Here is a 270,706-nt window from a genome sequence, read left to right on the forward strand (position 1 = left end):
TCTTCAATGTTTGGGCATATATTTGAAAGGCAAACTCTCATTTCCTCATCAATACTGTGAGGTTAGTGGGCAATGGGGGAAGGTCACGTGAGAAGCCAGACCCGGGATCTTTTTTTTTTAACAAATAGGTTGACTTGACATTTATAGCGTGCCTTTTATTTTTATTTATTTATTTATTTATTTTACAGAAACAGAGAGTCAGAGAGAGGGAAAGATAGGGACAGACAGACAGGAACAGAGAGAGATGAAAAGCATCAATCATCAGTTTTTTGTTGTGACACCCCAGTTGTTCACTGACAGCTTTCTCACATGTGCCCTGACTGTAGGTCTTCAGCAGACGAAGTAACCTCTTGCTTGAGCCAGTGACCCTGGGTTCAAGCTGGTGGGCTTTTGCTCAAACCAGATGAGCCTGTGCTCAAGCTGGCAACCTCGGGGGTCTTGAACCTGGGTCCTCTGCATCCCAGTCTGACACTCTATTCACTGCGCCACCACCTGGTCAGGCCAGACCCGGGAACTTTGGCTAGAACTGCCACACTCATGCGCACCAAAGGAAACTTCCCAGAAGTCCTTTGGAAAAGAGTGACTGTCTGCCAGCTAATGCAATTTTGCCACGTCATATCAACTTGCCTCCACCCTTTAAATATCCCCCATGCTGTTTCCTCCATGCGACTTCTCTGGCCCCTGTTCCCCAGACCAGAGAACCTCATTGGGTGGGAGATACTGTACTAAATAAAGCTTTTGCTATTCCACACTTTGTGGCTACGCCCTTCTTTCTTCTTCAGCGGGGAAAAATACCTTACATTTGGTGCCGAAACCCGGGAAGAGTTGCAGTCCACAAGGACCGCTCCTCTCCCCTTCCCCTCCGAGAAAGAACCAGGACCTCCAGCTTTCCACCCACTTTGGCACACAGTGTAGTAAGTCCCCTGCCTTCAGCCTCCCCTCAGTTCTTTCCACTGAGACTCCCTGTTCATAACTGCAGCTGCATCAGGGACCTCTTATCTGTTCAGAGTGTGTGTGTGTGTGCCCGTGGATGTGTCCCAGTCACATCCACTTTACCTAACTGTCTGGTGGCCAGAGCTTGAGTTGCGGGATGCCAATTCTCATCTCTGATCACTCCAAGAACTGAGGGTGGCCATAGAGGCACAGGAATCTAAACTTGACTCAAAAACACTCCTGGAGTGCCTTATCCAAAATCACTCCCTCCCTAAAGAAGAAGAAACTGTTCTTCTCTACTGTGGCCAGGCCACAGAACCCACTGGATAATTGAACCAGGTGGCCTCCTGAAGGGACTTTCGGTTTTAACACCCTCACCAATTTAACTATCGCCAAAAGAACTGGGAACTGGTAGAGATCCCTTACATTCAGAGCTTCTAGTATTTGCGCTCCCATCCTAATCTCTGTGCCGCCTGCATGGCGCAGGCCCTATTTGGCCAGAGAAACCTCACCTAAACACTCCACTCCTGATCTTTCCTCCTTAGCTGACTCCCCACTCTCGTCCCCTCCTGCATGGGTCCCTCTGTCCTATCTGGCTCCTCCCCACCTTTCACGGGATCCTGTTTCTCATTCACCTGCAAATACCAGTCCCTCCTTCTTTCCTGCTGGCCAAGGGCCCCTCGCTTCTCCACTGTGCTCTTAAGCCCCTCCTCTGTCAGCCACCCTCCCAGGCTACTGGCCCTCACTCAGGTTTGCAGGGCTCCTGACCCCACGGCTCAACTCCAGTCTTCTTGCATGAAGGCCTGGCCTTATCCTGCCTCTGGCTCCAGCAATTTTGGCCAGATCTGGATGCCAGGCTCCCCAGAAGCCCTCCTTCTCTTATTCTCAATCCCCAAGCCCCTATCCAAGACCTATGAACATGGCATTTAAAATCGCGGCTAGTAGGAAAAGGCTGAGGCTGTTTGCCAGGCCTGCATGCAGCAGAAGGTAATGCTCCAAAACCAGATTCTTGTGGCAGCCCTGAGGCCAGCAGAGCAATAGGGGCAAGGTATAAGACCGTGATGGCGATCCTTTTTATAAAAACCGCCCACTTTTGCAGTGCTGGTCAACCTGGCCCCTCCCGCCCACTAGTGGGCATTCCAATTTTCATGGTGATCCAATTGCGGCTCTGTTTGGTTGCTCCACTACTGCCCACCATGGAAGTTGGAATGCCCATTAGTGGGCGGGAGGGACCAGGTTGACCAGCGCTGCAAAAGTGGGCATTTTTTTTAAAGGTTCACCATCGCAGGTATAGGAGGTGCCCGACCCAAGTCCGAACCACAAAGAGGAACCCCACCAGGAGCTTGCTTTAAATGTGGCAAGCAGGGCCACTGGGCCTGGCAGTGTTCTTGCCTGCGGCTGCCCACTAAACCCTGCCCTCACTGTAAGCAGCCTGGTCACTGGCGGAGCGATTGCCCCATTTGGACAACAGGCTTTTCCTCAACGCCTCTACGTGAAGGACAAGCCATCCAAATGGGAGGCCAAGCCAACCAGGTGGGCCCATCGCTTGAACTCCGAGGCCTCATGGACAACTGACGTGGCCTGGACTGGAGACCCCCATCACCCTCACCAAGGCCTGGGTAATGCTGCAACTAGCAGGACTGCATCCACGAAGTTTCTCGAGTCATGGTCAAACAGATGTTCCACATGACTCCCCTCAAAGCCACCACCTTCCAACCTCCCCTCCCCACGGTGCCCCTAACCAGCAGGAAGTAGGCAGATGAACAGCAGCGCCCCTATCTAACATAAAAGGTTGGAATGTGAGGTCGGTGGGCAATGGGGGAAGGTCACGTGAGAAGCCAGACCCAGGAACTTTGGCTAGAACCGCCCACACCCATGCGCACCAAAGGAAACTTCCCAGGAGTCCTTTGAAAAAGAGCGACTGTCTGTCAGCCAATGCAATTTCACCACATCATATTAACTTGACCACCCTAGACGACCCTTTAAATTTCCCCCACGCGGTTTCCTCCATGCGACTTCTCTGTCCCCTGTCCCCTGGACCAGAGAACCTCACTGGGCGGGATGCACTGTACTAAATAAAGCTTTTGCTATTCCACTACGTGGCTACACCCTTCCTTCTTCCTTGGCGGGAAAAAATACCTTACAAATACATTGAAGAATTCTTCTCTTTTTACTCTTAATTGTGTTGAGGGTATAAAATCCTAATACACATAAATAGTATGTTGAAAATTGTAGTAAAATGTTCAAGGCTTTTTTAAATATTGCCACTTATTCTTCTTTTACAGGAATTCAAAAGGCTTCAAGAGGCAATTCCTTATGTTTAATAATCAATCCACGATCAGTGGATATAGCTGCCAGTTCTTCTTCTGTTAATGTTAAACCAAAATCACTTGAAGCTTCCATGAGCGGGTTTCTAATCCAATCGTATTGTTCAGTGTTAAGTGATGGAAAATGCTATAAAATAAATTCTGCCCGTCAGCCTTCAAGTCCTATTTTATTTACACTTAACTTTTGCTCACTTCCAGAATCGGATTCTTCAATATCACGCTTCTTTTTGAGAAATCTATCCATTTTATTTGGGTGTATTTATCTAAAAATAATATAATGATGTGTTAATAATAAATACCTGTATAATAATGACGTGTTAACAAAAAGAGCAGTATTTCCGTAATGAAATGGTGTAATATAGTAACTATATTTATTTTTACATCTGGGCACATGCTGCGAACCAGTGCAGCTAGTAATTCTAGGTCCCGAGTGGGAATGGTGTGGAATTAAGAAAATACAGGGTGGAGAGGGCCCTGAAATTGCTGCTGGCAAGAACTAAGCGTGCCCCAAAACCACATCTTGCTTTATTTATAGGGCAAAGTGGGCCATTAGCAAATCAATGAGTCCTTTGATCATGTTTCCAAGGCAACCTAAGAATTTTGCCAAGTGCAGAAAACCCCCACCATACATATCATCTTAACTTTACACCAAACAAAGGATAGAAGAAACTTGCTTCCAGTCTTTCTGGGGAACATGGGGGGGGTAGTGTAAACAATCCAGCACCACAGCTTAACAGCCTTTTGTAACCTAATCAGGCAAGTGAGGTGGGGGGTTGGGCAGACTGTCAGCTTACAGCCAATTCCCCGCACCTTTGTACCCCAAAAATCTGAAATCCAAAAACCCTGTTGGTTTTTTGGTCCCCAACAGGCACATATTTCTTTGGAATACCATAGGGTGCACCTGGAAATCTTCTAGGGTGCACCAGTGTGCCCTGGCGCACACTTTGAGAACTACTGCCTTAGTTGTTCATTGATTGCTTTCTCATATGTGCCTTGACCAGGGGGCTCCAGCTGAGCTGGTGACCCCTGGCTCAAGCCAGCAATCTTGGGCTTCAAGCTAGTGACCATGAGGTCATATCTATGATACCACACTTAAGCCAATGACCATGGGGTCATATCTGTGATCCCATGCTCAAGCTGGCAACCCACTCTCAAACTGGTGAGCCTGCACTCAAGCCAGAGACCTCACAGTTTTGAACCTGAGTCCTCAGCATCCCAGGCCGACACTCTATCCACTGCGCCACTGCCTGGTCAGGTTGTTTCCCCTTCTTTTTGTCTTTCTTTCTCTCTCTGGGTTCCCTATCTCCCTCCCTCTGGGCCTCTGTCCTCTTCTCTCTAGGTCTCTGTCCCTATCTCCATAGGTCTAAATATTTGTGCCTCTCCTTTACCCAGGTTTCAATTGGACAATTAAAAATTAACCCAATTAAGAAATGAAGGAAGGCCTGACCAGGTGGTGGTGCAGTGGATAGAGACGCATACTGGGACACGGAAGACCCAGGTTCGAGACCCCCAAGGCCGCCAGCTTGAGTGCGTGCTCATCTGGTTTGAGCAAGGCTCACCAGCTTGAGCTCAAGATTGCTGGCTCGAGCAAGGAGTCACTCGGTCTGCTGTAGCCCCCCGGTCAAGGCACATATGAGAAAGCAATCAATGAACAACTAAGGTGCCACAACAAAGAATTGATGCTTCTCATCTCTCGCCTTTCCTGTCTGTCTGTCCCTATCTGTCCCTCTCTCTGACTCTCGTCTCTGTCACAAAAAAAAAAAAAAAAAAAAAAGAAATGAGGGAAGAACTTGAGTCGAAATTTTTCCAAAGAAGATGTGCAAATGGCCAATAACCACATTCAAAGATGCTCAATGCCATTAGTCGCAGGGAAACATAAACATAAAGTACAATGAAATACTATTCAAAAACTGGGAGGCCCAGCTGTGGCCAGATAGCTCAGCTGGTTAGAGTGTTATCCTGATATGCCAAGGTTGTGGGTTCAAAGCCTGGTCAGGACACATACAAGAATCAACCAAAGAATGCATGAATAAGTGGAACAACAAACTGATTTCTGTCTCTCTCCTTCCCTCTCTCTCTCTTCCTCTCTCTCTAAAATCAATCAATAAAAAAATTTAGAAAAGTATAACACACAGAAGTCTGAGTTGTAATCAAGTTTCCAGCTTGGGTCTTTGTGCGCTGTGTGACCCAGAGCACAGTCCCTTCCCTGAACCTCGGTGTTGGAATGAAGACTGGTTGGTAACTCCACCATTCTTTCATAGTCAGAGGCCAATGGGATGATGAGTTTCAGTCCTTGGCATGCAGATCTTGTCCCATAAATGTGAGTGGAACAGCGTGTGGGTGTCCCATTTGATCCACTAGAAATTTGATTGCTGAAAAGGACCCAGCCCCTGTCCTTTCCTCTGGCCCCAGCCCAGCCTCCTCCCTGCCTCTGTCTCCTCACACCAGCCCGTTCCCTCCGGGCCTTCCTTTGCTCACAGCCCTGCCAGGGCTCCCTAGTGCTCCAGGACAGAGCCCAGCCTGGCATGAGCTACACTTGGCCACATTTTCCCTTGTATGTCTTGCATCACTTGTCACCTTTACAGTGTGGATTCAAGCACTCATCACAGCCTGACTCACACCTCCATCCCCTTGGCCATGCAGGTCCCTCTCCCAGGGTTCTCTCTCATTCTCTCCTTCCCCACTTTTCTAGTGAACTCAATGTCATGCCACAGTCACCAGCCAGCTCATGCCCTTTGACCCAGCCACTCCATGTCTAGGAATTTAGTCTTCAGATAACACTCACAAATGAGCTCCAAGAACTAAGATCAAGGGTTAATCTTAGCAGAGGGGCTGTAACCTAGGTGTTCATCAGGAGGGGACTTTCAGATGGACCCCAGGAGGGAGCTGTTAGATAAACAAATGTAATGGATGCACACAATTACAGACAGACCATCCCCCCTCAAGGTGTTGCAAAGTGAAAAATGCAGGGTGTAAAACCAAGTGTGCTCTGTGCTCTGCCTCTCCCTCCCTCACTGTGTGACCTTGGGAAAATTACCTTACCTCTCTGAACCCCCAATTCTTCATTTATAACACGAGATATTCATGATCTCAAAGGTTACAGTGAAGATTAAATAACAAAACACATTCTGGCTGGTTAACTCAGTAGGACAGAATGTCCATCTGGCATATGGATGTCCCGGGTTTGATTCCTGATCAGGGCACAGAAGAGAAGCAATCATCTGCTTCTCCCCACTCTCCCTCCTCCTTCTCCCTCTCTTCCCCTTCCACAGCTAGTGGCTTTATTGGTTTGAATGCAGGCCCCGGGCACTGAGGATAGCTTGGTTGATTTGAGCATCAGCCCATGACAGGGTTGCTGGGTGGATCTTGGTCGAGGCACATGCAGGAGTCTATCTCACTATCTTTCCTCCTCTCACTTAAAAAAAATAAAAACACATGAGGGAAACCATCTATATACAGTAGTATATAGTAAGCATTCAAAAAATGTTAGCTTTCAACATTAGGGCAGAGGTTGTCAAACTTTTTCTGTAAAGTGCCAGATAGTAAATATTTTTGACTTTGTAGACCATGTGGCCTCTGTTGCAACCACTCAGCTCTGTTGTAACTGTGAGCAGCCATAGACAGTGCATCAATGAATGGACACAGCTGTGTTTCATAAAACTTTATTTAATAAGACATATAGCTGGGGAAAAAAGACAGATGGCCATGGACCATAGGTACCCAACCCCTGCATTAGAACTAAAAAAGAGGCAAATATTTTCATAGGCTTTGTATGCCCCTTCAACCTCTGCGCCCTTCTCTTTCACAGTCCTTATGAGACTGCATTGTGGTGTCAGTTTTTCTTCCTCTTCAGGGCTCCAATTCTCTCCACCCCCAGACATTTAACTCTCCCCAGCGCAGGGGCCTTATCTGAGCAACTGGGGTCTCCAGAATCCAGCTTCCATCTTTGTTATAGGAGCACAACAGAAATATTTGTTGAACTCCTTCCTTCCTTCCTTCCTTCCTTCCTTCCTTCCTTCCTTCCTTCCTTCCTTCCTTCCTTCCTTCCTTCCTCCCTCCCTCCCTCCCTCCCTCCCTCCCTCCCTCCTTTCCTTTCCTTTCCTTTTCCTTCCTTCCTTCCTTCCTTCCTTCCTTCCTTCCTCCCTCCCTCCCTCCCTCCCTCCCTCCCTCCCTCCTTTCCTTTCCTTTCCTTTTCCTTCCTTCCTTCCTTCCTTCCTTCCTTCCTTCCTTCCTTCCTTCCTTCCTTCCTTCCTTCCTTCCTTCTTCTCTCCTTCCTTCCTTCTTTCCTTCTCTGAGAGACAACATGTACCACCTGTATTTCAGGAATTGTTCTAGACACTGAGGTTATACTAGTGACCAACACAAACACAAACCCCCAGAGCTTATGTTCAAAGGGGAAGATAGGCCCCAAATAAAAGAAACACAAAATATATAACCTATTAGATGGCCTGATGGACCCAACAGAAATAGATAAATCCTGAAAAGAGGATGAGAAGTGAAGGCAGTGCTGATTTCCATGGTTCTGTCAAGGGAAGCCCTACTGAGAAGGTAAAGTCTAGAACAGAGGTCCCCAAACTTTTTACACAGGGGGCCAGTTCACTGTCCCTCAGACCACTGGAGGGCCAGACTATAAAAAAAAATATGCACACTGCACATATCTTATTTTAAAGTAAAAAAACAAAACAGGAACAAATACAATATTTAAAATAAAGAACAAGTAAATTTAAATCAACAAACTGACCAGTATTTCAATGGGAACTATGCTCCTCTCACTGACCACCAATGAAAGAGGTGCCCCTTACGGAAGTGCAGTGGGGGCGGATAAATGGCCTCAGGGGGCCGCATGCGGCCCATGGGCCTTAGTTTGGTCTAGAAGAACATGAAGGAACCAGTCACAGGGGTATCTCAGGGAAGAGCCTTCTGGGCTGAGGGAACAGCAAATGCAAAGCCTCTGGATGGGAACATGCCTGGCATTTTCAAGGAATGGCAAAGAAGCCAGAGAGACAGCAACTGAGCGCATGCGAAGAAGAGTCGAAGATCTGAAACAGGGTCAGAGGGGTGACCGGGTGGATTGTGCAGGCCTTATAGGCCATCTGGTGAACACTTTGCTTTTAATCTGAATGAGGTGGGAGACTGGAGAGATGTCTTTATTGGCTTAGGCTGCCATATCAAAGTACCACAGACTGGACGGCTTAAACAACAGGAATCTATTTCTCATGGTCTGGAGGCTGGGAAGTCCACGATTAAGGTGCCTCTTAGGTTTCATTTCTTTAACCCTGCCAGTAAGTCTGTTTCAGGGCTTGCAGCAGATGACCAACCGCAAAGGAATGTCTGACGTCACAAGCTGAAAAGTCCTGGCAAACTTCCATAAAAGACAATCCTTTGTCCAGCAGCCAATTAAATGATGCCCATGACCCTTCTCACTCCCCCTCCCCCAAACTCTTAAAACCCAGTCCCAGGCTATGCCTGGCTCAGGACTCTCCCTTACGAGTCAGCCATACAGGATTCCTCTCTTCCTTTCAATAAAGCCTGTTACTCTGGTCTTTTCAGACTCCCATGGATTCTAACATTTGGTGCCGAAACCCGGGACAGGGTACCGGACGCCTGGATGATCCCCTTCACCAACCAAACTTACTACCAGGGAAGCAGTGGGCAGCAGCTCATCCCGGGCTTACTCCCTGATTCTGTTTGGCTGTGTGAACGTAGGTTGATTGTCCGGCTACCCGACCCTGTCTTGAATCCCCTCCCGAACCAGAAGTAAGGAATTTCTGCTCTTTCCCAATCTCCGGTAGGCTCCTCTCCTTCCCTTGCCCTCACTCTACTCTCTGAGGTTCACAGTTTTGGAGGCTTCTACTCCAAGCAGCCTTCTTCTACGGACTTCCTCAAAAGTCTAGGCGCCTAGCCAGGTTGCTTTCTATTACTCCGGACCTGAAGTCTCTGGTGACGATTGGTTTCCTCACATCTCACACACTCTACTCAGAATAATTGAAAAGTTTGAGGACCCTCTTCTTTTTCTTTATTCTCAGCCTAACATGGGCTCCTCCCAATCTCAGACCTCAGAGACTACTCCTTCAGGATGCCTCTTAAAAGATCTCATTAAACTCGGCCTCGAGGACGGCGTGCCTCAATATAAACACTACTTTCAATTACAGTACACTCAAAGATCTCAATAATCTCTGCCACCAGACTGGGAAAGCCTTAGAAATTCTTTATGTGCAGGCTTCCTTCTACCTTCACTCCCGTCCTTAATCTCTGTGCCGCCTGTTCTAAACGCAGGCCATTTTTGGCCAGAGAAACCTCTCCTAAAACTTCCACTCCTAATCTCTCCTTCACTGAGGACTCCCAACTCTCTCCCTCTCCTGCCTGACTCCCGGGGGCACCCCTCTCTCGGGACCCCTCTCTGGTCCCTTTGCAGATCTCTTCCACTTGAGTTTCTTCCCTCCAGAAAGCCCCCTCCCTTCGCGAATCTTGTTTCTCATTCACTTGCAAATAAATGCCTTTCTCTTCTCCATCCACTCCCCCCTCCTTAGAGGCTGCAGCAGCAGTGCCTTTCTTCTCCTCGCCCCAACCCCCTCCCCACAGGCAACTATGCCCTTCTCCCCCTCGTCCCCTCCCCTCTCCTCAGAGCTCTAATCTTTCTAACTCCTCTGACCACATGGCACCACCACCAGCACTTTAACCTCCTCCTCCTGCAGATTCTGACCCTCCTTCTTTCCATCCAGCTGTTCATGCTGTCCATCCGTCTGCTTCCTCTCTTCCTCCCCTCTACGCTGACACCTCCCTACCATCTCGAAAAACTTAAAAAAGAAGAGTTGTCTATTAAACTGTGTGAGTAAGTAATCTGTTTTGTCTCTTTGTCTGTGTGTGTTTCTAAGGCCTTAAACTAATAATTACCTGCCTCTTAAATTAAGGCTTACTTATTCCCATGAACTCTCCCTGCAATACCCCCATCCTTCCTGTTTGAAAACCTTCAGGGGCTTATCGCCTCATACAATACTTACACCTAATCAATGAGGTGGTAGTTCCCCTCCATCCAGTAGTCCCTAATCTCTACAGGTTATTGTCACACATTCCCTCAAACACCACTCACTTCACGGTCATAGACCTCAAGAATGCCTTCTTTACCATTCCTCTACACCCTGACTCTTACTTTCTGTTTGCTTTTTTTTTTTGACTGACCTGGACACTAATGCAGCCCAGCAGCTTACGTGGACTGTCTTACCCCAGGGGTTCAGAGACAGCCCACACCTGTTTGAACAGGCACTAGCTCAAGATTTAGCAGCATGCAACCTCAAAACTAGTTCTTTCTTACAATATGTAAATACCTACTCCTCTGCAACCCCTCCCTGCCTGCCTCAAGGAGACACACTGCCATCCTTCTTAACTTCCTCGCCACAAAGGGATATCATGTCTTCTCTGCAACTTCACTCAGTCCATAGTCTATCTGGGCATCACCTTAACCCCCACCACCTGAGGTCTCACCATAGATTGAACTCAGACCCTCCGCAGTTTCCAACCACCTATCACCGCAGATCAAATCCTTTCTTTCCTCGGTCTAATAGGCTTCTTTAGACACTGGATTTCCAATTTTGCTCTCTTAGTCAAGCCCCTCAGTGAGATCTTCTGAGCATGGTTTTTAAGGTCTATAATGGCCAAGGGAGTAACAGAAAAGGCAAATGAGGCCCAAAAGAGGTCAGGAAATACCAACTTTTGGTATACATTCTTAAAGGCTCCAGCGCCCTAAAGGGCTTCCTAGGATTCCATCAAGGCCCTGCTTCAAGAGTGGAAAGAAAGGTTATTGAACTGAAGCCTGCGAGGCTTCTCGACCCCACCAAGGGACACATTTTTGCTGTGGAAAGAGGGACATGAGAAGGTAAGTTGCTCCCTTGCTCCATGGAGAGTTCAGTCTCTTCTAGCCCTGCTCCAGCTACCTGTGACCTGACCTTGCCCAGCATGCTGGGAATTGCCACTGAAGGCCCGAGGATATCATTCACAAGCCTAAGGTATTTCTTCCAAGTAGCAGATAAACTGATCTCATTTCTTGTAAACACAAGGGCCATCTACTATGCCTTGCCTGAATATTTGACTTTTATTTATCCCTCGAAGATCTCTACTGTGGGTATTGACAGTCTGATTTTGTTGCTTTCTCCTTTATTCCTCTTGTCTCAATGCCCCTTGCCTATTGTAGGCCGGGTCCTGCTGCTAATTCCAGCTAGAAGCAGTGGTCACTAGGACTTAAACTCTAACTGCAAAGTATAGAAATGTAACCACCCTTTCCCTAAGTACTTACAGGTTTTATAGGTTACTCATCAAACTGTTCAAAGACTGTCCAAGAGGTGCTTACAGTAGTACATCACCCAAGAACTGACTTTCATGTGGACAGGTCCACACACTGAGATCCTGACAACTCCCACTGCTGCTAAAGTAGAAAAACGGCATGCCTTACTCCAACCACAACTGGAAGCTGGTTGGTCTATGTATGGTGAATATATGAAAAAACTAAGGACTCTTTTAATCAGACTTTGGAAAAGAGAAACTAGGGTAAAAAGAAAGTCAACCTAATTGTCACTAAAGGTTAAAGATTTTTAAATCAAGAGTTCTGACTAGAAAGGAATTGTATGGTTTTGATAATAGAAGGCATAAGGTATGGAAATACTTTTGAAAGAAAACGGAAAAAGCAAGTTGTTATGAAGGCCAGTTATTTCTGGATAAGATAGTTCATGAAAGCTGAGGGTTTATGTAAGTTGTAGAAGGTTTGTGCAGGTTGTAGGGGATTTGTACAGAGAAAAAAAGAATTTGAACAATCAGAAAACTGGTTTTTGAAGAATGTTTAATTAGTCACCCTAGCTAACAATCCTCTACTCTCCCCACTTATTGGGGTGGCTCTTTCCTCCATCCTGACCATCTGGAGCTCAGAAACAGAGAAACAAAACCGACCCCTTGCCTATTCACCTCTCAGCTTGCCTCACCCAATCAGGGGCTTTCTACTTGTGTGGGAGCAACACCTATATGTGTCTCCCTACTAATTGGACAAAAACCTGTATCCTAATCTATCTCACCCCAAATATCAACCTAGTCCCACCCCATGAGCCTATTCCAGTTTTTAGTACACTACCCATCAATCTAAGGACCAAATGAGCTATACAGGTAATTCCTCTTCTTGTTGCTTTAAAATTTTTTATAGAAACAGGTCTAGAGGCAGGAGGACTGGCCACTGCCCTGTTTTATTCCCACTCTCTCTCTCTCTAAAGTCCAACGAATTTGTAAAAAACAAACCGAGTCATGGAATCAGTGGTTTCGCACAAACTGGGTGTCTTGACTATTGCCTTTCATTGGTCCACTCACTCTCTTATTTACTTTTCTAACTTTTGGACCCTGCCTCTTATGTTTGTTCACTAGTTTCTTACAGAACAGCATGCAGACCTTCGCCAATCAGAAAATTGGAAAAATCTACCTAACCCTACACACCAACCCTGAAACCTGCCCTCACAAAACAAAAAAATCTGGAACCCTATAAATACACCCCTACCTGACAAGAAGCCATCACTGCATCTCTCTACCCCTCACTGAGAGTAATCCTTAGAGAGGCCATAACCCCTCACCGCCCCTACTCAGCAGGAAGAAGTTACAAAAGATGATGACCTCTGTCCCTTTTCCCTTGAGGCCTCTCTAGGAACCAGTCTCTTTCTTTTTTATATATATCAAATAGTCGGGAATCTTAGGTTTCATTTCTTTAACCCTGCCAGTAAGTCTGTTTCAGGGCTTGCGGCAGATGACCAACCACAAAGGAATGTCTGACGTCACAAACCGAAAAGTCCTGGCAAACTTCCATAAAAGACAATCCTTTGTCCAGCAGCCAATTAAATGATGCCCATGACCCTTCTCACTCCCCCTCCCCCAAATCCTTAAAACCCTGTCCCAGGCTGTGCCTGGCTCAGGACTCTCCCTTATGAATCCACCCGGTAGGGTTCCTCTCTTCCTTTCAATAAAGCCTGTTACTCTAGTCTTTTTGGACTCCCATGGATTCTAACAGTGCCATAAGATTTTTTTTTTTTTTTGTATTTTTCTGAAGCTGGAAATGGGGAGGCAGTCAGACAGACTCCCGCCTGCGCCCGACCGGGATCCACCCGGCACGCCCACAAGGGGGCGATGCTCTGCCTATCTGGGGTGTTGCTCTGTTGCAACCAGAGCCACTCTAGCACCTGAGGCAGAGGCCATGGAGCCATCCTCAGTGCCCGGGCCAACTTTGCTCCAATGGAGCCTTGGCTGCAGGAGGGAAAGAGAGAGACAGAGAGGAAGGAGAAGGGGAGGGGTGGAGAAGCAGATGGGCGCTTCTCCTGTGTGCCCTGGCCAGGAATCGAACCCGGGACTTCCACACTCCAGGCCGATGCTCTACCACTGAGCCAACCGGCCAGGGCCTAGTGCCATAAGATTAATTTCCCAAAGAGAGCTCTCTTCCTGGCTTGCAGCAACTTTTCCCTCTGTCCTCTGGTCTCTCTTTCTCTTCTTAGTAGGACAATAATCCTATCATGGGGGCCCACTCTCATAACCTCATTTAAAATTAATTACTCCCAATGACCCCACCTCTCAATGCCATCACAATGGGGTTAGGGATTCAGCAGATGGGTTTTGGAGGAATACAAACATAGAGTGTGATGGGAGAGGTTGCGGCAGATGAGAGATGAGATCTGAATGAGGTTTTAACAAATTCCTCTGGCTACTGGGTCAGGAATAGACTATGGATGAAAGCAGAGAGCCCAGCAGGGAACAAGAGATGAATCAGGAGATGAGGGGGCCCTGGACCAGGGTAGAGGCAAAGGGGTAATCAGGAGTCGCAGAATGTGGGACATAGTTTGAAGGTAGAGACTATGGAAAGTCCGAGATCAGGATGCCAGCCTGGGTGGGGAAGGGCCCTCTTCTGAGTTGCAGACTTCTACCATGTCCATGGCAGAAGCATTGAGGGAGCTCTGTGGGGGGTCTGTCTTCATAAGACCACCAATCTTAATGACCTCCCAAAGGTCCCGCCTCATAATATCCTCCTAATATCTTGGGGATTAGGAGTTCAACATTTGAATTTGGGGGTTGGGACACACACATTCAGACCATAGCAACAACCCAAATGGTCTCCAGACATAGCAAGTGTTCTCTGAGTGACATGGTTGCTTCCTGATGAGAATCACTGATCTAATGTGATTAGAAAAAATTTCACAATCCCTGTACTAGAATGTTTTTACCAGCCCTCTTGTAATCGCCCCAAACGGGAGACCTCACAAATATCTATCCACAGTTGGATGAATAAGTAGTGTTTTTTTGTTTGTTTTTTTTGTTTTATTCAGTGAGAGTAGGGAAGGCAGAGACAGACTCCCACATGTGCCCCAGCCAGGATCCACCAGGCCAGCCCACCAGCCAGGGGGTGATGTTCTGCCCATCTGGGGCATTGCTGTGTTGCTCAGCAACCAAGCTCTTAACGCCTGTTAAGAGACCATGGTGCCATCCTCAGTGCCAGGGGCCAACTCGCTCCAACTGAGCCATGGCTGTAGGAGGGTGAAGAGGAAGAAGGAAAGAGAGAAGCGAGAGGGGAAGGGGAGGAGCAGATGGGTGCTTCTCCTGTATGCCCTGACCAGGAATTGAACCCAGGACATCCACACTGGGTGCTGCTCTACCACGGAGCTAATTGGCCAGGGCAAAAAGTAGTGTTATATTTTTTCATCTGTTAATGGCCTGATTATTCTCGGCTTTCTGGGATATATCATCTCAGTCACAGCCCTTGTAGCATGCAGAGCCATTGACAAAGGAAAATGAATTGTGTGGCTCTGTCTCAATAAAACTTTATTTATACAAACAGGCAATAGGCTGGGTACGCCTGCACTCTGGCAGTTATTTGCGGACCCTCACCAAACAAGATGAGAACACACAATCCATGTCAAAGAACCACATGGATACATTCTGGTAGAACAGAAAGAACTAATCTGTGGCGCTAGAAGTGGGAATAGTGACACTTGGGACGAGAACCCCTCTTCTTCTTTTTTTTTTGTATTTTTCCTAAGTTAGAAGCCGGGAGGTAGTCAGATAGACTCCGGCATGCACCCGACCAGGATCCACCCGACATGCCCACCTGGGGGCGATGTTCTGCCCATCTGGGGTGTTGCTCTATTGCAAGTGGAGTCCTTCTAGTGCCTGAGGCGGGGGCCATGGGGTCCTCCTCAGTGCCCGGGCCAACTTTGCTCCAATGGAGCCTTGGCTGCTGGAGGGGAAGAGAGAGACAGAAAGGAGAGGGGGAAGGGTGGAGAAGCAGATGGGCATTTCTTCTGTGTGCCCTGGATGGAAATACAGTAAAACCCAGGACTTCCACACACCGGGTGATGCTCTACCACTGAGCCAACCGGCCAGGGCCGGGAACCCCTCTTCTATGTGCATGTTTTTGTCAGTAAAGCTGGCAAGGGTGTTGGCAGTGACAGCTGGAGACCTGGCACACACCAGAGGTCCCCAATCTCTGGCTGGGAGCGGGTCTGGTGGCTTCTCAGTCTCACAGCTGTTGGAGCTTCTCAAAGCCACTGATGGAATGAATTTGACACGGCAGAAAAATTCTCAGATTCTTACAAGAACCACGCCTCAAGATTCTACTCCCTCTTAATCTCGCTGGCTTCAAACCAGGAAATGAGCAGGGGAAAAAAAACAGATTAGACAGCTCTGAGATGCCAAGGGAAATGCCACAAATGCCAGGTGATGAAATTCACGTTCGTTTCTCATAGGAGAGCATTGTGAATACCTCTCCTTCAGGCTATGACTGGAGTGTCCCCTGCACAGAGACACCACCGGATCTGAGGGAGCAGCTGCTCACGTGACCATTTCCTATTTCCCCTTCTCTGCTTTGTGTTTTTTCTTAGCATGTGTTAGGGGTTAAATTGTGTGCCCCCCAAAAGGATATGTTCAAGTCCTAACTTCTAGGACCTCAGAATGTGACATGACTTGGATATAGGGTCATTGCAGGAGTAGGTTAAGATGAACTCATACTGGAGTATTGTGGGCCCCTAATCTGATCAGACTGGTGTTCTCATAAGAACACCATGTGGAGGTCGTGGGTTCGAAACCCTGGGTTTGTTTGGTCAAGGCACATATGGGAGTTGATGCTTCTTGCTCCTCCCCCTTCTCTCTCTCTCTCCTCTCTAAAATGAATAAAGTCTTAAAAAAGATTACATAAAAAAGAAAGAACACCATGTGAAGACACAGAAATGTGGAGGCTTAATGCTGTGTGACAACAAAGGTAGAGATTGTGATGTAGCTGTAAGCGAGGACACATTGCCAGCAACCATCAGAGCTAGACAGAGGCAGGGAAGGCTCTCTGCTACCGGTCTTAGAGGAAGCGTGGTCCTCCTGACACCTTGATCTCGGGCTTCTGGCTTCCAGAGCTGTGGGGCAATGCATCTCTGTTTTCCTGAGCCTGTTTCTATATTGGCAAAATTGAGAAGTACGGTTATGTATTTTGTAGACCACCCCTCAATTTGGGTTTGTTTGATGTTTTCCTTATGATTAGATTGAGGCAAAGCTTTGGGCAGAGACAAGATGGAAGGGATGCTGTGTCCTTCTCCATGAATGACATCAGGAGGTCTGTGATGTCAGGAGGGCTCGTTACTTGTCAGATCAGCTTTGACAACTTGCATAAGATACTGTTTTTCTAGTATCTCCTCTATAAACTTACTATTTTTTACATTGGGTTTATTTGATGTTAAGCATTATTTATCATTTTTTTACCAATACATACCATTTTTTTACCTGGGCATGTATCATGTGCCAGACCCTGTTGTGGTGACTAAGATGAGTAACACTTTCCCCTTGGGAGGTCACACTCTCACTAGGAAGACTGATAGTAGAAACTCACAGTTGAGAGAGACTGATAGATGATCATAGTGTCACAGGGTACTGCAGGGGCTTAGAGAGTGTGTACTGCTCTGTCTGAGGGTATCAGAGAAGTCTTCCCGGAAGAGGGGATATTTGAGTTGGGTGTTGAAGGATGAATAAGAGTTGACCAGGGAGAGACAAGGGAGGGAATTCTGCGTAAAGGGAGCTGTGCTCATGCAGAGAAAAAAGAGACCATTTCCAATGCTAAATGGAAGGGCTGGGATATTGTCCTAGAAACAATGGCAAGGCTGTGAGCAGGGGATGGGCAGGATCAGCTCTGAGTATAAAAAGAACCTCTGGGCCATATGGGGGACAGGCCAGAGGGGAGAACTTGAAGGTTTGAGAGGAGGCTGGGAGAAGGATCCAGAGGGGAGAGGATGAGGCCTCAGGACGGAGAGCAGGGCTTGGGGCAGAGATGGGGATGGAGAGTGGTGGTGGGGTCATAGGAGGGCCCATCTCTGGGGAATGAGCAGTAACAATGGTGTCCCTGCTATCTAACTTAGATAACTGGATACCCTGAGAAATCATTTACTAAGAGGGAAAATACAGATCTTGGAGCAGGTTTGGCAGGGAAAGTAATGAACCCTGTCTTAGTATAAGTGCCTGGCACCTTTGGGAGAGATTTCTTTCCAGGATGGCTGGCTCCAAGATGGGTGTGGAGTTTAAAGAGTTAATCTCTCTGCTATTTGGAAAAGAAAGGACTTGGCTAGAGTGTTCTCTCTTGCTTCTTCTATTTCTCTGGGAATAAACATATGTCAGATAATATAGATAAGAAAGTACCTAGCATTCAGTAAATGGTAGTTATATGTGTATTTTTTAAAATGTAATGAGTACGTACCAAGCACCAGGCAATTATTACTATGGCTCATGGTTTTTTCTCATTCTCTTCTTGCTTTCCTTTCTCCCAGTGGGAGGGCAGTTGTTTGGCACAATGACACGGTAGGAAAAGCAGTACCTACTGCAAAAGACAGGTTGGTTTCCCCATAGCTACTTCTAGAACTTTCTGCAATGATGGAAATGTTGCCTATCTGTGTTGCTGACATTGCAGCCACAGACCTCAGATGGTTACTGAGCACTTGAAATATGGCTAGCCAGACTGAGGAATTAAATTTTCTTTCTTTCTTTTATTTATTTATTCATTTACTTATTATTTATTTTTATTTTTAAAATTAATTTTAATGGGGTGACATTGATAAATCAGGGTACATATGTTCAGAGAAAACATCTCTAGGTTATTTTGACATTTGATTATGCTGCATTCCCATCACCCAAAGTCCAATTGTCTTCCGTCACCTTCTAACTGGTTTTCTTTGTGCCCCTCCCCGCCCCAGCCCTCTCCCTCTCCTCTCCCCCACCCCGTAATCTATCTTCCTTCCTTCCTTCCTTCCTTCCTTCCTTCCTTCCTTCCTTCCTTCCTTCCTTCCTTCCTTCCTTTCCTTTCCTTTCCTTTCCTTTCCTTTCCTTTCCTTTCCTTTCCTCTTTCTTTCTTTCTTTCTTTCTTTCTTTCTTTCTTTCTTTCTTTCTTTCTTTCTTTCTTTCTTTCTTCTTTCTTTTTTTCTCTTTCTCCCTCCCTCCCTCTCTCCCCCTTTCTTTCTTTTTTAAAGATTTTATTTATTGATTTTACAGAGAGAAGAGAGAGGGGGGGCATGGAGAGAGAAGTATCAACTCATAGTTGCTTCACTTTAGTTGTTCACTAATTGCTTGTTGTATATGTCTTGACCAGGCAAGCTCAGGGTTTTGAACCAGCAACCTCAGCATTCCAGATCGATGTTTTCTTTATCCACTGCACCACCACAGGTCACACTGAATTTTAATCTTTTTTTGTGTGTGTGTGACAGAAACAGAGGGAGTCAGAGAGAGGGACAGATAGGGACAGACAGGAAGGGAGAGAGATGAGAAGCATCAATTCTTTGTTGCGGTACCTTAGTTGTTCATTGATTGCTTTCTCATATGTGCCTTGACCGGAGGGGCTCCAGCAGACCGAGTGACCCCTTGCTCAAGCCAGTGACCTTGGGCTCAAACCAGATGAGCCCGCGCTCAAGCTGGCAACCTCGGAGTGTCGAACCTGGGTCCTCGGCCTCTCAGTTCGATGCTTTATCCACTGTGCCATCACCTGGTCATGCTGAATTTTCAATCTTATTTAAATTTATTTAAACTTAAATGTACTCATGTAACTAATGGGTACCATGTTGGGCAGACAGTCCCCAGGAAGTATAAAAAGTTACGCTGTCCTCCCCAAAAGCACAGAGCCTCAAGGACTGCTGAGGTGGGGAGAGGGGGGGAAAATAGGAGGAAGAGAATAATTTAAAAAGGGGAGGGCAAGTTGGGGATTTTCTACGTGGATGATGGTAGTGTGAATTGACTTAGCCGAATAAAGAAAGGCACACATTCTTCCTGGAACTCAGTCACAAAAAGACAAACAACTCAGTTCAAATATGGGCCAAGGATCTAAACAGACACTTCATAAAGGAGAAGAAACAAATGGCCAATCAGCACACACAGAAAGTGTCATTAGTCATCAGGGAAGTGCAAGTTGAAACCGAAATGAGATACAATACATGCCACAATGGCTAATATTAAAATGACTGACGATGCTCCATGTTGACAAGGCTGCGGAGCAACCAGAACAGCGGTGGGGATGTGAAAGGCAGGCAGGATAATGTCCCCCAAAGATAACTGCGCCCTAATCTCCAGGACTGTGAACTTGACCTCACATAGCCAAAGGGACTTTGCAGATGTGATTAAATTAAGAATCTTGAGTTGGGGAGATTATCCTGGACTATCTGGTAAGTCTTAAATGTCATGCCAAAGCTCTTTATTTTTATTTTTTTTTTATCTATTGATTTTTAAAAAGAGAGAGGAAGGGGAAAAGAAAGAGGAACATCAATTTGTTGTTCCACTTACGTATGCGTTCACTGGTTGATTCTTGCAGGTGCTCTGACTGGAATTGAACTTGCAACCTTGGCATATAAGGACAAAGCTCTAACTGACTGAGCTACCTGGACAGGACCACAAAGATCTTTATATGAGGAAGGCAAAAGGTTCAGCGTCAGAGAACATGTAATGATGGAAGTAGAGGTTGGTGATGAGGCCATGAGCCAAGGAATGAAGGCAGCCTCAAGAAGCTGCAAAAGGGATAAAAATTTCTGCTGCCACCTTGATGTTAGCCCCATTAATATCCATTTCAGACATCTGACCTCCAGAAATATAAGATGATAAATTTGTGCCTGACCAGTTGTGGCACAGTGCATAGAGCATCGACCTGGGACACTGAGGTACCAAGTTCAAAACCCCGAGGTGGCCAGCTTGAGCATGGGTTCATCAGGTTGAGCATAAGATCATCTACATGACCCCAAGGTCACTGGCTTGAGCCCACAGGTCGCTGGCTTGAGCAAGGGGTCATTGGCTCAGCCTGAGCCCCTGGGTCAAGGCACATATGAGAAGCAATCAATGAACAACTAAAGTATTGCAACTATGAGTTGATGCTTCTCATGTCTCTCCCTTTCTGTCTGTCTGTCTTTTCCTCTCTAAAAAGAGATATTGTGCTATTTTAAGCCACCAACATTGTGGTAAGTTGTTACAGCAGCCATAGAAAACCATTACAGCCATCTTGAAAAGATCTGGCATTAAAAAAACAATATTAAACCTCCTACTCTATGACTAAGAAATTTTACTCTTAGGTATTTTCTCAAGAGAAATAAAAACACAAGCCCACAAAAGACTGTTACAAGAATACTGATAGCAGCTTTATTCATAATAGCCTCAAACTGGAAATTCGCCAGGTTTCCATCACCAGGAGAATGGGTAAACAAATGAACACATCCATACAATGGAATACCACACGACAATAGAAGGGAACAAAATTCTGGCTCATATAACATGGGCGGAAATCAAAAGCATTACAGGGATGAAGGAAACCAGATACAAGAGATCACCTACTCTAGGATTTTGTTTGTAAAAAAATCCAGAGCAGACCAAAGTAATTTAGGTGATATCAATCAGAATAGTAAGCTGCCTAAGGTGAGATTGGGGGTGGGTGGTGGGTGATAATGACAGGGAGGGAACAAAACTTTCTGGGGTAGGGAAATGCTCTTTATTTTTTTATTTTTTAAAATTTTATTTATTGAGTTTTAGAGAGAGTAGAGAGGAAGAGAGGAAGAGTGGGGAAGAAAGCATCAACCCATAGTAGTTGCTTCCTGTGCGTGCCTTGACCAGGCAATCCCAGGGTTTCAAACTGGTGACCTCAGCATTCCAGGTTGATACTTTATCCACTGTGCCACCACAGGTCAGGCTGCTCTCTATTTATAATTTTTTTTATGAAGTGAGAAGAAGGGAGGCAGAGAGACAAACTCCCTCATGTGCCTGACCAGGATCCACCTGGCATACCCACTAGGGGGTGATGCTCTGCCCATCTGAGGTGTTGCTCTGTTGTAATTGGAGCCATTCTAGTGCCTGAGGTGGAGGCCATGGAGCCATCCTCAGCACCCAGGCCAATTTTGCTTCAATGGAGCCTTGGCTGCAGGAGGGGAAGAGAGAGACAGAGAGAAAGGAGAGGGGGAGGGGTGGAGAAGCAGATGGGTGCTTCTCCTGTGTGCCCTGGCCGGGAATCAAACCCAAGACTCCTGCATGCCAGGCCAACGCTCTACCACTGGGCCAACCGGACAGGGCCCACACTTGGTTTTTTATATCTCCATATGCTTGAAACTTTCAATAAAGTATTAGGGAACAGTACACGTATTCTAAGGTCCTACCTAGTACAACTACCCTAGGGAAAAGCAATTGGCCTGTGTTCACAAGAAGGTATACATGAGAACATTCATTCCCCCCACACCCATTTCTTTGTAACAGCAAAACATTGGAAACAATCTTAATGTCCATCAATCTCACAGACTGTGGATTATTTAAAATAAACTATGACATATTCATGGTATGAAATTCTGTGCAGTCATATGAAAATTTTTAAGTTTATTTATTGATTTTAGAGAAAGAGAGAGAGAAACATCGATTTGTTGTTCCACTTATTTATGCATTTATTGATTGCTTCTTGTATGTGCTCTGACCAGGGATTGAACCCTCAACCTTGGCATAACGAGACAATGCTCTAACCAACTGAGTTACCCTACCAGGGCGTTGGTTTTGTTTTGAGTGAGAAAGATATGAATGTATGACACAGAGCAATCATAAGACATATTACTGAGTGCAGTGCCACTCGAGAGGCACTTCCAACAGGAACTTCTAAGAGGATGAGGAGATTTCAGGAGGGATGGGTCAGCATTTGCCAAAACTCACAAATCTGTTCATTACAAAGGGTGGATTTTATCTCATCTACAAAAGTTATATATGTATCTATTGTATAACTATGTGTTTGTATATTAGTTATACCTTGGCCCTGGCCAGGTAACTCAGTTGGTTAAAGCGTCATCCCGACATGCGAAGGTTGCGTGTTGGATTCCTGGTTAGGGCATATACAAGAATCAACCAATGACTGCATGACTGACCAGAACAATAAAATCGATGTTTCTCTCTGTCTGTCTGTCTCCCTCACTAGCTATCTAAAAAATTCAATAAAAAATAAGTTACAGTATATCTCAATAAGCCTGACTTTAAAAAACAAACTGGCCTCTGACCAGGCGGTTGCACAGTGGATAGAACATTGGACTGGGATGTGGAGGACCCAGATTCGAGACCCCGAGGTCGCCAGCTTGGGTGCAGGCTCATCTCGTTTGAGCAAGGCTTGCTAGCTTGGACCCACGGTCGCTGGCTCGAACAAGGGGTTACTCGGGCTGCTGAAGGCCCACGGTCAAGGCACATATGAGAAAGCAATCAATGAACAACTAAGGTGTTGCAACGAAAAACTGATGATTGATGCTTCTCATCTCTCTCCTTTCCTGTCTGACTGTCCCTATCTATCCCTCTCTCTGACTCTCTCTCTTTCTCTATAAAAACAAACAAACAAACAAACAAACAAACAAAAAACTGGTCTCCTATTCAGTGGACAAAACACCCTTCCAGAGCATGGAGGTGGCAAGTTCGACCCCTGGGTCAGGGCACATACAAGAAGCAATTAATGAGTGCACAACTAAATGGAACAACTAAGTGAAATGATGAGTTGATGCTACTCTCTCCCTCTCTCTCTCTCTCTCTCTCCCTCTCTCTCTCTCTCTCTTTCTCTTTCCCTTCCTCTCTCTCTCTCTCTTTCTTCCTCTCTCTGTCCCTCAAATAAAAAAATAGTCTGAGGAGCCTGCAGGTTTTATCAGATGCTGAAGGGATCCGTGACAAGGTAAGAACTATTAGGTGTGGCAGGCGGGCCCATGGGGCTGGGCATGGGCATTGCATGGGCACATCTGTCTCACCTGCCGAGATTCCAATAGAAGGGGAAGGAAGGCCATTCAAGGAGAGGGCCCTGCCTGGGCTCAGGCTGAGGCTCAGAGGTGGGTCCTGGGACAGGTGTGCCAACCACAGGGCTGGAATGCAGAGCACCTGCAAGGGAGTGGCAGGGAGGAAGAGGCAGGAGGCAGGTTGAAACCAGATGGGGACTCTCAGCATAGACAGTTTCTACCCTGTCACCATGCTGTTATCATATATACCTGCCATATATTCGTTAATTATACACCTGCCTTATCTGCCCTCCCAGCCTGCGTTCTATTCAGGTGGGCAGACGGTTCTGGTAGGCCTGTGGGACACCGGCCTCTAGCTGGGCTCAGAGGAACTGGAGGCGAACCGACCCTGGCCCCTACGCTTGAGGAGGTCCCAAGCCAGCAGGGGAAACCAACAGGTGAGCAGGCGTTGCCCCCACCTGGGTGAGAGGCTGTAGTGGAGGGTTCACTGGCACCAGCAGAGCTTCCTACTAGAAATCATGGAAAGCTTCCTGAAGTAGGAGGCATTGAGGGAAGACTTTCCCAATGTCCTGAGGCCAATTTCAAAAATAATCATGAGCCTTACCAGGTTCAGTGGCACTTACCAAGTTCACTGTGCCCAGTGGCACAGTGAATAGAGCATTGGCCTGGGATGCTGAGGACCCAGGTTTGAAATTCTGAGGTCGCTGACTTGAGTGCAGGCTCACCAGCTTGAGGGTAGGGTCGCCGGCTTAAGCATGGGATCATAGACATGACCCCATGGTCACTGGCTTGAGCCCAAAGTCTTTGGCTTGAAGCCCAAGGTCATTGGCTTGAGCCCAAGATCACTGACTTGAGCTAGGGGTCACTTGCTCTGCTGGAACCCCCCAGTCAAGGCAATATGAGAAAGCAATCAATAAACAACTAAGGAGCCGCAACAAAAAATTGGTGCTTCTCATCTCTCTCCCTTCCTGTCTGTCTGTCCCTATCTGTCCATCTCTCTGTCTCTGTCACTAAAAAAAAGATCATGATAGAGCCCTGGGTGGGTAGCTTAGTTGGTTAGAGTGTCATCATCATATGACAAGGTTGTTAGTTGGATCCCAGGTTAGGACACATACAACAATAAACCAATGAGGCCCTGGCCAGTGGCTCAGTGGATAGAGCATTGGCCTGGCATATGGACACCCCTGGTTTGATTCCCAGTCAGGGCACACAGAAGAAGCAACCATCTGCTTTTCTTCTCTCCCTCTCCCCTTCTCTCCCTCTTTCCCTTCCGCAGCCAGGGGCTCGATTTGTTTGAGTGTGGCTCCAGGTGCTGAGGATAGCTCAGTTGGTCCAAGTGCATCAGCCCCAGGCACTAAAAATAGCTCAGTACTTGAGCACTGGTTTTAGATGGGATTGCCAGGTGGATCCCAGTCAGGGCACATGTGGGAGTCTGCCTCATTAGTTCCCCTTCTCTTAACTAAAACAAACAAACAACAACAAAAAAAGAGACCCAAGTAATGAATGTACAACTAAGTGGACAACAAACTTCTGCTTCTCTCTCAATAATTTTTTTAATTAAAAATAATCATGATTGTAATAGCTGCCAATAGTTATTAAGTGTTTGCAATGTGCCAAAATCACTGTACCAAGCACAGGACAGGAAGCAATTGATTTAACCCTCCAACAACTTTATATGGTAGCTACTTTAATCATCATCCCCCTTCTACAGGTTAGGAAAATTGAGGCATAAACTCTGTTCCCCACTCCCAAAACGCTCCTGCTCTGGTTGGGGAGACAGTCAAGGACAGAGTCTCAATCTAGTGAACTTGTGCTTTCATGGTGGGAACTGAGCCGAAGGAGTGAATTCCAGCTGGGGAGGGCGCAGCAGGTGGGGGAGGACCTTGGAGAAGAGAGGACTCCCTGAGATGGGTCCTTCTGCAGGGCGCGGGGTTAGGCTCATACAGTCGCATCATATTTTCAGTTCTTATCTATCATTTGTTCTCTCCCTATTTTGCTTTCTTTTTTCATTTGTCCTTTAATTCTTGGCTTAGTCTTGTTTCCTCCTCAGCACCCCATGGACAGACCCAACAGTGGCACACTTGGGTAGGGATAAACCCCTGCAGATCAGACAGGGTTGCTTTGTGGAACTTTATCTTCTAACTTGATGTGAAAGATATAAATTATAATCTTCCAAGTGTGTTCTAGACATGTTTTTTTTTTTTTTCCCTTCTGTATTTTTCTGAAGCCAGGAACGGGGAGAGACAGACAGACTCCTGCATGCACCCGACCGGGATCCACCCGGCACGCCCACCAGGGGGCGACGCTCTGCCCACCAGGGGGCGATGCTCTGCCCCTCTGGGGCGTTGCTCTGTTGTGACCAGAGCCACTCTAGCGCCTGGGGCAGAGGCTGAGGAGCCATCCCCAGCGCCCGGGCCATCTTTGCTCCAGTGGAGCCTTGGCTGCGGGAGGGGAAGAGAGAGACAGAGAGGAAGGAAAGGAGGAGGGGTGGAGAAGCAAATGGGCGCTTCTCCTGTGTGCCCTGGCCGGGAATCAAACCCGGGACTTCTGCACGCCAGGCTGATGCTCTACCACTGAGCCAACCGGCCAGGGCCTAGACCTGGTTTGTTTTTTTTGTTTGCTTGTTTTTTTGTATTTTTCCGAAGCTGGAAACGGGGAGAGACAGTCAGACAGACTCCCGCATGCGCCCGACCGGGATCCACCCGGCACGCCCACCAGGGGCGAAGCTCTGCCCACCAGGGGACGATGCTCTGCCCCTCCGGGGTGTCGCTCTGCCGCGACCAGAGCCACTCTAGCGCCTGGGGCAGAGGCCAAGGAGCCATCCCCAGCGCCCGGGCCATCTTTGCTCCAATGGAGCCTTGGCTGCGGGAGGGGAAGAGAGAGACAGAGAGGAAGGGGGGGGGTGGAGAAGCAAATGGGCGCTTCTCCTATGTGCCCTGGCCGGGAATCGAACCCGGGTCCCCCGCACGCCAGACCGCTGAGCCAACCGGCCAGGGCCTAGACCTGGTTTTATTTCTTCATTTTCCCCTTAACATTATGTTTTAAGGATCTCTCCATGTTCCCTCATGTAACCGGTTTCTTGCTTCTAGAACACCATGGAATCCACTTCCTGTTACTTGTCCTCTCTTCCCACAACAGACCCCATGGAGCTCTCCCCATTTCCACCCCATGCTGTCCTGGGCAACTTTAGACGTGTCGCTGTATTTCACTTGAGTCAATCTTTCTTGTAGTTCCTACTAGAAAATGGGATTGCTGGGACCCAGGATACATGAGTAGTTAATGTCACAAAGATTCTGCCCATTATTGGAGGTGGATGTTGAGGTCCTAGCAGCATTTCACCAGGCAGAGAAGGGTGGGGAGAGGAACAGCTCACCCCAAGGGCTGAGAAAGTCCATAGTGCGTCCTGGGGTCAGAGAATTATAGGTGAACTTCCTCAACGGGGCAGGACCTTTCACAAAACAGCCATGTAATATACTTGACGGGATTGGTTTCTTTTTCTTTCTTTTTTTTTTTTTACCTAAAAAGGAAATTAGTAATGTTGTGGGTGGCACTTTGGCAATATCTATTAAAATCTTAACTGCGTTATACTCTTTGGCTCAGTAATATCCTCATGTGCACATGAGGAAGTAGGAAGAAGGGTGTTCACTGGGCTCATTTGTAAAGGAGAAAAATAGAAACCACTAGAAATGCCATCAGTAGGAGAGTGGTCAAAGGAACTATAGGCTGTGACTATAGAAAACTATGTAGGTGTGAAAAAGATTACAGTGAACTTAAATGTAGGGGCATGGAAAGCTCCCTGACATTGTTTAGTAAGAAAAGTAAATCACAGACAGTTTTACTTCAAAAAGAAAATAATGTTTTAAAAATAGCTTGGGTGGCCTTTTCATCCTTCTTGATTATAAGGTAACAACTAGCAACTGTCACTTTAGAAATGCCAACAGCAAGCAAAAGTAATGAGGAATTAAAATTTCTCTGTCATTCTACCAGCTTGAGCAGAATTTCCTGAGGGTTTATTTCATTCACTGGACAGAGACTGAAGGAGCACTCACCGTGTGCAAGGAACTGTCCTAGGTGCTGGGCAGTAAGTGAAACAGAATCCCAACCCTCTCTAGGGCTGATATTCTGAGGTCAGAGACACACAGTAAATAACAAACATAGTAAGTAAATGATATACTACATTGAAAGGTTAGAAGTGCTATAAAAAACAGAAACAGGAGTTAGTGAAGGGTATGGGGGGGTGTTCCTGGGGGCTGGTTGTGATATTCAACAAAATGGTCAGAGATGGCCTCGTTGCCAAGGTGACATGTAAGTAAAGACCTGAATGAATGGAAGGAGAAAGCCATGGGGATGTCTGGAAGGAAAAGCTTCCTTGATTTTCAGGCAGAGGAAACAAACCATAACCCATGCAAAAGTCCTGAGGTAGGAGCATGCCAGGTGTATTCAAGGAACAGGAGGGTGGTGTGATGGAGCAGAGTGAGGGGGAGACAGTCGGAAGTGAGGTCAAGGAGGGGACATAGGGGGCCGTATCCTGCTGGGTCTTGTACACATGGTGAGGACTTTGCTTTTATTCTGAATGATATGGGATGGGGATCAAGGGAAGGCTCTGAGCAGAGGAGGGTCATGAGCTAATTTGCAGAGCAGACTGGGGAAGGTGAGGAGCAGAAGCAGGGAGACCAGAGAGGAAGTGACTGCAATGGTCAAGGCAGGAAACAATGGGAGGATTGATTAGACCAGAGTGGCAACAAGATTCTGGATACTAAAAAAAAAAAAAAGATTCTGGATACTTTTTATTTTTTTGTATTTTCCAAAGTGAGAAGCGGGGAGGCAGTCAGGCAGACTCTCACATGCACCCAACCAGGATTCACCTGGCATGCCCACCAGGGGATGATGCTCTGCCCATGTGGGGCGTTGCTCCGTTGCAATTGGAGCCACTCTAGCACCTGAGGCAGAGGCTATGGAGCTATCCTCAGCGCCCGGGCCAACTTTGCTCCAATGAAGCCTTGGCTGCAAGAGGGGAAGAAAGAGATAGAGAGAAAGAGGGGGGAAGGGTGGAGAAGCAGATAGGCACTTCTCCTGTGTGCCCTGTCTGGGAATCAAACCCAGGACTTCCACAAGCCAGGTCAATGCTCTACTGCTGAGCCAAACGGCCAGGGCCTGGATACTTTTTGAAAGTCAAGTTGACCTTCCATTTATCTATTTATGCAATAATTGATTCTCCCATCTATCTGCTCACTTATTTATTCATTGTATGTACCCTCCATTTATTCATTCATTCAGCCATCTATTCCCTCATTCACTCACTTACTCATTTATTCCATCAGTTATATATGTATTCTTTCATTTACTTAGTTATCAGCATCAATTGCATTATGCTCCTTTCACTTTGATATCACTTATCAGGGAGCCTTCCCTGATAACCTTTCTAGAATAACACTCATGCCCCCTTCTGTCTCTCACCCTCCTTTCCTTTTTATTTACAGTACTTATCCTAACTTGACATTGTTATGCTCTATAATTATGCATTTGCTTGTTCATTCTGTGTCTACCTCCAGAATGCATATGTTCCTTCAGCAAGTGTTTGTTGAGTACATGCTGTGTGCTAGGCTCTGTTGTAGGCACTGAAAATATAGCAGGGGGAAAAACAGATAAAATTTTCACCTATGCCTGACCAGGCAGTGGTGCAGTGGATAGAGCGTTGGCCTGGGACTCTGAGGACCCAGACTGAGAAGAATTGAAACCCCGAGGTTGACCGCTTGAGCATGGGCTCATCTGGCTTGAGTGTGGGCTTGCCAGCTTAAGTGCAGAGACGCCAGCTTAAGCATAGGATTATAGACATGACCCCATGGTGGCTGGCTTGAGCCCAAATGTCACTGGCTTGAACCCAAGGTCACTGCTTCAGCAAGGGGTCACTGGCTCATCTGGAATCCTCCCAGTCAAGGCACATATGAGAAAGCAATCAATGAACAACTAAGGCATTGCAACTATGAGTTGATGCTTTCTCATCTCTCTCCCTTCCTATCTTTCCCTCTCTCTCTTTCTCTCTCTCTCTCTCTCTCTCATTAAAAAAATTCACCTGTGAGAAGGAGGCATTCTAGCTGGGGGCTTCAGACAATAAACAATAAGTATAATAAGTAAGTTACTGGCAGGCTGGAGGATGCTGAGTGCTGTGGTAAAAGAAAATGCAGAGCAGGGGAGGGGTATCAGTAGTCCAGTGGGGAGGTGCTTAGAGAAGGCCTCATGGAAGAGGAGAAATTTATTTTTTGTTTGTTTGTTTTTTATATTATTTTTTTAATATTTTATTTATTGATTTTTAGAGAGAGGAGAGAGAGAGAGAGAGAAGGGGGAGGAGCAGGAAGTATCAACTCCCATATGTGCCAAGCCCAAGGTTTCGAACCGGCAACCCCAGTGTTCCAGGTCAATGCTTTTTTTTTATTTTATTTTTTTTATTTATTTATTCATTTTTAGAGAGGAGAGAGAGAGAGAGACAGAGAGAGGAGAGAGAGAGACAGAGAGAGAGAAGGGGGGAGGAGCTGGAAGCATCGACTCCCATATATGCCTTGACCAGGCAAGCCCAGGGTTTCGAACCGGTGATCTCAGCATTTCCAGGTCGATGCTTTATCCACTGTGCCACCACAGGTCAGGCCCAGGTCAACGCTTTATCCCACTGCGCCACCACAGGTCAGGCCAAAGAAGGAGAAATTTGAACGAAGATTGGAAGAAGATGAATAGTGGTTAACTAAGGGAAGAGCATTCCAGTAGAGAGCATGGCATGTACAAAGGCCCTGAGGCTGGGACATGCCTGATGTGTCTGAGAAACTTCCAGGAGGCCAGTGTGGCTGGAACAGAGTAATCAAGAGGGAGAGGTTGGGAAAGTGAAGGTAGACAGGAGACAAAGGATGAGGACTTTGCTTTAACTCTGAGCTAGCCTAGAGCCAGGGGTAGACTTCACTTAGGCATGAACAGGTTTCCTTTGCCTGTTGTGTAGGAGTAGATTATATATGAGTTTTGTGAGGGCTGGGATTGTCTTTGTTCCTTCCATCTCTCCAGCCTTGGGAATGGGACCACTTACTGTTTGTGTAAATAAAGTTTTATTGAAACATAACCATACTCATTCACTTACATATTGTCTATGGCTGCTTACCTGCTATGAAGTCAAGTAAAGAGAGTAGTTACAACAGAGAGCATCTGATCTTCAAAGCTGAATTTTTTTTATTTTTTTTTTACAGAAACAGAGAGAGAGTCAGAGAGAGGGATAGACAGGGACAGACAGACAGGAACAGAGAGATGAGAGGCATCAATCATTAGTTTTTCATTGTGCATTGCAACACCTTAATTGTTCATTGATTGCTCTCCCATATGTGCCTTAACCACGGGCCTTCAGCAGACCAAATAACCCCTTGCTGGAGCCAGTGACCTTGGGCTCAAGCTGGTGAGCTTTTTGCTCAAACCAGATGAGCCCGCGCTCAAGCTGGTGACCTCGGGGTCTTGAACCTGGTCCTCTGCATCCCAGTCTGACGTTCTATCCACTGCGCCACCGCCTGGTCAGGCAAAGCTGAAATATTTACTGTTTGGCCTTTTACAGAAAATCTTTGCTGACCTCTGGTCTGGAACAAGGCCTGGCACATATTAGGCACTCAATAAATATTTTTCATTGCAGAATGGAGCCCGTCACTCATCTGTAATGCACAGGAGATTACAGCTTGCTCTTGTCTCAGAGCTAGTTGCAGCTCCTAGTCACATACATGCAAGAAAACAACAGCCCAAAGACCAAAACTAAAATGCTGGAGCCATTCAAATCTTTGCCACAGAGAAAATACCAAGGCAGAATTACAGTCAGGACCCACAAGGACACTTAGCCTGCTCTTTGTCCCTCTTGTTTTCTCTATTAAAACTTGAACCTGCCCTGGCTGGTTGGCTTAGCGGTAGAGTCCCGCTGCAGGGGGACTGGCGTGCAGGAGTCCCGGGTTTGATTCCCGGCCAGGGCATACAGGAGAGGCGCCCATTTGCTTCTCCATCCCTCCCCCTCTCCTTCCTCTCTGTCTCTCTCTTCCCCTCCCGCAGTGAGGCTCCATTGAAGCAAAGATGGCCCGGGCGCTGGGGATGGCTCTGTGGCCTCTGCCTCAGGTGCTAGAATGGCTCTGGACGCAACAGAGCGACGCCCCAGAGTGACAGAGCGTCGCCCCCTGGTGGGCATGCTGGGTGGATCCCGGTCAGGCGCATGCGGGAGTCTGTCTGACTGCCTCCCCGTTTCCAGCTTCGGAAAAATGAAAAAAAAACAACAAAAAAAACCTTGAACCTTCTTCACGGCCCCACCAGGCACAGAAGCCACGCCTTTCATTTTTTTCTCATTCAAAAAATATCCCCAAACTCTCTTCCACAGAGAAGCCCCTCCCTGGCTCTTCCATCTCCTCCCCTCTAAGCTCCAAAGTTTTATTTATTTTTATTTTTTTGTATTTTTCTGAAGTGAGAAGCAAGGAGGCAGAGAGACAGACTCCCGCATGTGCCTGACCGGTATCCACCCAGCACACCTACTAGGGTGTGATGCTCTGCCCATCTGGGCCGTTGCTCCATTGCAACTGGAGCCATTCTAGTGCCTGAGGCGGAGGCCATGGAGCCATCCTCAGCACCTGGGTCAACTTTGTTCCAGTGGAGCCTTGGTTGCAGGAAGGGAAGAGAGAGACAGAGAGAAAGGAGAGGGGGAAGGGTAGAGAAGCATATTGTCACTTCTGCTGTGTGCCCTGGCCGGGAATTGAACCTGGGACTTCTGCACACCAGGCCAATGCTCTACCGCTGAGCCAACCAGCCAGAGCCTCAAAGTTTTATTTTTGTACATGAACTTGGCTCCCTGCTGGCTTTCTCCTCACATCTGTGCTGCCCATTACTCAGATTCTGCAGAACAAGGTAGTTATGACTCTCGAATAACAAGTGCTGTGCCAACTAGTGGGAATCCCTCTCTTTCTCTGGAATCTCTGAATTCTTTCATATTCCCATTTCCTTTCCATTGACACATATCCATTCCGATTTTCCATCTACTTCCATTTCTGAGTTTCTGAGCTTATGCTGCATTCTCAGGACCCACAGAGGGATCAGACCTGGTCCCTGAAAGATAGGGGTTCACAATTTAATGGAGACAGTTCTAGTGCCTGGGGGGAGGGAATGGATGCATGGTGGGGATATCTTGACTCTTGCGAGTGAATTTGAGGCTTTACCCTGAAGATCCTCCCTCAGGGTAAAGAGTGCTGCCCTCTGACTTTGTTTCAGGGGGTCAGCTGTTGTGGTGGTTTCATACTGTGATCCAGGACAGAAGCAGATTGCCTGGATTCTAATTCAGACTGATATTTCTAGCTGTGCAAACTTGGGCAGCTTGCCCTCGATGTACTCATCTATAAACTGGATATGGCACTAATCCCTACCATTTAGAGTTATTAGGAGGATTATGGAATTTAATACATATAGAGAGCTTAGAACTCTGCCTAGTGCCTAGTAAGCACTCAATAAACATTCGCAATGACTAAAGTGATTAGAATAGAGGTCCAGTCCATAGAACAGCCTAACAAAGGAAGCTTAATATTATCATTCAGTGAAGTCATCAATAATCCCAGAGACTGAGCAGAATTAATGATGTCTTCAGTTTAGACCCATGGTGGGAATGATGACATCACTACTTGCCAGGTAAATTTAACCCTAAATAGGGTTGATGACATCACAAGTTATCAGGCAGAATATGGTTAGAACGTGGGTTGTCAGAGATTTCTTTCCTGTTGAAATGTCAGCTGTATCTCAGTCCATACTCTTCCCTGGTGCCTTTGGGCACATAGAATTTTTGTTGGTCCAAGGCTCAGTTTTCCATCAGTCAAATTGGGATAACAAAAGTACCAATCTCATAAGATTGTTGAGAGAAACCAACAAGTAAGTTAATACACATTAAGGACACAATGTCCAGCACACAGCCAGCACTCAATAAACAGAAGCTCCTGTTATTCTCACTGCAGGAGACTTCTATGTTACTCTGCCAGAGTAACAGGGCCCCTTGGCTCGATCTTGGTTAAGAGCCCAGCCTCAGGGGTCTGACCTACTGTAGTCGGAGCCCAGATCTGCCACCAGGAGCAGCCAGGAGACCTTGGGTACATTGCTGGGCTATAAGGTTGGGTAATGACAGTGCCAACCTCATAGGGCTGGCATGAGGGTGCATTGAGATAATGACAGTCAAGTTTCCAGTACATTATCAGGCCTTATAAACATAATCTGTGTTATCACTGAAGGTACCTTCAGAATAGTCCTCCCCTCCCTGGAACTCAGTTTCCCGTTCTGCAAAGAAGTGGGCAGTGCCATGGCAATGTCAATCTTCTTGTCCACAAGGACCTGACTTTGCCATTGCCAAGCAAATGCACTGGGTGTGTCCACCTTTCAGCCAAATCCAGCCCCTCCTTCTGTCTCTTAGTTTTCACCTCTTACCTGTCAACCCTTTCCTTTCTCTGGCTTTCTCTTGTTCTAAACTTTCTCCCCCTTTCTCTCTTGTTTATCTCCTGCATGCTATCAGAAGGCTGTTTGCAACACAATAACAATGGTAATAATAATCATTATCTGTTTATTTAGTCTTTCCCAATGCACCCAGGCTTTGTGCGCATATTGACTCTTTTCTCTTTGCATGCATTGACTTATTTAATTCACATAGTACAAAGACTTGTTAGGATCGATTCAACACTTATTGAGTGCCTGTTGTATGCGGGCCCTGAAGATCCAGGATTAAGCAAAACAAAGATTCTTGCTTTCATGGAACATATATTCTAGTGGGGATACAGATGATAAACATATAAAAAATTCATGAATCATGAGCTAAAACAAAGCAGGGTCATGGGAAAAGAGAGTGATGTGGAGAATTGTTTCATGTGAATGGTCAGTCAGGTAAGGCCCCCTGAAGGAGGTAACATTGGAGCAGACCTGGTGATGGGAGAGGAATGTAGCTATGCAAAACCTGAGGGAAGAACATTATAAAAAATTCATGAATCATGAGCTAAAACAAAGCAGGGTCATGGGAAAAGAGAGTGATGTGGAGAATTGTTTCATGTGAATGGTCAGTCAGGTAAGGCCCCCTGAAGGAGGTAACATTGGAGCAGACCTGGTGATGGGAGAGGAATGTAGCTATGCAAAACCTGAGGGAAGAACATTCCTGGTGGAAGGAAGAGCAAGTGCGAAGGCCTGAGGCAGCAGCATGCCTGGGGCATGTTTGAGGAATTGTGGAAAGGCCAGAAGGCCAGTGTGGCTAGAGCTGAGTGAAAGGGAGATGAGATCACACAGGGCATCAGGAATGCAGGGGGTGGTAGTGGTGGTGGTGTGGGGGGTAGGGGATCAGTGGGGACAAGGCACATCATGCAGGGCCTTGTGGGCCATGGTGTGGACATCCGCTTTTAGTCTGACATGGACCCATGAAATGTTCTAAGTGGGGGGGGGGCAGTAGACAGCCTGTGTTTAGCAGGTTGTCAGAGTAGTGGTGGAGAGGTCATCATGCCCATTTTACTGTTGTAAAGTACTGTTCCACTGGGTTTACATAGAGACACCAAGTCCAAATGAATTTTTAAGCAGTTTTATTAAAAGGAGATTTATTAATAAGCCAGCTGCATATGACAAACACGGGGTATATCTGACCCAAATAGTGCCCTCTCGAATATAGTCTTGAAGCAGGTTATATACCCTTGATCACACACAGGTTGGCAGGAAAAGGAGGGGGGGCATGACATAATCATTATCAAGCTTATAACATCTGTCTATAGGATTCATAAAAAACATTCCTACATATTAAAATTTATAAAGTAACACAATAGCGAAAAATGTTGTTTTATATGTTAAAAGACATTCCCAAATCTTTTAGTGTTTATCTGCCATCCCTTTGTTTAGAGGTATATACATTAATCACACGTTTTCAGGATGGGAGGGGGAGCTTACATGGTATCAGGGGATAAGTTTTTGTTAATGGCCTATTAAAGAAAAAGAGAAGGGGAGAGGAAAGGGCCTGCTTAATCCCCCCCCCCCACCTGGCTAGCTATTTACCTTTTTCCTCACAGGTGTGGGGGAAGGGAGGGAATCCAAGTCTCCCTTCTCCTTTTCATTTACAGTGCTATCAGCCATCCTGACCTTGTGTAAATCACATACAAGTATAAAAAAATTATATTTTCAAAATCTCTCTGTATGCCTAGCTTAAATTATAAAATGCCCTTTAAGCTTTCTAGTAAAAAAAAAGGGGGGGGTTCCTATACAGTATGTCTCTGCAAGCCAGGAAACTCCCATATCCTCTCCCCTCACTCTCTACAGAAAAGAGAGGGCAAGAAACTTGACTCTTTCTCCTAAAATATTAATATTAATTTTTCCATTCTTTGGTACCTTACCACATTACAGATACACAAATAAATGGAACCCAAAAAAAGGCCAGCAACTATCCCAAACCCACACAGCTGTTAAACAGCAGAGTCAGGCTGGCTGGGGCTTGATTGACATGCAGCTTTCAGTTCCCACCCCAGCTGCTCTCCCCTCCTGGAGCCTCAGTGTACACTTGTAAAATGGGAACACAGCTCAAAGGCCAGTGACGCAGGGCTCACTAACAGGCGCGCTTCAGAAGTGGTCACCACCTTGGGGTTCAGCAGAACCTTTTCTTTGTGACTTTGGGAAGTCGCTTGCCTCTCCCGACTCTCAGTTTTCCCATCTGTAAATTGGGAAGCATTAACCAAAGTTTGGGTGTAGCATGGTGGTTAAGAGCAGAAATTCTGGAGTCAGATTTAGTGGGATAGGAGTTCTTGCTCTGCCACTTGCCAGCTTTGTGACTTTCGGCAATTAACACCCTCTTTCTAAGCTTCGGTTTACCTCATCTGGAAGATGGAGATCTTAATAGCATTGATTCGAAAGGGTAGTTGTAAGCATTAAATGAGATCATGCAGGTAAAGCGCTTAGCATAGCTCCTGGCATACACAGGGCGCTCAATAAATAAGCATTATTACTGACGGTATCGCCCACACCTCCCCGGTGGGTGAGAGCCTGGGAGAGTGCCTGGTACGCGGTCGGTGTTCGACAAAAGTGAATTCTCTCTCTCGTCTCTCCTGCCCGCCAGCTCCCCGGGGACCCAGGCATTCCGGCCTCCAGCCGCCCCCCCCCCCCCCAACGCGGGCCCTCACAAAGGACCCCATTCATTCTTCGCGTACAAAGCAGCCCATTCACCAGGGTCCCTTGGGCCTCCCGCCCCCCGCCGCCCCCCGCGCCTCACCACTGGTCGCACCTTCTGCCCGTAAGACTTTGGGTCCCGCCCACAACCGTGCCGCCTAGCTCCGAGCTCAGAAGCGGTTCTTTTCCCACGGCTGGCACACTCCGACAACTTCTGATTGGCCTCGCCCGCCATCGGCTTCTCTTGATTGGCGGCGCGTCCCCTCCATGGGCGGGGCCGTAGCTTGCCGCAGCAGGCACCGATTCGTCTCTGCTGTGCTAGTGTAGGCGGGGCTTTCCCGACAGACCCGCCCCTCTTTCTCCTCAGGCCGAAGCCTCGGGACGGCCCTGGAAGCCGGTGAGTGCCTGGGGCTCGCTGCCCGCCGGAGGCGGCAGAGCGGGACTGGGCCTGGGGAGGCTGGGGCCTCGAGGCTGCGAACGGGGCCCCGGAGGCCTGCGCGAACCGCAGGGCAGGAGCGGTGACGGGGACACTCACCTTGGGTGCTCGGCGGGACAGCGGCGGGGGTGGGGCGGGGAGCCCATCCTCCCCCCAACTCGAGTTCCTACTGTGTGCAAAGCCGGGTCGGGATCCTCGCTGGCGACCCCAGGCCTATTCCGCAGATGGGGAAACTGAGGCTCGCTTTGGGACCTTGGACGCTTTTAATATCTGAGTCATCGCCTTCAGTCCCTCGCCCCCAGATGACAGGGTCTGTGTTTTCACTTGTAAAAACTGCGGACCAGAGACAGCGGTCAGGACTGGCAGAGGCAGAGGGGTTGGGCACCTACAATATACTTGGGTGCTTTTATTTTTGTAGCCAAATAATGTCCTTTCTATTAACTCAAAGTGGGCTATATTGTACCCATTTTACAGGGAGGGGGAAACGGAGGCCGGACAGAGTCGGTGAGTGCGGGGGGGGGGGGGGACGGAGTTGCGGATAACATTTCGGACACTAACTCTGTGCTGGGTCCCTTAACCGTTTTCATCTCATAGTCCACTGAGGAAGGCTGCAGTCCCTGTGGCTTACATGGGGAAACCGGTTCAAGAGAATTTTCAAGTGAGAGGAGAAAATGGACATTTTGGGGGACCTAATACTACACGTTCTCCCCCAAACCCTTCTTCATAATGGCAGAAAACGATCCGGGCTTGAACCCAGGTCTCCCTCTTACTGACTGTATGACCTTGAGCGCATTATTTCGCCTCTCCATGCCTCGGCATCCCCGTCGGAGAACTGGAGATGCTCATTGTTCTTTGAGACCGTTCTATGGGTTCAAACTCGGAGAGCTGTTCTAACAGCAGGAAACATCAAGCACATAGTAGGTGCACTTACCACTACTTAGTCCTTTTTTTCACCCACGAGGAGACCAAAGATCCGGAGGCCAAAATAACGTTTTGTCATCCTCTTTGGTGCTCCTAGTGTCCTCTGTAGGTTGTGCTGTCCCATTTCCAGGTTTGGAGACACTGAAGCTCAGAGAGATTAAATGATGTCATGAGGCATTGCTTATTTAAGCCCTGGGCTGGGCTCTTTTTCCCACATCGTTTTATTTATTTCACTAGCCGCAATTCACAGAAAGTTGAGGCCTAAGCATGAGCAGGATTTGAACTCTGCTGTCCTCAGCCCTCTCCGCCGCGGCGCCTGACCTTTACCCGCCAGGAGGAGGGGCCCCTGGCGCCGCCACTGCCGCCGCCGCCCACCTGACTCCCAGCCCATCCCCGCCTCCCCCCACCCCCAGGTCCGGGCCCGGCGGCTTCAGGACCCGCCCCCTTCCCGAGCCGGGCAGGTGCTAGGTGTCATCAGAGCCAGGCTCCCCCTGGTGAAGCGACGTGGCCCCGCCCCGCGCTGGACCGCGGAGGTAGCCGCACCTGGGAGCTCTGAAGAGGCTCGGGGATTCCCGTTCCCCCCTCCCCATCTTCCCTCTTCCTGTACCGGCCGGTGCCGCCAGGTAGTACCGAGGATCTGCGGGGTAAGGAGGCGGCCACCCAGGCGCTTGAGTTTCCGGGAAATGTGGATTGGGAGCTCGGATTCCTGGATCCGAGGAGAGGGGTTGGGGGCCGGGAATCCCAGTCTGAGTAAGGATGGCTCTGGCAGCCCGGGACTCCTAGGTCTTAATGGAAGGCACTCGGGCCAGGATTCTGGGCCTTGGGGCCGGGTCTCCTGGGTCTGTTGGAGCAGGGGCTCGGGGTCCGGAATCCTGGGTTTGCAGGAGGGGGCTGGGGGCCTGGTTTCTGGTTCGGAGGAAGGGGTCTGGGAGTCTGGAGTAGTCTAGACTCCTGGTTCTGATGAGGCGGGGCCTGAGGGTCCAGACTTCTGGGCTGGAGGGAGGTCGAGGCTCGGAGCCCAGGTTTCTGGGTCTGGGGGCGGAGGAGGCCCCTGGACACTAGAACTCTGCTCAGGTCAGAGGGCTGGATGCCAGGGGCCCCAACCCTTGCCCCAGGGGCGGATCCCTGGCTTCTTTTCCTTTCCTAACCCAGCAGTCTGTACCCCTCCCAGGGCAGGTGCTTTCACCTGGTGACAGTAATGAGCTCTGGCAGAGGCGTTCCTGCCTGCTAAAGAGGGTGGGGCTGCCAGAGGGGCTCAGAGCTGAGGCCTGCAGTCCAGCCTGGTCAGGGCTGTTGTCAGTCCTCAGAGTCGGTCTCCAGGCGTCCCCACCTCTAGCCTGGCTGCAGTGAGGTGAGGGGGCCTGAACTCACGGAGCTAAGGAGGAGGGGGCTGAGAGTTTGACTACCTTGGTCTTGGAAGATTAGGGTGCTCAGGGTCCCGGACTCTTTGCTCTAGGAAGGGAAAATACAGGTCTGGGTGATTGCAAAAACTCCCAAACTCTTCCTGGTCAAAGGCCGAGGGCTGGAGAGGAAGTGGGTGGGGCCGGGTAGGGTGAAGGTGGGGGTAAAGTCCCAGGGATGGGGCTGGGTTCTGGGTGGATCAGGACCACACAGGAGGTCTGGGGTGAGCCTTGGCAATTTGGGGCGTGGGAGGTGGAGAAAGGGCATCTGACATCCTCTCACTGCTGGTAGGACCCTGCCGTTCGAGTGCAGGGGCCCAGAGTTTGAGGCCTGAGAGCATCAGGAGTGAGCAGGCATCCTAGCAGGTCAGGACTGCTGGTGCTGGGTATGGGTATATGAGGAGAGGGTCTGTCCTAGAGGCAGTGGGGTGTGTGGCCTGGGGCCAGGTTTTAGGTGGGAATGGCTCTGCAGGAAAGACAGCCTAATGGGACCAGATCTGGGGATGCCTTAAGAGGAGCTGGGAGTTTGGAGGGACTTCCCCAGGGGTACGTTGGAAGTAGGGGAGCCTCCAGGGCAGAGGCAGAAGCACCAAGGTGGGGGAGACAGAAATATGGGGGTGTTCCTGTGATTGGTGTGGAGGGGCAGTGGTATGGATATCTGAGGCAGTAGAAAAGATTAGATGCTCCTCAACCTGGCTGGTTAATTCAGTTGGTTGGAGCATCGTCCCGGAACACCAAGGTTGTGAGTTCGATCCCCAGTCAGGGCCCATACAGAAAGCAACCAGTGAACACACAACTAAGTGGAACAACAAATGAATGCTTCCCTCTCTCTCCCTTCCTCTCTCTGTCTCTCTATAATCAATCAATTAAGAAAGAAAGAGAGAAAGAAAGAATAGAGCTTCTTCTTCAGGAAGAGGGTGTAATGAGGGACAGGGAGAATATTTTTCCTGATGGTGCTTAGACTGTTCTGGAGTTGCTGTGGTCTGTTCACTACAGGTCTGTGGCCCTTTGAAGGCGGGGAGGGGCCTAGCACGGTTTAGCTCCCCCAGTGCCTCCATTATGGCTCACAGCTCACACTGGGTTGTGGCAGTCTGAGATTAGAACTGGATCGCTCCAGACCAGGTGCTCCTTGACGCAAGGTCTGACTCATCTCAGGGCCCCTGGGCTCCACGGCCTCAGGGAAGGTAGGAGTGAATGAATGGGGCCCATCTCTCCATTATATAGAGAAGGAAGCCAGGTCACAGGAGAGGAAGACACTTCTGAGGAAGGAGATTTGAGTCTGTTCTGTAGGCTACCAGTGGTAGTCTGGGTACCTGAATGACAGACATCAGATTGACACCCTTCTAGGGCTCTCATCTAAGAGGTCATATTCCTCATCATGACCTAATGTGGCTCCCTTTGTCCCCAGTCTTACCTTATCTACCACTGTCTGGCCCTCCATCACTAGACCCCAGCCTCCCTGGCCTCTTCCAGTGCCACAGACATTCAGGTACACTCCTGCCTCAGGGCCTTTGGACTAACTTTTCTCTCAGCCTGGAAGGCTTTTCCTCCTGACATTCCCATGGCTTGCTTCCTTCATTTCTTTTAGGTATTTTTTCAAATGCCACATCAGAGAGGCTTTCTCTGGCCACTCCAATTAAAACTGTAACATCCCTCAACCCTCACATCCACTGTTCCCTGCCTTATTTTTCTCCTTGGCATTTCTCATTATTTAACATACTATATAATTATTTATCTTTTTATCTGTCTCCTGGGATTACAGCAACACTATTTGCAAGCCAAATGTATAATTTAAAATTTCCTAGTAGCCACATTAAAAAATTTGAAGTAAAAATTAATGTTAACGATATATTTTATTTAACTCAGTACGTCCAAAATGTTATTGTAACATGTCATTAAGGAGAAACCTGGTACATATCTTATACTTAGAACTCCATCTTCATTTGGATTCTTCATTTCAGGTGCCAGTAGCCACATGGGATTATTTGTATTTAAATTTAATTAAAAGTTGAATACAATTAAAAACTTATTTCCTCAGTCCCACTTGTCATATTTTAAGTGTCCAGTAGCCACATTGTGCAGCGACTCCCCATTGGATAATATAGGGCTAGAATGCAAACACCTTATGGAGGCAGGGGTCTTTTTCTGTCTTGTTCATTGCTATGTGCCTTGAACAGTGCCTTGCTTATTACATAAATATTTATATTAAACAAATAAATGGATAAAGGAGTGAATGAAAGAAATGAGTAAAGAGATCTATGGACCTGTTTTGCAGAAGTGTAAAAAGAGGTCTGGTGAAGCCTGACCAGTTGTGGCACAGTGGATAGAGTGTCGACCTGGGACACTGAGGTCCCAGGTTCGAAACCCAAAGGTTCCTGGCTTGAGTGCAAGCTCACCGGCTTGAGTGCAGGGTCCCCGGCTTGAGTGTAGGATCATAGGCATGACCCCTGGTTGCTGTCTTAAGCAACCATGGTTACTGGCTCTACTGGAGCTGGAGTACCCAGCTCAAGGCACGGGTAAGAAGCAATTACTGAGGCCTTGGCTGGTTGGCTCAGTGGTAGAGCGTTGGCCCAGCATGTGGAAGTCCCGGGTTTGATTCCCAGCCAGGGCACACAGGAGAAGTACCCATCTGCTTCTCCACCCCTCCCCCTCTCCTTTCCCCCTGTCTCTTTCTTCCCCTCCCATAGCCAAGGCTCCATTGGAGCAAAGTTGGCCCGGGCACTGAGGATGGCTCCATAGCCTCTGCCTCAGGCGCTAGAACGGCTCTAGTTGCAGTGGAGCAACACTCCAGATGGGCAGAGCATCGCCCTCTTGTGGGCATGCCAGGTGGATCCTGGTCAGGTTCATGCGTAAGCCTGACTCTCTGCTTCCTCTCTTCTCACTTCAGAAAAATACAAAAAAAAAAAAAAAAAAAGAAGAAGAAGCCTGACCTGTGGTAGCGCAGTGGATAAAGCGTCAACCTGGAAACGCTGAGGTTGCCAGTTCAAAACCCTGGGCTTGCGCGGTCAAGGCACATATAGGAGTTGATGCTTCCTGCTCCTCCCCACTTCTCTCTCTCTCTCTCTCTCTCTCTCCCCCCTCTCTATAATGAATAAATAAAATCTTAAAAAAAAAAAAAAAAGAAGAAGAAGAAGCAATTACTGAACAACTAAAATGCCACTGCTATGATGCTTCTTGTCTCTTTCCTTTCTGATCTGTCTCTTAAACAAAAAGAAAAGATAGCCTGACCAGGCAGTGGCGCAGTGGATAGAGCGTCGGACTGGGATGCGGAAGGACCCAGGTTCGAGACCCCGAGGTCACCAGCTTGAGCGTGGGCTCATCTGGCTTGAGCAAAAAAAAAAAAAAAAGCTCACCAGTTTCGACCCAAGGTCACTGGCTCGAGCAAGGGGTTACTTGGTCTGCTGAAGGCCCGCAGTCAAGGCACATATGAGAAAGCAATCAATGAACAACTAAGGAGTCTCAACGAAAAACTGATGATTGATGCTTCTCATCTCTCTTCGTTCCTGTCTGTCTGTCCCTGTCTATCTCTCTCTCTGTCCCTGTAAAATAAATAAATAAATAAAAAATAAAAAATAAAAAAATTAGAAAAAAAAGAAAAGATAAAAAGGAGGTCTGGTGAAGAAAGTGGGGCCTGCCTGCCTGCCTGGGGGATTCGGGGTGGGTGTGGAGCCCTCTTGACCTCTCTTCTCTTCTCTTCTCTTCCCTGCAGACCATGGCAGCGGTGACCATGACAGTGCCTGGGCGGAAGGTGACCCCTAGGCCGGGCCCCGTGCCCGAGGCTGCCCAGCCGTTCTTGTTCGCACCCCACGGCCCGGGTGTGGGTGTCGGGCCTGGCGGCTCGGGCACCTCCCCGCAGGTGGAGTGGACCGCACGGCGCATGGTGTGGGTGCCTTCCGAGCTGCATGGGTTCGAGGCGGCAGCGCTGCTGGACGAGGGCGAGGAGGAGGCAGAGGTGGAGCTGGCGGAGAGCGGGCGACGGCTGCGGTTGCCGCGGGACCAGATCCAGCGCATGAACCCGCCCAAGTTCAGCAAGGCTGAGGACATGGCAGAGCTGACGTGTCTCAACGAGGCCTCGGTGCTGCACAACCTCCGCGAGCGGTACTACTCCGGCCTCATCTACGTGAGTGGCCTCCTGCCCGGAGGGTATTGTTCAGGACGGAGGGCATTGTGCGGGACGGGGAGCTGGGTGTCAGCACCCTCACTTGAATTAACCTGAGGTTGTTGATAATCTTTTTTTGTGTGTGGCAGAGAGAGGGACAGACAGACCGGAAGAGAGAGAGATGAGAACATCAATTCTTCGTTGTGGCTCCTTAGTTGTTCATTGATTGTTTTCTCATATGTACCTTGACCGGGGGGGCTACAGCAGACTGAGTGATCCCTTGCTCGAGCCAGCGACCTTGGGCTCAAGCTGGTGAGCCTTGCTCAAACCAGATGAGCCCGCACTCAAGCTGGTGACCTTGGGGTCTCGAACCTGGGTCCTCCACATCCCTGTCTGGCGCTCTATCCACTGTGCCACTGCCTGGTGAGGCTGTTGATAATCTTTATCCCATGTCGTGTGACTATTTCCGTAGTTAGTTGCCAAATGATAAATTGTTGGATTACCAGGACTGCTTCGGACCCTATTGGGGGTGCCCCATAGTATTATACGGTAGATGTACCTTATTATTTTCCTAAAGTAGAAAAAATTCTGAATTCTCAACCTTAACGCGTCCGTCGTGCTTTGAGAAAGGGCTGTGTGTCTGTAATAATGATTAGTGAGAACCACAGAGTATGGAAAACCACATGCCAGGCTCTGTGCTAGATGCCTTCCGTCTCTTAATTCATTGCCGCTTACCTTACACAGGTGGAGTCTATTATTATCCTCATTTTGTCTAAAAGGAAACTGAAGCCCAGAGAGATTTAATAATAATACAAACTAACATTTATTAAGCATATACTAGGCACTCTTAAACATATTGTCTTATCGGGGTGGGTGAAAAGAATGATCATAGCAGATTATAATTAAACAATACATTACTTCAAGGACATAAAAACTAATGAGAACACAGCTTACATAAAAAATACTCTATATTGTCTCAATACATCTTTACAATTATAAAGCATTTTATAGACAAAGACACCGACGCACAGAAAGGTCAGATTCCTTGACCAAGTTCATCCAGTTGGACAAGGCAGACAGGCAGTCCAGCTCCAGGCTCTACCGTACTGCCCAGGCCTCTGAGGAGGAAGACGGGATTGACGATAGTGAGGTTGACTGTGGTAGGCATTTACTTACTATCTCTTCACGTTATATAATCTTTGCAGCAAACAGATGGAATAGGGCAGCGATTCTTAACCTGCCTTCATGTTAAGATCACCTGGGGAATGTTTGTTTTTTTGGGTTTTTTTTTTATTTTGTTTTTTTTTTCTTCTTTTCCAAGTGAGAGGAGGGGAGATAGACTCCCACATGCGCCCTGACCAGGATCCACCCAGCAACTCCATCTGGGGCTGATGCTCTGCCCATCTTGGGCCATGCTCCCAACCAAGCTATTTTTAGCACCTGAGGGGGAGGCTCCACAAACCCATCCTTAGCACCAGGGCCGAGACACTTGAACCAATCTAGCCATGGCTGCAGGAGGGGAAGAGAGAGAGAGAAGGGGGAGTGGAAGGGGTGGAGAAGCAGAAGGTCGCTTTTCCTGTGTGCCCTGAATGGGAATTGAACCTGGGACGTCCACACACAAGGTCGATGCTCTAACATTGAACCTACTGGCTAGGGCCAGGATCACCTAGGGAATGTTTTTTGAAAATACCAACATGAGTCCCACTCCAACCCATTTAAATCAGGCTCTCTGGGAGTGTGACAGGGTATTTGGTATTTTTAATAAGCTTCCAGGGTGGTTCTAATGGGCAGCCAAAGCATTATTAAGAGCAGACAGGGTTAGAGAAATTGACAAGGAATGTCGACAATAATAATGAAAAATAATAGTGGGTGGCCAGCAAATATTTATTGAGCACTTACGATGTGCCAAGTACTGTTCTAAGTGCTGCTTGTGGGTTATCAGCTCGCCTCTAGGCCAGAGACTGTTGTTATCACCTGATGTTTAGGAATGTTAAGTAATCCAGGTCACAGGTCACATAGACAAGAAGGAGTCCTACCAGGATTTGAACACAGGCAGCTGGCCCTAGAGTTGTGTTCTAAACATCAGCTCAGAGGGCTGGGGTCTCACTGCCTTGCTCCTTTAAATTGGCCCCACAGGAAAAATCATAAAAATACCTAGCTAAAAACCTAAAAGTCAAAGTGCTGGTTTTATAGTTTATTAGAAACTACAAAACCTCAATGAGAGTGATAAAAAAATTTTTTCAGTAAATGATATGATATATTAAAAATAAATAAACAGGCCCCAATATCCACCCTGTTAAGGGCCACAAAGCCCAAGATGAGATTATTTTGATGAATTCTGGCTCCTGTTTGGGAAGGAAACAGGCTGTAAGAGGGTCAGTGGCTGGCTCACGGCACCTTAGCTTGTGGTGGCCGACGTGAGATTTGAATTGAGGGCTGTCCCACTCTGGATGGGGTTGGCACCTTCTCCAGGCTGCAGTGGCCCCTTCTGATTCCCCACTCACCTTTCTAAGCCCTGGGAAAGAGGCCTCTGCCCAAGCCTCTCCCCTGCGTCTCACCAAAGGCAGGAAGATCAGAGGGACACCCAGAATATCCAGCTACCCCTTGCCTTTTATTTATTTATTTTTTTAGTGTGTGTGTGAGAGAGAGACAGGGACAGACAGTCAGAAAAGGAGAGAGATGAGAAGCATAAATACATATTTGCAGAACCTTAGTTGTTCATTGATTGCTTTCTCATATGTACCTTGACCAGGGGACTCCAGCCTAGCCAGTGACCCCTTGCTCAAGCCAGCAACCATGGGATCATGTCTATGATCCTACACTCAAGCCAGATGAACATGCGCTCAAGCTGGCAACCTCGGGGTTTTGAACCTGGGTCTTCAGTGTCCCAGGCCAATGCTCTATCCACTGTGCCACCACCTGGTCAGGCACCCTTTGCCTTTTTAAAAAAATTTATTTTCCATAGAAAGAGAGAGAGAGAGAGGAAGGGAAAGAGAGAAGAAGGAAGAGAGAGGGGGGGAGAGAGAGAAGCATCAGCTCATTGTTTCACTTTTTTGTTCCATTTAGTTGTGCACTCATTGACTGCTTCTCATAGATGTCCTGAGTGGGCCATGACCTCTGGCGTGCCAGGTCGACGCTAGACCAGGGCCATCCTTTCTCTTTTAACAAATGCTCTGAATACTCACAGCAACCAGGTAGCAGCAAGGTATCTGCTATCATCCACATTTTTCAGGTGGGAAAACTGAGCCTCAGAGAGGGGCCAGGCCTTGGACAAGGACCCAGAGCTAGGAACCAGCTAACTGGGGATTATGAACCCAAGTCGTCTACTCCAGCCCTCACGTCCTATCTGCTGCAGTAGGAAGAGAATTGGGAAAGTTCAGGGGGGAAAATGGTGAGGCCTGAACTTAGGCTGTGGCCTGGGAACTAGAGAATTGGAGTCTGACAAATAGAAGTGAGGTGGAAGATTCCAGAAATTCAGATGGGAAGTGAATCAGGCCTTAATTATAATCATTAGCACTTATTGAGGGCCTGATTTCTCAATGGGTGCTGTTCTAAACTTCTTTACACTATGAACTTGTGGACCCTCCTCTTCATAAGGCTGTGAGATAGGGATCATCACCTCCTTTTCCCAGCTTGGAGAGGAGAAGCATTGGCCCAGCAGAAGTTAACAGCTAATGTGATATTCACACTTAGTGTTCAGGGGCCGATGCTGGGCTCTGTACATGCAACACGAGCTTGTGGATGACTCCCAGCGTCCCTGTGTGGTAGTGCTGTTCCATCCCCATTTGATGAAGAACTGAGACTCAGAAAGGGTGAGGTGTCTGCTGAAGCCACCCAGCTAGAAGATGTTAGAAGTGCAGCTCAAGCTGTGCCCTGCTTGTTAAGCACAGGCCTGTGCTTAATACATATTTGTTGACTGGCCACTGGTGATGGGAAGGTAGTGTTGCCTCATGGAAAGTGGGGCTTCCAGTACTGCCAGAAACCCAGTTTCTGCCTCTAACAAGCTATTTGGCCTTGAGTCACTCGGGGTCACTGTCCTTCACTGGCACTGTTGGGGCAGACAGGGCACCATTTGTTGAGCACTGTAAGCCCCTCGCTCTGTGGGACACTGGGAGATGCATCATGAGCCTTTGCTTTTGGAATCCTTCCAGCTGCATTTTCCAGGGATGGAGACTGGGGCTCAGAGAGGGCACATCCCTTGGGTAAAGTCACACAGCTAGAAACCCAGGCTGAGGTGACTTTGAAGTCTGAGAGAGACCTTAGCTCCCAGGTGGGATGGGTAAGTGAGAGTCTGGGCACCCATATTTAGAGTGCCTTTATGGGCCCCGCCTCAGGCTGGCTGGTTTTTATTCATTACCTGCCTTAATCCCCACAGCCTCTGTAATGAAGTGGGAGTGTCAGCCCCAGTTTCTCCAGGAGGAAACCAAGACCAGGGAGAGTCCAGGGCTGAGAAGAGGTGGAGGCGGGAGTTAGACCCCATGGGTCTGCCTTCAGAGTCCTCAGTGCTGGGACAGCCACTCAAGACCCTTCCAGCCAGGGTTCCCCAGCTATGCTCCAGGGACTCGGGTATCCCCAGACCTCCCTGGGTGCACCAGCCTTTGCCCTTTGCCCCCTGGCCTTGGCAGCCAGCTCAGGTTCCTGTTGGGGTGTCGCCCAGGCAACAGGGTGTGGCTGGCAGGATGGGGCTAGGGTGGAAAGGTGGCATGGGGAGTGGGTTTGTCTGCCAGCCAAGAGTGGGGGCCGGGGCGCCAGCAGCCATGAGATACCCTCCCAGGGAATGTGGTCTGGCCGCCCCGCCCACTGAGAGGGCTCAGCTCCCGGGAGCACCCAGCAAACCGGTTGCTCTGCTCTGGGCTGGCCACCTATCCTCCCACCGTTAAAAGGTTGGCACCTAGGAGACAGGCAGCCTCTGGTAGCCACACCCTGCTCCATTGGAGAAGCACAGGCTGTCAGGGAGTTTAAAGCATTTCTGCTGCTAACCAACTAAGTAACCAGCTAGCCAGCTAACTAGTTGGCTAAGTAGCAAACTGGTATAATAGTTAACTAGCTAAGCCACTAAATAGCTACCTCTCGCCTGACCTGTGGTGGTGCAGTGGATAAAGCGTCAACCTGGAAATGCTGAGGTCGCCAGTTCGAAACCCTGGGCTTACCTGGTCAAGGCACATATGGGAGTTGATGCTTCCAGCTCCTCCCCCCCGTCTCTCTCTCTCTCTCTCTCTCTCTGTCTCTCTCTCTCTCCTCTCTAAAATGAATTAAAAAAAAATTGAAAATAGTTAACTCTCTGGCTAGTTGAGCTTGTTAATTGCATCTAGTTTAGCTAATTGGCAATCTGGGTTAGTTTAGCTAGGAAACCAGCTAGCTCTCTCATTGTCTAACTATATCTGCCCTGAGTGCCTGTTGTCTACCCAGTGCTCTGGATGAAATGGAACAGTTCTTAAACTGTCCCAGCATCCTGAACCCAGGCCTAACGGGTGTGTAGACAAATTCAGGAAGTCTGTAAACTTGGATGCAAAAAAAAAAAAAATACACCTTAATCCATACACTGGAACCTGAAATTTAGCATTTCCTCTAATAAGAGTAGATCATAAGTTTGAGAGCTAGTGGTATAATAGACAATCTACAATATACCTGGTTTATACAACAATGTATTTACATGTCATGTTTTTATATTCACATTATATATTTGTACTTAAACATAGGCTATACTTATTTGGTTATATAAGCTAACTGGTGTAAGCAGGACCTGTGAGTCTGTTATTAATAGAGACCACAGAATATTCCTGTTGTGTTTCAGTTGCTCTTGACACGGTGAGCACCTGTCCTGAGAAAGTCTGTGTGTACTCAAGCAAGTACGTAAAAATATTCCTCTTCCGTCCCATTCAGTGGTCACAGTTCTCGCCTTGTTTCCTGTCACTTGATAATGTTTGGAGATCATTCTGTACCCATATGCTGAGAGCGTTTATAGGAATCCATCGTACAAATATGTATTGAGGTGATTTCCAGTCTTTGCTGTTATAAAGAATGCAGCAGTAGCCTGACCAGGCAGTGGCACAGTGGATAGATAGAGTGTTGGACTGGGACACGGAGGACCCAAGTTTGAAACCCTGAGGCCGCCTGCTTGAGCACAGGTTCATCTGGTTTGAGCGCGGGGACACCAGCTTAAGCCCAAGGTCGCTGGCTTAAGCAAGGGGTCACTCCATCTGCTGTAGCCCCATGGTCAAGGCACGTATGAGAAAGCAATCAATGAGCAATTAAGAAACCGCAATGAAGAATTGATGCTTCTTATCTCTCTTCCTTCCTGCCTGTCTGTGCCTATCTGTCCCTCTCTCTGTCTCTGTCACAAAAATAAATAAATAAGTAAAAAATAGAATGCTGCAGTGGGTGAACGTGCACACTCTCCTTCCATGCATGTGTGAATCCAGGTGGTGACAGGCTGTGACCCAAGTCTGGCTGGCTGCAAAGCCACACTCTCTCTCAGGGTGAATCCTCACCCACGCAGCACTTTTGTGCAATTTGGAAAGATTCTCTGCTACCGTGTTTGTAACAGATGTTCAAATCGACATGGTCACAGTGTGAGCGGCAGCCCCTTTGAAGGATGTCCTTGTGCAGCTGAGGCCCTCTTCCCTCTTGTCCACTGCAGACGTACTCTGGCCTTTTCTGCGTGGTCATCAACCCATACAAGCAGCTCCCCATCTACACGGAGGCGATTGTGGAGATGTACCGGGGCAAGAAGCGCCACGAGGTGCCGCCCCACGTGTACGCGGTGACTGAGGGGGCCTACCGAAGCATGCTGCAGGGTGAGTGCCTGGCTGGCGCTGGGGAGCTGTCCCTTCTGTGGGGGCTGGGCTGGGGGTCGGGGGTTGGGGATCGGGATCAGATGACAGGCTCTGGGAGGCTTCTGTGTGGGGCAGGAGGGAACACAGATGAAGGACTGAGTGGGCGAGGCTCTGGCTCCATCCAGTCAGGCCCCTTTTTTATCTGCCTCTGTGTTCACCCCTTTTCTCCACAGGTACCATTTTGGGGCCAGTTGGTGCCAGGCTTCTGCCAAAAGTCTCTTGAGACAGTGATTCTTAGAGTGTTCATTCATTCAACATTTACATTGTTGACACAGTCTATGTTGTCGTGGGGTCAATAGCAGCCTCTTACATGATGGGCAAATGAGGGTGCTGTGCACAGCCAGGCAACTTGCATGCTGCACAGGGGTGTCTGTTAAAAGGGCTGCCATCGGCCCTGGCTGGTTAGCTCAGTTGGTTAAGAGCGTTGTCTTGAAATGACAGGGTTGCAGGTTCAATCCTGGTCAGGGCACACATGGGAAGGAACCAATGAATGTATGACTGAGTGGAACAACAAATGAATGCTTCCCTTCCCTCCACTCCTCTCTCTCTCTTCCTCTCTCTGTCTCTCTAAGAGTCAATCAATAAATTTAAAAATAATATTAAATCCTGGCTGGATAGCTCATTTGGTTGGACCGTTGGAGTGTCGTTCCAGAGCACAGGTGTTGCTGGTTTGCTTCTCCTGTCAGGGAACATATAGAAGCAGCTTGATGTTCCTGTCTCTCTCTCCCTGCCTATTTCATTTTTTTTTTTAGGTGAGAGGAGGGGAGATAGCAAGGCAGACTCCCACAAACACTACGACTGGGATTCGCCCAGCAACCCTTTCTGGGGTCGATGCTCGAGTACTGAGCTATTTTTACTGCCTGATGCTGATGTATTCCAAAGGAGCCATCCTCAGCGCCTGGGGCCACGCTCAAACCAATCAAGCCACTGATTGCAGGAGGAGAAGAGGGAGAGAAGGAAGGAGGAAAGGGAGAGAAGCAGATGATTGCTTCTCCTGTGTTCCCTCATTGGGAATCAAACATATACTGGGACATCCATATACTGTGCCGATGCTCTATCCACTGAGCCACCAGCCAGGGCCTCAAAACATTAAAATAAAAAAATTGTTTCTAATGATGGGTGCTGCCATTCACACCATGATGAGTAAATCAGTCCCAACAAAATTACATAGTTCGCATATAATGTGCTCATTATTTATTTTTATATATATATGTATTCAATATTTTAAAATTTATATCTTTCTATCAAATTACATATAATAGTATTCAGCAGCATATTTATATTGTATGTGGTATACTTACATCATTTAATATATGCTATGTTTCTAAGGTGTATTATAATAATATATGAAATCGGATAATGCAGTGGTTCTCAGAGTGTAGTCCCCTCACCAGCAGGACCCACTGCACCTGGAAACTTGTCAGAAATTCAGACTTGGGTCCCAGACCTGCTGTGCCAGACACTCTGCAAGGGAGGCTCAGCAGTTAGTATTTTCACACGACCCCCCGCATCCTTCTGGAGATCCTGATTCAGGCTCACCGGTATAATAGACAGTCTATAATATACCTGCTTTATGCAATAACATTTTTTTTTAATTTTATTTATTGGTTGATTTTAGAGAGAGAGAAAGACTGATTTGTTGTTCCACTTAATTATTCATTCATTGGTTGCTTCTTGTATGGGGATCGAACCCACAACCTTAGCGTATTGGGGGGACACTCCAACCAACTGAGCTACCCGGCCAAGGCCCCAATGGGACATATTTTGTTATCATGTTTCTATATTCACATTATAAATGTCTACTTAATCATAGGTGACATTTATTTGGTTATATAATCTAATTTGTTATACATATATATATTTTAACAATCCCAGTTATTATGTCTTAGGAACAAATGCACAATAAAATAAAGTGAGTGCCTGTTCCGCACCAAGCGCTTTTCATGGATTAACATATTCAACCTCACAGCAACCCCATGAAGCAGGGGAGCTCATCTCCCTGGCTTCTTGATGGGGAAACTGATGGAGTCATTGCCCATGGTCCCACTGATGGGGGGGTAGCTGAGGTGAGATTTTAACCCAGAGTCCCCAATTGCTGCCTTGCTGGGGCCCAGGATCTCACTCTAATTCTTTGGATCTCATATGGTAGCATGTGGTAGGGGCTCAAACTCAAGTTTGTTGAATAAATTACATGTTGTTCAGTTGGAGTTCATTGTCTTCTTAGGTGAGGAAACCGAGGCTCAGAGAGGGAGCGCTGCTCTCCCAGGGTCACACAGCAAGTGAGACTGAGTTGGGTGGGGTATTAGAATCCAGGGGGGGGGGGTCACACATCAACACCCAAGCTTTCTCTTGTCCCGTGGGAATGATTTTGAAAAGGGAGTGACCCTCATAAGAGGCACAGTCCTGCAGCAGAGACCTTCCCAGGTGACATGTTCCCCTCTATCCCCTACAGATCGTGAAGATCAGTCTATTCTCTGCACGTGAGTAATCCTGAAAGGCTTCCTGATGGAGGGGGAGCCCCAGATGGATGTGGCTTTCTTTGCAATGGGTGGCGCTTACCTGGAATCACTCCTGGCTTCTCTTGCTTCCCCTTGTTTCCTCACCCCCTATAGTGGGGAGTCCGGAGCTGGGAAGACAGAAAACACCAAGAAGGTCATCCAGTACCTCGCCCATGTGGCATCATCACCAAAGGGCAGGAAGGAGCCGGGCGTACCGGTAAGTGACCTGCCTTGGGACACAGTCTAGACCCTGTCACCAGCAATGCCCCCTCCATCTCAGGCTCTGCTTTCCCCACCACTCCCTCCCTTGTGAGGGGTCATAGTTACGAGTCTATTCCTGGCTTCCCATGCTTCTTGTGCACCTATTATATGCCTCATATAGTACGGGGGGGGGGGGGGAGCAGGTGAACAAAAAGTGCAAGGGCCAGTTTTTGGCCTTTTTGGCCTTTGGAATAACAGTAGGCACGTAGTAAGTGCTTACATTCCAGAGCACCTACTATGGGTCAGGCCTAATTTGGGTACCTGCAATGCTTGGTAGTCTTTGTAAGTGAGCATTTGTATAGTGCTTGTCCCTTTGCTCACATTAATTTAACACACCAGTGAGGTGGGTGTTTTCCTGTATCACAGATGAGAAACCAAAGGTACGGCTGGGGTGCATCGGTTTTGGAGGTTGCACACCCAGCAAGGGCTAGTGAGGGTTCCAACCCAGGTGGGTGGCCCCGCCAGGCCACCCCACTGCACATGCCCAGTTTCCCCTCGTCTCTCCCCTGCCCTGCCCACCGAGACCACTGGCTCACCCGTGTGTCTGTCCATGTTTCATGTGCCGTGTCCTGGTCCGTGTCCTGGTCCATGTCTCGTGTCCTGTGACTTCCTCAGGCCTCCACCAGCACCATGTCTTATGTGAGTAGCAGGGAATCATCTCAAGTCACACTGCCCTAACACCACCCAAGTCACCCTACCCCATGGTCTTCCTGGCAGACAGGGCCCAAGGCTGTGTGTCAGGGAGCCACACTGTTGCTTAAGGTGGTCCTACTAGGTGAATGCTAGGTCCTGCACTGTCATTTAATGCAAATCTACTACATATATAAGGGCCCCCAATGTTGTTTATGGCAACCCTACTGTGTACATATACCCAGGGCCCATGCTGTCAATTAGTGTGGTCCTATTATGTGTGTATAGACCCAGTCTACACTGCTACTTAATGTTAGCTCTACTGCGTATGTGCAGACTGGCCATAGATACCAATATAAAATAACTCAGAGACCAAAAGTACTATTTCTTGCTAGGCTGTTAAATGTTCATGGATAGGCTCGTAGACATTACGCAACCCAGAGACCCACACTGCCTTTTATTGCAGGCTCCCAGCTTAGGCTAGTCTCTGAGGGCTCGCAGGGAAATTGAAGAAATAGTCCATGCTCTAGAGAGCCTGGCTCGGAAGGGGGAAAAGGAAATTGCTATTTTTTGAGCACCTACTATGTTCTCAACTCTGACATTAAGATAGCTGTGGGAAAGTTCCAAGTAAGGTCCCTACCCATGAGGAAGGAAACTACCATTTCTTGAATGCCTACAATGTGCCAGTTTGAAGCATTTTAAATAGACAGTATAGATTTCTCCTTAATTAATTCCACAAGTAATACATGAGGACATATTTACTATAACAACAACAAAAATCAGATAAAGTGAAATTTCTTCTTCCTCTCAACCCCCCTTTTTTGGAGTGATTTACACTGTTGACAGTTTGGTGTGTATCCTGTAAGCTATTTCTCTAAATGTTTACAGACATGTATATATACCTATAGAGACGGGAATCTTGTTTGGTGTTGTTGTTTTCTCAGTTTCTTTTTTTTTTTGCATTTTTCTGAAGCTGGAAACGGGGAGAGACAGTCAGACAGACTCCCGCATGCGCCCGACCGGGATCTACCCGGCACGCCCACCATGGGGCGAAGCTCTGCCCACCAGGGGGCGATGCTCTGCCCATCCTAGGTGTCGCCATGTTGCGACCAGAGCCACTCTAGCGCCTGAGGCAGAGGCCACAGAGCTATCCCCAGCGCCCGGGCCATCTTTGCTCCAGTGGAGCCTTGGCTGCGGGAGGGGAAGAGAGAGACAGAGAGGAAGGCGAGGCGGAGGGGTGGAGAAGCAAATGGGTGCTTCTCCTGTGTGCCCTGGCCGGGAATCGAACCCGGGTCCTCCGCATGCTAGGCCAACGTCAGTTTCTTTTTTATCAGTGGGGTCACATTGTAGGCTTCTCCTGTGTGCCCTGGCTGGGAATCGAACCCGGGTCCTCCGCATGCTAGGCCGACGTCAGTTTCTTTTTTATCAGTGGGGTCACATTGTAGGTCTGCAGTTGTTTTTTTAGTTTTGCTTTGTTTTCACTCAGCAATGTATCATGGAGATGTTTCCTTGTTCCCCTCACAATAGACTGACAGGCACCACGCGGATACAGGGAAGTAGGCGCACACTCCACTACACAAAGATCTCTCACACACACAGTCAGCCAGCTATGACACAGACCCCAACTTCCTGCCCTGGTTCTCAGTGAGGTGCCATCTCCCTCCCATCCCCCCTCAGGGTGAGCTGGAACGGCAGCTTCTTCAGGCCAACCCCATCCTGGAGGCCTTTGGCAATGCCAAGACAGTGAAGAATGACAACTCCTCCAGATTTGTGAGTGCTGGGGAGGTTGGCACCTGGCTGCCTGTTAGCAAAATGGCAGCTGGGCATGGACGGGGGTGGTAGGGGGAGGCCAGATATGTGGGTCTGCTGAGGGAGGAGGGGCGGGGGGGCTGGAGGCCTGCATCCTGAGGAGAATAGTCAAAGGGGCCTGGACCTTGGGTTCCCCAGGGAGCCCTCCAGTGGAACCCCATGATTGGGGTTCAGGTGAAGGGAGAGAGAAAGGCAAGAGGCAGTCCTGGTGCTGGGAGGGGTAAGTGTGGGTGAGAGCTGCTCTTCAAACCCCTGGGAGGAAGAGGACCCTCAGCTAAGCCCTTTGTCTCCCTATTTCCCAGGGCAAATTCATCCGCATCAACTTTGATGTTGCTGGGTATATTGTGGGTGCCAACATCGAGACCTGTATCCTTCATGGTCCAGAGGGCCCCTGGAGGGGGCGAGGGGAGGCTGAGGAAGGAGGCTCTTGGAAATGTCCCACTTACAGGGAACAGGCGTTCACACGCACAGGGGACCCTGGCTCCCTGCTGTTCAGAAACTGTGCCTCAGTTTCTTCCTCTGTAGCAGGGAAATAATCACAGAGCCTCCAGAAGGGATAGAGACAGCATCTCTACATGCAGGGGGGAGGGCAGGGGCTTCGCTGCTTTTATGAGAAGGCCAGCACAGCCTTGCTAGGGGGTGGCAGTCAGGGTCCCCAGGACCCCCCCCCCCCCCAGGTGCAGATTCACTTGGAAGACTCAGAGGCCTCAGCATATAGTCAGTCTCATGCCGTGATTCATCACAGTGAAAGGACAGGGCACCGTCAGCAAAGGCGAGGCGTGTGGGGTGAAGTCCGAGGCCGTCCGGCGTAGCTCCCAGAGCCCTCTCCCAGTAAAGTCATACAGGACACGCTAATTCCCCCAGCAATGAGATGTGACAGCTCATGGTGTGTCCCAGCAAAGCTCATCAGAGACTCGGCACCCAGGCTTTCTACTGGGGGCTGGTTACCAGGCAGCAACCCCTACCGGGAACACCGATATCTCGGACTCCCCAGGGGAAAGCAAGGGTTCAGTAGAAAGCAGGTCATTTTGTACAGTTTGGGCTGAGGGAGTCCCTCCCAACACCCAGGTTCCCAGATGCCAGCCCAGGGCAGCCCTGCGAGCAGGCAGTCTCCAGCCTCTGTGTCCTCCCCGCTCTGCACAGGTGCTCTGCGGGTACACAGGAATTGACAAGATCAAACGCCCAAGCTCCTGGGGAGCAGAACGAACCAATCACGCTAACCTGGGCTCTGGTCCAGTTCTGCCGCTTTGAGGCAGTTGGGACCTTGGGCATGTGATGAGACCTCTTTGTGCCTCAGTTTCCCTTTCTGTAGCAGGGAAGGGATCACAGAACCTGTGCTAGAAGGGTTTAGAGGACAATGTGGGTCAAATTCTTAGCACAGTGCCCACAATAGTAAGGATGCAATAATGAGCTCTGCATATTAGAAGTTAATGATTGGAGTAAGTGAACAATGTCCTTATTGATGTTAACATTATTGACTATTCATAATAGTCATATTCATAATAACTATTCATCAATAATGTTAATAATATTAATAAGAAACCATATCCCTGCCCCCTCCAGGGGTGACTGATAAGCTCACGTCTTCCGTAATTGGGGAAATGTTGGGAGGCCTGGTGTCCCCCGCAGCCACCAGCTCCTGCTTCGCACAGTCCCTGAGGCCCACTGCTTCCCTGCACATGTGGGGCTCTGAGCTCATTGCCCATCCCGCCCCCTCCAACCCGCCTGTGCCACCGGGCCTATCACCGGCCCGCCGACTGGTGCTCCCGGGCAGGTGCCACCCACAGGCCAATCAGACCCCTCAGCCCTTACGTCTGATGGGGTGAGGGCTTAGGTGAGAAGTCTAGGTTTTGACTTGGGCAGTTGGGAATTTGCTGGTGCCATTCATGGAGACAGCCAGTACTGAGGGTAGAGCAGATGAGGGTGGTGACAAAGGAGAAATCAAGTGTCATTTCGGAGATACTGGGTTTGAGGGACACCTTAAGCACTCACTCAGGAAACCTGACACACCCGACATGTCTGGAGTGTTTCCGATGCACCATCCTGAGAGCTCTCCATGTGTCATCTTGGCTCTTCCTCTCCCCGAGCCCGCAAGGCAGGCGCCCTCTTCATCCCATTTAGCAAGAGGAAACCAAGGCTCAGGGCTGTGGGCGCCCAGGGTCCCACAGGTTGTGTGTGCCTCTCCCACCCCACCCTGACTCGCGGGACCTCTCCCTCCGTACCTCCCCGTTTGCCCAGCGGGCTAGTAACCCCAGCGCTAAGTCAGTGGACCTTGGTTTGCAGCCGGTCTTGGGCAAGGCTCTGCGTTACGACTGTCCTGCACTCTAGATGCTCCGTGGTCCATGAGCGTGGGTCATGCAGGGGAAGACGAGTTATTGGGGGTTTTATTCACTCTAAGGTGTGTCACCAATTTTTAGTAAGAACGAGTCATGTGAGTCCCTTCCTAGAATGGAGGAGCCAATAGCCCCAATATCCATACAAGGGAAACTGAGGCTGAGACAGTAATGATGGCAGGAGATATTCTTCCTATAACACATTCACCTTCACAGCAACTCACTGATGGGTGTTATGAGCAAGTCCCTTGCACAGATGAGGAAACTTAGGTACAAGTGCTTAAGTAACATGCTCAAGGCCACTCATCTAGCTAGTGGCAGGGTCCCTGGCCTGAGCTGTGAAGGACTCCACTGTGTTATGGGATAGCAGGGAGTTAAGAACGGATCTAGGGGGCCAGGGGTCCCCACCCTCCCCTTTTCTGTGGTGCCTTGACTCGCCTCCACCCAGACCTGCTGGAGAAGTCGCGGGCCATCCGTCAGGCCAAGGATGAGTGCAGCTTCCACATCTTCTACCAGCTGCTGGGCGGTGCGGGAGAGCAGCTCAAGGGTCAGTGTTGTTGCTCAGGGAATGGGTGGGGGCCATGTGGGCCCCTGGCTTCTCTAGGCCCCGGGAGAGGAAATGGGAGACACTGGTGAGCGTCAGGATAGTGGATTCTGTCTCCTCCTGGGTCCCACTGCCCCTGGTTTCTGCTGCGTCACAACTTTTGCCAACAGACTCCGGCTACCCCCCTGGCCCATGCTGCTTGGCAAATTCTGCTGCCCTCTAGTCCTGCTGCCTCCTGGGTCTTTTTATTATTATTATTATTATTATTATTATTATTATTATTTTGTGACAGAGACAGAGAGGGACAGATAGGGGCAGACAGACAGGAAGGGAGAGAGATGAGAAGCATCAATTCTTCTTTGTGGTGCCTTAGTTTTCATTGAATGCTTTCTTATATATGCCTTGACCAGGGGGCTCCAGCAGAATGAGTGACCCCTTGCTCAAGCCGGCAACCTTGGGGTTTCGAACCTGGGACTTCTGGGTCCCAGTTCAACGCCCTATCCACTGTGCCACCGCCTGGTCAGGCGCCTCCTGGGTCCCGATCACACTGGCCATGTGGCTACGTAGCTCTTATTCACACTCACTTCTCTTCTGCTCACTCCAGCGGGTGTGACTCCAGCTTTGCCGTGGCTCCCGCTGCCTCGTGGGTCCCCGTGGTCCTGGTCTGTGTGGCTTCGTGGCTCCCCTCCACTCTGGCTGCTGTCTGAGCTGCTGCTTGTCTCCTGCACACGCTCCTCCTGCCTGCTGGCTATGGACCGCGGTCCCGCTGCCCTGTGGCTCTCATTCTGGCTCCTGCCACTCCATAGCTTGGGCTTCCTCCTGGCCCCTCTCCACCCGGGCTCCCACTCACAGTGGCTTCTGAGCCCACATGCCCTTTGCTGCTGGCCCCTGCTGGCCCATGGCATCTGCTAACTCAGGCACCCTTGGGCCCATGGCATCTGCCCGCCAGTGGCTCCTGCCTGCTCCAGGCAGTCCCAGGACTCAAGAACCCTTGTGGAAGGAGGGAAGATTAAACGCCTAGTATACCCTAAGCACCACTCCACACCCAGCCCTTCCGCTGAACCCATGCGGAGAGGATCCTCACTCCTTTAGCAGAGGAGACTGCGGTTCCCGTGGGAAGGGACTCATCTGGGGTAGCCTTGGAGGAAGCCAGGGTGTGAGTCCGACTCCACAGCTCGCCCTTGACCTTGGCCTCCACTCATTACCCCTGCAGCCGACCTTCTCCTGGAGCCATTCTCGCACTACCGCTTCCTCACCAACGGGCCGGCATCCTCTCCGGGCCAGGAGCGGGAGCTCTTCCAGGAGACACTGGAGTCGCTGCGGGTGCTGGGATTCACCCATGAGGAAATCACCTGTGAGTGAGCGCAGCGCCCCACGAAGTGTGGGGGTGGGCTCTGTGTGGGCAGGTGCGGGAGTGAGCTAGTCATTCATTCTTCAGTGTGTTTGCTCAAGCATTCATTGAGCAAGTACTGTGTGTGGACCCTATGCAGGGGGACCACAGCAGGAAATGAGAGCGATAAGCATTCCTGCCTCAGGGAGACGGACTGAATAAGAATTACGATCCAGAGAAACGGAATTCTGTGGTCTGTGAGAAGGCGATGGGTGCCAGAGAGGATGTGGAATAAGGAACAGAGAGGGGAGGAAGGTACAGTGTTGAGTAAGGAGTCAGGAGGGGCCCACGGAGATGGTGATGTTTGTGCAAAAGCCTGGGGGAGCTCAGGGAGTGGGCACTGATGCCACCGGGAGAAGAACATTCCAGGCAAGGGAACAGCCAGTGCAAAGGCCCCGAGGCAGGAAAGGCATGACAGGTTTGAGGAATTGTCACTTCTGTCTAGTATGTGACCATGGGGAGCAGGGGACAGAGCTGCAGAGGCAGGCAGGGGCACTGGGGACCACAGAGTTGGGAGCAGGGCAGGGGCAGCACTTGGCCATGTGAAGGAAGGACTGGATATCAGGAGGAGGCTGAGACGAGGGTGCAGCGTAGGCTGGGCGGCCCTGGTGTGAAATACTCAGATCATCCCTGTGTTGTGCTGGTTTGCGCCTGATCTTGTCACCAAACAGTATGTTTTTTTTGTTTTTTTTGTTTTGTTTTTTTTTTGTATTTTTCTGAAGCTGGAAACGGGGAGAGACAGTCAGACAGACTCCCACATGCGCCCGACCGGGATCCACCTGGCATGCCCACCAGGGGGCGACGCTCTGCCCACCAGGGGGCGATGCTCTGCCCCTCCGGGCCCTCGCTCTGCTGTGACCAGAGCCACTCCAGCGCCTGGGGCAGAGGCCAAGGAGCCATCCCCAGCGCCCGGGCCATCTCTGCTCCAATGGAGCCTCGGCTGCGGGAGGGGAAGAGAGAGACAGAGAGGAAGGAGAGGGGGAGGGGTGGAGAAGCAGATGGGCGCTTCTCCTGTGTGCCCTGGCCGGGAATCGAACCCAGGACTTCTGCACACCAGGCCGACGCTCTACCACTGAGCCAACCGGCCAGGGCCAAACAGTATGTTTTGACTACAGTCCTGTCACAGTATGGTATTCGTTGACTAGGGCCACCATATCAAAGCACCACACACTGAGCCCCTCACACAGTGGAAATTGATTGTGTCCCAATTCTAGAGGTGAGAAGTCTGAGCTCAAGGTGTTGGCAGGGTTGGTCAGTCCTGGAAGAATCCGTCCTCTTGGTTTCTGGTGGTTTCCTGGCAACCTTCCCAGTTCCTTGGCTTGGAGAAGCATCACCTGATCTCTGCCTTTATGTTCACACAGCGTTCTCCCTGTATCACACCTGGATGTGCAATTCCCACTTGTCACAGCACACCTGTCCTACAGGATTAGGGGCCCACCAGCACGCCCTCATCTGAACTGAAATAATTACATCTGCCGTGACCTGGTACTCAAATAAGGTCACATTCTGAGGGGTCTTGGGGTTTAGGACTTCATCCTGGGGCACGATTCTACCTGTAACAAGAACACAGAGGTTGACCTCAGTCTTTTTTTATTTGTTTTGCTGTTTGGGTTAACTGTGATTTTTCCCCCTGATCCTGTGGAGAATTACCTCAGTTTCCAGGGCTGAGCAGGGTGGGGCCGTCTCATTCTCCTCTGGTCCCTGGCCCTGCGGGAGGCCCTGGGAGCTACTGCAGGTGGCTCCAGAGCCCAACTGGGAGGGCTGCAAACTATGTGCCAGCTTGGCCGTCCACCCGGCTGCAAACAGGCCGCCTCCTGGAGTGTACTGACACAGGGTCCCAGACCACCCCTGCTGGCTTTCCCAATCGCGTTGCGCAACTCCCCCACCTGCCTGCCTCCACCCCCCCTCGGGCAGCTGGCAAACAGATAAACAGATTCAGATGGTGGGGACCAGGGCCTCCCAGCCTGGGGCCTCAGGTTCCCCTGGCCTCCTGACACGTGTCACCTCAAATAACCCTCCCGGCACAACCTATGGCATGTAGTGACATGTGAATATGGCCAAGTCTCCTAAATTACCCGCTCTCCTCCAGCCCTTATTTCCCTCTGTTAAGCTTCCTGCATCTCCTTCTAGAAGAATATTTTAGACATTATTTTTTCTATAAAGACAGTCACTCTCTACTGCATGGCTGATGCTCAGCTGTCCTGGTGATTCAGATATTAGAATATTTCTCACTGACTTAAAGTCTCCTGCACAGTGGTTGTTCCAGGGGGCCCCGCCTCCTGACCTCCCTCCCAGGACCACCTGAGATGGGCCAACAGCAAGGCCCCACGCTGGATCCTGCGGGCACTGGGGTTAGTCAGCTCGTCACCCAGTGCTTGGGAACTTTGTTCCCCATTCTTCCCACCAAACAATATATTTTGGCCACCATTCTGCCATAGTGTGTATAGGTGAACTTCAGTCTTTTTTGTGGCTGTGTGTTTCCAGCATTTAGATGAACTTTGAGTCTTTTATCCAAATACTCTTCCTTGCAGATGGACATTTAGGATGATGACATCCTACGTTATTGCAATGACCCCAGAAATGCCGTGAATATCCTTGTACGTAGATCTCTCTGCTCATGTGTGAACAGAGCTGTAAGCTCAACTCTTAGGAAAGAAATGGTGGCTCCAAGGAGAGGTGCAGTTTTTGTTTTTATCCAGATTAAAAATGTAATAGCATTATTATTTTATATTTTTTAGAGACAGAGAGAGGGACAGACAGGAACAGACAGACTGGTAGGGAGAGAAATAAGAAGCATCAGTTCTTCATTGCAGCTCCTTAGTTGATCATTGATTGCTTTCTCATATGTGCCTTGATGGAGGGGATTCAGTAGAGCGAGTGACCCCTTACTCAAGCCAGTGACCTTGGGCTCAAGCCAGTGACCATGGGATCATGTGTATGATCCCACGCTCAAGCCAGCGACCTTGGGGTTTTGAACCCGGATCCTCTGTGTCCCAGTCTGACGCTCTATCCACTGCACCACTGCCTGATCAGCCTAAAAATGTAACAGCATTATTGAGATACAATTATCAAACCATTCACCTATTTAGAGTGTACAATTCAGTAGCTTTTAGTATATTCACAGAGTTGTGTATCCTCACCACCATCTATTTTAGAGCATTTTCAGTGGCCTGAGAGCCTAACTGGTGGCTTCCACAACCCGCCCGCAGCCTTTCATCAGCTTCCTGTCTCTGGATCCGCCCATCCTGGACCTTTTATATAAATGGAGTCATGTGACACAAGGCCCTTTGTGGCTGGCATGTTTCAAGGTTCATCCATGAGGTAGCATGTATTAGGGCTTCATTCCTTTTTATTGCTGAATAGTTTTGATTTTTATCTTTTTATTATGAAAAAAATTTCAAATATGTATGCACATAGAGGGTAGAAGGTAATGACCCCCTGGGCACCTACCATCAGATTCAACAATTACCCACTCATGACTTTGGGTTTCACCACTGCCTCAGGTACCCCGCCCCCCTCCGTGAATTTTGATTGTAGAGAATCAACCTCATCGCCGTCCAGAAGGTGGCGCTCCTTTCCCATTTCCCCAAGCCTCTGTTTCTTCCACCCGCACGCTAGGCTGCACAACCTTTGTGAGCTTTCTAGCTTTCGCTGGTGTGGTGGGTGGATGGAGTCTTATTATAGTTGATTTTGTGTTTCACTTACAAGGAGTTGAGCCAGCGGATCACCTTTTCATAAACACTTATTTTGAGAAAAGGAGACAGAGGTCCAGGGAGGTGGAGCGTCTGATGTAGACTCAGCCCAACTCATCAGGAGGTAGTTGGACCCCTGGGTGTGACTCACAGACCTGCCCCGGATCCTCCCCGCATGGGCAGGTGGGCACCTCTGAGTTGCCCTTGGGAATCCCGGGGCAGCAGAGTGCTGAGGGCCAGTCCAGGCAGGACCTCCCTTGTCGCCTGCACTGGCGCATTAAACGCCACCCTGAGAGGTTGAGCGGGTAGCCTGGCCTGCAGCAAGGCGGGCTCCCATTCACATGAGGCAATGGGTGTCGTTGGCCCCAGGGCTCCGCAGGCGGCGGCTGGCTTGGATCGGCTGGTCAGAAGTCACCAGCGAGAGCTAACTGCCAACTGCTCAGGCGTCAGATTCATCTGGGTGCTTGGCACCAAGGCAGGTTCCTGAGCCAACTGAAAAAGCCATTTTAAAGGCCACGGTGGGGAGGGGGGATTGTTGGGGGTGAACTCAGTCTGGGCTGGGTCTGAGCAGACATTAAGGACAGAATGTTCATTCAGTTTGTCAGGGGAGATGGTGCCATTGAGTCTGTAAGATGATGTCCTTATTTATTTATCTTTGAGGGGCCTCTCCCCGCTCAGACCCTCTGCTGTCCCCATCCACCTAGCCCTCAGGCTCTAGATGGGCAGAACCAGAGACTGCTGAGCCTAGCCCCTCTTGTTAAGCAGTCAGGGAAACTGAGGCCTGGGAGGCCACCTGCTCACCCAAGGTCACAGCAAACACCTGCCATTCTCTAATGTGTCCTCTGTTAGTTGACTCTGCCAGTTACATATGAATTCATTAATATATGAATTCATTAATATATGAATTTGCCTGACCGGTGGTGGCACAGTGGATAGAGCACTGACCTGGGATGTTGAGGTCCCAGGTTAGAAACCCCGAGGTTGCTGGCTTGAGCTCAGGCTCATCTGGCTTGAGCAAGGGGTCACTGGCTCAGCTGCCCACCCCACCCTGTCAAGGCACATATGAGAAGCAATCAATGAACAACTAAAAAGTGCCGCACCTATGAGTTGATGCTTCTCACCTCTCTCCCTTCCTGTCTGTCTGTCTGTCTCTTGCTTAAACAAACAAACAAATAAAAATCAATTTACCTAACACGTAAGGGAATCTGTGGGTCTGGGTGGAGCCAGCAGTGACCAGGACAGAATGAGCCCATGACCTGTGGAGCACTCAGACCCAGGGAGCTGCAAATCACACCAGTGGATTAAGTTGAGCCTGTGGAAAAGTGACTTCATGTGGCGGAGTTCTGACAGCCTGGGGGAAGGGGAAGGGTCAGGAAGACACGAGCTTGGCTGCGCCCTTATAGTCGAGCAGGAATTGACCAGGTGTAGGTGGTGCAGGAAAGGCATGGTGGGGGACAGAACGGCCTGGAGGCAAGAAGGAAAGAGTGTCTCCTGCTGGAGCAGCTGAGAGGCTGATGTGGCTGGTTGGAGTCAGAGAGGGGACCCCTAGCTGGAGGGCATGGTAGGGTCAGAAACAGGGCGCCGAAGACCCTGATAAAGGGTTAGATTGCATCCCACAGGCAGTGGGGACTGTGCAAGAAATTCTCCCCTGGAAACTGTCAAGCTAATGTTCATTCACGAAAACATTTTAGATTGCTTACTTACGCAGAGTACACAGTTAGGAGAGGGGTAAGGAACAGACATTTTCCACAAGGAGTTATGATTTCAGGGGAGACAGAGAGGATAAATTAATATTTGTTGCCTGACCTGTGGTGGTGCAGTGGTTAAAGCGTCAACTTGGAACACTGAGGTCGCCGGTTCAAAACCCTGGGCTTGCCCGGTCAATGCACATATGGGAGTTGATGCTTCCTGCTCTTCCCCCTTTCTCTCCACCCCCCCTCTAGAATGAATAAATAAAATCTTAAAAAATAAATAAAAATGATCTCTTAAAAATATTTTAATATTTGTTGCACACCCAGCATGTACTTGCAAACTATACCAAAAAAGTTTTTTTGAAGTAGTATTTATGTACCATAAAATTTGCCATGGTAAAGTGTAAAATTTAGTTTGTAGTGGAGTCACAAGTCTGTGCAATCACCACTACAATCTCACTATCTGATTCCAAAAACCATGTACTTTTTTAACAGTGATTTTTTTTCTGTGCTAGGTCTCACATTTCAAAAAGCATGAAACTCAAAAAGAGTAAAGGGTATATAATCATTTACGTGTCTCCAGCTCCCAGGAGGCCATCTCTGTGAGCAGTTTCTTATGTGTCCTTCAGAGCAAGGACTCTCAAAACAATCAAGCCAATCGTACCCCCTTTTGTTTTCAGGGGGACTTTTTTTTTTTTTTTTTTTTTTTTAGTGACAGAGACAGAGAGAGGGATAGACAGGGACAGACAGACAGGAAAGGAGAGAGATGAGAAGCATCAATTCTTTGTTGCGGCTCCTTAGTTGTTCATTGATTACTTTCTCATATGTGCCTTGACCGGGAGGCTACAGCAGAGCGAGTGACCCCTTGCTCAAGCCAGCGAGCTTGGGCTTGAAGCCAGTGACCCTGCACTCAAGCCAGATGAGCCCGTGCTCAAGCTGGCAACCTTAGGGTTTCGAACCTGGGTCCACAGTGTCCCAGGCCAATGCTCTATCCACTGCGCCACCGCCTGGTCAGGCTTCAGGATTTTGTTTTGTTTTTTAAAAAAACCTTTTTAGTTTGAATAATTTCAGATTTACAGAAAAGTTGCAGAAAAAATAAGAATACAGGAAATTGTCACATGCTCTTCTCCAGAGCCCTCAATTGCTACATTTGCTTTATCCTCTCTTATCTTTCTAATTATTTTTTCCTGAGCTGCTTGAGAATAAGGGTTTAGATGAGGTGCCCTTTATCCTTTGTATTAGTTTTCTATGGCCTCTGTCACAAATGACCCTAAATTCAGTAGTTTAAAACAATACACATTAATTCTCTTACAGTTCTGAAGTTGGAATTCCAAGATCAGTCTTACTGGGCTAAAATCAGGGTGTCACCAGGACTGGTCCCTTCTGGAGGTTGGAGGGAAAAATCCGTTTTCTTGCCTTTTCCAGCTGCCAGAGGCTGCCCACAGTCCTTGGCTTATGGCCCCTTCCACTGTCTTCAAAGAGCATAACTCTAACCTCTGCTCACATGGCTTCTCCCATTTTTAAGGACCCTTATGATTCATTCAGAGCCTACCTAGATAATCTAGGACAGGGGTCCCCAAACTACGGCCCACGGGCTGCATGTGGCCCCCTGAGGCCATTTATCTGGCCCCCGCCGCACTTCCGGAAGGGGCATCTCTTTCATTGGTGGTCAGTGAGAGGAGCATAGTCCCCATTGAAATACTGGTCAGTTTGTTGATTTAAATTTACTTGTTCTTTATTTTAAATATTGCATTTGTTCCCATTTTGTATTTTTACTTTAAAATAAGATATGTGCACTGTGCATAGGGATTTGTTCATAGTTATTTTTATAGTCCAGCCCTCCAACGGTCTGAGGGACAGTGAGCTGGCCCCCTGTGTAAAAAGTTTGGGGACCCCTGATCTAGGATAATTTCCCATCTCACAACCCTTAATTTAATTACATCAGTGAAGTCCATTTGCTCTGCGAGGTAACCTTCACAGGTCCAGGGAATTCGGATGTGAGCATCTTTTTTTTTTTTTTTTTTTGTATTTTTCTGAAGCTGGAAACGGGGAGAGACAGTCAGACAGACTCCCGCATGCGCCCGACCGGGATCCACCCGGCACGCCCACCAGGGGCGAAGCTCTGCCCACCAGGGGGGGATGCTCTGCCCATCCTGGCGTCGCTATGTTGCGACCAGAGCCACTCTAGTGCCTGAGGCAGAGGCCACAGAGCCATCCCCAGCGCCTGGGCCATCTTTGCTCCAATGGAGCCTTAGCTGCGGGAGGGGAAGAGAGAGACAGAGAGGAAGGAGAGGGGGAGGGGTGGAGAAGCAGATGGGCGCCTCTCCTGTGTGCCCTGGTCAGGAATCGAACCTAGGACTTCTGTACGCCAGGCCGACACTCTACCACTGAGCAAACCGGCCAGGGCCGGATGTGAGCATCTTTAGTGGGCCATTGTTCAGCTACCACCCCCTGAATCTGTCTGTGTATTTCCTGACAACATTCTATGCCACAATCATAGCACAGTATTTTCATCATGAATTCAACATTGCCGTGATTAATAATACTATTATCTAATCCAAAAACCATGTTATCCCAATAATGTTCTTTATAACAAAATTTTTTTCATAGACCTTATGCCAATTTTCCCAATAATGTCCTTTGCAGCAAAAAAATAAAATAAAAGTTACACACACACACACACACACACACACACACACTTCCTCACTCTGGGATCGCACACTGCCATCCCATCTTACTCTGTCCTTCTGGAACTGTTCCTGAGTCTGTCTTTATCGTTCATGACCTTGACACTTTGGAAGATTACAGACCAGTTGTTTGTCTCAAACTTGGGTGTGTTTCCTCGCGATTAGATTCAGGTTATGCATTTTTGGCAGGAATATCCGTGATAGTACACCCTCCCAATTCTTTCATCACTCCTTTTTTCTAAGTAAACTGCAAAGAAGTGTAGCACAGATGCCAAAAAAATGTGCATGGGCCGTAAGCATCTTGCTTGGGACTTCTGCAAAGTGAACACCCCTTATAACATGCACCTTGATGCCCCCTAACCCATCACCAGCACCCCCCTGAATTCTGGCATCTAACAGCACTAAGTTGTGCCGCCTGTTCTTTAATTTGGTACAAATAGACCCCTACAGTACCCACACTTCCCGTGTCTGGCTTCTTCCCCGCAGCCCTGGGTTTGTGAAATCATCCGTGTTCCCTGAGTGGCCAGCAGGGGGCGTCTGAGGGGGGGGCTGTCACCTGGGTGCCTTCTCTTTGTAAAGAGACATAGTCTCTATAGAGCAGGATGTGTCTGATTTGCGCGCTTTTCTGTATGTGTGCTCTCTAGGTACTTGTTTGCGTTTGAATTTTATGCTAAAAGAGGGTGGAAAAGGGAAACAGATCTTTGGGTCAGACCACCCGGGTTTGAATCTCAGGTCTGCCACTTAAAAGCTGGGCAGTCCTAGGCAAGTTCCTTACCCGATGTGCCTCGGTTTCCCCATCTTGCAAATGGAGATTGTACTTAGTTTCTCATCTGTAAAATGCTGTTGCAGATCTTGCCTCCTTGAGTTGTTATGAAGGTTAAATGAGGTGGTTTTTTTGTTCGTTTTTGAAACAAGACCTGGCACGGAGAAAGTTAAAAACAGAAACAAAAACCCAGTGCCCATTTCAATCCATAAATCCTGAAACGTGTCCCAGATCTGACAGCTGGTGGCTGCCGAGGTGGCTGGGTGCCTGCCATGGTCCGCGCATCAGCGGGAGAGCAGCAGACGGAGACCCAGTCTGGCGCAGGCGCATTCCACGCCCGGCAGCTTTGCTGTTGGAAGCCAGAGGGTTCTGAAATGCTGACCAAATCTAAATAAAACTCTGAACAAAACCAGCAGCGATCTTTCCTCGGATTACACACAGTGGCTGCCCTCCTGGAAAATTCACTGTGTGTTAAAATCAAATACTTTTGTGTTTATACGGAAAGCAGTTGGGATTAGTGTCAGGTCATTATCAACCATTATTTCACAGATGTGACTGTCCATTGGGGCATTTAGGAGTTACACAGGATATAGGCAATCCTCTGCTTCCCATTCCCAACTACCCACTCCCTGTGACATCCAGAAACACCCCTCACGTTGCCTCAGTGACCGCCCCCATCTTTACATCAACCAAACCCTACACATTCCTGAGATGTACATTGGGGCAGCATTGCCCACTTTTGACACACTTTCTAGAAGCTCTGCAAAGACAAGCAAATCAGGTGCTCTTAGACTTAGCATGGGATTATCTCCTGATAAGCCCATGTTAAGTTGAAAATGTCATGAATAAAAAATGCATTTAACACATCTAAGCTACTGAACACCATAGCTTAGTTAGCCTAGCTAATCTTAAATGTGCTCAAAACACATTAGCCTACAGTTGGGCAAAATCATCTAACATAAAGCCTGTTTTATAATAGTGTCCACTACCTCCTGTAATTTATGTAGTTATGGCTTGTTGCCTTTGTGTTGAGCAATTATTTGAGTTTTATCTCAAGAGTGATTGCCTTCTTCCTGGCCAGGTAGCTCAGTTGGTTAGAGTGTTGTCCCAGTGTGCCACAGTGTGGATTCCATCCCCAGTCAGGTCACATGGAAGAATCAACCATGAATACATAAATAAATGGAACAACAAATTAATGTTTCTCTATCTCTCTCCCCCTTCCTCTCTCTCTAAAATATCAATTTCAAGATTTTATTTATTGAGTTTACAGATAGAAGAGGGCCAGTAGCGAGAACTATCAACTCATAGTTGCTTCACTTTAGTTGTCCATTGCTTGCTTGTTATATGTGCTTTGACCAGGCAAGCCCAGGGATTTGAACCAGCAACCTCAGTGTTCCAGGGTGACGCTCTATCCTCCGCCACCACAGCCCAGGCTAAAATAGTAATTTAAAAAAGGGGGGGTGATCACCTTCCTCTTCTCATCAGAATTAGGAGACATAGATGGGACATGAAAACACAAAATACGCTATCCAAAAAACTTAGGCAACGCAACACACTGTAGAGTATTGGCTGTTTACCCTGGTGATCACATGACTGGCTGGGAGTTGGCTCGTGGGAAAAAATCAAAATTCAAAATTTGGAGTATGGTTTCTACTGCAGGTGAGTCAGTTTCACACCAATGTAGATTTGAAAAATCACAGTTCAAACCCTTGTAAGTTGGGGACCATCTGCACACCATCATTCACAGTTTCTGCATTTGTGGATTCCCCTATGCACATTTATTTATAATCCCCAAACCGATACTCCTGGTGCGTTTGTGGTCATCATGGTCCTTCACAGAGGGGTGAAAACTCCTAAGTTGCCCAGGGCACACTCACTGAGGTCCAGCGGGCGATGCTCTGCCTTCTTGCTTCCTCCGCTCTCATATTGTAAACCAGTGTCCTTTTGTGGTCTATTGAGTGTTTAGCGTTTTTGTACTTCTTGTGTCATTGGTGGTGGTGGTGAGTTCACTGTCTATAATGTCTTCCAGGCATAGTGTGGGAGTGCTGGCTAGCATTCCTAAGCACAGAGGGCTGAGACATGCCTTATGGGGAAAATACATGTGTTAGATTAGCTTCTGTCAGGCAGGTGTTATACTGTTGTTGGCCATGAATTCAGTGTGAATGAAGCAACAACATATGGGACATGTGAGGAGGGGCAAAAATAGATTTGCTGTTGTGGGTACATGAAACACGGAGTTTTTTCTTGTGTTATTATTTATTAATTATTGTTTTCCATAACAACAGCTGTAAACCTACTTTTGCCCTACCCTGTACATTAATAAAGTGCCTTTAAACAGAAACACACATAAAACCAAGTGATGTACTAATGAGTTGGTAAAAATGTTGTGACCAGAGACTCGCAGGAACCGAACCCAGTATTTCCCCTTAGGAGCATTCGCTGGCAGCCACTATTTTGGTATTTTTAGTGACTCCGTAGAACATTATTGCAAATCACTGGAATACACTATACTTTCTATTTTCTGTCTTTGTACACAGAGTACGCTATATACATCCTTCTGTGCCTCTCATCTTTCACTAGATATTTTAGAAATCTTTCCCTATCGCCCATTCTTTTCTCTAAGTCCTTTAAAATCTTATAGGCATCACCTGACCGGGCAGTGGCGCAGTGGATGGAGCATTGGACTGGGACGCAGAGGACCCAGGTTTGAGACCTCGAGGTCGCCAGCTTGAGCATGGGCTCATCTGGTTTGAGCAAAGCTCACCAGCTTGGACCCAAGGTCACTGGCTTGAGCAAAGGGTTACTCGATCTGCTGAAGGCCCGCGGTCAAGGCATATATGAGAAAGCAATCAATGAACAACTGTGGTGTCGCCACGAAAAACTGATGATTGATGCTTCTCATCTCTCTCCATTCCTGTCTGTCTGTCCCTCTCTCTGACTCTCTCTTTGGCTCTGTAAAAAAAAAAACCACAAAACTTATAGGCATCATGGCCCTCGTGGGTTAGCTCAGTAGGTTAGAGAGTCGTCCAGAAGCAACAAGGCTGCTGGTTTGATCCCTGGTCAGGGCACATATGGGAACAGCTTGATCTTCCTGTCTCTTTGTCTCTCTCTCCCTGCCTCAAAAATCTTGTAGGCATTGCTTTATAAAGCAGACGTGAGCAGACCCCAAATGGTGGTGATACAGCAAACCTCAAACACAAAGTACAGAGTTTACTTATCCGTTCATGTGTTTTCAGACCTACGCAGTGCCACAGGTGGATGTTGAGCCCAGGGTGGTGGTGTAAAGTGATACAGGGTTTTTGAAGCTAGGTCTCTAAAAGGCTAGTTAAGAGCACTGACAGGGTCTGGAGCCACAGCAATCTCTCTCTGTCACCCCCAGCCATGCTGCGGATGGTCTCAGCGGTTCTCCAGTTCGGCAACATCGTCCTGAAGAGAGAACGCAACACTGATCAGGCCTCCATGCCTGACAACACAGGTGACACCCTTGGCCTGCCACCACCCACGGGACCCTGTAGTCCTTGTCCTGCTCACAGAGCACCCCTCCCCAGCTGGGCTGCCCTGATTTCCTGCCCTTTGCTGCGTCTTTACTGAAATAGCTTTCTTCCACCGTTCTGATTATAAACACTGTGATCCCTGCTGAAAGTTTGAACAACGCAGGCATGCCCCTGGGTGGGGACGGCAGGGCCCCCGGTCATCCCAGCCCCTCCGAGAGACCTGCTATCTGGTTGGGCATATCTCCTCCTGGCCTCTGTGCTTTTCAAAAGCAGAATTATAGTTGGTATTCTTTTTTTTTTTCTTAATCAAAATGGGAATAGCTCTGCTTCTTTATTATTACAAAATAATACAAGCTGGATGGGGAAAATCCTGACAGACAGAGCCGTATAAAGGCAGGGGAATTACCCATAATCATACTCCTGAGAGGTATTTACCGCGAACATTTTGAAGTATTTCTCTCTGGGTTTTGTTCTGTGTCTGTATCCATGTGGAAATGATTGTCACAGAAATGAAATCACGCTTCACATTCCATTTCCCTCTACCTGAAAAGAGCCCTCATTCCTGATTATAAAGTCAGGGGTCCAGGAAGAGAACAGCTGGGCCACGGAACATGCACACTTTTAGGACCTGTGATGCCTCTAGTGGGAAAGGCTGGGTCGTTCCTGTTCCCCCAACAGTGGGGGCGGTGCCGCTTCCAGTGTTGAACCTATCTTGGTGCCTGTCGTCCTCAGCTGCCCAGAAGCTCTGCCGCCTGCTGGGACTGGGGGTGACGGACTTCTCCCGCGCCCTGCTCACGCCTCGCATCAAAGTTGGCCGAGACTACGTGCAGAAAGCGCAGACCAAGGAGCAGGTGGGCGGTGCTGGCAGAGGGCAGACGTGGGGCAAACCTGGTGCCTAGGTCCTGGGTCTTTAAGTGGCTTGTGCCATTTTTCCTCACTCAACAAACTTTTGCTGAGTGTCTGCTCAGTTACTGGCTCTGGTCTAGGTACTGGGAATAAAAGCAGTAATGGAAACAAAGACATGACCTCATGGAGCTCAGGCTGTAGAAGGAAAACAGATAAAAGATAAACAGGATACTTGTAGACAGCGATGTCTTCTATGAAGGAGAGGGTTAAGGTGGTCAGGAAGGTACTCACTAAGGAAGTAATGTCCAAATTAAGACCTAGACAGTTAAAGGCAGAGAGAACAGCTTGTGTAAAGGCCCTACAGTTGAAACAAGTTTGGCAGGTTGGGAACATTAAGGTCAGTGAGGCTAGAGAGTGGGGAAGGGGATGATTGAAGCTTCAGGCAGAGAGGTTGGGAGGGGACAGATAATACAAGGTCTTAGGGGCCACAGTGAGGAGGTAAATTTTATTCAGAGTGCAGCAGGAGGCCAGTGAGGGTTTAAGCCAAGGAGCAATTCAATTCAGTTTGTTTTTTATAGAGTTCCCCTTATCTTCTATATGGAGAATTGAGTCCAGGGGCACAGGTGGTAGCAAGGGGTCACAAAGAGGCTGCTGCCATAGTCCAAACAAATGACAGTAGGGCTCAGACCAGGCTGGCAATGGCAGGAGTGGAAAGTAAATATAGGCTAGAGGTTTTCAGAATCCAGTCTTGGGCCGAGGCCTCTGCCTGCCCCAGGCTGGACTCTCAGGGCACTTGGATAAAGAGGACACAGTGGGGGAGACAAGGATCAGAGACTGGAGACCACACTGATCATGATGCCACTCTCAGCTGAGGTACTCTTAGAATCCATTTTACTGGTGAAGAAGTTGAGGCACAGAGAGGTTTATTCACATGCCTGAGGTAACACAGCCTCTTAACTGGCAGAGCCAGGATTCAAACCCTGGTTGGCAGGCTCCAGAATCTACCCTCTTAACTGTTATGCTGTCTAATTGGTTCAAGGGGTAGGGGGAGAATTAATGAACTGATAAGCTCAGAATGCTTCACACAGTGCCTGGAGCACAGCAGGCCTTGAGGGACGATTGGCTGTTGTTAGGGTCATCATTCTTGAACCATGGGTGGCCCAGGGTCTCCTCGCTGGCCCCAGAGGACAGGCTGGGGCCACTGATGTGCAGGCTGGGCCCTCACTGTGCACCCTGTCCCTCATGCAGGCTGACTTCGCACTGGAAGCTCTGGCTAAGGCCACCTATGAGCGCCTCTTCCGCTGGCTGGTCCTGCGCCTCAATCGTGCCCTGGACCGCAGCCCGCGCCAGGGTGCCTCCTTCCTGGGCATCCTGGACATTGCTGGCTTTGAGATCTTCCAGGTCTGCGTGTTGTGCCCAGCTGGGGCCTGAGGGCTCCATCACCCTGCCCTGTCCCCCTCTCTCTGGGCCCTGTTCCCCTCCCTCTGAGTCCCTGTCCTCTCTCTTTGGCCCCTGTCCCCCTCTCTCCGGGTCCCTGTCCCCTTCTCTCTGGGCCCTGTCCCCCTCTCTCTGGGCCCTGTTCCCCTCTCTCTGAGTCCCTGTCCCCTCTCTTTGGCCCCTGTCCCCCCCTCTCCGGGTCCCTGTCCCCTTCTCTCTGGGTCCCTGTCCCCTCTCTCTAGGCCCTGTCCCCTGTCTCACGTGTCCCCTCATTCCCTACAGCTGAACTCCTTTGAGCAGCTGTGCATCAACTACACCAACGAGAAGCTGCAGCAGCTTTTCAACCACACCATGTTCGTGCTGGAGCAGGAGGAGTACCAGCGTGAGGGCATCCCCTGGACCTTCCTCGACTTTGGCCTCGACCTGCAGCCCTGCATTGACCTTATCGAGCGGCCGGTGAGTGAAACCCAGGCTTCGGCCGCCGCGCCACCCATGCCCACCTCCACCCCCACCCTCGTGACCATGGTCCAGCTCCTCGCCCTGCTGGCCTCAGGCCTCCCATCAGCTAGACAGAGAAAGTGACGTAGATGTGTGTGGCCACCAGATGAGTAGGACCTCGAATGTGCCTGCCACAGTGCCTGGCTTCAATCACAGGGATGTAACTGTAGCTATTATTCTCATGTTTTTTGGTTGTTGTTTTTTTAATTATTTATTGATTTTAGAGAGTGGAAGGGAGGCGGGAGAGAGAGAGAGAGAGAGAGATCGATTTGTTGTTCCACTAATTTATATATTCATCTGTTGATTCTTGTATGTACCCTGACTGGGGATTGAACCTTCAACCTTGGCGTATGGGGACAATGCTCTAACCCAGTGATCCCCAACCTTTTTTGGGCCACAGACCGGTTTAATGTCAGAAAATATTTTCAGGGACCGGCCTTTAGGGTGGGACGGATAAATGTATCACGTGACCGAGACAAACGTCAAGAGTGAGTCTTAGATGGATGTAACAGAGGGAATCTGTCATTTTTTAAAAAATAAAACATCATTCAGACTTACATATAAATAAAACAGAAATAATATAAGTTATTTATTCTTTCTCTGCGGACCGGTACCAAATGGCCCACGGACTGGTACCAGTTCGTGGCCCGGGGGTTAGGGACCACTGCTCTAACCAGCTGAGCTACCTGCCAGGGCCTCATGTTTAGTTCTATGTCCAAGTGTCACTTATAAGAACTAAAAATTAGCTACAACCTAAGAGTCCAATATTTGGAGATCTGACTTAGTCTCCCCTTCCTGTCAATGGTCAGGCCAACCCCCCTGGACTCCTGGCCCTGCTGGACGAGGAGTGCTGGTTCCCAAAAGCCACAGACAAGTCCTTCGTAGAGAAGGTGGCCCAGGAGCAGGGTGGCCACCCCAAGTTCCAGCGGCCAAGGAACCTGCGAGACCAGGCTGACTTCAGCGTCTTGCACTATGCGGGCAAGGTAGGGGCTGGGGCCAGCCTTGGGGCCTGTTGGGTGCATATGGGGACCACTTGGCTACAGAAGTGTGGGAGCTGCAGAGCAAAAGCAGGGGCCACCGGATGTCCGCTGGACAGGACACAGCCAGGGAAGGGGCTAGGGAAGCACAAGAAGGAGTGAGAACTCTGATGAAGTCAACAAAGGCTTCCTCATGGAGGGGATATTTGCAGTAGGTTTTGAGGGATGGATAGGAGTTCACCATGAAGAGAACAAAGTATATTTTACCCACTCATTCTGCAAACTTGTCTTTGTATGCTCAGACCTGTGCTGAGCAAAGTTGGGGACCCAAGTCAGACATGGTTTCTGTCCTTACAAAAGTTCCTTATCTGAAAGGTTGTCAAATATAACATGAAGCTGAGAGGTGCTTTAATAGGGGCAGCTAAGGATAGTATCAAAGTCAAAGCCCAAAGGAGAAACACCAGGGAAGGTTTCACAGAAGAGAGTAATGCTTGATCTGAAATCTAAACCAAGAGGCAGCAAACATTTTTTATAAAATGTTTCCTTTCTGTGGGCCAGATTCTGTCTGCCACAACTATTCAATTCTGCCATTGCGGTATGGAGGGAGCCGCAGGTAATACACATATGAATATATAAATGAAGGCTCTATTCCAATAAAACTTTATTTACAAAGAGAGGTGGCAGTCCCAATTTGGCCTGTAAACTGTGGTCTAAATGATACGTAACAGGTGCCAGAAAGGAGGGGGAAGGGTGGGAAGGGTTCTGCAGGCGGAGGGAACAGCACGCACAATGGCTGGGAGGCAGGAGCTCATGTGTCCTGTGTATGGCACTGTTTCCCAGACATTTTCTAAAACTTCCTGTGTGCCCAGCCCTGTGCTGGGCTGAGTCAGACCCAGACCTGGACTCCGGAAACCCCTGTCTGGTGGGGAGAACTGGTACAGGGAGTTGTGGTCAAGACTGTTACTCTGTGGGAGCCTCAAAACCAAACTCTAAATTCTCCCAAGCGGTCATCCGTGGGAAAACCCACAGCGAGGGCATCCCAGGTGGCGGGGATGTCAGGATCCCAGGTAAAAACCTTGAGGTGGAAATGAGGTGATACATTGGAGGAAACTGTCTGTTCAGAAGCCAGTGTATCTGGAGTAGAATAAATAAGGAAGAAAGTATTGGTGGAGGAGTTCAGAGGGGATAGGGAAGTAAAAGGAGAGGGGTCGTGCTGCTGGAGGGTGCAGTTTAAGATATGGACACAAGGTGGCACCATGCTCTCTCCCATGGTGAGCCCCAGAGCTGGAGTCAGAACTTCCACCAGGCACCCTGGGAAATCAGCAGAGCCCTTGAACCTGCAAGTTCACCACCTTCCAACACCTGACTTCATGCAGGTCGACTACAAGGCCAATGAGTGGCTGATGAAAAACATGGACCCCTTGAATGATAACGTTGCAGCCCTGCTGCACCAGAGCACAGATCGGCTGACGGCAGAGATCTGGAAAGATGGTGAGGACCAGCTTCCCTTGGCCCTTTCCCTGGTGCTCTGGGAGTCCCTTCTTCCAACCGACTGTGTGAGCACCTTTGTTTCAGAGGCTGAGGTGTTGCTCAGACACAGGTAGGCCAGACAGTCTCACAGAAGTGTTCCCAATAAGTGATTGATTGATTATCTCAAGCCAGCATCATATTCAATGACAAAAGACTCCTCCTTAAACAAGACAAGGATGCCCACTATCAACACTGCTGTGAAACACTTTTTAGCAATACTAGCCTATGCAATCAGACCAGAAAAAAAAGAAATAGATATGTCAACATTGTAAAGAAAGAGATAACGTTATTTGTAGATGGCATATGATCCCAAAAATATCAAGAGATTTGACTGGAAAAGAATTAATAACAATAGAACTCAGAGGGTGATGTTTTACAGGTTGGTCAATGTTTAGGCTTCTTTCTTTGCTCTCTCACAACATTCCCTTCAGGGCCTAGAGGAAGAAAAAAGGAGGAAGAGAAGGATGTATAGTTTTGCAGTTTTCTTGCTCCATCAAGCCCCATGTGAATTTGCCAATCAATCTTTTCAGAATGAATGACACTTCTAAGAGGTGTGGACAGAAAAGCCAAATACCTTTTTAGTAGGATCCTGTAGTTTTACAAGCCTTATCTGTTGCCCCCCTCCCCTATCCTTAGAGGATATTTGAGAGATGATTTTATACAACTGGCAGCACCAGTATCTTGTTTTTTTCTGATTCCAGGTTTCCAGAATCTTTCAGTTTGCCTTAATCTTGATTGATGTGAAAAGCATAGCGGTAACAATGCTAGCCCATGCAACTAGACAAGAAAACAAAATAAGCAAGACGAGTGGTTTCCAAAATGAACTCACAGAGCAAAGAGGCATGGGTGCCTTGATCTTGTGAGCTGCTATGAGAAAGAAAAATTTGATATTTGTGTCTCATATAGTTTACACAAAAGAGGATTGAAAAGCAGTGTTTGGTATTCAGCAATAAATTCAGCAGCAGATTCTGCTATGAGAACCATTTCCTTCAGACTGAAAATGCACCCCCCCCAACCTCACTTCTTTAAAATCTATGCCACAGCCATGGACTCGTGGTGTCTGCAGCAGTTTGTCACATGTCTCACCTCATATGTGGCTGACTCTCAGAGGGTTCCAAGAGAGAAAGTGGAAACAGCAAAGCCTCATGAGTCCTGGACTGGAATGTGGCCCAGTATTTGTTCTCCCACAATTCTCCTGAACAAAGGAATCACAGGCCAGCCCAGACTCAAGGAGCTGTAAGTCAGGTGGCAGTGGAGGAAACTGCAGCTATTTTGACATTGATCCCTACTGTGGCTGGCCTGAGCCCAGATTGGATGCCCAGCATCCCGGCAGCCCAGGGGGAGAGGAAATGAGACAGCTCTCAGAGACAAACTCAGCAAGCCCAGGGGAGCACTGAGCAGTGCTCGAGCTCCCTGGCAGCCAGGGGAAGGAGATACCTAATTAAACAGATACGGACTCAGCCTCCAGGGAGAGAGAGCTTCCCCACCCCTGCACTAAGTCCTGACAGAGGACATTTGTCCTTTCAGCCACATTGATGCCCTCAGTGGGTAGACACAAAGGTGAACAGGACAGTCTCCCTGGATTTAAAAGTTTATGGCTTTAAAAGTTTCCTACTACTTTGTGCTGTGCTGTTGACTAATAACCCTCTCCTTTTCTCTTCCTGCCACCTTCTCTCTCTCTCCCCATCTCATACTGCTCCCTTTGCATCCTCCCATCTCTTTGCCATCTCCCTACACCTGTCCTCTCCACCCAGAACACGGGGGCTTCCAGCACTTCTCTCTCCTTGGCTCCTTCCCACTGTCACCCCCAGGATCTTCAGGGAGGCACGGCTCTGCCATTTCTCCGTCAGGGGGTGGGTGTTGCTGTGCATCGATGGGTGAGACTTGCCAGACAAGGAGGGTGGGCCTGTTGCACCGGGAACATGGTTTTGAACATCTGTCCCCTCTTTTCTCCATGAGGAGGTCTCTCACACTTCTTCCTCCTTGTCAGCTCCCTCCTCAGTTTCCAGACTCAATGCCTTCTTCTAATGGAATTACATGCAAAAGTAGAAAAATAAAATAAAATGGTGCCAACATCAGCTGGTGTTTATTGAGCACTTACTATGTGCCTTGTGTTGTGCAAAGCCCCCTTATGATTATTATTTTTGTGTGTGTGTGTGTGTGTGACATAGACACAGAGAGAGAGACAGAGAGAGGGACAGATAGGGACAGACAGACAGGAACGGAGAGAGATGAGAAGCATCAATCATTAGTTTTTCATTGTGACATCTTAGTTCATTGATTGCTTTCTCATATGTGCCTTTACTAGGGGGCTACAGCAGAGCAAATGACCCCTTGCTCAAGCCAGCAACCTCGGGCTTCAAGCCAACAACCATGGGGTCATGTCTATGATCCCACGCCCAAGCCAGCGACCCTGTGTTCAAGCTGGTGAGCCCGTGCTCAAGACAGTGACCTCAGGGTTTTGAACCTGAGTCCTCTGTGTCTCAGTCTGATGCTTTATCCACTGTGCCACCACCTAGTCTGGCCCCTATTGATTAACACATAGGATCCTCTGAATCACCTACTGAGGCAGATGTTAGTTCTATTACTCACCTTACACAGGTAAGGAAATCAAAGCACAGAGAGCTTAAGCCACCAGCGTGAGATCACACAGCCAATAAGTGGCAGTCAGGATTTGAACCCAGGACATCGAGTCCCAGAGCCTCTTACCTGTGCTATGAGAGCTTAGTAAATGATAATTATATTTTTGATAATAACTAAGTATGGCAGTGGGAGGGAGAGTTAAAACCTAGGGAGGAACCTGACCAGGCAGTGGCGCAGTGGATAGAGCATTGGACTGGGATGCGGAGAATCCAGGTTCGAGACCCCGAGGTCGCCAGCTTGAGCGTGGGCTCATCTGGTTTGAACAAAGCTCACCAGCTTGGACCCAAGGTTGCTGGCTTGAGCAAGGGGTTACTCAGTCTGCTGTAGCTCCCATGGTCAAGGCACATATGAGAAAGCAATCAATGAACAACTAAGGAGCCACAATGAAAAACTAACGATTGATGCTTCTCATCTCTCTCTGTTCCTGTCTGTCTGTCCCTATCTATCCCTCCCTTTGACTCTCTCTCTGTCCATGTTAAAAAAAAAAGAAAAAAAACTTGGGGAAGAAAATGCTATCTCTGAGCCCCCACCCTATACCAGGTCCTGCCTAAGTGCAGATTGATTGACCCCTGATGATGCTCATCACTGGGACAGGAGGACATCAGATTCAGCCCCAGCTGCAGGATCCTGAGAAATTGGTGTGATTTGATCATTGAATTTGAGTGGATATTTCTCACTAGCTGAAATGACACCATCAAATGACAATAGAGAAACAGAGTGACCATGAAATCAGGCCTTTCTAGAAAAATGCTTAATATGAAGGCAGATTGACATATTTCACACATTGCACGTAGAAGCCAGACTCTGTTACATTTTTAATTGGACCCTGTTTCATGCTCCTGACAATGCAGCTCTGCTGTGTTTGTGATTACCTTTTTACTGTGCCTCAGTTTCCTCACCTATAAAATGGGAAGGGTCTCACAGGCTTATAAATAAGCCAGAGTATGTAAAGTGCTTTGAACAGTGCCCAGCAGGCAATACATGCTAACTAGGCATTTGCTGTTGCTGTCATCTGTCGACAAGGAAAACGGAGATCACGTCCTTGAGGAAAAGAGGGGTCAGAAGTCAGGGTTTGTGGGGACTCGCACTGCCTAGCTTAAATCCTGGATCTGCAGTTTCTAAGCTGTGGCCTTGAGTGCAGTCTTTCACTTTTCTGAGCCTTAGTTTGCCTTCCAGTCCAATGGGGCTGATACCATGTACCTTACCAAACTGTGTGAGGTCTTTCATATGTAAAGTGCTAGGCCATATAAATAGTTAGAACCTTAACCTTTAGCCAACCCAGTATCCCAAAACTGACCCCTGGCCCCCCTCTCTCCCTACATCTGATTCCCTCTTCACACAGTGGAGGGCATCGTGGGGCTGGAGCAGGTGAGCAGCCTCGGGGATGGCCCACCGGGTGGCCGCCCCCGCCGGGGCATGTTCCGGACGGTGGGACAGCTCTACAAGGAGTCCCTGAGCCGCCTCATGGCCACACTCAGCAACACCAACCCCAGCTTCGTCCGCTGTATTGTCCCCAACCATGAGAAGAGGGTGAGTGACCTGGGCGGGGGAGGGGAGGCTCTGGAGTGGGTAAGGCCCGGCCTCTGAACCTGGCTGGAGCCACATCTATGCCCAGGCTCACCTCCCACTGCATGTGTGGCCTTGAAGGACTTGCTCGCCTCCCAGAATAAGCGCCTTGTTTGGAAAATTTATTCATTCATGGGACTTAAATTTTATTGAGCACCTACTAAGTGCCAGGTACTACATTAGAGAGAAGCACAGCCAACCCCTATTCTCACAGTCTAATGCAGAACATAGATGTTCAACTAACCACCTACAATGAATGTCCAATTAAATTTGTAGGGATGGATGAGTGTTACATAAGGTCTGATCTGCTCAGTGAAGTCAGGGAAGGATCCCTGGAGGAGGTGACAACTGAGCTCTGAAGATAAGTGGTATTCTGAGCAGAGAATAGCTTGTGCAAAGGTCCAGTGGTAGATCAGAGCATGGACGGTACAAGAGCTAGAAAGAAGGCTGTTGGGGCTGAGGATGTCATGTAGGTTTGGGGAAACCATCCCTGGCCTCCCAGGGCACTGAAAAATTTTCTTGTTGGGAAAATCAAAGAACAAGCCCTATAGAGAAGGGTCAATGTAAGTGGAGAATGAGACCACAAAATTAGGTGCTTGAGGCTTACACTGTCCTTGGAAAGTAGCTCTGGTTATCAGGTGAGTGGATCTCTGTGTGTGCATCTCCTTTCTCATGTCTGTAAACACCAATTTTATCAAATCTAGGACACTTATTTCTGATACTTTATCATCTCTGAAGTTGGGATGTGGCTTATAATCAATAGTCTGTCAGAATGTAATGAATAGGAATTTTATTTCGTGGTGTATATAAAACAACAGTGTGTCTTACTATTGATGGTGACTTATATTTGATGAAATATGACATATATAGACAGCCATTTCTTCTTTCAAGAAAAGCCATGGTTCTTTTTAGTGGAAAATGGTACTTAGAGTCCAAGATCTGGATGTGAGGTGTGCTTAATGGTATTGGGGTGTCACTCCCAGGACCTCCCAGTAAACAGAGCTATGTGTATATATGCAAATGTACATACATGCATATGCATAGTTTTATACATGTATATACATATATATATATACATTTACTTCTATATTTATTTTTATTACTGTCTTTATACTTTGAAAACCATGAGTTCATACTGTGAAAACCATGAGTTCATAGAGTTCATTGTAATTATTTTCTCTATACAAATTTGTAACCAGTTTTATTGTCAGTCTCTCCCATTGGACTGTGAGCTCCCCAGGGCAAGGATTTCTGCCTGGCACATAGTAGGTGCTCAGTAAATTATAGGTTGACCCATACAAAATTGACAAACATTGTTTACCTGCCTAACCAGTGTTTCACTTGCCGGCCGTGGTCCTCCAATGAGTGGTGCCCCTGTGCGGCCACTGCTGACCCTTCATGTTCATCCTGCTCTCCATAGGCTGGGAAGCTGGAGCCCCGGCTGGTGCTGGACCAGCTGCGCTGTAACGGAGTCCTGGAGGGCATCCGCATCTGTCGCCAAGGCTTCCCCAACCGCATCCTCTTCCAGGAGTTCCGGCAGCGGTGAGTGGGGTGAGGGGTGGCATGGCACTCGGGTCTGGACCCACCCTACGTGCATCCAAAGTCTCCCACTGCTACTTCTGAGCCAGGACTCTGGTCCAGTTCCTTAGGTTTGGTGAGCCTTGGCTTTCCCCTCTGTGATATGGGCAAGCAATACCCACTCAGTGTGCTCCCATGGAGAAAGGGCATAGTGTGTCATATTGCAATCAATGTGTTGCAATCGGCATTTTTTTTTCCTTAAGTGAGAAGTGGGAAGGCAGAGAGACAGACCCCCACTTGCGTGTAGACTGGGATTTAACTGGTAAGCCCCCTATGGAGCGATGCTCTGCCCATCTGGGGCCATTGCCCCATTGCTCGGCAACCAAGCTATTTTTAGCACCTAAAGTGAGGCCATGGAGCCATCCTCAGCACTCGGGGCCAACCTGCTCCAACTGAGCCATAGCTGCAGGAGGAGAAGAGAGAGAGAGACAAGGGGGAAGGAAGGGAGAAGCAGATGGGTACTTTTCCTGTGTACCCTGAACAGGAATCAAACCTAGGACTTCCATACACAGGGCCAATACTCTACCACTGAGCCAACTGGCCATGGCTGGCATTTCTTTAAAAATGCACTGGAATAGAATGAAACAGAAAATGATAGCATGCAAAAAGCAATATGGTATATATTATAATAAAAATTAGGCTTCATACAAGCTGTTTATGGCAGCGTCATCCATTCAAAATAGAATGTAAGCCCCATATACAAATAAAATTTTTGTAATAACATCTTTTATTTTTTGGTTTTCTGGCTTTTTTTTTTTAGATTTTATTTATTTATTTTAGAGAAGAGAGGAGAGGGAGAGAGAGAGAAGTAGTGGAGGAGCAGGAAGCATCAACTCCCATATGTACCTTGACCAGGCAAGCCCAGGGTTTCAAACTGACAGCCTCAGTGTTCTAGGTTGACACTTCATCCACTGAACCACCACAGGTCAGGCTGAAATAGCTATATTTTTAAAAGTAAAAAGAAGCAGACAACATTCATGTTGACAAGATAATTTATTTAAGCTAATACATCTATAACATGGAATAATTTTAACATGTAATCAGTATAAAAAACTAGTAGTCAGATATTGTTCATACGTTTTTTTTTCCTCCCAAGTCTCTGAAATGTGGTGTGTCTTACAGCCCACGCCACATCACAGTTCAGACACTACATTTCCAGCGTCACATTAGTTCTATCAAAACAATGAAATAGGGTGTCACACACAAAAAAATATTTTGCACTGCTTCAGCTTTTAAATTAAATTTCAGTTAGTGAGACTAAATACAGTTAAAAGTCCAGTTCATTTGCCCAGCCCACATTTTAAGGGCTCAGTGGTCACATGTGGCCAGTAGCTGCTGTATACAATAGTACAGGTTCAGGTCCGGAGTTTGCTACTCAAAGTGTGATCCTGGGACCAGCAATGACAGTCTCTGGCGGCTAGATACGCAGATTTTTAGGCCCCACCCAGACTTGCTGAAATAGGATCTGTATTTTAACAAGATCCCTGGTGATTGAGAAACTGATGCACACACACACACACACACACACACACACACACACAGAAGTTTCTCAATCACCAACCATAAAATGTCTATTATATATGACATGCAAATGTGTATATACGTGTATGTATATTGTATATATAATAGACATTATTTTATAGAAAATATTTTCTACAAAATTATTTTATAAGAAATGCAAGGAGCCTGACCTGTGGTGGCACAGTAGATCAAGCGTTGACGTGGAATGCTGAGGTCGCCAGTTCAAAACTTTGGGCTTGCCCGGTCAAGGCACGTATGGGAGTTGATGCTTCCTGCTCCTACCCCCCTTCTCTCTCTATCTTTCTCTCTTCTCTAAAATGAATGAATAAATAAATAAATAAAAGAACTCCAAGGAGAGGGCATGGCGGGGGAAAGGCTCTAAGGACAGACATGTATATGTTTATGAAACATATTTTTTAATTCTGAGTTCCACCCAGAAATTTGAAAGAAATTGCTGTGAAGCACTTAGCTCAGGAACTGATGCATAGGAAGTTCAAAAACATCGGCCACTATGTTTTGTTATTCTCACATTCCCATTCTGAGACCCACCGTTGTTTTCTGTCTCAGTGAAATGTGGTGGCAATGTAATAAATGTTCGTAGTCAGCCTGGGTAGGTACCCACGGAGTGGGAGCTTTTATCATCGGTGCTGCCGCTGGTAGGATTAACCCTCTTAGCCCAGTGTGTGGCTAAGATCAAATGCCCATTTTTCTTACTATTCTTGTTATTGTCATTAGTTATTGCTAGTTGTCACTCTGCACCCAGTGCCTGGCCATGGTGACAATTTGCTGTAACTCTCCACTCCCCACCCCTGCCTGTTGACTACAGGTATGAGATTCTGACACCCAATGCCATCCCCAAGGGCTTTATGGATGGGAAGCAGGCCTGTGAGAAGATGGTAAGTGTGGGGTGCAGGTGTGTGAGTGTGCACAGTCCCAGGTGTGGAAGAGGTGGTCTGGGACCTTCCTTGTCATTACCCCTTCTTTTTATCACTCCCAACCCTCACAGATCCAGGCCCTAGAACTGGATCCCAACCTCTACCGCGTGGGACAGAGTAAGATTTTTTTCCGGGCGGGAGTCCTGGCCCAGCTGGAAGAGGAGCGGGACCTGAAGGTCACAGATATCATTGTGTCCTTCCAGGCAGCTGCCAGGGGATACCTGGCTCGCAGGTGGGTACTATACTATCTTCTGGGGTTGCTTTGGCTAAGGCTGGGCAGGGAAGGGTTGACCAGATGGCCCTTGATGTCAAGGCCTCCAGGGTCTTAAGAGGGCTTGAGAGACAAAGGGAGAGAGCCACCAGGTGCCCAGGCTTCTTGGTTGCACAGTCCCTGAGGCCCTTGTAAGCTAGGCCCAGTGCTGAGCGATGCTGAAGACACAGACAAGACAAGAGCCAGGCTCTGTCAGGGGGTGACCTGCCATCCCTGTTTGCCTGGGACTGGACGTTTCCCAGGATGCATGATATAAAGTGCTAACATGGAGAAAGCCACATGTAAACTAGGTCGAGGTGGTCACCCTGCTGGCCAGTCCCCAAGGGACTTCAATCTGGAGGGAGAAACAACACAGGCACAGAGTGTCCTAGTCCAGGGCAAGATGTGCTCTGATGGGGGTCCTATAAGTGCAGCAGGAGGCCCTGCGGACCAGGACGGCCCTGGTCACACCTGACGACCAGGTAGACCAAGAGGGATGCGAAAGGTGTCAGGCTCCAGGAATGTGGGAAGTTTGCAGGAACATCTCCTCCCCCTTGGAGCGGGCCCAGAGGAAGGGCCAGAGAATAAAGGACTCCCAAATAGCGAGCTGAGGGGCAGGGACCTTGTCTGGGGTACCAGGGAGCCACAGGGCTGTGAGCAGGTAGGGTGGGCATAGAAAGACCCCTCTAGAAGCACATTGAGATGGAATGGGGCCTGACCAGGCGGTGGCGCAGTGGATAGAGCGTCGGACTGGGACACGGAGGACCTAGGTTCGAGACCCCGAGGTTACCGGCTTGAATGCGGGCTCATCTGGCTTGAGCAAAAAAAAAAAAAGCTCACCAGCTTGGACCCAAGGTCGCTGGCTTGAGCAAGGGGTTACTTGGTCTGCTGAAGGCCCGCGGTCAAGGCACATATGAGAAAGCAATCAATGAACAATGAAGGTGTCACAATGAAAAACTGATGATTGATGCTTCTCATCTCTCCGTTCCTGTCTGTCTGTCCCTATCTATCCCTCTCTCTGACTCTCTGTCTCTGTAAAAAAAATAAAAATAAAGAGTTCTCTTAAAAAAAAAAGAGAGAGGCCCTAGCTGGTTGGCTCAGTGGTAGAGCGTCGGCCTGGCGTGCGGAAGTCCCGGGTTCGATTCCCGGCCAGGGCACACAGGAGAAGCGCCCATCTGCTTCTCCACCCCTCCCCCTCTCCTTCCTCTCTGTCTCTCTCTTCCCCTCCTGCAGCCGAGGCTCCATTGGAGCAAAGATGGCCCGGGCACTGGGGATGGCTCTGTGGCCTCTGCCCCAGGCGCTGGAGTGGCCTCTAGTCGCAATGGAGCCATGCCCCAGAGGGGCAGAGCATCGGCCCCTGGTGGGCAGAGCTTCGCCCCTGGTGGGTGTGCCGGGTGGATCCCGGTCGGGCGCATGTGGGAGTCTGTCTGACTGTCTCTCCCCGTTTCCAGCTTCAGGAAAAAATAAAAATAAAAAAAAAAGAGAGATGGAATGGGGTCTAGTAGGCTGGGGCAGAGGCTGGGTGAGGGTCCAGGTAGGTGATGATGAGACCTGAATTGGGGCTGGGGCTATGGAGACAGAGGAGGGAACAGGGCAGAGGGGATCGATTTACTAATAATAGTATGGTGCTTGCACACAGTAGGCATTTAATAATGGTTGATGGTGGGAAGGGAGTGCTCTGTTGTGGAGGTGGCAGGGTGTGGAGGGCCGAGTCCCCACTCTGCCGTGCACCCGGGTCCCCTCCAGGGCCTTCCAGAAGCGGCAGCAGCAGCAGAGCGCGCTAAGGGTGATGCAGCGGAACTGTGCGGCCTACCTCAAGCTGAGACACTGGCAGTGGTGGCGACTCTTCATCAAGGTGAGGGCACCTGGCGGGGAGGCTTGAGCAGCAAGGAGACAGGATCTTAGGGGCGGGTCTGCTGGGCCAAGTGACTTCCTTGGTTTGGGCCTCAGTTGGCTGCATCTGTAAAATGGGACCAATGAGCCTGGCCTTTTTTCATTGGGGTTCTTTAGGTAAGTAGCTAGTGACCAAAAAATCTGACTCAAACCAACATGGATCAAGAGTGCAGGACAGCTGCAGGGGCAAGTGGATCCAGGGCTGAGTTGGAGGGTCCTAAAGACCCCCCCCCTCAGAACCAGTGATTCATTGGAAGGACTCACAGAAATTAGGCAAGCTGTTATACTCACAGTTATAGTTTGTTACTGTGAAAGGATACAGATTAAAATCAGTGAAGAGAAAGGTATGTGGCAGAGTTCAGGGGAGACCTGGTGCAAACTTCCAGGTGTCTCTTCCAGTGGCGTCATAGTCAGCTCTTAACCTTTCAGAAACGGTGGTGACATGTGTGGGGTAGAGCCCACTGGAGAAGCCCACCCAAGCTTCAGTGTCCAGGGTTCTTATTGGGGTCAGTCACCTAGGTACAGCTGACCGCCCATGTGGTTGACCTTCGTTATTCGGTCTCTAGCCCCTTCAGAGGTCAAGTTGATACCATGTGGCCCCAAATCCTCAGTTAAACCAAGTCATTTATCAGGCAGATATTCCAAGAGCTTGGAGGTTATCTCGCGGACCCAGGCAAGGGCCAGTCCTTTGTCTGGAATGAGCAAGGTTTGGACAACCCAGGCCTGCTGAAGTAACCCTAACTGCACAAAAAGGGCCCAAACAATGATGTCTGTTATCCAACATTTGGTGTCTCCTGCTTGAGTTTCCTCTATGACGGTCACCTGCAGACTTACCCACAAGGGGTCCACCAGCAGCTTGAGACCGGCCCTCAGCCAAGCCAGCATGGGGTTTTCTTTCTTTCTATTGGTTTATGTGAGAGGAGGGGAGATAGAGAGACTCCTGCATATGTTCCAACTGGGATCCACCAGCAACCCCGGTCTGTTGCCAATGCTCGAATCAACTGAGCTATCCTCAGCACCTGAGGCCAATGCTCGAACCAATCAAGCCACTGGCTGTGAGAGGGGAAGAGTGAGAAAAGGGGGAGGGGGAGGAGAGAAGCAGATGTTGCTTCTCATGTGTGCCCTGACCAGGACTCAAACTCAAGACTTCTGCACGCCAGGCTGATGCTCTATCCACTGAGCTAACCGGCCAGGGCCAACGGGCTCAGAATCCACCTTTTATTCTCACTGGCCAGGCTGCAGTCATGTGACCATCCAGCCATCCAGACCACTCACTGCATGACTGCCGAGGCCCACCCCAAGCAGAGGGGCCAAGCCAGGTCATCAGGTCCTCTGTGAGCTTGGGATCAGGGTGCCCCTCATGGGGAATTGGAGAGGAGGAAGGAGGATGGGAATTGGAGGAAAAAAGAGCTCTTCAGTGTAATTCTGAATACAACGTCTGAGGTGTCAGCCTACATGCCCTCTGCCAGTGTTAATTGAGCACCTACTATGTGCCAGTAACTTTTTAGGTGACAGTGATAAAGTGGCAAATAAAAATAGACACTTGTTTTTGTAAACACCCATTGGTTAATGTATTGTCTGTGGCTGCTCTTGCAAAAGCAGCAGAGTGGAATCCATAAGCCAGAGACAGGATGGCCTGCAGAACCTCATATATTTCCTAGCTGGCCCTTTAAGTAAAAGTTTGCCTATCCTAGGTTGGGGACTGGAAGGAGAAGGTTGACAGGAGTCAATGAATGAATCCCACAAATAAACATAAAGTTATAGCTGCGTTGAATGCTATGAATCAGGGAAGAAAATAAAATAATAGGGGTGGGGAGAAGGGAGTAGAGATCAATGTCACCCTGTTAAATTTCTCTAAATAAAATTAAAAAGAAAAAGAAAATAATAGACTAGAGAAAGTCTGGAGCAGAGAAGAATCAAGTACAGCTAAGAGCCAAATAGAAAGCACTAGAACAGAAATTATCTGAGTGTGTCCCACTTAGCAAAGGCGAGGGTGGTTTTGTGAAACTCTCATTTTGCTTATTGAAGAGTGTGGTGCCTGTCACCTAATGATACTGTGTAAAGTACATTTCTCCCCATGGATTTGGGACTGAGAACTTTGAGAAACGCTGTGCTACAGAATACCAGTGTCTCTTGTGTACAGAGGGTTCGTTTAGCAACAAAGAAACACGTTTAGGACTGCTTGCCATGTACCCCTGCCTGAGCTGTTTACAAGTGTTAACTCCTTCCTTATTCCGAAAACCCTGTGTAGCAGGGGTTGTTATCATCCCCATTCTATAGATGGGGACGCTAATGTGTTTGTCCGAGCTCACTCAGCTAGTCGGTGGACGGTGAGCTGGCCTTGGAACCCAGGAATCCGAGCCCCCAGCCATTCTGCTACCTTGACCTCCCCCTAGGTGAAACCGCTGCTGCAAGTGACACGGCAGGATGAGGTGCTACAGGCGCGTGCCCAGGAGCTGCAGAAAGTTCAGGAGCTCCAGCAGCAGAGTGCCCGGGAGGTGTCGGAGCTCCAGACTCGCTTGACCCAGGTAAGGAAGCAGGGCCGGGTGTGGGGGCGGGCCTCTGGGTGGAGCTGTGTTTCAAGGGGCGTGGCTTCTGGCTAAGTCGACTGCTGGGGCAGGGCTGTGAGAGGAGAGCGGGTATGATGGGTCAGAGCCAAGCTGTATTGGGGCTAAATAAGGGTCGGAACTGTGTAGTGTGGTTGAGCGTGATGTGTAGGAAACAGGACCCTGGGGTGTAGCCAGGATATTGACTGGGGAGCTGGTTCCTACTAAGCCGAGCTGCTCAGGGGGTAGGGCTACAGGATGGGGCAGACCAGGGGACCAGCCAGGTAGCAGGGTTATGCTATATAGGCGGTGGCCTTTTCACTGGTTCCAGTATTTTTGGTTTCTTAAAATGATGATGAGGTAAGTCTCTTGAGCATTTTTTTGTTTGCTTTTCCTGAATTATTTCCTTTGGTTCAAATGCTGGGCGTAGGAGTATCCAATGAAGTGTGAGATGGCAGAGGGGCCTCTCTGGGGTTGTGCAGAGGATGGACCAGAGGGGGAGAGACTGCAGGCTGGAAGGCTGGGGAGTGTCCATTCGGAGAGGATGAGGACTGAGCATGTTGGGGATCTGGGGACAGAGAGGAGGGCACAAGACAGAGGGAGTCGGGGTCAGGAGGGATAGGGCTGGGGACTGATGGGCTGTGAGGGGTTTCGGGGGCTGGACCTCAAAAAGCAAAGCAGATCAGGGGACAGGAGGGACCTGGGGCCCCACTGGAGGCCGCCCCGGGTGCGCTGCTGACCATTGACCTCTCACCCCACCTCCAGCTGGAAGAGGAGCGTGCCCGTCTGGCAGAGCAACTTCGAGCAGAGGCAGAGCTGTGCGCTGAGGCTGAGGAGACCCGGGGGCGGCTGGCAGCCCGCAAGCAGGAGCTGGAGCTGGTGGTGTCGGAGCTGGAGGCCCGTGTGGGTGAGGAGGAGGAGTGCAGCCGCCAGCTGCAAAATGAGAAGAAGAGGCTGCAGCAACATATACAGGTCCGGTCCCCACGTACTCGCAGGCCACCTGCCCCCGCCCTTCTGTCTCCCCCACCTACCTTTGCTTCTGCAAACAATGTCTCTTTTGTCCATGAATTTGTGGAAAACAGCTCAAAGTGGATTAAGCAGAGAGAACACTTTTTTGATTCAAATAATGGGAGAGATTCAACAATGTATAAGCTTCAGGCATGGCTGGATCCAGGTGCTGAGGTGATATCCTCAGTACTCTGCTGTCCATCTCCTAGCTCCATTTGCCTTTGTGCTACTGCATTCACAGGCTGGCTGCCTCCCATGGTTACCCTTCAAAATCTAGTGTGTGTGTTATGTTTAAGACACATCCCAATTCAGATGCTAAATTTCCATTGACAGTACTTCATCTACATTTAAATTTATTTCCCATTAATATGAGGGAGGGGGGTAAGGTAGAAAGAGAGAGAGAGAAGGAAACATCAACTCATTGTTTCACTTAGTTGTTCCATTTAGTTGTGTAATCACTGCTTCTCGTGTCCTGATGGGGAGTCGAACCTGCAACATCTGGCGCTTCAGGTTGATGCTTTAAGCCCTGAATAGCCTAGCCAGAGCCTTCACCTGCACTTATATTTCATAATTTCTTCAGCTAAAAAAGTCATTTTACATACACAAGTCATTCCCAACATACCTAAAAGTTTTCTAGGGATTAATTGGGTGTCTGATTTTAAATTTAAAATAAATAAAATGAAAAATTTAGTTGCTCATTTACACCAGCCGCATTTCAAGAGCTCAGGGCTGTTTTAATTGCCTTCTCTTTCCCTGCTTGGTGAGTGTGGGGTCCTGCCCTTCATCTATGGAGATGGCCTAACACACCATACCCAACCCTGGGCAGGTGAGATGGACGCAGTTGATTAGTCACGAAAGTCACTACCTGAATGAAGCAGATAGCACGACACAGAGAGCGAGCCACATGGGGGTGCACCAGGAACAGAGTGAACAAGTTGTGGCTGTAGGAGGCCGGCTTTGTAGTAACAAGAGGGTAAGGGGACCCTGGTTCCTACAGGAAGGTTTAGCTCCCCCTACCCAATTTTACCGGCTGTTAAGGCAGCTTATAATATTGATTCATAATTTCTGATTTCACACCAAAGTCTCCACATGTGCCTGGTCACTGTCATAGGGGACAGTGCCCATCTACATGATATGTGTATTTATTAGGTTTATTGATCAAAATCTTCTCTCTCTTTCTCTCTCTCTCTCTCTCTCTCTCACACACACACACACACACACACACACACACACACACACACACAAGAATGTAGTTTCCACAAGGATAAGGATTTTTATCAGTCCTCGGTGCCTAGAACAGTGCCTGGGACACACTGGACCCTTAATAAATGCTTGTTGAGCTGATGAATGGAACAGAAAGACCAGTAAGGGTTTTATCCTTCCCAGCCTCACCTGGAGAGTAGGCCTGTCTGAGCCACAAGCCCCAGGGGCCTGTGGACCACCCCCCTCCACCCCCTCCTTCCCATCACACCCTAGCCCCCAGCCCCTAGGACCTCACCCGCCTCACTCCCCACTGCAGGAGCTGGAGACCCACCTAGAGGCTGAGGAGGGGGCCCGGCAGAAGCTGCAGCTGGAGAAAGTGACGACGGAGGCAAGGCTGAAGAAATTTGAGGAAGATCTGCTGGTCTTGGAGGACCAGAACGCCAAGCTGAGCAAGGTCAGTGGCCTGTGAGCCCCTTGGGCAGGGGGAGAGTGAGCACAGTGGTGGGCATGCATGCATGTCCCTCTCTGCATCTGCTCCCAGCTGGCCCTGCCTCTAAAGTCTTTTCACTGTCAGTCTGAGCTGCGTCTCTTTTTTTTTTTTGGCAGAGACAGGGAGAGTCAGAGAGAGGGACAGACAGACAAGAAGGGAGAGAGATGAGAAACATCAATTCTTCATTGCGGTTCATTAGTTGTTCATTGATTGATTTCTCATATGTGCCTTGACGGGGTGGGGGTGGGGCTACAGCAGACTGAATGACCCCTTGCTCGAGCCAGCGACCTTGGGTCCAAGCTGGTGAGCCTTGCACAAACCAGATAAGCCCGCACTCAAGCTGGTGACCTTGGGGTCTCAAACCTGGAGGTCTCCTCCACATCCCAGTCTGACGCTCTATCCACTGTGCCACTGCCTGGTCAGGCTGCATCTCTCTTGATCCCTTTCTCTCTCCTTGCCTCCCTTTGTCACATTGTCACTCAAGCAGGTATTGATTGAGCAACTACTGAATGTCATTACCTATCACTATATCACAAGACACTCCAAAACCGCATGGCTGAAAATAACCGTCTCATTGTCTCCCATTGTTCTGGGGGGTTGGCTGCACAGGTCCTCCTCTGTCCGGCCTCTGCCCCTCCCAGGTGGTCACCGTCACGTAGTGGCTGGGGCTGGATGTCTGGTGTCTCCGTGCTCCTCCGTGTGGCCTCTCTCCCCACAGGAGAGCCTGCACGTCTGACACAGCAGCCCAGGGCTCCAGGAAAGGGGAGCAGAAGCAGCCAACATCCCTTCCACTAAATTCTGTCAATCAGGTGTTGGCAGACATTTCGTCTGAGGCCAGATTGTAATCATCTGTGGGCCACCCCATTTCTGTCACCACCACTCGGTCTGCCATTGTAGAGTGGGAGCAGCCACACACAGTTCACAAGCAAATGGGCATGGCTGTGTCCCAGTAAAACTTTACTTATGGAAACAGGCTGTGGGCTGAATTTGGCCTGCAGACTGACTGTGGTTTGCAGACCACTGATCTTAAAGCACTCACAGATTCAAGAGGTGGGGAATTAGACTCCACTCCAGGATGGGGACACGGCAAAGAATCTGCCACCATCTTTAATCAGCCACAGTCAGGGCTGCGTTGGGCACCGGAGAGATGGCATCGAAGTTAGTAGAAAACCGTTCATGCACTCTTATGGGGAAAGGGATGCTAGAGAAGTCACCAGAGGAAATAAACATCATCACACTTTCTGACTTACTCATAAACTGTATCATAAGAGAACAGAAAATTATGGGAGGTGGGATGGGGCAGGGGACTTGGCCCAATCTGTTCCAGGAGCGGTCTAGATGACCTCAGGCTTTCCAGAGGATCAATGCCTGAGCTGAGGAGCCTTCTGGAATATCCTGTAGTTCCATGACTATTGTGTTGTACCTCTTCTAGAGCCTTCTTTCTAAGGGTCATGCCAACCCTCTGTATGAGTCTCTAAAACTGCTCACGGTTTGAAAAGTATGCTTCAGGCCATTGCTTCTCAAATTCTTACATGCACGGGAATCACACAAGGCACTTGAGAAATGCAGGTTCGGGTGCAGCAGGTCTGGGGTGGGGCTGAGATTCGGCTTCTCGGACAAGCTCCAGAGTGAGGCTGAAGCCGCCGGTCAGTGATCCAGACTTTGCGGGGTAGCAAGGGCCCAGCACTCACACACGCCTGCCGCCCACGCACAAGGACGTTGGCTGCAGTGTCATTTATTAGAGCAAATGATTAGAATCACCCTCAGGGTCCATCAGGGTGATGGTGGTCAGGGAATGGTGGTGTATTTCCAATAATGGGAGTCTGCACCGCAGTTAGCTGGCATGGCCGGTGGGTTGGGATGGGTGTGTAGACCCTGGAGAATGGAAGAGTGGAAGGGACTAGAGGCAGGAAGGTCAAGGAAGGACCTTCCTACAGTGGGGGTTGGACCAGGGCTGCTTCTGATGGCCCCTATCTGTCATGGCCCTCAGGAGCGGAGGCTACTGGAGGAGCGGCTGGCGGAGTTCTCCTCCCAGGCCGCAGAGGAGGAGGAGAAGGTCAAGAGCCTCAATAAACTCCGACTGAAATATGAAGCCGTTATTGCTGACATGGAGGGTGAGCGCCCGCCCCCAGTGGGCGGGGGGGGGGGGGGGGCTGCACATGCTCCCTGGGGGACCTCAGGCCAGTCTCATGTAGCTTGGGGGCCTCAGTGGCCCTATTCACTAAATGGGGGCAGGAAAAAAAGCTCGAGACAGGTTGGGTGTCCCCTCAGCTCTTATGTTGTTTCTGTCTCAATGCCATTCTCTTGTGCTCTCTTTGGTGTCCTGGGTCACTGTCTCTCTCTGACTGTCCCATTCACTATTTATTTTTGTTGATTGACTTTGGAGAAACAGAGAAAGGAAGGGAGGGAGAAGCATTCATTTTATTGTTCCACAATGAAGTTGTGCATTCATTTGTCACTTCTGACCGGAATCGAACCCACAACCTTGGTGTTTCAGGGATGATGATCTAACCCACTAAATTAATGAGCCAGGTCCTCCTACTCACTGTTTTAGAGGCTTTTTTGTCTCTCTGTCCTTTGCTATGGACTCAGAATCCAGAGCACAAGGGATCTGGCCCAGGAGGCGCTGTGGGAACAGGGAGGAGAGAGCAGGGCAGAGAGAGGCAGCAAGCAGGAGCAGGAGCTGTCTGTCACTGGGGGCGAGGAGGAGAGGACAGCGTCTGGGAGTCTGGCCCAGGGTCTAGGGGACCGTGGGGCGCTCCCTGAGATGGGCAAGCTAGAAAGAGGAGGGAGTGCGGAGGGAGACACTGAGCGGAGCCTTACACAGCAAGTGCTGGACAGTGGCTGTGGGTCTCCATTGGGGCTGGTCCACGTGTGGGGGTGTAGCCCTCACACATGGCCCCCCGCTTCCGCCTCCAGACCGCCTGCGGAAGGAGGAGAAGGGCCGCCAGGAGCTGGAGAAACTGAAGCGGCGGCTGGACGGGGAGAGCTCAGAGCTGCAGGAGCAGATGGTGGAGCAGCAGCAGCGAGTGGAGGAGCTGCGGGCCCAGCTGGGACGCAAGGAGGAGGAGCTGCAGGCAGCCCTGGCCAGGTGCGGGGGGTGAGGAGATCGTGGCCGGGTACAAAGCAAGGTGCCGGCCCTGCCAGGGTCCGGGGCGCTCCAGCAAGACCCGCCTGGGTGCCAAGCCTGGCCAGCCACTCACCAGCCATGCGCACACCACCCCCGCTCTAAGTCTAAGTGTCCTCTTGTGTGCGATGGCACTAGCGAGAGTTCAAGCCTGTCTCATTAAAGGAAAGGTGAAACAAGGCCCTGGTGTCTGGTAACTTGCAGGGTTCCAGGTACAGAATAGAGGCAAGAAAGTGCGATTTCTTCTTCCCCCACTCAGCCTCTCAACACTGAGCAGCCCAAAGTCAGCGTGATTTGTTAAGTGGTCTGACCATCTTAGGAGTCATCATCATTATAATGACAGCCATTCGTGATTATTGAGTACCTACTGTGTGCCAGATACGGTGCTCAGTTTTCCAGATGCTTTTGACCCACTGTGCTTCATGCAAACTGAGATGCCCTTGATTAGAGAAAAATAGTGATTCTTAAAATCACTGGCACACAGTGTGTGTCTGTATGTGTGTGTGTGTGTGTGTGTGTGTGTGTGTGTGTGCCTTTGAGAGAGAGAGACTGTGTGTGTGTGTGTGTGTGCCTGTGCTTAAGAATACACACCCTTGAGTCTGACTTCTGGGTTCAAATCCTGGCTTCTCCCCTTTCTGGCCACATGACCTCACCCAACTGACCCCACCACTATAGCCTCAGTTTCTTCACCTGTAAAATGGGGGTTAGTGTAGGCATTAAATAAGAAGGTAATCATGAAACGCTTGGCACACCCTAAGCCCTCAGTAAATGCTGGTGTGTCTGCTACTACTTTTTATTATTTTATTCCTAGGTTTTTATTATTTTTTTAATATTGAAATAAAATTCACATAACAAAATTAACCACTTTAAAGTGGACAATTCAGCAGCTTGGGTACAGTCACAGTGCTGTGCAGCTGCCCCCTCTGTCTAGTGCCAGAACGTTTTCATTGGCCCCAAAGGAGGCCTGGTGCGCCCTAAGCTGTCGCCTCCCTCCCCCTCCCCCAGTCCCTGGCAGTGTCCATCAGCCTTCGTCCACGTAGGACGTTCCTACTCTCAATAAGAGGCATCATACAGCATGTAGCCTTTTACACTCATTATTATTGGGGTTTTTCTTTTTTGTATTTTTCTGAAGTGAGAAGCGGGAGGCAGAGAGACAGACTCCCACATGCGCCCGACTGAGATCCACTCAGCATGCCCACAAGGGGGCTATGCTTTGCCCATCTGGGGCATTGCTCTGCTGTGACTGAAGCCATTCTAGCGCCTGAGGTGGAGGCCATGGAGCCATCCTCAGTGCCTGAGCCAACTTTGCTCCAGTGGAGCCTTGGCTGCGGGAGGGGAAGAGAGAGACAGAGAGGAAAGAGAAGAGGAGGGGTGGAGGAGCAATGGGCACTTCTCCTGTGTGCCCTGGTCAGAAATCAAACCTGGGACTTCCACATGCCAGGCTGATGCTCTACCACTGAGCCAACCAGCCAGGGCTTACACTCATTTTTATTGCCATTCTCACGGCAACCCTGTGAAGTGGGGTGTTGGTGTCCTCTCACAGACCAGGAGCTTGCTGTTCAGAGAGGTTGCCACTTGCCAGGCATGTGGCCCAGCAGGGGATATAAACCCCTGTCTGCTCAGCCCCCAGTCAGTGCTGTTCCTTGATTCAGCTTCTCTTTGTGAGAGGCTGTGTGCTGTGGGGGCTATGAGATGTGTCTTGGGTCAGCTCTGCCACTCCCTGACCATGTGAGCTGGGCAAATTCTTTAAGCGAGACTACAGAGTAAAGAGCTTGCATGTGGCAGGGGCTTACTAAGTGTCTCTGATATTACTGTTAGTGTCATGCCCATTTTATAGCTGAGAAAACTGAGGCTCTGAGAACTGGAAGCACATGCCCAGGGGCAGAGCTGGGTTTGAACCTGGGACCAGTCACCCCCAAAGTCCACATCTGGCCCTTTTGCCCCCAGAAGTCACCCCTGCCCCCCTACCTGTGTAACTGACTCCATGGTCCACATTTGCACCCAGGGTGGAAGAGGAGGGCGGGGCCCGGGCCCAGCTGCTCAAATCCCTGCGGGAGGCACAAGCAGGACTGGCGGAGGCCCAGGAAGACCTGGAGGCCGAGCGCGCATGCAGGGCCAAGGCAGAGAAGCAGCGGCGGGACCTGGGCGAGGAGCTGGAGGCCCTGCGGGGCGAGCTGGAGGACACACTCGACTCCACCAACGCACAGCAGGAGCTCCGGTGAGGCAGGACTGCCCGGCAGCTGGCAGGGCCTAGGCATGTGCGGGCGGTGGAGGGATGGACCGGTGAGAACTCTCCATCAATACAAAGCTTTAGTCGTTCAACAGTTGTTTATTGAGTACCAGCTCTGAGCCAACCTGGGGACAGAGATGAGTCAGACCCTGGGTTTGCCTGCAGAAACTTCCAGTCGGGGGAGGGAGGGTTGGCAAAGAACAGACTCAATCCAGAACTAAGCATGCTTTAACCGAGTAACTTGGCATGATCAGAGAAGGCCCCTAAGCCGCATCTATGGGAGGGAGTTCAGGAAGACTTACCTGAGAAGGGGCCTTTTGAACAGGGTATTGATAAATGAATAAGATTTCACCCTTAAAGCCACACTTCTCCCACAGCATCCATGTCCTGATCCCTTAGGGAATGTAGAGTGAGGTCCCCATCTTGTTTAGGGGCTCCTCCAAAGTTCCTGCCTTTCTCTGTTCTGAAACTGTTCTCTGCCCCCTTCCCCTAATCAAAGGTCCAAGAGGGAGCAGGAGGTGACGGAGCTGAAGAAGGCCCTGGAGGAGGAGACGCGCCTGCACGAAGCGGCGGTGCAGGAGCTGAGGCAGCGCCACGGCCAGGCCCTGGGCGAGCTGGCCGAGCAGCTGGAGCAGGCCCGGAGGGTGGGTCAGGGCAGGAGCGGAGGGGGCAGCTGGGGGCTGTGAGGACAGAGGCAGGATGCGGGGTTGGGGGGGTACCTCTGGCTGGTTCTCTGGCTGGGGTCCTTTCCTCACTTAGTCATGTCCTCATTTCCTCTTCGTTCAGCGTTAATTGAGTACATACTATGTTCCAGGGATGATACTGAGAACGCAGCAGTGAATGAAACAACCAATTATCCTTTCTCCATGGAGCTCATGTTCTGGCAGGAGAAGCAGAGTAGACCATATAAACACATGCATAATAGATATTGGGGTTAACAAGTGCTATGGAGAAATGATGAACAGGAAAGGGGGAGCAAGTGCTAAGTTGGAGATTTGTGATGTTTAATAGAGGCCATGGAGGGATTGAGTGAGAAGGTTACATCTGAGTTGAAAAACTGAGGGAGGTGAGGGTTGAGCCATCCTGGCTTCAGGTGAAAGTGCATTCCAGGCAGAGGGACTAGCCAGTGCAAAGGCCCTGAGGCAGGAGAGTGCATAGGTCTATGAGAACAGTGAGGACTTCCAGAGGGAATAGATGGTGTAGGAGGTCTGAGGCCAGCCTGACCTGGTTGGAAGGGGGAATCGTAGATCTTGCTTGTTTCCCTCCACTGCCAGGGCAAAGGTGCATGGGAAAAGACCCGCTTGACTCTGGAGACCGAGGTGTCGGAGCTACGGGTGGAGCTGAGTAACTTGCAGACCACACGTCAGGAAGGCGAGCAGCGGAGGCGCCGCCTGGAGTCACAGCTACAGGAGGTGCAGAGCCGGGCTGGCGACGGGGAGCGGGCACGAGTGGAGGCCGCCGAGAAGCTGCAGCGAGCCCAGGTAGGCGGGGCAGGACTGATCTGTGCTGTGTGACCTGGACTGAGACGCCTGCTGTCTCTGGGCTTCTGTTTGGTCCCCATCAACTCCACTGTCTGTCCCTTCCAACTTCTCCAACATAACCTCGCATGGAGAGCGAGTATTTGCTGAGTAGTTGCGGTGTACCAGACATCCTGTGTGTGTCACTGAATCCGCCTGACTGTCCTTTGATGGTAGTGCTAATATTGTTCCCACTTCTAAACACAAGGAACCTGAGGCCTGCGGAGGTGATGTTGATTGTCTAAAGTCACTCAGAGCCAAAACCTCGAACCCAGACCTGCCTGGCCCTATAGCTCGTAACCCCGCCACAACCCCCACCCTCCACTCTTCTCTTCTGGTCTTAAACAATCTGTGGTCTGGTTACGAAAGCCCCGAGTGAACGCCTGGAACCGTGTGAGGACAATATCTTTCTGTGACTGTGAGAACAGTGGGTTCTGTTTTTTAACTAAATGACCAATACCTGTTCATTATTGAGAAAACAAACAGCAAAAAGAATGAAGGGAAGAATGACTTTAATTCCCCAGCCCCTCCAAGAGGAGACACTGTTACAGTTTTTAATTTCCAGATGAAAAGTTTGTATTCATTCCAGTAAAAGTTAGGCTACTATAACAGAGAGACTTCAGAATTCATCAGCTTATGTAAAATACACGGGTCTTTACCTCTCAAGAAAAAGGCTCAAGGTAAGCATTTAAAGCTGGCAGAACTGCCTGACCAGGCAGTGGTGCAGTGGATTGAGCGTTGGACTGGGATGCCAAGGACCCAGGTTCGAGACCACAAGGTCGCCAACTTGAGCGCGGGCTCATCTGGTTTGAGTAAAAACTCACCAGCTTGGGCCTGACCTGTGGTGGCGCAGTGGATAAAGCGTCGACCTGGAATGCTGAGGTCGCCAATTCAAAACCCTGGGCTTGTCTGGTCAAGGCACATATGGGAGTTGATGCTTCCTGCTCCTCCCCCTGTTCTCTCTCTATCTCTCCCTCTCTCTCTCTAATAAAAATGAATAAATAAAATCTAAAAAAAATAAATAAATAAACAAAAATTTTTTTTAAAAAAAGTTAAAAAAAAACGAACAAAACAACTCACCAGCTTGGACCCAAGGTCGCTGGCTCAGTCTGCTGAAGGCCCACGGTCAAGGCACATATGAGAAAGCAATCAATGAACAACTAAGGTGTCGCAATGAAAAACTGATGCGTCTCATCTCTCCGTTCCTGTTGTCCCTATCTATCCCTCTCACTGACTCTCTCTCTGTATCTGTTAAAAAAAAAAAAAAAGGCTGGCAGAACCCTGTCCTCCATGAGGTCACTTAAAAGCCAGGTCCTTTTCTCTTGTTGTTCCACCATCCCCGAGGGCATTGACCTCATCTTCAGAGTAGAATCTGGGTTGTGGGCACACACGCATTCCAGTTTAGGAAGGGACAGAATTTACATACATCACTTTGCTTATATTCCATTGGCCACAGCATAATCACATGACCAGAGTGCACTATAAGGGACTGTCACAGTGGGACCAAGGGAGAATGGATCTGGGGGGACCTCTAGGGTCTGCCCCAAAAGGAACCATGCTGTGCAGTTGCCACTGTACTAAGCACTTTACATAATACAATAGTAAAAGTGACACCAAAAGTAGAGTTTGGTAGCCAATAGCAGAAGTTCTAGGCAGCACTATCCAGTAGAAGTTTCTTCAGCGTTGGAAGTGTTCTGTGTTTGTGCTGTCCAATTGGCTAGTGAGCACTTGAGATGTAGCCAGTGCAACTGAGGGATTGGATTTTTACTTCTAGATTAATTTTTGTTTAAATGGCCACATATGACCAGTGGCTGGTATCTTGGACAGCACAGCTTTGGAGCCTTCTTCTTGCGCTCTAATCTTGGTTCCACCACTTGTCGCTGTGTGCCCCTAGTCACATTTCCTAACCTCTTAGTGTCCCACCTTTCCTGTGTGTAAACTGGGAATACTAATGGTATATACTTCATAGGGTTGATGTGTGAATCCAATATGCCAAAAGTTGTAAAGCACTTAGAATAGTTCCTGGGCACATTCTGTGTAGCCATTCATTGGTTGATGGACACTTGAGTTGTTTCTTCCTTTTGCTATTGTGAGTAATGCTGCTGTCAATGTCCCTGTACATGTTTTTGCATGGACATATGTTTTCATTTATCTTGGGTATGCACCTAGGAGCGCAATTGCTAGGCAATATGGAAACTCTGTGTTTAACTGTTTGAGGAATTGCCAGACTGTTTTCCACAGTGGCTGCACCATGGAGGTGAAGGTGCATATGGAGTGGGCCTTAAATAATCTGTGGTCTGATTAGAAAAGCCCTGAGTGAGCCCTGGCTGTTTGGCTCAGTGGCAGAGCGTCGGCCTGGCGTGGGTGGAAGCCACCATTGGAAGGTGACCTTTTCCCACAGGCTGAACTTGAGAACGTGTCTGGGGCACTGAGTGAAGCCGAATCCAGAGCCATCAGGCTGAGCAAGGAGCTGAGCAGCACAGAGGCCCAGCTGCATGACACCCAGGTGACCACAGTCCCCTGCCCAGCACCCAGCCCCCAACCCCTCCCACCCTTTGGCCCACACCTGATATCCATTCTCCCCTCGGTCTACAGGAGCTACTTCAGGAGGAGACCAGAACAAAGCTGGCCCTGGGGTCCCGGGTGCGGGCCTTGGAGGCTGAGGTGACGGGACTGCGGGAGCAGCTGGAGGAGGAGGCAACTGCCCGGGAGCGGGCAGGCCGGGAGCTGCAGACCGCCCAGGTCCAGGTGAGCTGTCCCGGGGGGAGACCTCAAGGGGCCACTTAGTCTCCCAACCTGCTCCTCCTGGCCTCCGGGCTCAGAGATGGCCCCATTGCCCAACCAGTCAGAGCCCAGACTTCCGGGTGCCAATCTCACCTCTGACTGTCCCTCAGCCCCCACGGCCTCTCAGGGCAGAGCCCTGACTTGCGGTCTTATCTGCTACTTTCCATCCACACATCCTGAGCCCTGCTCAGGCCTCCTCCTCTGCCTCCTGGATCCTCATCTCAGCCTCCTTTCAAGCCTCCCTGCCTCCAGTCTCTCCTCCTCCTGCTCATCCTCCACATGGTCTTCCTCCCCCCAGAGCTGACCCTGCCCTTCTCTTGCTTATAGCCCTCCCAGGGCTCCAGCTCCCCCTGGACAAAGCTCAGGCCTCTCAGCCAGGTGCCAGAGGCTCTGCATCCTTTGGTCCTTTCTTGTCCTTTAGCTGTATTCATCTCTCATTCCTCCTTCCCGACTTCACTTGGAAAATTCTTTCCCTTCTTCAGGACTCAGCATTAGCTCTCTTCCCATTGTAGGAAGTCCATGGCCACCCCTCTCTGAACTCCCACAACCCATTTTTCTCCCCTGCCCCCACTCCAATCATCCTGGGCTGGAACATTCTCTGCCCATGACTTCCCCCACCAATGGGGGAGCTCCTTTAAAGTGGGACTCTGAGTTAGATGTGGTCCCCAGTATAGGCCAACAGAGAGCCTGATTTACGGGAGGCCTTAAGAAATGCCTGATGAACGAATGAGTATTGAATGCATGCCTGCAAATATCCTTCTTCAACTGACAAACTCCTAGGTCTACTTTAAGATCCATCTCAAATGCCCCCTCCTCTGGGGAGTCTCCCTTAAATGTTCTAAACAGGTTCTGAACCCCTTCTGAGGACTTCCATGGCTCCCATGTTTCTACCTTAGTCTCCATCACCGTGGCTATGACACTCAGCCCTCTTAATCAGATTGGGGGTTCCCCAGGGCAGAGCCCAGGTCTGATTCATCTTCTGGGTCCCAGCGGGAGTAATTTGAATCTCCTGGAGAAGCTAGGGCTCCTAGAGCCCTCAACCTCAACCCTACTCGGAGGCAGAAGAGCCCAGTGTAGAGTCATTTCCCTCTTCAGGCCTCAGTCTCATCTGGGAAATGAGACCCTACCAACTCACACCTTGGTCACAGCCATGACTGCCACCCACCCTCTTTCTCCTCCCCTCAGCTCTCAGAGTGGCGGCGGCGCCAGGAGGAGGAGGCGGGGGCGCTGGAGGCAGGGGAGGAGGCTCGGCGGCGGGCAGCCCGGGAGGCTGAGGTCTTGACGCAGCGCCTGGCAGAAAAGACGGAGGTGGTGGAGCGGCTGGAGAGGGGCCGGCGGCGGCTACAGCAGGAGCTGGACGACGCCACCGTGGACCTGGAGCAACAACGGCAGCTCCTGAGCTCGCTGGAGAAGAAGCAGCGCAAGTTTGACCAGGTGGGCCACTTTGGTTACCCCTCTGGGACATCAGGATGCAAACCCGTGCTTCCCATAGTCACTGTGGGGAATCAGCAATGTGTGATGTCACAGCTGCACTGTGAACTTGGGGGGACCTTAGGGCAAGATGCTTTTCCCCTCTGAGTCTGTAAAGTAAGACACTCATCCAACCTGGCTGATGTCTTTTGTCCCAGAAAAACTATAGGTAGCTCCCCTTTTACTCCCAAAGATGTCCTGAAGTTGCCCCCAAAGGTGCTGGCGAGGATTAAATGATGTAACACACCTCGGTTCTCCTGCTGGCTCACTGTGTGCCTCAGGCAAGCTGCTTTTCCCATTTCAGCCTCAGTGTGCCCATCTAGGAAATGGAGATAATATCAAGCATCTGGCAGTCTGAGGATGAAATAAGATCACAGAACCTCAGAGCATTAAGATCACGCAACCCAGAATTTCAAATCCCAGCTCAGCCACTTTCTGGCTATGTGGTTTGGGTAAATTGCTCCACCCTCTCTGCCTCATATTTATTTTTATTTTTCTATTCAGTGAAAGGAGGGGAGGCAGACAGACTCCCGCATGCACCCCAACTGGGATCCACCTGGCAAACCCACTAGGGGGCAGTGCTCTGCCCATCTAGGGCATTGCTTCATTGCTCAGCAGCCAAGCTCTTCCTAGCACCTGAGGAGGAAGGAGGCCATGGAGCCATCCTCAGCATCACAGGCCAACTCGCTCCCATCGAGCTATGGCTGCAGGAGGGGAAGAGAGAGTGAGGGAGAGAGAGAGAGAGAGAGAGAGAGAGAGAGAGAAGTGGGAGGGGGAGGGGTGGAGAAGCAGATGGGTGCTTCTCCTGTGTGCCCTGAGAATCAAACCCAGGACATCCACATGCCAGGTCGAAGCTCTATCACTGAGCCAACCAGCCAAGACCCTCTGCCTAATTTTTTAATCTAGAAAATGAAGGCATAATTATTTTGCCTTCAATTCTGAGAGAGATTTTCACTCAGTAAAGAATTGTAGGTAATTCTTTTAGCACTTGGAAGAGATCATTCCATGATCTCTGGCCTCCATTGCTTCAGATGAAAAGTTAGTAGACATTGAAATCATTGTTTCCTTATGGGTAGTTTGATGTGATGTATTTTCCTAGCTGGTTTAAATTTGTTCTCTGATTTTGGATTTTAGCAGTTTGATTAGATGGGCAACTATGGGTCCTGTGTGTATCCTGCTTTGGGTTTGCAAGGTTTCCTGGGTTAGTGTTTTTTTATCAAAAGTGGAAATTTTTAGCCATTATTTCTTCAGATATTTTTAGGCCCTATTTCCCCTCTTTCCCCTTCTTCTCAGACTGCAAATACCTGTATGTGTGACTACTTAATGCTGTCCCATAGATCATCAAGGCTCTATTAATTTTTTGTATCTCCTAGAATTTTATATGAATCATTCTCATATAAATTTCTTTTTTGATAGACTTCTTTCCTCACAATATTTTGAGATTCATTCAAGTTTCTGCACTTAACAATACCACTGGGGAACAAAATTTTTGTTGCATCCACAAAAACACTTGTTCTTACCTAATTCGAGTGTGCTGATCTCAAATCTGACATTAGTTTTTCTCTAAGCTACAGGTTTTTTTTGCAATTCAAGATTTTAGGTTTTCATCTTATTGTAAAATTTTCAACATTTAGTTTAACATAATGAAGTAGAATGTCTTCTTGGGCATCATCTTTGTGAAAATATAATAATTTATATAATGCAGTAAATATACTAATACACTAAAAGATATGATTGCATCAGAATTTGTCTACAGTTTCGAAATAGAACATATTAAAACACTTATTTTAATCATAAAATTTGTGCAAAAATTATTTAAATTCTATTCAGGCAAAAATTTGTGCTTGTAGCTCTTGCGTTTGTGTACTTGTTGAGGACAATCTCGTTTGATGCTCCAGCAATAATCTGCTCATCACTAACAGCTCCAAGATTTTCGGGAAACTTATCAAGGTGACTGTTCAGGAAGTGAATCTTAACGCTCATGTTAAATCCAATGTCGCGGAAAGCCAACAGCATCCTTTGAACCAGAAGTTTATAGTTTTCTGCTTTTTTGTTGCCAAGGACTGCTTTGTAACTGCCACAAAGACTGCCACGCTGCTTTCTCCTCCTTATTCATCTTCCTGGCAAATTCTTCGTCACGTATGAGGATTCGAATTTGAGGTCCATCAAATACACCTGCTTTTATCTTCTCAAAAGACAAGGCAGGAAAAGCAGAAATAATATGTTGAAAGCATTCACTTTCTCTATTCAAAGCCTGAACAAACTAGTTCATTAAGCCAAGTTTGATGTGAAGTGGGAGAAAAATGATTCTGTCTCGATTAACTACAGGTTCAATTCACAATATTTTGCATCCCTACTTCCAGAGCTTCACGTTTCGGCCACTCTTTCTGTGTCCAGTGTTTCTCCCGAGCTCGGCTGTCCCACAAACACAGAAAGCAAGGATACTTTGTGAAACCTCTCTGTTGTCCTAGCAGGAAATTGACCTTTTTTTTTTTTTTTTTTGTATTTTTCCAAAGCTGGAAACGGGGAGAGACAGTCAGACAGACTCCCGCATGCGCCGACCGGGATCCACCTGGCACGCCCACCAGGGGCAACGCTCTGCCCACCAGGGGGCCATGCTCTGCCCCTGGGGGGGGGGGGTCGCTCTGCCGCGACCAGAGCCACTCTAGCGCCTGGGGCAGAGGCCAAGGAGCCATCCCCAGCGCCCGGGCCATCTTTGCTCCAATGGAGCCTTGGCTGCGGGAGGGGAAGAGAGAGACAGAGAGGAAGGAGGGGGGGGGGGTGGAGAAGCAAATGGGCGCTTCTCCTATGTGCCCTGGCCGGGAATCGAACCCGGGTCCCCTGCACGCCAGGCCGACGTTCTACCGCTGAGCCAACCGGCCAGGGCCAGAAATTGACCATTTTAAGATCCACATAAATGATCCAGTTATGCTCCTCATACTTCAGAAAGTTGACGACAATTTTTATGTCATTATAATCTTCTTGCAGATGAGTTGAATAACCAATTGAAACCGCCGCATAAACATTATCATTGTGTAGGAGAACACATTTCAGACTCTGTTTAGAGCTGTCAAGAAATAGCGCCATTCTGGACTGTAAGTGGTAACACCTAGCTGGCTGAGAAGACTACTGATAACATGACCATAAACAAAGTGTTTGTCTTCGGGAAAAAAGTCCACAAAAATTTCTTCACACTTCCTAAAATGGGATACTTTAGCTGACTGGTGAAGTACATTCTTTTCTTGAAGCCTGGAGACTAATAACTCAGCTGCTTTCTTTGATAGGCCCAAATCTCTTACTAAGTCATTCAATTCGGGTTGGCTCAACTGCTGAGGGGTTAATGACTGCTTGGTATCAGAAGAAGACCCTTCAGATTCTACAACCATTTCCTCATGCATCTTATCAAAATACACTTGGTCATCATGTTCACTTTCTTCATCCTTAGAAGAAATAAAACCATTGAAAACTGGAACCGGGAGTGTCTCAGAGTGTGGGATAGATCGTATTGCTGAAGGAATATTAGGATATGCGATCATACGCTGTTTTTTCTTGCCAATGCCCTTTGTATGGATCAGACAGAAATAACAGTCACTGCTGTGGTCCTTAGGTTCACGCCAAGCCATGGGAATACCAAAAGGCATTCCTTTGCGTTTTCCTTTTGTCCGGTCACGAAGCATTTCCTCACAATGATGACACACAATATGTGGAGCCCAATTCTTGTCTTGATCGCCAAGGGGAACCTGAAAATAGGCAATATATGCACGTGTCACAAATGATGAAATATTGCGCCTTTGACGTTGAAGTGTGTAACAGCAACATATTTAACAGAAGGTGTCAGGACTATTCTTACATTTACGCCTTCTCAAAGAAGCCATGATTCAATCTTAAAACAAAATAAGAGGGTGTTTTTGTCAGATAATAGTTTTTTACATTTAAAAACAACTACAATTATGTAAAAGTGATGTTTGTAAAACATTAATTGCCTTGTGGTTATGTTCAATCCAAGAGTTGTTGCCCTTTAACTTCAATTTAAAAACTAATGCATGCCATTAACTGTAACAAAAAGAAATTAAAATTGCATAAAAACTAGAGCATGCACCAAAAAACGGATTTCAGATTTGGAATCAGTGATGCAGAAATATATAGAAACAGTTCTAAAACCTCATGCAACAGAAAATGAAAAAAAAAAATTTGTTCCCCAGTGTAATCCATTCCTTTTTTTTTTTTTTAAGTGAGAGGAAGGGAGATAAAGAGAGACTCCCACATGCATCCCAACTGGGGTCCACCTGGCAACACCCCCCCACCCCCGTCTTGGACTGATGCTTGGACCAACCGAGCTATCCTTAGTGCCTGGGGCTGACGCTTGGACCAACCGAGCCACTGGCTGTGAGAGCAGGAGAGAGAGAGAAGGGAGAGAGTGAGGGGAAGAGAAGCAGATGGTCACTTCTCACATGTGTCCTGACCAGGGATCAAACCCAGGATAGCCACACACCAGGCTGACACTCTATTCACTGAGCCAACCGGCCAGGGCCTCCTTTTTATTCTTTTTCTTTCTTTTTTTTTTTTTTTTTTTTTTGCATTTTTCCGAAGCTGGAAACGGGAGGCAGTCAGACAGACTCCCGCATGCTCCCGATGGGGATCCACCCGGCACACCCACCAGGGGGCGATGCTCTGCCCATCCGGGGCGTTGCTCTGTTGCAACCAGGGCCATTCTAGCGCCTGAGGCAGAGGCCATGGAGCCATCCTCAGTGCCCAGGCTAACTTTGCTCCAATGGAGCCTCGGCTGGCTGTGGGAGGGGAAGAGAGAGAGAGAGAGAGAGAGGAAGAAGAGGGGAAGGGGTGGAGAAGCAGATGGGCACCTCTCCTGTGTGCCCTGGCCGGGAATCAAACCCGGGACTCCTGCACGCCAGGCCGACGCTCTACCACTGAGCCAACCGGCCAGGGCTCTTTTTCTTTTTAACTGCATCTTTGGTAAAGTGTCTTCAAATCTTTTGCCTTTTTAAAAATTAAATTGTTCCTTCTCTTACTGAATTTTGAAAGTTTTTTCTATATTCTGAATACAAGTTCTTTGTGTGTGTGTGTGTGTGTGTGACAGAGATAGAGAGAGGGACAGATAAAGACAGACACAGGAAGGGAGAGAGATGAGAATCATCAATTCTTCATTGTGGCACCTTAGTCTCCTTAGTTGTTTATTGATTGCTTTCTCATATATGCCTTGACTGGGGGGGGGGGGGACTACAGCAGAGCTAGTGACCCATTGCTCAAACCAGCAACCTTGGGCTGAAGCCAGTGACCTTGGGCTTCAAGCCAGAGACCTCTGGGCTCAAGCCAGCGACCATGGGGTCATGTCTGTGATCCTGTGCTCAAGCTGGGAGAGCCCATGCTCAAGCTGGCAACCTTGGGGTTTTGAACCTGGGCCCTCTGTGTCCCAGTCCAACGCTCTATCCACTGTGGCACCACCTGGTCAGGCTACAAGTTCTTTATTTAGATATACAGGTTTGCAAATATTTTCATCCAGTCTGTGGCTTGTCTCTAACTCTCTTAATAGAGTCTTTCAAAGGACAGAAGTTCTTTATTTTGATAAAGTCCAATTTATTAATTTGTTATTTGATGGGTCATGATTTTGTCATTATGTGAGAGAAATCTTTTCCTAACTTAAGGTTGCAAAGATTTTCTCCTCTGTTTTTTTCCTTCTGGCTTTAGGTTTTACATTGAGGTCTGTGACCCACTCTGAGTTATTTTTTTAAATCTATATGGTGCTATCATAGCTCCAAGTTAAATATTTTTTATATGTGTGGATATCCAATTATTTGAACACTAAGTGTTGAAAAGGCTCTGCCAACCAGCTTTTGCATATATATTTTGAAAATCAGTTAGTGTTCTCTAATTTTTTCTTCATTTTTGAAGTTGTTTTGCCTCTTCTACGTCTTTTGTGTTTCTGTATGTATTTAAGAATCAGTTTGTCATTTTTACATCACAGAAATCCTCCCTATTTGAGATTGCGTTGAATCAATAGGTCAATTTGGGAAGAATTGACATCTTGATGATACTGAGTTTTCTGGCCCAGGAACATGGTCCAGTTATTTAAATCTTTAATTTACCTCAGGAATGTTGTATAGTTTTCAGTGCACATCTTTCACATCTCGTCATATTTATACCTAAGTATCTCATATTTTTCCTGCTATTTTATTTATTTATTTATGTGTGTATGTGACAGAGACAGAGAGAGGGACAGATATGGACAGACAGACAGGAAGGGAGAGAGATGAGAAGCATCAATTCTTCATTGCGGCACCTTAGTTGTTCATTGATTGCCTTCTCATATGTGCCTTGACCGGGGGGCTACAGCAGACCGAGTGACCCCTAGCTCAAGCCAGTGACCTTGGGCTCAAGCTGGTGAGCCTTGCTCAAACCAGATGAGCCCGCACTCAAGCTGGTGACCTCGGGGTTTCGAACCTGGGTCCTCCACATCCCAGTCTGACACTCTATCCACTGCACCACCGCCTGGTCAGGCTTTTTTCTGCTATTTGAAATGATACTATTTTTGTTTCAGTTTCTGACCGCTAAGGTATAGAAAGAAATTTTTGTATATTGATTTGTGTCCTACAGTTTAGGTAAACTCACTCATTAGTGCTGGTAGATTTTGTTATAGATTCCATTGGGTTTTCTGAGGTTTCTTCCAGTTCCTCTAGGACTCCAAACACACGTATGTTTGACTGCCTGATGCTGTCTCTTAGGCTATTAAAGCTCTGTTAATTTTTTAACTATTTTTTTTCTTCGCTCTACTTAGATCATTTCTATTGACCTGTTTTCAAGTGTGCCAATTATACTGTGTCCAATCTGCCCTCAATTTCATCCAGTGACTTTTTGAGCTCAAATATTGTATTTTTCAGTTCTGTTTGATTCTGTTTGATAGTTTCTAATCCAATTCTGTTTTATTGTTTCTAATCCCTCCTGAAATAACCCTGTCTCTTCATCCATTGTATCTATCTTTTTCTGAAACTTACTTATCATAGTCCTTGTGTGATAATATTTAGGTCATCTGAGGGTCTGTTTTCACGGACAGATTATTCTCTTGATTGAGTTCCACTCCCTTCCTTCTTTTGTCAGTATTGTAAGTTTTATCATTTTCAATTATAATGTCGTAAAAAAATGTGAAGTTTGAAGTACATTTAAAAACTATAGGTATATAGCCTGACCAGGCGGTGGCGCAGTGGATAGAGCGTCAGACTGGGATGCAGAGGACCCAGGTTCGAGACCCCGAGCTCGCCAGCTTGAGCGCGGGCTCATCTGGTTTGAGCAAAAATTCCACCAGCTTGAGCCCAAGGTCGCTGGCTCCAGCAAGGGGTTACTCTGTCTGCTGAAGGCCCACGGTCAAGGCACATATGAGAAAGCAATCAATGAACAACTAAGGTGTTGCAACGCGCAATGAAAAACTAATGATTGATGCTTCTCATCTCTCCGTTCCTGTCTGTCTGTCCCTGTCTATCCCTCTCTCTGACTCACTCTCTGTCTCTGTAAAAATAAATAAATAAATAAATAAATAAAATAATATAATATTAAAAAAACAAAACAAAAAACTATAGGTATTTTTTTCCTACCATTGCCCCAAGAGGAAGAAACACCCTTTCCTGTGTTTGGTATCTAAGAGTGAGGGGCTTATGAGTTTGATCCATTCCGGAGCTGAGCTGGTTTGGGACACGGTTGTGACTTTAATCCCTCTACCTCCCTCTTGTGTCTGCCTCTGTCTGTTTCTCTGTCTCTCTCTGTCCCTGGCTGCATCCGCTTGTGCACTCCTTTCAGCTAATCTATTTCCCTCACCCCCTCTCCCTTGCCCCGGAAGCTCCTGGCAGAGGAGAAGGCAGCTGTGTTGCGCGCAGTGGAGGAGCGCGAGCGGGTGGAGGCCGAGGGCCGCGAGCGGGAGGCCCGCGCGCTGTCGCTGACCCGGGCGCTGGAGGAGGAGCAGGAAGCAAGGGAGGAGCTGGAGCGGCAGAACCGGGCCCTGCGTGCCGAGCTGGAGGCCCTTCTGAGCAGCAAGGACGACGTCGGCAAGAGCGTGAGTGAGGCCCCCTCTCCCCAAGACACCCATGTGACAACTGCATGCACACATGCATGTGTCACATGCATAAAATGAAGAGACCCAGTCATCCAAGTCACGTGTTCATGCACAAGCATAGAACAGGAGCTGAGCTGCTGACCAAGCATGCATGTTCACATACACATACACATAGACCAGCGGTTCTCAACCTGTGGGTCGCGACCCCGGCGGGGGTCGAACGACCAAAACACAGGGGTCGCCTAAAGCCATCGGAAATACATATTTTATTTAAGCTGACATAGACCATGAGGAGACTCTTCCATCAAACACATGCATTGACACCTAAAACATGAACACTGCTCACAGAACATATACATGTTCACATGTATGTACATGGAATGTGTAGAGAATCTTTCCTTAACCACACATATTCACATGTATGTGCAGGGAATCTTCCATTAAACACATGTTCACATGTACACATAGACTGAGAATCTCATCACATGTGTATGTGAATACTCAGAGACAGAAAATATAAAGAGAATCTATCACCACATACAGGTTAAGAACTACCCCAACATGAGGATGTGCGTGCATGCACACACATGCACACACTGTGCACAGTGTGAGGAGTGCCCACCTTGTCACCCCCAAGCTCACACAGACTTTCCCCTCAGGCCTCTGTCTTCTCCGGGCTTATACATCCCCAGGGCCTGTGAGGGGCACTGCAGGCCTGGCCAGGCAGCCAGGTCCTCTCACTGAGCCTGTGTCCCAGCCTTCTGTGAGGCCCACCCTCCACTTCATTTTTCCTTCAGTCACCAAATAAATATATCCGAGGGGCACCAGACATGACTGGCCCAGGGACAGAGGCCACCCTGGGGAATGACAGGAGGGACTGTCAAAATACATTTAGTTGATTCCTGGACTTTGGCATTGATGCGATGGAGCTTTTATTTTATTTTATTTTATTGATTTTAAGAGGAGGTGGAGAGTGAAAGTGAGAGAAAAGAGAGTGAGAAGCACCAATTTGTAGTTGCGGCACCTTAGTTGTTCATTGATTGCTTCTCATATGTGCCTTGACTGGAGGGGGGGGGCTCCAGCCAAGCCGGTGGCCCCTTGCTCAAGCCAGTGACCTTGGGCTTCAAGCCAGTGACCTTGGGATCATGTCAATGATTCTGTACTTAAGCCAGTGACCTCGCACTCAAGCTGGTGAGCATACGCTCAATCCGGTGACCTCAGGGTTTTGAACCTGGGATCTCAGCGTTCTAGGTTGACGCTCTATCCACTGCACCACCACTGGTCAGGTGATGCAACAGAGCTTTTAGCCAGGCCTAGAGAACTCCCAAACTTGAAATATACCTTTCGCCTGCACTCCCAGGGACACTGGAGCCAGAACCCAGCTAATACTCAGAGCCCTGGGGAAAACTGTCAAGTTATTTGTAGTGAGTCCAAAGGCCTTTTTGGAAAGTAGGATATTGATGGGACAAAGTTTGATTCCTTTAAGCAAACAAAGTTGATAGGTAGGTGCCAAAATAGGAGGGAAGACCAGTGGCCCCTTCCAAAAGCTGAAAGTAGATGCTGTCACTGACCATCGTCTTCATAAGGGTCATTGAATAGGGGTCACACTCAGACATAGTCCTTGCCCTATAGAAGTACAGTCCACTGTGGGAGGTGAGTGTCACACAGAGACAGCACGTGTTAAATGACCGTTGTGACTGGCCTGAGTCAAAGAGGGGCTAAGTGCCAGGAGCATGGGTAACAGGGAGGCCCTGACAGGTCAAGCGCTACTTCTCTGAGGAGGTGACAATTAAAGAGAGGTGGCAGGGGGAAAGGGGAGGTCTCAGAATTCATAAACCCAGATCGGTTTCACAGGATGTTTGAGGTTTTTAAAATAATTGATGCCTCCCTGAGAGGTCTGGGAACCCCCAAGCTGAGAAAAACACAGAAGGAGATAGTGGGTTGATGACAGACACCCTGAGGAGTCTGGCAGAAACAAACCCTGATGGCTCTGGAGTTACACACCTTTAACTCATTTCCACACAGGGTCCACAGATGAAGTACCAGTGAAGTGAGCTCACAGTCCAAAATCACAAAACCCCCGAGTGAGAGTCAGCTGACCTGACAAACACTTGAATTGGACTCTCAAGAGCTTCAGATAATAGTATTATCACTCTTAGGTTCTTAATAAAATGTTTTAGAATGATTCAGGATGATTCATATTCATTTTGAAACATCCCCTAATTTTTGTGAGCAGTATAGTTAAATAGGTGTCCAGGAAAGGTTGAGTGAGTGAATGAATGAACAAACTAAGATGGGCATATCGACTTGGGATCCACTCACTTTCGCCTAGTCTAGATCCAGGATCCTGGCCTCTCCTTCCCTAGTGACCCCGGTGCCCCATGCCCACTCTTCCTCTCCACCAGGTACATGAGCTGGAGAGATCCCGCCGGGTGGCAGAACAGGTAGCCAGTGACCTGCGAACACAGGTGACGGAGCTGGAGGATGAGCTGACAGCAGCTGAGGATGCCAAGCTGCGCCTGGAAGTGACCGTGCAGGCTCTCAAGGCTCAGCATGAGCGTGACCTGCAGGGCCGAGACGAGGCTGGTGAGGAGAGGCGGCGGCAGCTGGCCAAGCAGGTACCAGCAGGCCCAGCGGGAGGCCGCTGTCCATCTGGCCCTGCCATGGGGCGTACAGGCAGCGAGAGGGCTGGAAGTCTCACCCACCCACCTGCTCCCTAGTATTTCTACCCAAGTCCCATCTGCTAGCCCACTAGCTTACTGTTCCCTGACCCATTCCCTGCCATAACCCAGCCGGCATTCCCTCCACCCTCCGGATGCACTCCTCATCATGTGCTCACTGACCAGCTTGTCCACACCCCCTTCATCCACAACCTCCCTCCCTCATTCACTTACTCTTTCTTTTTATTATAATTTTTTTTTCTCCAAAGTGAGAAGCGGGGAGGCAGACAGACAGATAGACTCCTGCATGTGCCCGACCAGGATCCACCAGGCATGCCCACCAGGGGGTGATGCTCTGCCCATCTGGGGCATCGCTCTGTTGCTACCGGAACCATTCTAGCGTCTGAGGTGGAGGCCATGGAGCCATCCTTAGCACCCGGGCCAACTTTGCTCCAGTGGAGCCTTGGCTGTGGGAGAGGAAGAGAGAGATAGAGAGGAAGGAGAGGAGGGAGGGTGGAGAAGTAGTTGGGCACTTCTCCTGTGTGCCCTGGTCGGAAATCAAACCCGGGACTTCCACACATCACTTTCTCTTTAGCTTGCTTCCTCCTCTGGTCCCCACACGCCCTCTCTGCACCATTCATTCATTCCCCTTCAGTCCTGGGTCTCCAGTGAGCATGGCCCTCTACTAGGTGAAGGGTGCTGAGCATTGGAGGGGCAGGTCAGCTCTGAGTGTCAGAAAGACCCCTCCGGGCCACGTGGGCAGTAGACTGGAGGGCAAGAGACTGTAGCTGGGAGCCTTGGGAAGAGAAATGAAACCTGTGACCCAGGTTGGGGGTCTCTGGGTGTCTTTTTATCTCCCCTGATCCAGCCATGGGTGAAGGTACAAGACTTTGCCCCCCTGCACTGGGGAGCCACAGGACAACCATGAGCAGGGGAGGGGCAGGGGCAACTCTGAGTATAGAGAGACCCTTCTGGAGCCCTGCTGGGACGGGCGGGAGGTGGGAGACAGGAGCCGGGAGCTGAAAGGAGGGCTTGGGGTGGGGAGAGGCAGGGGCAGGAGGAACGGGGTTGCAGGCCTCAGCAGGGGCTGGAGGATGGACATCTATGTCGCTGGCATGTGGAGGGAACCTGGGCCTCCTGTGCCCTGAGCCCTCCCTTTCCACCTCCCCCTACCCCACCTCCAGCTGCGGGATGCTGAGGTGGAGCGGGACGAGGAACGCAAGCAGCGCGCTCTGGCGGTGGCCTCCCGCAAGAAGCTGGAGGCGGAGCTGGAGGAGCTGAAGGCCCAGACCTCGGCGGCTGGGCAGGGCAAGGAGGAGGCGGTGAAGCAGCTTCGCAAGATGCAGGTGAGGGCGGGGCTTAAACGGGCTGAGGGCGGGGCTTAAGCCCGGGAGGCGTCGCCCCTCCTCCAGTGAGGGCTTGGACCCCTCCCTCTCCACCCCACCAGCAGCACCCAAATTAATCACCATCCTTATAACATCCATACTCTAAGGCTCACTTCATTTGTTTGATATTTTTATTGCCTTTATTTAAAATGCTAAATTTTTAAGTCTAATTCTCACATTTAATTTTTAATTTTTGGAATGGAGATACTTTAGGATTCCCTCCTCATTATGAAAGTTAAATTTGGTTGTTTAGAAAAACTTTTTTTTGGATAATGATGTATCAAGGTAGGTTCATCAATTGTAACACATGTTCCTCTCTGGTGGGGGATACTGATGGTGGTGGAGGCGGCAGTGCCCGGGAGGCAGGGCGTATATGGACACCTCAATACCTTCTGCCCAAAGTTGCGGTAAACCTAAAACTGCTCTAAAAAGACAAGCCTATTTTTTTAAAAAGTATAGAACTGAGCTGTCCAATACCGTGGACACCAGCCCGGTGTAGCTATTGGGCATCTATAATGTGGTGGGTCCAAAATTCTAATTACATGCTGGATTCTAACTCAATACTTTTTATATTACTATAAATATTAATACCATTTGGCTATATTTGGCTAAATGAGGGTTCAAAATAATCTCACTTCTTTCCTTTTACCTTTTCGATGTGGCTACTGGAAAATGTAAAATAGCCTATGTTCTCGCAGCATAGTTCCACTGGGCAGCACTGCAATAGATAGACTTCTCTCAGAAAGTAAAAATTGCCATCATGTTGTCACTGAGAGAAAGCCCCTACACTGGAAACTATGACTATCAAGCAAATGATATTAATAACCGTGATAACTGCTCTACACCGCTCTAGCCTGCTGCTGTCCTCTCTGTGGTTACTAACAGCTATGTATTACTTTGCTGTAAAGCTACAGAGGGGGTTTTTCAATGGTGGTTTGTGTTTAATTTTTCTTCATATTAAGCATTCTTGAAGGGAAAACCCTCATGCTGGCATCTTTCCACATCTTTCCACACTCATAGCAGTATAACCAGGTAGCAAAGCAGCTAGAAGTTTAACCCTGAAACTGGATGGCCTAGGTTCGAGTCCTGGCTCTGCCACTTGCCACCTGACCATTTGTAAACTTCACTGTGCCTGAGTTTCCCCATCTATAAACTGGGAGGAAAATCATTCTCCTCTCAACTGCAGTTATGAGAATTGAGGGAGTCTGAATGTATATATAAGAGGGCCTGGCCCTAGGTAAATATCAGCGAGTATTTGCGACTGTTATTATTTCTGCAGAGTCCAAATAGTACACACATTTTAGACTGACTTTTATTTTAAGGGGCTTCTTTTTTAAAGAAGAGGCAGCAGAGGCCAGAGAGGGTTAGGTCCTGACTGAAGGTCACACAGAAAGTGGCTGGTGGCGGGTGGGGAAGTCCAGATCTGCAGGGCTCTGGGGGAGCCAAGGAGCCCCCACAGGGCTGCTGCAGGGTGGGGGGTTCCCTGTGAGTCACCGCCAGGCTGAGCCCGCCCACTCGCTCTCTTCTTCCCAGGCCCAGATGAAGGAGCTGTGGAGGGAGGTGGAGGAATCACGCAGCTCCAGGGAGGAGATCTTTGCCCAGAACCGGGAGAGTGACAAACGCCTTAAAGGTCTAGAGGCGGAGGTGCTTCGGCTGCAGGAGGTGAGGCCAGAATGGGCGGGGTCCCGATATGGAAAGTGGCTCTATGGATGGGCGGGGTCCCGGGGTGGGTAGGCGTTTGGGGGACCAATTATACTGGGCCTGGGGACATTTGGGAGCCCTGGGAGGGTTCTGAGCAGGAAAGGGGCAGGGTCTGCTCTGGGGCCTTACGGAGGAGGGTGACAGAGTCTGGGGGCACGGAAGCTGGGGAGGCTGCACCCGGGCTATGGCGACAGGGAAGAAGGAACAAGGCAGAGAGTAAAGGGGCAGGTGGGCATGGCTGTGGGTGGTAAGGGGTCAGAGGAGTGGAGAGAGACCTGGGGGTCTGGCCCGGTGACTGGGGAACCTGGAGGGGGGGCAGGGTGGAAAGGAGACACTTGAGCTTTGTGGGGAGGTGATGAAGGCGAGGGACCTGGGGTGAACAGCAAGATTGAAGTTCACGCCAAAGTCACCCAGAGATGACATGTTCATGTGCAGTGAAAAAAAAAAGGCCAGGAGAGCTGAGGTGTGAGAGGCTGTGAGGCTGGCGCCCAGATGGCCTCCCCTCGCCCCCGCTAAACACTGGTCCCTCTCTGTCACTGTAGGAACTGGCTGCTTCAGACCGTGCCCGGCGGCAAGCCCAGCAGGAACGGGACGAGATGGCCGATGAGGTGGCCAACAGTGGTCTTAGCAAGTGAGTGGCCCATGGGGGTGTGGCGCAAGGTGCCCTGCTGTGGCCATCCTGCCTGCTCACCTCCTGTGGTCCTGTTCTCCCAGGGCAGCCATTCTGGAGGAGAAGCGTCAGCTGGAGGGGCGCCTGGGACAGATGGAAGAGGAGCTGGAGGAGGAGCAGAGCAACGCGGAGCTGCTCAATGACCGCTACCGTAAGCTGCTGCTGCAGGTGAGCTCTCTGGGCCACCCCCCTTCCCCCTCACCCCTACCCCCATGCCTCGGACCCTGGCCTTCAGTCCTCTTACTCAACAGACCCAGGAAAAGGGCATGTTTGAGTTGGGTTTTGAAGGTTGAATAGGAGTTCTCAGAGAAAGGTGGTGTTGATGCCTTCATTCACTTGTATTTCTGGAGCTTCTCAAGGGCTGAATCCAGAGATGAACTATGTGGGGGAAGGTCTGTATCCTGCAGAGTTCCTTGGGGAAACAGACATGGAACTACACTGCCACATTAGAGGGTAGCATGTGTGACAATAGCAGTATCCTGGGCCCGAGCGAGAGAAAGAGAGAGCGTAATAGAGATGTTTTTGCAAAAGTCACAGGAAAGCATTTGTAATTGGTAAGAAAGGACATTTGGCTGGGTTTTTATTATTCCTTTATGTATGTATGTATGTATATGTGTATTTTGCTGAGGTGAGAAGCAGGGAGGCAGTCAGACAGACTCCCACATGCGCCCGACTGGGATCCACCTCATGCCCACTGGGGGCGATGCTCTGCCCATCTGGGGTGTTGCTCTGTTGCAATTGGAACCATTCTAGCACCTGAGGTGGAGGCCATGGAACCATCCTCAGCACCCGGGCCAACTTTGCTCCAATGGAGCCTTGGCTGCGGGAGAGGAAGAAAGAGATAGAGAGGAAGGAGAGGGGGAAGGGTGGAGAAGCAGGTGGGCGCTAACTTCTGTGCGCCCTGACCAGGAATCAAACCCGGGACTTCCACATGCCGGGCCGACGCTCTACCGCTGAGTCAATGGGCCAGGGCTTGGCTGGGTTTTTAGAGACACGGAGAAAGGAAGGGATAGATAGATAGATAGATAAATAGATAGATAGACAGACAGATAGATAGAAGCAGACACTTGTTGTTCCACTTATTTATGCATTCATTGGTTGCTTCCTATATGTGCCCTTACTGGGGGTTAAACCCACAACCTTGGCATTTCAGGATGATGCTCTAACTGACTGAGCTAACTGGCCAGGGTCTTGGCTGGGGTTTTTAAGCGTAAGTAGAAGCTAGGCAGACAGAGAAAAGCATATTTTCATTTGTATATTTATAAGTATTTTCTGAGGCTTCTAGATGCCCAGGTCTATTCTGGGTGATGCGGGGAACCTGGAGCTGGGTCATTCCAGGTCTCTGCGCTTAAGAACATCCGTGCTAGTGGAATGCGGAGACAGACTAGCCCAATGCAGAAATACTAATGAACATGGAGGGAGCGCAAGAACTCTGAGAACTTAGAGGGGAATACTGAGCCAGCCTGGAGCCTGGGGGCTATCAGGAATGTCTTCTGATGGAGGTGATGCTTTAAGACAGTGGTAGTCAACCTGGTCCCTACCGCCCACTAGTGGGCATTTCAGCTTTCATGGTGGGCGGTAGCGGAGCAACCAAAGTATAAATAAAAAGATAGATTTAACTATAGTAAGTTGTTTTATAAAGATTTATTCTGCCAAACTTAGCAAAAATCCAACATAAAGTACTTGGTAAGTAATTATTATTATATGCTTTAACTTGCTGTAACTCTGCTTTATAAATTTTATAAAGTAAAGTTTCTTCCCTATTTTATAAATCACCATTACTGTGGAACTGGTGGGCGGTTAGAAAATTTACTCACAGAGATACAAAAGTGGGCGGTAGGTATAAAAAGGTTGACTACCCCTGTTTTAAGAGGTTTTGTAAGAAGGTAAGAGTTTGCCAGGCAGACAACAGAGGGCTAGTATTTCCAAAGAAATACCTGTTTCATTATTTTATTAATTTTAAAGATACATTTTGAAGCCTCTCGTGGGCCATGCTCTGTCTCTTCTTGGGATCTCAGAGAGTAAGACCCCAGCTCATCCCTTAAGGAGACCATTGGCCAATAGGGAGGTGGTCGTACTCCAAGATGATATAGGTCACACGCAGAGTGAAATCCTCGTCACCTACAAGGCCATGAGTATGTATGTAATCAGGAAACTCCAGATGCAGAGAAGATCTACAGGTCAGCTGGCCCGGATTCTTCAAGAGTTAAATTGTAAGGAAATAAAAGGGATGCAGAAGCCCTGGCTGATAGCTCAGTTGGTTAGAGCATCGACCTGAAGCACAGAGGTTGCGGGTTCGATCCCCGGTCAAGGCACATACAGGAGCAGCTCAATGTTCCTGTCTGTCTGTCTGTCTCTCTCTCTCTCACTCACTCACTCGCTCGCTGAAATCAATAAATAAAATTAAAAAAAAAAAAAAAGGGATGCAGAAGGGAACTGTAAATTAAAAGTCAGTTAAGAGCTAGCGAGATATCTCAGTTTGTTAGAACATTGTCCCGATATGCAAAGGTTGCCAATTTGATCCCCAGTTAGGCACATACAGAAACAGGTCAATGTTTCTGTCTCTCTCACTTCTCTCTCTAAAAATCAATAAATTTTTAAAAAGACACTTAAAGGGCATACATAGCCTGACCTGTGGTGGCACAGTGGATAAAGCATTGGCCTGGAATGCTGAGGTCGCCAATTCTAAACCCTGGGCTTGCCCAGTCAAGGCACGTACAGAAGCAACTACTATGAGTTGATGCTTCCTGCTCCTCCTCCTCTTTCTCTCCTCTCCTCTCTCTAAAATCTCTGGAAGAGGCTTCTGGAGTCATTGACTTCTGTTTCTTAACCTGGGTGATGGTGTTGTTTTTCTTTTACCCATATACTGTATATGATCGGTTTTTTACTTTACCACAGTTTTATTTTCCAATAAAAAGATTTTTTTAAGTGAGTAAATGCTAATCACCACGTCAGTGAGTTCCAGTGAGGGTGATATAAAGTATGAATCACACTGGATCTGAGTCATATCCATGTCCTGGCATGGCCTCACTCGAGTACAAGCTGAATAAGTAAGCAGGAGCTATTATTAGGGGTGTGTTTATATGGCCTCAGTGTAGTAGCTGCTGTTTATTGAGCCAACGTTTCTCAAAATGATTCTGCACATCACCCAGAATCACCTGAGATGCTTGTTAAGAATGTATGTTGAGCCCTGGCAGGTTGGCTCAGCACTAGAGCATCTGCCTGGTGTATGGAAGTCTCAGGTTCGATTTCAGGTCAGGGCACAAAGGAGAAGCAACTGTCTGCTTCTCTGCCCCTTCCCCTTCTCTCTCTTTCTCTCTTCCTCTCCCGCAGCTATGGCTCAAATGGCTTGAGCAAGTTGGCCCCAGGTGCTGAGGATGGCTCAGTGGCCTCGCTTCAGGTGCTACAATAGCTCAGTTGCCAAGCAACAGAGCAGCAGCCACAGATGGGCAGAGCATCACCTGGTAGGGGGCTTTCTGGGTGGATCCCAGTCAGGGCATATGTGGGAGTCTGTCTTTGCCTCCCCGCCACTCACATAATTTAAAAAAAAAGAATGTGCTTTCAGACCCTGGCCAATTGGCTCATTGGATGGAGCATTGGCCCAGTGTGTGGACATTCTGGGTTTGTCCCTAGTCAGGCACACATGAAAGGCAACCATCTGCTTTTCTTCCCCTTCTTGTCTCCCTTCTCTCCCTTGTTCCCTCTTACAGCCAGTGGCTGGATTGGTTCGGGCATCGCCCCGGGTGCTGAGGATAGCTCGGTTGTTTTGAGCGTTTGCCCTAGGCAATGAGGATAGCTTGGTTGGTCTAAGCATTGGCTTCAGGTGCTAAAAATAGCTCAGTGGGCTCGAGCATTGGCCCAGACAGGGGTTGCCAGGTGGATCTTGGTCAGGGCACATGCAGGAGTCTATCTCTCTATCTCCCCTCCTCTAACTTAAAAAATAAAATGTGCATTCAGGGACCTTACTCCAGTCCTGCTGCATCAGAATCTCTGGAGGGTGAGACCATGCAGTTGGCATTTTTTTCATAAGTTTCCAGATGATCCTGTTACAAAAAAGTATGACTTCCCTCAGAATAGACTCGTTCACAGTCAGTGGTAGAGTTACAGCATTTAAGCAAGTTTGTGATAGCCTTGTGGACTTATTAAAATAACAAAAACCTATCCAAAAGGTTAAACCCCAGGGCTGGTACTGCTGCTCACCGACAAATCAATCTGGAAAAATATGCGCTCTCATGTGCTGAGTATTTAGTATGTATCAGGCTCTGCGCTGTGCAGTTAACAATCCTCTATTTTCTAAGTTGTGGGAGGTACCTGGATATACCTACCACCATCCCTGGGAGACTCTACCGTGACATCCTGCCTTTCCCGCGGCCACAGGTGGAATCACTGACCACGGAGTTGTCAGCTGAGCGCAGTTTCTCAGCCAAGGCAGAGAGCGGGCGGCAGCAGCTGGAGCGGCAGATCCAGGAACTCCGGGGGCGCCTGGGTGAGGAGGACGCTGGGACCCGGGCCCGCCAGAAGATGATCATTGCTGCCCTTGAGTCTAAGCTGGCCCAGGCTGAGGAGCAGCTGGAGCAAGAGAGCAGGTAGGTGGGAGAGGGCGGCATGGGTAGAGGGTGACCCTGACATTATCTTCAAAGAAGGGAAGGGGAGTTGTATTATAAACACTTGGTTTAGAAACACTGAGCCATCAGAAAGAGTGTCAGCCTAGTGAATGGACATCCTGGGTTTGATTCCTGTTCAGAGCATACAGGAGAAGTGACCATCTATCTGCTTCTCTTCGCTTTCCCCCTTTTCTTCCTCTTCCCCTCCCACAGCCAGTGGCTCCATTGGTTCGAGCATGGCCCTGGGTGCTGAGGATAGCTTGGTTGGTCCAAGCATGGCATCCTCAGATGCTAAAAATAGCTTGGTACTCAAGCATCGTCTCCAGATGGGGATGCTGGGTGGATCCTGGTTGGGGTGCATACAAGAGTCTGTCTCACTATCTCCCTCACCTAAAAAATAGAAACATCCCAAAGGCTTCATGATATTAATGGTTTTGGATTTCCTATATCATTTAAGATGCTTTGGGCTGCAAGTATCTGTACTTTCCCTACCAGTATGTTTTAAACAGTAATTATAACAGTTAGCTATAGCTGCATAACAAATTATTCTAATATTTAGTGGCTTAAAACAATAACTGTTTATTATTGTCATGAGTCTTTGGATTGACCAACGGTGAGGGGAAGTGTTAAAGGCTCCTTAGGGCTTAGACTTGGAACAGGTCCAATGTCACTTCTGCTGCATTCTGTTACTAAAGCATGTCATATGGCCAGCACAGATTTAAGGGAATGGCGAAATGGATTCTACCTCATCATGGGATCAGCTGCAAAGTCATATTGCAAAGGATGTGAATACAGAAAGCAGTGACAGTTGGGCCATTTCTGTCATCAATTTATCACAAAGGGTTTATTTTCCTCACTGGGCAGCTGAAACATGACAGGTCTCTGGGTCAGCGTCTGTATAGTTCCTTTGTTCTTTCCCTCACAATTACAAAACGGCTGCACTTGAACCACACATCACACCCCTACATCCATATTCAAGGCTAGGAATCAGCAGCTGTGTGCAGCTGAGAGAATTTCTATCTCCAGTCTTTGAAACAACCAGGAACACCCACCAGTGTTCCCAGTTAAGAACCACTGTGCTAATAAAACTAACAATACTTATGACTCCAGGGTGCAGAGTCCTCAGCAGAGTGGCAGCCTTGGGGGACACCTATGGGAGACACCAAGGCATTGGGAGGAGTTGTGGTTGGTCCTTGGAGTCTGCAACTGAGAAGAGGGATCGGGAGCAGGTGCCTTGAATGCCAGGCTGAGGACCTCTGTCCTCGGGGCAATGGGGAGCCACGGGGGGGGGGGCAGCTGGGGACAGATAGGGTCAGTGCTGGGTGTAGGAAGACCCCTTGAGCCAAGCTATGGACAGACTAGAGAAGAGAGATTGGGAGCTGGGAGGCCAGGGAGGAGGCTGGGTGATGGTCCAGGCAGAAGATGAGGCTATGAGGATGGACAGGAGGGATGAAGAAGAGAAAGTCAGGGGCAGAAGGGATGGAGCTGGGGTCTCATGGGCTGTTGGAGGTTTAAGGGGAAGGGGACAATGTTTGGGATTCAGGCCTGGTGACCAGGGAAACACGGGGTTGGAGGAAGATGTTGAATTCATTGGGGAACATGAAAGTGAGGGGTCTCAGGCATAGACTCAAGGAACTGGTCCCAGAGAGTCATAGAAGTGGTTCTGGTCCATGGGGCTGGCCAAGAGACCAGGGTCTTATGAGAAATGTAGTCTGAGGTCTTTGGGAGAGGCTTTCCAGAGGTTGATGGCCTCTTCTGCATTATACAAATGAATAAACTGAGGCTCAGAAGGTGTTAGTGATCTGCTAAAGTTCCCCTGGGAGCAAGGAGTACCAGCTGACCACTAGCTGCATCCCCTGCCATGGCTTGGTGCCCTTGCCCATGCCTGTCTCCCAGCACACCTGGGGCTGCTGTGTGCATGGCTAGGGGCCTCATCACAGGGACTTCCCGCCGGTGTGGTGGCCTGTGTAGGAGAAGCAGATGAGCAGGGGCCTTGGCACTGGGGGAATCTGGGACAGGCTGGACAGGATTTGAGAGGAGAGTGGAAGTGCACCTGGCGCAAGGTGTCTGGCTTGCAGACCTAGGCAGATCCAGGGGGTCAGGAGGCAGAGCGGGTGTGGGAGGAAGCTCCCAGCCTACAGGGAACAAGGGGGTGTGCGGGTCTGGTGGCTGCTGAGCTGGAGGCGGGACCAGGTTGGAGCTCAGGGGATGGGCTTAGCAGGCAGCAGCCTGTGCAGGATGGTGAAGTCTGGGGTGGATGAGTTTGTGCAGGGAAAGTGTGCACGTGAGGAGGGGAGAAGACAATAAAGAAGACAGAGCTTTGTGTTTGTTCAACAAACACAGGAAGTCAGAGAAGAGGGCCGAGAGAGGAAAGAGAGAGAGAAAGAAAACTCCCAGCCAGGTGCAGGGAAGGTCAGGTGGGAGAAGACGAGGCCTGAGATGGGGCTGGGGCTGTGACAACAGAGGGGAGGGGATAGGACAGAGTTCAGGGGACAGTTGGACAGGGTTTGGGTACTGACAAGCTGGGAGGGGGGCAAAGGAGAGACAAGGATCCAGGACAGTGCCCAGTCAGTGGGTCAGTTACCAGAGAGGAAGATTAGGGGAAATGTAGTTGAGCAGTGGGGTCCTAGGGGGTACAGGAAACAAGTGGAGACATGGAGACACTTTTAAGAACATCAGGAGCCTAACCAGGTGGTGGCACAGTGGATAGAGCATTGGCCTGGGATGCGGAGGACCCAGGTTCAAAACCCCGAGGTCTCCAGCTTGAATGTGGGCTCATCTGGCATGAGTGCAAGGTCACTGGCTTGAGGATGGGATCATAGACATGACCCCATGGTTGTTGGCTTGAGCCCAAAGGTCACTGGCTTGAAGCCCAAGGTCGATGGCTTGAACCCAGGGTTGTTGGCTTGAGCAAGGGGTCACTGGCTCAGCTGGAGCCCCTGGTCAAGGCACATATGAGAAACAATCAATGAACAACTAAGGCACCACAATGAAGAACTGATGCTTCTCATCTCTAGCCCTTCCAGTCTGCTTGTCCCTATTTGTCCCTCTCTCTGTCGCAAAAAACAACAATGCACAAAACATCAGGAATGGCATTTTAGTAGAAGCCAAGGATGTAGGTGCCCTGGAGTGGGAAGTCTGTGTGCCAACATCTGAGTGAACAGTAAGAGTCATTTGGGGGTGGGAAGGAGAGAAGAGGGCAGCTCAAGAACAGGAAAGCACCTGGCCGGTTGGCTCAGCGGTAGAGCGTCGGCCTAGCGTGCGGAGGACCCGGGTTCGATTCCCGGCCAGGACACACAGGCGAAGCGCCCATTTGCTTCTCCACCCCTCCGCCGCGCTTTCCTCTCTGTCTCTCTCTTCCCCTCCCGCAGCCAAGGCTCCATTGGAGCAAAGATGGCCCGGGTGCTGGGGATGGCTCTGTGGCCTCTGCCTCAGGCGCTAGAGTGGCTCTGGTCGCAACATGGCGACGCCCAGGATGGGCAGAGCATCGCCCCCTGGTGGGCGTGCCGGGTGGATCCCGGTCGGGCGCATGCGGGAGTCTGTCTGACTGTCTCTCCCTGTTTCCAGCTTCAAAAAAATGAAAAAGAAAAAAAAAAAAAAATAAGAACAGGAAAGCAGCTACTGGATGAGGCCAGGGGACAGAACCCCGGGGTGCACCTCTTCCAACTCTCCTCTCCATGCCTCTCTGCAGGGAGCGCATCCTCTCCGGCAAGCTGGTGCGTAGAGCTGAGAAGCGGCTTAAGGAGGTGGTGCTCCAGGTGGAGGAGGAGCGGAGGGTGGCTGACCAGCTCAGGGACCAGGTGAGCAGTTGACCTCTCTAGGGAGCAGTGGGGAATGGGACCACCAACAGAGAGATAGCACGTGCTGTCTCTGGAGGGTCTTCCCATCACAAGAGGCATTGTGTAGGTGCTGAACTGAAACGGATGCATTTAACATCCCTGGGCTTGGGGCCACTGCAGGGACCTGGCACGCGTGATTTTGCAATCTTCAATCCCTGAATTCTGGAGTCTAGGAAAGTTAAGCTTTCTAGGAGCTGAGACAGCCAAGGAGAGACTAGGGCAGGGCTAAAATAACAATACGTAGTGTTGACTGAGAGCTTTCTGAGTGTCAAGCACTTTACTAAACACATAACACATAGAACATTTATTTCTTACCAGAACACTACGGTAGTGTACTGTTATTTCCCCTCAAACCCCAGTGATAAAACTGAAGCACAGCAAGGTAACGTAACTTGCCTAAAATTATTTAGCTAGAGAGATCGAGCCAGGGTTCAAGCCGCAGCCCTCTGGCTGCAGAGTCTGTGCTCTTAATTACTAAGCAGTTACTGAGTTCCAAGCTCTATGCTCCCTGCTTGTGTTCTCTCGCCAATCCAATGTCCCAGGTGAGGGAACAGGAACTTTAAAAGGGGATGTGATTTGCACTCTAAAGTCACAGTAGAGACAGAGCCTGGATCGGATCCCAGGTCTGTCTGACTAGATATAGCATTGCTGTGCCCTTAAAAGCTCAACTGTATTTGATTCACCATTCATTCTGCAGACAATTATTGAGCGCCCACTATGTGCTGGGCACTGTGCTAGGCATGGGAGATACAGCTGTGAATGAGACAGAGAAGGTCCTTACCCTTGGAGCTCACGTTTTCAGCACAAGAAAAGAAAGACACAAGAAGCCAATAAACAAGTAGAGATAATTATAGACTGTGACAACAGCTATGAAGAAAAAAGGGAATGAAGAGCAAGGGAGAAAAAGAGGATTGGGGAAGTGACGTTGGAATTGAGATCTGATGGCTGAGGAAGAGCCAGGCAGAGAGAACGTCAGGTGCAAAGGCCCTGGGGTATGAATGAATATAGCTTGGTGAGTTTGGAGCAAAAAGATGACCAGAGTGGCTAGAGAGGAGAAGGGAGTGGTAGGGCGTATTGAGTGCTAAGAAGGAGGGGTGGGGACAGCACCCAGAGATGTGACCTGACCTCCCTGCTCCCACCAAGCTGGAGAAGGGGAACCTTCGAGTGAAACAGCTGAAGCGGCAGCTGGAGGAGGCTGAAGAAGAGGCATCCAGGGCTCAGGCAGGTCGTCGGAGGTTGCAGCGTGAGCTGGAGGATGTCACAGAGTCTGCTGAGTCCATGAACCGCGAAGTGACCACGTTAAGGAACCGGCTCCGGTATGGCCATGCTGCACCTTCACACCCTCACTCCATAAACCCTGCCCCCCCCCCGCGCCCCATCATTCTCTGTCCCACCCTTCCCACTGCTCATTTCTCCCTTTCTCATCTCTTTCTTCTCATTTTATTATCTCCCTCTGTATCTTCCTATCTCTTACTTTTCTCTCCACTCCCTTCATTTAATCTCTATCTCCTGGTCTCTTCTCCCCACAGACGGGGCCCCCTCACTTTCACCACCCGCACCGTGCGCCAGGTCTTCCGACTGGAGGAGGGCGTGGCCTCAGATGAGGAGGCTGAGGAGGCGGAGCCCGGGTCTGCGGCGCAGCCCCCGGAAGAGCAGCCCCCAGAAGCTCAGCCCCAGTGATCTCTTCCTGCGCCCAGCCGTCAGCCCCTCCCTCTCTGGCCAAGCTGGTCCCATGAACCCACCCTGTGGCTTCTTGCACTTTGGAAATGGCGTCACCTGCTGGCACCGCAGCACTTACCAACCCCACCACAGAGAGCCTCTGAGACCTCCTGTAAACGCAGAGCATTGAGGAGCAGGGAGCAGGGAGGCAAGGTCCGGGGCTCTCTCGCTGGAGTGGAAATTGGGGTGTCTTTGGCATACTGTGGTCCCATACAGATCCCATCCTTCCTTCAGTTGTTGATGGTCTTTATTAGGAAGGGAGCATGGCCCTCCTCCGCAAGGGGCGACCAGCCCATGGCCCTCCTCCCCCTCGCTCTCCCAGGACTCCATCAGCCTTTGATTCTTGGAGAGGGGCAAGATAAGGGTGCCTCCTCCCTTGCTCTGCCCTCCCTTCTGGTTGCTATTGTGTGATCATTGTTGGGTTGGAGTCCCTGTCGGGGCTGGAGGAGTCTCCTGACTCTCTAGCCTCCAGCTCTGTCAGAAATAAACTCCAGCCCAGCTGGACCCCGCTCGGGTAGTGTGTGTTCCTGTATGAAGGGAAGGGGGTTCTGATGGGTCCAGATAGGCCCTGACTCCTTCCGGCTGCTGGGGCTGCAGTTGGGGCAGTCTGCTGGTTCTGATCACAACTGGTTAGGGGCCCTCCTGGGTACTGGACATTTCCCCTCCCCCCAGCCTCCCTCCAAGGTAATGCCTTCATTATACAGATGAGGAGACTGAGGCTTAGAGTTGCAATGTCCCTTACTCCAAACCTCCCGGTCATTGAGGGGTGCTATACTCTGGCCTCTGGCTGACACTAGTCTTTGCAAAACAATGACAATAATGACCTTGTTAGGACATTTATTGAGTCTGAGTCTGAGTCTGTGCCGGCCTGTTTAGCTGTGCTGAACACGGGACATTTGGTCTCAATTCTCAGTTCAACCACTAGAAGCAGGGATCCCCTTGCTTTCCAGCACCTAGGACAGTGCCTGGCACCTACTTGGCTTTCATATATTTGTTGAATGGCTAGCAGTCTATCCCAGTGGTAGTCAACCTGGTCCCTACCACCCACTAGTGGGCGTTCCAGCTTTCATGGTGGGCGGTAGCAGAGCAACCAAAGTATAAATAAAAAAAACATTTAACTATAGTAAGTTGTTTTATAACGATTTATTCTGCCAAACTTAGTGAAAATCCAACATAAAGTACTTGGTAAGTAATATTATATGCTTTAGCTTGCTGAAATTCTTCTTTATAAATTTTATAAAGTTACTTTCCTACTTTATAAATCACCATTACTGTGGAACTGGTAGGCGGTTAGAAAATTTTACTACTAACAGAGATACAAAAGTGGGTGGTAGGTATAAAAAGGTTGACTACCCCTGCTCTATCCTAATCTTTTGGAACAGCAAAACAAGCCCAGAGAGGTTGCGAGACTTGCCCAAGGGCACACAACTACTAAGAAATTGAACCCACACAGGCTGGCTTCATAGTCAGCAATATGGAGTGTGCTGCCCTCAGTCCCTGAACACACACTGGGGACTCAGGTCCACTCCTCCCTTGGAGACTAGTCACCCTCCCTCAGGAGCTCATTCACACACCCTCAGACTTTCCACTTAGGGGTGTAGGCAAGCACCTACCCCAAATCAGGTTAAAGCCAATGATCAGCGGAACATTTGGGCCCCCAAAGTGCACGCCCATGCCACTTTAATTCGACCCCTACTCTTGAAGACCAGACCCTCTGTCTACTCCCAAACCTCCGCAGCCCCAACTGGGAGACCTTCCCAGCACATAAACAGGACGCAACTTTTAAATGAAAAGGAAACTTTTAATTTTGGTGGGGAATGAAAAGGTGCTGGAAGGGGGCATGACACTTTTTCTTTGAGGGGGTGACATGCGGCAGCTTCTGCATTGGGCGGTTCATGCACCCAGGGTGGGCATGGGGGAGGCTTGGGGGAGGGGCCGTGCCGACCCCTCCCACCCTGCCCTGGGGGTGGGCTGAGAAGACCCGCCATTAGCACCAGAGTTGGACGATTTGCAGACCTCCCCTCCCCACACTGACTCCAGACACCCGCCCCCATCCCTGAGAGCGCCCCCTTGCCACTCCCTCCCCCACATCGACAGGCCAGGCCCGCCCCGCCCACATTCGAGTGAAACTTATTGCTGTGGGTGACGGGGAGAGTGGTGCCGCTGAGCTCAGGAAGACCCCCGCCATTCATCCCTCCCCAATCGCCCCGCCCCCTACCCCGTGCCCGTGCGTTCCCGGAGCGCAGGAGGGGCGCGACATGCGTGTGGGGAGCGCGTCATGCAGCACATGCGTGTAGTTGCGGACACCCTGGCGGCCGGGGGAGGGGGAAAAGGGGAGCGGAACTTGGAAGTCGTCCCTTTAGCTCGCTCTCTCCCTCCCCGAATCCCAGTTTATTGACTTGGGGGATGAGAATCACGGTTTGTAGAGGCTTAATAATGATCGTGGTTATTTTGAAAAGCTGAACTAAAAAGCTGGGTACGTGTGGCAGATTGGCGAGCAGGGGGGAGACATTGGGAAGAGGTCTGTACCCTTTGGAAAAGATCCTCACCCCCTTTCCCCGCACCGTTCAGCTTCCATGAGGGTCAGGGGAATCTGGGGGGCTTTTTATTTTTAATAAGAAGTTAAACCCTTTGGCAATATAGTCAGTCCCCACCCCCATACCCTGGTGTCTGGAGCCCCTAGCCCTTTGCCCCGCCCACTCCCCACAGAACCTGCCCCACCCTCACCCCTGATTCACCAGGGTTTAGGGTCCGAGGGAAGGATGGGGGGGGACTCAAAATGTCCCTTGCATAGGAATCGTTGCATCAAGAATCATGCTCAGTAACACCCCCCCCCAACCTTGGGGTGTGAGGTGGGGGTGTTCCTGAGGCCGTGGGAGCAGAGGAAGGTTACTAATTTTGTAGGCCCCCAGCTCCAAAAGGGGGGCCCCTCTAAGGATTCTGGGACCGGTGCGGTCTCCGGGCTTGGGGGAGGTAGCGCATCCTTGAGCCAGGATGGAATATGAGAAGTGATTTTCCACCCGCGGGCGTGGCGTGGCGAGGAACGCCGGGGAACGCGGGCTGGAGTTCCAGCCCAGGTGGGTAGGCTGTCGTTTCCTAAGCTCCAGTGTCCCTCCACTCAGGCACAGTCCCTAAATGGAAATACTTATAACCTAAATAAACGGTGTCCTGGTCAACCAGTAGTATCTGGACTTACCCGCCTAGGTGCAAAGTGCCATGAAAGATAAAAACTTTCATAAGAGACAAAATCTTCCCTTGCGCTGCCTCAAACCTCAGCATGTCCGCAGAGGCACAAACACGACCCTCCGGGAAACACTGGTGTCCACGAAGAGGGTACCTTTTAGGTACCATTTTAAGGGAAGACGCTGTTGGGGGGCAGGGTTGAGCATAAGAAAGGGGGTGCCCTGGAGAGGTCAGGTTCCCTGGAATTACAGACAGGTTGGGCCCATCTGGGAAATTCTAGCGGCAGGGGAACCTGAGGTGGATGTCTGATGTCAGAGATGTGGGGGGTGTCTGGTGGGGTTGAGGCCTGAGGATTTGGGGGTATCCAGATGTCTGAGACTGGGAAGGTTTTGGAGCATCCCAAAGGCTGAAAGTGAGCTGCAGGGCTGGGTCACCTCTTGGAGGATTGAGAGGTGCCGGGATGCACTCCAGGGAGTGGGAGGTGATGGGAGGGCTTGGGGGCAGCATCTGTGTGCAGAGGTTAAGTTACAGGAGTGTGTGGGGGTTTGGGGGATGCGGGATGCCAGGGTCAGTGTTAGGAGTTCTGGGTGCAGGTCTCATGTCCTGGGAATCTGGAGTGGGTGTTGGGGAATTTTGTGTGCTAGGGCCAGACCATCCCAGGAGTTCTGGGATGGGAGGTCTGAGTCCATGCAGCAAGAACAGAGGCTAGCAGATCCCTGGGTGGGGGTGGGGGGGGGCGAGTGAAAGGCTGCAATTCACCAGAGGGATCCTCCTAAAGGCTGAAGGAGCAGCTGTCCGCAGCGTACCCCCTTCTACCATCTGAGCTCAGCTGGGGTTTTTGGCTTCCGTGACTGTTCCTCCTGTCCCCACATTGTCACTGATTATTTTTTTAAACTCAGTGCATGATAGGTTGCCCTCCTGAGGTGAAGGGTAGGAGGCTAGGAGACCCTCCTGTGGCTTAAAGGCCAGCCTGACCCCCTTGAGGTCCCTGCCCTTTCCCAGAGTACCCCTTCCCTCAACCACGTGGCATGCAGCCCCTGGCGCTTATTGCTGAAGTGGAGTTGGGGGGAGGGGTCCAGGTTGGGGGAGACATGCAGAGTAGGGGGGAGGTGCCCCAAATGTAAGTGGCATAATTTGGACGTATTTACACAAGTTGATGGGAAGGGGGTGTCCTATGGCTCATGGAGACCTGAGAAGGCTTTATTTGGGGGGGGGGGGGCGGAGAGTTGGGGGTATGGGCTTTGGCCCCTCCCCCTCCATCCTGGGGTCCAGGTGGGATTGAGGGGCCCGGGGGTGTCTGCTGGCGTCATAGTCTCCGTTGCATATTATTGACTTTTGGATTTTTAAAAAACCCTTTCTCCCACCCCCCCACCCTAGCTCCTTTGACCTTCTTCCCTGTCACCCCCGAGACACCCCCCCCCACAGAGGGAGGGGGTGCTAGAGGATAGAGGGCAGGGTTGGGGGAGCGCGGCGGGTGGCCCTGGGAGAGCCAGGGGGGGTGGCAAGGGGCGCAAGGCGCAGAGACACCCCGCTCAGGCCCGCGATGCTGCTCAAACTGCGGGATTTCTCGTAACCTGGGGGGAGGGGCAGAGACACGGGGAGGAAGCATGGAGCGGGGGGTGCGGGGGTCGGGTCCCATAGACAGAGACCCCAAGACAGAGAGGGAGGCAGGAAAGAGACAGACAGAAAGGATACCGGATGGAGAAAGACAGTCAGGAAAAGCAAGACAGAGAGAAGACGAGATGGAGACGGTAAGAACAGAGAGACGGTCAGACACCAAGACACAAAAAGACAGAGGGTAAGAGGCAGAGAGATGGACAGAGGCGGACCAAGGAGATGGAGAGAGAGAGAAGTGAACAAATCGGACAGTCAGTCGCATCAAGAAGAAAGGTTCAGACATGGGGAGGGGGGAAGAGACTCAGGGTTAGGAGGCGGGGTGGCCCCACCGAGCCTCCCCCGCCCCGTCCCCACACAGCCCGGCCCCCCTCCCCTTCCCCCATTGGCCCCCTCTCATCTGAGGCAAAAAAAGGTGGGGGCAGCAAGGCAGATGGTGGCAGCAGGGGCATGGGCTGGAGCTCAGGTGGAAGGCATATGGGGGAGCGGCCTGGGGAGGACTGGGAGGGAACTGGCAGGGCTGCCACCGGCTCACCTAGATGTCCGGAAGGAGGAAGGGAGCTGTGAGGGGCTGAATGGATGGAGCAAAAGCAGGCAGTGCCCCGTGGGGCTGGAGAATTGCTCCAGAGCAGTCTGAGGGGGCAAGGCTCAGCTGAAGGTCATGGCAGGGTATCTTTCAGGGATGGGGGTCTTTCAATGGGTACCCCCTGATGGGAATGTTCTAGCAGTGTCTTGATAGCCACTGGGATCTAAGATCCAGAAGCACATGTGTGGTTTCCTGAACACCTGGGGATGTCCTAAGGGTTCTGCCAGTGTCTGGGGCTTTGCTAGGTAGTGCCAAAGGGTCTGTCTGGACAACATCTCGATCACAGGAGGAAGAGCCTAAGGGGGTTGGGAGCCCACTGTCTGGGGGACACCCCTTCCCAGCCATTCCCCAATGCTAACCTGGGGGGAAGGGACAGGGGGGGACCGAGGGTCTCGCGAGGTCTCAGGCGGTGACAAGAGCTGGGGACAGAAATACACAGAGTCATGGCGGGGGGAGGGTGGTCACAGGGATCCCCCCAACACAGCCTCACTGTTGGGGGTTGGAGAAACGCGGGATCTCTTCCTCCTCTCTGGTGTTTTCCGGGGGAGGGGAGCAGTGAAATGGGGGCGGCCAGAAACATCAAATATGGAAGGAGCTTCCGGGGTGGCTGGGGTTAGGGGGAAGGGGAGAAGAAGGGAGGAGGGAGGAGGCTGGGGAGTAAGGGGGAACACGTGTCAGGTGTCAGACTCAGGCGGCTGGTGAGGGAAGATGGAGAAGGGAGCGGTCATGGGTCAGGTGGGGAACAAACCAGGAGGAAGGGTCTTGGGAGCAGAGCAATAGTGGAGTGAGGGTCATGGAGGAAGGAGAAACGGAAAGTGAGGAAGGGAAGGGGTGGGGGGGGGTCCAGGATTCAGTCAGACCCATCAGCTCCAGCCATTATTTGAGTTCAATGAATGGATTTTGGCATCAGAGGCAAGAGAAGCAGAGACTTCCCACCAGCCACCTCCTCCCCCAGCCCACCCTCACCCACAGTCCCAGGTTCTCCCCACTCCCTCTGCCCCTCAGTTCCAAGGGGCCCATCCAGACCTTGGGGTGGGGGACAAAGGGTGGGGACAGGACTGGGTGCAAGCAGGAAGAGGGGTCAGGTGGGAGCGGGGAGGGGGCTGGTAATGAGATGAAAATGGGAGATGGTATGGAGAGGAGGTGGTTGCAACAAGGAGAGGTGGAGGGACAGAACAGGAGCCTGACAGTCCCCTCTGGGTTCTCATCCAGTCCACTGTGTGACCTGGGGTCAGCGATGGCCCTCCCTGAACTTCTATAGAACAAGGGGGCTTAGACAAGGCTATCTCCTTCGGCTTCCCAAGACTGCTCCAGCATCCCCTTGGGCTGTGGACCGGGATATAGAATGTATCACCTTGTATTTCTAAGGAAGATTCCACAGATGTTTGTTGAATGAGTAAGAGATGGATCAAATTCCTTCAGGTGGCTCTCTATCACTTTTAAGATCAACCCAGCATCCCCAGGGACAAAAATACCCTCCTGATCCTTCTGCACAGACTGTCTGGCACCCTTCTCCCTTCAGCTGCTCAGCTTCTTCCTTCCTTGCTATTACTCTAAAAAGCCAAACTCTATACCTCAGGACCTCAGGACCTTTGCACTTGCTGTTCCTTCTGCCTGGCTGGCCCTTTCACCTCAAAAAGCCCTTCCACTCACTTGAAGTGACCAGAGTGTTTTCTACTTCCTCCAACCAGGGCTCTGGGGACTACATGGTCTATGTCACAACTATTCTATTCCACTGTTGTAACATAGCAGTGGCTAGATCCCAGTAAAGTTTTATTTACAAAACAGCTGGCTAGAGGAGTTGGCCCATGGGCTGCAGTGTGGCAACCCATGTGATGGCAGATTCTTGCCCTGGACTGCACCCTCAATAATTAGTTGCTGAATGAATGAATGGATAAATAGATGCAAACAGCTAGGGTGGTTGTGAGGATTACAAAAGATATGTTAAATCCTGGCATGTGGTAAGTGCTTGGTTCTGTTTGCTGAGTGATTCATTGACTAACAACTCTCTCTTCACTCTGTCCCTGCCCCCCCCCCCACGCAGGGCTGGTCCCCAACCCTTTCCCTCCTGTTCCCTGACTAGGCCTCCTTCCTTCCTCTCCATCCCCACAGCCCTGACTCAGGCTCAGGACCCAGACATGACCTCCAGTCTCTCCCTCCAGTCTGTCCCCCAGGGCCCAGAGTGGACCTGCTCTCCCCAGGCCCCTGGAGGGCTCCCATCCCCTCAGCCTGGCCCTCCTTCCTGCCTCAGGCTGTCTACCAGCCTAGTCTCCTGGCTTTGCTTGGCTTGTCACTCTGGTCACTACTGTCTAATGGGATCACTTCCTCACTGGCCATCAGGATAACTCTATCAGTTATCAATTCTTTCAGAAAGCCTTTTCTATCACTTCCTCCTATGGGGGGGTGATTATGACCCTGTGCCACCTCCTTATCTGCACATTGCTTCAAATAGTGGCTTTCTCCACGGTGTCTGCCCCTCCCACCAAACTGAGAGCTCCAAGGAGAGGAGGGTCAATTCTGTGCACTGATGAATTCCCCATGCAGTGCACCTGTGGGTGTTCTAGAAGCCGGCCAACACAAGTGACTAATGGGTGGCTGAGTCTTTCTCATCCCATCTTGCACCCTGAAGAGTGTCCTGGGTGTGCACCCCATTTTCTTGTTTGAATTATTTTAAAAACCAAAAGGGGAGGCAGGGAGAGAGATGCCAATGGGGGTGAGGATGGGGTCAGTCGTGAGGGCAGGGAGGAAGGTCAGGCACATGGTGGGGAGGGTTGGGGTTAGTTCTAGGGGGTTAGTGAGCGGCAGGGCAAGTCCTGGGCAGGTGGGTGTAGGGTCAATGTCAGAACTGAAGGTTAATTGGAGGGAGCTCTTCACGGTGAAGGGGCAGGAGTCTCGGTCAGGGGGGCTGCATGTTCTCAGAGGGGTTAGTCAAGAGGGGGATGTTCAGAGGACAGGGGCTACTTACCCTGGGGGGAGGGGGTTCGTCCACTAGGGGGATATCCAGGCTGCAGCGTTGGCGTTGAGGTCGGGCAAGAAGCTTGGGGGGCCTGGCTTACGCCAGTCTGGGGGGGGCAGTGGGGGAGCACCGGTGGCTGGGGGTGGGGGAAGAGGCCAGAGGGTCGGGGTGGGGGAAATGGAGATGGAATAAAGACAGGTGAAGGGTCAGTGGTGAGGAAACTTGGGGGAGGGAGTTCTGAGAGGGATGAGATTTGGGGCCAGGGGATGGGAGAAGGGAAGTCCGGCACCTCCTCCCCATCCCCCTCTCCCCCCTCCCCTGAGGGAGGCGAGAGAGGGTGGGTCCCAGGGGGCCAGTGGAGGGCACCTCACCTTTCCGGATGGAGCCATCAGGGGAAGGGGCGTAGTCAGTGAGGAGGAAACAGGCTCGGTCCCTGCTGTAGCGGCCCCGGCTCCCAGGAGTGATGGGGCTCTTGTCTTCCGGGGACATAGCGGGCTGGTCGATGGCCGGGCAGTCCTCATGGGCAAGCGCAGCTGCTGCTGGGTCCCCATTAGGGCGGGGGTCTGCACCCCCAGGGTCAGACAGAGATACAGCAAAGAGTGAGGTGTGGAAACTCATGTTGGGGGCAAGACTAGTAAGGAGCGGGTGTTGCGGACTTGGGTGTTGGAAGCAAATGTCTAAAGGGCAGGGTGTCAGGTGACAGGAAAGGCTCAACTGGGAGCAGGGTGTTAGAGGGCATGGCTGGTGGGTTTGGGGAGCGGGCCACTAGGAAAGGATGTTGGGTGTTGGGAAGGACAAGACGGGAGGGGAGTGTGGTTAGGGGGCGGTGTTGATGGAGGCGCAGAGGAGGGCGTTGAGTGCTAGGAAGTGCTAGTCAGGCCAGGTGTTAAGTGCTGGGAGGCGCAGGCCTGGGGCATTTGGAGAGATGGAGGGAGACATGGGGAACAGGTGGTTGGGAAGAGAGCTGGGACACAGCATTGGGTGGTGCAGGTGGTTGAAGTGAACTGAGTGGGGCAGGCCTGAGGCAAGGCCTTGGGTTGGTGGGGTACCGGGTTGGGGTAGATGGCTGGAGGGATGTAGAGGGCTTGCTTAGGAATGGGTGTTGGGTGCTGGAGAGGACACAGTGGGAAAGGGTTAGAAGGTGATAGATGAGGGAGGGGGAGGTGGGGGTCCCCTAGGCTCTGACTCGAGCTATTTTTAATTGGTATGAAACTGGGTCAGTGGCTAAGGGAGTAAGATGGGGGCCGGGTGGCCCAGCTCCCTTTCTTGACCTACTTAAGACATGGGGGTGGGGCCTACCAGCCTCTCCCTCCTCCCAGACTAACACCCCAGTCACTGCCTCGAGGTACAGACTCCCCTGCAGGGAGGGACACACATAGGCTCAGCCAACTGTCCTCCTATCTCCCTGGCTTCACCTCAGTCCTCTTGGCAACATCTCTCTGAACCGCCCTCAGACCCCTCTCTGCAGAGCCAGAGACTGGGCCCTGAGTCCCAAGTCACTGTTCTCACATGGCCTTTCTACCCTCTGGGGCTGTCTCTCCTAGCCACTCTCTCACTCTTAGTTTTTAGTTTTAAGTCATTTCCTCTCTTGTCTCAGTTATTCAAACCTGAACTCTCTGCTGCTGACCCCCCCACCCCCGCATCCTCTCTATCTCCCTTTTCAGTGACAGTCTCTTGGTTTCAAACTCTGTGGCCTTTGGAATCTTTTCTCAAGGTTTTCTCTGGGAAGCTCAGATGCTGCAACCATCTCCTGACCTCTTGTCTCTGGCCACCTGGTGACACACATGGGAGACCCTTTCCCTGTGTCTTCCTGAATACTTCACTTGCAAGTCTGTCTCTCCCAGAAACTGTCCTTCACATGAAATCTGTCCCTGTCATCATCTATTTCTGTGCCACTTCTCAGGCCTAAGCAATTGCTATTCCCTTTTCTCTCTCCTCTCTGTTGCTGGCCACCCCGTCTGTCTAAACCTCAGCATCTACCTCCTGCCCCCCTCGAAACTTCCCCACTGCTTCCCAGGCATATCCACGTGTGCCCCCCACAACCCCCTCATGTCCCCTCCTCACCTGCCCGGTTGATCTCAATCACTTCTTCCTGAGCCAACGGGCAAGGCTCCCCAGGGGCTGGCAGAGGGGGCAGCCCCATGATCCCGAGTCCACCCGCTCCCCCCCTGAGCAGCCCGGGGTGCGTGTGGGGCCCCGGTGGGTAGGCCCCAGCCATAGTCACCCCCATGGAGGGTGGAGTGATGGGCGGTGGGGGGCTGATACCCCCACTGCCATGATGAGGGTGGGGCGGGGGTGGTGGGGGCGGGTCTGGCTTGCAGTAGTTGGGTGACCCAGGCTGCGGGGGCCGGGGGATGTGTTTATTCTTCTTCTTGGGCAGCTTCTGCTTGGCCATGGCCAGAGAATAGTACATGCCAAAGTTGTTGACAATGACGGGCACAGGCATGGCGATGGTGAGCACCCCTGCCAGGGCACACAGCGCCCCAACCAGCATCCCCGACCATGTCTTGGGGTACATGTCTCCATAGCCCAGGGTTGTCATGGTGACCACGGCCCACCAGAAGCCGATGGGGATGTTCTTGAAGTAGGTGTGATTGGAGCCCAGGATATCATCGGGGTCGGCGCCAATGCGCTCAGCATAGTAGATCATGGTGGCGAAGATGAGCACGCCCAGCGCCAGGAAGATGATAAGCAGCAGAAACTCGTTGGTGCTGGCGCGGAGCGTGTGGCCCAGCACACGCAGCCCCACGAAGTGGCGCGTCAGCTTGAAGATGCGCAGGATACGCACGAAGCGGACAACCCGCAGGAAGCCCAGCACGTCCTTGGCGGCCTTGGAGCTGAGGCCTGAGAGGCCCACCTCAAGATAGAAGGGCAGGATGGCCACACAGTCGATGATGTTGAGGCTGCTCTTGAGGAATTCCACCTTGTCCGGGCAGAAGGTGATGCGCATGAGGAACTCAAAGGTGAACCAGACCACGCACACGCCCTCCACATAAGTCAGGAAGGGCTCCGTCTCCACCTCCACATTGGTGATGTTCTCTGGCGGGGCCCCGGGGATCGGGGAAGCCTGTGTCACCGTCTTGTTGCTAATGTGGATGAAGCCCTCGTGGGTCTCCAGGCAGAAGGTGGTGATGGAGATGAGGATGAAGAAGAGGGAGGCAAAGGCCACATACTGCAGGACAGGGTGGGAAAGAGAAGGCACAAGGGTGACCCAGGCATCTGGTCAACTAGCCATTTCCACAAGAGCCTCCCAGGGGCTCCCGTCCCAGCCCCAAACGCTTCCCTCTGATCTCCATTCCCACTAAAGCTAGCCAAAGGGAAGGTAGAGGACCCGAAGCAACTCTCCCCCAGCTCCAGAGAGCTGGCTCCAGTACATGGACAACTTCTGTCCTGGGAACAGCAATTTCTGGCCCTTTGCTCTGTCTCCTAGACCACTTCCCCTCACCTTCCTGTCCTCTGTGTCCTATCTCTGGGCTCTGCTATGGGAGACTAAGATCACACACGCTCTGTGTCTCAGAGGGTTTGGAGGTGGGCCTGGAGGTGAGAAAAGGGGCCCAAGGTGGGTGAGGAGTTAATTCAAGTTTGTACAGCACTATTGTGAGAATTAATTAAGTAGACAAAGGGCTTGGCTGCAGAAACAGTGGTTGGCCAGTGTCTGGAACTCAGGAAGGTCTGAGCTCTTATGAGGGTATGGGGCATCAGTTAGTGGGGGGCAAGGTCAGGGCCTCAGAAAGGAGCCAGGATTTAAGGACCTTGGTGCCAAAGTCTGAGCCCCAGAAAAGTGAGAAGGCTGAAGGTGAGGCCAAAGCCTCAGAAGGTGAGGCCATAGCCCAGGGAGGACGGGGCCTGGGATGGAACCACACAAGGGAGGAGGGTGTATTAGTCCTGAACGGGGAAGGAAGTGAAGTGTCAAGTCTCCAAAAAGGGAGAGGGATAGGGATGAAGAGATAGGGCTTTAAGGCTCCCAAGGGGAAGGGAGGGTCAGGGGCTTGGACCTGGGAAGATGAGGCAATTGAGGGCCAAAGAAAGGCGAGGGGGCCGTTAGGAGATGCAGAGAATTGGGGATGGGGACCTGCCTGGTTATTTCAGGATGGGGAATGACCAGAGTCCCGCCAAACAACGTTGTAGTTTGATGACAGCCTTGAGGAAGGCCGGGGGTGGGGTCAAGATCTTGGAAAGGGGAATGGATCAAGCCTCTAGAGATGACAGTGGGCTTAATCAAATACGTAGAGGGGAAGCAGTGAGGTTAGTCCTTGGAGAGGGAAAGGAATTAAAGTTGAGGCAACGAGGAGGCTTTCAGATGGATAGAGGAAGTGGAAGGGCCTGGGGTGCAGAGCAGAGAGGGAGTCCAAAGTGAGGCTGAAAAAAGGACCCTAAACCTTGGGGTGGACTGGGGGTCGGCGCCCGCCTTCTCTGCCCCACCCCCCTCTTCGTTTCTCCGCAGTGGTTTAAGAGGCCACAGGCCGCCGCAGAGCGCATGCCTGGAGCTTCCCCCGCCCGCTCCCAGCCGGGCGCACCGCGCAGGCTGCGGCACCGCAGTGGGGGTGGGCCGGCCGGACCAGGGGGCGGGGCGCGCAGCGGCCAGCACCGCGGACAGTTCCCCCGCCGCAGTGCGCAGCCGCAGCGGCTGGGAGCTGTTTTAACCCCTTCAAGGCCGCATCCGAGCCGGCTGCGCGCAGCCGCAGTGCCATCCTTTCACAGCGGGAGGCCGCGGGCCCGGAGCTAGATTAAACTCCTTCCATCCCAGCACACAGAAAGGAAGGTGGGCTCCGCCGCAGTGCGCAGCTGTAGAAGCTGGACAGCGTTGGGACTGATTTAACCCCTTGCCCCGAGAAGGTTCAAAAGCAGGAGTAGTAGGAGGGCATGAAGTCTCTGTAAGAAGGAAAGGAGAGATTATCGGGAAGGGGAGTGAAGGGGGATAGGGCCCGACCCTCCACTTCTCATTTTAGCCTCAGCTCCCAACTCTACCACGCTATCTCACTTGGAGGCTGGAAAGTGATTGGCACGCCGTGAACACTCAAAAAAAATTTTTGTGGAGTAAAATGAGTGACCCCCTGTAGCTGTCCCGGACCTCTAGCCTCACCTCAGCACCCTTCAATGGGGTCGCAAAAGGGAACGGTGCCCCAGGCCATGGAGGAAAAAGGGCCATTCAGAAGCCTGAGGGGGGCATCTAGGGCCATGTCCCTTCTGTACCTCGTCCTCCCCACCTCCCCCCACCCAACCCCAAATCTCGCCAACTCAGCGCTTCCCGGGGACCAAACTTCATGCGGTGCCTCCGGGGCCCCCCTCCCGCTTACTCCCTCCCCCAGCGTGAATGCGGCACTGCGGCTCCGCGTCCTTCCGGGCTCAGGACGCGGCACGGTGGGGGGAGGGGGCCGAACCGGCTCCTCAGGGTGTTTGGGTTCCCAGGAGTCTAGGAGGGGTCCCTAGAGTCGCTACTCTTTCCATCTTTCTAATTTCCCCCGTTTTGAACTGCCCTCCTCCCTTCCAACACGGCAGGAAGTTAGGAGGAGGAAGAGGTTCAAGGGAGAACTTGGAAGAAGGGTAGTTATTTGCCTAGAAAGTTATGAATGTTTGAAGTTAAAAAAGTTTTGGGAGGAAGATAAAGGGAGCTAGGGGGATCTGGAATTTCAAGGGAGATAGGGCCGGAGGGTGCGTGCTCTTTGGCTCACCTTGGGGTGGGGGAGAAGCTAGGAGCTCAGTCCAGGCCTTTGGACTGAGTGTGGGAGGAGGCTTGGGAAAGGGGGGCAGGCGAGGCTGGGGGCCAGTGGAAAGATACCAAGACAGGAGAGAAAGAACTGGCAGCTATTTTGGGAAGGAAGTCTTTGGGCTGATAACTTGAGAAAAGTCCCAACGATTAAGGTTAGGTAAAGTTCTGGAGCAGGAAAACGTCATTTATTTACCTACTGGGAAAGGGGCTGAGAGGCTGGGGGTCAGGGAGCTTGTCCCAGAGAAAGAGGGTACGCTGTGCAATTTGAAGGATGGAAAGGAGAAACTGGGAGAATCTATGGGTGAGGAGGAAGCAATTCTGTAGAGCATATGGGAGGTTGTGAAAGGACAAGCATATAATGAGGGCTCAGAAGAAATTGAGGAGTGTGAAAGGCTCTGGGAAAGTCTAGCTTTGTGGGGAAAGTCCTTGGGGTGGTAGTTGGCATGGAGAATGTAGGAAGCGACTTGAACACAGAGGGTCCCAGGAGGAAAGATGTCCCAGGACAGGTTCAGAGAAGCCCAGAAGGCTCTGAAATTGGGGTGGGGGTTATCTTCTGAGACTCTGAGGGCAGAAGAAACAGGGGGATTCAAAAATAGCCAGAACTCAAACTTGGAGGGCAGGTCAGGGAGAAGGGCAAAGGGAAAAAGGAAGCAAGAAGCTGTTGGGAGAGCCTGAGGAACTGAAGGCTTGAGAGAAAGCTTGGGGTGGGGTCTGCAGGGAGTGGGGAAAGGGAGGCAGTTTTCACGGGGCTTGGGACACTTTGAGGCAAGGATGTCTTCTAAGGGTCTGGGATGGTCCAAGAAAATGAGGCCTGGGGAGGTGTCCTCAAAGGGTCTGAGGGTGGCCAAGAGAGGTGAGGAGTTAGAGGGGTTCGGATGGCTGAGGGTTGGGGGAAGGTCTTCTGAGGATCTCCAAGGGATCCGGGAATGGCGGGGGTGACGTTGTTCAGAAGATTCCAGGAGGAAGTTTCTAAGGGTTTATCTAGGGTGACCTAGAGAAGTGGGGTGAAGTTTGAAGGTGAAGTTTGGAGAAAAGTCTTCTGAGAATCTGAGGATGGCCGGGAGACGGGGGTGTGTTCCATGGAGTGAGGAAGACTCGGGGCTGGGGTGAGAGGCTTCTAAGAGTCACGGAGACAGAGAGAGACCAAAAGAGGTTGAGACCGGCCACGGGATTCTGAGGGTTGGGAAGGGGAACTCCCGAGTGTATGGAGGAGAATAATGGGGGGGGGGGCTTCGACATTGCGCTCACCCTGGCTGCCCGTGACGAGTAGGGGTCCTCGAAGAGCGCCCACACGCGGGGCTGCCAGCGGCGCCACCACGTGCCGCCCGCGCCGCCCGCGCCCCCTGGCGGTCCTCCGGCGCCGCCACCCGCGTCCTGGAAGCAAAGGCGCTTGAGTTCGCCGCCCGCGCCGTCCAGGCCACCGCCGCCCGCGCCCGCCTCATCGTCCAGGCCCGCATCATGGGCTCCTGCGGCGTTGGCAGCGTTGGCGGCGCCCGCAGAGTCGGGCGCCTCGAAGGAGTCGAGCGCCTCCTCAGCATCGCGGTGCTGCCGGTAGGTCATCCAGCAGCAGGCCTCCACGTCGGTCTCGTCGATGCCCCAGAAGCCGAGCTCCTCCTCGAAGAGCGGCCCGCACACGTCAGCCGGGCAGTGCAGCTTGCCAGTGCGGTAGTAGTTGAGCACGTAGGCGAAGACACCCGGGTGCCGGTCGAAGAAGAACTCGTCAGTACCAGGGTCGTAATCAAAGCGTGCCGCCGCCTCAGGCTCCGTCAGGCCGGCCAGCCGCGTCCCCGGCAGGGTGCGCAGCGTCGACCGGTACGTCTCATGGCGCACGCCGCCCACGTTGATCACGATCTTGCCGCTGTCGCCACCGCCGCCGCCGTGCCGCCCCATGGCCGCCGCCGGCAGCCCGGGGCATGGCTCGGCGCGCCGGTCCCCGGGCCCGCGGGATGTCGGGGGGCCCGCCGGGGACGCGGCAGGGCCGGGCCTAGCAGCCTGCTGCTGCTGCTGCTGCAGCGGCGGCGGTGGCGGCGGCGGGGGCAGCGGCGGAGAGGAGTCCGGCGGCTGCGGCGGCGGCGCCAGCTGCTGCTTGCTAGCCCCCTGGCGCCCGCGGAAGGAGGAGACGCAGACTGAGCTCAGCATTGGACGGGGGGCGGGGATTGAGGGGCGTGGCCTTGTTGGGCGGGGCTTCAGGGGCAGAGACAAAAAGGATTGGGTGGATAAATAACGATAATAAGGGGGCGTGGCGTAAGTAGGGGAGTAACTGAAGTGATTGGCCTGTGGAGTAGTGGGGCGGAGTTGAAGCAGAGAGAAGGGCTGGGACTCTTAACATTGCCTAGCTGCTTGAACGTGACAGAGCAGCAGATGATACACCCCGATTGGATCTTTCTGAGAGAGGGGCGTGGTGAGGTGTTAAAGGAGGCGGGACGCGTCGCTAATGTTACCTGGCTTGGCAGCACAAGAAGAATGGCGGAGACGGGATTAGATATAAGAATGAGATTTGATTAAATTGAAAAAAGGACAAGGCGAGGCAGAGAAAAGGGACTCGTCCAACTTATTAGAGGCATGACTGGCCGTGAAGGGCGGAGTTAGGGGCGGGGCCACAATGGAGTAAACCATTCTGATTGGACAGAGCAGGATCGCGGGCTCGGACCTAAAGAGCGGATAAGCAGGACCGGGTGAAGAACAGGGAGACCGCGAGATTGGGCTTCTACCAAGGTTTGGATAGGGAAGGGCGGATCTTAAAAAGAGGCGGAGTCCAAAAGTACTAGAATGAGTCTGATTGGTCTGGGAGAGGGGGCGGGACTAAACGAGGGCGGGAGCTGGAGCTGGAGAGCACGAAATGGCACTAGGCTGGACTAAAAGGTGACGGGGCAAGGGTTCCAGGGACTGAGACCCAGTGAGAAGGGGCGAAAATGAGTGAGGCCTGGAAAACAGAGCGTCTGACTAAGACCAGCGGTCGGGGCAAGGTAAAGAAAGGGTGGGGACCGGGCTGCAAGCTTGACCTGATTAGATGGGGCTAGACCAGGAGAATTAGTGTCAAAATGGGTGGGGCGGGACTGAGGAAGGTGGGTGGGGTCTACGAATGGTAGAAAACATCTTGAATGAGCTATGAGAAGTGAGACTTAGGGAGGAGCGAGGCTTTAAGGGGCTTGAAAGCAACCAGGCTAGGCTAGGCTGGGCGGGGCGGGACTAAGAGAGGGTAAAGAATGGGAGATGGGGATGCTAAGCGACCTGCAAAGAGTACTAAATTTCCAGGCTGTGTGGAGGGTACGGGAGACCTGGAACGGGGAGTCTTGGGAACCAGAGAACCACCTGGGAGAGTGTCCTAAGGGTCAGTGGGGACATAGAGGGCGGGACGAGAACTTCCGACTAGTGAGGGGAAAGGTACAAAGTCTAGATAACGGCAGACTGCAAACAGGAAATCCAAAAAACGGGAGGACTGGTGAAGACGGAGCCCTATGGAAGGAAGAGGGAAGAAACCAAAGCGCCAGGAAGCATAGTCTACCAGGGGTCCCCAAACTTTTTACACAGGGGGCCAGTTCACTGTCTCTCAGACTATTGGAGGGCCGCCACATACAGTGCTCTTCTCACTGACCACCAATGAAAGAGGTGCCCCTTCCTGAAGTGCGGTGGGGGCCGGATAAATGGCTTCAGGGGGCCGCATGCGGCCCGCGGGCCGTAGTTTGGGGACGCCTCTAGGCTGAGGCAATTGCGGGGGGGCGGCAATAGGAAATAGGACGGGTTGTGATATCAGAGTTCTGTTGGGAAGTGAGAGACGGAGAGTGGGGCGGGGCCAGACTAGGCCGTTTGTCCCTTAGCGGGCCCGGCCCCGCCCCCTAAACTGGCCAACCCGCCGGGTGTCAAAGCGCAGGCGCTGGGGCTGGGGCTTAGTGAGCTGCGGCCCCTGCGGCTGCGGCGGGAGGAGGTAGAGCGGGTGGTAGCGGTAGGGGCGGGTCAGGAGCAGCGGGCTTCTAGCTGCTCGGTCCCTGGCCCGCCGCCTTCCTCTGCAGGTGCGGCGGATGGTTGGTATCGCCTCCCCACCCACCCCCGCTCCTACTACTACTGTTTCTTTTTATCTCCTTTCTCTGAGTATTTGTCCTCCCGTCTCTGCTCTCACCCCTCTGAGACTCTGGCCCCTCTTTTCTAAGTCTCCCTCCCTTCGGGTCGCTGTCCCATTGTTCTCTGAATCAGCCCCCCTTCTTCTGAGTCTTTGCCTCTCTTCTAAGCCTCAGTATCCTCTCCCACCACCTTATTTCGGTACGTCCGACCCCAGTCTTTCTCTTGGTCTTTGTACCTTTTCCTCAGGAATTTGTCTTTCTCTCTGGGTCTCTGTCCCCCTCTCCCTGGCTCTCTGTCCCTCCTCTCTGTGTCTCAGTCCTATACTGCCCCCACCCCACCCCAGGCTTTGTTCTCCCATTCTCTGGATCTCTGCCCATTCATCTGGATCTGTCTCCCTCATTCTTGTTATCTCACCTCACTCCCTGTATTTTCCCCCTTCCCTTGTCTCCCTCCCTCAACTTTCTTTCTGCCCTTTCTCTTTCTGTCCGTTCCCTCCACGGTTCTCTAACCCCCCACTCCGAGTCTTTTTCTCCCCCTTGAGTCTCTCCCCCTCTCTGTGGGTCTCTGCTCGCACTTCTTTGGGACTCTGGCCCACTGTCCTTCAGTCTCTTCCCTGGCTCTGGATCTCTGTCCCTTTCTCTCATGCGGTACCCCATCATCCCCTCTAACCCCCATCCTGGCCAGGACTCCAGGCTGCGTCACTGCAGAGAGTCGCAGAGTGGCGCTTGTCCTGCAGACCAGACAGGTAGTTTCTGTCACCCCTCAGACCCCGGGCTTCCCACTTCCCCTTATGCAGTACCCCCTGGGAGTCCTCAAGCTCCCAGAGAGAACCAGGAAGACAGAGAAAAGACATCGGGGCTTCCTACTCCTCTCTGCCCCGAATTCTGTTGTATCCACGGGCAAAAGCAGAGAATCCTGAGGTGAGGGACTGGGCTTGGGTTGAGTGAGGCTCTGGCAAATTAGGGGTGAGGGTGGAGGCTGGAGCAAGGGTTGGGTAGGTACTAGGGGCTGGGGCTAGGGTCTAGGGTAAGGACTTTAGTCAGCCATCTATCCTTTTCCTCTCCTTGCCCTCCCTCCCCAAACTCTACTTTTTTGCTTTTGACAGCAGCCAGGCACGGGATCAAATTACCAAATCAGCGTTTTTGCAAAGGTCAGGTGTGGGAGAAGGTGCAGGCTGGAGTAGGGGTGGAGGACTGAGGACTGGTTGGGGGAGGGTAAGGAATGAGACCCTGGATTAGACACCATGGGAGGCAGGAGGAGGCCGCCTGCAAAGATTAAGAGGATGGTCCACCCTCCCTCAGGCCCTGGGAAATTGGATGCCGTCACTCCCTTGTTGCACTCCCCAGGCCCCACCAGGATATGTGGAGGATTTGTGAGCCTGGATTCTCCACCCCTGAGGGGTTGGGTTGGGGGGCTTCGGGAGGCTTAAAGAGGGCTCGAGTTACGGGACACCCAGCCCCTCAAACAGACCGGGGCAAGTGGACTCGATTTTTGGCCACTGACATCGGAGGGGGGAGGCCAATATCTGTCCATATCTTTAGATCATTTCCCCACCCCTCCTACTTCCCAATCGATCCTTTCCCAGGTCTTCAAGACACAAAATTCCAAACTCCGACCTCTGTTATCCCCAGTGCCCATTACTAAGTCTCCCTCCTCCTTTCCCAAGGAATTGGGGGTCTTTCCTTTCCCCACTTCTAGGATCTTGTTCTTCCGCTTTATTTCTATCGGTTTCATAATCCAGGAAAGAAGGTCTCCCGGACACTAAAGCTGAAACGTGGGGCCTCTGCCCACGATCCTTGGTCCCCCGAGACCTACCAAAAACCTTGCCCTCCCCCCCAAGTATCGTTATTGAGGGGGAATCTCTCCGCTGTAATCTTGAGTCCCGGTCTCCCGAGTCCCCCGCCTCCACAACCTGGATTTGGACTGTCTTACCGCCCGGTTCCCTGAGCCTTCTACCTCTCCCTTGTACTCACCCCAAGTCGAGGCGGGGAGGGGATGGGGGAATCCGGGGCTGGCGATGGGGGAGGGGTGACCCAGCTCTGGGAAGCAAAAGGCTGCAGTGGGGGACAGTGACATCATCGCTGGAGGAGGGGCAGCACGGCTCCCCCCAAGCCGGGGGCTGCAAGCCCCGCCTTTATGGCGGACCCAGGGGTCCTGGAACCCAAGAGGAGAGAGTAGGAACAGGAGATGAAGTCTGTGAGAATGATATCCCCTCCCCTTAGAACAAGAATTGGAAAACCCTTTACGATTTCAGCCAATCCTATTGCCACCTGTCGCTGCCGTCGCGACCTGTCGCCTCCCACGCATGTTGTGTCTGCGCGGGTCCCCGCCCGGCAGTGAACACGGCCTGGACTACAACGTCCGTGATGCTCTGCGGTGCCGGCACCTTTGACAAGAGGCAGTGTAGGCGAAGGGCATGGGATTCGTAGTATAGGACCCACACCAGTGTTAGTAAGCTCTGAAGAAAAGGAGCCATACCTTTATCCTTTCTTTCCTTAACTCCAGAAAGCCAAACACTAGTTTTTCTCTCCAAATATCACGCGCTTAAAAAAAAAAAAAAAGAAGCGACCCAGGTAGTTCAATGGAAATAGCGAATTTTTACTGACTTGGAGGGCCTTGGCTGTCATCCGGTGCGTCTAACCAGGGCCTCAACCAGAGAAGTGCGCCTGCGCAGTCTCAGCCCATCTTAGAGCACCGCGAGAACGAGCGCGCGCCAGCCCGACTCGGGCACCTTCTTTCAGGTTCCCGCGGTCGAAGACCGTCATGTAGCTGCGCAAGAAGACATCGCCGAGGATCCAGAGGGGCCCTGCGGGCGGAGGGATGTCCAGGGCCAGGAAACCGGAGAAGCAGACGCGGGCGCCACCCCGAGTAACCTGCAAGATGACAAGCCGAACCACTGGCTGTCACGCCCACCGCGCCCGCTTTGGGAGCTAAAGCTTCGCCCCGCCCACTAGCCGGGGCACACACACAAAAAAACGATTCTGCAGCCTCTGCTTGGTCCTTGTGAGGGTGAGGTCTCACTCCCAGCATCACCCTCTCAAAGCCCAGCTTCTCGCGTCACTCTAACGTCTTTGTGACAGCTACCAACCTGGACGACGTAGTCCTGGGCAGTGAGGTTAAACCAGGCCCCCCCGAGGCTGAAGGAGACTGGAGGGAGCGTTGAGATTCTGGAGCACTCGATGATGTACTGAGGGAGAAGAGGAACAAGTGGAAATGAGGGATTTCGCTCTGTCAGATTCCTTCCGTGGCTCCCCAGTGCCATTCCTTACTGGGCAGCTAGGTATTCAGAGCTTTGTGTGGCGGGTCCTGTGTCTTCTCTAGCCTTCACACCTCTTCCTTCACCTGTGTAATTGTTTTGGCTTCCATTTGATCAAACCCTCTTTTCCTCTAATTGCAGATCAAAAACTAGTGGCCTGTTTGGGGGCCCACAGATGTATTTAGTCTTACGGTGTCTAAAATGTTTTAAGAATTCATTACCAACTGCATGCTATTGTGATACAGCTTGTATCCTGTGAAGTCTGCTGCTGTGCAACGTTATACAAGTTACTTAACTTCTCTGTACCTCAGTTTCCAATCTGAAAATGTAGACGATGATAATACATAGCGATGTTGTGTGAGAAAGAAATGCATTAGTTTGGGAAAGTGCCTAACACATAGTAAATGCTGTTATTATTTACCAACCAGGGGCTTTCAAATAGTGTTTTTGGGTTTCTCCAACAAACCAGATCTGCCTTTCCCCACATAGCATTACTTGGCTAGAGGTGAGTACCTGAGAGCTACCCTTTTAAGATTAATGGGGTATGTGCTCTCCAGTTTATCTCGATTCCCAGCACTCCCAAGGTCCTGACTATACAATATTAGACTATCATTAATAACCCAATAAGTTTATCTTCCTCAAAAACCAACAGTAATGACCTTGTTGGGAAGGCAAGGTTGAATTAGACAGTGTTTAACACTCTGGACAGGAGAGACAATAACAGCAACAGATGGGTATCAAAGCATTGTTCTAAGCACCTTAAATGGAATAATTGATCCGGTCCTCGCAACACACCTAAGAGATGAGTATTAGTAATCCTATTTTAGAGATTAGGAAACCAAGGCCAGGGAATGTTAAGTGATGTGTCTAAGGTACCACAGCCAGCCAGTGAATGGCAGAGCTGGATTCCAACCTGGGCAGCCCATGGTCAGAACCACTGTGATCTCCCCAGTGACTTTGGCTCAGTACAGGCCTAAGTATATCCTAGGCATTTGACCTGGAACTTCAGGAACTGAGTGTTTTCCACCCTCTCAGAAGCGCCAAAGAGCACAGTGCTGGAGTCACAGACATTCAGACCAGGGAGGACACTGCAGAGCCTGAGATGGAAGTGCGTGGCAGCTCTTAGGTTGTATCGAACCCCACTCCGTGCTTGAAACACACTTGTGTGGCTGCTGTGAGCCTACACCCTCCCGTTGCTCCTTCCTGCCTCTGGCTGTGCCTGCCCTGTCTCTCCTTGTCACTCCACCTGGGCGTCTTCTGAGAATGTCCCTGGGACCTCCTCTTCTCTCCCAGGGAGGGCTCACTTCTCCACGGCTACGATTACTGTCTCAGAACTGTGATGGCCCCTAAATATAATGTCTGAGCCTCTTCCACACCTTCCCCAGATAGCCCCAGGCCCCCTAACCTTCTCACTCCCATCAGTCCTGAACAGACCTGTGTCATCATCACCTCCCGTCCACTGAGTCACTCAGTGTAGACACTTGGGAGGTGACCGTGCTTTCTCTCACTTCCCCAGCAACTCACAAGGTGCAGTATGTTCTGTCCTGGAATATCTCCTGGCCACCTGATTCCCACCCTTGGACCCCACCATCCTGCCCAGGTTCTGCCATTAAACCATCAACCTCCCCCTCCCTTCCCTACCAAACACTGGGTCCTCACCTCCCCAAACAATAGGGGGATTCCCCCAATGGCTTTTTGCAGGGCTCGGATCTCCTCACTGGGTCCCGTGATAAAAGATGTGCCTGTGTCCAGAATGGCAGCACAGCCCTGGGCACAAAGAGTCAGCCCTGTGCCCACCTTCACACTGTGATTTAGAAGAGTGCAGCCATTAGAGCCAGTGTCATAAGAGTCCGGGCCCACAGCCCCGCCTCCTCCCTCAGACCCAGGAGTCCAAGGCCCAGCTCCCCTCCCAACAGGACACTGGAGCTCAGTCTCCAGCTGACCTAGGAGGTCAGGTCCCTCACCGCTCCATGTGGACCTGCCAGTAGGCAGGGACAGTGACCGGCACATAGGTGAGGGGTGGTATGTAATGTGCTGGATCTGAGCCACCTAGAACCAGCTCTCCTCCATCAACCGCTTCAGGGTCCCTGCAGAGACAGAGTGCTGTCAGTGTCACCAGGGTTTGCCCTGCCAGCCCCAAAAGTGGCCAAGGGAGGCACTTCTGCCAATGGGTTGGTTTCTGGGTTCTAGATGGGGTAGTGAGATGCAAGCAGGGCCTAGCTACTAGGACTGGAAACAAGGCAAGAAGGGAAAAGAAATGTGGTCTTGGAAGCTTCCTGGAGTGGAAGTGGGACTTCCTGATTTGGCTGTGGAAGGTAGAGCTTTTTTATAAGGTAAATTTTTTTTTTAATTTTTATTTTATTTATTCATTTTAGAGAGGAGAGAGAGAGAGAGACAGGGGGAAGGAGCTGGAAGCATCAACTCCCATATGTGCCTTGACCAGGCAAGCCCAGGGTTTTGAACCGGCGACCTCAGCATTTCCAGGTTGACGCTTTATCCACTGCGCCACCACAGGTCAGGCCATTAAGGTAAATTTTAATGAGTTTATTTGAGCCAAAATCGATGACATATGCCAGCGAGCAAGATCTCAAGTGTTGCTTTTGGGCAGAGGTGGATTAAGGTCAGTTGAGGACCTGGGCGCAGAAGAAAATATAGGGCACCCCTCTTCATTAGAAAAACGTGTTTTGCGGGACCCTCCAGAAGTCGGGTCCCAGGGCGTGCGCCCGGTGCGCCCGCCGTTAAATCCACCTCTGCTCTTGGGGGGAAGATTTAAGTGGAGCATTGGAGTTTCCGGCTTGGCTCTGTAAGACGTATGTGATTGTGTAGGAGTGAGGTGGCTTCCTAGTGGATAAGGGGACTTGGAATTACATGTCTTGTAATTCAGAGTCCATAGACTTCCTGAGTTGGCCGAGAATGATGGTAATATAAGGCAGGACTTCCTGGTAGTGTGGAAGGTCAGAACCTACTAAGAGGTGGGTGGGGCTTCCTGAGTGGGTTGGATATCAAAATACTTGAATGGGCAAAGGATTTTCTACCTGTGGGGGATGGGCGTCTGGGAGGGAAGGCAGAGACTTCCTGGGGGGAGGGGGGAGGCTTTCTGAGTATGAAGTTGAGCTTCCTGTAAGGTGAGGGGGGCTTTTTTTTTAACGACTTTATTTACTCATTTTTAGGGAGGAGAGAGAGAGAAAGAGAAAGGGGGAGGAGCAGGAAGCATCAACTCCCATATGTGCCTTGACCAGACAAGCCCGGGGTTTCAAACCGGCGACCTCAGCATTCCAGGTCAACACTTTATCCACTGCGCCACCACAGGTCAGCAAGGGAGACTTTTTGGATTAAAATGGGCAATTCCTGAGTGCTGGTGTATTTCCTCAAATGGAATTTGGGCTTTATGTTGAAGAGGCATTCTTAATGAGTATTTGATTGAGTAGAGCATGGAGTTTCCTGATATGAGTTAGAAACATGAAGTTTAACTGGTGGTGAGTTTCTTCAGTGTATCTTAAGGTGTTGTTTAGTGAGTGGGACTTATAAATAGGGTTCAGGTGTTTCTTATATTGGGTAGATGAACTTCCTGCGTTGGGTGGATGATTTCCTAAATAGAGAGGAGCTGAGTGGTTTCCTGAATGGAGAGTGGGACTTCCTTTATTGGGACTTCCTGAGGTGGGCAGGGCTTCCTCCCTGGGGCTAAGACACTAAGGAAGGTAGACCCTCCCCCATTACCTGTTGAGGTAGAAGGAGAAGACAGGCTTATCCAGTAGACCTTGGTCCACCAGTGAATCCAGTGGGGGCCGAACTTCATCCACGGCCAGAATGGGAAAACCGAGGCCCAGTATCCCATCAAAGTGGGCAAAAAGGAAGACCAGGCTGGGCTCCCACAGAGCCTCCCCGAAAACCACGGAGGTACCTGTGATTCCCCCAATCTAGGGGAAGATTCAAATGGGGCTCGTGACGTTTCCTACATATCCCTGAGAGGTTCCCAACCAAGGCCCAAATCCCAGCTCTGGGGACATCTGGAAGCAATTCCCAACTTTCTAGGGAGCCTCACCTCCCCACTTAAGGATCCTAGCCCCTTTACTCAGGAAGCCCACCTCCACACTTGGAAAGCCTCACCCATTTTCCCAGGAAGCCCAGCCTTAAGGCCCTCCCTAAGCCAGATTATCTTAGACATAGGGGTTCTCTCAGGGTCAAGCCTTCTTGGGGTCAAAGGTCACCCACAGTCAGCTTGTCCTCACTGAGGACTCCGCTCAGCTGCCCCTTTCCATATTGAATGGCAAACTTAGTCCCATTGGTCTTGAAGGAGCTGGAGGCTTTGGAGTCGAAGCGGTGGTGGAACCCTAGGTAGAAGGTCAGAGAGCTGTCACTGGGGGAGCAGAGTCTCCCTTGTGAGGGCATGTCAGAAGAGAAGGGCTCATCAAAATCCCTCAGAAGCTAAGGCCTAGTCCTCCCTTCTCCCTTTAACCCTACTCAGCCTTTTTCTCCCTGTGAAAGCTCACAGCAGGGCAGACTCAACAAGTGGCATCTCTTGGACGGCACCCAAAGATTGGAGGAGCCAGTGTCAAAGACGACAGAGAAGTTTTGTGGGGGTGTCCCCAGCCCAATATTCCCATAATACTGGACCTGATGGGGGGAAAAAAAAAAGGAGAGGGTGAATAAAACACTTGACTTGAGGGCAGGAGGGTGGGGGCTCTGTGGGGCTGTGACTCACGTTCATGAAATTGGAGAGGGGCACGAAGGGCTTGCCTCCAGGAGATGGGGCCCCCCACCTGAGGGGCTCTTTTGGGTCCTCCCATCCCCTCAGTGGGTTCGGAGTCCTGTGTCCAGTGTAGACTCGACGAAGAGGGATCCTGTAGGGAGAAGGGTACTGAAAGCGGGGAACTGCCCTCCTGTGGGCCCTCTATCACAGTCTTCCCCAAACAGACTATAATGACCAAGCAAACATCGTCATGGCCCTACGTACAGTCAGTCATTGCCAGAAGCCCTACCAAACACCATGGCAGGTGATATATTTCCCCAAGACTACAAGAGCAAACTAACCAAAACAAACCTTTCCCAAAACCTTTAGGAAGAAACATTCCAAATAACATAGAATGAGCTATTTCCAGGGAATTGGGCACTCACAAAGTTTTCCAAAGACCCTAACCTAAAGCTAGCCTTTGCAAAAAACCCATGCATGCTTTAGCTCATGATATTGGAAAATTTCTTCCACCACTGGGGGGGAATGTAAGCACCAAATTCCAATTTCACTTTGTACATTTTATTTATTTATTTATTTAAGAGAGAGAAACATTGATTTGTTGTTCCACCCATTCATGCATTCATTGGTTGACTCGTATTTGCCCTGACCTGGGATTGAACCCACAACTGTCCAGTGGTAGACAAACTTATTAGTCAACAGAGCCAAATATCAACAGTACATCAATTGAAATTGCTTTTGAAAGCCAAATTTTTTAAACTTAAACTATATAGGTAGGTGCATTCCTTATCGAGGTAGCGCCCGCACATGGTATTTTGTGGAAGAGCCACACTCAAGGGGCCAAAGAGCCACGAGCTGCAGTTTGCCAACCACAGCACCAACTGAACTACCCAGCCAGAGCCCCAATCTCACACTGTACACTAAAATACATATAAAATATATCAAAGACTTAATGTGAAATGTAAAATTGTTAGAGCACTAGAAGGAAGTTAAATGTCTCAGTAACTCTGGGAAGAGAAAGACTTTTCTAAGCATGATACCTTGATCAGAAATCATGGGAATATTCATGAGTGTGACTCTGAAATTGTAAACTTCTGTATTCCCTTCCTTCAACACAGAAAACTATAAATAAAATTAAAAGACAAAAAAAAAATCTAGGGGAAATAATTACAAGCTGTAAGTCCAAGAATTAATATCTCTAATATACAAAGAGCTCCTACAAATCTCCAATCCATTGTTGGGAGACAATTTCCACGGCTCTCACATTTCTGCAGAGACACAGACTGCTTTTGTTCAGACTGTCCTGTCTAGGATTTTATGTTTAGTGAATAGTCTTGGAAGAGAGATAGTGCCCTCCCCACTCCCCAGCTCCAGGCCAAAGGGCGGGAATGTTTATGATCCATTATGAAAATTGGAACACGTGGTGGTGCAGTGGATAGAGCATCGGACTGGGACTCAGAGGACCCAGGTTCGAAACTTGAGGTCGCTGGCTTGAGCGCGGGCTCACCAGCTTTAGTGTGGGCTCATAGGTTTGAGCGCAGGGTCTCTGGCTTGAGTGTGGGATTATAGACATGACCCCATGGTTGCTGGCTTGAGCCCAAAGGTCATTGGCTTGAGCCCAAGGTCTCTGGTTTGAGCAAGGGGTCACTCACTCTGCTGTAGCCCCCGCCCCAGGTCAAGGCACATATGAGAAAGTAATTAATGAACAACTAAGGTGCCGCAACGAAGAACTGATGCTTCTCATCTCTTTCGCTTCCTGTCTGTCCGTCCCTCTCTCTGTCCCTCTCTATGTCTCTGTAAAAAAAAAAGTTCAGGTTCCTTAAGCTTATGGTTCTTCTGCTATAATGCACCTCATGGCATGTGTAGCTGTCACCTGGCTCTCTTCATTTCACTCTGTGGGACCTGGGGCTCAGACAACTAACACAAATGCTGATATTGTGGCTACTACAGTTATTGGGAGTAACAAACTTGTCTTTTGTCTCTGACTTGGGAGTCTTGTGTCTTCTACAAGCAGCCATGAAACTGTATCAAACTAACTTCACAGGGTTTTGGGGGGGGGGGGTGTTTTTGGTTTGTTTTTTAGAGAGAGACAGGAAGGGAGAGAGAGGGAAGAGAGAAATGAGAGGCATCAACTTATAGTTGCTTCACTTTAGTTCAGGGGTCCCCAAACTTTTTACACAGGGGGCCAGTTCACTGTCCCTCAGACCGTTGGAGAGCTGGACTATAAAAAAAACTATGAACAGGCCCTGGCCGGTTGGCTTAGCGGTAGAGCGTCGGCCTGGCGTGCGGGGGACCCGGGTTTGATTCCCGGCCAGGGCACATAGGAGAGGCGCCCATTTGCTCTCCATCCCCCCCCCTCCTTCCTCTCTGTCTCTCTCTTCCCCTCCCGCAGCCAAGGCTCCATTGGAGCAAAGATGGCCCGGGCGCTGGGGATGGCTCCTTGGCCTCTGCCCCAGGCGCTAGAGTGGCTCTGGTCGCCGCAGAGCGACGCCACGGAGGGGCAGAGCATCGCCCCCTGGTGGGCAGAGCGTCGCCCCCTGGTGGGCGTGCCAGGTGGATCCCAGTCGGGCGCATGCGGGAGTCTGTCTGACTGTCTCTCCCCGTTTCCAGCTTCAGAAAAATACAAAAACAAAAACAAAAAAAACTATGAACAAATCCCTATACACACTGTACATATCTTATTTTAAAGTTAAAAAAAAAAGATGGGAACAAATACAATATTTAAAATAAAGAACAAGTAAATTTAAATCAACAAACTGACCAGTATTTCAATGGGAACTATGGGCCTGCTTTTGGCTAATGAGATGGTCAATGTGCTCCTCTCCCTGACCACCAATGAAAGAGGTGCCCCTTCCGGAAGTGCGGCAGGGGCCGGATAAATGGCCTCAGGGGGCCACATGCGGCCCGCGAGCTGTAGTTTGGGGACCCCTGCTTTAGTTATTCATTGATTGCTTCTCATACATGCCTTGACCAGGAAGAGGTGAGGGCTCAAATTGAGCCAGTGATCCCTTGCTCAAGCCAGCAACCTTTGGGCTGAAGCCAGCAACCTTGGGCTTTAAGCCAGTGATCTTTGGGTTCAAACTGGCTCAGGGGTCTCAAACTCAACTCAGCATGTGGGCCGCAGAGCAAGATCACAGCCGTTCGGCAGGCCACACTAGGTCTACAAAAGGCAACTGTTATGCAACACTTTTCTCACTGCAGTTGAAAACAAAAAAAAATCAGTACAACATTGTTCGGCGGGCCGCATGCGGCCCGTGGGCCGCAAGTTTGAGACCCCTGAATTACAGATGATCCCACATCAGGCTAGCAGCCCCCTACTCAAGCCAGCAACCTCGGGGTTTTGAACTGGGAACCTCAGCATCCCAGGTCGACACTATCCACTGTACCACCACCCATCAGGCCACAGTTCTTGACATTCAGTAGAAAAATGGGTAAAGAACATAAGCAGGTAATTTGCAAAAGATGTATAAAAAGCTTGTAGCCCTGACTGTATAGCTCAGTTGGCTCGAGCATCATGCTGAAGCACAGAGGTTGTCAGTTCGATTCCTGGTCAGGGCACATACAAGAACAGATCAATGTTCCTGTTGTCTCTATCTGTCTCTCTCCTTTCCTCTCTCTCTAAAATCAATAAAATAAAACATTTTAAAAAAAAAAGCTTGTAAGCACATGGAAAACTGTTCAATCCCAATAGTTGTCAAAGAAAAATACACATGACAAGAGTGAGAGAGCCTTTTTTACCAAGAAGATTGGCAAAAATACTAGAAACACTCACTGTTGCCTGGGAGTATAGATTGGTGAGAGCTTTCTGGAGGGTGGCTTGGTAACACGGATCATGGGCTTTAAAATTGACCCACCTTTTAGTCCAACTCAATTTCAGTTCTATAAATTTCATCTCCAGATCATGCGACAAAGAGCGCTAAGATGTGTTTGTGAGGATGTGTCTAATTTTGAAATCTGGAGACCACCACTGCTCTGCTGTGGAACATGTATAAAATGGAACCCACTCAAATGCTAAAAAGGAGCAAGGAGCTCTCTACGTCAGTGGTCCTCAAACTTGAGCATGAAGCAAAGTCACCTGGAAGAGAGTTGATGGCAAACTTTTTAAAAAAATTGATTTTAGAGAAAGAGGATCGGTGAGAGAGAAAAACAGGAACATAGATCTGTTCCTGTATGTGACCTGACTAGGGATCAAACCAACAACCTTTGAGCTTCCAGACGAAGCTCTAACCAAGCGAGCCATCTGGCCAGGGCAGCAAACTGTTTTGTAAAGGCTTTTCAGGCCCTGTGTTGCAGCCCCTCAATTCCGTCAGCTTAACATCAAAGCAGCCATGGACAACATGTCCATGAGTGACCATGGCTAGGTTCCACTCAACTTCATTTGCTAAAAGAGGTGGCAGGCTGGATTCGGCCCTTGAGCTGAGTGTTTGCCAACCCCAGACCTAGAAGGCTGGTTAAAATTCAAAACACTTAGGATCTGACTGAGCAGTTCTGGAAGGGAGCCAATAATTTACTTTTCTAACAAGTTCCTGAGCCATGCATTGCTCTTGGTCCTGGGACAACACTCAGAGAATCACTCTTGACAGACTTGGGCAATAATGGCCATGATCTATTAGGTAACACAAGCAGGTTAGCAAACCTCATGTCCGGTGATATGCTTTGTACCTGCCTGTAGTCACTCCTTGGAACCCTGCCCACCACTCAGCCTTTGAGAGACTCAGGCATGTGAAGTGGGGAAACTTTCCTGGAAGAGTGTGCCCCCAAACCCCCAGAGTTTCAGCCGCTGGAGAAAAGAGTGGAGAGGAAGGGAGGGATTGGGGTAGACACCGGCCAGATGAGGGTGGGTCATTGGAGCCCCCCCAAACTGGACTTATTGAGACCTAAACAGTTTGGTAGATGCGAATCTGAGGGAGTCTCAGTTTACATGTCACAGACTTGGGTCTCCATGATCTCTTGGTGAGGGGAGGCGTGTCACATGTCTGGAGACCCGCGGGGTTCTCCCCCAAACATGCATCGAGAGGAGGGATAGGAGTCCCTGATCAAGGGCCTGGGAGCTGGAGGACCTTGGGCTAGAAGGGCTGGGGTCCTGTGAGAGAGCAGGGTGGGGCCCTCAGGGGGGAGAACCCAGTTTGGAGCCCTGGAAGCCAAGAGGTAGCAGTCAGGAGTCCGGAGCCGCCAGGGTTGACAGTCACCGAGCTAGGGAGCCCCGGACCACAGGGGAGAGTCCATTCCAGGTTTGGGGGTGGGGGATCCCCGGTACCGGATCAGCGTGGCCCCGACGGGCTCCACAGTCAGCAGCGGCGGCAGCAGCAGCAGCAGCAGCAGCAGCGGCGGCAGAGACATCTCTGGGGACCGGGTGTGGGCCCAGGCGTCCCGCAGCTCGCTTTTCTTTCCCCCGAGACTCCGCCCTGTTCATCACCCACCTCCGGGTTTCGGGGGTGACCGCAACCTGAAGTTTCCCGGTGGGTGACGCGGGCGGGGGGTGGGAGGAGGGGGGGAGGGGTGTTTTTGAGAGGGTGTGCGCAGTAATTTCGGAGGGTTGCAGAAGTATCCCCCTGTATCAGCGCCACGCCTCGCTGCCCACTCCAGCGGTGGTGATGGCGGGGTCTCCTGCGGCCCCCAGCCCCGTCTTTTACCTACTCTGGCATTTGCTTATAACTTTCACTTCCTTTTTCTGAGACTTATTAACCACAAGGGTTTTCTTGAGCAAGCTTAGAGTGTGGGCGAAAGGGCTGGGGGAAGGGAGAGAGAGCAGACGCCTTCCTTCCCATATTAGTTGGGACCGCGAGCGTGTCAGGATCCCCGACTCTGTGTTTTTTATTAGAGAAACACTGAAACACAAATAAAAATCTGCCATAGTCCCACCACCATCGAAAAGGCATATTTATATAAAAGCCCTGGCCAGTTAGCGCAGTCTATTAGAGCGTCACTCGAAACACCAAGGTTGCACATAGGATCCCGGGTCAGGGCATGTATAGAAAGCGACCAGTGAATGAACAACGAAATGGAACAACAAATGAATGCTTCTTTCTCGCTGTCTTTCTAAAATCAATCAATTAAAGATTAATTTTTAAAAAGCCTAAAAGCAAAACAAACAAGCAAAAGCCTGACCCGTGGTGGCGCAGTGGATAAAGCATCTACCTGAAACACTGAGGTCACCAGTTCAAAACCCCAGGCTTGCCGGGTCAAGGCACATATGGGAGTTGGTGCTTCCTGCTCCACCCCACCCACTTTCTCCCTCTTCTCTAAAATGAATAAATAAAAAAATCTTTAAAAGAAATTAGACATAAGCCCTGCCCATGTAGTTCAGTTGGTTAGACCAGTGGTCCCCAACCTTTTTTAGGCCACGGACCGGTTTAATGTCAGAAAATATTTTCACGGACCCGCCTTTAGGGTGGGACGGATAAATGCACAAAATAAAATTATGTGACCGGTGTAAAAACTGTGGTATTTTAAAATATAATTGTCGAACTTACGAGACAAGCGTCAAGAGTGAGTCTTAGATGGATGTAACAGAGGGAATCTGGTCATTTTTTAAAAAGAAAACATCGTTCAGACTTAAATATAAATAAAATGGAAATAATGTAAGTTATTTATTCTTTCTCTGCGGACCGGTAGCAAATGTCCCAGGGACCGGTACCAGTCTGAGGCCCGGTTTTGGGGACCACTGGGTTAGATCATCTTTCCCATATGCCAAAGTTGTGACTTCAATCCCCAGTCAGGGCACAAACAGGAGTCAACCAATAAATGCATAAATAAGTGGAACAACAAATATTTCTCTCTCTCTTTTCCTTCCTCTTTCTCTGAAAATCAATTAAAAAAATTTTTTTATTTCCTAGCGTGCGGAGGACCCGGGTTCGATTCCCGGCCAGGGCACATAGGAGAAGCGCCCATTTGCTTCTCCACCCCTCCGCCGCGCTTTCCTCTCTGTCTCTCTCTTCCCCTCCCGCAGCCAAGGCTCCATTGGAGCAAAGATGGCCCGGGCGCTGGGGATGGCTCTGTGGCCTCTGCCCCAGGCGCTAGAGTGGCTCTGGTCGCAACATGGCGACGCCCAGGATGGGCAGAGCGTCGCCCCATGGTGGGCATGCCGGGTGGATCCTGGTCGGGCGCATGCGGGAGTCTGTCTGACTGTCTCTCCCTGTTTCCAGCTTCAGAAAAACGCAAAAAAAAAAAAAAAATTATTTATTTAGTCATTTTAGAGAGGAGAGGGAGAGACAGAGAGAGAGAAGGGGAGGAGGAGCTGGAAGCATCAACTCCCATGTGTGCCTTGACCAGGCAAGCCCAGGGTTTCGAACCGGTGACCTCAGCATTTCCAGGTCGACGCTTTATCCACTGCGCCACCACAGGTCAGGCTCTGAAAATCAATTTTTAAAATTAGATATAATTTCCATATGACAAAATGCACACATCTTAAGTGTGAGAACTATTATAGCTTTATTTCTTTTCCCAGACATATTATTATAAAGATTTGTGGAGCATATAGCAAAGTTGAAAGAATTATTATTATTATTATTATTATTATTATTATTTTTACAGAGACAGAGAGAGTCAGAGAGAGGGATAGACAGGGACAGACAGACAGGAATGGAGAGAGATGAGAAGCATCAATCATCAGTTTTTCGTTGTGACACCTTAGTTGTTCATTGATTGCTTTCTCATATGTGCCTTGACCGTGGGGCTACAGCAGACCGAGTAACCCCTTGCTCGAGCCAGTGACCTTGGGTCCAAGCTGGTGAGCTTGTTGCTCAAACCAGATGAGCCCGCGCTCAAGCTGGCGACCTCGGGATCTCGAACCTGGGTCCTCCGCATCCCAGTCCGATGCTCTATTCACTGCGCCACCGCCTGGTCAGACAAAGTTGAAAGAATTATATAGTGAACCCGTTCCCCACCACCTGGATTCCGCAGTTACCATGTCGTGCTGAGGTTTCAGTACACCTCTGTTCAGCTGTCCAGGCCATCCCTCCCTCCATCCAGCAACCTGTTTTTATTACATCTTATATTTCAAGCCAGTTGCCAACATCACTCTTCACCCTTTAACACTTGAGCATTCATATGATCAGCTTAATGGATTTTTATATATATACCCCAGTAACCACCACCCAGATCCAAATATAGAACCTTTCCATCTCCCCAGAAGTTTCTCTGTCACTGTCTCCTGGTCAGTGTCCCCCAAAGGTAACTAATACTGTAACTTCTAAGGCCACAGATTAGTTTTACCTGTTCTTGAATGTCACACTAAATGAATTACATTAATTCATTTATTCTTTGGTGCCCAATTTTAAAAAAAATGTTTATTAATTTTAGAGCTAGAGGAAGAGAGAGAGAGAGAGACAGAAACATTGATCTGTTCCTTGTGTGCCCTGACTGGGGAGCAAACCGCCAACCTCTGCGTATTAGGAAGCTCTAACCAACTCAGCTATTCTGCCAGGGCTGGTGTCCAATTTTTATTGCTAATATTATGTCTTTGCAAGTATTTAAAAGTCAGATCATATAGATTTACCTCATCCTTTTATTTTGGCCAAACATTTAATTATGAAAACCTTCAAACATATAGCAAAACTGAAAGGATTTCACCGTGAATATTCATGTGCCCACCACCTACCCTCTGCCATTAACATCTTGCTGTGTTTGTGTTACATTTCTTCCCACCTCTCTAGCCCAGTGGTTCTCAACTGGAGAGCTCTTTTCTCGCCAGTGGATATTTGGGGCTGTCACAACTGGAATGGATGCTACTGGCATCTAGTGGATAATGGCTAAGGAAGTTGCTAAACTATTGTGGCGACAATGAACTAGTACTCGGAGACCAAATGACGTGCTCCAAGGGGCCGAGGAGCAGCGATGGCCCTGGTCAGCAGACCGAAGGACTGAAGCCCCATCCCCAGCCTTACTCAGATATTGATTAGCCAGTACAAATAACTCAAGGAAGCAGACAGCAGAAGTTTTCAGGGCGTGAAGTAAAGGACAAGCAACATGCTGACTTCTAACCTCTGTTCTGAGAGCCTAAACAATTCTTGTTGCTGAATCTTATCCTGCTATTTTGCTGTTTCCAACATGCACTGTTTCCAGTATGAGTCAGAAAGGCCCCTGGACTCTCGTCCACTCAGGGCTTTCACCCTAAGGCACCTCAATGCCTCTAACTGTTAACCTAACTCTGCATATTTTCATAGCATATTCCTACACTAAACATCCTAAAATACACAAGACAGCCCTCCCAACAAAAAGGTATCCAGCCCCAAATGTCAGAAGTACCAAGGTTTAGAGACCCTGCTCTGTCCATTCCTCCATCCATTTCATTTTCTTGATTTACTTTTTTTTTAAATTAAAGTGAGAGGAAAGAGACAGTGAGGCAGATTCCCACATGCGCCCGAACTGGGATCCACCCAGCAATCCCATCTTAGGGCCGATGCTTAAATCAATTGAGCTATTTTTAGCATCTGAGCCTGACGTGCTCAGACCAACTGAGCTATCCTCAGTGCCTGGCCGATGCTCCAATTAATCGAGCTGGCTGCAGGAGGGGAAGAGGGAGAGGAGAGGGAGAGGGAGGAAGAGAGAAGCTGATGATCACTTCTCCTGTGTGCTCTGATCAGAAACCAAACCCGGGATGTCCATACGCTGGGTGACACTCTATTCACTGAGCAACCGGCCAGGGCTCATTTCCTTGATTTCCAATTCAGTTTCAGACATCAGTATCCTTTATCCCTTATCCTTCAGTATACCTCACTCTTTAAACAGCTACATAGTATTCCAGAATATAAATGTAACACTATTTTTATAAGCTATGGCCTTTGCAAATTGTTCCTCTTTTCAATATTATAAACAAATGCTGTGGTAATGTCAGTATATGTATTTTTCTGTGTACTTGCTTCATAACATATGTGTGTCAGTTTCTAGACCTATAATCACTCCAGCAACGACTGGATGTAAGTTGTGGATTTTATACATATTGCTTTAATCCTTCCAGAGAGCTCATAATGATGTAGGCTTCCAACAGCAGAGGCAATGGCAATCCCAATTTCCTCACAGTATCACAAATGCTACATGTTATCTAATGGGTTAAAAAAAAATGCTTTTTCATTGTTTTTGAAATGTTCATTGCCCTGACTACTAATGCTGTTGAGCATTTCTCTCTCTCTCTCTCTTTTGCCATTTGTACTTCTTCTTCAGGAATATCTTTTAATTTTTTAAATTGATTGATTTTTAGCAAGGAAAGAAGAAAAAAAGAGAGAGAGAGAGACAGGAACATCGATCTGTTCTTGTGTGTGTCCTGACCGGGGATCGAACCGGCAACTTCTGTGCTTCTGGACCATGTTCTAACCCAGTGGTCCCCAACCTTTTTTGGGCCACGGACCGGTTTAATGTCAGAAAATATTTTCACGGACCAGCCTTTAGGGTGGGACGGATAAATGCACAAAATAAAATTATGCGACCGGTGTAAAAACTGTGGTATTTTAAAATATAATTGTCAAACTTACGAAACAAGCGTCAAGAGTGAGTCTTAGAGGGATGTAACAGAGGGAATCTGGTCATTTTTTAAAAATAAAACATCATTCAGACTTAAATATAAATAAAATGGAAATAATGTAAGTTATTTATTCTTTCTCTGCAGACAGGTAGCAAATGGCCCACGGACCGGTACCGGTCTGCGGCCCGGGGCTTGGGGACCACTGTTCTAACCAACTGAGCTATTCAGCCAGGGCTATCTTTTTCATGCATACATATAAACACACATAACCCATGCACAAACACACTTCGAGGCTTATTTATTTATTTATTTATTTTAGAAAGAGAGGAAGGGAGAGAAGGAGAGAGAGAGAGGCATCAACTCATTCTTCCACCTAGTTGTGCCATTGATTGCTTCTCACATGTGCCCTAACTGGGGCTCAAACCAGTGATCTGGGGGCTTGAGCTAGCAACCTTGGCGCTCTGGGATGATGCTATATTCACTGCACCACTGTCCAGGGCACTTTGAGACTCTGAAAATTCAAATAATTCTACAGGACTTACAATAAAGAAATCCTGTGACACTCCTCTTCCCACTGTTCCCCTCCCAAGAGGCAGCCACTTTCATCTCTTTTAGCCGATAATTTTGGCTTTTTCTCCATGTCTCTATGGAATGTATTTATATTGCTACTTCTTTTTTTTTTTTTAACAGAGACAAAAGGGGAGTCAGAAAGAGGAACAGATAGGGATAAACAGTCAGGAAGGGAGAGAGATGAGAAGCATCAAGTCTTCGTTGTGGCACCTTAGTTGTTTATTGATTGCTTTCTCATATGTGCCTTGACCAGGGAGCAGGGGCTACAGCAGAGCAAGTGACCCCATACTCAAGCCAGCGACCCCGCGCTCAATCCGGATAAGCCCGTGCTCAAGCTGGTGATCTCAGTATTTCGACCTGGGTCCTTTGCATCCCAGTCCGACACTCTATGCATTGCGCCACTGCCTGGTCAGGCTGTATTGCTACTTCTTAATTTATCAGTTTTAGACATGATCCTCTACCTTCTCATTATGGAAAATATGGATTTAACTCTCCTTCCTCTCTCTGCCCACACTCTTTACACACTCTCTTCTTTCCTCTTCAGTATCGATATGTGGAACTGGGATTTGATCAATACTTAGCATTTATTGTCATTTCTCATCAGAGAATCATCGCCCCCTAGTGGGTTTGTCGGGTGGGTTCCAGTCGTGGCGCATGTGGGAGTCTGTCTCTGCCTCCCCACCTCTCACATTAAAAAAGAAAAGAAAAGAAAAAAAGTTCAAGAACAGGCTAAATGAATCTATAGTTACAGATTTTGAATTAGTGATGATCTTTTGGAAAGGGTATTGAGTAGGATGGGGCACAAGGGAGTTTTCAAGGGCGCTGGAGAGGTTCTCTACCTCAGTCTGAGTGGCAGTCACATGGATGTCACTTGTAAAAATTCAATGAGCTATATATTTAAGATTTTGCATTTTGGCCCTGGCTGGTTGGCTCAGTGGTAGAGCGTTGGCCTGGCGTGCAGGAGTCCCGGGTTCGATTCCCGGCCAGGGCCCACAGGAGAAGCGCCCATCTGCTTCTCCACCCCTCCCCCTCTCCTTCCTCTCTGTCTCTCTCTTCCCCTCCCGCAGCCGAGGCTCCATTGGAGCAAAAGATGGCCCGGGCGCTGGGGATGGCTCCTTGGCCTCTGCCCCAAGCGCTAGAGTGGCTCTGGTCGCAACAGAGCGATGCCCCGGATGGGCAGAGCATCGCCCCCTGATGGGTGTGCCGGGTGGATCCTGGTCGGGCACATGCGGGAGTCTGTCTAACTGCCTCCCGTTTCCAGCTTCAGAAGAAAAAAAACAACAAAAAAAAAACAAACAAAAAAAAAGATTTTGCATTTTACTTTAAGTATGTCTTACCAGAGGAAAAAGGTTATTTTTTAAAAATATGCATGATTAACAGAAAAACAACTGAATGCTATTCCCATTTACAAGAATTGTAAAAACCTAAAAAAACCAGTCCTCACTGAATACCTTGATTGGTTAGAGCTTTGTCCTGAAGGACAGAGGTTGCCAGTTCAATCCTCAGTCAGGGTACATGCAGGAAAAGATCATTCTCTCTCATTCACTCACTTTCTCTCTAAAGTCAATTAAGAAAAAAAGAAGACTTAGGTGGGTGTACTAGTCAGCTAATACTGTGTAACAAATCACCCCAAAACTGAGACAGAAAGAAGCACTTATTATCTTTTGCAAGCTCTCTAAGTGAGATATTTGAAAGCAGCTTGGGCCTGACCAGGCGGTGGCGCAGTGGATAGAGCATCGGACTGGGATTCAGAGGACCCAGGTTTGAGACCCTGAGGTCGCCAGCTTGAGTACAGGCTCATCTGGTTTGAGCAAAAGCTTGCCAGCTTGGACCCAAGGTCGCTGGCTCGAGCAAGGGGTTACTTGGTCTGCTGAAGGCCCACGGTCAAGGTACATATGAGAAAGCAATCAATGAACAACTAAGGTGTCCCAATGAAAAACTAATGATTGATGCTTCTCATCTCTCTCCTTTCATGTCTGTCTGTCCCTATCTATCCCTCTCTCTGACTCTCTCTGCCTCTGTAAAAAAAAAAAAAAAAAAAAGGCAGCTTGGCCGCGGAGTTGCAGACCAATGAGGGTGAGGCTGCCATGACCTGAAGGCTTCACTGAGCTGGAAGGATCTGCTTTTGGGATGGCTGAGACCCCAGCACTTGAACTTGGGTTTTTCAGGATGATGTAGCAGAAAAGTCCCTAAGTGAACCATGGAGGAAAGGGATCTTCGCCTGACCAGGCGATGGCGCAGTGGATAGAGCGTCGGACTGGGATGTGGAGGACCCAGGTTCAAGACCCCGAGGTCGCCAGCTTGAGCACGGGCTCATCTGGTTTGAGCAAGGCTCACCAGCTTGAGCCCAAGGTTGCTGGCTCGAGCAAGGGGTCACTCGGTCTGCTGTAGCCCCGGTGGTCAAGGCACATATGAGAAATCAGTCAATAAACAACTAAGGAACCGCAACGAAGAATTGATGTTTCTCATCTCTCTCCCTTCCTGTCTGTCTGTCCCTATCTGTCCCTCTCTTTGTCTCTGCCAAGAAAAAAGAAAAAAGAAAGAAAAGGATCTTCAAGGATGGAAGAGGGCCTCTTTTCATGAGGCTGAAGGGGGGTACTTTCCTACTCAGCCACAGCTGGTGGCTAAAGACCCACCCCTGAGGATCACTGTCAGAGCTGCCATGAACTGGGCAGCCTTGTTTTCTTACCTCAGACATTTGCTGCTGGGAGCCCCGACTGGATGGGGTATGCTGCCCTCACAACCAGACTAGAGCCTTAAGCAGCAGCAGGGGGCACTGGGCCTCCGGAGTCCCGTGGATCCTAGCAGCCTGGCCCCTGCCTGGCCAATCCATTGGCAGATGTGAGCAGACCTAATAAGCGGTCACCTGCCACAGAGATGCCTGTGAGTGGGTGGAGCCTAGCACCTCCTGCCCACCTGCTCAATAAACTGCTTTGACGCCAGTGGATGTTATGAGGATGGGGTGGGGGAGTCCAGAGCTGGGCCTTTTACTGTAAAAGGTGCATCTGAGGCCACCTAACTCAAAGGAAGCTCACTGTTTTTCCTGCCCGGATTCACTTGGCTGCCAGCCATGCTGCTCCATCCATCAGCTCACAGTCGTGTCTCCTGTCAAAAAATAAAAAGAAAAAGAAAAAAAGAAAAAGAAAGAAATGGCAGGTTGGTGGTGGTGTCCCAGGCAGAGAGGTGGGCCTAATATCCCCAAGTTTCAGAAGGCTTCCTCAACGCACCATGAGGAAGGGTGGACACTCAGGAAAATTCAAAAGGATCAAAGGCTCAGGGTGTACAAATAATGATGCAAGAGAGAGAAGGAAATCTCAAAAGGTGGAAAGTTTTAAGTAGGGACAGGAGAAGGGAGTCAGGCCTAAGTGGAGGGGTTGGCCTCTTACATCTTGTCCAAACATGGGCACGGGAGGGACAGCTGTGTGTGCGTCCTCTGCAGGTGGCCTAGCAGAGTCCCTGGGGTGAGTATAAATACATTTCCTTCTGATGGCTTCTTTTTTTCTTTTTTTCAGCAAAAGGAGAAGTGAGAATGAAAAGGGGAAGGGGTGCTAGAGATTTAAAAAGAGAAAGTAAGAAAATGATTTTTTTGTGTTTGACAGAGACAGAGAGAGGGACAGATAGGGACAGATAGGAAGGGAGAGAAATGAGAAGCATCAATTCTTCATTGTGGCACCTTAGTTATTCATTGATTGCTTTCTCATATGTGCCTTGACCAGGGGGCTACAGCAGAGCGAGTGACCCCTTGTTCAAGCCAGCGACCTTGGGCCCAAACTGGTGAGCCTTGCTCAAACCAGGTGAGCCTGCGTTCAAGCCGACGTCCTCAGGGTTTTAAACCTGGGTCCTCCATGTCCCAGTTCGATGCTCTATCCACTGCGCCACTGCCTGGTCAAGCAAGAGAATTACTATTTCTTAGAGACAAGAAAAAACCTGCAGATTAGTTCTGAGTGTCCACTAGAGTTTTGCAATCACACGTCTGAAGTGTGTCCACTCGCCAGCTCAGCTGGGTGAGGATGGGCACCAAGAAGGCAGAGGGTTCGTTTTCATCAGAGTTGGGGGTTTGCCCGGCAAGTATGATCAAGGGAGAAAGAGCAAAGAAGTTCACATTATGTGCACAAGGACATAATTATGGTGTTTAACCATAGAATCTATGCTTCTAAAGAAAGAAGAGAGGATGTGAGAGGAGGCGAAAGAAACAGAAAAAAATGGGCTGGATCAAAGGTACCAATGGCATGACAGAATTGAAAGGCCCTGTATGATTTGGCCCCACATCCTCTCTGATGTCATCTCTTTCCTCTCCACTTCACTCACTCCAATTTAGTCACATTGCTATTCCTTAAACACCCAGAACATTCTCATGCCTCAGGACCTTGGCACAGGCTGTTCTGCCTGAATGGTTTCCCTCCAGAAAACCTTACTCTCTCTCCTTCTTCAAATTTTTGCTTAAATATCACCTTCTTAGTGAAGACTGCCCTGACCACACTACTGAACATGGCAATCATTCTCACCCAGAATTTTCAGTCTCTTTTACCCTGATATATATTTTTAGTGTTTTAAATTTTTTGGGCTCTGGACTGTTGGCTCAGTGGCAGGGCGTCAGCCCAGTGTGTGGAAGTCCCGGGTTCGATTCCTGGTCAGGGCACACAGGAGAAGCAACTATCTACTTCTCTACTTCCTCTCTCTCCACCCCACTCCCCTGCAGCTATGGCTCAAATGGTTTAAGCAAGTTGGCCCCAGATGTTGAGGATGGCACCATGCCTTGCCTCAGGTGCTAAAATAGCTCAGTTGCTAAGCAACGGAGCAGCAGCTCCAGATGGGCATAGCATCACTCAGTAGGGAGCTTGCCATGCAGGAGCCTGTCTGCTGCATTGTTTCTCACCTAATAAAAAAAATTTTTTGGCCCTGGCCGGTTGGCTCAGCGGTAGAGCGTCAGCCTGGCGTGTGGGGGACCCGGGTTCGATTCCCGGCCAGGGCACACAGGAGAGGCGCCCATCTGCTTCCCCACCCCTCCCCCTCTCCTTCCTCTCTGTCTCTCTCTTCCCCTCCCACAGCCAGCCGAGGCTCCATTGGAGCAAAGATTGCCCGGGCGCTGGGGATGGCTCTGTGGCCTCTGCCTCAGGCGCTAGAATGGCTCTGGATGCAACAGAGTGATGCCCCAGATGGGCAGAGCATCGCCCCCTGGTGGGCATGCTGGGTGGATCCTGGCCGGGCGCATGCGGGAGTCTGTCTGACTGCCTCCCTGTTTCCAGCTTCGGAAAAATTAAAAAAAAAATTTTTTTTTGTGTGTGTGTGTTTTAAAAAAAAATGATTAAAATTGTGGCCTTTCTAGGGGGTGGCACAATAGATAGAGCATCACACTGGGACACAGAGGACCCAGGTTCAAAACTCTGAGCTTGCCAGTGTGGGCTCACCACCTTGGGCACGGGGTTGATGGCTTGAGCATGGGATCATAGACAAGACCCCATGGTCACTGGCTGAAGCCCAAGGTCACTGGCTTGAACCCTATGTTGCTCACTTAAGCAAGGGGTCACTCGCTTTGCTGGAGTCCCCCCACTCAAGGCACATATGAGAAAGCAATCAATGAACAAATAAGGTACCGCAACAAAGAATTGATGCTTTTTATCTCTCTCTCTTTCCATCTTTCCCTATCTGTCCCTTTCTCTGTCTCTCTCTGTCTCTGTCACAAAAAAAAATGATAAAATTTTGTTGATTGATTTTAGAGAGACAGAGAGAGGAAGGGAGGGAGAGAGAGAGAGAGAGAGAGAGAAAGAGAGAGGCATTAACTTGTTGTTCCACTTAGTTGTGCATTTATGGTAGCTTCCTGTACATGCCCTGACCAGGAATCAAACCTACAACCTTGCCTGACTGGTGGTGGTACAGTAGATAGAGTGTTGACCTGGGACGCTGAGGTCCCAGGTTCGGAACCCTGAGGAGGCTGGCTTGAGCACGGACAACCAGCTTGAACATGGGATCAGAGATGTGCCCCCATGGTCACTGGCTTGAGGCCAAAGGTCACTGGATTCAGTCCCCTGGTCAAGCAATCAATGAACAACTAAAGTGACACAACTATTATTTGATGCTTCTCATCTTTCTTCTTTCCTATCTCTTTCTTTCTCCCTCCCTCTCTAAAAAACAAAAACCAAAAAAGAACAAAACAAAACAAAAAGAAAAAAACACTCAAACCCGCAAACTTGATGTTTCAGGATGATGCTCTAACTCACTGAGCTGCCTTGCCAGGGCCTGTTTTTGTGTGGGGTTTTTTGTTTGTTTGTTTTTTAATCTATTTTTTTTCATGAACTCAAGGCTTTCCAAGATTTCATTAACTGTAAGATGTCATCAACTGCAAGCCATGTGCATGTAAGAATCAATGATAGTGTCTATACTGGTAGCTTACTTATTACCTTTAATTCCAATTTTCCATTAAATTCTAATCTCTACAAGGGCAGGGATCTTGGTCAGTTTCATCTCCACTGTGTCCCCTGCACCGAGGAAAGTGCCTGGCAGCTAGTAAATGCTCAATAAATACTTTTCACAACCCATTTTGAGCACCAACGGAGGATTTCCCTGACACAGCAGACGAGGAGTCACTTTCTCTGGAGTAACTTTCACATCTCACTCTCCTCTGTCTCAACAAATTCCCAAATGGCCACATGGTGGTGCTGTGGGCCTATTTCCCCAGCCTAGACCAGCTGTTCACACCCTTTCTTCCTGCCCCACTCTGTGAGTTTTTTTTCAAGAATCCTAGATTATGACTTATTCAAACTTTATGAACCATACAGGGAAAATATTTTCTGATAGCCTATTTTACATGGGTTCTGATAATACAGTTACATTTGTTTTTTCACATAAATTTCAACACACCTTTCCTGAAAAGCTTCTTTTTGGGGGGGGGGGGTGAGAGGAAGGGAGACAGTGAGGCAGACTCCCGCATGCGCCAGAGGGGATCCAGCCGGCAACCCCATCTAGGGCCATTGCTTGAGTGCCCAGCTATCTTTAGTGCCTGAGGTTGATGCACTACAGTGGAGCTAGCACCATGGTTTCTCAGCACCAGGAACCATGCTGAAACCAATCGAGCCCCTGATTGTGGGAGGGGAAGAGGGAGAGAAGAGGGAGGGGTGGAGAAGCAGGTGGTCTTTTCTGTGTGCCTGACTAGGAGTCCAGCCCTGGACATCCATATAGCGGGCTGACACTCTATCCATTTTACCACTGGCCAGGGCCTGAAAAATCTTTTAAAAATTAGTATACTTATTATAAAACTTGTTGACTCTACATGCAGGGTTTTTACATTGGCAATAATATTTGATGAGCTTTCTTGAAAGAATGAAAAACCAGTCTTTTAATACAACTTAATTTCCTGCCATCTGTGGTAGGCAGTTGGACAGACGTGGGCAGAGCAAGGAGGATGGGCCAGGTACAGAAGGTCACCAGGGCAGAAAGCCCCAGGTGCTTAGCAATGGGGAAAACTGGGAAAATGAGGACGTCTTCCCGCAGGGTCACCTTTCCTCCCTTAGCATATCACTGCTCACGTGGTATAGACCTTTCATATCATATAGGTCATGTGATTTGGACCTTTTCCTGACTTTTCCTCCCCTGGCATGCTGCTAGGCATGTGGGAGATCCCCTTGGAGGAGGAACAAGAGGCCAAAGGTGGCTTCATCTAACTCCCATGTGGGCGACCACTCCCTTAAGCATTAACCCCTAGGGATGACATCTAGGTCTCAGTTGTGTTTCATTCAGCACCAGCCCCAGAAAAGCAGCAAAACCAGATAAGCAAGGCCATAGCTGATATCCAGACCAGCCGCATTGTCTGACAACCTGGCATTGACCAATCAATGGAGACCACGACCCTGAAAAGACACACTTGGAATGCTGATGAATATTTTATTGGGCTCCACCCCTGAGGCCTTCAGATAAATACCCTCAAGACAGAGGACCCAAGGCACATGCCTTCCCCCTCCTCCTCTTCTTTCGCCATGTGGGTTACCTTTACCTTTTTCTCTCCTAAGCGTCAAGGGCCCTTCTCTAGCCTGTCACTTGTTCCCAGAGCCCATTTTTTCTACAGCTCTTTTTCTATCTTTGTGACTTTTTCCCCTTTCTTTTCTAAGTGAGAGGAGGGGAAAAAGAGAGACAGTCTACCACATTTGCTCTGACCCAGATCCACCCAGCAACCCCTGTCTGGGGATGATGTTCTGCCCATGGGGCCATGCTCACAACCAAGCTATTTTTAGTGCCTGAGACAGAGGCTCCACAGAGCCATTCTAAGCATGCAGGGCTGATGCACTCAAACCAACCAAGCCATGGCTGTGGGAGGAGAAGAGAGAGAGGGAGAGAAGGAGGAGGAGGAGGGTAGAGAAGCAGATGGTTGCTTCTCCTGTGTGCCTTGAGCAGGAATTGAACCTAGGACATCAACATGCTGGGCCAACACTCTACCGCTGAGCCAAACAGCCAGGGCCCCTCTCTGACTTTCTGAATAAATTTTCTCTCTCTTTTATAAAGATTTTATTTATTCATTTTAGAGAGGAGAGGGAGAAAGGAGGAAGAGAGAAGGGGGAAGAGCAGGAAGCATCAACTCTCATATGTGCCTTGACCAGGCAAGCCCAGGGTTTTGAACCAGTGACCTCAGCATTCCAGGTCAATGCTTTATCTACTGCATCATCACAGGCTAAATAAACATTCTCTTATACTTTGAGTCTTGATTCTGAATTCTTTCTTAGCCAGAACTCAAGTACTGAACCAAGGTCCAATTGCCAGTAACATTCTGATGCTGTTCTCACCACCAACACACCTAAGTATTTTATAGGCACTTTTACCAAGGTAGCAATTTTTCCTTTTAATCTTTCATTTTTTAAACTTCACTTCCCCAGTTTCATGAGCTGCAATCCTGTAACAAAACTTTCAAGCATCTGTGCTTTTTTTTTTTTTTTTTTACAGGGACAGAGAGAGGGATAGATAGGGACAGATAGATAGGAATAGAGAGAGATGAGAAGCATCAATCATTAGTTCTTTGTTGCAACACCTTAGTTATTCATTGATTGCTTTCTCATATGTGCCTTGACCGTGGGCCTTCAGCAGACCGAGTAACCCCTTGCTTGAGCCAGTGACCTTGGGTCCAAGCTGGTGAGCTTTTTGCTCAAGCCAGCTGAGCCTGCACTGAAGCTGGCGACTTCAGGGTCTTGAACCTGGGTCCTCCGCAACCCAGTCCGACGCTCTATCCACTGCGCCACCACCTGGTCAGGCTTTTTTTTTTTTTTTTGCATCTGTGCTTTTGCCCCTGCCATTCCCACTACCCGGAATGCTGACTCCATGGGAAAAAAAATCCAAACAAATGCTCCCTCCTCCAGCACCCCTGCTCAGGGAAACTGGGAGCTATCTCCCGAACATGTTCAGCAAATAAGACCTGAATCATCCCTATTTTGTGACAAAATGGTTTGTGACCAGGTCAACCTCTACCACTAGACCAGGTGACCCTTGAGGTAAGGCTCAGCCTTGACTACCTTATGAGTCTTCAGACTTGCTCAGCACAGTCCCAATTGGATAAAGAATGACTAGATTTTTCAACCTACTATTTTATTTAGTGGTCCAGAAACCTTGTAAGAGAGGAATTATTGTCCACATTTTATGAGGGGGGGTTGAGATGTGGGGCAGGGGAAGGGACAGCTCTCGGGTACTCAGTGGGGATTTGAACCTCGGTCTTGAGGCTCCAGACACCCTGGAATCGGCCTGGACTCTTTGCTTTTAACCTTACAGTTGTCTATTACTTTTGTTCCTATTCCATTGGCCAGAACCAAGTTAAGTGGTCACACTTAGCTGCAAAGGAGTCTGGGAAGTGTAGTCACCAAGGACAAGAGACCGTTTTTGTGTGTTCGGCCAGTATATCACACATCTAGTGGTGAGATTCAGCTGGTTTGCACTTCAGCAGAATACCTAATTTTTTGTTGAGGTTGGTGCACTGATTGTTAAAATGGCACTTGTAATCAAGGTTCTCTCTAAGGTGGGCATCTGGGCAGCCGCCCAATGTGGAAATCACAAATTTACACTCTCTTTTCATGTTCATCTGTGCAGCAGTGTATTCTAAGCACCCATAGCAATGTTCATTCCGTCTTCAGGTGAAAAAATTGCAAGTGAGGACACCAATCAAAAAGCAATATGAAAATATCTTAAATAACAGTTTTATTGTTTTCTGTCAAATAATATTAAATATTTTTCATTAATATTTTAAAACTCTTATAATATAATCTAGTTTTGTGTACCTCTTTTATCGTTCTTATTTAAGCATGAAATAATAAACTACCTTTCAGTATATAATTTTTTGATACTTAAAATGGTCATTAAGGCCTGATCAGGTGGCGGAGCATGGATAGATCATTGGCCTGGTATGCTGAGGACCCATGTTCGAAATCCCGAGGTCGCCGGCTTGAGTGCAGGATCACTGGCTTGAGCATGGGATCATAGACATGACCCCACGGTCACTGGCTTGAGCACAAAGCTCGCTGGCTTGAGTCCAAGGTCTGGCTTGAGCAAGGCGTCACTCGCTCTGCTGGAGCCCCAGGTCAAGGCACATATGAGAAAGCAATCAATGAACAACTAAATAGTCATTAGGGCAGAGAACTGGTGATTAAATTATTTGAATCCCACCACTGGACACATCTGATCTCATGATTAGACCTCAATCCCTCTAGGATTTTATTTCATACCCTCCTCCCAACCCCACTTAGCTTTAGCCATCCTAGTCTCCTTGTTGCTTTTTAGTATGCCAAAATTGTTCCTACCTAGTCTTGATAACTTTACTGAGACTTGGCTACAATTTTGGAAAACTCACATCACCCAGGACAATGCTGCCCAAAGCATGAGTTGATGATACAACACTCCTGTATCAGTCTGCACTGTAGCTTTCAAATTCACAGTAAATCTAGATTTTTATTTTTATTTTTTTGTATTTTTCTGAAGCTGGAAACGGGGAAAGACAGTCAGTCAGACTCCCGCATGCACTCGACTGGGATCCACCCAGCACACCCACCAGGGGGCGATGCTCTGCCCCTCTGGGGCGTCGCTCTGCCGCAACCAGAGCCACTCCAGCGCCTGGGGCAGAGGCCAAAGAGCCATCCCCAGCGCCCGGGACATCTTTGCTCCAATGGAGCCTTGGCTGCGGGAGGGGAAGAGAGAGACAGAGAGGAAGGAGGGGGGGTGGAGAAGCAAATGGGCGCTTCTCCTATGTGCCCTGGCCGGAATCGAACCCAGGTCCCCCGCACGCCAGGCCGACGCTCTACCGCTGAGCCAACCGGCCAGGGCCTAAATCTAGATTTTGAAGTAAGATCTGACTACCTTATTGTATCTCTTGTATACCTACGTTGAAGTACCTACCACATTGTTATAAATTCCATGTATTTCTCTTTTGTATTGCAGTTGGTGAAGTAAAATATTTTGTGGGGAACATAGTTCAGCTATATTATCCCTGGATTTTACTTAAGAATAGTAAAAGCAGAATTATGTGTTACAGATTATTTGTGATAAAAAATAAGGTGACCAATCATCCTCCTTTAGGAAAGACAGTCCTTTTCTAAGTTCCATCCTCCCTTGAAAAGGGTCCTCCTTTTTGATATTGGAAGACTAATCTGTAAATGTCCATATTCGATCAATGCAGAGTTGATCCATTGTGTGTGATTTGATGTATTTGTATTTGACATGACGATTCATCAAGGATCATACAGTGCTGTGGACACAATTATGAGATGCATGCGCTCTGCACAGGAGACCTTGAGAGAGCACTCAATATACTAAGTGAGCAAATGGCTTTGTGTACTTCTTACTGAAACACAACATGGCCCATACAACATTGTAGACTCATGATTATTTTTCTCAGTGACTATTCAATCATAGACAGGTAAGCACAATTCACAGTTTATTAATTCATTATCTATTTAATAATTTCCAAATATGTATAATTTTATTTACAATTATTTTCCCAAAATTTGAGTTTTAAAGTGTAAATCTAACCTCAAACCATATCTATTAATAACTCATTTTAATTAAATAGTTGCATAAAACAGACTTTTTAAATTAGAAAATGATAAATACACCTGAATTATCACTCCAAATTAGTGGTTTTGTTTGATATTTAGTTTTACTAAATGAGTACTTGTTTCTTACAATTATTACTAAAAATTAATGGGTATGTAGGCATAATTACAATATAAAATATTACAAATGTTTTTATTATGCATTTATCATATTATAATGTATTATTGTTGCAATGAATAAAATGTTTCTTTTATTTACGATATTCTTTTCTTCAACTTATTTTTGTCCTCCTTTTCATTGTAAAAAGGTTGGTCACCTTATAAAAAAGAAACAGAATTTGCTATCAGAGAAGTGCAAATTAAAACCACAACGAGCCCTGGCCTGACCTGTGGTGGCGCAGTGGATAAAGCGTCGACCTGGAAATGCTGAGATCGTCGGTTCGAAACCCTGGGCTTGCCTGGTCAAGGCACATATGGGAGTTGATGCTTCCAGCTCCTCCCCCCTTCTCTCTCTCTCTCCGTCTCTCTCTCCTCTCTCTCCCTCTCTGTCTCTCTCTCTCTCTCCTCTCTAAAAATGAATAAATAAAATAAAAACTTAAAAAATTAAAAAGAACCCCACAACGAGCCCTAATCAGGGAGTTTAGATGGTTAGAGTATCATCCTGATATGCCAAGGTTGTGGGTTCAATCCCTAGCCAGGGCACATACAAGAACCATCCACTGAATGCATAAATAAAAACAACAACAAATCAATGCTTCTCTCTCCCTTCCTCTCTCCCTAAAGTCAATAAAAATTTAAAAAGAAATAAAACTACCATAAAGAAACATCATTTCACACGCACTAGAATGGCTATAATAAAAAATATAAATAACCGGCCCTGGCCGGTTGGCTTAGTGGTAGAGCATTGGCCTGGCGTGCAGGAGTCCTGGGTTCGATTCCCGGCCAGGGCACACAGGAGAAGCGCCCATTTGCTTCTCCACCCCTCCCCCTCTCCTTCCTCTCTGTCTCTCTCTTCCCCTCCCGCAGCCGAGGCTCCATTGGAGCAAAGATGGCCCTGGCGCTGAGGATGGCTCCTTGGCCTCTGCCCCAGGCGCTGGAGTGGCTCTGGTCAGGACAGAGTGACGCCCCGGAGGGGCAGAGCATCGCCCCCTGGTGGGCAGAGCATCGCCCCTGGTGGGCATGCCAGGTGGATCCCAGTCGGGCGCATGCGGGAGTCTGTCTGACTGTCTCTCCCCGCTTCCAGCTTCAGACAAAAAAAAAAAAAAATATATATATATATATATATATATATATATATATAATAAGTGTTGATAAGGATGTAGAGAAGTTGAAATTTTTGTATATTGCTAGTGGGGATATAAAATGGTGCATGCAGTCTGGCAGTCCTCAAAAGGTTAAACACAGAGTCACCATATAAGACCCAGCAATTCCACTCCCAGGTATCTACCCAAAGGAAATAGAAACATACGTCTACATAAAAACTTGTATTTGAATGTCCACAACAGTACTATATGCAAGAATTGGAACAACTCAAACGTCCACCAACTGAAGGATAAACAAAATGTGGTCTATCCAGACAACGGAATTAGTATTCCAACACAATAGAAACAAAGCATTAATACATGGTACAACATAGATGAACCTTGAAAATATTATGCTAAATAAAAAAACCCCAATACTGACGGGCATGTATTCTAAAATTCCATTTATAGGAAACAGAATTTTCCAGGATAAGCAAACCCATACAGATGGCAACTAGATGAATGGTTGCCTAGGGCTTGGAATGGGATAATTGAGGGTGTCTGCCAGTGGGTGGTGACGAAACTATTATAAATTGTGGTGATGGCTGCAAGAATTCTGTGAATATGCTGAAAACATTGAATTGTACATTTTAAGTGGGTGAACTGTATCTCAATAAAGCTGTTACCAAAAAATTGGGGGAAATTAAGTCCATTATAAATGAGACTATTGGTTTGTAATTGGGTTCAGATAACAAAACTGACTGGGGGCTTAGCTTTGCCAGGCACTTATAGAAATATTCACCTAAAAGTTATGTACTCTTATTGACCAATATTACCTCATTAAATTTAATTTTCTGGACTCTTCAACCAAGGAATGCTGAAGAAGCCACACAGAGACTGCTTAGTGTATCCCAAGGTTCTCTTTACCAGGCCACAGTCACAGAGCTCCAGGGAAAAGCAACCAGGTCTCATCTCTCCAGGCAGAGGAGAACAGAAGCTCCATATCCACGCATGCTGCAAATGGCTTTTTCCAGTCTACCTGAATCATTACCAGCTAGAAGCAGCGGTCATTGGGACTTGGACATGAGCTGCAAAGTATAGAATGGTGACAACAATTCCAGTGCCATGCGGACTTTTCCTGTGGGGAACTTTCCTGGACTCCTGCTCCCTGTGACAGCTCCTAACAGACTGAACTGTGGTTGGGTTGCATTTTTCAGGGATTTGGCATGGGGATGGGGCCATCTTGGACTTGGGGAACATGTTTAGGACACTACTCTTTTAGGGATTCTTGCTGTATGGGCCAAGTGTTTGCTTAAAGGCTTTTAATCATTGTAAAAAAAAATAGAGGACTGGATGAAGAAGATGGGGCACATATACACCATGGTATATTATTCAGCTAGGAGAAATGGTGACATCGGATCACTTATAGCGGAATGGTGGACTCTTGGTAGCATTGTGCGGGGTAAAATAAGCGAATCAGAAAAAAACAGGAACTGCAGGATTCCATACATTGGGGGGACATAAAAGCGAGACTAGGAGGCATGGACAGGAGTGTGGTGGCTATGGGGGGTGGGGGGAGGGAAGGAGGGAGAGGGGGAGGGGGAGGGGTACAGAGAGAACTGGATGGAGGGTGGCGGAGGATGATCTCTTTTCGGGTGATGGGTATGCAACAGAACTAAATGACAAGATAACCTGGAAATGTTTTCATTGAATGTATGTACCCTGATTTATTGATGTCACCCCATTAAAATAAAAATTTATTTAAAAAAAAAAAGAAATAAAAAAATTCCTAGAAATGAATGACAAAAAAAAAAAAAAAAAAAAAAAAAAAAAAAAAAAAAAAATTTAATTTTCTGAATAAAAAATTTTAAAATGACAGAGAAGAGATATACCAGGCACTGTCCTTCCTGAGCTTTCATACCCTTCATACATGTAGGGCCTGTGGCCGCCGTTGTGGCCATATGGGTTCCCATTGGATTCCGGCAGATGGCAAAGGAACAGTGGAGCCAGAGGACGGTGGGCCATTCTGTTTATTAAAGTCTCATAACGGTGGACGAACAAGCAGGCAGGGAAGACCGCTTCCCTTTCTCCCATCTCAGGACCCCACCAGCCTCAGCACTCCCCAGCCAAATGGGCCAGGTAGAAATCAGGGCTCCCAAACCCTGACTGGGTCTCCAGTTCCCCAACCTGGACTCATTCTTTGGACTCACCTTCCGGACTCACAGACCCCTACCAGCCTCAGCACTCATCAGCAAAATAGACTAGGCAGAAATACCCCTTCTCTGGCAAACAACAGCAAACAATCGCCCCTCCCCACTGCGGCAGGCAGTCCACAGTTTGCAACCTGCCATCCTGAGGACAAGCACCCACAGCCTCCCATAGACTATACACACGGGGCATTGCCCCAATACAAGTGAGCAAACCTAAAAACAAAAACAAAAACACCTGTTACAAACTTATTTGCCCAACAACAAGAAATACAAATAGCCTGACCATGCTGTGACACAGTGGATAGAGCATCGGACTGGCACGCAAAGGACCCAGGTTTGAAACCCCAAGGTTGCCAGCTTGAGCCTAAGGTTGCTGGCTTAAGCAACGGGTTACTCTCTTGGCTAGAGTCCCGCAGTCAAGGGACATATGACTGTCTATGATTCTCTTGCTAAAAAAAAGAAAAAAAAAAAAAAGAAAAAGAAAAGAAATACAAATAATTTTCCTCATCTTACAGATAGGTCAACTGAGCCTGAGAGTAATATTACTTGCCATGAAACTTTTGCAATTCACCTTCAGTCTATTTCAGCCCTTTTTTTAGTAATTTTTTTTAAATTTTATTTTATTTATTCATTTTTAGAGAGGAGAGAGAGAGAGAGAGAGAGGGAGAGAGAGGAGAGAGAGACAGAGAGAGAGAAGGGGGGAGGAGCTGGAAGCATCAACTCCCATATGTGCCTTGACCAGGCAAGCCCAGGGTTTGGAACTGGAGACTTCAGCATTCCAGGTCGATGCTTTATCCACTGCAACACCACAGGTCAGGCCAAATTTCAGCCCTTTGCACTGTTCTAATAGTGAAAAGTTAAAAACAATTTTAACCTCTATAACAGCGGTTCTCAACCTATGGGTCGCGACCCCGGCGGGGGTCGACCAAAACACAGGGGTCGCCTAAAGCCAGAATGTTCATATGTTACCATGAAAACAAATGGTTGAACCAGTGCTCAGATGAAAAATTCCACAGCTTCAAGGCCATGTCAGAATGGACTAAACAAGCTACAAAAATCATGAGTTATACATTCCCATTTTTAAAAAATGCATATATGACCGGACCAGGCAGTGAAGCAGTGGATAGAGCGTCGGACTGGGATGCAGAGGACCCAGGTTCGAGACCCCGAGGTCGCCAGCTTGAGCATGGGCTCATCTGGTTTGAGCAAAAGCTCACCAGCTTGGACCCAAGGTCGCTGGCTCAAGCAAGGGGTTACTTGGTCTGCTGTAGCCCCACGGTCAAGGCACATATGAGAAAGCAATCAATGAACAACTAAGGTGTCGCAATGAAAAACTAATGATTGATGCTTCTCATTTCTCTCCGTTCCTGTCTGTCTGTCCCTATCTATCCCTCTCTCTGACTCTGTAAAAAAAAAAAAAAAAAGCCCACTATCCTCTCTATTATTTACTACCATACTGGAGATCTTAGTAAGACTAAAAAATATGTACTGGTATTAAGATCAACCGGAAAAACAAGGATTGTAATTCACAAATGACTATTTATGACTATCTTCATAAATAAAAAACAAAAACAAAAACAAAAGCTCCAGGAAACCTAGAAGAAATGAAACAATCCAAAAGAAAAATGCATATATGCTCAACACAGATCTGATTATCATGGGGAAAATACTTTTGAAAAATTTCCATCTTTTACCTGTTCAAGTACTCTGAGTTTGCTTTAAAAGCTATTAGTTGTCTATTTTCAGTGGGGGAATGCTCCGCTATTTTCTTTAATTCTTCCTATTACCAAATTATTTAAAAAATATTTTTGTTCTGGGTCTAGGTTTGTAATTTAACTTATTTAAAAGCAATAAGCAGCGTTATCTCCAAAATCAGAAAACCTGTAACAACCAAAAAGGGACAAACGTGCTTTAACTCAGCCTTGTGCAAAAGGGAGCTATAGCTGGGGAAATTTATGCCCAGTAAACCTTTGGCGGGGAGACCAGAAGAACACTCAGCGCCCGGTGAGAAGGTTTGGCACTGGCCACGTTTGATGGAATGCGTCCGGTACTCTTCTGCTGGCCTTTAGTGGAGATAGCCCGGAGGGTAAACTTCAATTGGGTAAATGACTTGTGCACGGGGCAATCGATTTGGCTCGTACTAAACGGACCGGAAGTCCGTCACCCCCAACTCACCGCCCCTTCCGGAAGTGACGCACAGTGGGGTTGCCGGAAGAAGTGGCGAAGTTACTTTTGAGAGGACCGGAGCGGCGGTGGCGTGCCAGGGGATACTGAGGAGAGAGAGAAGCAGAGTAAGGGGACGGACGCAGGTGCATTTGAGTGTGAGGAGACACGGGAGGCTCCTCAAGCCCGGGGCTTCCCGGGAGTTCCCCGCGCTGCTCTGCTTAGCCCCTTACCTCCTTCTTCTCCCTCCTTTCCGTAGCTCGCGTCGCTCCTGGCTGTTTCCAGGGCAACGGGAGTAGGAGACCCCCGCGAGAGACCGCCCACGAGACCCTTGCGAGCAGCCATGAGCCCCGCCCCCCAGTGGTGTTCGGAGAGGGGCGGGACCTGGAGCGAGGTGTGGGGGCGGGGCATAATGGGAGGAGATGGGGCGGGACCTGGGGGGAAGGGTACAGATGGAGCGGGGCAAAGTGATCGGAAGGCGCATAGTGGGAGGAATGAGAATGGACACTGGAAGGGACTGGGCGGGACTAGATGAAAGAATGGGGGCAGAGCATAATCGGAGGAGGTGGGGACAGAATGAGAGATGGGTTTGCTCCCTCAGCAGAGGTGGGATGAAGTAAGAGTAGGTGAGGTAAAACTTAGTGGGAAGTAGAAGGGACTGTACTGTACCTGGATAGAGCAGGTGGGTGGGACATAGGGAGGGCGTGGCCAGAGGCGGAGCCGAAGGCTGTCCTTCAGCAGAAGGGGCGGGCCCTGTTAGAATTCAAGTCTTGTGGCTGACCTACCTTGAATCTCCCTGACCCCACAAGGTTCTCAGTCCCCTGTTTTTTTTTTCAGGCTGCTCGGTGACCCCACCATGTCCACCCCTACCTCGAGTTCCCAAAATACCCCCTTGCCTGGTGAGTGACCCCCTTTCCAGCCCAGCCTACTGCCACATCACACACTTGTCAGGAGAAACTCACTGTACCTCCCTCTCTCAGGAAATGTTCCCCCTAAGCCCAGCACCCCCTCTTCTAAACCCGTTGTAAAGGAGGAGCGTCCTGAGCCGTGGCCTGGGGGTCCGGACCCTGATGTTCCAGGCACTGATGGGGCCGGCTCAGCCTGCAGTGTGGGTGAGATGGGGCCCAGAGACAGAGGCTGGGAGTTGGTATGGGAGGCTGGGGAAGGGATCCAGGAAGGGAGAAAGATCACCACTTGGTTCATTCTTTGGAGTTAACCGACATACACATCTTGACTTCTGAATTGTCATCTCCCTGGGTCACCCTCTGTACTCTCACTCCCTGCCTCCGATCTCTCATGGGCCTGTCTCTCTCTCTGGCTGTTTTCTCACTGTGGCTCTCGTGGTTTCTGTCCACCCACCCCAGTCATTCCAGACCCAGCAGAGGAGCCAGAGCGCAAGCGAAAGAAGGGCCCGGCTCCAAAGATGCTGGGCCATGAGCTGTGCCGCGTGTGTGGGGACAAGGCTTCCGGCTTCCACTACAATGTGCTCAGCTGCGAAGGCTGCAAGGGCTTCTTCCGGCGCAGCGTGGTCCGAGGCGGGGCCGGGCGCTACGCCTGTCGGGGTGGTGGAACCTGCCAGATGGACGCCTTCATGCGGCGCAAGTGCCAGCAATGCCGGCTGCGCAAGTGCAAGGAGGCTGGGATGAGGGAGCAGTGTGAGTTCCGGGGGTGGGGGGGTGGACAGTGCCAGCCTGGCTGCTACCAAGTGCTGGGGCCTCTGCTGAGCTCTGCGTCTCCCCCCCAGGCGTCCTCTCTGAAGAACAGATCCGGAAGAAGAAGATTCGGAAGCAGCAGCAGCAGTCCCAGTCCCAGTCATCACCTGTTGGGCCAGGAGTCAGCAACAGCTCAGCCTCTGGGCCTGGGGCCTCCCCTGGAGGGTCTGACGGGGGTGGCCTGGGTTCCGGGGAAGGCGAGGGTGTCCAGTTAACAGCTGCTCAGGAACTAATGATACAACAGTTGGTGGCGGCCCAACTGCAGTGCAACAAACGCTCCTTTTCTGACCAGCCCAAAGTCACGGTACTGCCCCTTCTACAGCCTTGAGGGGTGATGGGCCTGGTGCGGGAAGGGAGGGTGACTCCAGAGGACAGGGGCTGGGGAAGGACGGCCTCCCATGGTGTAGGCTTTGCCCCAAGGTGTTCCCATGGGCTTGGGTCCTTGGGAGAAATCCTGAGAATAACTCTGCCCCCCTCACCTCCCCACATCCCAGCCCTGGCCTCTGGGTGCAGACCCCCAGTCCCGCGATGCCCGCCAACAGCGTTTTGCTCACTTCACGGAGCTAGCCATCATCTCAGTCCAGGAGATTGTGGATTTTGCCAAGCAGGTGCCTGGCTTCCTGCAGCTGGGCCGTGAGGACCAGATCGCTCTCCTAAAGGCCTCTACCATTGAGGTAATAGCCAGCACACCCATCCTCAGCGTAACCTTTCCCTACAGCCTGCACGGACCTCTAGAATAAGCCCTAGGACAATGTTAGAAACTTAGTGATGAACAAGACTCCTCCAGTCTTTGTGTTTGTGGGGGTGGTATACTATGAGGGAATGTCAAAATACTGAACGAGATAGTCATAGCTTCCCATGGGCCAAGGAGAGAAAGGAAATGGGCTGAGGCTGAGAATAATTGAGAATTGGGCTGGAGAGAAACACATTTTAGAGAATGTCAAAAAGGCTATTCAGAAAAGTTGACGTTTGAACCAAAATAATAACAAATAAGGACTGAACACTTAGTGTGTGCCAGCTTCCATTCAAGTGCTGGACATATATCAATTAACAAAACAGTCAAAAAGCCCTTCTCCTGTGCCTCCTTGCCACCTGGGAGAGTGTCCTGAGTGGAAGGTGCTGTGTGTGCTGCACCTGGAGGAGGGAGAAGCTTCGTGTGTCCCGTGTGCCCGTGTGCAGACTGCTGTGTCTGAGAGCTGGGGAGGAGGGGTGTGGGGTAGAGGTAGGGATGCTCCTGGCAAGATCGGGCCCCGCATTCAGGCCAGGAGAGGAGGGACTAGTGGCTAAAGGGGTCACAGGGACTTCTCATGCCCTTGTCTGCCCTCAGATCATGCTGCTGGAGACGGCCAGACGCTACAACCATGAGACGGAGTGCATTACTTTTTTGAAGGACTTCACCTACAGCAAGGACGACTTCCACCGTGCAGGTATGGCAAAGAGCGGATTAGGGGAGAGGGGCCATGGATACGGGTGGTACCCCTGCAGGGCCCTGCTTCCTGGGAGACCTCAGGCTGCCTCAACCTTGCTGAGTCTCCGTTTTTTCATTTCTATAGTGGGGGTGAGGGCTGAGTTACCCTTGCAGTAAGGTAAGCACACAGTTATTGAGTGTTGACTGCAGAGTGGGATACAGTGCAGGATGGGACAGGGGTCTCTGCTATCACATAGGGCATCCAGGTTGAAATTAAGATAAGATACTTCCTCCTCGCACAACCTTGTCTCACCCAAGGGAGGCTGGATCTCAGTCCATTGTGAACTGTGCAACCTGACCAGTGATGTAGGGACAACCCTACTTCCTGCCCTCTAACAGCACTTAACCTGGGGATGTGACCCAGATGGTGGGCTTCTGGAGGACGTGCAGGCGAGCTGATGCCTGAGGGGTGAGAGGCATCTCCTGGGAAGGGGAGGCGGGAGCAGCACTGCTCACTGGGGAACCCGTACAAAGGCTTCTCTCCCCTGTTCCTTCTCAGTAAGTCCTGCTGTCTCCCTGGGCACCTTTCTGTACTCCCAGATGTCTGTTTCTAACCCTGACATCCCTTCCTGTAACTCCTGGCCCTCCCGACACCCAGGACAGTCCCAGTAACCCTTTAAGTATAAGCTTGGCAGGGGAGCCCAGGAGGAGAGAGTGTTTTTGCAGGGGATCAGCGTGTGTAAAAGCCCCAAGATGAAGAAGAGCTGGACAGTTTGAAGGAATTACAAGGAAGCCAGGCAGCTGGAGCACAGAGATAAGGCTGAGAAAAGTTGAGGTCCCCTGCTTGCCCCCAGCCTCTGCCCCTGCCAGAGGCTAGGCCTCAGCTGTCATTGCAGGAGTTCCCCACTGGTCTCCCACTTGCACCCCTGCCCCATGTGTCTGTTCACAAAGTAGTCAGAAGGATCCTGTTAACCATCTAGTCAGCTCACATCCCTGTCAGAACCCTCCATGGCTCCCACCTCCCTGGGACAAAAAGGTACCATGGGCCCTGCAGGGTCTGGCTCCATTCCTTCTCATCTCCTGCCCTCTCTCTTTACTCTGCCTCCAGCAACACAGGTCTCCTCCCTCTTATTTGAACCCCACCAAGTGTGCTCCCACCTCAGGGCTTGTGTACTTCTTGTCCCTTTGCCCAGAACTGGGGTAATCAGCTCATCCTGGCTTGCCTGGTTCCTTCCCAGTTTTAACACTGATTGTCTCTTGGCCCAGAAAGCCACACAGGCCCAGGCAGAACAGGTGGTAGTACCCTACCTGGAACACACATCCCCCTCCGGTCCTTGATCAAAGGTCACCCTACTGTGGGGCCTTCTTACAGTGTCACCCCCATGAGCACGTTGTCTAAGATGCTGACATGATTCTCAGCAGTCCCCATTACCCGTCCCTGCCTTCCCTTCATCTATAGACCTTACCACTGTTTCACAGGCTGGACAGATTTCGTATTTGTCTATTACCTGTTCCCTCAACCCCAAATGTACGTAAGTTCCACGGAGCAGGGACTTTGTCTTGTAAATGGCTCAGCCCAGGGCCAGGCACACAGTGCTGCCCAATGAAGTTTGATGAGTGAATGAAGGAGTCACTCTTGGAAGTGAGTTTGCCTTTTACACTGAGAGCAGTGGAGGCCACTGCAGAGAGTGACACAGTGTGACCTAGGCTTATAAAATCTTTCCTTTTCTGGAGGAGAGGCACCAAGAAGCCAGGAAGAAGTGAAGGTAAAGGGGTAGAAAATACTGAACAAATGGCTGCTCTCATCACTCATTCCCTCACTCAGGCACACCTACTCCATGGCAGGTTCTCTTATAGGCAGTGGGGACAGAGGTGAGCAGAAGTGACAAGAACACTAGAATGGCTGCTGTTCTCACCGCACTGGGCAGTGTCAGGGATCGGAGAGGGGCCACTTTCAGGTGGGCATGTTTATCACTTGGGCCCCCCACCCTGCAGGCCTGCAGGTGGAGTTCATCAACCCCATCTTCGAGTTCTCACGGGCCATGCGGCAGCTGGGCTTGGATGACGCTGAGTATGCCCTGCTCATCGCCATCAACATTTTCTCCGCCGACCGGCCCAACGTGCAGGAGCCCAGCCGCGTGGAGGCACTGCAGCAGCCCTACGTGGAGGCGCTGCTCTCCTACACGCGCATCAAGAGGCCACAGGTACCTGAGCTCAGTCCTTCCTTGCAGAGGAGACTCCATCCTGAGAGCCGGGGAGGGACAAGGTCCAGACCCGTGTGGGGTCGGCCTGGGGCAGTGGTCTTGTGTCCTTGTCTGAGCCTGGCTTGTCTGACCTGCCAGCTGCCCTGGCAGCACTGAGCTGTGGCTGATGTACTCTCAGCAGAGCCTGTCCTCAGGGACCTGTCCCCTCACCAAGGAGCCAGACCTAGTCCGAGATGGCTCAGGCCAAGGTGGGAGGCCCTCCGGGCAGTCCCTTCGGCTGACCAAAGCCTTGCAGTGCAGAGCCCGGCCTGTGCCCACCTTTGCCCCACCTCTGCCCTGCCCCCCCCCCACAGGACCAGCTGCGCTTCCCCCGCATGCTGATGAAGTTGGTGAGCCTGCGCACGCTGAGCTCCGTGCACTCGGAGCAGGTGTTCGCCCTGCGCCTCCAGGACAAGAAGCTGCCGCCTCTGCTGTCTGAGATATGGGATGTCCATGAGTGAAGGGCCCAGCCACCCTGCCCCACATCCCCACTCCTTCCAGTGAATGGACTTGGTCGCCTCTTTCTCCTCCTGGGGCAGGAGGAAGCCGGGTTTGGGGTCCCACCCTGTGGCTCAGAGCACAGGCCCTGGCCCTCCCAGCCCTTAGCCCTCAGGATAAGTCACAGTCGGGGTCTGAGAGGCTTCCTCCCTGGCCACTGAGTCTTCCTGGGGAGATGTGGATGGGTCCCAGGTCCTGACCTCTGACCTCTCCAAGTGCTCCCAGTTGCCCTCCCTGCCTAGCTTCCACCTCAAGCCCACTGCGCAATGCACCTTGAACAGAAGGAGGGGAGGGCCCATGGCTCTCTCCCACAGCCTGAGAGACCACAGGTCCCTCCCCACTTTCTGCTTTTATTTAATAAAAACTAAGAAAACCCCACAAAAACAGGAAAATAAAATATGAATAGAAATCTGCCCTGAGCCAGAATGAGTACGAGATGGGCAGGGCTGCCAGGGTCTTCGTCGACCCTGGCCTCCTAGATGGGTTCTAGGCCAGTATGTGTGTGTGGGTGGTGCATTCACTGGTACTGGGTACTGGTGGGGGCATCCAGGAGAGGCCTCCGATGGCCTCGGGGTCACCTCCCTGGACATGACAAGTTGGAGCCAGCTCATGAAAGACAAGAATTTAAGTGGATGAGAGGACTGGGTTGTTCATGCAGTCAACAAATACTGAAACCACTTGTGGCCACTGGGGATACAGACGTCATTCATCCTACAAGAATGTATGGCCTGACTGGTGGTGGCACATTGGGTAGAGTATCAGTGTCCTAGGTTTAAAACCCCAAGGTTGCTGGCTTGAGTGTGGGCTTATCTGGCTTGAGTGAAGGCTCACCAGCTTGACTTGAGCATGGGATAATGGATATGAACCTGTGGTCACTGGCTTGAGTCTAAAGGTAGCCTGGCTTGAAGCCCAAGGTTGCTGGCTCATCTGGAGCCCCCTAGTCAAGGCACATATGAGAAGCAATCAATGAATAACTAAGTACTGTAACTGAGTTGCTGCTTCTCATCTCTCCCTTTCCTGTTGCTCTCAAAAAAAAGAAAGAAAAAAAATATGGAGCATTTTCTACATTCTAAGCACCATTTTTTTTATTTATTATTATTCTTTTGGGACAGAGAGGGACAGACAGGCAGGAATGAAGAGACATGAAAAGCATCAATTCTTCACTGTGGGTCCTTTAGTTGTTCATTGATTGCTTTCTCATATGTGCCTTGACCGAGGGTCTACAGCTGATGAAGTGACCCCGTGCCCAAGCCAGTAACCATGGGGTCATGTCGATGATCCCTTGCTCAAGCCAGTGACCCTGTGCTCAAGCTGGTGAGTCTGCTCAAGCTGGATGAGCCTGCACTCAAGCCAGAGACCTCGGGGTTTCGAACCTGGGTCCTCTGCATGCCAGTCCGATGCTCTATCCACTGTGCCACCGCCTGGTGTGGCCTAAGCACGATTTTAGACACAAATGTCAGTAAACAAGACAAAGGCAGCCACCTCAGAGGTGCTACCAGAGTGGGCTGGCAGTTTGGGGATGAAGGGGGACAGTTAGAATGTAAGGGAAAGGGGGACATTAGGCCATAGGGTAGGTGCTGCAGGAGAAAGTGAGGCAAGGCTTCACAAAGATCATATCCTAGCTGGGACCTAAATCGTGAGAACAGGAGGCGCCCCCCCCCTCAGCCCCTGAGTTGAAAGGTACATGCTGGGGCTGGAAGGTGGGAGGCCTGGTGAGTTCAGAATGAGGGGGACCGTGGAGTTTTCTTAATTCGTCTTTCCGTTGTTCCAGTCCCCCTTGAGGACCCCGAGGTGAGCCAGATGGACAGTCTTGGTCGAAGGTGAAGGGAGTTTTGCTTGGAGAAAGGGGGTGGGTTCCAAAAGGTATGCTTTTTTTATAGGACGGAGGAGGAAGCAAGGCAGAAATGAGCCGTTTCAAACGGTGAGCCAGGCGCCCCACAGGTACAGGTGTGCCCGCCCCAAGTTAGGTCTAGTTTACAGATGGGGAAACAGAACAGACCAGCCCAGGACCTGAGCACGTATAGCCCAGACTGTGCAGAGGGCAGACGTCAGGTCGCTGATGCAAAGTTGGACACTGCTCGGCTGTCCCTCGGGAAGTAGCTTTGGGCAGAAGCCGGGCGAGGTTGCGAAGGGTGCACGCACAGCGCCGGAAGGCTCGGGGCGCGACGCCCTAGGGTGGCTGCGCGCGCAGCCTACACGAGGCCTGGAAGGGCCGCGAGGGCGGAGCTTTGGACCGCATAAGTCAACAGGAGGCGGGATTTGTCGGGAATTTGACCTCAAGGGGATGAAGCCACATCCAAAAGTGGGAGGAGGGGCGTGGCCTGTCAGCCCAGTGGGAAGAGGGGTGTGTGGCCCAGGGCCATGTTGGGCGTGGCCTCGCCCTTCTTGGGCGGGAGAGGCGTGGTCCGGCTCGGGGGTGGTGGCTCTGGGCCTGCGCGCGTCGGGGTTAGGGGTCACGGCGGCGTAGTCTGTGGCGGGAAACGCTGTTTGAAGCGGGTGAGTAAAGGGGGACGGGGCATTGCTGGGGACTCCTTCAGGCTAGGAGTGAGCTTGAGGAGCCGGCCGCGTACCCTTAGAGAGGGTTGTGAAGGATCTTTTAGGCGTGGCGGTAGGAGGAACCCCTTTGGCTAGGGGCGTGCGGAGAGATGACGTGGGTGGGGGTCCCTCGGCCTGTTGGCTGGGGGCCCATCGTAGGGCGCCCGGTCCCGTGGCGAGGTGACGAAAGCATTTTGGAGAGTTTTTGGGCCCACCGGATTCCGGTGGCATTGGGGGACTGAATTGTGCACGTGGGGACATGCTTTATTTACCAAATGCTGTGTACTCTGGGCCAGGCACTCCTATAACCGCAGGGGCTACAGCACCAACTAGGCAGAGAAGGTTCCTCAGTTAGGGCAAGACAGTAAGTAATGACGATAAAGCAGTTCTTTCAGGCTTTGATACGTTATCCGAAGTGAAATACAGCAGGGTAGCCTACTTCTTTGGCTGGAGGGGTCAGCAATCCCCTTTTTGGGGAAGTGACGTGGGGAGAGAGGTCATCCATGTAAAGAAAACAACGGGCAGAGGAACCATCAAGGGCACAGGCCCTGAGATAGGAAGGAGCTTGTTGTGTTTGTAGCTAGAGTGGAGGGAACCGGTGAGGGTGGAGACAAGATGGGGAACCAGATCCTGTAGGGCCTTGTAAACCTTGCTGTGGAGTTTGGTTTTTAATTCTGGGTTTAGTAGGGAGCTATGAGAGGTTTTGAGGGTTGCAGCAACATGATTTTTCCTGGTTTTTGAAAAACTTACCTGTTGAGTGAAGATGGAATTGTTGTAAAAACAAGAGTAGGAAGGAGGACCTGATGAGTGGTGAGCATTGTATAGAGCGTTGACCTGGGATGCTGAGGACCCAGGTTCGAAACCCTGGAGGTCGCCAGCTTGAGTGCAGGCTTACCAGCTTGAGCATGGGATCATAGACATGACCCCCGTTGCTGGCTTGAACAAGGGGTCACTGGCTCGGTTGGACTGCCCCAGTAAAGGCACGTATGAGAAACAATAAACAACTGAAGTGACGCAACTGAGTTGATGCTTCTCATCTCTCTCCCTTCCCGTCTGTCTGTTTCTCTCTCTCAAAAAAAAAGGGGGGGGGAGGGGACCAACTAGGAAGCATGTACCTAGTTCCACCTGCAGGGCAGGTGGAAAGAATCTATAAGGTTCAGGTTGTCTGGGCTTGAGCTGGCAGGACGTGGGGTTGTAGGGAAGAGGAGCCTAGGATGGTGGGTTCATGGTCTGAATAACAGGCTGGATGGAGAAGGCTGAGGAAGAGCAGGTTTGGGGTGCCACTCTGTGGTGGAGCTTAGGTGTGCAAGGTGATGTCAGTGTCCTAGCTTTGTAGCCCCACCTCCACCAGGAACCTGTTGTTGCCTTGCTTCTCGCCCTCCTTCCCACAGGTACACCCAGGCCTCTCCTATCCCTTAGGAAAATTCTTTCTCAGTCAGGGCCTTTGCTACACCCTTCCCTCCTGAGGTGCTCTTTCCTGTCTTCAGTCAGCTGCTCTGTGGCAGGCAGGCCCTTTGCAGGGCACTAGGGAACTGTGATAATTCAGTTCAGTTAGGAGAAGGACAGGGTATCTCCATCCAGAGTGCTCTGAGCTCTGCAGAGGCAGTGCTGATCATTAGGGACTGAGAGAAGCTGGGGGCTCGGAAGACTCGCAGGGTTGGTGACACTCGAGAGCAGTCTAGACTGACACGACTTGAAGTGGCCTGCGTTACAGGCACTGTGCTAGGGACCCTAACTTGAGTGAGACTCTTACCCTGTTTTGAGGGAGCTCACAGCCCATAGCAGTCCCAGCTTGGGGTGTACACATACAATAATGGAAGTAGCACAAGGTGCTGTGGGAATCCCAGGGGGCAGAGGATTAGCCTGGAGGTGTTCAGGCAGAGCTGAGTCTCAGGATAGGAAAGAGTCAGGTGGCCTAGAGAAAGGAGGATTTCGTTTAGCAAACACTTTGCGAGGCCATGCTCTTTGCTGGGCAGTGCTGGCAACTCAGAGAAGCTCCAGACCTTGCCTTCCCCTTGAGGGATCCCTGCCTGTTGAGGGAGTCAGACACAGGCCTAGATGGTGCCAGGATTGTGACAAAGGCATCAGGAGTCATGGAGGCCCCATTTGTCCTGCTGGGCAGAGGGCAGTTCGCCTGTGTATCTCTCCTGACACACCTAGAGTTCAGCATTGTGGTGTGCTGGTTAACAGTGGGCTCTAAAGCCCACCTGCCTGGGTTTGAACCCTGGCTATGCCCCTCTGAGCTATCTGTGCCACCTTGGGCAAAGCTTCAGCTCTCTGGGCCTTGGTTTCAGTAATTGTGTGTATTGGAGGGTAATAGCAGCACCTGCCTCAGTAGTTTCTGTGACAATTCCATGAGTTCCCTTCTTTGTTCTTTCAGAAGATGTTTACTGAGCATATTCTCTGTCTCAGGCACTCTTTTGAGTGCATGAGCTATAGCAGGAAACAAAAGACAAAATCCCTGCTTTCTCAGAGCTCTGTTCTCCTTGTGAGGACAGACAATAAACAAGATCAATAAGCACTGATCTTGAATTGAGTGCAGGGTGCTGGGCCCCACTCCCGAGGGCCAGACTCAGTGGGTCTGGGCAGGGGGCTGACAATTAGCATTCTAACAGGTTTCCACCCAAAACTCAAAGTGAGGAGCTGGCAACCACACTTTGAGAACTTCAAGAACTGATATAGTGCACTAGACAGCAGCAGTAAGTGGCATCAAGAAAAATGAAGTAGGGCTGCCCTGGCCAGACGACTTGGTTGGTTGGTGCATTGTCTGGAAGAGCAGAGGTTGCTGGTCAGGTCAGGTCATATACAGGAACAAATTGATGTTTTTGTCTCTCTCTCTCCCTCTTTAAAATCGGTAAATTAAAAAAAAATATTTTTTAATAGAAAAATAAAGCTGGGGAAGGTGTTAGAGAGTCAGGATGGGGAACTGGGGCTGCATTTGTAAAAAGGCTTCACTAAGAAGGTGACATTTGAACAAAGACCTGAAGAAGGGGAGAAAAGAGGCCATAGGGCCATCTGGTGAAGAACATTTGGCAGGGCAGAGGGAACAGTCTGTGCAAAGGTCCTGAGGTGGGACCAGTCCTGAAATGTTTCAGGAACAGAGAGGAGGTAAGTTGCTGGAGCTGAATGAGCAGGGAGGAGAGGGTGGGAGGTGGTGTCCGAAAGGAAATGGGGCAATTGTACAGGGTCTCATGGGCTGCCTTGAAGGCTTTAATTCAGCATGACATGGCCCCAGTGGTGGGCTCATCTGACATATTTGTACAGGATCCTTCTGACTGCTGTGTGGAGAATACACTGAGGGGGGGCTGGGTGGAATGAGGGAGCCCTGGGAGAGGCCCTTCATTCATTCATTCAACAGATACTACTCAAGCACCCTTTGAGTGGGGCACTGTTGTGGACTCCTGCCCTACTTCAGTAAACAAAACTGACTCCTGGCCCTCACCAAGCTCATCTTCCAGCAGGGGGAGACAGACAAACAGCAATGAGCAAAATAAAGAAGGAAATAGTCTTAGAGAGCAGAGGGACCGGGCTGGAAGCCAGGCAGGCACTTGAGAAGTTGTGGGACTTGGGTCTGTTGGGAGGCTGAGGGTTTGCAGATAGAGCAAGTATGTGGTTTGAGGGGAAGAGAGAAATTGGGGTGACTCTACAGTTGTTAGCCTGATGGGAGCTGCTGTTGATTAAATTGAGGGAGACCATGGGGTGCAGGGAACAGGTCTGTGAAGAGATCAGGAGTCTGCTTTGGAGTTGAAGTACCTGAAGAGACATCTGCACAGTGGGCAGCTGGACCTGTTAGCCTAGAGCCTGGGCAGAGGCTGTGTCTTTGCCCAGGAGACAAAGCCAGGAGTGATCGGCATGGAGGTGGCACCCAAAGCCGTCAGTTTGGGTGAAGTGGGATGAGGACAGTAAGGGAGTGCAGGTCACAGAGAGACCAGCACCTGGTCCAGAGTGGGCAGTCAGCGTTGTGTTACTGCTGCGGGCGCTGGTCTGGATCTGCTACTGAGGGGTCCAGAAAGGACAGAGTACAGTGTTTGCTGAGCTCCTGTCTGGTGCCAGGGCACCTGAGGGGACACATAAGGCCTCCTTCCTTCTAATGCTGCTGCCTTGCCTGACTGTGCATTAAGGAAAGTGCCTAGGATAGGGAACTAGCAAAGGAACCTAGATTTTGCTACTGGTGAGACCTTCCCTCCCACTGCAGCCCCTTTACCCCCCTGCCACAGCCCATTGACCCTGGGAAGTCAGTAGCTCCCCTTGGCCTACTCTGTCACGCCAGGCCTGGCCACTCCTCTGGGCCTCTCAGTTTCCTGTGTCCCACATTTTCTTAAACAGTTTTTTAAATACAAAACCATACTCTTAAGTACACAATTTGCACCTTTCTCTCTCTAACGTGTCTTTGAAAGCCCTCCATATCAGTACACAGAGCGCTTCCTCATTCCTTTATCCAGCTGCATAATATTCCATGGGATGGAAGTTAATGTGGTTTATTTAAACAGTCCCCCAACGATGAACATTTAGGTGGTTTCCAATCTTTTGCGATTGCAAACAATGCCACTGGAAATGGCGTAAATGCAGTATTCCAGCATGTGATAGTGTATCGATAGCAGAATCCCTGGATGTGGAATTGTGGCCTCCCTGTTTTTATGTTTTCAGTTGAAGTGTAAGTTACACAGTGACATGCATGGTCTCAGGTGTGCAGTGATGAGTATTTCCATCACCCCAGAAAGTTCTGTGCTCCTTCCCAGCCAGTCTCTCCCACCTCAGAAGCCGCCACCAGCCTGATTTCTAGCATCAGAGATTAGTCAATTCTAGAACTCTGTAAAGATCATCATACAATATATATATTTATATATATTATATATATAATATATATATTATTGATTGATTGATTTTTAGAGAGGAGTGAGAGAGAGAGAAAGGGGGAGGAGCAGGAAGCATCAACTCCCATATGTGCCTTGACCAGGCAAGCCCAAGGTTTCGAACCGGTGACCTCAGTGTTCCAGGTCGACGCTCCGTCCCACTGCGCCACCACAGGTCAGGCTATATATTTTTTGAGAGGAGAGAGAGAAGGGGGGAGGAGCAGGAAGCATCAACTCCCATTTGTGCCATCAACAGGCAAGCCCAGGGTTTCAAACTGGTGATTGCAGCATTCTAGGTCAATGCTTTATCCACTGGCAAGATTTATATATATATATCATACAACATATACTCTTTTGACTGAGGTGAAATTAACCATTTTAAAGTGTACAGACAGTAGTGTTTAGTACATTTACAATCTTGTACAGTCACGGCCTCTCTCTAGTTCCAGAAAGTATCCATTATCCCAAAAAGAAACCCTGTGCCCATTTGCAGTAGCTCCCTGTTCCCCCAGCGTGTACTGTGTGTCTGATTTCTTTTACACGTTTGAGCTGCATCCATCCTGTGTCTATGTCAGTAGCTGTTTCCTTTCTAACACTGAAAAATATTCCAGCCTGACCTGTGGTGGTGCAGTGCATAAAGTGTCAACCTGGAACACCGAGGTCGCCAGTTCAAATCCCTGGGCTTGCCTGGTCAAGGCACATACAGGAAGCAACTACTACAAGTTGATGCTTCCAGCTTTTCCCACCTCTTCCTCTTTCTCTCTCTCTAAAAAAAGAAAAATAAATATAAAAATGACTATATTAAACATACTATTAAAGAAAAAGAAAAAAAATATTCCACTGTGGACTAACATTTGCTGTCACACATCCCAATCAGTTCAGAATTCTTCCATGCTGTCAAGGTCTAGGCTAAGCTGCTATGACAGAGGCTCCAAAGCACAGTGACCCAGACAGGATACAAACCTATTTCTTTACATAACCATCCAGAGGTAGGCAGGCATGCAAGATGGGCAGGCAGCTCTGCTCCAGAAGTTTGCTGAAGGCCCAGGTTCCTTCCAACTTGTAGCTCTGCATTCTCTGCAGAGTTGTCCTTGTCCTGGTGGTCAAGATTGGCTCACTACCACCGCCACCACATTCATGCTGCAGTCATTCCAAACCGGGAAAGAACCTGGAGGGCAGGCTGTCCTGGAAGTCACTCACTTTACAGTCACCCTCAGTCATCTCAGTCATATGACCACTGCCCAGCAGTGCATGCTGGGAAATGTAGTATTCCTGTGGCAGTTCCAAGGCTAGGGATCTGTCGCAAAAAAGGACCAAAAGGAGACTGGATCTGGGAGTTGTGGTTGGGATCCAGAGGTGTTCCTCGACCCTGGGACAGCTGACCTGTCCCTAACCCCATCTTTCCTCCCAGCTGGGTCTGGGGTCTTCTCTAGGTTTCCATAATCCTCTGGCTCAGCCTGATGCTGGGAGACATGGACTGTTTTAAAACTTTAATAATTTCTAACGCACAGGAAGGTTGAACGAGTAAGAATAGTACAAAGAACTCCTGTTTACTTGTCTCCTAGACTTACCTGTTTTTACATTTTACCCTGTTTATGTTATGATTTCCATGCACACTTTAGAAAAATATTTTCTGAATAGCTTGCATCCATCAGGACCATTGACCTCTGAATACTTGAGAGTGTATTTCCTTAGAATATTCTCTTAACTGCACCACAGCAAATAGGCTTAACCTGAGTGCAGTCTTAGGTCTAATCTACCAGAGTATATACTTTCTTTTTTTTTTTTTTTTTTTTTTTAATTTATTTTTATTTTATTTTATTTATTCATTTTAGAGAGGAGAGAGAAAGGGAGAAAGAGAGGGAGAGAGAGAGGAGAGGAGCTAGAAGCATCAACTCCCATATGTGCCTTGACCAGGCAAGCCCAGGGTTTTGAACCGGTGACCTCAGCATTTCCAGGTCGATGCTTTATCCACTGCGCCACCACAGGTCAGGCCCAGAGTATATACTTTCATGTCAATATATCTTATCAGAACATACCCTTCTAGTAATTTCTTGTAGGTCACAATTAAGAAAACATATGAAGCCTGACCTGTGGTGGCGCAGCGGATAAAGCGTCAACCTGGAAACACTGAGGTTGCCGGTTCAAAACCCTGGCTTGCCTGGTCAAGGCACATATGGGAGTTGATGCTTCCTGCTCCTCCCCCTTCTCTCTCTCTCCCTCCCTCCCCCCCTCCTCTCTAAAATGAATAAATAAAAATAATAATAAATAAATAAATAAAGAGAAAGAAAACATATGAACATATAGTGACCTGATGTGTGCATGTTACACACGGGGGTAGAGAGGGAGAGAAAGCAAAGGCGACAATACGCTGGCACCTGGGGAAGCTGGAGGAAGGTACACTCAAAAAGGACTTTTTGTTTGTTTTTAAATGCGATAGGAAACCTCTGAAGGGTTTTTGGCTGGGAAGCAACCTAGTCAGATTTGTGTTTCTGGCCACTCCCTGGTACCCAGCACAATGACAGGCCTAAAGGGGGCATTTCCCAGCCAGCTGCTTGTTGAACGGAGGCCTGGGGTGATGGGTAGACAAGATGGGCATTGAGGACAGAGTTTGTAGGAAAGAAAGGGGTGTGCTAAGGACCAAGTGTGACAGAGAAGGGGGACAGGGCATGCGCAACCCATGGCACGGGGCCTCCAGGGGGCAAGTAAACAGGGATAAAAGAAAGGACCTGGGCTCAGGCATGTGAGGAGTGGGTTAGACTGAGGCGGGGGGTGGGCAGTATCATTGGAGAATGATTTGTGAGCATCTGGTCTGTGCCAGCACCAGTGAGCCCGCAGCTGCAGGGCCTTCTCAGGCACTCCAGAGCACTGAAAGGCTCATGGTCATGGTGGGCGCACGGGAGGCCGTGGAGAGTACTGGAGCCCTCACCCAGCCCCAACTTGCCCAGCAGGATGTGTGACAAGCGGCGGACAGGCCCGGGGCCCGGGGTGCCCCCAAAGCGGGCCCGTGGGAGCCTCTGGGATGAGGATGAGGCACCTCGGCCATCCCAGTTTGAAGAGGAGCTGGCGCTGATGGAAGAGATGGAGGCGGAGCACTGGCTGCAGGAACGGGAGAAGGAGGAGCTACAGCCCCTGGAGGGGGCTACGGACAGTGAGACCTGCAATGGGAACCCCCTGCACCCCCAGTGTCTTGCCTCTGAACTGGGAGTCAGCCACAGAGCTGACCTGTAACCTCTGACCTCTGGCCCACATAGAGCTCCACAAAGGACTGACCTTTGATCCCAGGCCAATCCAATATACTATCTCTGATGCCTGTTGCTTTTTTTGGGGGGGGGGGGGACAGAGAGAGAGGGGCAGATAGGAACAGAAAGACAGGAAGGGGGAGAGATGAGAAGCATCAGTTCTTTGTTGCTGCACCTTAATTGTTCACTGATTGCTTTCTCATATGTTGCCTTGACGGGGGTGGGGCTACAGCAGAGCGACTGACTCCTTGCTTAAACCAGCGACCTTTGGGCTCAAGCTACCAACCATGGGATCACATTTGTGATTCTGCGCTCAAGCCAGCAGCCTCAGGGTTTTGAACCTGGGTCCTCTGCGTCCCAGTCCGATGCTCTATCCTCTGCACTACCACCTGATCAGGCATAATTCCTGTTGCTTCTACTCTGACCTCTGGCAGTCTCTCCCGAGTTTCCTGCCTGATCCAGACCACCACCTCCACTTGACTTTCCTTTTGCAGTTCAGGAGCCTGCTGGGCTGGGAGGGTGGTTACTTATGTCTGAGGGAGAACTGTGATTCCACTTAGCCCCATATCCCCCCACCCCCCACAGGGCAGTTCTCCCCGACAGCCATAGATGCCCGCTGGCTTCGGCCCTCCCCACCCTCCCTGGACCCCCAGATAGAACCCCTCATCTTCCAGCAGTTGGAGATTGACCATTATGTGGGTGAGTTTTGAGGACAGTCCCAGTGGGTAGTGGGTGGGGCTTCCTGGGGTAGAGAATGGGCCAGGTCAGCCTCTCTGGCTCTGTGTGTGGGAGGAGATCATCATAGGTGGTCCCTGCCCCGGTGACCAGGGCTATGAGAGGGAGAGATAGGGCTGGGGTTGCCCAGGGTGAGCAGTAAGGAGTCTGGCATGGTTGTCAGGGGTCAACGTGGGAGGGGTATGACTGCAGAGGGGCATCTGGAGGGAGCTGTTTAGAACTGTCTTGTACCCTGATTTTGGTGGTGGTTACATGAACCTATATGAGGGTTCAAGTTCATAACACCACACACACCCCAAGTCAATTTTTTCTTTTTCTTTTTTTAAGTGAGAGGAAGGGAGATAGTAAAACAGACTTCCCCATGCACCCGGACTGGGATCCACCCAGCAACCCTTGTCTGCAGCCAATGCTTGAATCAACTGAGCTATTTTTAGTGCCTGAGGCTAATGGGCGGACCTCCCCTGTCCATCCTCAGTGCCCAAGGCCCATGCTCAAACCAGTTGAGGCAGTGGCTGCAGGAGGAGAAGAAGAGAGAAACGGAGAGGGTGGAGGGGAGAAGCAGAAGGTTGCTCCTCTTGTGTGCTCTGATCAGGAATCATACCTGGACGTCCGTACACTGGGTCAACGCTCTAGCCACTGAGCCACTGGCCAGGGCTGTCAATTTTCAAAGAAAATTTTTTTCCCAAAAAAAACAGTTGGGGATTCCCTCTGGCTATAGGGTGGGAAGTGCACTGTAGGGGACAGGGTGGAAACGAGGGCTGAGACGAGGCAGCGTGACCAAAGCGGGCAGAAGCGCCTCCAGCCACAGGAACAGGAGCTGGGTCGTAAGCCTTTGAAGGATCTGAGGGGGCAGCCCTGCCTTACTCTGTCACACTGCCAGGCCCAGCGCGGCCCCTGCCTGGGGCGCCTCCACCGTCCCAGAGCTCTGTGCCCGTGCTCCGTGCCTTTGGGGTCACCGATGAGGGCGTGTCTGTGTGCTGTCACATCCACGGCTTTGCACCCTATTTCTACACCCCAGCGCCCCCTGGTGAGTGGCCCTGACCCAGAAGGCCCCTCCTCAACCCTGACCACCTGGTGGCCCCTGTGTGTCTGACCGGCCCTCCCACCCCCCAGGTTTTGGGCCAGGGCACCTGGGTGACCTGCAGCAGGAGCTGAACATGGCCATCAGCCGGGACCAGCGTGCGGGAAAGGAGCTCAAGGGGCCGGCCGTTCTGGCTGTGGAGCTGTGCTCCCGGGAGAGTGAGTGCCACCTGGGGGTCGAGTGGGTAGGGGTTCTTCCAGGCGGGTGCCAGCCTCCTCTGTCCTCCGCAGGCATGTTCGGGTACCACGGGCATGGACCCTCCCCGTTTCTGCGCATAACCCTGGCACTGCCCCGCCTCGTGGCCCCTGCTCGCCGCCTCCTGGAGCAGGGTATCCGTGTGGCAGGCCTGGGCACCCCCAGCTTTGCGCCCTACGAGGCCAACGTTGACTTTGAGATCCGGTACAAGCCCTCCCCTCGCTTCTCCACCCTCCACCCCACTCCCCTCAGGAGGCCTCTGCCCACTGACCTCATTCTTCTCCAGGTTCATGGTGGATGCGGACATCGTGGGCTGCAACTGGCTGGAACTCCCTGCTGGGAAATACATCCTGAGGCCGGAGGGGAAGGTGCGGGACCCCATTAGGGGTGGGAAACATGGACCTGAGAGCCTGCAGCCACTGATATGCCCTGTCTCCATAGGTCACACTGTGTCAGCTAGAGGTAGACGTGCTGTGGTCGGACGTGATCAGTCACCCACCAGAAGGGCAGTGGCAGCGAATCGCACCCCTGCGTGTGCTCAGCTTTGACATTGAGTGTGCTGGACGCAAAGGTCTGTCCCAGGGGCTTGGAGCTCCTCCCTCTCTCCCTTGGGACATCAGTGACATGCAGGTCTTGCCCTGGGAGTCCCTATACTTCTCAAGGGTGATGATAGAGTGATGGGGCAGCTTCAGGTGAGGAGACAAGTCTTGTGAAGGGGGACAGGGATGAAGGGTGAGCAAAGCATTCCCCACAGAGAGAACAATAAGTGCAAAGGTCCTGGGGCAGAACCATCCCCATCTGTGGGAAGGAGAGGGTGGGAGATGAAGACAGAGGGGAGCCAGGCTGGATCTTGTGGAATCTGTGGGCAGTGGGGACAGAGGAGTGGACAGGCCAGGGAAGATTTGGAGGTGCAGCCACACTGGTGTGTCATGAGGGAGAGGAGGGGTCAGGTCTCCTACATTCCCCTTCCCTGTGCAGGCATCTTTCCTGAGCCTGAGCGGGACCCCGTGATCCAGATTTGCTCTCTGGGCCTGCGCTGGGGCGAGTCAGAGCCCTTTCTGCGTCTAGCGCTCACCCTGCGGCCCTGTGCTCCCATCCTGGGCGCCAAGGTGCAGAGCTACGAGCAGGAGGGGGAGCTGCTCCAGGTGACTCTCGTTCCATGGCCACCCTCCCACCCCCGTTTTCCTTAGCACCCTGACCCCAGCCTTCATATCCCAGGCTCGAGGCTACTTTCTGTGCTCTCTTGATTCTGAGACTCCTGTCTAGAGCTTCAGATCTCTTTGCATTGCGTTTTCCCTCTGGTCTCTGTGTTATTTCCAGAGCACCTGCCTAATCTTTCTACCGTAGGTGGGCGGGCTCTAGGACCACTCTTGGGGACTTGCAGAACTTTCCAGGAGTGAGAGGGATCCATGGCAGGGGATGCCATGGATCCCCTGCAGGATGACAAGCAGGGTGACCATACGTGTGCCCCCACCCCCACCAGGCCTGGTCGACTTTTATCCGCACCATGGACCCCGATGTGATCACTGGTTATAACATCCAGAACTTCGACCTTCCATACCTCATTTCCCGGGCCCAGAACCTCAAGGTAGGGGGAGGCTCAGGGTGTGGGCGGTCACCCTTCCTCTCCCCACACCCTCTCCCTGTGGCTCTGTCCCCTGAGTGGTCCCCCTGGCTCTGCACCTGCTGCCCCTGCAGCTCCGAGGCATCCCAAGAACCCCGCTCTGTCTTGTCCCTGTCCTGCCCAATCTGGGAGGTTACCGTGGCACCTGTGGAGGGAAGGAGGGCAGTCATGGTTAAGTAAGGAAAGGCTTGTGCATTCAGAGGGGCAGGCTCAGCGTGCAGGGGTGCAAGGCCTTTTCTTCTAGGCTTTTAAACACATCTGCAAAAAGTAAGGGGAATGGGGTTCCTTGCAATTATGTGGCAAAACCTGGATGCTTGTTGAATCTGGGTGCGGTGTATGGGACGTGTCCTTTCACTAGGGCTGCCATAACGAAGTCTCACAGACGTGTTGTCTCACTGTCTGGAGGCTGGAAGTCCAAGATCAAGGTGTTGTAGGTTCCGTTTCTTCTGAGGCCTCTCCTAACCACTGGTAGCCTCAGAGGTTCCTGGGGTTTAGAAGGTGTTCTCTCTGTCTCTCCAGTGTCCTCCCTCTGTGCCTGTTTGCTCAGATTGCCCCTCGTTCTAAGGATGTGGTCATGTTGGATCAGGGTCCCTCCTCCCCCCTGCCCCACTGCTCCAGCCAATCTCGGTCCTCTCCTCTTTGCCTGGTCCCTCCTAGCTCACCGACTGCAGTGTGGGCACCTCCCCTGACCCCACACCGAGCTCTCTCTGCTGGCCCTGCTTGTGCTCCCACCTAGCTATTCCCCAGGCCCCCCCAGCCTGTGCGCCCCCACCCCCCTGCTCTGTCTGCATAATCCCACCTGCTCCTCGGGCTCCCTGCCTGGGTGCAGTGCTCTGGCCACTGGGCGCCAGCCTTGCCCTCCTCCCTCCCACAGCTGTCAGGTCCCTGCCTTGCTCTGTCCCTATCTGGTGTCTCCTTCTGTCCCATCACACTCGCCAGCCACTCACCCCCACCTACCCGGAAGAGGCAGCACTGTAGCGAGTGTTATGGATGGTCTGGTCTCTGTTTCTCTGGCACAGGACTGGGGGGTTCCTGGGTCAGGGCCGCTTGTTGCCCTCTGCAGCCGCCCACCTGCCTTCCATGCCCTCAGGTGAACGGGTTCCCCTTCCTGGGCCGCGTGGCTGGACTCTGCTCCACCATCCGGGACTCGTCCTTCCAGTCGAAGCAAACCGGCCGGCGGGACAGCAAGGTGGTCAGCATGGTGGGCCGCGTGCAGATGGACATGCTGCAGGTGCGGCTGGGCCAGGCGGGCGGGCCTCATCCTCATGAGGGCTACCTGGAGCCCACACCCATCCTGCACCTCTGCCCCAGGTGCTGCTGCGGGAGTACAAGCTCCGCTCCTACACACTCAATGCCGTGAGCTTCCACTTCCTGGGTGAGCAGAAGGAGGACGTGCAGCACAGCATCATCACCGACCTGCAGGTGCCCCCTGTCGTGAACTCCAGCCCATCTCCGGCCTGCAGACCTCTCACCTCTGCCTCCTGCTCCTGATCTATGATTGCATCTTTTCTTTCTTTCTTTTTTTTTTTTTTTTTTGTATTTTTCTGAAGCTGGAAACGGGGACAGTCAGACAGACTCCCGCATGCACCCGACTGGGATCCACCCGGCACGCCCACCAGGGGCAACGCTCTGCCCACCAGGGGGCAATGCTCTGTCCCTCCGGGGCGTCGCTCTGCCGCAACCAGAGCCACTCTAGCGCCTGGGGCAGAGGCCAAGGAGCCATCCCCAGCGTCTGGGCCATCTTTGCTCCAATGGAGCCTCGGCTGTGGGAGGGGAAGAGAGAGACAGAGAGGAAGGAGGGGGGTGTGGAGAAGCAGATGGGCGCTTCCCCTATGTGCCCTGGCCGGGAATCAAACCCGGGTCCCCTGCACGCCAGGCTGACGCTCTACCGCTGAGCCAACCGGCCAGGGCCGTATCTTATCTTTTCTTTTCTTTTCTTTTCTTTTCTTTTCTTTTCTTTTCTTTTCTTTTCTTTTCTTTTCTTTCTCTCTTTCTCTCTTTCTCTCTTTCTCTCTTTCTCTCTTTCTCTCTTTCTCTCTCTCTCTCTCTCTCTCTCTCTCTCTTTCTTTCTTTCTTTCTTTTTTCATTTTTCTGAAGCTGGAAACAGGGAGAGACAGTCAGACAGACTCCCGCATGCGCCCAACCGGGATCCACCCGGCACGCCCACCATGGGGCGACACTCTGCCCACTAGGGGGCGATGCTCTGCCCATCCTGGGCGTTGCCATGTTGCGACCAGAGCCACTCTAGCGCCTGAGGCAGAGGCCACAGAGCCATCCCCAGCGCCCGGGCCATCTTTGCTCCAATGGAGCCTTGGCTGCGGGAGGGGAAGAGAGAGACAGAGAGGAAAGCGCGGCGGAGGGGTGGAGAAGCAAATGGGCACTTCTCCTGTGTGCCCTGGCCAGGAATCGAACCCGGGTCCTCCGTACACTAGGCCGACGCTCTACCGCTGAGCCAACCGGCCAGGGCCTTTTCTTTATTTTTATTTATTTTTTATTCACTGAGAGGAGGGGAGGCAGAGAGGGGATCCCTGAATGGGATCCACCTGGCAAGCCCACTGGGGGCGATGCTCTGCCCATCTAGGGCATTGCTCTGTTGCAACCTGAGCCATTCTAGCGCCTGAGGCAGAGGCCACAGAGCCATCCTCAGCACCCAGGGCCAACTTGCTCCAGTCAAGTCCTGGCTGCGAGAGGAGGAGAGAGAGAGAGAGAAAAAAGCAAGAGGGGGAGGAGTGGAGAAGCAGATGGGGCACTTCTCCTGTGGGCCATGGCCAGGAATCATTGAACCCGGGACTTTCACATGCCGGGCCGACTCTACCACTGAGCCAACCGGCCAGGGCCTGATTGCATCTTTTCATCTATTCTGACCTTGGCCCTTTACTGGCCTCCTGATCTTGGACTTCAACCTCCAACTTATACTCTTGCCTCCCCACCTTAACCTCCTGTCCCTAATTGCTGCCCTCACCCTGCCTGTGTATTTATTTCTGCCCACTCATGTGACCTCTGACACCGTGACCTTGATTCTGCTCTCATCCACACAACCCTTCAGACTGCTCTCCTTGCCCCCGCTCCTGCCCCTAACCCTGTTGGCTCCCTGGCCTACTCCCAGCCCAGACCCTCGCTCTCACCCTCCCCCTCCTCCTGCCCGCCTGACGCCACTGATGCCTGTCCCCAGAATGGGAATGACCAGACGCGCCGCCGCCTGGCAGTGTACTGCCTCAAAGATGCCTTCCTGCCGCTGCGGCTGCTGGAGCGGCTCATGGTGCTGGTGAATGCCATGGAGATGGCACGCGTCACTGGCGTGCCCCTCGGCTACCTGCTTACCCGTGGCCAGCAGGTCAAGGTGGTGTCCCAGCTGTTGCGGCAGGTCAGTGGGCAGAGCCCAGGGTTGGCCTGGGCTCCCTTGTGGCGGCCCCTTCTTCCTGTTCCCATGAGCTGTCTAGTCCACGCCCACCCTCCATTTCCTGCCTTCTCCCCTCCCAGGCCATGCGTGAGGGGCTGCTGATGCCTGTGGTGAAGACAGAGGGTGGCGAGGACTACACAGGAGCCACGGTCATCGAGCCCCTTAAAGGGTGAGGCCCCGTGACTGGGCAGGGGTGGTGTGGGGCAGTGAGGGCCTCTAGCTCCAACTCCTGGCTCTCCCAGGTACTACGACGTCCCCATCGCCACCCTGGACTTTTCCTCGCTGTACCCATCCATCATGATGGCCCACAACCTGTGCTACACCACGCTTCTGCGGCCCGGGGCCGCCCAGAAACTGGGGTATGGCGCTCTCCTGCAGCATGGGCCTCCAGGGGCCCGGCTCAGGCAGGGTGGCGCTGGGGAATGGGGGGACACAAGAGGTGGGTGGTAGGTGGGGAGGCTGGGTGTCACCCGCCACCATCCTCTGACTCAGCCTGACTGAGGACCAGTTCATCAAGACACCCACCGGGGACGAGTTTGTGAAGACGTCAGTGCGGAAGGGGCTGCTGCCCCAGATCCTGGAGAACCTGCTCAGCGCCCGGAAGAGGTGAGCTCTGCGGCCCCGCCCACCCCTGCTCAGAGCTGACTTACCCAGGCTACTGGCTATCCATTTCCCTCGTGGGTCACCCAGTGTTGATGGGCCACACTTAACTGTGGCTGTGTGAGAGTTAGACTAAGTCGCCCCTCTCAGCGGCTCCCCTTCACCCCCTGCGCCCGGCACCCCTTTACAGAGAGATGCCCTGACCGTGTGTCCAGACCCGGGTCTGTCTCCCCCCTGAGACCTGGGGTGCCGCCTGAGTGGCCTGTGCTTCCCTTCTCCCAGGGCCAAGGCCGAGCTGGCCAAGGAGACAGACCCACTGCGGCGGCAGGTCTTGGATGGGCGGCAGCTAGCGCTAAAAGTGAGCGCCAACTCTGTGTACGGCTTCACGGGCGCCCAAGTGGGCAAGCTGCCATGCCTAGAAATCTCACAGGTGAGCACTCATTCCTCACAGTGGGCAGCTGGGGGACAGACAGATAGCACCCTTCCAGGAGAACCAGGGCTCTGTGTGGTGAGGCTGCAGCAGAAGGTCTTGGACAGGGATGCCGGAAGGATTGGTTCATTCAGTTGTTCAACAACTGCTTGCCAGACTTTGCTGTGGGTTGGGCCCTGTGCCCTGTGGGTTCAGCAGGTGACAGAGCATATGAGAGTTCCTGCCTCATATAGTTCCCAACCTTGTGGGGACACAGATGGCAACAGCAGTCAATGTGTATAGGAAGGTGGGTGTCCCCAAGGGCTCTGCAGACAAATAAGCAAGGGAGGGGCCAGGCGGCATCAGGCAAGGCAGGCCGAGGCCAGGATGTGTGGGAGAGCGGCAGTGTTACCCCTCTGTCCGCCACAGTCAGCCTCGGACCCCTGCAGCGACACCCAGCCCACATCCTCCCCAGGTCCCCATGAGGACAGGAGAGCAGAGGGCAGGTTACTGCTCATGGGAGACCAAGGCCAGTCTCTGCTGGGGGTCACCCAGCAGCACAGTCAGGCTGTGGAGCTTGATTTGCTGTGTGTCTTTGGTCGCTGTCTAATCAGACATGAGGCTCCCACTCCTGCCCTGGGTATGCACCCCCGCTGAGCATCCTTGGTCAGTGCTCTGCTCTGAGGAGGAACCGGGCCGTGGCCTCCCTCCCCACAGCAGTGTCCCGGGCCCATTTACCGGAGGCAGCTGTGCTGCTGGGACAGGAAAACAGGTCCACAGTGAGACCACAGAGGGTCTGAGGTTCTACCCAGCTGGGAGCGGCGCCTTAGCACCTTAGAAAGCTCTTCCTGTCCCGCCTCTCCCTCTGGGGTGTATTGTCCCGGCACATCCCAGACTTGGTTACCTCCCTATCTGGCTCTTCTGTCAGTCCTTGTGTGCCTCTGGGCGAAAGGCTTGGAAGGATGGCCAGTGGAGGAGCTGGTGCATACCCACCCACCTGCAGTGCAGTATGGCCCCCAAGACCCCCTCTGATCCAGTGATTTGCTAGAAGGACTCAGAGAACTCTGAACAGCCATTATCTCACTGTTATGGTTTAATACAGCAAAAGGAGAGAGATTAAAACTGGCCCCAGAAAAGGCTTGTGGGCAGGGTCCAGGAAAGACCAGGCACCGCTCCCAGTTACTCCCCCCCCCCCCCCCCAGTGGAGTCAGCGCTCATTTCTCCTGTTGGTGGTGTGTAGCAACATACATGGGTATTGCCCACCAGGAAGGCTCGCACGCGTCAGTGTTGTTATTGGAGTGGTCCCATAGGCATGGCTGACCACTGTGTGGCTGACCTTGGTCTCCAGTGCATGCAGAGGTCAAATTGCTACTCTGTGGCCCCAGGTGAACAAAGACACTTGTTAGGCAGGACATTCCAAGGGCTTAGAACGTCACTCCCTAGGCCAACCAAAAGCCAGACCTCTTTATGGGCAAGGTGAAACCCTCACTGCATGCCAGCCACCCTGTCATTGGCCACTCATAGTCCCTTGGGGCCTCTGCCAGCCACCTGGGATGTTCGGCCAGCAGGCTTGGACCCCTGAGTAGGGCCAGGTGGAAGGATGCGGCTCTGCTCCCCTGGGGCTCCCTCCTCAGAGGCTGCTGCTTCCTGGCTTATCTCTCTTTTCCCTGTCAGTCCCTTCCCTCTATTTCCCTGTTATATCTCTTTCCTAGTTTCTTTTCTTATTTCTTTCTCAAGCTTTTATGGGCAGGAGGGTGGAATAATTAAAAAATACTGAATCATTCCAGAAAAAGGAAAGGAAACAAAACAGGTGGAACAAATAAAAGAGAGTAAAGTGGGTTGAAGCCCAAATCTAATGAGAAATTACACTAAATATAAGTGGCCTAGATGCTTTAGTTAAAAGACAAAGACTTTATGACTGGATCTAAACAAAAACAGAAAAAGTCACACTCACCTCTCTTTGTGTATGCTTCTGCTCACTCCCCTAGCCTCAGTTTCCTTATGAATAAAATAAGACTGTTGGAAAGGAATTATTTCTCCATAGGGCTGATGCAGCCCCCTCCCTGGGCTTGTTTGACAGTGTGTAGTGTCATTTCCAGTTGCCCAAGGATGAGGGGGTGGCACTGCTGGTTTTCAGGGAAGGGGCCATGAATGTCAGTGGTCTTGTAGCATGACGAGCTGCCTGAAATGTCACCAGATGTTACAGCACCTCTGTGGCGAGAAACACTGAGCCAAAATGGCTTCTGCCTTTTCTGGCATTTCCAACACTCATTTGATGCTGTCAGTCCCTCCTCCCTGCCAGTAAACCACTCTTTCCAGCTGACCATTAAGGAGCAGCTTAGTAGGCCCATGTTGCATATTTGGACACTAACTCTCAAAAGTGTGTCATGCCCATGCCTCCAGGAAGCTGTGGAGGTGGGACCCCGAGCCCCCCATGTCCACTGCAGACAGCCCCAAGCCCTCACCACATGATTCTCTCTACAACAGAGTGTCACTGGGTTTGGGCGCCAGATGATTGAGAAAACAAAACAGCTGGTGGAGTCCAAGTACACGGTGGAGAACGGCTACAGCGCCAGTGCCAAGGTCAGGGGCCGCCCGCCACTGCCCGGAATGGGCCCGGTGGGGGGATGGGAGAGGAGTATGGGGACCTCTTGGTCATATGCACCCCCACCTAGGTGGTATATGGCGACACCGACTCCGTCATGTGCCGATTTGGCGTCTCCTCTGTGGCTGAAGCAATGGCTCTGGGGCGGGAGGCCGCGGACTGGGTGTCGGGCCACTTCCCCCCACCCATCCGGCTCGAGTTTGAGAAGGTAGGTCGCCCAGCTCCCCTGGGCTCAGAGTGGGCAGGTCTGGGTCTTGCCAGTTTTGTGGGGGGCTCTTTCTCAGGGTGCCTGCAAAGCTTACAGATGCTTCCATGTGGGGCTCCCTGCTATGCCAGCATCTAGAAACTCCAGTGTCTCCAGGGCCTCATTTTGGGATGCCCTGATCTGGGTACTTGGGATGTCCCAGTCTTTGGGTTCATGAGCTCCCGTTTCAAGGCCTTTTGCTGCGTGATTCTTCTTTGAGTTTGGGGCCTTGGTTTTCAAAACCTCTGAAGCCTGGGCTTTGCATGCTGTGTGGTGTCTGTATTTTGACAATCCTATCTGTCTTGGAGTGTTTCTGGTGTGGAGTTTCCCAGCAACTGTCAGGTGTGGGGTCTGTTCTGGGTGGCAGAGACACTGACAGCCAAGTCCGGGATCAGGGGCCATTGTGTGGGGCTCCCTGTTCCTGGTGTGGCAGGCAGTAACTCACACTGGACTTTATTCCCAATGTTCAAAGCAGGGTCAGGCCATGGGGCACACCTGCTCCTCACTCTGGGCCTTAGTCTCCCGTCTTTGGGAGGGGTGCCCTGTATGCCTCAGGTTCTGTTCCAGGCCCATATTTGGGGCTCCCAGGCTTCACCCCAGCATCCAGATCTCATGTTTAGGGCCTGTTTCTAGGTTTGTCCCAGTGTCTGTTTCAAATATGGAAGCCTTGGTCTGGGGGTCCCTGGAATGCTGCAGGGTTTGGGTTCAGGTGTTGGGGTATTAGGGTCCATTCCCCAAGCATCCTGATCCCATGTCACAGGAACCGTAACTGTCTATCAGGTTTTGGGGGTTGTCACAGGATTGGGCCCTGGACCCTACAGTCTCGAGTCCCAGCCACGGTTACCCCCCAGGTCTACTTCCCCTACCTGCTCATCAGCAAGAAGCGCTATGCGGGCCTGCTCTTCTCCTCCCGGCCAGATACCCATGATAGGATGGATTGCAAGGGCCTGGAGGCCGTGCGCCGGGACAACTGCCCCCTGGTGGCCAACCTTGTCACTGCCTCGCTTCGCCGCCTGCTCATTGACCGGTGGGTGTGTGGGACCCTGGATGCAGACCCCAGCCCCCTCCCTCAGACCCAGGAGCCCCTTTTCCTCCTGGGAGAGGCAGTGAAAAGAGTGTAAGGTTGGACAGCTGTGAGGTTGCAGCCTATGACCTCAGGCCCCAAAACCTGTCCTGGTCCCTGGCCTTGGGGTGGTGGAAGTCTCAGCCTGGCCCTCAGCAGCAACTCGTGATGCCCTATCTGGCCCACAGAGATCCCGCGGGTGCTGTGGCCCACGCACAGGATGTCATCTCAGACCTGCTCTGCAATCGTATCGACATCTCGCAGCTGGTCATCACCAAGGAGCTGACCCGTGCGGCCGCTGACTACGCCGGCAAGCAGGCCCACGTGGAGCTGGCCGAGAGGTCTGCCCCTGGAGGGGGTTAGACTGTCCAGAAACAGCCCTTCCTGCCAGCTGAGCCCCCCCCCCCCAGGCCCCTACCCGCCCCCCGTCCCACCTGCCCTTCCCTTCACCCACTGGTCTCCCCACAGGATGAGGAAGCGGGACCCCGGGAGTGCACCAAGCCTGGGAGACCGAGTCCCCTACGTGATCATTGGTGCTGCCAAGGGCGTGGCTGCCTACATGAAGTCCGAGGTCAGGGCCACCTGGGCTGCCCGCGCCCGCCCAGCCCTCCTCGCTCTCACTTCTGCTTTCCGAGCCGGGGTGGGGGGAGTGTTTCCCTCTGCGGGCCTCTGGGGCCCTGACACTGCCCCCAGCACACCCGGGGGTGGCTCCGTGATGCTGTGCTCCCGGGCCGCCCTGTGCACTCTGGAGGGTCTCCCCAGCTTCCCGTTCTTCTGGCCCCTCTGGTGCACCCTCTGCAGAGGGACCCAGCCTCACTGCACATGGTGTTCTGCCATCTCTCTGTCTCTGTTTCCATGTCCCTTTCTGTCTCCTTGGCCCTTGTCCAACCTGATTCCTTTAGGTCCATACCCTCCCCCACCCAGCCCAGATGTCCTGTGACCTCTCACCCCCACACCCCTTCCTTAGTCCAGTTCCTGCCCAGCCTCCGACTCCAGTCCTTGTCCTTCATTGTTCATCACTGTGAACTCTGACCCTTCCTTGGTGACCTGAGGGCCTCACCTGTGGAGCCCAGCATGGATCACAGAGCCTGCAGCCTGGGACCCACCCATGACCCACGACCCCATCCCAGACCCCCACCATGCCACTCCCTGCAGGGCAGTGCTGTGCCCAGTGGCTGCCCCACACCATGGTGTCGGTGCCCTTTGCCCAGCGTCCTGCTGACCCTGCGGCCGCTCCACCCGCAGGACCCCCTGTTCGTGCTGGAGCACAGCCTGCCCATCGACACGCAGTACTACCTGGAGCAGCAGCTGGCCAAGCCGCTCCTGCGCATCTTTGAGCCCATCCTGGGCGAGGGCCGTGCCGAGGCTGTGCTACTCCGTAAGGGGGTGCCCAGGATGGGGGGTGTCCAGGGGCTGTGTGGGGGTGCTGGCCCACATCTGTCCTCACCCTTCACCTGCAGGGGGGGACCACACACGCTGCAAGACGGTGCTCACGGGCAAGGTGGGCGGCCTCCTGGCTTTCGCCAAGCGACAGAGCTGCTGCATCGGCTGCCGCACTGTCCTCAGCCACCAAGGTGAACGCAGGCTGCAGCCCTGACCCCTAACCCGGCCCACCACCCTTCACCACCTCCACCATCGCCGGCTCCCGCCCCACAAGCTGGCACCGCTGCCCAGATGGCGTCGCCCCGTGGGGGGGGTCTCTTCCCTGCAGTCACCCCAAGAGGGTCCTGGGCCCCCCGCCTTGGGAGTTCCCCAGGGAGTTTTCCCCATACACTTGCTCCCTTGTTCTCCATCTCTGGGGACTTTCAGAAGCTGGGATGGGCCACAGGCGGGGAAGGGGCAGGGATGGGGAGGCCGGGCCCCAGCTCGGCCCAACTCGCCCGTGCTGACCTCCACCCCCAGGAGCCGTGTGCAAGTTCTGCAAGTCGCAGGAGTCAGAGCTGTATCAGAAGGAGGTGAGGGGTCGGGGAGGCCACCGGGGAGGCCACTGGGGAGGCCGGCCAGGCCCCACTCAGCCCTGCTGTCACTAGGTGTCCCACTTGAACGCGCTGGAGGAGCGTTTCTCTCGCCTCTGGACCCAGTGCCAGCGCTGCCAGGGCAGCCTGCATGAGGACGTCATCTGCACCAGGTGCGCGAGCCTGTTGGCCAGGCGCTGCTCTCCCCCGGCTGCCTGGGCCCCTCGGCGCTCTCTGGGCCTGTGATCTGGACCCCGACTCCAGGGTCTCCGGCAGTAGCCCCCCCATCCCCTCTGGCTGTAGGACCTCACTGACCCTCGCTGTCCTGGGCTGCAGAAGGGGCCAGTGCTCATCCCAGTCCTCCTGTGGGTAAGGGGTGGGGGGCTACTAGGTGAGGCAGGGTCGGGTACCCAGCATCTGCCCGGGAAATGGCCACACGGAACATCCCCCTCCAGGGTGGGGCCAGGCTTTCCCCAGGGAATGAATGGGCGGGGCGGTTTCCCACGCCAGGTGACAGGTGATATACAGCCGGTGGCCCAGCGCCTCAGTGGGTGCCCGCTGTTACTGGCTCCCCCCATGCCCACTGAGCAAACAGCCTGCCACGGGAGGGGAGGGGTGGGGCGGGCAGCAGGCCCGGGGCCAAAGTCCTGGGAACGGTCCCCACTCCATCGCTAGGCTGGGCGTCAGACTCGGGTACAGACCCAGGCAGCCAGCCCTCACCCTCACCCTGACCCCTGACCCCACCCGCAGCCGGGACTGCCCCATCTTCTACATGCGCAAGAAGGTGCGGAAGGATCTGGAAGACCAGGAGCAGCTTCTGAGACGCTTTGGACCCCCTGGCCCTGAGACCTGGTGACCTCTGACCTCCAGAGGCTTCCCATGAGGACCTTGAGGGGTGGGATTTGTTGAGAATTATAATAAAGTTTGGGTCTTTTGTTACCTGGTGCTTTGTGATTGACGTCTGGGGGCAAGGTCCACTGTCAGGCCCTATCCTGAGTGGGTCAACTCTGTGCACTGTGGCTGCCTGACCCCCAGGATGTCCCCACTGGGCCTCCTCCCCTCCGTGCAAGGACCCTGGGCTCCCATCTCTTCTGCCAACCCACACAGGCCAAGCCTGCCTCAGTCTCCCCCTGGGGCCTAAATGAGTTTGAGCACAAGCTCCTCTGCCCAGCCTACCCTCCCTGGGGGCCAGCTGGCTCTCCAGGTGCTGGCCTCTTTCCTCCAGGCCTGGGGCAGCCCCAAGCACAGAGGCTCCCACCCCCTAGACAACCCAGGGGACCCCCCTCTTGTCATACACCCACGACATTTCCACCTTAGGGTCCTCATCCGCTCTGGGCCTTGGTTGTCCAAAGGGACATCTGTTTATGACCCCCATATCACTGACCAAGGACCCTTCCTTTATTTTTTAGGGTCCCCTAAGTCCAGCTCCTCTCCCATCTCCACCCCTTAGGGTCACCCCCACCCTGCTTTCAACCATGGGGATCCCCAAATCCAGACAGCTCCTGGGCCCGCCCTCCCTACCACGTGACTGAGAAGTTGTGCAATCCAGCCCCCTCCCCTGACCCCCTCCCAGAGGGGATTTTCGAGGAGGGCTGAGCTCACAGCACCCCTGCCCCCCAGGGGGCTGGGCCAAGGTATAAATAGGGGTGGTGGCTGCAGCCGGCAGTGAACCCAGCCCAGCGCCACCATGCTCACCCTGGAGGCTGCTCAGTGAGTGGGGCCCCTAAACCTGCACGTGGGATGCAGCTCTCACCACCCCCTGGCCCCTCGGCCGGGCCTCCCCCCAGTAGGGGTCTCAGTGGTCTGCCCCACTTGGGGGGGGTCCATGCTCATTCCTGCTCCTCTGGGTCCTTCTTGCCCCTCCCACCTCCGGTTCTTTCCTCCCCCTTCCCTGTCTCCCTTTGGACCCCACAGACTTCCCTTCTGTGGGAGGCTTGTCTCTCCCCCTGCTGATGGCTCCCAGGGGGGTTCCATCTCTGTCCCTCCTGGGGTGCTGCTGGGTCCCGCTCACAGTGTCTGCTCTGTTTTCTGCCTCATCTTGATGTTTCTGGGGCTCTCTCCTTCACCTCTTGCTCTTTCCATCTCAGAGCCTCTTTCCAATTCTCTGTCCACCTGTCATTTCTCCCCCACCCCATCTATCTTCCTGGGGCTCAGGAAATACTTCCTGCATCGTGCATGAATGTCTCCACACCTTTCTCCCTTCCCTGCTCTCTTCATTTGCAACTCACTGAGTCTCTGTCTCCCCATCTCTGCCCAGGCATCTCTCCAACTCTCCCGGTCCAAGGTGGATCCATTAGACAGACTGGCTTGTGGAGGCCCCCTCCCTGCCCCCGCTCACCTTGTGGCTCCCACATCTCTCTGGAGACTTTCTCCCTCACTTTCCCTACCCCCCCAACCTCTGTCTATGCAAATCCCGGGGGGGGGACATTTGCCTGGCCTCTGCCCCCAACTTCCTGTCCCAATGGGAGAGTGGGGGTGAGGGGTGGCGCTGGTCTCACACTCGAACACATAGCAGACAAACACATAGCCGACCAGTGGCGGTGGTCACAGCTGCAGCCACCTCCCCCCACCGGCCCCTCAACCACTCCAAGACTCAGGTGGCTGAGGCACCCCTGACATGATGCTGTGTCTCTCCCCCTCCAGGCTCGACGGGCCACACTTCAACTGTCTGGTGAGTTAGTGCCGTGGGGTCCAGGGAAGGGTGGGGGGACCCACATTGCCCACTGTGACCTCCCTGCCTCAGTTTCCCTCCCTGCTCCATCCTGTCACTTTGTCTTTCTGATTCCCCCTCAGCGTCTCCCACCCACTCCCTTCACCCACTCATCCCCCCATCTCCTTCACAGACGTTTGTCTTTGTCTGCGGTCTCTTCCCTTCTCTCAGGCTCTGGGTCCACTTCTTTGGAAGGGGGGGGGATTCTTTGTATCTTTGCCTTTCTATTTCTTTCTCTGTTCATCTCTCATTCAGTAAATCTACTCCGTCCTATTTTCTTCCTGTCTTTGCTTTGTATTTTAAAAACTTTAGGCCTGACTATATCAGACATGGGAAAATAAACCTAAGACCCGCAGTCCAGTCTGAGAAATAACACCTCACTCAGGGCCCTGAAAGACACCCCCATCGATCCCCTCCCTCAGCACGTCCCACTTTCCTCCACATGATGAGTTTTGCTTTTTTTTTTTTTTTTTTTTTAAGAAAATTGAGGCATGATTTATAAGTCAGTAAAATGACACATCGGGTGTACATCAGGCTCAGTGAGCTCTGACATCAGGCCACACACCTGTGCGACCACTAACCAGACCAAGCTACAGAACGTTCCGTCACTCCGGAACATCTTCTTACGTGCCTTATCCATCGCTACCCCCTCTGATTTTTTCCACCATCAATTAGTTTTGCCTGGTTTTAAACTTTCCATGAAGTGAATCATGCAGAGTGTCTACTTTGGGGTCTGGCTTCCTTTGCTCAACATTGAGAGTGTGGCAGGCGCTGGTTCTTTTTCCTTACTGTATAGTACTCCATTACCAGCCTTCTCCATGGTTAACGTGTCCACTCCCCTGCCCATGGCCACTGGGGCTGTTTTCCCTTAGGCGCTTTTAATGAAGGTGCTCTGGTTATTCTTGAACAAGGCTATTTTGTGGACATATGTTTTCAGTTCTCCTGGGTAAATACCTAGGAGAGAGAGTGTTGGGTCCTTGGGATGGTATATCTCTACCTTGGCTCTTTACAAGACTTTTAATTGCCATGAGTTTGGGGATGAATGGAAGCAATACAGAGGTGGATAAAGGCAGCATTGAGACTTTGCCTCTGAAAGACAGCTTCCACCCTCTCCCCCTTTGCTCCCCCACCCAGGCAGGCAAGGCTGGGGAAACTCTTCTGAGGGGACTGTGCTGGTGGCGAGGTGCTGAGGTTCCTGGGAGCCCACCGTCATAGCAAAAGCTGGCTGTTGCGTGTCTCTCATTCTGTGTGTGCGTTTCTCCGCGTCTTCGTGCATTTTCACCATGTCTTGTCCGTCTCCTCTCTGCATCTCTGGCCTCTCTCCCTTTGCCTGTCTCTGTTCCCTAGCCTCCGTCTCTCTGCACCTTTCTCCCTGTCTTTCTGTCTCTTCCTCTGTTTCTCTCTCTTGGAGTCCGTGTCTCTTTCTCTCCCTCTCCCAACCTCTCACCTCCACTCCCCCGTCCCCGTTGGAGTCTCCCTGCTGGTCCAGGGAGGGGGTAGGGGCTCCTTACAGCCCGATGACCCTTCTTTTTCCCTTACCTGTCAGTACCCAGATGGAATCTTCTATGACTTGGACAGCTGCAAGCACCCCAGCTACCCCGACTCAGAAGGAGCTCCTGGTGAGTGATCCTAGCCCAGGTCCCTCACGGGTCCCTTGGGCCCATTTCACAGATGGGGAGTTGAGGCCCAGGAGAGGTTGTTCCATTGCACAGCAGGGCAAGGTCAGCCCAGGCCTTCAGCCTCCTCCCTTTTGTCACCCCCACCTACTGCTCGCCCATGGAAATCCTGGGGTCAGAGATTTGCATGGCCCACAATGGTCTCTCTGTATTAGGGGCTTCCAGTGGGAGGGGGCCACAGCCAGCCCTCCTGGCTTCTGACTCAGTGCCCTTCCCCCAGACTCCCTGTGGGGTTGGACTGAGGCTCCAGCTGTCCCTGCCACCTCCTATGAAGCCTTCGACCCAGCTGTGGCCGCTTTCAGCCACCCCCAGGAAGTCCAGCTCTGTTATGGACCCTCCTCAACCTACAGCCCTGTGGGGAGCCTCAACCCAGCCACCAGCCTGGAGGCCCCGGGCTCTGGCTTCCCAGCGTACCCCACGGAAGACTTTAGCGGCCAGGTGAGGGGCAGGGAGGTCATTGGAATCGCCATCACTTGACTGAGGTTTGCTCGGTGCCGGGCAGTGCGTTGGAACGTATGCACACAGTAACCCTCTCCTCCCTGACAACCTTCTGAGGTTGAATACTGTGATTACTGCACTGCATGAACCAGCCGACAGAGGCACAGGCGTGAGCCAAGGGGCAGCACAGATGGCTGTCATCTGTGTGGGCAGGCTTTCACGAAGGTGGTCCGGACTTCCCCCGGCCATGGCCACGCCAGCAGGGGCCGGGTGCAGGCTGTAAACAGAGTGGGAAGGGTGACAGACTGGACCCAGGAGGAGGAAGCCGAGGGAGGGAGAGCAGGGGACCCCAGGCTGCAGGTGACCCTGCCCTTCCGCAGACCCTGGGCCCCCCGGCATACGTCCCGTACCCCAGCCCTGTGCTGTCAGAAGAGGAGGGCCTGCTTCTGGACAGTCCGACCCTGGAGGTCTCGGACAGCGAGTCGGAGGAGGCCCTCATGGCTGGCCCCGAGGGGAGGGGATCCGAGGCAGGTAGGTGGGAGCAAGGGGGGTGGGGGGACTCCCACTGGAGCTGGGAAGAGGGAGCCTAAAGGAACATGACCTCCCAAGCACCTACTATACACTCCAGTGCTGAGGGCAGTCCCCAGGATGCCATCTGCTGGCTGTGTGACCTTGGGCAAGGTCCACTACCTCCCTCTGTGCCTTGCTTTTCTATCTGGACAATGGAGAGGGCAGTAATAGTGACTAGAGCTGGTGTGTGTGGGGGGGGAGATGAGTGGGAGAATATCGTGGGTGAAGAGCAGCAGTTGGCGCAGAGTGAGTGTGCAGTAAGTCTTCACGGTCATTACGATAGCAACAGAAATAGTACATCAGCTGCCATCTTGTCAGCCCTGCCTCCACCCAGGTGCCCGATGTCCACGATGCTCAACCTCTGGGAAACTGGGATCATTAGCAACTTTTTCTGTCTGGGCCTCAGTTTCCCAACTGTGAGATGGGTTGTCACCATCACCCCCATCTCATGGGGTTATGATGAAGATATGAGCTCATAATTGTAAAACACCTGGCATGAAGTTAGTAAAAGTAAAACGTGAGGGCACACACATACACAAGCCTCATTTATAGCTGAGGGGACACCAGCTCAGAGAGGTTAATCACCACCCCAAGGTCACACAGCTGGGAAATAGCAGTGGTTGGGTTCTTGTATCCAGTGCTATGACCACCCAACCCAGCTCTCCCAGGACCCCAGTCCCTCTGGGGCTGACAGGCTGAGAGACCCAGCGCTGGAGAATGGCCAGGCGGATTCAAACCCGCTCCAGGTCTCTGCACCACCCGCCAGCTCTCTTTTGTAAGCCTTTGAGAAACACTATCAACCCATTCCACAGATTCTCTCATCTAGGGGCTCAAAAATACGTATTCCTATGTACTGGCTACCAAGCAGAGCACAGGATAGAAGCAAATCCTGAAAAAGAAAGGAGGGAAGGGCGATGGGGGTTCTGGGGTAATAGCTTTGGGGAGAGGAAACGACTTGCCCCAAATGGCGGGGGGCAGGGGGGCGCACAGACAGAGCCAGGCAGGTATACGTCCCTAGCCTCAATTCTCTCCATGGGGAGACTGAGGCTGGGCGGAGGGCGGAGCGGGCTGGGTGTGGGGGCCACGCAGGACACCTTCCCTAATGTGCCCCACCCACCGCAGGGGCCCGCAAGAAGCTGCGTCTGTACCAGTTCCTGCTGGGGCTGCTGACGCGCGGCGACATGCGCGAGTGTGTGTGGTGGGTGGAGCCAGGCGCCGGGGTCTTCCAGTTCTCGTCCAAGCACAAGGAGCTCCTGGCGCGCCGCTGGGGCCAGCAGAAGGGCAACCGCAAGCGCATGACCTACCAGAAACTGGCCCGCGCCCTGCGCAACTACGCCAAGACCGGCGAGATCCGCAAGGTCAAGCGCAAGCTCACCTACCAGTTTGACATTGCACTACTGCCGGCCGCCCGCCGGGCCTGAGCCCAGGGGGCTTCTGGGGGCTCTCAGGGGCTCCACGCCGGTGTCACGTTGGTGTCCCCTCACCCGTGGATCCCCCACACTGTGGGGGTGGAGGGCTGCCATAATCCCTAAACCCTGCCCAGGGTCTCTCTGGAGTTTCTTTGTCATGTCGAGGGTCCCCAGGATCTCCAGGGTTTGGGTCACAGGACCCATCGACGATTATGGTATGCTGTGTGGAGTGGGTAGGGCAGTGCTCCCAGGACTGCAAGGGCTTCTCTGGAATTCCCGCGTGATATCTGTGACCTCTTGTGTTTGCCATGGGCCTAGTCCCATCTGGGAGAGGGTGAGCCGTCAGACTTTCACACCAGAAAGGGGCACTGCCAACAACCCCAAGCCTTCTCCAGGGTCTCTGGGATCCCCTTGGTCACGTGTGAATCCCACCTGGCAGATGGAGATCTAATTATGACTGGGGCCCTTTGTGACCCCTTTATTGTGTCTTAGATCTCTGCGCAGCTGTGACACTGCCCTATCTTTCCCCCTCAAATCACTTGATCATATTTGGGGTCCTTAATTCTCTGGAACCACCCTGCTACCACTTTTTTGTGTGTCTGGAATTCTCCAATCACAAGTAGGGAGGCTCTGGGATCCTTTGGTCATGTCTGAAAACACTTGTCAGGTGGGGGAGTGTTGGGGGGAAGGATCTCATTGAACCTTGTCATGTCCGGGCCACCTCCGGTATATCCCCTTATGTGTCTAGGATTCTCCAAGCACATCTGTGCCCCCTCCACACATACCTGGGGATTTCCACCTGAAGTGGCCCTTTGAGTACCCCACCAACAGCCCTGAGTTGTCATGGGAATTCTCCCTCTCCTGGGGTGTCCTCCATAGTCTTCATGCTGTGGATTATTCTGGCCACTCAGCTGATTTCTGGGTGATATTGGCGGCCTCCCCTCTGTCATTTCTAAACAGAGGTCTCAAACTGGTGACTCCCCACCTCATTCCCTACCCCTCACAGGGCAAACCAGGTACCCCCTTGCTCCCCAGGGATCTTCTATAATTTACTGTAGCAGTTTTGTTTGTTTGTTTGTGGAGAGGGATACACAATCTCCCTAATATTTCAATAGAGGGAGATTTTGCAAAATCCTTCACTTAAAACTGCACAATTCAGGGTCTGACTGCGATGTGGAGGCTGAGAGAGGCTGTGCTCCCTTCCAAAGGACCTCTTCTCCAACCTGTCTTAGACACCAAGGCACTTGGTGGCTTCTCAGTTGCCTTGGCCCCCAACCATTTGCATTTGGACCCCTGATGTGGACCCAGCTGGAGGTGAAGCCTGGATGGACCGGAAGTGGGAGCTCCAACTGGAAGCCCCCAGGGGTGTCAGAGGCTATGGCTAAGCCCAGAGTCCAGGTCCTTGAGCCTGGGTGGCTGGGGGACTGAGGGTCAAAGACTTGCTTCTACTGGGCCTGTGTCCCTTCTGTGTAAGGGGAGAGGAAGAGGAGGAAAATCATGAAAGTCCCTTGCAGCCCTGTGGACAGGCCTTTGATACATCTCCTGAAATCCCCCCCCCCCCCCCCGCCCGTCACCCACTGATGGCCAAGAGGATGAGGAAGGAACGTCATGGACCAAGAGGGAAGAGGGTCTCACGGGGGTGCACAGTGGCTAGGAGCAGAGCCCAGGCTGGGACCTGCCCTCAAGGACAGCACCCCCTACCTGGGGGACGGGACCAGTGTGGGAGGGACAAAATGTCTTCCCCAGGGCCTCCTCTTGCAAATGAGGTACCTTTAGCAAAAACTATCATCACCCTCAGTGTGTAATAAAATAAAACAAATCAAGGCAGACAGATCTTCTAGAACCCTTTGTCAGGAAATGGAATGCTGCTGGTCCACTGGGGCCTGCTGGCTGGCTCTCAGGGACACAGGGACAGAGAGGGGGAGATAAGAGAGCCAGACCAGGCTGAGCCCTGAAGGCCAGGGGAAGGTTCCATTCCATTTTTGTCTCCCTCTCTTCTCGACCTTTGGGATCCTTCCCCGCCCTCTCCTTGCTTCCCTTTCTTTCTGCTCTACTCTACTCTCTCTCTCTGAGTCTCTGTCCCCCTCTCTCTGGGTCTCTGCTGTCCCCTACCTCCTGCCCCTTTCTGGTCTCTGTCCTTCCTTGGATTTCCATCCTCCTTTTGTGAATCTGTCCTTCTTTCTTTCTGCACACAACAACCCTTGAGCTGGGGGATGGGGAACAGGGCACCGGGCCCCAAGTGGAAGCGCCGCCCTCCTGGCTCCCCCGGGCGCTGCTACCTCGCTGGGCCGGCGGAAGCGGTGTAGTAGTCTGCCTGGCAATGCGTGACGTCACACACACGCTGGGTTGGCTCAGCGCTCCCTGGAGGCGGGGAAGTTTCCGGCTCATAGGGGGTTTTGTACAACTGGGAGGGGGGGGAGATGGGCCGGAAGAAAACCGGGGGGTACTTGACTTCCCTCACACCGGGTCCCTCACCCTGCGACACCAACACCACCTCCTCACTACCCCTGTCCTCCACCTTCACCCCAAGACCTCCACACCCTTCCCCTCCCTTTTGAATCCACCTTGCCCTCCTCCCATAACACCTGGGGTCCCCAAGACCCTCCCCCCCAATTCCTCTCCGCACGTTGAGTCCAGACATCACCACCCGCCTTCAGAAAGTCACAGGTCCCTCTGACGGGAAGGACGCCACCGTCTGGGCATCCCTCCAGGGCCTTCCCGGCCCGCCCCCGCTGCCGGCACCCGCGTCCGGTGCCCGCCGCGCCCGCTCCGGGAATCGTCCCGGGACGTGTGCCGGGCGCCGTCCCAGGAGGGGCGGCGGCAAGTCCGGGGGCTCAGGTGGCCCGGGCCCCAGGCCTTGGCGTGTGCCCACGTCCGGGGGCGGATTTCAGAGTCCCCGAACCTTTGTGCCCTCCCTGCAGGGGCAGAGACCTCCTGCTCGCCCCCCCTCTCCCGGCAGATGTCCTGCCTACGCGGGGAAACCGGACCCGCCCCCAGGGCTCTGGTTTCCCGAAAACTACTGACTTGCACATACTAAGAATGGCTTTCTAGACCCTGTCTTCTCCCCACCCCCACCCTCGTGCCACTCACCCACTTCAGTCCTCTCAGGCCCAAGTGTCCTGGGCTCCTCCCTCAGACTCAGGAGTCCGGGCCCCTCCTTCTCCCTCAGACCCGGGAGTCCTGACCCCCGACTCCTCCCCCTCAGATCCGGGAGTCTGGCCCCCAGCCGCCCCCCCTTCAGACCCAGGAGTCCGGGCCCCCGGCCCCTCCTCTCCCATGTCCAGGAGTCTGGGCCCCCCAGCCCCTCCTCCCTGAGACCAGGTGTCCTAAGCCACCCCCCTCCTCCCTGAGACCCAGATGTCCGAAGCAATCCCCTTCCTCCCTGGGGACCTGGCGTTCAGCCATCTCTCCTTGTTGGGCTGTGGTTTGCCCTGTAGAACAAGCGGACTGTGGGCCGCAGGGGAGGGTGGGGAGGCCCGTGGATGCCTCCCAGAGCCTCCTGGGAGTCACTGCACTCCTTAAAGGGTTCCCCCTGGAGGCCCACCTGTCCTCCCTAGGGCCCAGAGGGACACAGCTGAGGGTCAGCAGGAGGAGGTCCGCAGACATGCCTGAGGCAAAACCAGGTGGCTTTCAGGACTTCCTATGTGGAGATGGGTTCTTTTCTTTTTTTTTCTTTTCTTTCTTCCTTCCTTCCTTTCTTTTTTTCTTTTTCTTTCTTTCTTTCTTTCTTTCTTTCTTTCTTTCTTTCTTTTCATTGATGAAAGAGAAAGGGAGAGAGGGAAGGGGGGGAGAGAGAGAGAGAGAGAGAGAGAGAGGCATCAACTCGCTGTTCTGCCTAGTTGTTCCATGTAGTTGTGCACTCATTGATTTTTTCTCATGTGCCCTGACCAGAAATAGAACCCCCAACCTCAGTGTGGCGGGGGGCAGGCGAGGGGAACATTGCTCTATCCACTGAGCAACCCGGGCAGGGTGGGTCATTTCTGAATGGAGTCTAGGGGCTCCCTCTTTTTGTGATGTTGGGTAATGGGGCACCTCCTCTGTGTAGGAAGGGGTTCCTACCTTTGTGTGAAATGGGGATCCCATGTTTGTGTAGGGTGGAGAATCCCTTTCCTTGTGCGGTGAGGTTGCTTTGTAGGGAGTTTGGAGGCCCATCTCCGGGTGCTAATGGAGAGTGTCTGATTGTGACTTTGACTTCCTTTTTCTGGATGGGGATGGGAGTCCTGTATGTGTGAACAGTTGGCATGTTGATTGGGGTCTTCTACATTTGGGGGTGGGGTTCTATGGGTAGGGATGGGGCCACTTGTCTGAGTGAGAGTTGGAGCGGTTCTCTGTAAGGGCATGGAGTCCTCGTGTATGTTGAGATGAGGGATTCCTGTCTGCGTGGTGAGGCGAGATCTGTGTGAGGATGAGGGACCTCCTTTTATGGGAATCAAGGCTTCCCATGTAGGAATTAGGGAATCTTTATAGGGGCCCGAGAGGCTTTCTTTATGTGCAGATTGGGAGCCCTTCTTTGAATGGGTCTGGGGACATTTCTTGATATGGAAATGGGGCTTCCTCTCTATGGGGAAATAAACAGAAGAGACAAGTCCCAAAGGAGGAAACCTCCTCCTGGGGTGTTCAGGCCACTGGCACCAAGTCAACCAAGCTGTGTGTGTGTGTGTGTGTGTGGGGGTGTCCAGCCCCTCACTGCGGCTGGGGCCCCAGTGGGCCAGGAGCCAGCAGGCAGGGCAGGGCAGGGCAGAAATGCTGTGGTCAGCGTGAGGTGTCCAGTTTCCAGTCCCCATGGAAGAGCTAATTTTACCCCCAGGACCCAAAAGGTCAGGGCCTTGTGGCCTGGGTGGATGGCGCCCAGCCTGCCTGGGGCGGGGAAACCTGGTCCCATGGGCTCGGGATTAGAGGTAAATTTGTCTGGACCCCTTGGTCTGAGGGAGGAGGGGGCTCTGGCCCAAACTCTGAGATTCTAGAAGAAAAGGGTGCTCAGCGGTGAACATTGACCTCACAGCAGCCAAAAAGGCCCCCAAAGGCAAAGATGCCGCCCAACCAGCTGCCAAAGAAGCTGCCCCCGCTGCTCCTGCTCCCGAGGAGGCTGATCCCCAGAAAGCCCCCCCAGAAGAGGCTCCTGCAGAGTCCCCCAAAGGTGAGATGGTGGCCGGTGGGCTTAGCAGAACCTGGACCTTATCCCTCGGGCTCCTGTCACCACTCTGCCCCCTCTCTGTCCTCCCCATGGCTCCCCAAGGCTCCCTTGCCTTCGAGCCCCCCACCCAACAGCTGGCTGATTCATCACCAAGTCCTGGCGGATTGGGGCGCCCCAGTCCATCTTGGTGTCTCTCCTACTGCAAAGCCCCATTCAAAACCATCCAGCCTACCACCTTCCAGTTCACAGATGGGGAAACTGAGGCCCAAAGGGATGGGGGTGCATGACCAAGGTCATGCAGCATCCTGGGTGACACATGCCTTTTCCAGGTCAAAAGGAGCCCCTTCACCCCATGCCCTTTGGCTTCCGAGCAGAGAGGGTCCATCACTGGCTTTAGGCTCTCTCCCCAAAGCGGCCTGGTGTCCCCTCCCAGCCTGCCTCAGACCCAAATCATGTCTCCCAGCAGAAGCCTCACCTGAGGACCAGTCCCCCACTGCCGAGGAGCCCTCTGGAATTTTCCTGAAGAAGCCAGATTCTGTGTCGGTGGAGAATGGTGAGGGAGGCCTGGGGGAGGGGGCTCTGGGGGTCTGGGATCTTAGTCTTAGGAAAGAGGAGCTGGGGGAAGGTGGGAGGGGCCAGGGGCCTGGACTCCCAGGTCTGAGGAAGGAGGGGCCTGGACTCCCAGGTCTGAGGAAGGAGGGGCCTGGACTTCCGGGTCTGAGGGGGGAGGAGCCTGGACTCCCGGGTCTGAGGTGGGAGGAGCCTGGACTCCCGGGTCTGAGGGGGGCGGGGCCGGACTCCTGGGTCTGAGTTGGGAGGGGCCCGGGGTTCCCAGCTTCGGAGTCATCTCTGTAGACTGAGTCTCATGGTTCCAGCCTGACCATCCTCTCCCGCTCCCACCTCCCCCACCCCCACTCCCACCCAGGAAAGGACGTGGTGATTGTGGCCAAGCTGAACGGGAAGGAGCTCCCAGGCAAACCCACCATCAAGTGGTTCAAGGGGAAATGGCTGGAGCTTGGCATCAAGAGCGGGGCCCGGTTCTCCTTCAAGGAGAGCCATGACTCCGCCAACAACGTGAGGGCCCGGTGGGACACGAGGGCGTGGGGCCGGGGCTAGAGGCTGCAGGCCTCGCTGCTCGGAAGGCCTGTGTGCCCCTGAGGCGCAGCCCTGCGCCCGGATGCCCATAGCTGGTGAAGGAAACCCGCGGGGCTGGCGACTGTGCGAGCTGCTCCTCGGGGGCCATGCGGGGTGGGAGGGGAAGAGCGTTTGGGTCAAGTCAGGCTGCACTTGGACACGGTGTGTGCGGTCCCAGAAAAGTCTCAGAGGGTCAGGGGCCTAGGCCCCCAGGGTCAAGATCGTCTAGGCCTGGGAGGGGACAGCTGTGGGGATGAGAGGGGGACTTGGAGGGAGAGTTGTGGGTGAGCTATGGGGAATGTGGGGTGGCGCTGGGGCGGTCACGTGCACCCACACGCCCGGCCTGGCCCACAGGTGTACAACGTGGAGCTGCACATTGGGAAGGTGGTTCCCGGGGACCGCGGCGATTACCGCCTTGAGGTCAAAGCCAAGGACTTATGTGACAGCTGTGGCTTCAACATCGATGTGGAGTGTACGCTGGGGGCTGGGAGGGTGGGGGCCAAGGGTTGTGTGTCTGGGGGGGCAAGTGTAAAAGAGCATAGGGATGCGGAGTGAGGAGGGAGCCCAGATTCAGGGACCAGGGTTCTCCAAATTGGGGAGACATTCAATATGCTCAGAGTGGGAGGGGTGAAAAAATTTGGGGTCTAGGGGCACACTTGCGAGGGTTCAAGGGGAGAGTCAGTTCCAGCACCACAGCCTGCAGGCTTGAAATGGGGGCTGGAAGGGCTTGGGAAGGGAGGTGTTCAGGTTTAGGGAGTAGGGTGTGTGAGTTTAGGGTGAGGGTGTACAGGATTCACGGGAGGTTACACAGATTTGGGGCATGTGTATGGAGCCCAGAAGGGCTGCAAGCTCTAGGGGTCTATATAGCCCAACATGTGGGGGCTTAACTCTGGAGGGCGCAGGGAATGAGGTTGTCCAGACCTGGGGAGAAGGGCATGCTGGCCCAGTATGAGGGGGCACAGGCTGCTGAGAGGGTGACACCTGGCAGCTGGGAAGTGAATCTAGAAGGAGAGGGCAGCTGGGCCACGGTGAGGGGGGTGCTGGTCCCAGAGGTCTGGAGGGCTGCTCGTGGTCTTCGATCAGCACTTGCCTCCAGCGCACCTTCTCTCCCCCCATGGCCTCTCCCCAGCGCCCCGTCAGGACTCCTCTGGGCAGAGTCTAGAAGACTTCAGGCGTTCGTAAGTGACCCTGGACTCTGGGGAGAGGGGTCTCCCATGGGGGAGGGGAGGATCAGGGAAGGCAAGAAGTGGGAGCCCAGGGTCTGGGGGGACCTCTAAGTAAGTTCACACCCATCTCAACGGCCACAGGGATGAAGGGAAGTCTGAAGACGCTGGCGAACTGGACTTCAGTGGCCTATTGAAGAAGAGGTGAGCCCACCTGGCAGAGGGAAGATGGAGGCCCACGGAAGGGAAGGGTGCTGGCTGAGGCCCCACCGCCCTGTCACTTCCCCACTGCCATCTATGGACTCCCTGCCCACCCGTACACCACCTTCTCTGACTACCCACTGCCTGTCCACTGGCCACCTGGCCACCCAGCCACCTCCCCACCCTTTAACCTTCATCCTTATGTCCACTTCCCACTCAGACCCCAGTTCACTCCCCATCCACTTGTTCGCCCAACCAGACGTCTCTCCAGCCATCTGTCCATCCATCTACCCAGCAATCTCATCCACCCATCCAACCAGCTACCTCTCTATCCATCAGCTAATCCATCTGTCCACCTACTTGCCCATTGGCCCCTCTATCTATCCTCATATCCATTCATCTGCCCACCATCTTCCCACCTGTCCTCCTGTCCATCTGCCCTCACACTCAGCCTCCCAGTTCTGAACAGGGAAGAGATGGCATCCGATGGGGGGTCAAAAATGTCCCTCTGAGGCAAAAGACAGGAGCGGAGAGACTGCTTGGAGGCCCAGAGGCTAGGGTGGAGGCTGGGCCGATGGTCCAGGAGGGAGAGACTGAAGGACTACAGGCCCAGAGACAGAAAGTGACTTGGGCAGGTCACATAGCAAGTGGGCAGAGAAGGCAGAGGGAGACCCCAGGGCGGCCTGGCCTGCTCTCTCCCCCTCAGGGAGGTGGTTGAGCAGGAGAAGAAAAAGAAGAAAGACGACGATGACCTGGGCATCCCGCCTGAGATTTGGGAGCTCCTGAAGGGGGCAAAGAAGAGCGAATATGAGAAGATCGCCTTCCAGTATGGTATCACCGACCTCCGTGGCATGCTGAAACGGCTCAAGAAGGCCAAGGTCGAGGTCAAGAAGAGTGAAGGTCAGCGCTGGTCTGAGGGAGGTGGGCCCCGCCCATGGGGACCCTGACATCATGGGTATCTGATGTTTAGACCCTGGACCCATCATCTGGTGGCCCCCCATCTGAAGGGTACTAGAGTCTTGTTATCAGAGACCTCCATGTTCATAGGAGGCTCCTTGACCTTGACCTTAGAGAGCCCATGGTCTGGGGAGGGACTTGGCAGCTCTGGGGATGGCCAGGGCCATGAAAACCTCGTAGCTCCAACCGCCCTGCATCCTTCAACCTCCAGCCTTCACGAAAAAGCTGGACCCAGCCTACCAAGTGGACAGGGGCAACAAGATCAAGTTGATGGTGGAGATCAGTGATCCAGACCTTCCCCTCAAGTGGTTCAAGAACGGCCAGGAGATCAAACCAAGTAGCAAGTATGTGCATGGGGCAGTCCCCAGGGTGGGGGGGCGGGCTGGAGCCCAGAGAGAGCACCCAGAAATAAGCCTAACCCCTCTTAACCCAGAGAGATCACTCCCTCACCCATATGAAAGGTGTGAGCACCTCAGGAGAAAAATAGACAAAGGCATTGTGGACCAGGAATTCAGTTGAGAAGAATCTCAAATGGCCAGTATGGCATACATATTCAATCTTGCAAATAATAACAACAGTAGCAATAATGATGCAGATCAGAACAACTCTCTTTCTGCTCTTCAAATGGGCAAAGACTTTACAAGACGATAAAACCCAGTTCTGGAGAAGATGTTGGGAAGTGGGAAATGTCCCCAAATGCCGCTGGTGGGAATGTAAATTGCTAAGTCCCTGAAATGGCAGAGTATTAAAAGCCTTTTGGCAGTGCAATTTTAGGTACTTGTTGTCAGGGAAATAGCCTGGTTATGCTTATTTAGCTGCAAGGATGCTCCACGAAGCATTTGCTGTTGTAGTAAAACATGAAAAACAACCAAAATGATTCCACGTCCAAAGACGTGTCACTAAAAAAGATGTCAATGAAAAATGTTCTAAAATATATACTGACTTGGAAAGCTGTTTAAGATTATTATGTGCATTTCTGCTTCCCAAAATATCATTTACATATGTAGAGATAAAAAGATTGAAAAGACAGAGGCCAAATATGTTTGCATTTGCTGGGACAGTTATGGGTGGATTCTTTTTTTTTAATTGTTTTTTCCTTGGCTGTTTTCCTCTGTCTGTCATCATGAGCGTTTGGGATAAGGTGCAAAGTTATATTAGTCAAGGTGCAGGTTAAGCTGCTATAACTGAGTCCCTTGAATGCATTACTTTGAGTTAGACAGTTGTGCTTCTAATTCAGGGGTCAGGAACCTTTTTGTCTGAGAGAGCCATTACGCCACATATTTTAAAATGTAATTCCGTGAGAGCCATACAACAACCCGTGTACATTACGCATTATCCAATAAAAATTTGGTGTTGTCCCAGAGGACAGCTGTGATTAGCTCCAGCCACCCGCAACCATGAACATGAGTGGTAGGAAATGAATGGATTGTAATACATGAGAATGTTTTATATTTTTAATGTTATTTTTTTATTAAAGATTTGTCTGCGAGCCAGATGCAGCCATCAAAAGAGCCACATCTGGCTCGCGAGCCATAGGTTCCCAACCCCTGTTCTAGTTGTATTTCTAGTTGATGGGGGCAGGTGGACCAGCTCTTCTCTGAGACTTTTCGGTGACCCAGTTTCCATATTTTCGGCTATACCATCTGCATGATTTTAGCTGGGTCATAGGCACATCTGTGTCTGGTGGACAGAAAGAGGGGAAGGGGAGAAGCCCAAAGCCAGCACTCAAAGTTATAGGTGACTTAACAGTTACCCATGTCACATCCACCTGCTGTTCACTGGCCCTAGCTCAGTGGTATAGCCCTTCAAGCCACAAAGGAGGCTGGGAAGCATAGTTCTCTAGGTGGGCTGCTGTGTACCACTGCTAAGTGGAAGGTGAGGATGGGGATGGGTGAGCTGTTAGCATTTCCTCTGTGAGTATTTAAGTACTAGAAGTTGGGCCATCTCTCCCCTCCTGCACAGTTTGTTTCTGGGCAGGAATGACTGGCCTGAGAACTGGTGGGCGGATCGGCCCCAGGGCTGAGACTCCGCACCCTGGACTGAGGCGAGGTTCTCGCACCAGGTATGTGTTTGAGAATGTTGGTAAGAAGCGAATTCTCACCATCAATAAGTGCACGCTGGCGGATGATGCTGCCTATGAAGTCGCGGTGGCTGACGAGAAGTGCTTCACCGAGCTCTTCGTCAAGGGTGAGGCCGGCATGTCAGCCTGAACTTGGGAACTGGGGCTCTGCGGGGGGTCCTGGAACTGCTTGACCCCCTGTCCCCTCTGTGCCCACAGAACCTCCAGTCCTGATTGTGACACCCCTGGAGGACCAGCAGGTGTTTGTGGGGGACCGGGTAGAAATGGTGGTGGAGGTGTCAGAAGAAGGTGCCCAGGTCATGTGGTGAGTGGTGCTTGTCCCTGACCACCACACAGGGGCCCACAGCTCCCTGCATCAGCCCTGGTCCTCATAGCCTTTCTTGGTAGTCCCTCATGGCTTTGGCTCTTTACCTGGTAGTCCCCAGGAGACCTCAGCCTTTCTAAGTCCTGATCATCCTCTAGAAATTCTAGGACAGCTGACTTCTACCTGTTCCGTCCCCTTTTGCTGATCCTTGCTACTTCAGGTTCATTGAATCATTTATTCATTCATTTGATCAGTCATCCATCCTTTGGCCTATCTAATTCATCCATTCATTTGCCATCCCCCCATCCACTCATCCATCCAGTCATCTATTTATTCATCCCATTAATTGATTCATTCATCTACTTATTCACCAATCTACCTATCTACTTATCCACCCATCCCTCATCCATCCATCCATCCATCCATCCATCCATCCATCCATCCATCCATCTATCCATCCATGCATCCATCCATCCATCTGCCCACCCATCCGCCCACTCATCCATCCATCCATCCATCCATCCATCCATCCGCCCACCTATCCATCCATCCATCCATCCATCCATCCATCCATCCATCCATCCATCCACCCTTCATTCATGTATTCCCACATCTATTTATCCACCCAATAAATATTAATTAAGCATGTAGTGTGTGGTGGCACTCTTATATATGTTGGAGCTATAATGGATGGAAAGAAAATATGTCAACATGGTACTTGCCCTCGTGGAGTTTACAATCTCATAAATCGCTGGAGTATGCAGGTGTGAGATGGAGACAGGTATTAGTCAAGTCATCACATGGATAAATATAAGAGTTCTATTTTGGCAACTGTTTCAGAGGAGCTGTAACTGATGTAACCACTTTTTTTAGTAGGATGAAGGGATTCAGGAAGTCATGGAAGTCTTCCTAGAGGAGGTGATGATTGTGCTGAGATTTGACTGATGAGGAAGTAGAAATGAAGCAGAAAGAAAGAAGTGTCCCAGGCAGGGGAACCACCATTTATAGAGGCCACAATATGTGGCATTTCTTTGTGAGCTCAGGACTGCCTCCATGTTCTGTCCTCTCCCCATGACCTCTTTTTGTGTCTCCTGACCTCCAGCTCTACCTTGAGGCATTTCCCAGTGACCTGTGTCCTCCTCCTTCCTGCTTCCCCCCTTCCTGTGACCTCCACTTGTGACCCATTGTTTCAAGATGCCTCAGCCAACCTTAATCTCTCCTCCCTCCTGTGACTTCCCTTTGGACTCCTGACAGCCCCACTAAGGACTGTCTCTCTGGCCCCTGACTCGGCCTCTGACATCCAGCCCAAAGCTGTGCGGGCCCCTCACTTCCCCTTCACATCCCCTCTGCCCAGGATGAAAGATGGCGTGGAGATGACGAAGGAGGACTCCTACAAGGCACGGTACCGCTTCAAGAAAGACGGGAAGCGTCACCTTCTCATCTTCTCAGAAGTCACCCTGGAGGATGCGGGTCGCTTCCAGGTCATGACCAACGGCGGTCAGTGCGAGGCTGACCTCATTGTGGAAGGTACGAGGCCTGCAGGTGGGGCAGGGGCTGCACAGCACCTGCTTCTCTCTGCTGCTCACAGCTGCTCAGGCCCCACATGACGCCTCTCTGCCTCACACCACATGTGCAGCTCACCAGCAGGTCCTCAAAGGAGATCCTAAATCTGACTCCCTCCACCCATGGCCCGTCCCTGGCCACAGTCTCCATCCCCTCATGCTTGGAACATTGCAGTAGTCCCCTCACTGGTTGCTCTGTCTCCACGCCTGCCCCATGTAGCACGCACGCGCACGCACGCACACACACGCACACACACACACAGAGCAAGCCAGAGTGATCCTTGTAAAATGTAAGTCAGATGGTGAAAACTGAATACATTCTGTAGTCTAGGTGACAGTATTGTACCCACGTCCATTTCCTGGATTGAATATTGGACTGAAGTTATCTACGGTGTCGCCATCAGGGGATGCAGGGTGAAGGGTACATGGGCCTCTCTCTATGCACTATTTCTGCAAACTCCTGTGAGTCTGTAATTCTTTAAATATGAAAAACTACTCAAGGCCTGACCTGTGGTGGCTCAGTGCATAAAGTGTCAACCAGGAACGCTGAGATTGCTGGTTTGAAACCTTGGGCTTGCCTGGTCAAGACACATATGGGAGTTGATGCCTCCTGCTCCTCCCCCTTTCTCTCTCTCTCTAAAAATGAATAAATAAACTCTAAAAAGAAAATGGGTCATTTATAGGTCAAATAAATTATGTTATATCCATATATAACCATAAAAAGGGGCAGTTTTTAAAACTGTAATTATTTTAGAGGGAAAGGGAGAGAGAAACATCGATTTGTTGTTCTACTTGTTTATGCATTCATTGGTTGATTCTTGTGTGTGCCCTGACTGGGGATTGGATTGAACCCACAACCTTATGTATCAGGATAATGCTCTTAACCTACTGAACTACCCAGCCAGGACAAAAAATTAAAATATATATATATATATATATATATATATATATATTTATATTTATTTATTTACTTATTTTAAATTTGGTGAGAGGCAGGAATGAAGAGAGACAGACTCCTGCATGCACCCTGACCAGAATCCACCCGGAAAGCCCACTAAGGGGCAATGCTCTGCCCATCTGGAGCCACTGCTCTGTTGCTCAGCAACCAAGCTATTTTTTTTTAAATAACGTCTTTTTTAAAAATTATTTATTTATTTATTTATTCATTTTAGAAAGGAGAGAGAGGGAGAGAGAGAGAGAGAGAGAGAGAGAAGAGAGACAGAGAGAGAAGGGGGGGAGGAGCAGGAAGCATCAACTCCCATATGTGCCTTGACCAGGCAAGCCCAGGGTTTTGAACCGGCGACCTCAGCATTTCCAGGTCGACGCTTTACCCACTGCGCCACCACAGGTCAGGCAGCAACCAAGCTATTTTAGCACCTGAGGTGGAGGCCATGGTGCCATCCTCAGTGGCCGGGGCCAACTTGCTTGAATGAGCCATGACTGTGGAATAGAGAGAGAGAGAGAGAGAGAGAGAGAGAAGGGGGAAGGATGGAGAAGCAGATGGTTGCTTCTCCTGTGTGCCCTGACTGGGAATCAAACCTGGGACTTCACATGCCAGACCAATGCTGTACCACTGAGCCAACCTGCTAGGGCCAAAAAATAAAAATATTAAAAAATATAAATTGGCCCTGGCCGGTTGGCTCAGTGGTAGAGCGTCGGCCTGGCGTGTGGAAGTCCCAGGTTCGATTCCCGGCCAGGGCACACAGGAGAAGCGCCCATCTGCTTCTCCACCCCTCCCCTCTCCTTCTTCTCTCTCTCTTCCCCTCCCACAGCCGAGGCTCCATTGGAGCAAAGATAGCCCAGGCGCTGGGGATGGCTCCTTGGCCTCTGCCCCAGGCGCTAGAGTGGCTCTGGTCGCAACAGAGCGACGCCCCCCTGGTGGGCAGAGCGTTGCCCCTGGTGGGCGTGCCGGGTGGATCCCGGTCAGGCGCATGTGGGAGTCTGTCTGACTGTCTCTCCCCGTTTCCAGCTTCGGAAAAATACAAAAAAAAAAAAAAAAAAAAAAAATATATATATATATATATATATCAAATCCCAGCTGTCTTTCACTAGTCGGTGTGGCTCCCGCCTTGCTCAGACTCAACACAAAGTCCTCTCCACGGCCCACAAGCCCCAGGATGTGGCCCCATCTGTCCTGCCCATTTCATCTCCCACCACAGCTGCTTTGCTCTTCTGCACTAGCCTGCTTGCTGTTCCAGCACTAACACGCCTGCTTTTTCCACAGGGCCTTTGCACATGCCATTCTGTCTGCCTGGGGACTCATGCTTCCTCCTGTGGACTCATCCCTCCTTTCCCTAGGGCTTCATAGCTCCCTCTTGTTTTGTTTATGTGTTTCCCTGTTCATTGTCTGTCTCCTAGCTAGAATGTTAGTTCCACGAGGCTAGTGGATTGTTTCTGAGTTGTTCATGGCTATATCCCCAGTGCCTAGAACAGTCCTTGGCACGTAGTGGGTGCTTGCAAATATTTGTGGACTGACTGGAGTTGTGACAGCCCCCCTCCTTCTCTCCTCATCCAGAGAAACAGCTGGAGGTCCTGCAGGACATCGCGGACCTGACAGTGAAGGCCTCGGACCAGGCCGTGTTCAAGTGTGAGGTGTCTGACGAGAAGGTGACGGGGAAGTGGTACAAGAATGGAGTCGAGGTGCGGCCCAGCAAGAGGATCATCATGTCCCACGTAGGGAGGTGCGGAGGAGGCTGTGGAGGTGGCGGGGGGTGTGTGTAGGGGGAGACAGGACGTGTGTAGCAGCTAGCTCTAGCTGCATAACGATTATTCCTGGACTTGGTGGTTTTGGAGAACAAGGACTTACATAATTGAATCTGGGGGCTGGTGGGAGGCTGGCTGATCAAGGATGGACTTCCTCGTGCTCTGTGGTCAGCTGAGGGTCAGCTCTGCTCACCTCCCCATGCTCTGTCGGGACTGTGGCTGGGAGAACCGGGCTGCCTCTGCACTGGCCCTCGGGATGCCGCCTCTCCTAGGAGGGCTGGTCCTGGCATCGTCATGTGGCAGAAACGGGTTTTGAGGGAGTGCAAGGAATAAGACTCTGTGGCCTGGGCTGAGAATGGTCTCCATGTCACCTCCGTCATATTCTCTTGGGCAAAGGAAGTCCAAGACTGCAAGGTCTCATGGCAAGGGGCCTGGGCAGAGGGAGGGGAAAACTTGTGGTCATATTTGCCAACAGTCTATTACAGGGGTTCTAGCTAAGGAAACAAAGGGCGCGGGCTCCGACATGGACACCTGAGGTAAACACCTGGTTAGGTGCGGAATGCAGAGAGCCACCATGATACCCACAGAATGTGTCCCTGTGGGATTCCTGACAGTAATTCTTGGAGGAATGTAGGCGTTCTGTGGGTTCTCTGTGGGAGCCCTGCCTGCTGCTGGTGGCTTCATGATGACAGGAACAGATCCCAAAGCTTTTTGGGCACTCACTGTGTACCAGGGAATTTTCTAAGTGCTTTATAACCCTGGATAGATTGTTATCATAACCTGTATTTTATAAAAGTGAGGCACAGAGAGGTTAAGTAACTTGCCCAAGGTCACACAGTTAGTAAGGGGCAAAGCTGAGATTTGAGCCCAGCACTCCAAAGGCCAGAATAGAAAGGGTGGGTGTGAGCATGTCAATGACATGGAGGAGGATATCTCTCCATAGCGGTCCCAAGGGTGACCCGTCCTGACACCTACCCTGTGCTCCCAACACCTTAGGATTCACAAGCTGGTAATTAATGATGTCCGCCCCGAGGATGAGGGAGACTACACGTTCGTGCCCGATGGCTATGCCCTGTCTCTCTCAGCCAAGCTCAACTTCCTGGGTGAGGAGGCCCCTTGGTTTTCCCCCTAGGGCCTGAATGCCCCCCTCAGGGAAAGTTTTCCTGACTGCACATAGGGGGGATGGGAACCAGGCACCTGCTGATCCCGGGAGCAGTCAGAGAGGAGACGAGAGAGGCCCTGTATACGCCGCAGCCTGACCATGCGGGGGTCATATGGGACAGACACAGCCCTGAGCCTAACCCAGCATCCCAGATGCCAGGGTGACACAGCCTTCCCACTGCCCCTGGGGTGTGAAGGTGGGATAAGAGGCCTGCTAGATTTAGATCTAACCCCCCTGTTTTCTGTGTTCCCCAGAAATCAAGGTGGAGTATGTCCCCAAGCAAGGTAAGGACCAGGGCTGCTTTGGTAACTGGGGCCTGACTCCTGGGTCTGAGGGGAGAAGAGGGAGGGGCGGGGGGGGGGGCACCCACTCCCAGGTCTGAGGGGGGAGGGGCCGAGGAGGCGACTCCCAGGTCTGAGGGGGGAGGGGCCAGGAAGGCGACTCCCAGGTCTGAGGGGGGAGGGGCTGGAGGCCCGACTCTCAGGTCTGAGGGGGGGGCTGGGGGCCCGACTCCCAGGTCTGAGGGGGGAGGGGCTGGGGGCCCGGACTCCTGGGTCTGAAGGAGGGGGGCCAGAGCTCCCCAGTCTGAGGTAGAAGGGGGGTCTGGTCTCTGGCTGTTGGGACCCAGATTCTTGGGAAAGCCTCTGGAGGGGGTTGGGATGGCCCAGCTGCCCACTCCCAAGTTCCCTAGTACCTTGTCTCTGCCTCCAGAGCCCCCAAAGATCCACCTGGACTGCTCGGGGAAGACCTCGGATAATTCAATTGTGGTTGTGGCTGGAAACAAGCTGAGAATGGATGTTGCCATCTCAGGGGAGCCGCCACCTGTCGCCACCTGGTTGAGGGGGGATGAGGTAAGGTGAGGCTTCCCCGGTGCATAGTCCCTTGCAGCTCTGCTGGGCGACTTCACGTAAAGGGCTTTCCCTCTCTGAGGTTCAGTTTAATTGAAAAATGAGGATTATGATTCCTTCTTCAGAGGATTGTTTTGAAGATTAGAAGTTTAGTTTGTCCATCACCTGGTAATGTCCTCACATATGGTGGGTACTCCATCCACCCATCTACCCATTCATCATCCATTCATTCATCCACCCATCCACCTACTCACCCATCCATCCATCCACCCACCCACTCACCTACTCATCCATGATCCATCCATCCATCCACCCACCCACTCACACACCTACCCATCCACTTACCCATCAATCCATCCATCCATCCATCCACCCATCCATCCATCCACCCATCCATCCATCCACCCACCCACCCACCCACCCACCCACCCACCCACCTATCCATCCACTCATCCATCCATCCATCCATCCATCCATCCATCCACTCATCCATCCACTCATCCATCCATCCACCCATCCACTCATCCATCCGTCCATCCATCCACTCATCCATCCATCCATCCCTCCATCCATCCATCCATCTGCCCATCTACTCAACAAATATATTTAGCTTGTATGTTCCAGGTCCTGGGACAGTTCAGTTTTTCTTCTCTCCTTTGGGCTTCAGTTTCCTCTTCCGTAAAAGGGATAGACTCAAGTCTTTATCCATCCCCTCACTCAGCAAACACCCCCAGAGCTTTCCTGTATGCCAGGCTGTGTGCACAGGCACTGAAGTTACAGCCATTCGTGAGACTAAGCCCCTGTCTTCCTGGCGGCCTTGCGCTGGGGAGAGACAGACACATGCCCAAAGAGTCACAGACCAGGGTGATCTGGGTTGAGATAAGGGGAGAGACCAGAAACTATGAGAATTCAGGGGATGGGGCCATCACTCTCCATTGAGGGCATCCAAAAGTGCTTCCTGGAAGAGGCGACTTCTGGGCATGTCCTAAAGGATGGGTAACATACAGCAGATAGAGAAGTGGGTCAGGGTGTTGCATGCTCTGGTGTTTGTAATGAAGGATGGTGTTTGGAGGGCAATAGGGAGTGATGAGGCCAGTGTAGGTCCAACAGGTCCTTTTGTGTCGGTCACAGCCTTATGTGTGGTGGTGGGCAGCCACTGGAGAATTTAAAACGGGGGAGGGGCAGAGGCAGGTCTAGGTTTGGGGAGATGTGGAGCATGGCCATTTGGCGGCTGTGTCCAGGTGTTCTCGGCCACCGAGGGCCGGACCCGCATCGAGCAGCGCGTGGACCGCAGCAGCTTTGTGATCGAGAGCGCCGAGAGGGCCGACGAGGGCCGCTACACCATCAAGGTCACCAACCCCGCGGGCGAGGATGTGGCCTCCATCTTCGTGCGAGTTGTGGGTGAGCAGAGGGAGCTGAAGGGGCTGAGCTTGGGGGTGGTCCTCCGAGGCCCTGAGGGGCCCCCTGACTCTTCTGCCTCCCCCACAGATGTGCCAGACCCCCCAGAGTCTGTGCGTGTCACCTCTGTTGGAGAGGATTGGGCCATCCTTGTCTGGGACCCACCCAAGTTTGATGGGGGGCAACCAGTCACCGGTGAGTGCCTGCGTACCGGAGTTCCCGTACCCTCCAACCTCCTGTGCCCCTCGATTTCTCTTTGACCCCTGCACGTCCTTAGTGTCCCCAGTGACCCTGCACTGAGATTTGGATTTTGTCTTTGACATCTTGCAATCCCTTTGGTCTTTGCATCATCCTTTACTCCCTAATGACCTGGGCATCCTCACTTGGGTCAATAGCCTGGGATATTTTGTGGCCCCTGACCCCCTGATTCATGTCCTGTGACCCTGCTTGATTCCTGACCCTATGACTGATGACCTCTGATTGCTAGTGACCTTGACATCAACCCAAAATGTATGATCTCAGGCCACTCTGGCCCATGTGGCCTTTTTTTTTTTTTTTTTTTTGTATTCCTCCGAAGCTGGAAACGGGGAGAGACAGTCAGACAGACTCCCGCACGCGCCCGACCGGGATCCACCCGGCACGCCCACCAGGGGGCGACGCTCTGCCCCCCCCCCCCCCCGGGGCGTCGCCCCGCCCGACCAGAGCCACTCTAGCGCCTGGGGCAGAGGCCAAGGAGCCATCCCCAGTGCCCGGGCCATCCCCGCTCCAACGGAGCCCCGGCTGCGGGAGGGGAAGAGAGACAGAGAGGAAGGGGGGGGGGTGGAGAAGCAAATGGGCGCCTCTCCCACGTGCCCTGGCCGGGAATCGAACCTGGGTCCCCCGCACGCCAGGCCAACGCTCCACTGCTGAGCCAACCGGCCAGGGCCCCATGTGGCCTTTTGATGTGACCCTCACTTGCCCAGATGACCTGCGCCCCCCTCCATGGCCTCTCCATGGCCACCCACTATGCTCTGCTTGGGGGGTGTCCAGGGTACCTTATAGAGCGGAAAAAGAAGGGCTCTCATCGCTGGATGAAGCTGAACTTTGAGGTCTTTACGGAGACGACCTACGAGTCCACCAAGATGATCGAGGGCGTCCTGTATGAGATGCGGGTCTTTGCGGTCAATGCCATCGGGGTGTCCCAGCCCAGCGTCAACACCAAGCCCTTCATGCCTATTGGTGATGTCCCTCAACCCCTCCCTGAGCCCCTGTCTAACTAACCCTGATCCATGCCCTGTCTGTCACTGATCTCTGACCCTACATCCTGGCCTTTGATCCCATGAAATCTTCTGACTTATGTCCCTTCTCATCCAACAAGGCAACGCACTGACTCCCTGGCCTCATTCAATCTCCTGACCTTGTCCTGACCCAGTACATCAGCTGCTGACCTCATGGTCCTAGATTCCATGCTGTCACCCGAATATCTTATTAATCTCTGACCTAGCAGACCTCTCTTCCTTTGGAGACCTCACTGTCCCTGATATCTTTTTTAAAAAAATAGATTTTAGGGAGAGGGAGAGAGAGAGAGATTGTTGTTCTATTTATTTATGCACTCATTGGTTGCTTCTTGTATGTGCCCTGACTGGGGAATTGAAACCACAACTTTGGTGTATGGTACGATGCTCTAACCAAGTGAGTTACCTGGAGCTACCCTGCCTGGGCCTCAATATCTTGTGGGGTTTTTTTTCAACTTGATTTCTAGATTGTTTTATTTATTAACTTTACAGAGAGAGAGAGGAAAGGAGACGGAGTGAGAAGTATCAGCTCATAGTTGCCTCACTTTATTTATTTATTTATGGGCAAGAGGAGGGGAAATAGTGAGGCAGACTCCTGCATGCGCCCCGACTGGAATCCATATGGCAACCCCATCTGGGGTCGATGCTTGAGTTCTGAGCTATTTTTAGCACCAGAGGCTGTCATGCTCCTATGGAGCTATCCTCAGGGCCACACTCAAATCAATTGAGCCACTGGCTGCAGGAGGGGAAGAGAGAGAGAAGGGGGAGCGGGAGGGGGGAGAAGCGGATGGTTGCTTTTCCTGTGTTCTCTGACCAAGAATTGAATCTGGGACGTCCATACACTGGGCCAACACTCTACCCACTGAGCAACTGGCCAGGGCCACTTCAGTTTAGTTGTTCATCGATTACTTGTCATATGTGCTTTGACTAGGCAAGCCCAGGGTTTTGAACCGAGGATCTCAGCAATCCAGGTTGATGTTTTATCCACTGCGCACCACAGGCCAGGCTTTTTAAATTGATTTTTAGAGAGACAGGAAGGGAGAGAGACCGAGAGAAATCTAGACTTGTTGTTCTATTTATTTATGCATTTATTGGTTGATCCTTGTATGAGACCTGACCGGGGATTGAACCCACAACCTCAGCATGTCGGAACAAGTGAGCTACCTATCCAAGGCCTTGATGTCTTATTTTAATGACTCTTGATGACATGTCCTAGCTCACTGATCTCTGGACCACCATAGTCATCCCTCTCTGACCAGTCACTTTAACCCTGAGACTCTCTGCTGACCTCTGACCCCTCATTTACCCTCACCTCTTTCCCTGGATTCTTACAGCACCCACAAGTGAACCCCGGCACCTGACAGTAGAGGACGTGACAGACACCACCACTACCCTCAAGTGGAGGCCCCCAGACAGGATTGGGGCAGGTGGCATCGATGGCTACGTGGTGGAGTACTGCCTGGAGGACTGTGAGTGAGCCCATCAGGCCTGGTGGGGGCAGCAGCTCACACAGACCCCAGGGGGTATCTGGTCTCGGGAACTAAAAAGAAGTCAGTGCAGGGACTGATCTATGGGGTAGTGAGCTGCCTTTGTGGTGTCTGTACTTACGTGAATCCCTGAGATGGGATGGGTCATGCCTGGTCCCCCACTAACCAGCTTGCTCCCTCTCCCTCCCCCTCCTTCCCTTTTCCCATCCCTACCCCTCCTCCCTTCCTCCCTCCTCTACACTCATCCTCCACACAGTAATACCTTTTCATCCATCCATCTTTTCATCCAAGTATTTATCTACTAGCTATATTCCTTCTTCCTCTCTTCTATTCATTTGTCCATCCATCCATTTTTCCTTCCCTTTTCCCTTTTTCACCCTTTTATTTCTCCCTCCCCTCCATCTCTCCCTCCCTCCTTCCTTCTTTTCTTTCACTTGTCCACATAGTCATCCATTCAACCATCTCTCTGTCCAAAAATCTTTAGGCTCATCCAACTATCCCATCTCTCCAGTAACATGTTTCATCCATAAATCTCTTTTCATGACCATCTTTCTTCTCCCATTTCTTCCTTCTTTCCACCCATCTACCTGTATGACCATCCAACATCAAAGTATCTACTGTCTCTCCATCCATCCATCCATCCATCCATCCATCCATCCATCCATCCTTCCACCCACCCATCTACCTACCTATTTATTCATCTACCCACCCATTCATCTATTCATCCATCCACTCATTGGTCCTTCCTTCCTTCCTTCCTTCCATCCATCCATCCACCCACCCATCCACCCATTCATTCACTCACCCATCCACCCATTCATTCACTCACCCATCCACTCATTCATTCACTCACCCATCCACCCATCTATCCTTCTACCCACCCACCTACTTATCCATGCATGCATGCATGCATCCATCCACTCATTCATATTTCCACACATCCAACTCTCCATCCTTCACTGAATAACATGCATTGAGTACTGACTCCATGCCAGGCCCAGTGCCATGGCAAAGGGGAAGTCTCCGACATGGTCATCTCACTGGGAAGATAGATGAGATCATTTTTAAAAACTTCTTATTGCATTTATTGGGATGACACTGGTTAATAAAATGATATAGGTTTTAGGTGTACAATTCTATAATGCATCATCTGTATATTGTTTTATGTGTTCACCACCCCAAGTCAAGTCTCCTTCCATCACCAGATGAGATCATCCTGACACCGTATCCCAGGCCTTAAAGTCAGACAGATGTGGGTTCCAATCCTGCCCCTACACTTTCTAGCTGTGTGACCTTGGGCAAGTTTCTGAGCCTCAATTTCTTCATCTAAAGATGGCGGACAGTGCCCATCTTGACATGGTACAGTGGTGGCTGCATTTGGTAATGCATGTACACGATGGACGGTGGGACTCTGGTCAGCTCCCCCCCTTTCTCTTCCCAGTGTTCTTTACCCCATTCCTACCATTGGCAACCCCTCCCTGATCTGTGTCATCGCCACCCAGTGTTTCAGAACCTACCCTTGTTAGACTTCACCCTGTTTTTTTTTCTGTTTGTTTGTTTGTTTTTAATTTTATTTATTTATTTTTTACAGAGACAGAGAGTCAGAGAGAGGGATAGACAGGGACAGACAGACAGGAACAAAGAGAGACGAGAAGCATCAATCATTAGTTTTTCATTGCGCGTTGCAACACCTTAGTTGTTCATTGATTGCTTTCTCATATGTGCCTTGACCGCGGGCCTTCAGCAGACGGAGTAACCCCTTGCTAGAGCCAGCGACTTTGGGCTCAAGCTGGTGGGCTTTTGCTCAAACCAGATGAGCCCGTGCTCAAGCTGGCGACCTCGGGGTCTTGAACCTGGGTCCTCCGCATCCCAGTCCCATGCTCTATCCACTGTGCCACCGCCTGGTCAGGCAGACTTCACCCTGTTTATTGTTGGTCTGACCTACATTGGTTCACCAACCCGTGGCCATAAACCCAAGATGGAAAGGCACCTGTCACAGAGACAGGAACCCAAAAAGCTGTTTCCCAATTCCTCTGAACCTTGATTTTCTCATCTCTAAAATGGGTATAACATTAGTTAGAGGTGGGATAATAAGCTAATAATATGTGTCCCACTGTTTAAATTATTTTTTTAGGTGAGAGGAGGGAAGATAGTGAGGCAGGCTCCCGCATGTGCCCTGACAGGGATCCACCAAGCAACCCCATTAAGGATAGGAGCTCCAGTATTGAGTTATTTTTAGTGCCTGAGGCTGATGCACTCTAACTTAGCTATGAGAGCCTGGGGCCATACTGGAACCAGTCAAGCCACTGGCTGTGGGAGGAAAAGATGAAGAGAAGGGAGAGAGGGAGGGTGGGAGAAGCAGATGGTCACTTCTGTGTGCCTCAATGGGGAATCAAACCAGAACTTTTATACATGAGGCTGACGCTCTATCCACTGTACCAACCGGCCAGGGCCCTGTCCCACCTTTTGAACAAGGTCATAAGTGCTTAATAAATGTCAGCTGCTGCTAGTTGAAGGCAGGGGAAGGGCCAAGGAGCTGAGGGGTGGGGGAAGGTCTCGAAGGAAGATCCCCAGCATTGCTCCACTCTTGCAGCGGAGGAGTGGATCCCTGCTAACACTGAACCTATCGAGCGCTGTGGCCTCACGGTCAAGAATCTTCCCACGGGAGCCAGAATCATTTTCCGGGTCGTTGGGGTCAACATCGCGGGGCGCAGCCCACCTGCCATGCTGGCTCAGCCAGTCACTATCAGGGAGATTGTGGGTGAGCAGCCCCTGTACCCCTTCCTGACCCCTCTCCTAAAGACCAAGCTGGTGTCTTCTGGCCAGCCCTGTCCATTCCATTATTAGGACCTCCTCCTGCATCCTCACGCCATAGTCTCCTGCCGCCCCTCTCCACTGTCCCCCAACCCCGGGCTGACTTCCTGGGTTCTGTCCACAGAGCAACCCAAGATCCGCCTCCCCCGCCATCTCCGCCAGACTTACATCCGCAAGGTGGGGGAGGCTATCAACCTCCTCATCCCCTTCCAGGTGCGTGGGCAGGTTAAGGGTCGGGGGTCAGGGCTCGGTTCCCAGGGAGAGCCCTCAGCTGACCTCCGCTCCCTGCTGCCCACCCAGGGGAAGCCCCGGCCCCAGGTGGTGTGGACCAAGGGCGGGTCACCCGTGGACTCCTCCCGCGTGAACGTGCGCACCAGCGACATCGACACCGTGTTCTTCGTGCGCCAGGCGGCCCGCTCCGACTCGGGGGAGTACGAGCTGAACGTGCAGATCGAGAACATGAAGGATACGGCCATCATCCGCATCCGGGTCGTGGGTGAGCGGCCGAGCGGGCAAGGGGCACCGCGGGCCAGGGGCAGGGTTAGTGGTGGTGGACAACACGGTGGCAATGCGGGAGCCAGGGTGGGAGGCGAGGCCGGCGAGATGAAGAAGGCCCAGGAGGGGGGAGGGAAGGGATTGAATGGGGGAGGGTGTGAGGTGGGATGGGGCTCAGAGATACCAGAATTGGGAGAGGAGGTGAGGGGCAGGCATTTAGGAACCACCACCCCCCCTTCCAGAAAAGGCAGGGCCACCGATGAACGTGACAGTGAAGGAGGTATGGGGCACTAACGCACTGGTGGAGTGGCAGCCCCCCAAAGATGACGGGAACAGTGAGGTCACCGGCTATTTCATCCAGAAAGCCGACAAGAAAACCATGGTGAGGGACCAGAGGGGCTGGGGCTCCGTGCCCGTGCCACGGGTGTGGGGTAGGAAAGCCCGGCCATGGTCAGAGCAGGAGCTGCTGCTCCCCTTTTCCAGCTGGGGAAACTGAGGCACCGAGAGATGGGAGAGTGGGCTAGGGCTGGAAGGATGGGCTTTTGGCTGAGATTTGGTGTCTGATGGGTTATCTTTTTCTTTTTCGTGGTGGTAAAACTCACATGACAAAATTAAGCATTTATTTAATTAAATTAAATTTTAAAAAATTTTGCCCTGGCTGAATGGCTCAGTTGGTAGAGCACCGTCCTGATGCACAGTGGTTGCTGGTTCGATCGCATACAGGAACAGATGGATGTTTCTGTCTCTCCTCTCTCTCTCTCTCTCAAATCAATAAATACATTTTAAAAAATGTGTTGACTTTTAGAAAGAAAAGAGGGGAGAGGGAAAGAGAAACATTGATTTGTTGTTTCACTTATTTATGCATTCATTGGTTGATTCTTGTATGTGCCCTGACTGGGAATTGAACCCTCAAACTTGGCCTATTGGGACAATGCTCCAACCAACTGAGCTACCCAGCGAGGGTTAAGCATTATTTTTAAAGTGACATTTCGTGCATTCCCGGTGTTGTACAGTCACCACCTCTATCTAGTCCCAAGACACTTCATCACCTAAATGTAAACCCTGTATCCATTAAGCAGTCACCCCTCCCCATTTCCGCCCACGCAGCCCCTGGCAACTCCCAGTTGGCTTCCCCTCTCTATGGATTTGCCTATTTTGGACATTTCCTATGAACAGAACCACACAATTGGTGGCCTCGTTTTGCCTGGCTTCTTTCACTCAACCTCACCTATCAGTGAGGGTATCAGTGTTACATTGTAGCAGGTGTCTGTGGTTCATCCTTTCTCATGACTGAGTAATATTCCAACGCTCAGCTGCTACTACCTTTTGCTTCTCCATTCATCAGCTCATGGGCATTTGGTCGTTCCCATCTTGCAGCCACTGTGAACAGTGCTGCTGTGAAGGGTGGGTTTTCTTAGCTCCGTGCACACTTAGGCATGCTTTCCTTACCCTTGGCCCTTCTTGTGTCTGTGTCCCTGACTTTTCTGGTCCTTCCCTGTCCCCACACTAGGAGTGGTTCAACGTCTATGAACACAACCGTCAAACCCACTGTACCGTGTCTGACCTCATTGTGGGCAATGAATACTATTTCCGAGTTTTCAGCGAGAACATTTGTGGGCTCAGTGACTCCCCAGGTCTCTCCACAAACACGGCCCGGATCCCCAAGGCAGGTATGGCCGCCTCCCTCCACTGAGGCCACTCCCCGCTCTCGGCTGGGTCTGACTGTGACTCCTCTGCACCACCCAGCCCTGGACTCAAAGTTGATGGCACCTGGTGACAAGAGTAGAGGTCCTTGGGAGACAATCAGGACAGCTGCCTTACAGGGCATCTCCTCACACCCTGCCTCCCCCCACCCCATCCCAGGTATCAACTGGAAACCTCTTGAGTACAAGGAACATGACTTCCGGACACCTCCCAAGTTCCTGACGCCGCTTCTGGACCGGGTGGTTGTGGCTGGTTATTCAGCTGCTCTCAACTGTGCTGTCAGAGGCCACCCAAGGGTACGTGCATGCGCACGCATGTCTGTGTGCCTGTGTGTGTGATGCTGGAGGCAAATATTCAGCAAGACAAAGCCACCACTCCTCCCCATCACACCCCCGCTTTCTCTCTGATTTCTCTTCTCCGTTCCTGGAATTAGCTCACTTTGAACCGGCGGGTCAAAATCCACCTGCCACCAGTTTCTCTCAATAAAGTTTTATTGGAACATAGTCCTGCTCACTTGCTTGTGTATTGCCCATGGCGGCAGAGACCACAGGGCCCACACAGCTTAAAATCTTGACCACCTGGCCTTTTATACACAGAGTCTGCCACCTTCTGGTCTGACTTCCAAGTTTTTAGCCTTGGCCTTTGCAGGCACCCCGCGGATTCATTCATTACTCACCTTCTCCATCTGTCTGCTTCGTTCACAAACTCCACTCACTCATTCAGCACTCATTGTTCCCCTCCCAGTCCATTCATTCACTCAGTCCACTCCCTCACTGCCTTTGCTACGCACCTCATTCATTAACCCCATTCGTTCTTCCAACACATACTTTCAAAGGCTTTCTCAGTGTGCTAGTGACTTGGATAAGAAGGTCCTGTATGCTGGAGGAGACAGCATTACTGCAGCATCACAAAATGACTACAGCATTAGACAGGCTGGCACATGTGCCAGAGGAGTACAAGCAGCCATGAGTGTGTAAAGGAGGCCTTCAGGCCCCAGCGCAGCGGCTGGGGGGTGGCGGCTGAGCGGAGACCTGAGACAGGCAGGGGCCGACTGGGGGAAAAAGGGAGAGCAGAACTGGGGAGAGAGCACCGCCAGGGTCAAGGTCTGAGGTGGGAGCCTGCCTGGTCCGTGTGAGGAGTGTGCTTGAAGCAGAGGGAGGCGAGGGGACAGCAGCTACAGGCCCAGGCCCGAAGCATGCAGGGCCCTGCAGGACACACAAGGGATGAGCGCTTCCTCCTCCAGAAGAGGGGACGGAGGGTCAGAAAAGTGACTAGGCCAAGGTCATCCAGCCGAAGTTAGGAGGTGGCACGGCCAGAATGAGAATTCGGATCTTGACCCCAAGGCCCATTTTGCTGTCCCTCTGGGGGACCCTTTGTAAGCTGGCCCCGCCCTCTGCTCCCTTCCACAGCCAAAGGTGGTCTGGATGAAGAACAAGATGGAAATCCGTGAAGATCCCAAGTTCCTGATGACCAACTACCAGGGGATCCTGACGCTGAACATCCGCCGCCCGTCCCCCTTCGATACAGGGACTTACTCCTGCCGGGCTGTCAACGAGCTGGGGGAGGCCCTGGCCGAATGCAAGCTGGAGGTCCGAGGTGAGGCGGTGGCCCTCTGCCTGGTGGTCCCATGCGCATGCCCTGCACAAAGCTCCCCGAGTCAGAACCTGAGGACAAGAGGCAGCCTGATGAAGGGCGGAGCAAAGGCAGCACAGGGCATCGGAGGGGTGGGGTGGGGGAGCACCAGATCCAGCCTGGGCCGCAGTCCAAGGTTTACCAGAGGTGAGGACAAATGAGTGAATGAGGAGACCTTAGCAAATGACAGCTAGGGCCTCCTGCGGGAGGCGTGTGTGCACAGCGCAGAAATGTGGGTAGTGGCCCACGGGAGCCTAGAAACATGCCACCCTCCTGCGCAAGCTCTGTTCCTCCCCACCTCAATCAGCCCGTCCCCTCCTGTGTCCCAGAGCCCCAGCCTGTCTGTCCTCGTCCTTCTGAATTCTCCCCTGCCCTGCCTCCACCTCCGCCTCTCTCCAGTCCACCGCACACGGGGCCCTAGAGGACTCTATCTAGGGTGACTTGGCCCCCCTGTGGGGTCCCCAGCAGCCCTGGGGTCCCTCAGCCTGGTGTCATCCTGCATCTGGTCCCTCGTCCTGCTGCATCCAACCTCATGTAGCCCCGTTTTCCTCCACACCGTTCCAGCCGCACCAAGCTGTTGGCCATCAGACAAATGGGCCGTGTTTCCTCCTGGCCATTCTGTCTGCCCAGAACACTCCTCCTCACCTCCTCCACGCTGGGCTCACATCCATCACACGTCCTCCAGTCAAGACTCTGTGGGGAGGGTGCTAACCCAGTCCCTCAGGGGCAGCTTCCAGAGTCCCTCCCTGACTGTGACTTCTCCTGGCCCTGATGACAGCCCGGCAGACAGAAGTGGCATCAGAGCCTGAACAAGGGCTCAGGGACCTGCAGGCCTGTGGCTGTCATTCCTCAGGCTGACCCAATTTCTCCTGTTCTGCTGTCCCCTTTATCAACTATCGAATTGGCTCAGAAATATCCCCACTCCAGGATTCCAGTAACAGCTTGTCACCAGCAGCTGCTCAGAAATCCCTAATCAGAATGTCCCGGTTTGGGGTTCAAAGCTACAGCAAATCAGGTGCACCACGGCATTGGGTTGGCTGCCCAGCAGAGATGAGGTGCAGAGTGGTGAAGGGCAACTTCAGCCCCCTTCTGGTTGATGGAATCCAGCAGGACAAGGGGCCTGGCCAGGGCACTTGCATTGGGGAAGCCAGGTCCCTGCAGCCTCCCTTAGCCACTCTTTTTCTCATTTTGCCCACAGCGCCGCAATGAAATGCTCTTCCACTTGCCCAGATAATTGGCTGCTAAGTCCTGACCAGACATCCCTGGACAGTGTTTCCCTTTCAGGAGCTATTACTGAGAAGATAACAGTCTTGTCTGGTGACACACGTGTCTGTCCTTCTTGAATCTGTAGCTCTGCCTTCTTCACCTGGGGGTGGGTAATGGGAACGGCCAGGTTGGAGTGGACACCACCATAAGGCAACTCCACAGACCACGTGGAGGCTGCCATCTTGGAACAGCTACTTTAGTGAGGTACCATGTTGCCATGACAACTAGGCAGCATCAGAGGCCAACCCAATACTGCTTGGAGGTTGACCTCTTAGACTAACTACCCTGAACGGGGAGGAGACAGCCAGCCGCTGCGGCATATACAAGCTGAGCCGAGCCAGGGAGGAACCATAGGCCAGACTGGGAAGGCTACTCTGGTGAGGTAGCCACGACACAAGGGGGTACTGAGTCTCAGGGGTGGCCCCCAAGGAGCCAGACAGGATACAGGAAGACCAGGGTGAGGCATCCTGGAAAGGTTACTTCTGCCAGGGGGTCACGTTGAATTGCTGATGATGGTGCAACTGCTGATAACCCGGTTATTGGTTCTTAAGTGGCCAATCTTTATTCACTTTAATAATTCATCTGTCTGGCCCCAAAGCAGGACACTTAGACCTCTGGTTCTTTGGTGAGTTCAGACGGTGTTGGAGGCATCAGAGTCCCCAGGGTTAAGAGGTTTGTGGATCCAATCCGGCTTCCATGGCACAAAGCTGTGTATGAGAGTTTGTCGCAGAGGTAGCTGCAGTTTGGGATGGGTGGGGAGACCCTGTACTTAGAAGGCAGGGAGCCGGGTATCCAGAGGAAGAGGCCCTGCAGGTCCCATTGCCCTCACCTCCAAGGACAGGTGCCTTTCCCTTCCCCTGGCCTGACAGGGAACTGGGCATCTTGCTGGGCTGACCCAACCCCTTGGAAGCCCAGGCATCCCCTCCCCCAGATCCCACTATGGAAAGAGGCTGGAAGGGGTGGCTATAGTTTCCTAACTGGGAACCTTAGCTAGCACACCAAGGCCATGCAGGACCTGCCCTGCTTTGAGTTCCTGCCGTCCTTTATGCACAGACTCCATACCTTTCAGGACTCAGGAGTCCAGGCCCCCAGCTACCTCCTCTCTCAGACCCAGCCCCCCCCACCCCCAGGCTACCATCCTCCTCTCTCCTCAGAGCCCTGCTCCTCCCCCCTCACCTCCTCCCCCTCGGTCAGATCCTCGGAGTCCTTCTCCCCACCCTCCTCCTCCGGCGCCTCCAGAGCGGCCAGCACCGAGTACTCCTGCGTGAAGGGCACAGCGCCCTGGTTCGAATGGAAGCGCAGGCGGTAGAGCATCCGCACCCACTTGCCGAACTCGCGGTTGCGGGTTTTGGACGGACCCCGCAACTGCAGGTAGAAGGCCCGGCCGGTTTGAAACTTGACCTTGAGCATACAGTGGCTTTCGTTGTGGACGAAGAGCTGGACGAACTGCAAGGGGAACAACCTGGGCGGGTGGAAAGGATGGCCTCAGGTTCTGAACCTTCCTGACTCCGTGGCCCTGGCGCCCTCAGGGTTGGGTTGCTTGCCTGGCAGCTCCGCTTTGTGCCCAGGAGGGGTTCTTTTTCACTTTGCCTTTTGAATCTTATCCAACCCCAATTTCCACCACAAAGTACATTTGTGTCTCTCACTGGTCCTTGATCCTAAACCCCATACTCGAATAGACAGCCACCTACTTAAAATCAAGGTCCATTTGGATGTTGGATCGCCATTGGATACAAAATGTCCAGCAACCAAATTCTTGACCTTATCCCCACCCCAAACCTGCTCTTCTCCCAGTTTTAACTGCATCCTCTCGCTTGCTCTGTCAGAAGCGTGGAGTTGCTCCTGATCTGACTTTCTCTCGCACACCCTCAACTCAGTCCTGCCAAGGATTCCTGATGGTTTTACCATTAAAATTGCATCTACAGTCCCACCACTTCTAACTTCCTCCAACGCCTCCACCCCCGGCCAGCCCACCCATCTGTTCCCCAACTGGCCGCCAGAGGGTGCCGTCAACGCCTGAGTTGGCTCAGGTTCCTCCCCTGGCTCAGAGTAAAACCCAAGAACTCACCTTGACCAGGAGGTCCTGCAGGACCTGCCCACTTTGTTTCTTCTCTGCCCTCACCTACCGCCTACTTCCCTGGCTCACTTCGTTGCAGCCACACTGGCCTCCTCGCTGTTCCGAAATCTGCAAGGCTTAGTCCTATTTCAGGACCTTTGCACAGGCTGTTCTCACCTAAATCTTCCTCCAGCCATGCCCATGGCCTGGCTGCTTCATCTCTCTCAGAGAAGTCTGTTTACAACCCTTGGCCTATTTGCCACCAAATCCATGCTTGCAGACCTCTCGATGGTCCCTTGCCTGATATGTCTCCACTGACCTTTCACCCCATTGGACAAACTGCCATTTATTCTGTCTGCCTGCCCATAGAAGGTGAGCTTGAGGGCGGAGATTTGTCTGATTTTGTCACTGCCGCTTCCCTAGTGCCCAGACTGACACAGAGGAGGCACTCCATGGACACTTGACTATTTGAATAAATGTACTGCTTGGGCCCCTAGTCTGATTCAAGGTCCAACAAGGTGGAGGAGGAGACGATCTTGAGAGGGTGGGTCACTGGGCCTTGGTCACACAGCGGGGTCTGAACCCAAGTCTTCCATGTTCTTAACCACAATTATGGAGCCACAGACGCCCCTCTGGCCCTGCGAGTCTACCTCTAGGAACTGATCTTACATACACCTGTGCACATGGATGTCCCATGCCTACCACGCTGGCTGTAACCCCAACACCAGACACACCCTCAGTGGGGAGGGTCTCCATCTATTATTACGTTTCCAAAATGGAAAAATAACAGCTGACGAGGATGTATTGATATAACTGACTGCATTGGCGCTATTCCAAGTACTTACTCAGTTTCCCTCCCAGGAGCCCTATAGGTGGGCTGTCCCCTTACCCCCCATGTTCCAGATGAGGAAACTGAGACACAGACAGGTAGGGAACTTAACTAAAGCCAGTGAAAACATGAAGCTAGGATCTGAACCCAGGTCATCTGAGGGCAGCCTTTTGTTCAAGGATGTTCTACAACATTGTAAGAGTGGTGTCCAAGGGGCGAGAGTTTGCTCAATTGTGTATGGCCACAAGAGGGCCTTACTCATGTTGATATGAAACATATACTGGTGATATCACGCTGAGGGTGTGGATAGAGGGAAAAGGGGAAAAGAGCATGTGCCTACAACTATTAAAGGGCTAACACACACTAGGTGCCCATCAGAAGGGGTCCAGAGTCACTCTGGGCTATAAGCCGGTTAGCAGGGAGGAGCCAGGGTGTCTCAAGGCTGAGTTTTTTACTTTGATGGTGTGTTTATTAGGGAGGGGACTGAGGGGAGTGTGCTCAAGGAGATTATAAGAGTCAAAGCCTTTTCTTAGCACCATCCTTAGTGTCCTTCCAACTGGAGGCCATGACTTAGTGAGTGGTGAGATCAGTTAGTGGGATACAGTTAGCACTGACAAGGAATTATCATAGAAGAGAAAATGTCCAGTGCACCACAAAACGCCTCAATACTGCTTTATGAAATGTTTCAAACTCAGAATAAAATAAAGGCTGTAATTAGCCCTTAGTTCGTTCAGGTCAGAAACAGATTCTACCACCAGGTGAATCACAAAGAAGTCAAAGCCACTGGCAGAATGTTTTTCTAAACACATCACACCCATGAAAATGTTTTGGAATGTGCAGCTGGAGTTAGATGCAGGGGGGGAGAAAAATATGTTTTGCATTATGTGTGTTTTAAGACTTGAAGGGGCAGTGTGGAGTCTGACATGGGTTTGAGCTTCGTGAGGTCAGCAATCACAAGGGGCCTGAGGTTCTGATCCCAGCCCTCTGTGAGGGCTCGGGCAAGAAGCTCCCCTCTCTGCGCTCCAGTTTATCTCTTTGGAGGATGGGGCTAAGGGGCCCCCCATGTAAGGGTATGGCCTCAGAAACGAGCTGATGCGAGCAGCCCAGGAGGTACTTGGCATGAAGGTGCTGCAGGTCATTCTCTTGGCTCCTGCCATGGTGTGGCCTCTCTATCCCTGATTTCTGGCCCCTGTGGACTGCCCTGTCCTCTTTCTCCTGAGCCTTTCAACCAAGGCTTCTGGTTCTGGGGGTCATCTGCATGAGAGGAGGTGCCGCAGGGAGCCCAGGAAGCCCTGAGCTGGGGAAGGAGGCCTAAGCTGGGGAGGGGGAAGTCACCCGGAGAGCTGCAAGCGTCCGTTCTCCTTGGCAGGGCCCGCTAGCAGCAACAGGTCTGGAAGTTCCAGGGCTGGACCGGAGGCTGCCAAACCCATGGTTACCTTGTTGGCAACTTCTCCTAATCGGGTCACCTGGGACCAGGGGACAAGGATTAGAAGCTGGATAGATGGAAGGGGGAGCAGAAATGAGGGATCAGAGGTCAAGAATCTTGGTCAGATTAAGGATCATGAACCTAGTGAATGAAATACCAAGATGGGAGTCAGATATCTTGAGCTCAAAGGTCAAGAGTCATACAAGTGTTAAGTCAGGGAAACAGAAGCAAGGGAACAGGAGGCCAGGTTTCACAGAGGAGCAAAAGGTCTGGAGATATGGGGAAAGGGGTCGGTCAGGAATTCCAGGAGATGGACATTATGGGAGAGTTGTCAGAATCACGGAGAGCTGGGGTTCCTCAACTAGGGGCTCAGGTTTCAGCTCAGGGGGTCCTGGGGCTCCACACCTGCACGAAGTTGCTCTCAAAGATGGAGAAATGTCGCAGCTGGTCGTATTCGCCGCTCAGAAGGTGGCGTTGGAGGCGTCCAGGCCGGCCCGCGAGACAGGTGGGAACCAGGATGCCTTCTAGGGGGTCGAAGTTCCAGGAGGCTGGGTCAGGTAACCCCCGCTGGTAGGGCCCGGGGCAGCCCGGCGCTGACAGCAGGGGTTTCTGGGCTGTTGTCTCCACACCGCCGGTCCCATCCCTCACTTGGTCCAACCCCTCCCGGCCTGGCTCCGCCTCTCACCTGCCATGCCACCTGGTTCCACCACACCTGCTCCACCGCAACGCCTCGCATCTTAAGGGGAGCGGAGGGAGGAGCCGGGGTAGAAAACCAGCAGGCGGGGCCTTGAGCTCTGTGACGTCACAGGCGGTGGACCCGGAGACACCCACCCTTGTGCCGTCACCGGGGGGGGGGGGGGGGGGCGGTATCCGCTCTGCTAACGTCAGGCCCCAGTAGCGGACAGGCGCTAGTGCGCAGACGCAAGGCGCCAGCGCAGGCGCACGAGCGGTAGGATGCAGCCCGTTCTTCCCGGAGTGCTTTGCGGCCCGGCTCTCTCTCGCCGGTTGGTTGGTGGGGGCCAAAATGGCGGCGGCCGGTGCGGGGGCCACTCGGCTACTCCTGCTCTTGCTGATGGCGGCCGCAGCCCCCAGCCGGGCGCGGGGCAGTGGTTGCCGGTCCGGAGCCGCTGTGCGAGGGGTGAGTACTCATTGGCTCGGCCCAGGGGGCAAAACCGATGGAAATCATGAGACTCGGACTTTGAGGTCGGTTAAGGTGGAAACGAGGTTGCGCAGGGCCGAGAGGGAAGAGGCGAAAGAACCCTGGACACGCGTCTGCAGTCCTGTGCACGCGGAGGCTGCACCACTGGGAGAAAGCGAGAGGACGGGGCGGGGCTAGGATGGGATCTTGGCATCTGAGCACTTGTTGCAGTGAAAACAAAGCTGCGCGCGAGGAGGCGATTGGGGGCCTGCCTTTCCACTCCAGGTTCAAACGCGGGGGACTCTGCAGCGAGAATACGCATGAGGGGGGTGTGGCTGGGTTGGAATACTTGGCCAATCGGTGGTCGGGCGGCTAAAATAGAAAAGGCGGGGGTGGGGAGCTCTCGAGGGATTGGAGAGGCGCTCTGTCGGCGGAATATGTATAAGGAGAGCGGGGCCTTGAGCTCTAGGATTCAAGTTTGGGAAGGAGGTTGAGCAGGTGCGAGGGCGTCGAGTGGAGGATGCAGCAGAGGTAGGAGAAATGGGAAGATCTGGAGAAAAGTAGGGCGTGGGTCCTTGTATGTGTTTGCTAAGAGGCGGAACTCGGTTGGCATCCTGGCTATTGGGGCAATTAAGGTGAAGACGAGGCTTTTGTTGGATATTATTAGCTTGGAAAGGATGCGTAGGGTCCTCTTTAACTCAGGAATATTTATGATACTAGGCGTGCAAATGCCCCGGAGATAGTTACCTTGAAAACGAGGTTACAATTGTTTGCAGGTTCTGGTTTTATGGGGACCCATCCATATCTTGAATTTTCACGAAATGAGCGGTTCCAGGTGGAGTTGTGGGCAGGCGTCAACGTTTGGATATGAGTATGAAAATCAGGCTCCTTTTTCAGCCTGCCAGTCTGTCCTGGGGTCCCGCCCTGCCGAGGGCTCCGTTGGTCCTCACTGGGGTCTTCTCTGTCATCTGCAGGCCGGGGCGGAAGGGCGAGAGGGCGAAGGCTGTGGCACTGTGGGGCTGCTGCTGGAGCACTCATTTGAGATCGGTGAGTCAGCAATGTCCTTGCCTGAACCTTTACCCAAGGTTTGGGGCCTGTGTGGTGTGAGACACCATCGCTTTACTAACAGCTCTCTGCCTGGAGAGTGTGTCTGCATTACACTGGGAAGGTGGGGCTGGGGCAGGCACTAGAGCTTAGAAACTCTGCCTTGAACTCACCCCTGCCTGTAAGGCAAATCCAGTTCAGCAGGGTGAGCGCAGCAGTAATAATAACCTCAGAGCCCGGTACCTGCACTGGGAATGAGATGCTCTGTTTGAATTAACTCATTCTCATAACAGTCATGCAGGGTAGCCTCATTTTCCAGAAGAGGAAACTGGGGCTCAGAGGGGCACCACACAAGGACCTCTTATAAGTGAATGGCAAGTTGGGCGTCATTCCAGAGCTCAGCCTAAATAAACTGCCATGATTCAGATGTCCCCAGTGCACAGATGTCAGTGTGGCCCAGCGGTTAATAATCCAGTCTGGGGCTCCAAACTCCAGGAGCACTTGTTTTAAACACTGAACCTGAGGCCCTCTGCAGAACTTCTGGGTCAGACCTTGGCATCTGCCCGAGAAAGCCACGTTGATTGTGACATGGCCTGGGGGTGGGGAGCTCTTGGGCTCTGTAGTTCTTGTGTTTTTCAGCTGGGAAAATTAAGGCTCAGAGAGGTTATGTGAAATGTCCCTGGGTCACCTGGCAAGGCGGGAACTGGGCTTAGGAGCTGTGGGGGTCAGGCATCTGCCCTGGTCTGCTCTGTGAGGGTGTGGTGGGGTGGCCCCAACTTGCAGATGGGAAAATGGGGGTTCCGGTTGGGAAGTGACCTGGTTACTGCAGGGGTTGAAGGGTGCTAGAGTGGGTGCTCACTCAGCCCAGACTCCCCACAGATGACAACGCCCACTTCCGGAAACGGGGCTCGATACTCTGGAACCAGCAGGACAGCACTCTGTCCCTGTCACAGCGGCAGCTCAGTGAGGAGGAGCGGGGCCGACTCCGGGTGAGGAGAGGACCTGGGGCTTGGCAAGCAGGGGGGACGTATGTACCCTAGAGTGTGACACACATGCCTCAGGACCATTGTCCTGCTGTTCCTCTGCCCAGCACACCCTCTCCGCCGTCATTTTTCGTAAGACCAGCTCCTCTTACCCTTCAGATTCAGCCAAGATGATTCAGTCAGTTAGGATGAGATCCCCACAGTAGCCACGTTTAAACAAGAGAACAATCCTTCTCCTGTAGCCTGGCTTCACAGCCTCCTTCAGGTCTGGGCTCCTCCCTGGCCAGCTGGTCCTCCGTAAGGGTGTTGTAGGGAATTGCTGGGGCTCCGGTGGGGCTCCAAGCAACAGGGTAGAGGAGGGGGGGACAGAGGGGCTGAGGGAGTCCACTTCTACTCTCTCCCTTTGGCCGAATGTAGCTGCAAGGGTCCTGGCTGCACCCACCAGCAGGGCTGCTCCATTGGGAAGAGTCCTGGGCATCCTCCGCTTGGCTGGTCGGGAGAGAGGGGGATGCTGGCCAGGCGAGACTGGGGAAAGACCTTGCCAGATGTGGCCTGGTGGGGCAGGGCCCTGGCATCATCCCTCTCACTGCCCCCTCCTCTGCCTGCCCTGCAGGATGTGGCAGCTCTGAATGGCCTGTACCGTGTCCGGGTCCCACGCAGGCCTGGGGCCCCTGATGGCCCAGAAGCTGGTGGCTATGTCTCCTCCTTCGTCCCTGCGGTGAGTCAGTGAGGAGGACTGGCCCCCATCCTCGCTCCTACCACCTGTCACCGTCGAGCTTTCACCATTTGTACGCCAATATTGATGGATGGAGAAAACTTGGACTCGGTCTTACCCTCGAGGGTCTCCTCAGCTGCGTGCATGTGATAGGTTCTTTGAGGGCGCAGCGTCAGGTGTCTAGGACTGGGAGGGGCTGCTCCATTTGGGCTTGTGGCTGAGAGAGACAGGAAGCATGGAGGCTATGGAAGAGGCTTCTGGGGCTGTGGGAGGGGCAGGAGTCCCGGTGCGGGCAAGGCAGGGGCAACAGTGCCTGTTCCCCCCTCTTCTGACCTTCCTCCCTAGTGCTCTCTGGTGGAGTCACACCTCTCGGATCAACTGACGCTGCACGTGGATGTGGCAGGCAACGTGGTGGGCCTGTCGGTGGTGACGTACCCTGGGGGCTGCCGGGGCCACGAGGTGGAAGATGTGGATCTGGAGCTGTTCAACACCTCTGTGCAGCTGCAGCCGCCAGTCACAGCCCCAGGGTGAGGGCACGGGATGGAGGCTCGGGCAGCCCAGGCCTGGCATGGCCATCACCCTGCCTTTGCTGGTATTCTCAGCGAATGATCCCTGTCCCTCGCCCTGTCTCCTTCCTCTACTGCCCACAGCCCAGAGACAGCAGCCTTCATCGAGCGCCTGGAGATGGAGCAGGCCCAGAAGGCCAAGAACCCTCAGGAGCAGAAGTCGTTTTTTGCCAAATATGTGAGTGGGGTCTTGCCTTCTCCGCCCCTCCCCAACAAGCCCCACTCCTGTCCTGAGTGTCCCCTGCCCTGCCCCTCGTCCTCCTGGCCTCCTGCATGTGGGCCCTGCTGGTCTCCTCCAGGACCTCGGTGCATGACCTCCTGGCGCCCAGACTGAGCGCAGGCCTGGATGGAGCCCGTGAGGTCTGGAGCCCCTGTCGACTCAAAGCAGTGGCCACAGGGAGTCCAGTCTCAGTGAATGGCCTGCCCAGCGCTGGCAGTGCTGGGAACGGGGTGTGGGGGGGCTGGGTTGGGGCAGACCCGGTTGTAGGAAGTGCTGTGAGGAGGGCTTGGTGAGGGGAGGGACCGGGCAGTTCTAGAAGCGGGCCGGGACAAGGGTCCAGGGGAGAGGAAGAGGCCCGAGCTGGGCCTGCCAGCCTGGCTGGAACTGGGTCAACGAGCCTGGAGGTGGGGGATGTCAGAGATGTCAGAAGGAATGGCTGGTTGACAAGGAGGGGAGGCTGCTGTGGTCCTCCAACTGGGCCCAGGAAGCAGGTGGCAATAGACAGGGGCATTTGGGGTGGGCGTGCTTTGGGCCAAGGTGCCCAGGGGACTCATCTGGAGCTAAGGAGGGGACAAGCCTGCACTGCCTGAGCAGCTCTGAGGCCCAGGGTTTTTGGACCTGGGCATGCTCCCACTGTGCCAAAGCCTCGGATGTGGGAGGCCAGCATGGCTGTGTGCCCAAGGGGCCTCTGACTCAGGAGAGCCTAACTGCTGAGTTGCTAGGAAACAGGCCTCGAAAGGCCTAGAGTTTGCCTATCCTGGCTTTGCCCTCCCTGATGGCCACAGGACCCTATGGCCACCACCAGCCCTGACCTGTGCCCCTCCCTCCTCAGTGGCACCTCATCCTGGGGGGGGCCGTGTTGCTCACAGCCCTGCGTCCTGCTGCCCCTGGGCCCGCGCCGTCACCGCAGGAGGCCTGAGTGAGGACTGAGCCCCCTCCCGCCTCCGCCTTCCCTGCACCCTTCTGGCCCTCCCCCACCCGTAGTGTTGTAGGGGACCTGGGCCCTGTCCTTACGTGGCCTTCCCTTGCGCCAGCCCCATCGTCCCTGCCCTGGGGAAATGCTGCTCGTGCTCATCTCCCTTTTCTCTGTTTCTCTGTGTTTGTCTGTCCATCGTCCTGTGTGGCCCACAGTGGATGTACATCATTCCTGTCGTCCTGTTCCTCATGATGTCAGGAGCACCGGATGCCGGGGGCCAGGGGGGCAGCGGCGGTGGGGGTGGCGGCGGGGGCAGTGGCCGGTGAGGAGCCTGGGGTCACTCAGCACCCCGTCTTCTTTAGCCTGGGGCACTTCCTTCCTGCCTGGAGTGCTCGAGCCCTTGGTCATCTCAGGAAGGATTCGCTGGCCTCTCCCCATGAGTCCCTTTCCTGTGGCCTCGGTGTTCCTGTCAGTGGAAGGGCATTGGATTCTGGGCCCTGCTGCCTCCTGCCTGCCCTGTGGCCCCGCTGTAGCCCCAAAGGCTTCCCTTTGCCCTCAAGATGGAGCCCAAGCTTCTGGGCCCCTCTGACCGTATATCCTGTCCCTCCCACCCCCAAACCCTGTAGTCTGGCAACATGCCCGTGCTCTCCAGTCTCCGTGCCTTTGTTCTCACCCAGCCTTCCCCCTAACTCGACTGCAGCACTCCTACCTGCCCCTGAGGGCACAGAACAGGCCTGCTGCCAGGGTGCCTGGCTCTGTCCTCCTGAAGCCCTGCCCTCGAGCCCTGCTCTGCCCTTTTTTTGCCCAGGATGCCAGGCCCTCCATGGGTTTCTGGGCTTGAAGAAATGATGTTTAAAATGAGCACAAAACATTTCGTGGAGTGTAGGACCTGGGGATGTGAATAGAATCCCACCTACCTGGGCCGTCTTCCCTGGGACGCTGGCACTAGGAGAGGGAGGATGCCTAGGCTTTTGCTATTTATTCCCCCCCCCCTCCCTGTTGTCTGTTTAAAAACACTGATGAGAATATGCTGAAATACATGAAGTTTTGAAAAGTTGCAACTTCCAGCAGCCAGGTGTACATGTTGACTTGGCTCTAGGTGGCCCTGATGTATATAATGTATATAGGCATTACTGAATTTGATGTTCACATTATGAATTATTCAGAAACCCCAAAACATGGCCATTGTCGTTGCCATGGCTGTATGACATTCCTCTGTGTCGTGAGGCAGTTCATTAAACTGTTCCCCAAATGTTCAATAGCTCACTTCTTGCTTTATAAATAGCCCTATAGGGAGCGTCAGCCGCCAACCTCTGTTTGGTGTGTTTGAATTATTTCCTGGGGACATGTGACTAAAAGTGGGGTCACGGTGGCAGTTCAGAAGCGTTTTCATGAGCATGTGATGCCGGAAGTTTGTGCTGGGAAGTTTTCCTCCTTTTCCCCCCTGAGAGTGTGTGGAGCACAAGCACACAGGGACGCTGGGCATCTCCCCACTTTGTAACACAGAAGTCAAGAATTCTACCCACTGTCTGCCACTGGCCTGTTTGCTCCTGCACAGTTGTCCTGCCACTGCCCGGAGTGACCTGGTCCTCCATGCTTCCCCAGGAAGGTGCCCTTGAGTTCCGTCAACCAGGGACATTGCCAGGAATGCAGGTGAACCTAAGATAAAAGCTGGGAACTGGAATGGCCTTTGCGAACTGATTCCCTGTTGCTAAGTTGCTTCCACGGGGCAAACTCCAGTCCCCGCTTCCCTCTGACTCACTGCTCAAAGACTCTGCGTCTCATGAGTGAGGTGGAGTGAGCTTGTGCTGCGGTATTTTCTGAGAACTGTTTCTGGCCTTTGCTCGGTGGCAGCGTCTGGTTTAGAATCCTCTTGTGAGACGTCTGATGTTGCTGAGACCCCAGCGTGCCTCTGTTTCCTGATGCCCTTGGACTTGGCCAGCTATGGCCCTGCCCTTGACCCTATCTCTCCCCTCCGCAGGCAGCCCCCTGGGACCCTCCTTGCCTGTGCACTGTAACTGATGGCCGGAGAGTCCCCAAAGGTCCCACCGATTTTTTTTTTTAATTCAGTGAGAAGGGAAGGCAGAGACAGACGCCTGCATGCACCCTGACCAGGAACCACCTGGCAAGCCCACTAGGGGGCGTTGCTCAGCAACTGAGATCTTAGCGGCCTGAGGTGGAGGACATGGAGCCATCCTCAATGCCCGGGGCCAACTTGCTCCAATCAAGCCATGACTGCAGGAGGGGAAGACAGAGAAAAGTGAGAAGGAGGAGTGGAGGCACTTCTGTGTGCCTTGGCTGGGAATCAAACCCGGGACTTCCACACGCTAGACCGATGCTCTACCACTGATCCAACCAGCCAGGGCCTGATTTATTTTTAGTGTCCATTATGTTACACACCTGTCAGCATTGGGGGTTATTGTTTCACTGTTCTATAGCTTTCATACATAAAATGGTGTCCTGGCTCTAACTGGCATTTCTTTTTTGGCTGGCATGAGACCGCATTTTCCTGTCTGCTCCACGTGAATTCTGTCACTTTTTCCTAGACCCTTGAGGTGATGCTTCTGTGAAGCAGAGTTCTCTCGACCCTCTGTGTGGTTTGCAGGTGCACTCTCTCCACCCCTCCCCAATCATTTACCTGACCGTTTTGTTATTTTTTTAATGGATTGCAATTTGTAAGCTTATCAGACTACATCCTTTTTCTCTAAAATTTTTTCTAGGGCTCTCAGGCTAGCACAGTTATTCTGTACTATAGTCTAGTCATCATCTGAGCTAGTTCAGGCTCCCTGGGGCTCTGTCCTCATTAAACTTCTCTTCCAACTCTTGCCTGTCCCTGGAGACCTCATTCATGGCTTCATTGTCTTTGCCAAGGGTATCTGGGGGTATAGCACAAACCTCAAAAGGTACAGAAGGGTCCAAAGCAAAGCGCCTATGCTACCTGCTCACCTAGCCAACCCTGTCTCCCTTCACCTGGGACCACCCGAGTTTCCGTCTCGGGTGCATTGTCCTGGAGGTATTCTCTACCTAGACAGGCAATTGTGTATGACAGTAGTTTTGCAAAAATGTGTTGCTTTTACCTCCCCCCACCTCCACTTGACAGAGTTGGAGGGGTTTCTATCTCTGATCTAACATGCATCCTCATTTGTGAAATGGCTAGCTTCAAGTTGATTTCATTGGTCCTGTGTCAGTGGACCTTTGGGTTGTCTCCTGCAGGAATCTCCAGATACCTGCATCATTTTGCACATGTGCGTGTGTGTTTGCGGACCACACTGCCGGGTGGGGACTCGCCGGGGGACCATCAGTCCCCACCTATCCACACTGGAGGTTCCAAACAGCACCTCTCCTTTGATGATTACCAAACCCACCTCTAGCCCAGACCCGCTGCTGGTCTCCAGACCCATGACTGCTGCCCCTGGCCCTCCAGGCAGTCAGTGCCACCTGCCGCCCTGTCAGAGCTTCTGCAGGGACCCTTTGTTCCAGTGAGTGGCGCCACCACCTACCCAGCCTCCCAGACCGGACCGTGGCTCCGCTCTGCCTCTCCGTTCCACCCTGCCTCGTCCCTTCACCTGTCTCCATGCCCACAGCCCTGTTCTCCTTTCCCACCTGGACCATTAGCTCAGCCTCTTCTGGCCTCCTTCTTTCCTCTCCAGTCCATCCCCCTCATGGGGGCTTTCTGACACCTGAGCTCAGCCCACTTCTGCCCCTGCTCGCAGCCCTCCTATGGCTTCCTAGTGCCCTCGGGACACAGTTCCAGCCCCTCAGCCTGGCCTTGGCCTGTTCTCACCCTCTCCATCTCCCAAAGCCCCGCCTCTCTCTTCCATGGCCCTTCTTTCCTGTCCCTACTGGGTTCAGCCCTCTTCCCTCCTGTGCGCCCCATGCCAGCCTCCTGACCTGTGGTCTGAGGGGAGAGCACGTGCAAGGTCCGTGTTCAGTGGTTGCTCTGCTTCCCAATTTCCTGCTTTTGGAGGTCCTTCTTTGCCCTACAAAATGTCACCTGCTCTCTGGCATTGAGGAAACTCCCTTCCCCAGCCAAGGGCTTTCTATGATTAGGTGTCCTTAACAGAGCTGTATGACAGTCTTTTAAAATATAGAAGACTAATTTTAGTATTTTCAAAAGCCTCTTTATTACCTCAAATTGTGCATTGTAGCGTGTGGCTTCTGGAAGCAATTTTATGGACTCCTTTATTTAATCCATCTGAGAGACTCCATGGTGAGGGTCAGGGGCTAATTGGTTGGGCCCCTTAAGCTATCAGTCATCCACATTTTCACCCCCTTCCATTCAGTAAGGGATAACAGTGTGATTACAAAGGCAACAAACTCAGTTTGGCCCAATTCCTAGAAATAGGCTCCCAAGTAAACTGTGTACACCAAGTACCCCCTCCCCTTGTTTCCTTTACAGTCCTATATTCATTTCCATATCGCAATTCGGGAGAATCTACCCACAGAATGACTTGAAAATACGAAATTCAGAGGTTTAAATTGGCATACAAGAAGCTGGCTGAGCCTGACTAGGTGGTGGCACAGTGGATAGAGCGTCGGGCTGGGACACGGAGGACCCAGGTTTGAGACCCTGAGGTCACCAGTTTGAATGTGGGCTCATCTGGTTGGAGCAAGGGGTCCCTCGCTCTGCTGTAGCCCCCTGGTCGAGGCACATGTGAGAAAGCAGTCAATGAACAACTAAGGAACTGCAATGAAGAATTGATGCTTCTCATCTTTCTCCCTTTCCTGCCTGTCCCTCTCTCTGTCTCTTTCACAAAACAAACAAACAACAACAAAAAACAAAAAAACCTGGCTGAGTATGATGTATATATATATATTGTTTAGGAATAAAATTTTCTATTTTTACAGAATCTTTAACATTCTTCCTCCACCCATCTTCCCCTCCAGCACCCTCCTGCCCGTCCCGCATTCACTGTCCATTTGTATTTTCTGCTCTCCATTCCCAATGTCTGATACAGCTGGGTTGCAGTTCCATCCTTTGCTGCTAGACAGAGATAGAGGATTTCACTCAGACTGTCTCTCAGGCCTCAGTCCGACCCAGGTGGTCCCCCTCCCTGGAGAGAAGTGCCCTGCGGGGGGCACTGGTGGTTCTTCCAGAAGGCCTGGTTCCCACGAAGCCTCTGTCCTAGCAGATGCTCGTCCTCAGGAACACTAGATGCTTGTTTTCTCATTTGTGAACCGAGAGACTGATGAGGTCCTCTCTGCTGCTGCCGTGCTCCATGCTGCCTGAAGAAGAGAAGATGGTGGAGGACTAAGGAGGACAATGTAGCAGAAAGAAAGTCGCTATTTTTTCACTGAGTTCAGACAGGAGTCCAGGGATCAGCAGAGTAGAGAAGGAGCCAATTCCTGGCAACCCTGGGAGGCCTGTCACTTACATGCTGGGTGTCTTCAGGCAACTTCCAATCCTTGTCTCTGAGCTTTCTCTTTGCTCCCTCCTTCCTGGGTCTCCGGCAAGCCTGATTCCTCCAGGCAGTGTCCAGAGTCCGGGACAGGCAGAAAAGAGAGAAAAGGGGTGTCACAAAGGTCCTCCCACCCCAGGGCCTCTGGCCTGGCAGCCGACCCTGCTCCTGTCTCCTGCCACAAAGCCTCCAAGGATCCCTGGGTGGACTGAGAGGGGAGTGCTCGGGTGAGGATGCAGGGGACCCCCAGACAGGCTGGGTAGAAACAAGCACAGGAGGAGGGAGGCTGCTGAGAGGGGGACCCTCAGGTGGGGAAGAAGAGCGGTGACAGATTCATGGAGGAGAAAAAGGAATGAGGCTGGAAGAAAGGAGAGGAGACAGAAACTAGAGAGGGCTGAGTGGGAGAGATGAGGAGAGTGATTCAGAGAGGAGGGAAATCGAGGGAGAGAGGAGAGGAGATGGAAGCAAGAAGGAAGGGGAAAGGCTGAGGGAGGCGAGAAAGTGCAGGAAAAATAGAATAAGAGGGAAGGAGAAGAGAGGACTGTGACATTTGAATAAAAACTATAAAATACATTAATAGGCTTGGTAAAATAACTTAAAAAAAAGTGGTCCAGTAAGTACAGCACATTCCCGGAATAGATGAGACCAGACTCCCAGGATAAATAAGACAGATAAGTCCTAGAGATAGGGAAGTCGCTAGACTCCCAGGATGACTAGGAGCTGATAAGTCCTTGAAATAAGGAAGTCGTAAAAACTCCTAAGATAGTTAATGTGACCACATCCTAAGGGATAAATAGGGACATTTCCAGCTGGGGGCTTTCAACTGTATGACTGGTTACTAAGGCACATGACTAAAATTTGATTTGGAGGAGCCAATTGCTAAATGCCAAATTCACTTCTGTATGAACTGCTTGCTTGCTACGCTATAAAAACCCCTAGATTGTAGGCGCTCGGTGTGGCTCTTGTGACTACCACTTGAGGGTCCACCCCTGCGCAGGTTAATTTTGCTTTGTTTTGTTCTCTTTTTCTCTTGGCCATAAAACTTTGTCTGAAACTCTCCAAACGTCTCCAGTGTCTGTTTTACCCGGCGAGTGTAACATTTTATGGGGGCTCGTCCGGGATTGCCCATTACGGGAATCTTGACTGGGGACAGGCGGAACAGCTGTTTGAGCTGGTGAGTATTTTGTTGTAGAATTTCTTGTTTTTGTAATCTGGCTCCGGAGCACTTACAGTCTGTGGTGGCAGACAGGACGCTGTCAGTGACCCACCCAGACACTCGGGCCAAAGGGCAGGACGCTGCCGGCCGAGGTTTCTGTTTCTGTCTGAAATCAATCAATCGTTTCAAAGTAGTGAGCTCACTCGCGCCGCGCCGCGCTGCTGTCTGGTTGTTTGTTTAGCCTGAATGATTGTGTGGGAAATTTTGTGTATTGCCCTCCTGGAATTTGCTGCACTGTTGTGTTTGGTATTAATTTGTTTGCCAGTACAGTGTGATCAACGCTCGTCTATCTGGATCACCCTGCTTATAGGGTGGGGAATCCTGTGTGTTGTCTTTGTAGGACTAGAAGCATACCTGGCTGAGAAGAACAAGTACCGCGAAATGGGACAGCAAGAATCTACTCTTAAATCCCCCCTTGATTGCATTTTAAGTAACTTCTCTGATTTTCAGAAGAGAGCTCAGGGTTATGGGGGACCTCCACCCGATCGAGAAACTCTCCGGACCTTAAGCCAAGTGGAGTGGCCATCTCTTAAGGTTGGATGGCCATCTGAGGGAACCTTTGATCTGCCCATAGTTTTTGCAGTAAGGGCCATTATATATCAGGTGCCTCACTCAGATCAATATGTGTATATAGATGTTTGGATAAATGTAGCTACAGACAAACCTGGGTACATTAAGAGGTGCATAAAAGCAAATCAAAAGGTTAAGAGAGCTATTTGTGTGAGCGCTGCGGACATTAAGCCTCGCCCTCCCTCCGCTCCACCTGCACCTGAAAGAAGCCTCCCAAATCGTATCCGGTCCTTTCTGATGTTACTGAGGATATAGTAGACCCTGTAAATTATCCTCCTCCTTATCAGAAGCCCAGGGAGCCAGATTCAACTGTGCCCGAGAATGTCCAGAGTCCTCCCCACACCGGGGGGGGACCCCTTATGCTCAACCTTCCTTTGCTGAAGGTGCCCCAATGTTACCTCTTAGGGAGGTGTTGCCCCCACTAGATAAAGGACCACATGCACTGTCCCAAATGATTTATATTCCTTTTTCTACTAGTGACATTTATAATTGGAAACATCAGACCCCGTCATTTTCAGAGAAACCTCAGGGGTTAATTTCTTTGCTTGAGACTGTTTTCAGGACCCATCAACCAACTTGGGATAATTGCCAGCAGCTTTTGCACACTTTGTTCACAACGGAAGAAAGAACCCGCATCAGCCAAGAAGCTGAAAAAGTATTTAGGGAAGAGGGGGGGCACTGAAAGGGAACTAGAGAGGACGCTCCCCAGGAGCCCCCCCAATTGGGATCCAAACAATGTCAGGGATAGGGAATCGCTTACCCAATATCACCAGGCTCTATTAAGGGGAATAAGGGCAGCTGCTAAGAAACCAACCAACTTTAGTAAGGTAGGTGAGGTAACTCAGGGGAAGGATGAGTCCCCTGCTGCATATTTAGAGCAGCTAATGGAGGCCTACCGGGTTTATACCCCTATTGACCCTGAGGCAGAGGAAAATCGCAAGCTAATAAACATAACCTTCATCACTCAGGCAGCCCCAGACATTAGAAAGAAACTCCAGAAAATAGAAGGATTTGAGGGAAAGAATAGAAATGAATTATTAAAAATAGCACAGAGAGTCTTTGTCAATCGTGATGACCCTGAGTTAGGGAGAACAGCTGTAAAACTACTCTTGGCACAGCAATCAAAAGGACCAAAAGGGAAACAGCAGCCCTTTAAGGGAAAGAAGGGAACTTTCCCGCAGAAGCAACTAGATAAAGACCAGTGTGCTTATTGCAAAGAGAAAGGTCATTAAAAGAAGGATTGCCCTAAGCTACAGGCCGTAAATCAGGAACAAGGCTCACAAGTTTTGCTCCAATTAGATTGACGGGGCCAAGGCTCCATTTCTGTTGGCCCCCAGGAGCCTATGGTCACACTGTCAATTGAAGGGAAACCAACTACCTTCCTAGTTGACACGGGGGCCACTTATTCTGTCCTAAAGAGACCACTTGGGACATTACAAAAGGAATCCACAAAGGTAATAGGGGTCACTGGCAAAGCTGTCTCATATCCTCGAGCCACTGCATGGATTACAGACCTGGCCCGAGGGACTATTACTCATTCATTCCTGATTATTCCAGACTGCCCTTACCCGCTGTTGGGACGAGATTTGTTGCAAAAATTTCAAGCAACAATAACTTTCAACCAGGAGAAGAATGCAGAAGGCAAGGTATTAGTGACTGTGCCAATATCAGAAGAATACCTGATTGCCTCCCTCCCGGAAGGTAAGAGCGGGTTTACGGGCATCCCCGAGGAAGTAAAGCAGCAGGTTCCTGGAGTTTGGGCAGAAAACAATCCTCCGGGATTGGCAATACATCAGCCGCCTGTAGTAGTGCTGTTGCGGAGCGATGCCAGCCCAGTACGCATCAGACAGTATCCTGTGCCTGCTCGGGCTAAACAGGGTATAGCACAGCACTTGAGGCGCTTATTAGAAGCTGGGATTCTCCGGGAATGCCAATCTGCCTGGAACACTCCTCTACTGCCAGTACAAAAACCTGGAACTCAGGACTATCGCCCAGTGCAGGACCTGCGTGAAGTGAATGCTCGGGTAGAGACCATACATCCTACTGTGCCAAACCCCTATACCCTATTAAGTTCATTGCCACCGACTCATGTTTTCTATTCAGTATTGGATTTGAAAGATGCCTTCTTTTGCATTCCATTAGCAAAGCAAAGTCAGGAAATGTTTGCCTTTGAGTGGAATGATCCTGAGAATGGACTTTCAGGCCAATACACTTGGACCAGGCTCCCTCAGGGTTTTAAGAATTCCCCAACCATATTTAATGAGGCTTTGTGTAAAGACTTACAGGAGTTTCGAGCCGGCCACTCTTCAATTGTGCTGCTGCAGTATGTGGACGATCTCCTTATCGCAGCCCCAAACCAAGAGAGTTGCCAAGAAGCTACGTTAGAACTACTCCAAGAATTGCAACGAATGGGCTATCGAGTATCTGCTAAGAAGGCCCAAATTGTCACCCAAACCGTGAGTTACTTGGGGTATGACTTGAGGGGAGGACAACATAGTTTGTCTAGCCAAAGAATTCAGACTATATTACAGATTCCTGAGCCTGTAAGTAAAAAACAAGTACAAGAATTTTTAGGTGCCGTAGGATATTGCAGACTTTGGATACTGGGATTTGCAGAGCTGGCCAAACCTTTGCATGAGTTAACACGGGGAAAAGAGGAACAATTTGTATGGACAGAGGAGGCACGAGAGTCTTTTCAAAAACTTAAGGAGGCCCTAGTTGCAGCCCCGGCATTAACCCTGCCAGACTTGTCTAAGTCTTTTCAACTATTTGTGACTGAGAAAAAGGGCATTGCTCTAGGGGTCCTCTGTCAAGAACTAGGACCTTGGAAAAGACCAATAGCCTATCTGTCCAGAAGACTAGATCCTGTGTCATCAGGATGGCCCAATTGTTTGAGAGCACTTGCTGCTACCTCCATCCTTCTTAAGGAGGCCAGTAAACTGACTCTGGGTCAAGACATTCAGGTCATTGGAGAGCACTATTTAGAACAAGTGCTGCGGGCTCCACCGGATAGGTGGATCTCGAATGCCCGACTAACACAGTATCAGGCACAGTTGCTGAACCCCCCTGCAATACAATTTTTGAAAACAACGGCCTTGAATCCTGCTACATTGCTCCCGTTGCCAGACTCATCGGTGATCCATGACTGTAGACAAATATTAGATACCATTACAGGAGCCAGACCAGATCTACGGGATCAGGCCTATGAGAAGGCAGATTTAACTCTGTTTACAGATGGAAGTAGCTATGTTCGGGATGGGCAAAGGTATGCTGGAACTGCGGTGACCACATAAGATACTGTGTTATGGAAAAAGGCACTGCCTAAAGGCACATCTGCACAACGGGCTGAGCTTATTGGACTCACACAGGCCCTTAGAATTGCTGAAGGGAAAAGTGCCAACATCTATACAGACAGTAGATATGCCTTTGCCACTGCCCATGTACATGGCGCCATCTACCGGGAGCGTGGGTTGTTGACAACTGCAGGAAAAAAAATTAAAAATAAGAATGAAATTTTAGCTCTATTAGAAGCCATTTGGTTGCCTAAAAAGGTGGCAATAATACATTGCAAAGGACATCAA

The 270,706-nt window shown here is 51.2% G+C and overlaps 9 protein-coding genes, 4 long non-coding RNA genes and 1 other non-coding gene across 29 annotated transcripts; 8 read left to right on the forward strand and 6 right to left on the reverse strand.

Annotated features, from left to right (window-relative positions):
- The first annotated feature begins 23,795 nt into the window (after positions 1 to 23,795).
- On the forward strand, positions 23,796 to 129,327 carry MYH14 (myosin heavy chain 14). 5 transcript variants are annotated; one of them, XM_066374083.1, is made up of 42 exons: positions 23,796 to 23,934; positions 43,113 to 43,523; positions 50,143 to 50,299; positions 52,791 to 52,818; positions 52,951 to 53,053; positions 53,713 to 53,736; positions 55,405 to 55,497; positions 55,839 to 55,902; positions 58,318 to 58,416; positions 59,627 to 59,767; positions 72,016 to 72,111; positions 72,863 to 72,981; positions 74,225 to 74,377; positions 74,696 to 74,869; positions 75,721 to 75,894; positions 77,265 to 77,379; positions 81,404 to 81,591; positions 83,048 to 83,169; positions 85,553 to 85,622; positions 85,733 to 85,893; positions 87,658 to 87,766; positions 90,201 to 90,332; positions 91,116 to 91,322; positions 92,878 to 93,015; positions 95,042 to 95,165; positions 95,971 to 96,142; positions 98,184 to 98,396; positions 98,908 to 99,052; positions 99,683 to 99,889; positions 102,327 to 102,431; positions 102,521 to 102,673; positions 103,895 to 104,143; positions 112,023 to 112,235; positions 114,641 to 114,853; positions 116,080 to 116,241; positions 117,814 to 117,942; positions 118,524 to 118,612; positions 118,696 to 118,819; positions 123,029 to 123,237; positions 126,947 to 127,055; positions 128,238 to 128,410; positions 128,624 to 129,327. In XM_066374083.1, exons 2-42 carry the CDS (start codon positions 43,116 to 43,118, stop codon positions 128,772 to 128,774), a joined length of 6,015 nt encoding a protein of 2,004 aa, XP_066230180.1. In that variant the 5' UTR covers positions 23,796 to 23,934; positions 43,113 to 43,115; the 3' UTR covers positions 128,775 to 129,327. The 5 variants fall into 5 exon arrangements, with proteins under 5 accessions (XP_066230180.1, XP_066230179.1, XP_066230178.1 ...); XM_066374082.1 differs by lacking the exon at positions 23,796 to 23,934 and adding an exon at positions 36,998 to 37,043; XM_066374081.1 differs by lacking the exon at positions 23,796 to 23,934 and adding an exon at positions 38,417 to 38,647.
- LOC136399159 (uncharacterized) lies at positions 35,066 to 39,465 on the reverse strand. Of its 3 annotated transcripts, none has more exons than XR_010750104.1 (4): positions 39,410 to 39,465; positions 38,014 to 38,144; positions 37,182 to 37,295; positions 35,066 to 36,964 (listed from the first exon to the last, which is right to left on the reverse strand). It is a non-coding gene; the product is annotated as an uncharacterized lncRNA (long non-coding RNA). The 3 variants fall into 3 exon arrangements; XR_010750103.1 differs by lacking the exon at positions 39,410 to 39,465 and having other exon boundaries at positions 35,066 to 36,194; positions 36,762 to 36,964; positions 38,014 to 38,374; XR_010750102.1 differs by lacking the exon at positions 39,410 to 39,465 and having other exon boundaries at positions 38,014 to 38,366.
- Positions 129,328 to 133,379: 4,052 nt separating the features above from the next.
- KCNC3 (potassium voltage-gated channel subfamily C member 3) lies at positions 133,380 to 145,001 on the reverse strand. 6 transcript variants are annotated; one of them, XR_010750105.1, is made up of 6 exons: positions 144,111 to 145,001; positions 139,217 to 140,324; positions 137,524 to 137,715; positions 137,162 to 137,288; positions 134,556 to 134,615; positions 133,463 to 133,570 (listed from the first exon to the last, which is right to left on the reverse strand). XR_010750105.1 is itself a non-coding variant. In XM_066374090.1 (5 exons), exons 1-4 carry the CDS (start codon positions 144,999 to 145,001, stop codon positions 134,599 to 134,601), a joined length of 2,208 nt encoding a protein of 735 aa, XP_066230187.1. In that variant the 3' UTR covers positions 133,463 to 133,570; positions 134,556 to 134,598. The 6 variants fall into 6 exon arrangements, 5 of the variants coding, with proteins under 5 accessions (XP_066230183.1, XP_066230187.1, XP_066230185.1 ...); XM_066374090.1 differs by lacking the exon at positions 137,162 to 137,288; XM_066374088.1 differs by lacking the exon at positions 134,556 to 134,615 and having other exon boundaries at positions 133,505 to 133,570.
- Positions 145,002 to 145,702: 701 nt separating this feature from the next.
- On the forward strand, positions 145,703 to 153,875 carry LOC136399162 (uncharacterized). Its single transcript, XR_010750106.1, has 3 exons — positions 145,703 to 145,828; positions 152,553 to 152,705; positions 153,348 to 153,875. It is a non-coding gene; the product is annotated as an uncharacterized lncRNA (long non-coding RNA).
- Positions 149,499 to 160,266, reverse strand: NAPSA (napsin A aspartic peptidase). Of its 2 annotated transcripts, none has more exons than XM_066374092.1 (9): positions 160,125 to 160,266; positions 154,880 to 155,018; positions 154,668 to 154,791; positions 154,390 to 154,508; positions 153,895 to 154,094; positions 152,142 to 152,264; positions 151,837 to 151,981; positions 150,010 to 150,108; positions 149,499 to 149,727 (listed from the first exon to the last, which is right to left on the reverse strand). In XM_066374092.1, exons 1-9 carry the CDS (start codon positions 160,205 to 160,207, stop codon positions 149,683 to 149,685), a joined length of 1,077 nt encoding a protein of 358 aa, XP_066230189.1. In that variant the 5' UTR covers positions 160,208 to 160,266; the 3' UTR covers positions 149,499 to 149,682. The 2 variants fall into 2 exon arrangements, with proteins under 2 accessions (XP_066230189.1, XP_066230188.1); XM_066374091.1 differs by having other exon boundaries at positions 149,499 to 149,794.
- An 8,198-nt stretch (positions 160,267 to 168,464) lies between these two features.
- Positions 168,465 to 168,596, forward strand: LOC136401667 (small Cajal body-specific RNA 20). Its single transcript, XR_010750681.1, has one exon. It is a non-coding gene; the product is annotated as a small Cajal body-specific RNA 20 (non-coding RNA).
- A 12,567-nt stretch (positions 168,597 to 181,163) lies between these two features.
- On the reverse strand, positions 181,164 to 183,895 carry LOC136399164 (uncharacterized). The gene is made up of 3 exons (XR_010750107.1): positions 183,758 to 183,895; positions 183,537 to 183,631; positions 181,164 to 181,574 (listed from the first exon to the last, which is right to left on the reverse strand). It is a non-coding gene; the product is annotated as an uncharacterized lncRNA (long non-coding RNA).
- On the forward strand, positions 183,784 to 189,798 carry NR1H2 (nuclear receptor subfamily 1 group H member 2). The gene is made up of 9 exons (XM_066374094.1): positions 183,784 to 183,918; positions 184,362 to 184,423; positions 184,505 to 184,636; positions 184,889 to 185,179; positions 185,269 to 185,540; positions 185,731 to 185,910; positions 186,564 to 186,663; positions 188,640 to 188,848; positions 189,202 to 189,798. The coding sequence occupies exons 2-9, from the start codon at positions 184,381 to 184,383 to the stop codon at positions 189,346 to 189,348; spliced, it is 1,374 nt and encodes a 457-aa protein (XP_066230191.1). The 5' UTR covers positions 183,784 to 183,918; positions 184,362 to 184,380; the 3' UTR covers positions 189,349 to 189,798.
- Positions 189,799 to 191,797: 1,999 nt separating this feature from the next.
- On the forward strand, positions 191,798 to 214,865 carry POLD1 (DNA polymerase delta 1, catalytic subunit). The gene is made up of 27 exons (XM_066374099.1): positions 191,798 to 191,881; positions 199,725 to 199,924; positions 200,601 to 200,714; positions 201,631 to 201,777; positions 201,864 to 201,989; positions 202,062 to 202,230; positions 202,313 to 202,394; positions 202,468 to 202,597; positions 203,005 to 203,171; positions 203,510 to 203,614; positions 204,741 to 204,881; positions 204,962 to 205,072; positions 206,823 to 207,014; positions 207,131 to 207,219; positions 207,293 to 207,409; positions 207,543 to 207,656; positions 207,933 to 208,080; positions 210,547 to 210,642; positions 210,735 to 210,872; positions 211,760 to 211,935; positions 212,160 to 212,312; positions 212,440 to 212,542; positions 213,217 to 213,349; positions 213,432 to 213,545; positions 213,874 to 213,926; positions 214,002 to 214,099; positions 214,677 to 214,865. The coding sequence occupies exons 2-27, from the start codon at positions 199,726 to 199,728 to the stop codon at positions 214,780 to 214,782; spliced, it is 3,321 nt and encodes a 1,106-aa protein (XP_066230196.1). The 5' UTR covers positions 191,798 to 191,881; position 199,725; the 3' UTR covers positions 214,783 to 214,865.
- Positions 214,866 to 215,575: 710 nt separating this feature from the next.
- On the forward strand, positions 215,576 to 223,114 carry SPIB (Spi-B transcription factor). 2 transcript variants are annotated; one of them, XM_066374120.1, is made up of 6 exons: positions 215,576 to 215,636; positions 216,570 to 216,597; positions 218,183 to 218,255; positions 218,533 to 218,750; positions 219,131 to 219,281; positions 220,443 to 223,114. In XM_066374120.1, the coding sequence occupies exons 1-6, from the start codon at positions 215,614 to 215,616 to the stop codon at positions 220,739 to 220,741; spliced, it is 792 nt and encodes a 263-aa protein (XP_066230217.1). In that variant the 5' UTR covers positions 215,576 to 215,613; the 3' UTR covers positions 220,742 to 223,114. The 2 variants fall into 2 exon arrangements, with proteins under 2 accessions (XP_066230217.1, XP_066230216.1); XM_066374119.1 differs by lacking the exon at positions 215,576 to 215,636 and having other exon boundaries at positions 216,201 to 216,597.
- Positions 223,115 to 224,209: 1,095 nt separating this feature from the next.
- MYBPC2 (myosin binding protein C2) lies at positions 224,210 to 250,102 on the forward strand. The gene is made up of 28 exons (XM_066374098.1): positions 224,210 to 224,352; positions 225,732 to 225,866; positions 226,330 to 226,416; positions 226,789 to 226,937; positions 227,352 to 227,469; positions 228,127 to 228,175; positions 228,305 to 228,364; positions 229,068 to 229,261; positions 229,530 to 229,662; positions 231,381 to 231,505; positions 231,597 to 231,702; positions 233,057 to 233,229; positions 235,780 to 235,945; positions 236,964 to 237,070; positions 237,384 to 237,413; positions 237,841 to 237,980; positions 239,219 to 239,378; positions 239,466 to 239,570; positions 240,405 to 240,593; positions 241,984 to 242,118; positions 244,730 to 244,897; positions 245,075 to 245,163; positions 245,251 to 245,446; positions 245,688 to 245,827; positions 246,956 to 247,115; positions 247,309 to 247,445; positions 248,559 to 248,745; positions 249,980 to 250,102. The coding sequence occupies exons 1-28, from the start codon at positions 224,334 to 224,336 to the stop codon at positions 249,988 to 249,990; spliced, it is 3,468 nt and encodes a 1,155-aa protein (XP_066230195.1). The 5' UTR covers positions 224,210 to 224,333; the 3' UTR covers positions 249,991 to 250,102.
- A 659-nt stretch (positions 250,103 to 250,761) lies between these two features.
- Positions 250,762 to 255,183, reverse strand: GARIN5A (golgi associated RAB2 interactor 5A). Of its 2 annotated transcripts, none has more exons than XM_066374137.1 (4): positions 255,044 to 255,183; positions 254,764 to 254,882; positions 254,268 to 254,398; positions 250,762 to 251,509 (listed from the first exon to the last, which is right to left on the reverse strand). In XM_066374137.1, exons 1-4 carry the CDS (start codon positions 255,048 to 255,050, stop codon positions 251,179 to 251,181), a joined length of 588 nt encoding a protein of 195 aa, XP_066230234.1. In that variant the 5' UTR covers positions 255,051 to 255,183; the 3' UTR covers positions 250,762 to 251,178. The 2 variants fall into 2 exon arrangements, with proteins under 2 accessions (XP_066230234.1, XP_066230233.1); XM_066374136.1 differs by having other exon boundaries at positions 254,764 to 254,951.
- A 122-nt stretch (positions 255,184 to 255,305) lies between these two features.
- Positions 255,306 to 261,199, forward strand: EMC10 (ER membrane protein complex subunit 10). 2 transcript variants are annotated; one of them, XM_066374122.1, is made up of 8 exons: positions 255,307 to 255,496; positions 256,471 to 256,543; positions 257,420 to 257,529; positions 258,137 to 258,241; positions 258,584 to 258,765; positions 258,889 to 258,982; positions 259,857 to 259,943; positions 260,156 to 260,241. In XM_066374122.1, the coding sequence occupies exons 1-7, from the start codon at positions 255,383 to 255,385 to the stop codon at positions 259,941 to 259,943; spliced, it is 765 nt and encodes a 254-aa protein (XP_066230219.1). In that variant the 5' UTR covers positions 255,307 to 255,382; the 3' UTR covers positions 260,156 to 260,241. The 2 variants fall into 2 exon arrangements, with proteins under 2 accessions (XP_066230218.1, XP_066230219.1); XM_066374121.1 differs by lacking the exon at positions 259,857 to 259,943 and having other exon boundaries at positions 255,306 to 255,496; positions 260,156 to 261,199.
- On the reverse strand, positions 260,925 to 265,875 carry LOC136399189 (uncharacterized). Its single transcript, XR_010750108.1, has 2 exons — positions 265,316 to 265,875; positions 260,925 to 265,166 (listed from the first exon to the last, which is right to left on the reverse strand). It is a non-coding gene; the product is annotated as an uncharacterized lncRNA (long non-coding RNA).
- Positions 265,876 to 270,706: the final 4,831 nt, after the last annotated feature.

This window comes from Saccopteryx leptura, chromosome 3, assembly GCF_036850995.1.
Source record: "Saccopteryx leptura isolate mSacLep1 chromosome 3, mSacLep1_pri_phased_curated, whole genome shotgun sequence".
NCBI classification, from domain to species: Eukaryota; Metazoa; Chordata; class Mammalia; order Chiroptera; family Emballonuridae; genus Saccopteryx; species Saccopteryx leptura.

What these genes read in the sequence shown, in the direction of transcription:
- EMC10 (XM_066374121.1), top strand. Translation starts at nt 255,383, where the DNA reads ATGGCGGCGGCCGGTGCGGGGGCCACTCGGCTACTCCTGCTCTTGCTG. An exon ending in CCGGAGCCGCTGTGCGAGGG is followed by an intron (nt 255,497 to 256,470) that starts GTGAGTACTCAT and finishes TGTCATCTGCAG; the next exon opens with GCCGGGGCGGAAGGGCGAGA. An exon ending in TCTCCTCCTTCGTCCCTGCG is followed by an intron (nt 258,242 to 258,583) that starts GTGAGTCAGTGA and finishes CTTCCTCCCTAG; the next exon opens with TGCTCTCTGGTGGAGTCACA.
- MYH14 (XM_066374083.1), top strand. Translation starts at nt 43,116, where the DNA reads ATGGCAGCGGTGACCATGACAGTGCCTGGGCGGAAGGTGACCCCTAGG. An exon ending in CTCCATGCCTGACAACACAG is followed by an intron (nt 72,112 to 72,862) that starts GTGACACCCTTG and finishes TGTCGTCCTCAG; the next exon opens with CTGCCCAGAAGCTCTGCCGC. An exon ending in CGTTATTGCTGACATGGAGG is followed by an intron (nt 95,166 to 95,970) that starts GTGAGCGCCCGC and finishes TTCCGCCTCCAG; the next exon opens with ACCGCCTGCGGAAGGAGGAG.
- KCNC3 (XM_066374086.1), bottom strand. Translation starts at nt 145,001, where the DNA reads ATGCTGAGCTCAGTCTGCGTCTCCTCCTTCCGCGGGCGCCAGGGGGCT. An exon ending in ACTCGTCACGGGCAGCCAGG is followed by an intron (nt 140,325 to 144,110) that starts GTGAGCGCAATG and finishes CCTGTCCTGCAG; the next exon opens with TATGTGGCCTTTGCCTCCCT. An exon ending in TGATGGCTCCATCCGGAAAG is followed by an intron (nt 133,571 to 137,523) that starts GTGAGGTGCCCT and finishes CCCTCCCCCCAG; the next exon opens with GTTACGAGAAATCCCGCAGT.
- NR1H2 (XM_066374094.1), top strand. Translation starts at nt 184,381, where the DNA reads ATGTCCACCCCTACCTCGAGTTCCCAAAATACCCCCTTGCCTG. An exon ending in GGCTGGGATGAGGGAGCAGT is followed by an intron (nt 185,180 to 185,268) that starts GTGAGTTCCGGG and finishes TCTCCCCCCCAG; the next exon opens with GCGTCCTCTCTGAAGAACAG. An exon ending in GGACGACTTCCACCGTGCAG is followed by an intron (nt 186,664 to 188,639) that starts GTATGGCAAAGA and finishes CCCACCCTGCAG; the next exon opens with GCCTGCAGGTGGAGTTCATC.
- SPIB (XM_066374119.1), top strand. Translation starts at nt 216,544, where the DNA reads ATGATGCTGTGTCTCTCCCCCTCCAGGCTCGACGGGCCACACTTCAAC. An exon ending in GGCCACACTTCAACTGTCTG is followed by an intron (nt 216,598 to 218,182) that starts GTGAGTTAGTGC and finishes CTTACCTGTCAG; the next exon opens with TACCCAGATGGAATCTTCTA. An exon ending in GGGGAGGGGATCCGAGGCAG is followed by an intron (nt 219,282 to 220,442) that starts GTAGGTGGGAGC and finishes CACCCACCGCAG; the next exon opens with GGGCCCGCAAGAAGCTGCGT.
- POLD1 (XM_066374099.1), top strand. Translation starts at nt 199,726, where the DNA reads ATGTGTGACAAGCGGCGGACAGGCCCGGGGCCCGGGGTGCCCCCAAAG. An exon ending in CCTGGAGGGGGCTACGGACA is followed by an intron (nt 199,925 to 200,600) that starts GTGAGACCTGCA and finishes CACCCCCCACAG; the next exon opens with GGCAGTTCTCCCCGACAGCC. An exon ending in CAGAGCTGTATCAGAAGGAG is followed by an intron (nt 213,927 to 214,001) that starts GTGAGGGGTCGG and finishes TGCTGTCACTAG; the next exon opens with GTGTCCCACTTGAACGCGCT.
- GARIN5A (XM_066374136.1), bottom strand. An exon ending in TTGAGAGCAACTTCGTGCAG is followed by an intron (nt 254,399 to 254,763) that starts GTGTGGAGCCCC and finishes CCCTGGTCCCAG; the next exon opens with GTGACCCGATTAGGAGAAGT. An exon ending in GGACGCTTGCAGCTCTCCGG is followed by an intron (nt 251,510 to 254,267) that starts GTGACTTCCCCC and finishes CCACCCGCCCAG; the next exon opens with GTTGTTCCCCTTGCAGTTCG.
- NAPSA (XM_066374091.1), bottom strand. Translation starts at nt 160,207, where the DNA reads ATGTCTCTGCCGCCGCTGCTGCTGCTGCTGCTGCTGCTGCCGCCGCTG. An exon ending in TGGCAGGTCCACATGGAGCG is followed by an intron (nt 151,982 to 152,141) that starts GTGAGGGACCTG and finishes TCTAAATCACAG; the next exon opens with TGTGAAGGTGGGCACAGGGC. An exon ending in CCCAGGACTACGTCGTCCAG is followed by an intron (nt 149,795 to 150,009) that starts GTTGGTAGCTGT and finishes GTCATCTTGCAG; the next exon opens with GTTACTCGGGGTGGCGCCCG.
- MYBPC2 (XM_066374098.1), top strand. An exon ending in AGCCAAGCTCAACTTCCTGG is followed by an intron (nt 237,071 to 237,383) that starts GTGAGGAGGCCC and finishes TGTGTTCCCCAG; the next exon opens with AAATCAAGGTGGAGTATGTC. An exon ending in GGAGTACTGCCTGGAGGACT is followed by an intron (nt 242,119 to 244,729) that starts GTGAGTGAGCCC and finishes CCACTCTTGCAG; the next exon opens with CGGAGGAGTGGATCCCTGCT.